The sequence below is a fragment of the Pongo abelii genome, chromosome 5 (genome assembly GCF_028885655.2).
Source record: "Pongo abelii isolate AG06213 chromosome 5, NHGRI_mPonAbe1-v2.0_pri, whole genome shotgun sequence".
NCBI lineage: Eukaryota > Metazoa > Chordata > Mammalia > Primates > Hominidae > Pongo > Pongo abelii.
Window position 1 is genome coordinate 35702906 of NC_071990.2, and position 246494 is coordinate 35949399.

The 246494-nt window shown below is 45.7% G+C and overlaps 6 protein-coding genes and 2 pseudogenes across 21 annotated transcripts; 5 read left to right on the plus strand and 3 right to left on the minus strand.

Moving 5' to 3' along the window:
• Nucleotides 1-8967: 8967 nt before the first annotated feature.
• Nucleotides 8968-23616, plus strand: FANCE (FA complementation group E). 14 transcript variants are annotated; one of them, XR_008526760.2, is made up of 10 exons: nucleotides 8970-9467; nucleotides 12417-13020; nucleotides 14233-14277; nucleotides 14593-14661; nucleotides 14975-15121; nucleotides 16006-16129; nucleotides 16357-16435; nucleotides 17221-17287; nucleotides 17612-18108; nucleotides 19350-19475. XR_008526760.2 is itself a non-coding variant. In XM_009241784.4 (10 exons), exons 1-10 carry the CDS (start codon nucleotides 9220-9222, stop codon nucleotides 22885-22887), a joined length of 1611 nt encoding a protein of 536 aa, XP_009240059.2. In that variant the 5' UTR covers nucleotides 8978-9219; the 3' UTR covers nucleotides 22888-23616. The 14 variants fall into 14 exon arrangements, 13 of the variants coding, with proteins under 13 accessions (XP_054414723.1, XP_054414721.1, XP_054414722.1 ...); XM_009241784.4 differs by lacking the exon at nucleotides 17612-18108 and adding an exon at nucleotides 22786-23616 and having other exon boundaries at nucleotides 8978-9467; XM_002816792.6 differs by lacking the exon at nucleotides 17612-18108 and adding an exon at nucleotides 22786-23616 and having other exon boundaries at nucleotides 8980-9467; nucleotides 14978-15121.
• Nucleotides 23617-23675: 59 nt separating this feature from the next.
• RPL10A (ribosomal protein L10a) lies at nucleotides 23676-27306 on the plus strand. The gene is made up of 6 exons (XM_024248047.3): nucleotides 23676-24961; nucleotides 25328-25402; nucleotides 25476-25556; nucleotides 25910-26058; nucleotides 26704-26876; nucleotides 27105-27306. The coding sequence occupies exons 1-6, from the start codon at nucleotides 24957-24959 to the stop codon at nucleotides 27273-27275; spliced, it is 654 nt and encodes a 217-aa protein (XP_024103815.1). The 5' UTR covers nucleotides 23676-24956; the 3' UTR covers nucleotides 27276-27306.
• Nucleotides 27307-30507: 3201 nt separating this feature from the next.
• TEAD3 (TEA domain transcription factor 3) lies at nucleotides 30508-53966 on the minus strand. Of its 2 annotated transcripts, XM_024248048.3 has the most exons (13): nucleotides 53755-53966; nucleotides 43364-43614; nucleotides 41451-41515; nucleotides 37218-37280; nucleotides 36211-36222; nucleotides 35347-35484; nucleotides 35188-35237; nucleotides 34217-34278; nucleotides 33195-33328; nucleotides 32812-32985; nucleotides 32459-32599; nucleotides 32229-32381; nucleotides 30508-32050 (listed from the first exon to the last, which is right to left on the minus strand). In XM_024248048.3, exons 2-13 carry the CDS (start codon nucleotides 43368-43370, stop codon nucleotides 31937-31939), a joined length of 1113 nt encoding a protein of 370 aa, XP_024103816.3. In that variant the 5' UTR covers nucleotides 43371-43614; nucleotides 53755-53966; the 3' UTR covers nucleotides 30508-31936. The 2 variants fall into 2 exon arrangements, with proteins under 2 accessions (XP_024103816.3, XP_063581292.1); XM_063725222.1 differs by lacking the exons at nucleotides 36211-36222; nucleotides 37218-37280; nucleotides 41451-41515; nucleotides 43364-43614; nucleotides 53755-53966 and having other exon boundaries at nucleotides 32812-32980; nucleotides 35347-36187.
• A 316-nt stretch (nucleotides 53967-54282) lies between these two features.
• On the minus strand, nucleotides 54283-69580 carry TULP1 (TUB like protein 1). Its single transcript, XM_002816793.6, has 14 exons — nucleotides 69461-69580; nucleotides 69017-69107; nucleotides 68482-68640; nucleotides 67693-67842; nucleotides 66651-66752; nucleotides 66458-66574; nucleotides 66033-66136; nucleotides 63106-63111; nucleotides 62835-63005; nucleotides 62573-62685; nucleotides 60578-60689; nucleotides 60400-60498; nucleotides 56824-56995; nucleotides 54283-55317 (listed from the first exon to the last, which is right to left on the minus strand). Exons 1-14 carry the CDS (start codon nucleotides 69578-69580, stop codon nucleotides 55184-55186), a joined length of 1650 nt encoding a protein of 549 aa, XP_002816839.3. The 3' UTR covers nucleotides 54283-55183.
• A 42649-nt stretch (nucleotides 69581-112229) lies between these two features.
• Nucleotides 112230-112676, plus strand: LOC100447194 (small ribosomal subunit protein uS8-like). The gene has a single exon (XM_054558757.2). The coding sequence runs from the start codon at nucleotides 112230-112232 to the stop codon at nucleotides 112620-112622; it is 393 nt and encodes a 130-aa protein (XP_054414732.2). The 3' UTR covers nucleotides 112623-112676.
• Nucleotides 112677-131678: 19002 nt separating this feature from the next.
• FKBP5 (FKBP prolyl isomerase 5) lies at nucleotides 131679-243480 on the minus strand. 2 transcript variants are annotated; one of them, XM_054556722.2, is made up of 11 exons: nucleotides 204722-204871; nucleotides 200704-200827; nucleotides 195061-195205; nucleotides 178215-178357; nucleotides 177174-177288; nucleotides 155360-155516; nucleotides 149253-149343; nucleotides 145225-145308; nucleotides 138125-138310; nucleotides 135086-135325; nucleotides 131679-134022 (listed from the first exon to the last, which is right to left on the minus strand). In XM_054556722.2, exons 2-11 carry the CDS (start codon nucleotides 200806-200808, stop codon nucleotides 133915-133917), a joined length of 1374 nt encoding a protein of 457 aa, XP_054412697.1. In that variant the 5' UTR covers nucleotides 200809-200827; nucleotides 204722-204871; the 3' UTR covers nucleotides 131679-133914.
• LOC112133734 (large ribosomal subunit protein eL36-like) lies at nucleotides 165699-166133 on the plus strand (annotated as a pseudogene).
• On the plus strand, nucleotides 209815-209935 carry LOC112134062 (small nucleolar RNA SNORA40; annotated as a pseudogene).
• Nucleotides 243481-246494: the final 3014 nt, after the last annotated feature.

Below are 246494 nucleotides of genomic sequence, written 5' to 3' on the forward strand. Positions count from 1 at the left end.
CAACTCAGCTCCAAGTTCTAGGCTGAGCTGGCTCTGAGTCCCAGAGGGCTGTCCCTGTCTCCTCACTCTCTTCTTCCCCACTACAGCTGTCAGCACCCAAAGACCCCCAGCCCGCTAGAGTGGGGTCGCCGCCATTCGGAGCCACATGTCACTCTGCCAGGGCCCCACCTAGGACTGGCCCGCAGGGGATCTGAGCCCACCTACCTGCCCTCTGTGGCTGTGGGCTGGGGCTGGGCCAGGGCCTGCTGGGGCATGGAGTCTGCCCTGGAGGGGCTGGCCAGCAAGGCTGAGGAGGTTGGCGGCAGCTCCTGGAAGTCCCTGCCTTCATCATGTGAGTCATCAGGGGCACCGCAGGTGGGCATAAGTAGGCACTGACACTAGAGCTCGTGCTCTGCCTCTGAGCAGGGTTTATGTTTTCATCCATTCCCCTTCTTCTTCAAGATTCCCAGCTGGAGGGAAATTTTCCTCTAGTTCTGTTGCTTTCTGTGTTCTAAAAGCAGAATACCATGGTGCCTACAGAGCCAAACCCCCTAGTTCCAAATGCTGGCCCTACCACCCAGTAGCTGTGTGATCTTGGACAAGTCACTTAACCTCTCTGGGCCTTGGTTCCCTCATCTACAAAACGGCATTGATAATAATACTTAACTCACAGGCTGATTTTGAGGGTTGATATGCTTAGCACAGTACCTGGTACAGAGTATGCACTAAATGTTAGTGGCTATTTTTTATTTTATTTGTTTATTTATTTGAGACGGGGTCTCCCTCTGTCACCCAGGCTAGAGTACAATGACGCTATCTCAGCTCACTGCAACCTCCGCCTCCAGGGTTCAAGCAATTCTCCTGCCTCAGCCTCCCGAGTAGCTGAGATTACAGGCATGCACCACCATGCCCAGCTAATTTTTGTATTTTTAATAGAGACGAGGTTTCACCATGTTGGTCAGGCTCATCTTGAACTCCTGACCTCGTGATCCGCCTGCCTTGGCCTCCCAAAGTGCTGGGATTACAGGTGTGAGTCACCGTGCCTGGCCTGGCTATTTTTTAAATTATTGCTCTAAATCAGTGTTATTCAGAATATAAAGAAATTTAAGTCACATATGTAATTTTTTATAACAGCTTTATTGAAATATTCACAAACCAAAAAATTCACCAATTTATACAATTCGATGCGTTAATTCACAAAGTTATGCAAACATCACTGCTACCTAATTTTGGAACATTTTTATCATCCCATTAGCAGTCACTTTCATCCTCCCCCATCCCAGCCTCTAGTAACCACTAATCCACACTCTGCCGCTGTGGTTTGGCTGTTCTGGACTTGTCATATGAATGGAGTCTTACAGCATGTGGCCTTTTGTGTCTGGCTGCTTTCACTGAGTGTGATGTTTTCTAGGTTCGTCCATGTTGTAGCATGTATCAGTACTTGATCTTTTTTTTTTTTGAGACTGAGTCTCACTCTGTCGCCCAGACTGGAGTGCAGTGGCGCAATCTCGGCTCACTGCAAGCTCCGCCTTCTGGGTTCACGCCATTCTCCTGCCTCAGCCTCCAGAGTAGCTGGGACTACAGGCGCCCACCACCACACCCGGCTCATTTTTTTGTATTTTTTTAGTAGAGACGGGGTTTCACCATGTTAGCCAGGATGGTCTTGATCTCCTGACCTTGTGATCCACCTACGTCGGCCTCCCAAAGTACTGGGATTACAGGCATGAGCCACTGCGCCTGGCCTATTTTTTATTTTTGATAGAGACAGAGTTTGCCATGTTGTCCAGGCTGGTCTCCAGCTCCTGAGCTCAAGTGATCTACCCACCTCAGCCTCCCAAAGTTTTGGGATTACAGGCGTGAGCCACCGCGCCTGGCCCTGTTTTCTACTTATAGCAGGTGTCAACTCAGACTTGCCCCATTTCAGTTGCTCAAGAGCGGCATATGGCTCTTGGTTACTGTATTGAACAGCGCAGTTCTAAATGGCTATAGGAGAGGCTTCTTTTTTTTTTGAGTCAGAGTCTCATTCTGTCTCCCAGGCTGGAGTGCAGTGGTACAATCTTGGCTCACTGCAAGCTCCGCCTCCTGGTTCAAGCAATTCTTCTGCCTCAGCCTCCTGAGTAGCTGGGACTACAGGCACATGCCATCACAACTGGCTAATTTTTGAATTTTTAGTAGAGACAGGGGTTCACCATATTGGCCAGGCTGGTCTCGAACTCCTGGCCTCGTGATCTGCCTGCCTTGGCCTCCCAAAGTGCTGGGATTATAGTCTGTTTTTTTTGTTTTTGAGATGAAGTCTTCCTCTGTCGCCCAGGCTAGAGTGCAATGGCATGATCTCAGCTCACTGCAACCTCCGCCTCCTGGGTTCAGGAGATTCTCCTGCCTCAGCCTCCTGAGTAGCTGGGATTACAGGCACTCACCACCACACCTGGCTAATTTCTGTATTTTTGCTAGAGACGGTTTCGCCATGTTGGCCAGGCTGGTCTTGAACTCCTGACCTCAGGTGATCCGCCCGCGTCGGCCTCCCAAAGTGTTGAGATTACAGGTATGAGCCACCGAGCCTGGCCTATGTAAGAGACTTCTAATTCTGACTGGTCTCTAATCCACTTGGGGGCAGGACGTGGGTTACCACAGAGTCTCGCATGCAGGAAATGCTCAGTGGTTGCCTCAGGGGTGAGTGAATGGATGCAGTTTTCCCAACAGCTGCTGACAGGGATCATGGCCACTCCCAGGAGTCTCTGCCGAAGTTCCACTTTGTCCGAGAGCTCACGGCGCCACTTCAGAGCCTGGACCTCGAGGTGCAGCAGGTTGCGGGTGAGGGGTGGCAAAAGATGGCTTTCTGGCCCTCTGGGACACCCAGATCTGCTGGGGGAGGGCTTGGTAGCCCCTGAGGCTGAATGTGGGCATGCGAGTGGAGTGTCTGACCCTACCTGTGGCTGCCTGGGAAGCAGGACAGTCGGGATGTGGTGTGTGGCATCTGCATGGACAAAGTGTGGGACAAGCCAGAGGCCCAGCGGGTCTTCGGCATCCTGCCCAACTGCACCCACGCCCACTGTCTGGGCTGCCTGCGCACCTGGCGGAAGAACCGGCAGGACTTCCCGCTGGATGTCATCAAGTCAGTGTCATGGAGGTCCCAACAGGGAGGGAGGGAAACGCCCCAGTGAGGAGGCCGGCCTGGGGGCCTGTGACTATTCTCCCACATTCTACTCCACTGCGCAGGGCGTGTCCACAGTGCCGTGTCCATTCCAGCTACATCATCCCCCACAAGTTCTGGGTGAGCAAGGGGGCCCAGAAGGAGCAACTCATCAGGAACTTCAAGGCTCGGACCAGGTGAGGCTGCAGAGGGAATGAGACTCAGGGTTAGGGAAGTGGAGAAGGTAGCCCCTGATTCATTCTGGTTCAGCCATGGTTCCCAGCCAGTGAATCCCCAAAACCCTGAAGTTTAGAGTGACCAAAATGGCAGGTGAAGGCATGAACTATTTGCATGGTTTCAGAAAGCCCAGTTAATAAGGCCAGGCATGGTGACTCACACCTGTAATCTCAGCACTTTGGGAGGCCAAGGCGGGCAGATCACCTGAGGTCAGGAGTTCAAGACCAGCCTGGCCAACATGGTGAAACCCTGTCTCTACTAAAAATACAAAAATTAGCCAGACGTGGTGGCGGGTGCCTGTAATTCCAGCTACTCGGGGGGCTGAGACAGGAGAATCACTTGAACCCTGGAGGTGGAGGTTGCGGTGAGCTGAGATCATGCCACTGCACTCCAGCCTGGGCAACAACAGTGAAACTCTGTCTCAAAAAAAAAAAAAAAGAGCCCAATTAATAAACGGAGAATGGCTGAGATAGCAGAAGGAACACCAGGGCCAATTTTCTCTTCTAACCTGGCTCAGAATCAACTCAGAGCAACTCTGGTTCTCTCTGCACCATGAGAAGCCTTGCTTTGGCTTTTATTTCCAATTTGTCATAACGCAGGAAAGTAAACTGATATGAATACGTGTTATTTGCTTAGCCGCTCTTTGAAAACATGGGGTGGCTGAGAAGGGGGCTGAAAGACAGCCTTATTGGATAGGTCTGAATCTCTTGGGGAGGGTAAGCACTTATTCAAAATCTGGAATTAGCTGCAATTCCAAGTTCCTAATTCCACCTTCCCAAAGGGTTTACTACACTTGATCTATGCAAAGTGTATTTGGGTAAAGGGAGGGATAAAGAAGGAGGTCTTGTCTTCACCCAGGAGATAGTCAGACGTGTTCTGGAGACACCTGTGAACACTAATAGCTGCATCAACAAAATTACTGAAGGAAAAACTAACTCGAGTGAATCTTACAAAAGGGGAAGTATTTAAGCTGCGCATGGGAAGAACAGGGTTCCTCAGGAGGAGAAAAAAGAGGATGCCCCAGGCAGAGAGAGATGGAAGTGAGGAAATACAGCTGACCCTTGAACAACTTAGGGGTTAGGGGCACCAAACCCCATGCAGTCGAAAATCCATATATAATGTTGTTGCTGCTGTTGTTGTTGAGACAGAGCCTCGCTCTGTTGCCCAGGCTGGAGTGCAGTGGTGCAATCTCGGCTCACTGCAGCCTCAGTCTCCTGGCTCAAGCAATCCTCCCCAGTAGCTGGGACTATAGGCGCGCACCACCACGCCTGGCTAATTTTTGTATTTTATGTAGAGACAGAGTTTTGCCCTGTTTCCCAGGCTGGTCTGGAACTGCTGAGGTCAAGCAATCCACCTGCCTCAGCCTCCCAAAGTGCTGGGATGACAAGCGTGAGCCACCACACCTGGCCGTGTATAACTTTTGACTCCCCCAAAACTTAACTAATAACATGCTGCTGACCAGAACCCTTTCGGACAACATAAAGGCAATTAATACAGATTTTATATGTTATACGTATTATATAACATAATATGTATTCTTACAATAAAGTGAGCTAGAGAAAAGAAACATTAAAATCATAAAGGAGAAAATATATTTACTATTCATTACGAGGAAGCAGATTACCATAAAAGATTTGATCCTCATTGTCTTCACATTGAGTAGGAGGACGAAGAGGAGGGGATTGGTTTTGCTGTCTCCAGGATCTTGTCTGCGTATAAGCTGCCCCAGGCAGTTCAAGCCTGTGTTGTTCAACAGCAACTGTACTGGCAGCTGGGCCACCAGTTGGAAGTTTCCCAAGGGGAGCTCTCAGGCCTGGATGTGATAAGAGATGGTGTAGATGGAGGTTTATTGTGTGACAGGCTTTGTACATCGTAAACTGCATGAAGCAGGGACTCTTATTATCCTCATACTGTAGAAGAAGAAACTGAGGGGCTGGGCACGGTGGCTCACACCTGTAATCCCAGCACTTTGGGAGGCTGAGGAGGAGGAACTCTTGAGCCCAGGAGTTGAGACCAGCCTGGGCAACATGGTGAAACCCCATCTATACAAAAAATATAAAAATTAGCCAGGCATGATGGCATAAGCCTGTAGTCCCAGCTACTCAAGAGGCTGAGGCAGGAGGATCACCTGAGCCCCAGGAGGTCAAGGCTGCAGTGAGCCGTGATCATACCATTGCACGCCTGTAATCCCAGCACTTTGGGACGGCAAGGTGGGTGGATTATCTGAGGTCAGGAGTTTGAGACTAGTCTGAGCAACATGGTGAAAACCTGTCTCTACTAAAAATACAAAATTAGATGGGTGTGGTGGTGGGTGCCTGTAATCCCAGCTACTTGGGAGGCTGAGGCAGGAGAATCGCCTGAACTTGGGAGATGGAGGTTTCAGTGAGCCCAGATCATGCCACTGCACTCCAACCTGGGCAACAAAAGTGAAACTCCATCTCAAAAAAAAAAAAAAAATCTGGTATAGTGGTTCATACCTGTAATCCCAGCACTTTGAGAGGCTGAGGCGGTTGGATAACCTGAGGTCAGGAGTTCAAGACCAGCCTGGCCAATTTTGTGAAACCCCCACCTCTACTAAAAATATTAAAATTAGCCACATATGGTGGCATGCACCTGTAGTCCCAGCTACTCGGGAAGCTGAGACAGGAGAATTGCTTGAACCCAGGAGGTGGAGGTTGCAATGAGCCGAGATTGCGCCACTGCACTCCAGCCTGGGTGACAGAGCAAGACTCCATCACAAACAAAAAACCCAAAAAACAAACAAAAGAAACCAGAAAAATGAAAGGAGGTTCCCAGGGCCACTGCTATTGCTGGCTCAGAGACTGAGAATTACAGAAAGGGGCCCCTTAAGATACTTTACTGCCATCTGCTGGAAGATAGAATAAATGTAAAAGCTGCACTATGATGCTAGTGTTGTCCGCTTAGATGCGGGGCTTTGGTGCTGTGTACAACCTGCCCAACCTTATGTGTCAGCCTTGAGTGCCCCTTGTTCTTGGGGTAACAGGTTTTGAAGGCGATGGTCGTCGTCTTCTCTCTCATAGCCAGATCCGATGCCGGTTCTTCGTGCGAGGGAATGGCCGCTGCCCCTTCAAATCTGAGTGTATCTACCTGCACCAGCTCCCAGCTAAGGCTGGGACCTCCGGTCCTCCCTGGCCTGAGAGAGTGCAACTGGCCTCTGGGAGTGAGGTGGTAACTGCAGGGGTATGGGGAAGGGGAGGCTGCTGGTCATGGCTTATAATAAATGTTTGTGATAAATATGAAACCTATGGATGGTATCTATGATGCTAACATGGTGCCTACTTAGATGTGGCACCTTTGTGCTATGTACAATCTGCCCAACCTTATATGTGAGTCTTGAGTTCCTCGATTCCTGAGGCAACCGGTGTTGAAGTTGATGGGTTTTCACTGATTCTTCTCTCTACTCCCAGGTGCTGGGCCCAGCATTGTTCCTAAGGGGTGCTGAGCCAGAGGACAATGTGCTCTTCACAGATGGTGCCCTGGCCATGACCTTCTGGGGTTCAGAACTCCTGCAGGACCCCAACAGTTCTTACCATGGCCTTTTGTAACCAGGATCAACTTGAGGGAAATTGGGGTGAGGGGAAGGAGTTTCTAGGTGGTAGGTCTTTCCCTTTTTGAGTTTGGTGGGGGGGCAAAAGTAGCAAGCCCTCCACCCCCATGAACTGCAGCAGTGACACAGCTGGGGACATGGAGGAATGGGGGAGGGCTCCTGGAATGAGGAAGGTTCAAACCCTCTTGCCAGGGCCTTGGTTTTTAACTTTGCTCTTTTGTAGAATGACTCTGAAAGAAAACCAATAAAATGCACCTAAGTTATCATTGCTGGTGTCTGAAGAGTGGTCCGCTCATACTCCAGCCCCACTGCCAAGTGCAATAAGGATGCTTCTGCATTCAATCTGTTGCAATATTACCTGTCACTTAGCTTCTGGAAAACTTCACGGTGCATTTTTGCGTTATGAAAATAGTAATGACCTCATGAATCTTGTGAAAGGGACTCGGGGATCCACCAGGGTCCTTGAGCCATGTTGAGAACTTTTCCTCCCTGTTCCCTTTCAGGTGGCTAGAATACAGACCTTGGTGGGTGGGAGCCACAGCCACTCAGAGTAAAGCTGTAGGTGAGGATGCACAGGGCATTGCAGGCTTTTTAGCATTCTTGGCCCTGCCTGCTATTCATCAGGTCTCACTCCTCTAACAGCTTGTCATTTGAAGGCCCAAAACATCCCCTGTAAAGTTAGAGCTGCTTACCTGAAACAGAAGGTGTCTGGAAGAAACTTCTTTCTTGCTATTTTGGCATTTGCCAAGCAGCCATTATCTAAGAACTATCACTGGTCTTTCCCGACAGCTCCCTTGAAATCATTGTGGCTCAAATGGAGATCAGATCAAGCTCAAGATACTCCCTGGCTTTCCATACTATTCAGAGTGAAAGCCCAAGTCCTCTCTGTGGCCTCAGGCCTCTTAAGATCTGACCTGTTTCCCACTCTGATCTCAACTCCTATCACTGTCCAGCAAGTGCCCTCCGTTCTAGCCATGCTTTTGCCCCAGAGCCCCCCAGCCCTCCACAGGGAGGACAGAAATGGTCTCACAGACTTCTATCTGGCTTGCCAACCTCATCTTCACATTCATCTTGCCTGACCACCCTATTTAAAAGCACTTCGTGCTATGTGTTGGTGTTATGTTCTTTTTGAACACTTATCACAAATATTGTTTAATTAGTTTTCCGTCTCTCCCCAGTTGTGTGACAATGAGGGTCAGGATCTTTGTTTTGTTCCCAGTATCCCCAGTCCCTAGGTGCTCAGTAAACATTTCCTGAATGAATGGATGTGTGTGGCAGCAGAAGCTGGGACGGGAAATACAAGCTAGCCCCCAAAGCAAGGTTTAGGAGGCACTGTGGGGCTCTTCTCGCTTATTTCCTACCCTTTGCAGTGATCCCACCCTTGGCTGGAAGCCAAGTCCTCCAGCGGACTTCCTTAAACTGAACCCTAGGAAGTGGAGCCACACCTGGCCCCCTATAAACGACCCAGAGCAAGGTTACTGCTTGGTCTTTGGGAGGAAGTTCAGAAGAAAGTCTTTGGCCATATTGATGGTGTTAGGTTTTACTGTGACCATGTCATTCTCAGGGATGTTTGTATATCAAATACTATTTCTGGAGAGGACTGAAACCCAAATGATAGCACTTTTTGGCCTGTGGAAGAGATGAAGCTAAGTGGGGTGGTAAATTGTGGTCAAATTCTATGGTGAAATCCACGACAAGCAACATGCCGTCAGCTTAAATACAGCGCGGGTCCTCCAGCACAACAAAACCCCTGACATCCACTCCATTCCACTACTTTGGGGGGAGTGATGAAGAAAGGGAGAGGGTTGGGGTCGTCAGCGGCGGATCCGCTCCTCCATCAAGCCCCGCCCCGCCCCGCCCCGCCCCGCCCCGCCCCGCCCCGCCCCGCCCCAGGCTCCCTGGCCCGACACCGCCCACAAACTAACCACTAGTTTTGGCCACGCCCCCTCCCATGGGCACGCCCCCTCCCGTGGGCACGCCCCAGGCCTTGGCCCCGCCCACCTACTCCGGCTGGAGTTGTGCCCGGCCCTGCCCCTTGCGACCTGCCCTCGCGCCGGCCTCACGTTCAGGCTCCGCCCCCGGCCGCGCCTCCCTCCTTCCCTTTCCGACAGCGCGGGAACGGCTGTAGCTCCGGGCAGCCGGGCTTCTCCGGTCTCCCAACGCCGAGGAGAGCTTGTAACAGGCGCTGGAGCTGGCCTGCCGCCGCCGCCGCGTCAGGGACGGCGCTGGAGTCCTCCGTTCCCCTCAGCCCCTGAGCTGAGGCCCCACACCAGAGTAGGGGGCGTCGCGGCACCCGTGCCCCGGCATGGCGACACCGGACGCGGGGCTCCCTGGGGCTGAGGGCGTGGAGCCGGCGCCCTGGGCGCAGCTGGAGGCCCCCGCCCGCCTCCTGCTGCAGGCGCTGCAGGCGGGGCCTGAGGGGGCGCGGCGCGGCCTGGGGGTGCTCCGGACGCTGGGCAGCCGCGGCTGGGAGCCCTTCGACTGGGGTCGCTTGCTCGAGGCCCTGTGCCGGGAGGAGCCGGTCGTGCAGGGGCCTGACGGCCGTCTGGAGCTGTAAGTCCTCGCCCGCGGCCCCTCAGCAGGTACGGGAGGCGGGGGGCTGTCGGGGGACCGACGCACAGAGAGGTGAAATAAGCCCCTTCAGCGACGGCCTGCCGCGCACCCTATGAGCAGGGGCACCCTTCACTGAGCACTTGCTGTGTGCGGGACATCGAGGATCCGGGAACTCGAGGCACACGCCTTCTGTTCGCTATAAAGTATAGTGATGATAAATGAAGGCAAATCCCTTTTGATCGCGTACTTCCATCTCTAAAAAACTGGACTCGTATGTCCAGTGTAAGTATACTTATGTATAAAGTGTACACGTGTTAAAATACGTACATTTTAAAGTACAAAAATAGATATTTAAAACGTGATGGTGGAATACATATCCGCTATCCTGGTGGCTGTATGCTCTGCTTTTCAAAGCATAACGTTCACTTTAAGGCAAGATTGCTTTCCCTAAGAATGGTAACTGTGAATCCATATTTTAGTGTTCTTGATAATTTCTGGCTCTTGGATGACATTGAACTTTTTTTTTAACCTCTCTGTGGCTGACGAAGAATTCCTACTAGGAGCAGAGGTGTCGGCCCTGCCATTTTATTTGTTTGTGTTTCTGTTATTGATATTATCTCCAATTTTTTGGCAGGCATTCTTTTAAGCCACTTGCTCATTTGTGAGGACAACTTTTGTTTGAAAAAAAAAGAGTACAGTATCTACAAATACACTTAACTAGCAAAGTTAACTAAAACACACAGAAAAATGAGTGGGTGAGGTGCCATGTTCAGCTCCTAGTGGGGCCAGCCTTCCACTCCTCTTGGATACCCCTTCCCCATAATTTATGCTGGAAACCATCCAGATGCTAAATATCTCTAATGCTTAATTTCTTATGTTTTAGATAAATAGGGGAAAATGGGAGTTCCAATATTTTCTTCCTACACTCCACTTTGAATTTCTTTCAGGAGATGGGTCAGGAGAACTTGTCTGAATCCCCAAATTGGAAGTTATAGAAATGTTTGCCCAGCTATCTGGCTTATTCTGGATAGAGTAAGGAGAGGGCAGGGGCCTTAACCTGGGGCCCCTGGATAGAAGAGTATTTCAGCACAATTGATTTCCTTTATAATCCTAGATATTTTATCAAATGCATTTAACACTCATTCTGATCACAGGTCTCTGGCACTAAAAAAGGTTAAAATCTCCTGGAGTAGGGTCTTCCCTAGCTCTCTACCCCCAAATATCCTCCCCGCCACAAATTAGCCATCTTTTAAACTTAGGTTTTTTTTGTTTGCTTGTTTTGTTTTTTTTTGACGGAATCTTGCTCTGTTGCCCAGGCTGGAGTGCAGTGGCGCGATCTTGGCTCACTACAACCTCCGCCTCCAGAAGAAGCAATTCTTCTGCCCCAGCCTCCTGAGTAGCTGGGACTACAGGCGTGTGCCAGCACGCCCAGCTAATTTTTGTATTTTTAGCAGAGAGAGAGTTTCACCATATTGGCCGGGCTGGTCTGGAACTCCTGATCTACCCACCTCGTGATCCACCCACCTTGGCCTCCCAAAGTGCTGGGATTACAGGCATGAGCCACTGTGCCCGGCCCATCTTTTAAACTTTGACTCTAGTTTTTCTCTCTCACGTAGTGTCTATATTCCACAAAGAAATAGTTGTCTTTTTTTTTCTGCCTCACATCCCAAGTGCCTCTGTGTTGACAAACGGCCCTGCAAAATTATGCATAGGGAGGAGTAGAGACGTGAGGGGTGGTGGGCTAGATGCTGCCATGACTTGCCACACCAAGCCTCAGGTCATGTAGGATCTGGGTTTGTGCCTCAGCAGAATTACAGATGGTTACATTGCATCATGGGCCTTTGGAGTTCTGGGGAATAGTGTTAAATCTATTTTAAGAAAAGCTGGGTGCTTGCAGGAGAGAGCATTGGTTCTGCTTAAACCCCTGGGGCTCCAAAACAAAAGATCCTCATCCCCCATCTTTCCCCTTTGGCTCTGTGAATACTGTTTGGAATCTGTAAAGTGATTCCTTCTGTTTCATCTCTGGGAAGCCTTCTGTGTCCACAGCAGCTCTTGCTGATCTCAGAGCACTTAGAGAGTTAATTCATTCAATAAATGCACAACAAGTGCCTGCTCTGGGCTGGTGCTGTGCTGAGTCCTAGGACACAGAGGAAGGAAACACTATCTTCATCTTTTAGGAACTCACAATTTGGTGAAAGGAACACAAGAGCTGGACAGATGACTGACCCCGAGAGTTCCAGGGGATTGCCGAGGGCAGCCATAGGGCTGCAAGACTAAGCACTGCACAGCATCCTCGAGTATTATTTTTACCTAAAATTTGGGAAAGAACTTTTTTCTTCTTTTGTGTAAAACAAGCATGGATCTATTATAGAGTAGGTTCCAATATGAATTTTGAGCTGAAACAGATGACAGAGGCCAAAGAATAGGGCCTGTCGTATGATAGATACTCAATGAACACTTGAACAGTTCTCATCTCTCATGTTGTCCCTGTCTCCATCCACTGACTCTTTTTTTTTTCCTTTTTTTGAGATAGTGTCTCACACTGTTGCCCAGGCTGGAGTGCAGTGGCATGATCTCGGCTCACTGCAACCTCTGACTCCCAGGTTCAAGCGATTCTCCTGCCTCAGCCTCACCAGTAGCTGGAACTACAGGCGCATGCCACCATGCCCGTCTAATTTTTGTATTTTTTTTAGTAGAGAAGGAGTTTCACCATGTTGGCCATGCAGGTCTCGAACTCTTAAGCTCAAGTGATCTGCCCACTTCAGCCTCCCAGAATGCTATAATTACAGGTGTGAGTCACCACACCTGGCCAACATCCACTGACTCTTGCAGATACTGCGTGCCAGCCCCCATCTGTCCACCGCCATCTAGCCCCCAGCTCTGCCCAGTCTGCCTTGTGTTCCTTTCAGCCAGACACTCTTAACTGCTTGCTCTCTCTCTGCTACCCAGGAAACCACTGTTGCTGCGATTGCCTCGGATATGCCAGAGGAACCTGATGTCCCTGCTGATGGCCGTTCGGCCATCACTGCCAGAAAGTGGGCTCCTCTCTGTGCTGCAGATTGCCCAGCAGGACCTAGCCCCTGACCCCGATGCCTGGCTCCGTGCCCTGGGGGAATTGCTGCGAAGGGATCTGGGGGTGGGGACCTCCATGGAGGGAGCTTCTCCACTGTCTGAAAAATGCCAGAGACAGCTCCAAAGTCTGTGTAGGGGGCTGGGCCTGGGGGGCAGGAGGTTGAAATCCCCCCAGGCTCCAGACCCTGAAGAAGAGGAGAACAGGGACTCCCAGCAGCCTGGGAAACGCAGAAAGGACTCAGAGGAAGAGACTGCCAGTCCTGAGGGGAAGAGGGTCCCCAAAAGATTCCGGTGTTGGGAAGAGGAAGATCATGAGAAGGAGAGACCCGAACATAAGTCACTGGAATCCCTGGCAGGTGGAGGAAGTACATCTCCTATTAAGGACCAGCCTGTCATGGGAGCTAAGACTGGCGAGGACGGTTCGAGTCTGGAGGATGCTAAAGGTCTAGCTGAGAGTTTGGAGTTGCCCAAAGCTATCCAGGTATTTTGGTAGGGAGACTGAGTTTAGAGTGATCTTTCAGCAGTGGTGGCTTTATCCATGGGGAAGGCTGCTTGGGACACTTTTTCCCAGTGGAGTTGACTGTAGTTCCTGGAGGAAGAAGGAGGAAGGTAGGGTTGAGGGAATGTAGCCTCCACTCCACAGACTCTTTTTTTTTTTTTTTTTTTTGAGATGGAGTTTTGCTCTTGTTGCCCAGGCTGGAGTTCAATGGTACGATCTCAGCTCACCGCAACCTCTGCCTCCCAGGTTCAAGCGATTCTCCTGCCTCAGCTTCCTGAGTAGCTGGGATTATAGGCATGCGCCACCATGCCCAGCTAATTTTGTATTTTTAGTAGAGATGGGGTTTCTCCATGTTGGTCAGGCTGGTCTTGAACTCCTGACCTCAGGTGATCCGCCCACCTTGGCCTCCCAAAGTGTTGGGATAACAGGTGTGAGCCACCACGCCCAGCCACTCCACAGAGTCTTAAGGAGCAGTAGGGAAGGGAGCTATTGGAGGTGGGAAACGTGTCCTAATGATATATAATGTGGGGTTAAAGGGTGCCAGGCAAGGGAGAGGCTCTGGAGCCACCCCTGCTACCCTGTCATATGTGGGTGGGAAGAATCATGACAGCATCCAGTCTGCCCCTGCCTTCTAGTCTGAGGCCTGGGTCTACCCCCATTTGGGTTGGATGCAGAAGACAATTCTAGACAGCTAGGTTTCACGTGGACCTTGTCTAGTTTGGGTTCTTAGGCACTTTTCAAGATAGAGACTTCATGTTCTTGACTTTTTTTTTTTTTTCCTCGAGACAGGGTCCCTCTCTTCTCCCCCAGGCTGGGGTGAAGGGGCATGAATAGAACTCACTACAGCCTCAACCTCCTGGGCTCTAGTGATCCTCCTGCCTCAGCCTCCCAAGTAGCTGGGATTACAGGCATGCACCATCATGCCTGGCTAATTTTTTATATTTATTTTTGTAGAGATGGGGTCTCAACTAGTTGTGCAGGCTATCTTGGACTCCTGGGCTCAAGTGATTCTCCCGCCTCAGCCTCCCAAAGTGCTGGTGTGAGCCACCACACCTGGCCTCTTGACTTTCTTGAATCATCTTTGCTGGCTAGCTCCCACTGACCTAGGGCCTTTTCAGTAGGGGGAGCTGGAACCGGGCTTGGGGTCATGCTGCAGGGGGAGGGACGTAGCAGTGACTGGGCTCTCTTCCACAGGGCCAGCTTCCCAGGCTGCAGCAGCTGCTGAAGACCTTGGAGGAGGTGACTGGCCCCACAGTGCTCACCATAGCCTTTCTTCCACCTTCTACCCAGGCCCCAACTATGCCCAGGGAAGGCCCAGTGCAGTGATATACAAGCTGGCTGGGGGAGGGGGACTAGAGTAAAGGTCTGAGGACAGTCTCTGAAGGAGCTTTTCTTGAACCAAGTGTAGACTTACCATCTAACCCCAGGTAACTTCCTCTTCTCTGGTAGCGCCTTCCAGGATCTCAGGCCACTCCTTCTGCCACCAGAAGGGGTGGCTTCAGTGACTTGTCACTGAGGGCTCTGCCAGCCCTAACATGAGATTTGTCTCCCCAGGGGTTAGAGGGATTGGAGGATGCCCCCCCAGTTGAGCTACAGCTTCTTCACGAATGTAGTCCCAGCCAGGTAAGTCCAGATAGACTGCCTGGCTCTGAGGTTACATTCTCTCCCTTATCTTTTTCTATTTAAGTTTATGTTTTCCTACCTCATGTGGGAAATGTGGGAGGGGATTTTGTTGTTTTCTCTCTCAGCGATAGGGGTCACCCTGTGTAGTATCTTTTAGCCCTTGGTTCCTTCCCCTAGGGCAGCTCTCCCAGACTTTCTTTGCCCTGGAGTATCTTTGCCCTGCTCGGTCTGCTGTCCAGTTGCTTGAGACAGCCTAGCAGAGGCAGAGTGCATGTCCTGGTATCCTCTCTCCCCCCGTGCCCCACTCTGTAAGCAGATGGACTTGCTGTGTGCCCAGCTGCAGCTCCCCCAGCTCTCAGACCTCGGTGTCCTGCAGCTCTGCACCTGGCTGCTGACCCTTTCACCTGATCTCAGCCTCAGCAATGCTACCGTGCTGACCAGAAGCCTCTTTCTTGGACGGGTAGGTGTATTGGGAGGTACTCAGAGTGCCAAGGACAATGGGGAAGAGCAACTGGGCCCTCAGAAGGGTGGTACTTGAGAGAGGGTTTTCCCAGCCTTGTAGACATCTGGGCTGTTTGGGCAGCCTGGGGCAGGGAAAGGATGCCTGCTTAACTGGCAGGGCATGGACCCCCAGGCCATCTACCCACATGGCATCTAACTTTTTTTTTTTTTTTTGAGAGAGAGTGTCTCACTCTGTTGCCTAGGCTGGAGTGCAGCAGTGGCACGATCTCCTGCCTCAGTCTCCTGAGCAGCTGGGATCACAGGTGCCTTCCACCATGCCTGGCTAATTTTTGTATTTTTATTTATTGATTTATTTAGAGATGGAGTCTTGCTCTGTCACTCAAGCTGGAGTGCAGTGGCGCAATCTCGGCTCACTGCGACCTCTGCCTCTGGGGTTCAAGCGATTCTCCTGCCTCAGCCTCCTGAGTAGCTGGGACTATAGGCACCCAGCGCCACACCTGGCTAATTTTTGTATTTTTAGTAGAGACTGGGTTTCGCCATGTTGCCCAGGCTGGTCTCGAACTCCTGGCCTCAAGTGATCCGGCTGTCTCAGCCTCCCAAAGTGCTGGGATTACAGGTGTAAGCCACCATGCCCAGCCGGCATCTAACTTCTCTTTGGGCACCAGAACCCTTCTAGAAGCTGATCAAGGGACTTTCAGGGATTTGGGAACTGAGCAAGAGAGGTATGTATCTTTTCCAATGGGTGGGTCCATGTGAGTTCTAAATAAAAGAACTTGTTTTTTTTTCCTTTGTAACATGTATCATCATCTGAAATGTGTGTTTGATAAATGCTGTTGAAATGAAGAAGAAAATAATTAATTTTTTCCTCCCTATTGGCTGTAGATCCTCTCCTTGACTTCCTCAGCCTCCCGCCTGCTTACAACTGCCCTGACCTCCTTCTGTGCCAAATATACATACCCTGTCTGCAGCGCCCTCCTTGACCCTGTGCTCCAGGCCCCAGGCACAGGTAATTCTGGAACCAGTCCCAGGCCCAGTAGCTCTGCCCTCAGTGTTCTCAGCACCCTTCACCCCAGAGTGGCCCTGGCAGGAGTTGGGTATTCAGTGATTAACGATGCCTGCTGCTTCCCTGACAATGCCCCTGTAACAGGCTGGGCATTCTGTTACCGCCTCCCTGCTTTCTGCCGTCTTCTGCCATTTCCCCCCAGACTTCCCCTTCTGCTTTCCTCTACCCAGGTCCTGCTCAAACAGAGTTACTGTGTTGCCTTGTGAAGGCGAAGTCCCTGGAGCCAGATGCACAGGTTCTAATATTGGGGTGAGTGTGCAGGCCTCCATGCTGTCCCCACTTCCACCTGTTCCCCCAGGCTAGAGTGACATCACATGTGTTGGGCCCTGCAGGGAAGGCTCACCTTCTCTAGGAAACCTTATGTGTATCATCTCACTCCATCCTCTTCCTCCTTTACGAGTCCTCTTTGCCTTTGGTTCCAGGATGCACTTTGTACTCCTAGTTATTTTTTAGGGGACCCTTGTGTCTCACTACCAAATACTTTGTTGTCAGCTCCTGGGGCTCTTGAGGTTGTGACCTTCCTGGCAGTTGTATGAGCTCTGCAACAGTGGCTGCTGGGGCTGGTGCCAACATCAAGAGGGCTCTTGACTACCCCTTTTTTTTGGGGGGGGAGGTGGGGACGGAGTCTCGCCCTGTCGCCCAGGCTGGAGTGCATTGGCGCAGTCTTGGCTCACTGCAGCCTCTGCCTCCCAGGTTCATGCAATTCTCCTGTCTCAGCCTCCTGAGTAGTTGGGATTACAGGACCCACCACCAAGCCTGGCTAATTTTATGTATTTTTAGTAGAGACGGGATTTCACCATGTTGGCCAGGCTGGTCTTGAATTCCTGACCTCAGGTGATCCACCTGCCTCAGCCTCCCAAAGTGCTGGGATTACAGGTGTGAGCCACTGTGCCCCACCCCTGACTACCCGTTTGTTGGCTGGGGATCTTGGCTGTCCCCAGGGCCTTGCGCTGCTGTGGGAGTTGGAGCAGCAGATAGATACTCAGGCTTGGGTGGGAGGCCAGGCATTTTTTACTAGGGCCTCTGCTTTGCAGACAGATCTTGGAACTGCCCTGGAAGGAGGAAACTTTCTTGGTGTTGCAGTCACTCCTAGAGCGGCAGGTGAGCAGGCTGCCCTGGGGAAGAGTGGACAAAGAAGTGCTGCAGTCCTTGGAAGCACATGGGGTTCTTGGGTTTCTCAGTCCTTCAGTGCATGGAGGGTCAAGCAGGACAGCTGCCCTACAGCAGCTGCCTGAGACAGTGGGAGAGCCCTGGGGCATGCAAAGCTGGTAGCAGAGAGCTGAGCAGATGGTCACTTCAGCTCTACCTCTTACCAGCTGAGGGGGCCTTGGGGGTGGGATTTTTGATGTGTGTGTGTAAATTTAATTTTATTTTTGAATAGGTAATAGATTCGTATGTTCACAAATTTTTTTTTTTTCTTTTTAGATAGAGTCTGGCTTTGTTGCCCAGGCTGAAGTGCAGTGGCACAATCTTGGCTCACTGCAACCTCTGCCTACTGGATTCAAGCAATTCTTGTGCCTCAGCCACCCAAATAACTGGGATTACAGGCGTGCGCCACCACGCCGGCTAATTTTTGTATTTTTAGTAGAGACAGGGTTTCACCATGACTTGAGGCCAGAACTTCTGGGCTCAAGTGATCTGCCCTCCTTGACCTCCCAAAAGGCTGGGATTATAAGCATAAGCCACCACGCCCAGCCCATATGTTCACAATTTTAAAAGCTCAAAAGGATAAGGATACAGTGAAAAATATTCCCCTTACTTCCCTAACCATCCAGATTTCTCTCCTTAGGGCTAACCAGTATTACCAGTTTCAGGGGAACCCCCCCCCAGCCCCAGAGATACCATCTATATGAGGAAACATGTCTACACTTACTTTCCCTCCTACTTTTTTGGAAATTGCAACACACCAAACTCAGTGCCCTGTAGGTTGCTTTTTTTACTTCACAGTATATTTTGGTGATTTTTTTCATATCAGTATCTAAAATTCTGCCTCATTTGTTTATATCTTAGATAACTGACCTAACTTTTTTTTTTTTTTTTTGAGACGGAGTCTCGCTCTGTCACCCAGGCTGGAGTGCAGTGGTGCGATCTCAGCTCACTGCAAGCTCTCCGCCTCCTGGGTTCACGCCATTCTCCTGCCTCAGCCTCCCGAGTAGCTGGGACTACAGGCGCCCACCACCATGCCCGGCTAATTTTTTGTATTTTTAGTAGAGATGGGGTTTCACCATGTTAGCCAGGATGGTCTCTATCTCCTGACCTCGTGATCCACCAGCCTCGGCCTTCCAAAGTGCTGGGATTACAGCCGTGAGCCACCGTGCCCAGCCCTGACCTAACTTCTTTATGCCTGTAGTTTCCTCATCTACAAAAGGGGAGATATTATATTAATAGCACCTACCATATAAGACTGGAGTGAGGTTTAAATGAGATAATTGGTGTAAAGTAGTCAGAATGGTACCTGATGCACAGTGTTTATTAAATTATTATTATTTTTTTTTTTTTGAGACGGAGTCTCACTCTATCACCCAGGCTGGAGTGCAGTGGCATAATCTCGGCTCACTGCAACCTCCACCTCCTGGGTTCAAGTGATTCTCCAACCTCAGCCCCCTGAGTAGCTGGGATTACAGGCACGCACCACCATGCCCAGCTAATTTTTGTATTTTTAATAGAGACGGGATTTCACCATGTTGGCCAGGCTGGTCTCGAACTCCTGACCTCAGGCGATCTGCCCGCCTTGGCCTCTCAAAGTGCTGGGATTACAGGCATGAGCCACCGTGCCTAGCCTAAATTATTATTATGAAGAGCCAGGTGATTAAGGTGGCAGTGTCTCTTGGGCCCTGGCTCCTTTATATCTTTAACCACTGAACCAGATGAGGGATCCTTGGCTTCCCCTTGGTCCTAATCTGAGCCTTTGCAATGGTAGCCACCGTTTTCTGAGACCTGTGTGTCTTATATGCATTATCTCATTTAATCCTTTTCACAGTCTTCCATTAGATATGCTGAGCCTCATTTTATAGATATGGAAATGGAGGTTTAGGTTGGTTAAGTGACCTGCCCAGGGTCACCTAGCTAGGAAGTGGTGGAGTTGGGAATTGAATCCAGGACTGGCTGAATGAAGAGCCCAAGCCTTTCTTGTGATTACTGCTCCATCTCCCAATGTGTGCAGGTGGACATGACCCCTGAGAAGTTCAGTGTCTTCATGGAGAAGCTCTGTAAAAAGGGGCTGGCAGCCACCACCTCCATGGCCTATGCCAAGCTCATGCTGACAGTGATGACCAAGTATCAGGCTAACGTGAGTATTGATAGGGGCTTGGGGCTGGTCCTGCTGGCAGGGCTGCCCTAGGCCTGCCACAAGGGTGTATGAATATGTATGTCAGGGATAAAACCCTGAGTGCTGGCCAGGCACGGTGGCTCACGCCTGTAATCTCAGCACTTTGGGAGGCCGAGGCAGGCGGATCATGAGGTCGGGAGTTCAAGACCAGCCTGGCCAACATGGTAAAACCTCATCTCTACTAAAAATACAAAAATTAACTAGGTGTGGTGGTGCACGCCTATGATCCTAGCTACAACGGAGGCTGAGGCAGGAGCATTGCTTGAAGCTGGGAGGTGGAGGTTGCGGTGAGCCGAGATCGTGCTACTGCATTCTAGCCTGGGCAGTATAGTGAAACTCCATCTCAAACAAAAACAAAAACAAAAAACAAACCCTGAGTGCTAGCCAGAGAAACAAGTTCAAGCCCAGGACTGGGGAATGAGACTGCTTAGGAGTTCATTCATCCAGCCAACACTTCTTTAGGCCAGATGCTGTGTGGGGCACTGGGAAATCAACAGCGACCATCATGCAATCCCTGCCCTTGAGTTGACCCCGTCACCTAACCCCAGGCTAGTGAGAGGGGAGAAATAAAATAAACAGATAACAGATATTAGAAGTAAGATCTGGTAGGAGCCAGGTGAGAGGTGTGCAAAGGGCATTTGGTGGCAAAAGAAGAGGAGCAAGTGAGCTTTGTGGTTGGGAATTGGGACGGGCTTCCTGACTTTTTTTTTTTTTTTTTTTTTTTGAGTCGGAGTCGCGCACTGTTGCCCAGGCTGGAATGCAATGGCATGATCTTGGCTCACTGCAACCTCTGCCTCCTAGGTTCAAGCGATTCTCCTGCCTCCGCCTCCCAAGTAGCTGGGATTACCCGCCACCACTCCTGGCTAATTTTTTGTATTTTTAGTAGAAATGGGGTTTCACTATGTTGGCCAGGCTGGTCTTGAACTCCTGACCTCGTGATCCACCCGCCTCAGCCTCCAAAAGTGCTGGGATTACAGGCGTGAGCTGTCGTGCCCAGACTTACTGACTCTTAAAAGGTGAATGGTAGTCAAGAGCCAGAGATGAGAGGAAGGGCATTTCAGGAAAAATATACAGTGTGAGCAGTGAGTGTCTGAGGGGATCTGCAAGTAGTTCATTGTGGACGGAGCCTAAAAATGTGAGAATGGATGGTGGTGGGGGATAAGATTAGAGAGCTAAAGTACTAAGAGCTAATATTTCTATAGTCCCTGCCATGTCTCAGTCATGGTTCTTTTATTAAATTTAATTTTTCAAAAATAGAGACAGGGTCTTTTTTTTTTTTTTGAGACAGAGTCTTACTCTGTTGCCCAGGCTAGAGTGCAGTGGCGCATCTCGGCTCACTGCAAGCTCCGCCTCCCAGGTTCATGCCATTCTCCTGCCTCAGCCTCCCAAATAACTGGGACTACAGGCGCCTGCCACCACACCCGGCTAATTTTTTATATTTTTAGTAGAGATGGGGTTTCACCGTGTTAGCCAGGATGGTCTCGATCTCCTGACCTTGTGATCCGTCCGCCTCAGCCTCCCAAAGTGCTGGGATTACAGGTGTGAGCCACTGTGCCCGGCCGAGACAGGGTCTTCTTATGTTGCCCAGGCTGGCCTCAAATTCCTAGGCTCAAGCAATCCTCCCATCTTGGCCTCCCAAAGTGCTGGGATTACAGGCTTCAGCCACCACACCCAGCCTCAGGCATGGCTCTAAGCCCTTTACATATATGAACTTGCTAGTTTATTCCATGTGTCAGCCCTATGAGAGATATTCTTTTTTTTTTTTATTTTTTATTTTTTGAGACGGAGTCTCGCTCTGTCGCCCAGGCTGGAGTGCAGTGGCACGATCTCGGCTCACTGCAAGCTCCACCTCCCAGGTTCACGCCATTCTCCTGCCTCAGCCTCCCGAGTAGCTGGGACTACAGGCGCCTGCCAGCACGCACGGCTAATTTTTTTTGTATTTTTAGTAGAGACGGGGTTTCACTGTGTTAGCCAGGATGGTCTCGATCTCCTGACCTTGTGATCCACCCTCCTCAGCCTCCCAAAGTGCTGGGATTACAGGCGTGAGCCACCGCGCCCGGCCTGAGAGATATTCTTATTATTCCGTTTCATAGATCAGAAAATTGAGACTCACACAGGTTAAAGTAACTTGCCCAAGGTCACACTGCCAGGACTAGTAGCATTTTTTCTGTAGGTCATGGTGAGGAGCTGTATGTATGTACGTATCTATGTATGTTTTGAGAGACAGAGTCTTGGTCTGTTGCCCAGGCTGGAGTGCAGTGGCATGATCTTGGCTCACTGCAACCTCCGCCTCCTGGGTTCAAGTGATTCCCCTGCCTCAGCTTCCCAAGTAGCTGGGACTACAGGTGTGCACCACCACGCCCAGCTAGTTTTTGTATTTTTTACTAGAGATGGGGTTTCACAATATGTTGGCCAGGCTGGTCTCCAATGCCTGACCTCACATGATCCACCTGCCTCAGCCTCCCAAAGTGCTGGGATTACAGGCATGAACCATGGTGCCCAGCCAGGAGCTTTATTTTTAACTTTATCTTGAAAGTCAGGTATTCTGGGCTATCACCTTTGTACCTTTATGTGGGGGGTGTTACAGGCCCATTTGATGATTTGATGTAGACCCTCCCAGAAAGATGGAAGTATGAACATGCTTCTGTTGCACAGTTTCAGGGAGCTCCTGAATCCTCTGGAGATCCGAGCAGAAGGACCTCCAATGTGAGGCATCAGGAGTCATTCAAGGGCCTTCAACCTGGGAGTAACTTGGTCAGATCTGTACTATTAAGAAGCATCTGGCTTCTGTGAGGAGTGGGATTGGAGGGTGAAGATACAGGGCCTGAGACCTGTCAGGAGGTTGTAGCAACAGGGCAGAAAGAGAAAGTGTGGCCCAAAAGGAAGGTGGCTGTCACAGTAGAGTGTCTGGGAACCTCAGTTTTCTCCTCTGTAAAATGGGTCTTGAGGATTATATACAGCAATGCATATATATGATGTATGTGTATGTTTGTATATGGATTGATGCATATAAAGTGCTGCCACATAGTAAACACACAATGATTGTCAACTATTACTAATGTGGCCGGCTTAGTAAGTTGTGCAGCTAGTATTTGGCTCCAGGTCTACCTCGTTAACCATGGTGAAATAATAAGATTAGATTGCTCAGGAGTCTCCTCCTCTTTCCATCCTCCTGGCCTCCTCTCTCCTTCCTCAATAGAGCCCCTGGGGTAGTGGGGAGACGGGAGGGATCAGTTGCTGGAGTCCTGACATGATTTTTCCTTCTCCCCAGATCACTGAGACCCAGAGGCTGGGCCTGGCTATGGCCCTAGAACATAACACCACCTTCCTGAGGAAGTCCCTGAAGGCCGCCTTGAAACATTTGGGCCCCTGACCATCCACCAAGGGACCACCCTCTTGGTGCTCCATCACCAGCTTCCTGAAGGGCATTTCTTTCTTCACCACCTTGTCTTGAGCTCTAGCTTGAGGATAAAGGCTGAGCCTGGCCATCCCAGATTGCAACTGCCTCCCTGTTACAGGCTGCATAAGGCATATTGGCTTCCCAACCAGCAGGGAGGCTCCTGGGCTAAGGGAGCTCAGCTATATTTTCTTTTTCATTTATTTTGTTTTTGAGAGAAGGTATTGCTCTGTCATCCAGGCTGGAGTGCAACCTCTGCCTCCCAGGCTCGATCCTCCCATGTCAGCCTCCCAAGTAGCTGGGACTACATGCACATGACACTATGCCCAGCTAATTTTTTTATTTTGTAGATAATATGCTGGTCAGGGCTGGTCTTGAACTCCTGAGCTCAAGTGATCTTCCCGCCTTGGCACCCAAAGTGTTGAGATTTACAGGTGTGAGCCACCACACCAGGCCAGAGCTATATTTCCAAAGGCTGCTGGCCCCAGGCACGCTCCTCATCAATTCTCAGGCTGCAGGGACAAACTTTCCGATAGGGCTCAGTAGGATCAAGCCGACCCAGAGTGGACATGGGATGCTCCAGGAGGTCTGGGGTACCAGTGGGCTCAGATGAAGCTCTTGTGCTCATGTATGTTATGACCTGTGTTTTTGTTTCTGACTTGAATAATTTATCAATGGTGTTGAATAAAAGCAAGTTCAATAATGTCTTTTTCTTTTCTTTTTTTTCTTTTTTTTAATGAGACAGAGTTTCACTCTGTCACCAGGCTGGAGTGCAGTGGCGCGACCTCGGCTTACTGCAACCTCTGCCTCCCCAGTTCAAGCGATTCTCCTGCCTCGGCTTCCTGAGTAGCTGGGATTACAGGCGCATGCCACCATGACCCGCTCATTTTTGTATTTTTAGTAGAGACGGGGCTGGTCTCAAACTCCTGACCTCAGGTGATCTGCCTGCCTCCCAAAGTGCTGGGATTACAGGCGTGAGCCACCATGCCTGGCCAATGTCTTATTAGAAGTAGTACCTTCCTTCCCATGAATTCTGGGTATTGAACCCATCCCCACCCCCTCCACCTCCCTGCTCAATGACAAGGAACATCTTTTTCCTGGTGAGGGGAAGGGTGTAGGGTATCTTATTCACCCTCTGAGGGCCAAATAATGTGTAATACCACCCACCCCGTCCTATAGGAGCTGCCCCCACCAGGCAAGGGGGTAGGTGCGAATGGGCATCTTAAAGGTGGGAGTGACTCAGTCTGGAGTTGGGGAAGGGTTTTGGGCAGATGAATCCGAGGAGAGATCTGAAGGGCTCTTGGGGTTACTGTGGGCTAAGAGGATGAGACCCACTGGACAGAGGAAAGAGCAGAGAAGACACCTTATGGGTGTGCAGTGCTGTGTGCCTGTTTTACATCTTTGTATTCCTGTAGCACCTGGCTAGACGCCTTATTCATAGTAGTCACACTTAAAACGTAGATGTTATCAAATTAACTATCAAGTGAAAGTTCACTTTAGGACTTTCCCAGCTCTTCCCCTCTGCGGGCGTTGAAAGGCAAGGAACAGAACTTTCCGGACACTTCCCTTACCACGAGTCCACGTTAGAGCAAGGTGCTGAGGGAGGGAGGTCGGGCCAGGCTTCCTTTTGAGAACAGAAGCTGGTGCGGAGGGCGCGAGGGGAGGGGTTTGAGGGACAAGCATGCCGGAATCCACGCTGTCAGTGAACATCACTGGGCCGTACCAGTACGTGTGACTACCGAAGCTCGAGCCCCGAACCCAGCCGCTTCCCCAGGGGTCCAGCAGCAGCGGGCGCGAATCGGCACGTTACCGGGGGACCGCGGGGCACTCAGGACTGCGACAACTCCGTGGGTTCCCGCGCCGGCCTAGCGGCCCAGCGACGCCCCCCAGCGGCCGGAGAAGGCCGCGCTTCTCGGGGTTGACCCACCCAACCGCTCTGCGGGTAGGACCGAGGAGCAAGGCATTATCGCGAGATCAGGGCCACTATTTGAGCGCATGCGCAAGACATACTAGTCTCTTTTCCGGTTAGCGCGGCGTGAGAAGCTATGAGGTGAGTTGGTCCTGAAAGCCCTATCCGCGTTCATCCGCGCCTCCAGGTGCCCCGCCGAGGGCCCCGATCCTATAGGCCGAACTGGGAACCTTTGCGCCACCTTCGCCGCGGGGCATTTCTCAAGGCGGGTCGGCCTGCGGGTCGCCCTTCCTGCCAGGTCCGATCACTGAGAGCCTCCCTCTTCCACCGGGGCTTGGGTCTGGGTCTGGGTCTGGGCTCCCGTCGTTCTACTTGGTGTCCGGAATCTACGGGGGAGTCCGCCGTGGGCCGCCCGCCCGTCTCGAAGCCTAGAGCCTCGGAGGCTTCCAGGCAGTCCGAGCGTGTGGACTCCGCGGCCCTGAGCGCGCTGTCGCTTCTCTCCCGTAGCAGCAAAGTCTCTCGCGACACCCTGTACGAGGCGGTGCGGGAAGTCCTGCATGGGAACCAGCGCAAGCGCCGCAAGTGAGTGCCGACCCTGGGGCACGGCGCGGGTGGCGAGGGCCGGCGGGTGCTTAATCCCCCTCCTCTCTCGAAGGTTCCTGGAGACGGTGGAGTTGCAGATCAGCTTGAAGAACTATGACCCCCAGAAGGACAAGCGCTTCTCGGGCACCGTCAGGTTGGCACCGTTCTGATCCCACCCAGCCCTCAGTGCCCCCGTGCCTGCCCCTCCCCTGCAGGCTCCCGCTGAGCCGGAGGCGGGCACGTCGGTACTGATGTGCTAGGGTAGTTCAGACCCCCTGCTCCAGGCAGACGCGGCTGGACGGACCCCCACCCTGGGTCTTAAAACATGAGGGGAGGCGTGGGGAGGCCTTGGCCGAGCCCGCCGGCCAGCCTGAGAAGCTAGGCTGGCTGCTGGTGAATGTGAACGCTCCGGGTAAGGCTCGGTGGCTGCTGCGGTCCCAGACCTTTCACCGGCCCTTGGGACCCAGGGCTAGGCATAACCTGTTGGTGCTGTCCCCCAAAACGCAGGCTTAAGTCCACTCCCCGCCCTAAGTTCTCTGTGTGTGTCCTGGGGGACCAGCAGCACTGTGACGAGGCTAAGGCCGTGGATATCCCCCACATGGACATCGAGGCGCTGAAAAAACTCAACAAGAATAAAAAACTGGTCAAGAAGCTGGGTGAGTCCGGCCGCTGTGGTTTTGCTTGTGAGATGTGTGATGGGGGCGGTAGAAAGGCTTTTCTGCCATTTCGATTTTTAAATGATGAGGGGCCTCGAATAGCAAAGGATCGGCGGTGGTTGCCTAGCTTGCCTGAGTGCTGTTTTAGCTTTGGGGTGGTTTGATGTTTGTATTGCTATGAGGATTCCAGTTGATGAGGGAGGCCAGGCATTGTAAGTTGACCAGCCAGGTGCTGGTGAACTATGATTTGGAAATCTTTACCCTGCGTTGTTTAGGCAGTGGCATTAGACTGCTTTTACAGGTAGGAAGCAGACATTCCCAGTTGTCACGTGTCCGGGGTCCACCGCTGAGAAATAGGCAGAATTCGAGCCCAGGCAGTCTTGACCGGAGCATCCGCTGTACAGCGGTTATGCCATGGATCATGGGTCAGCCTGGTTTTCCGAGAGCATGTTTTGGGACCAGTGAAGGTCCAGAGGACTTTCTGGAAACCGTTTGGGCTGAGGAAAAGACTGAGGCGGGGTAGAGAGGGTGCTGCTTGGAGGTCACTTACATGATTGATTCAAGTGCGTTTCTGGCCTGCCACATTTGAGGTGTTCCTTGGTGACCAGGTCCTAAGCAATGCCAATGGCTTCCTCTCTCTATCAGCCAAGAAGTATGATGCGTTTTTGGCCTCAGAGTCTCTGATCAAGCAGATTCCACGAATCCTCGGCCCAGGTCTAAATAAGGCAGGAAAGTTCCCTTCCCTGCTCACACACAACGAAAACATGGTGGCCAAAGTGGATGAGGTGAAGTCCACAATCAAGTTCCAAATGAAGAAGGTGAGTGGGTCTGGCGGGTTGCTATGGGTGAAGGTGTTGGCAGGGTCTAAATCTTATCCAAGTCTCTAAATATGCCAGTAAGAGCACCCACCAGGATTGAAACTTTTGGAGTAACCCTGGTCTTGGCCCGGGTCCAAGTACCTGCTCACCAGGCCACTGGGGGAGGAAGGACAGGCCATCTGCCATTCCTCCACCCACCTGACTTGATCTTCTCTTCCCTCTTCCCAGGTGTTATGTCTGGCTGTAGCTGTTGGTCACGTGAAGATGACAGACGATGAGCTTGTGTATAACATTCACCTGGCTGTCAACTTCTTGGTGTCATTGCTCAAGAAAAACTGGCAGAATGTCCGGGCCTTATATATCAAGAGCACCATGGGCAAGCCCCAGCGTCTATATTAAGGCACATTTGAATAAATTCTATTACCAGTTCCCTCTGTCTGCCTGTGATTGAGGGTTGGGGGTGGTTTGTCAGCTGACAAGTGAGGGCCTTGGCACTGCTGATGGCTAGTTGTGTAGTTTGTCACCTTGATGATGGATAGTTGGGTACTATAGGGAAGACGATGTTTTTCTGCCATCAAAATTAGGCAGTCTTGGGTATGTGATAGGGTTGCTAACGGCATTGAAGCTTTTTGACAGGATTGGTGGTCCAGGAAATTTAAAATAAGGATTTTAGTCAGCATTTCTGTGTTAACAAGACCACATGTGGAGTATCCTGTGCTTTGGGTCAGTAATGAGTAAATGTTAAGGAAAACAAGGCACAGCAAACCAGTACAAAAGTATAATTAACGGACCTTGTTTTTAAATGGAGTCTAGCCCAGGCTGGAGCTCAATGGTGCGATCTCAATCTGTGGGTCCCGTTCAAGCGATTCTGCCTTGGCCTCCCAAAGTGTTGGGATTACAGGTGTGAGTCACCGTCCCCAGCCAGATCCTGGTAATTTTTCTAGGGGAACCAACAGTATTCCAGGTCCTTGCCCCAGGCAGGCTAAGCCCCCTCCTTTTCTGAGGCATTTCCCTGTTGGCAGTTCTTGCCTCTAGCACCCAGTACTGCTTTAACCTTTGACTAAAATCAGCTTAGTTTGACTTTGGTAAATAGGGGACCCAGTTCATCCCTGCTTTTTTTTTTAATTGAGACAAGAGTCTCACTTTGTCGCCCAGGCTGGAGTACAGTGGTGCCATCTCAGCTCACTGCAAGCTCCGCTTCCCGGGTTCACGTCATTCTCTTGCCTCCCAAGTAGCTGGGACTACAGGCGCCTGCCACCACACCTGGCTAATTTTTTGTATTTTTTTAGCAGAGATGGGGTTTCATTGTGTTAGTCAGGGCGGTCTCGATCTCCGGACCTCGTGATCTGCCTGCCTCGGCCTCCCAAAGTGTTGGGATTACAGGCATGAGCCACCATGCCCAGCCTCATCCCTGTTTCTTAATAGAAAAGGGTTATTTTATATTTTTGTTTGCCTCTTACCGCCCAGGCTAGAGTGCAGTGGCGTGATCGCTGCTCACTGCAACCTCTGCCTCCTGGAGTCTCTTGCCTTAGCCTCCCGAGTAGCTGGGACTACAGGTGCATACCACCACGCCTGGCTTATTTTTGTATTTTTAGTAGAGATGGGGTTTCACCATGTTGGCCAGGATGGTCTTGATCTCCTGACCTTGTGATCCGCCCGCCTGGGCCTCCCAAAGTGCTGGGATTACAGGCGTGAGCCACCGCGCCCGGCCGAGAAGGGTTATTTTAAAGCATAAAAGCAGTGCTTAAAAATGCTGCATTTTGGCCGCGTGCGGTGGCTCACGCCTGTGATCCCAGCTACTTGGGAGGCTGAGGCAGAAATGTTTGAACCCGGAAGGTGGAGGTTGCGGTGCGCTGAGATTGCGCCACTGCACTCTAGCCTGGGCGACAGCAAGAGTCCATCGGTGCCACTGCACTCTAGCCTGGTTGACAGCAAGAGTCCATCGGTGGTGTGTGTGGGGATGGGGGGGTAGGGGAGATGCTGCATTTCTCAAAACAAGCTTTCCCTGTCCCTGAACTGAAGAACACAGGGTTTTCACTCTGAGCAGCTTTTGCTTTTTTAGCTTTTAAGTTACAGCACTTTCTTGGTAAGAAAGGTATAAAACCTAATGAGGATGAGCAGTGAATTTTGGTTCTCAAGACAGGTCCAGCCAGCTACTTCTTTAGGTTATTTTTCTTTTCTTTGGGGTTTTCTGTATTTTCTAAACCTCCTGTGATCTTTGCAATCAGAAGGAAAAGGGAAACTTCAGCTTAAAGCAAAAGCAATTATCTGAAGGCTCGTGTGCTAATTGCCCATAGATGTAATCGGTGTCCAGTGGAGCCTCCAGGAATTTCTGCCTCCTGGACCCCTCCTACTTACTGGGGCTCTGGGCACCCTCCCATCCATCCAGCAGGTGACAGTTTGGGGCTCCTAGTGGGATACCAGGCACACAACGTGGAGTCAGGCAGACCAGGTTGGAATCCTGATGTTGGCAGTGACTGGCTGTGAGAAGTACATTTAACATGTCTCAAGTTCTCCCCATCTGTTAACTTGAAGGTTGGACTAGAATGACCTAGAAGACTAGATTCTAGAGGGTTGCCAGATTTAGCAAATAAAAATGCAGGATGTCCTTAGTATTGCATGGAACATACTTAAATCATCTGTTTATCTGAAAATAAAATTTAACTGGGTCATCCCCATTCTGTTTAACCCTTTATTCTAGAGTCTCATCTCTAGCCTGCCACCCTCAGAGCAAATACAGTTTCATCCTGTGACAAGTGAGTCCAATCAGTTCACCCATATTTAACTGCAGGGGAAAAAGCTAGAACAGCCTCTTTGGGAATATGTTTACTTAAAGCTTTTTTTTTTTTTTTTTTTTTTTTTTTGAGACGGAGTTTAGCTCTGTCGCCCAGGCTGGAGTGCAGTGGTGCAATCTCGGCTCACTGCAACCTCCACCTCCCGGATTCAAGCTATTCTCCTGCCTTAGCCTCCTGAGTAGTTGGGACTACAGGCGTGTGCCACCACACCCGTCTAATTTTTTGTATTTTTTTTTTAGTAGAGACGGGGTTTCACCATGTTAGCCAGGATGGTCTCAATCTGACCTCGTGATCCACCCGCCTCAGCCTCTCAAAGTGCTGGGATTACAGGTGTGAGCCACTGTGCCCGGCCGCTGAAAGTCTTGAACTATCTCTGCCCCAGCCCCCTAAGGACTGTGGTCTGTCCCTGCTGAGGACAGGTGGCTCAGGACAGCAGGGCTTTCCAGGCAGACATGGGTAGGTCAGCAGCTATCACCTAGGGAGAGCACTTACCCTCCCTGAGTCACTTAGGGTCAGTTGCTAACCCCTAGGCTTTGGTCTGTGTTGTGCTGGCTTATCAGGGGGCCCTGGAGCTTCCATCTCAGTCAATGTGTGACCTTGAGCAAATCACTTCCCTTAGGTGACCTCAGGCCAGCACATACAAGTGCTCAGCTGGAAGCAGAAGGGAGTGAGGGAAATGTTGAGTGTGGGTAGGCCTTGGGGCCCCCCAAGAGATGGCATTGCAGGGGTTGGGGGTGATGACACACCAGGACCCAGAAGGAGCCGTCACCTGAAGCTGTTCCAATCCAAAGGTCTGGCACACAAGTGGTTACATGACTGACCCACAAACAAATAACTTTAATTTTTTTTTTTTTTTTTTTTTTTTTTTTTTGAGCAGGAGCTGGGCCTTGAGGGCCCCTGCTCCAACCCTAAGCTGCATTTATGATATAACCCATCACAGCTGGATTTTAAAAATACACAAAAAAATATATAATATACATTATAAAACCTAGGTGGGGTTTGGAGGTGGCCTGAGCGATATGCAAACAGTGAGGACCTTCAGGAAGCTCGGGCAGGGTCGGGATGAGGAAGGGAAGGGGCACAGTACTTCATATGAAACTCATAAATACCCACAGGTGGCTGCTGGACAGGCCCGGCTGGCTCTGGGGGCCTGGGTGTTGAGAAGGGGCAGCAGGTGAAGGGTTAACCTTCAGTCCCAGAACTGGGTCTGGGAGCTGCTACTCTAGGCAGGTAGGCTGAGGTGGGGAAGGACCTAAGGGAGCAGTGCCCACCAAGGGTTTGTCAGATCCAAGCCTCAGGCAAGAGAAAAACCAAAAGCCGCCTGCTACTCCCTCCCTCTGGGCCTCTGGTCTTCCCAAAGGCTGGGACTCCTTCTTCTACCTTGCCCTCAATCTGGAGGGTGCTGGGGGGTGCCCCATCTTCCTGGGGCCCCTGGCTGGCTTGTGGACTAATGGGGTGCTAATGGGGTCTAGTAGCTGCTGTGCTCCCTTCTTCATGCCCAGTCTGAAACAGGTGCTCCCCTAACCCAGCTCCCCTCGATGAGGCTCCACTCCACACTGCAGAGCCTCTCCCCTACCCTGCGGCCAGCCCCCGCCCCAGGGAGGTAGTGTAAACCTGGGCTCTGGGGACAAGCAGCCCTGGATGAGAACTCCAGCTCTGCCCACCTCTCCTGTGGGTCCCTCAACTTCCTGGAGCCTGGGCACTTCATCTGAAACGCAGAGACCTATGCTCGCTGTGCGGAGTCTGAGGACCACACAAGCCATCCAAGGAGTCTGGGCACCAGGCCTGGGACACAAAGGGGCAAGGAAGTGTGGGCCCCTTTGTCCTCAGTCCAACCCTGACTGGACACTCCCAGGGCCTCTGCTCACTGACTCCCTTGGTCTCCATCCTGCCCTCACCTGCCCATCATGCTCCCCCAAGGGTGGGTGGGGGGACAGTGGCCACACATGCCGGAGGCTGAAGGTGTCCCCTATCCCCACCTCTCTGAGGTCACGCCAGGCTGGGCAGAGCAGGGTGATGGTGGGCCAGCGCCCCGGACAGGCTGCCCCACCGCTGAGCCCTCCTCTCCTCTCTTCTCCCACAATTAAAGCGCAGAACAGTGGCAGGGAGTGTGTGTGCTGGGGTAGGTGGGGAGGCCTCCTGGGTCCTGGGCCTGAGGCCTGGCAGGTAGATGAATCCTCAGTCCTGGACCCCCCCGCAGGGGTGCCAGGCAGGTGTGGAGAGGAGATGCTCACCCTGCATCCTTATGGAGGCGCAGAGGGCACCCTAGTCTTTGACGAGCTTGTAGACATGGTGCTGGGCCCCGTGCTCACTGGTAGAGACTTCGAAGACAAAAGCAATGACAAGCAGGGTCTCCTGGGAGTCCCGGCTCGTGACCACCTGGGGGGCGAGCAGGTAAGAGATTCAGGAGGTCAGGGAGAAAAGGGCCATGGGGCAGGGGGGTGAACAGACCATTCTCCTTTCCGGATCTGTGCCTCTCATCCAAGCGATGTGTCTGGCTACCCAACTTGGAGGCCCTGGCCTGTGGGACTCCCCACAACCCCTGCTGCCCTCATACCTGCAGGATGGTGAAGTTCTCCAGCACGCTGTTCATCATGTACTTCTCGGGCAGGTGCTTCAGCTTGTGGATGAAGTTGATCATGTACTCACACATGGGCGAGCGGTGGATACGGTACACAAAGCGCCCGTTTTCCAGCCTGGCATACTCAGTCTGCAGAGAATATGGAGAAGGCGTCACTCAGCCTGCCTGCTCCCAGCCCCACCAGGCCACCCAGATCCCCCACTCACCTCCACCTTCTCTACCACCTGTTTGCCAAAGGAGCACACCTTGGTGGAGACGCTGATGGTCATGCTATCAGCAGAGCTGTACTGAGAGCTGACCCCATAGAAGGCTCCCGGGCCCTCCTGGATGGTGCTGTTGAGGTCGGCCTGGGCATGGGGGTGGGGGGTGTTAGGTGCTGGCAGAGACCAGAAGTATTCCCGCCACACCACATCAGAGTCCTGCCCAAGGATCCATCTCTGGCACTCTGCCCACAAGCCATGAGGATGGAGCAGGGTCAGAGGTCAATGCAGTGGGCCTGGATGTTGCACCTCTGGGGTAGGGAAGGGGGCTTGGAGCAGAGAAGGCCAGGGGGACTCACCCAGAACTTGACAAGGAAGAAGGCATTAGGGGGCCCCTTCTCATAGAGCTCCTTCAGTCCTCCCTTTTTCTCGGGGAATTTGTCATAGATCTGGCGCACGTCTACTGCCTCCAGGGGTGGGTCTGAGAAGGCGGGGTTCGTCTGGCCGATGTGCACAAACAGGTGTTTGCTGTACTGTGGGGAGGGCCGAGACAGAGTCAGGAGAATACTCAGGCTTGCAGGCCCGGAGGCGGGGAAGGGAGCACTGCACAGGTATAGAATTGCCTGGGGCTTCCTGAACAGGCCAGACCCCAAACCCCCAGATCCTGAGTTGCAGCCCTGGATCACCCAGCCGGCCTCTCCACAGTTGTGCAAAGCCTCACCCTCACCCCCAAACACATTACCGTGTCAGGGTCTCGCTGCACCTCCATGAAGGCTGAATACTCGAGGAGCCGCAGCCGGGAGGAGGCAATGGTACGGTCCTGCCACACAGGCACAGAGGCAGCAGCTGAGGGGAGCGGGGCCAGGGGCTCATAACCTGGGAGGGCGAGACAGATTTTCATCTGCATGGACGCATGCAGGTGCTTACTGACAAAGCTGCCCCCAGCTTGCAAAGGTGCCCCTTTTGGGAAGGAACATAGGTTGGATTTTGACTCCCCTACTAGGTGTCCTTGTACAGTGTACAACCTGCACAACCACATGTGGTGGCCCTAGTAGTATATATCAAAAACATTTCCTTGTGTGACTATTAATGTGTGTTTAAACAGAAAACACAGAGAAGTAAAAAAGGGAAAGAACAATTACCCAGAATCCCACCATCTAGAGAGAGAAAGCCTTGTTAAGATTTCAGTGCATTTCCTTATGGGGAGTTTTCTACCCATAGAGATGTGTGTAAATGTAGGTTTTGGTGGTGTGTGCTTGTAGCTGTGTATTGGCTATGGTTTTTTGTTTTTCTGAGATGGAGTTTCACTCTTATTGCCCAGGCTGGAGTGCAATGGCACAATCTTGGCTCACTGCAACCTCCACCCCCTGGGTTTAAGTGATTCTCCTGCCTCAGCCTCCCAAGTAGCTGGGACTATAGCCATGTGCCACCACACCCAGCTAATTTTTGTATTTAATAGAGACAGGGTTTCACCATGTTGGTCAGGCTGGTCTCGAACTCCTGACCTCAGGTGATCCACCTGCCTCAGCCTCCCAAAGTGCTGGGATTACAGGCATGAGCCACCATGCCCGGCTTGGCTATGGTTTTGTGCCAGAGATCTGGAAGCAACATTGTACAAGATAAAGGGGCTATTCCTGGCCTGTCCCAATCTCCTATAGATGTCACAACCCCCTCCCTCCCAAAGCAAACACACACAGTTGGACCCCAGCTCTCCTGAGTGGAGGTACAGGTGCCAAGGGAGAGCACCTCGTGTGGGGAACTTACTGCTGAGCGTCGGCGGCAGGGGCGGCTGGATGGGGTAGGCTGGCTGTGCAAAGGGCTTGATGCTGCAGGGAGGAGCACAGCCTGGTGAGAGGGTTCCCTCTTCCCCACCTTCCACCTGGCCCAGCCCCTCTTCCAAGACCCCAGGAGCAAGCCACCCAGCCTTTCTGCTGAGGCCCAGAAACGCATGCTGAAAAGCTAACTCGCAAGGTTTTTGTTTTCTGCACATTTTAGCTTTTGTGAAATCCTGCTGCGTCTTCCAGCTGATCTGCCCATTTAGTGTAGGATTTCATTTCAACCTTCTCCACGCCCCCCACCCTGAAAAGCTGCTCCTTAAGCTGAGGGTCTTTTGATGAAAGTTGTTTTAGAGTTGAAGAACCAGCACACTTGACCACCTGACTTGTTAACTGAGAGACTGCCTCAGAAACTGAGTGGAAAGTAAACAAAGGGATGGATGACAAGTGGATGCATGCTGATGAGAGAATGCATAGGTGAACAGCCAGCGCATCAGCTGTCCTGTTGCCACTCTCCAGTTTTTTTGTTTTTTTTTTCAGAGACAGGGTCTCCCTCTGTTGCTCAGGCTGCAGTTGCAATGGTGCAATCAAGGCTCACTACAGCCTGGAACTCTGAACTCCTGAGCTCAAGCAATCCTAGCCTGCCTTGGCCTCCTAAGTAGCTAGGACTACAGGCACGCACCACCACGCCCAGCTAATTTTTTTTTTTTAATTTTTTTTTAGAGAGCAAGTCTTGCCCTGTTACCCAGGCTGATTCTGAACTCCTGGCCTCAAGCAATCCTCCCACCTCGGCCTCCCAAAGTGCTAGGATTGATTACAGGTGTGAGCCACCACCCAGCCTGCATCCCTCTATTTTTGAATTAAAACTTTGCTCAGCTGTTGCTGGAGCCCAAATGGGAGGGAAGCCCTGTGCAGCTGCCAGGAGGAAGAGGGCATGGGACGATGAGCCACAATACTCACTCCTGAGAGGGTCCAGGCTGCTGTCCCAGGAGAGGGGGGCTGCTCCAGAACTGCAGGGATGAGACAAGGCCCAGGGGCCCCTCAGCATCCATGAACCCCACTAAAGCTCATCCTTTACGGCACACCCCCACACCAGCCCACCTCCTGGGACCCATGTACCCGCGAAGAAGTGGAGAAGACGGCCTGGGGCAGAGGGGAGGGTGGGCTGAACTTGTTCTGCAGGACACTGGCAGAGACGATCTGGGCAGAGGACATGGACGCCATGCTCTGAAGGGCTTTGTCCTTGGAGACCTGGTCCTGGGGAGAGGAGGCTGCATGAAGCCAGGGCCACGCTGGATGAGGCCAGGGCTTGCTTGCTTTAGGGCCCCTCCCATGACCCCAGCAGAGTCCAAAGCACTAGGATGGCAGGTGTTCCTGAAGATCCCGGCCTGGATTCCAGCCCCAGCTCTGCTGTGTGATCTTGGGAGAGTCTCTGCACCTTCCTGGTCTCAGTCCCCCAAGTGCCCATCACCACTGACCACAACCACAGTAAGAAATTACTTTATTCCAAAGGCCAATATATATCAAGATATTTCCTCTTACTGTATGTCATGTACTCCCCTATTTTCCTTTTTTTTGAGACGGAGTCTTGCTCTGTTGCCCAGGCTGGAGTGCAGTGGCGCGATCTCGGCTCACTGCAAGCTCCGCCTCCCGGGTTCAAGCAATTCTCTTGCCTCAGCCTCCGGAGTAGCTGGGATTACAGGCATTCGTCACCAGGCCCGGCTAATTTTTGTATTTTTAGTAGAGACGGAGTTCCACCATGTTGGTCAGGCTGGTCTTGATCCCCTGACCTTGTAATCCACCCACCTCTGCCTCCCAAAGTGCTGGGATTACAGGTGTGAGCCACCATGCCCAGCCATTTCGTTTTTTTAAAATGAGGCTTGCACACCTATTAAGCTGGTTTCATAATCTGTCATTTGAAAATCCTGTATTAGGTGTTAAGACCCTTTCCCCACTCCTACTGGGGAGGGCTGTGCTACTTACCAGGTTCATGGCCTGTGAGGGAGAGAGGGAAGATGGATTAGAGGACATGTGCAGCACCAGGGCTGTGGGGTGAGGGACGTCTTTGCGCCTACCTCCACCCAGTGCCCATGGGTTTTAGCTTCCGAGGAGCCCAAGGAAGCTCAGCAGACCCTCCCCGTCCCCACAGAGGGAGTGCCTGCCAGCTGGGGCAAGCCCTGGAAAGGGCAGAGTGAGGGAAAACAAGCTGGTGCCCTCTGGGTCTGTCCATATGTTCTGGAACTAGGCTCTGGGCATGGGGGCCTGGGGGTAAGAGGCCCCCTCCGCTGCACCGCTGTGGGCAGGGAGAAGAGCACACGGCCAGCGTGAGGCCCTGAGAAGGGCCTCAGTCATGAACCCCAGACTCTGAGATCCGCAGCTGCAGGACAGCCAGCTCTGCAAGGAACTGCCATGCCCACCTCAACAGCCCTGCCGGCCAGTAGCCCCGTGGCCTTCTCCCTGCCCACGGAAGTCCCCATGCAGTTAGTAAGCAGCAATCAGGAAGAAGGAGAGAAAGAAAAACAGAGAAGAGGAGGGGTGGGCCTTAGTGGCCCCCAGATGGTCTCCCTCTCCCTCACTGACAGGGCCCTTGGGCTTCCTGCTGCCACTTGTGTTTCTTTCTGGACCTCCTCACAGCTTCTCAGCCCCTTGCCTGTCCCATGCTGGAGCCACAGAGCAGCGACAGGCCTGCACCCAGGAGGGTGCTGGGCAGGCCAGGCCAGGTGGCAGGGACCCCGTACCTTCAGCTTAGACTGAATCTCCCGAGATTTCCGCCTGGCTAGAACCTGCAAGTGGCTAGAGACCTGTAGAGAGAGAAAGAAAGAGAAAAAGAACAGAAAGAGCGGAAGGACAGGCAGGAACAGAGCTTCAGCCAGAAAAGAGGCACAGTGGGGCTGGAGAGCTGGCCAAGGAAAGGCCTGAGCTATGCAGAGATAGCGCCGTGGGTGAGGGGCCCAGGAGGGCTGAAGGCCCCCGCCAGGCACCCAACATACCTTGATGCCAACCTGGTACTCCCGCACCTTCTTCCGAGCTAGAACCTGTATGTGGCTGGACACCTAGGGGCCGCCCCGCGCCCCGCCAGAGAGGAAAACACAGACAGTGAGGAGGCACAGCCATGGGGTGGCCGCGGGCAAGGAGCATCCCAGACCTCTCATCTCTAGGGAACTACATGTAAATGGGGGGAACTTTTTTCTTTCTGAAACAGGGTTTATGTTGCCCGGGCTGATCTCAAACTCCTGGGCTCAAGCGATCCTCCTACCACAGCCTCCCGAGTAGCTATGACTATAGGCATGTGCCATTGTGCCCGGTTCAGACACCTCTTGACACTGCCAGTTTTGTTCTCTTCTTGGTCTTATCATGATCAAGAGCCACAGTGGCTTCCAGGGCCACCATGTACAGCTGCACAGGTTGTTCACTGGCCCAAAGGGCACCAGTGAGGGCTGAAATCCAGCCCAAGTTCTACTGCCCAAGCTATGTGTCCTTGTACAAGGCTGTGCCTAACCCTGTCCTCCCCGCAAAAAGGGTGACTTTTTCTCACTGGTGTCCTCAGAGGAGACAACCTTTTTCTTATTGGCACCACAGGTGCTAGCAATGGCCATGGTGCTCCTGTTGGCCATTAGCTTATACACCAAGGCCACATCCTCTACCAGGGATCTCCCTGGTACCACTGCCTGAGTCCTCCTGTCAACCCCAACCACAGCCCCAGCCTATGAAACGCAGCCTGGCCCTCCTACTTTGCTCCCATAACTTTTTTCCCCCAATATACCTTCTTTCTGCTTGGGTTAGTATATGCTAGTGTGTATATATGTATTCAGTGGGTGCTCTTAATTGCAATTCTTCTCTAGCCATCTCCTCACAGCCTCCGCAGGCAAACTTGAGCTAATCACTGTCTGGACGTGTGTGCCCTGGGCTGTGTGCCCAGCTGACACAACAGACCCTTGACCTTGTCAAAGATCTGACCCAGAAGCACAGAGAACCCAAATGTCACTGTTTTCCCCAGGAAACACACAGATCCTTGATGCCGCTTCACGCTTTCAGCATTGGCAATTGGCTTTCTTTGCGAGTTGTTTTTACTCCCACAAAGAAAGCTCGTTTTTCTCTTTAATCACAGCCTGACAGTGAGTTTGTATGTGATGCCACCTGGTTAGGACCTGGGTGGGTGCTCCTCACACTGCCTCACTGAGCCCAGGAATCAGACTCCTGTCCAGCAAAATTACTGACCACTTCATGCTGTGACAGTAACTGGCGTTTACTGAGCACAGATACTATCGTCCTCTGCATTTACGCATACCGACCCCTTGATCTTTACAGCAACACAAAAACATAGGTACTAATATCCCTGACTTACGGATAACAAAACTAAAGCCTGGAAAGGTTAAGCCATCACACGGCTGAGTGCTACAGCCAGGATTCAAACCCAGGCGGTCTGACTCCAGAGCCCACTCTGACTCCACTCACCACCAAGCTACGTTACCAGGACTCACTTGGACCCTTAGCTCAGAAGACTGCCTCCAAATGGTTGACTCTGTAACAGCTGAAAGTCACACGGAGCTTCATTCTAACTTAATATTTAGCTCTTTTGTCCATATGGAGGCATTGTGCTTGCTACGAATTTCTGCATGTATGTATCTGTAAAAACCTAAAACTGCATTTCTTTGCCAAAAGTAATTTTTTTTTTTTTTTCTGAGACGGAGTCTTCGCTCTGTCACCCAGGCTAGAGTGCAGTGGCGTGATCTCGGCTCACTGCAACCTCTGACTCCTGGGTTCAAGCGATTCTCCTGTCTTAGCCTCCTGAGTAGCTGAGATTACAGGTGCGCACCACCACGCCCAGCTAATTTTTGTATTTTTTAGTAGAGACAGGGTTTCACCATGTTGGCCAGGCTGGTCTCAAACTCCTAACCCAAGTGATCCACCCGCCTTGGCCTCCCAAAGTCCTGGAATTACAGGTGGAAAGTAAATTTTAAAAGGACCAAAAAAAACCTTGTCAGTGGTTACTCTTTTTAACACATAAAGACATGCCTTGTCCTCACAACCAGAGGACAGATTCCCTTTCACTGGGATCTAAAAACCCAGAGTTCTAAGAAAGAGTAAAGATAGGGGAGTTTCATCCTTGTACCTTATGCCCTTACAATGAAGGCAGTGGTTTCTAAAATTCTGAGCTTGTCAACAGCTGGTTTGTAAAAGCTCTTTTCTGGGCAGCCCTCTCAGGATGCTAGGCAGGAGCAGGTGTGATGGTGGACCCTGAATTCAGGGGCTGGGATGTGCCCCACCTCTGCAATCCACCCTGGCCTCAGTTCAAAGTGACCCAGCTTGGCTGGATGCGGTGGCTCGTGCCTGTAATCCTAGCACTTTGGGAGGCTGAGGCGGGAGGACTGCTTGAGGCCAAGAGTTCAAGAACAACATGGCCAACATCGCGAGACCCCATTTCTATATTAATTATAAAACTTAAAAAAAAAACACCAAAAAAACAGTGACCTAGTGACCCTTGGCCCATTCCCACTCTGACTAACAGGTTCCTATGAACGCCTCTTCCGGGTGGAGAAGGACCCGCTGAGAGTTCGCTTCTGAGCTCAGAACGGCTTTCTGTTTATAATAATGTCTGGAATAATAATAACAGCAGCAGCAAATTCTTCTGCAGCGCTTATGCTGTTCTAAGAGTCTTCACATGTTAACTAATTAAATGGCTGAGGATGCAAGGCTGGGAGGCCAACTACTGCCCACTCCCAGGTAGAACCAGTATTTGAACCCAAGGGCTCCAGGGAACAGGGCCCTGGCGCATGCCTCCATGTGGTATCCCTGGTGCCTAGAACATGGCAGTAGGTCAATCGTTAGCTAAGTGAATACATTTGGTGCTGCATGAGCTAGACTTAGGGAGGGTGGTTCATAAATGCTTGAATGAATGAGGGATCATTGCCGCCCCTACACTGGGTAGGGAGGCTCAGAACCTTCCTTTGAGAAAGAGGTGGAACAGGCCAGACTTGTCATGTGCACCATGGGGATCTGTGGGTCCAAATACCACCAGGACAGGAGGCTGGGAGTGTGAGGGTAGCACTGGCCTCCATTCCTCCAGGTCCCGCCTCCAGCCTGGCCTCTCTCCCAGGCAGTGGGGCCATCACTCCCATCCACTCCCTTTCAGGTTTCTGTCACCACACTGCCACCTTCCCTGGACCAGAAGCCACTAATTGTCTCTTACATCATCATTTTTCTCCATTCCCACCACCACTACCCTCATCCCAGGCCCTGGCACTGTTGATGTAGGCCTCTGCTTATGCCCGCAATGGCCAGCCTCCCTGTCTCCAGCCAGCCCTCTCTAATCCATTGTCCCTGCTGCTTGAGGGCCTTCCTCAACAGCTGCCACCTGTCACTCCCTGCTCCATACCCTCCTGTAGCCCACCACTGCCCCTTGGGGAACCTGTCCCCCATGTCTCCTGCTGAGTGTCCCCTACCCCAGCAGTCCTCACCCTCCCTCCACCACATTAGGCTGCCCACAGGCACGGCTCTTTCCTGCCTGGGGGGCTTGAAGAAGTTACTTAACTTCCCTATGCATCAGTTTCCTCATCGTAAAAAAGATAATTACTGTACTTATCTAGTAAGGTTACTGAGGGGATTAAATAAATTAACTTAAAGGAAGCTCTGTATGGGTTTACCACGATTATTAGTTGTATATCCAACTTCCTCAGCCTGGAAGGAAGGGTCCTCTCCCTTTTCTCTGCCTGACTAACTCCCATTCCTTCTTAAAAATACATCCCGAGTGTCACCTCCTCCAGGGAGCCTTCCCAGCTCTCTCTCCCCACTCCCCTAGCCTTGTCCCAGAGTGCCCTGTGCCCACCCTCTCTCAGCCCCACCACCTTGCTCTGTACCCATCCATCTGACCATCTGGCTCCCTGGCTGGTGAGTGAGCCACTCAGGGCAGGGACCACATAGCAGCCACAGTAGCCCCGTGGGCTTATCTGTGGTCCCTGAACCACAGGCCCTGGGCAGGGTAGTAGGTGGTCAGAGAGGACAGTGGGGCCATCTCTCCAAGAGAAGTGGGAAGGGTGAATGGAGCTGCTTGGGGGTGGGAGGGCGTAAAATCGAGGGGTAAGGGGAGTGTGATGAGGCAAGGAGGGTGGCAGTCCAGGTCAGGGGCAGCCTCGAGGAGCTGGGCAGGGTAGGGGCAAGGGGTTGACCGGGGCAGCTGAGACAGAGCGTGTGGGTGGCGGGCCCAGCATAAACCGTCTCTCTACCTGTTTTCTCGTCCGAGTCTTCCCCGTCCTCAGTTTAATATAGCGTGCAATCAACTCATTTCGGCCTAGATTGGGGTGAGAGAGAAAATGAGGAGTGGGCAAAGGGTGGAGCCAGAGGCTGGAGGCCCCCACCCCACCGGGAAGCCACTCCAGGACCCTCCCCAAAACACTGCTCTTCTGTTCCTCACTCTCTTCACCCCAAGCTGCACATGTAGGGCATGCAAATGTGGCTGGGGAGTCACAGCTGCATCCTACCGCCTCCAGGACCTAGAGGGGCTGCTCTTCAGGGGAGGGGTGCATGAGGGGCTGAAGGGTAGGAGGAAGCAGGGCTGAGCAGCACTAGGCACCCTGACAGGCTTCCTTGCAGACAGACCGGGTGGCTGTGGTACAGGTCAGCAGGACAGTAGCCGGGTAGGGCCTGTCCTGGCCAGGCATGCCCATCCTCCCAGCCCCCAGCAGTACTTCCTGCCTGTCACCAGCTCCAGTGCTCTTAGTGCATGGATTTGTGGGGGCGTGTGAATGAGCCTGCCCCAGGTGGATGTCCTGCCCTTGCTCTGTCTTTACCCTGGACAAGTCCCTTCCCTTCTCTGGTGAAAGACCAGGAAGGACAGGAAGGCAGCACTGACTGCCTCCAATGTGCCTCCTACACTGGCGGCCTGTGTCAAGATGTGTCACTGAGCATGTCGCCATGTCCTTGTGCCTGTCACCCCCATGTCACCAGTTCCAAGTGTCTCTCCACCCTGTGAGAGCCTTGTGAGCCTTGGGGTGCGGGGTCTGTTCTGCACCACAGACCCTCTGAGGGCCCAAAAGCTGCCAGTGTCCAGGGACTTGGGCCTGAAAGGGGGATGCCTGGGCTACACGGCTGAGCCTGTCAGCATGGTCAAGGTGTACACCTCTACCCCCAAATCCAGGCTCTCTGCCCTCCAACCCCATGGCCTCCCCAGAATGGCCAAATTCTCCAAATTCCATTCTGATGACTGAACCAGCCCCATTGCTCCTCCCTTCCCGCCAGCCCCTCTCCACCCCACTCTCTCCACCCTGTCTAAAAATACCCTGTGGGGCTCCCCAGCCTGGGAGGCAGCAGTGGGGGCAGACAGCACCCACCCTGTGGAAGGCACCCTGGACCATCTGCCTGCCCCCAAGGTGGGGCTCTGGGGCTAGGTGGGCGTGGCCAAGAGGGCATGGCCAAGGGACAAGGAGCAGACCTGATCCCTTCTCACAGGCGCGCCCTGGGAAGGGCTGGGCCTGCCTCGCTCAGCCACGGGCTGCTGGGAGGAATAGGGGAGCTGGCCAGGAACCAGGCCCAGAAGGGTCGAGTTATCCCAAAAATGCAGCTCTGGGAGAGCCCTCTCAGGGCTGGGCAAGAGGGGACACTCCCTTCAGGAAATGGGCAAGATGGCAAAGAGAAGGGCCAGCAAACACAAGGAGTGGGGAAGGGGACTGAGGAGGGAACACGTCCCCACAGCCCCAACGCGGGCCTTTGTCCCCGTGCGACCTCCCATAGCCCGCACTGGAAAGAACTGTACGGGCTGTGGGAGTCACTGGGCGACTGTCACTGGGCCTCCTTTCCACATCCTCCTCCGGGAAGGGACCCTGTTCCGGGCCTCGACCGGCGCAGACTGGGCTGACCCACTTTTTTGGGCCCACTGAGTCACCTCGAAACCTCCAGGCCGGTAGCGAGGAGGAGAGGAGAGGCAGGCGGGGGTGCCAAGGTGTGGGCTGCGCCCTGGTTAGGGGGCGAGCCCGGCTTGTTTATGAGGAGGAGCGCGGAGGAGGATCCAGACACACAGGCTTGCGCGCCCAGACTCGCCCGGCCAGCGGCTGGCGGCCTCCGACGTCACCAAACCGGTTGGGTGAGAGGGCAGAGAGCAGGGGGAAGGGCCGCAGTCCCGCCCGCACCCCCCCGCACGCACCGTACATCTTGCCCTCGTCTGACAGGATGATCTTCCGCCGGCCGCAGGGCGGGTAGATGGCCAGGGCCTCCTGGAAGCTCTGCTCGATGTCCGGGCTCCACACGCCCTCCGCATCGTTGTCCAGCCCCTTGTCCAGGCCCTCGGGCCCATCCTCCCGGGCCTCCCCGGGGCTGCTGCTGGCGTTCCAGCTGTTGGACGCTATTGTGCTGGTTGCTCTGGGCTCTGGGCCTGAGCCCGCTGGGCGGCTGAGCCTGGGGGACAGAGAGGAACTGGGACCAGGGTCCTCCTCGACCACAGCAATCTGCTATCCCACAGCCGCTGGCTCTGGAGCTCCGCCCCCAGCCCCAAGCCCACCCTAGGAGCAGGTGCTCCGGGTGGAATGGAGGTAACCAGAGGAACAACCACAGCTTGTTCAGAGCTGTGTGACCTGGGATGCACGCGCTACTTCACCTCTCTAGGCCTCGGTCCTGTAAAACGAGAAAAGGGTCTCCTTGAGGAGACCTCCTTGAGGTTGTGAGGGTTAAAATGTAAATGAGCTCATGATAAGGTACCAACCACATGCCCAGCTCATAATACTCAAGAAATAGGTAATCGGTAACAACAATGCCTCACACCAACACAGCACTTTTGTAGGGAAAAGGCATTTTCATATTCATTCAAACCTCATAAAACTAGGCCGGCGCGGTGGCTCATGCCTGTAATCCCAGCACTTTGGGAGGCCGAGGTGGGTGGATCATTTAAGGTCAGGAGCTCAAGACCAACCTGACCAACATGGTGAAACCCCATCTCTACTAAAAATATATTAGGGCTGGACGCAGTGGCACATGCCTGCAATCCCATCACTTTGGGAGGCTGAGGTGGTTGGATCATGAGGTCAGGTGTTCGAGACCAGACTGACCAACATGGTGAAACCCCATCTCTACTAAAAATATAAAAATTAGCCGGGCATGGTGGCACGCACCTGTAATCCCAGCTACTCAGGAGGCTGAAGCAGGAGAATCGCTTCAACCCAGGAGGCAGAGGTTGCAGTGAGCCGAGATCATGTCACTGTACTCCAGCCTAGGCGATAGAGCGAGACTCCTCAAAAAAAAAAAAAAAAAAAAAAAAATTAGCAGGGCATGGCAGCACACTCCTGCAATCCTAGCTACTCAGGAGGCTGAGGCACGAAGATCACTTGAACTCCAGAGGCAGAGGTTGCAGTGAGTGGAGATAGCACCACTGCACTCCAGCCTGGGTGACAGAGCAGACCTTGTCTCAAACACACACACACACACACACACACAAACAAACAACAACAACAACAAAAAAACACTAAAGCAGGGAAGGTAGGGAATAAAGCCCATTATCCAGAGACGAAAACTGAGGCTCACAAGGTCACGCAGCTGCCAAAGCCATGCTGAGGAGCACAGAGAGGAGGAGCAGAGGGGCAGGGCTGTGCTTCCTCAGCTCTCCCTGTCAGCTCCTCCTCCCCAGTGTCCAGATCCCCAATCAGGGACCTCCACCCCTCACTCTCGCCCCAGCATCAATGCAACCCTGCTAAGGACCCCTCAGGGGACAAGGAGAGTCCCTGACCCAGAAGGGCATCATTTTACCTTCCCCAAATCGATAACTAACCAGAACTCTGCCAAGGGGCCTAACGTAGGGCAGGAACTGCCCCAGGAATTACAAAAAGGGAACTGGCGAGGGAGCAGCTGAGAAGGTGCTTGGCCAACAGCCTGGCTCAACCTCACCCGCTCCTCTATCCCACTTCCTGTTCCCGCACCTCCAGGCCCCACAGCAGCCCGTAAACCACCCACACGCCCGCCCCCGCCCTGGCCCAGCCAGCCTCCATGTGGGCCAGGGCTCTGTAAACTGTGAGTGCCCTGAACCTGCCAGGCTGAGTTATTAATTTGGACCACACCCCACCAGGCCCCCTATCACTCACAACCCCAAGACTCACCCCAAATCCCCTTCAGCCCCAGAACCCACATGTCCAATGTATTCGGGGTCCTGGAGACCTTAGCTCTGGGCAGCAGGGAAAGGGGAGGGGTGGAGAGGTAGGGGACCCCGTCAGAAGCCAGGGAGAAGAAGATGAATTCCAGGTCCTGCTGCTTGAGTCGGGGTGGACTCTCTCTGCAGAGCCACCTGTTTGCTTAGGGAGGCTTGAGGGGGTCACTAGTAGAATGAGGTGGGGAGGGCCTGGGGAGCCTGAATGTCAGCCAGTTATTTGGTTATTTTTTTTTCTTTTTAAAATTTTTTATTTGTTTTTTATTTTTTAGACAGAGTCTTGCTCTGTCGCCCAGGCTGGAGTGCAATGGCGCGATCTCCGCTCACCGCAACCTCCACCTCCTGGGTTCAAGCGATTCTCCTGCCTCAGACTCCCATGCAGCCTCCCGCCTCAGCATGGTGGCACCTGCAGCTGGGATTACAGGCGCGCGCCACCATGCCCAGCTAATTTCTTGTGTTTTTAGTAAAGATGGGGCTTCACCATGTTGGCCAGGCTGGTCTCAAACTTCTGACCTCGTGATCCGCCAGCCTCGGCCTCCCAAAGTGCTGGGATTACAGGCGTGAGCCACCGCGCCCGGCCCTTGGTTATTCTAAACTATTATTCAGTTAGTTATTCAGTTATTCAACTAGTTATTTTAATTATTCTAAACTATTGAGTTTAGACTTAATATTACTACTAATAACAGTACCTGTCATATGCCAGGCACTGTTCTGGGATTTCACACACATTGACTCATTTAATCCTCACAATAACCCTATGGGGCAGATACTATTATTTTTCCTAGTTTATAGATGAGGAATCCAAGAAACAGAGAAGTTAAGCAACTTGCCTTAGGGCACACAACAAGTAAGTACTAGGGCTGGGTTCTGAACCCAGGTAAGCTGGCTTCAGTTTTATAACCAGGAAGGTTATAGGGAGGGTGCTGACAGACCCCACCACCTGAGAGAGAAAGGAGGTTCAGCTGTCATAGCAACTGCCCTAAGTCTACCCAGGAGGTCCCCCTCAGCCCAAGCAGCTGGAGCAACTTCAAGACCCCCACACTGCCGTAAAGCCCTTTCAGTTATGCCTCCAGAGCCACCAGGAATCTCTCTCCCATGGCCAGTGGGCAGCCAGAAGGAGCTGTGTCCCTGACCCGTCAGAGGGGCCAGATGCCCTCATTCCCAGCCTGTCCTTCACCCCAGGAAACTGGATTCAGAGCCCCAGCCCCTACTCCTCAACCAGAGGGGAATTCTTGGAATAGAAATGTGAGGGATAAACAAAATACATATAAATAAATAAATAAGGAAATGTGGGGGGAGGTGGCTCACGACTATAATCCCAGCACTCTGGGAAGCTCACTTGAGGCCAGGAGTTCAAGACCAGCCTGGGCAACACAGTGAAAACCTTGTCTCTATTTTTAAAAATTAAATTTAAATTAAAAAAACAAAAAGAAAAACAAAAGTGAGGGGACAGGGGTGTGCTAGCTGGGTGGGGGCACCTAGCGACTCCCCTGTTGAAATAGTTGGGATGCAGGGCCTGTCCACAGGTATCAGTTTGACACTGCCACGGAGCTGTTAGAGGGGAGGGAGAAGAGGGGCTACAATGAGCTAAGACCCCTCTTAACCCCTTTCCCGAGGCCTCCCTCGAGCAGCAGCAGCCCAGGCAGCCCCAGACTTTTAAAGCAACTTTCCTGCCTCCCCCAAGTCCCTGCCCGCCTCCCCTCAAGCAGGCTGTGGCCCCCCCCTTCTTAGGGTGATGTCAGCCCCGCCCCGCCCCCCGCGGGAGCACTGTGGCCAAATATGGCGAACACAGCAGCAGGCTTGGGAGCTGGGACAGACTGGGGGGGCGGGGCAGGCGGCCCCTGGCTGGGACCGCTGGCAGCTGGTGAGGGGGAGGGGAGGGGGGACGGCCCAAAGGACGTGTCAAGGAGAGAACAGGACCACCGTCCCTCCCTTCCGCTGGCTCCTAGACGCATGCGAGACTCACTTTCTAGGAACTCTCCTAGGGGCAGAGGCACCAACACAGGGGCAAGTGGCACTCCCCACACACAGCCATGCACAGGAGCACACTGTGCAGAGGGGCGGTGCGAGTGTGAGAATGTGCACCCCCAAGCTGAGGCACACACATGGGCAGTCGTGGGCAGGCAGCTGCCCCGGGCTGGGGGTTGGACCGGGGTCTCAGTGGAAGGGAGTCTGCAGGAGGCGTGAGCACTGGCTGCTCTGTTCTTCTAGAGACCAGCATGTGCCCGCCGCCTTCTTCTCCCTAGATCCTCTAACCGCTGGGACCCAGGCTGGGCTGAGAGAGGAGGCTATGGCTCCCTGGACAGGTGCGGGCTGGGCTGGGGCAAATGTGGGACTCTGGCTTGGTGGAGGGGTGGGACATCTAGAGAAGGCTGACTGCGGGCGAGAGGGCAAGCCCTGGGCTGCTGGCTGATGATGCCTAGGTACCTAGAAACTCTGCCTCGCTGCGCTGTGCCATGAAGAGGAGTAGGAGAGAGAGCAGACCCAAGTGAGGGTCAAAGGGAGGGAGACCAAGGCCGGGGTGGGGCCTGACACAGACAGGAGGGGCAGGGGAGACAGGCTGGGGGAGAGTCTGGGGCAAAGAGAGGCTGAGATGAACCCAGAGAGAAAACAGACCGGAGACAGGAGAGTCCCAGGGAGTGACAGACAGAAAGCCCAACCCAGCGGGGGACAGACCAGAGCCCTGCAGAGTGAAGGGAGAGAGCCCAGGAGAGATGTGGAGGCAGGGCGGGGGAGTGCTGGACCCTCAGACCCACAGACAGACAGAGCCAGTGCGGGGTGGAGGGAGAAGGGGTGAAGGAGAGCAGGGGAGGGGCACAGACAAGGCAACCAACAAAGATCTAGAAAGAGACACACAGCAGAGAGGGGTAGACCAGAAACTCAGATATGATAGGCATCGAGGGAGGGGCAGACCAGGAGGGGACGGGGAGAAAGAGAAAGACAGGGACAAGGACAGAGACCCAGAGGCCAAGGAAAAACAGAAGGAGGGAGTGACAAGGGAGGCCACTGCCGGGGGCTGGGGCTGGCCACTGTCCAGAACACCCCCACTCCCGTCTCAGGGGCTCCCACCCTCCACCTCCTCTCAGAACCCCTCCCATCTGCCCCTGCAGAGGAGTCCTGTTGTACCTGTCCTGCAAACCCGCCAGCAGGCTGCAGACCCCCAGGGGACTCAGTCTGCCTTCACCCTCATCCTGACCAGCCACACCCGCTTCCCCTCTCCCAGGGCCCTCAGCCTTCCAGGCTCAGAAGGCCTCTGGGTGGAGGCAGGGATGGGGGCTAGGAGGCTGGGTGAGCAGGCTTTGGGGCCCTGGGGAAGATAAGGGGCACCTTGCTGCCCACCCCCACCCTGGGGCAAGACCTGCCGGAAGAACTGGCTGGACAGCTCCAGGGATCAGGTTGGAGCTGGGGCCGCTGCAGAGGCCCTGGTCCCCCACCCCCACAGGCCCTGCAGCCTCCAGACCACCCAGCCCTGTAGCTCCTTTTAGGGGCCCCAGAGCCACTGCCTTGGTAGGAGGCACAGAAAAAGCCAGTCTGGGTGGGTGGGCACCTCCTGTCTTACCCCTTCCCCTGCACCAGCTCTGCTGGGAAGACGAGCTGAGCTGTGACCTTCCTGGGTCTAGCAGCCAGCAGTCCACCCCTGCAGGGACCCCAGCCCCCAAAGCATTCTCACTTGGAGTGAGAACATCACTCAAAATGTGGGAAGATCAGTGAAATCAGCAGTTTCCTCCCAAATCTCTGCCCTCAAACCTGAGCTGGGCTGACCAGCTGGGGGGTCGAGGATGGGGAGGGCAGCTGAGGAGGGCTAAGGGAGCCTCCCACCCCCTCTGCCTTTTTCTCCCTCCTCCCCTACCCGCCCCACAGCAGGCCAGCTGTTCTCCAGCTGCCAGAAGCTCCCACCCTAGAAGTAGCCATGCTCTGGGGCAGCAGAGCAAGTAGGGACGTATCTGTCTCCCCCACCTCCAGCCCAAGGACCCCGGAGGGACCCTGCCAAGCAGCCACACCCTGCCAGGCTGGGGAGGGATTCCCTCCTTCCTGGAACAGGGTCTCAATTTTTACAGGAGGAAGCAATTTGCAGAGCCCACTAGGAGGGAGGTGGGGGCCCCTCCACTCTCTCCCCACCCCCCGCCCCGCTTATTAATGTGCTTCCAATTTGGGACTGGAGACTTTCTGCCCCTCCTCCCCACACTACTTGGGAAAGGGGCTTTCTCAGGGAGCAGAGGGGGTTGGGACAGTCCCCCCAGGCCTCCTTCTGCAAAGCTCATCCGTTGTCACGCTCCTGCTCCCTGAAGCAGTATAGGGGGTAGGAGGGTGGAAACTCAGCCCTCAAGTCCCCTGCAGAGAAGGGCCCAGTTCCCAGACCTCCCTTCACCCCCTCCCTGGGACTGACTTATCTCCTCATCTTGTCCTGGTCCCAGGGCGGGAATCTCAGGTATCCAGTGGGAGACAGGCTATGGGGGGTCACTGGGTTTCTCAGTTCTCAGTTACCATGCCAGACTCCTGGTACTCTGGGTCGCCCACTGGGCTCCCACCAGCCACTCAGTCAGTGCCCCCATGAGAGTCACAGTGTCATCTAAGAACAAATAGGCTTCCTCTGCACCCTTCCTCTCGCTCGCATACACAGTTGCGTCACAGCCACTGTCCTGCTCATTCACTGTTACCCGCATCTCTCTCCTGCCGGGTTTTAAAAAAAATCTTTATTGTGATAAAATATACATAACATCAAGTTTACCATTTTAGCCATTTCTAAGTGTACAATTGAGTGGCATTAATTACATTCCTTCTTTCTGTTTTTATCAGTGTCTTTCTCATTGTCTTCCACATAGATGCCACACATGTCAGGGACCACAGGCCCCCAAACGCATCCCACAGAGCCTCCTACACGCCCTGCCTGGCATAGCCCTGGGGGTGTCACCCACACTACCCAAGAGTCCCAAACACGCTCAGATAGTGACCACCCACCCACAGCGCCAGCATCAGTCACGCCCCACAGTTTCTCTCACATACGGTGTCGCTTTCTGGTGCTCAGTGTCACCCACACACCACATACCATATTCATGCTTGGCACATGTTGGATGGGGCCCACCTTGCTGGTACACACATCATACTGACACAGAGTTGGTCATGTTGTTTTACTCGCACGTAGTGTCACATGTAAGTCACACACAGACAAACCTGAGGCCATCTCACATGCTGCGTCACAACATGCAGGTCACAAGTGGTCACACCACAGTGTAACACATCACACAGATTGCCACTTGTCCGGCTTCTCACGCACACGTGCCCGCGCGCTCACATACACGCAGCATCATGTGAGCGTGGTGTCCTTCACACACAGGTCACTTGAGCATCAGAGCTACACCCAGTGTCATCTCCAGGCACACACAGATGGTTAGGCAGCCAGCTTCCTTCATCGGCACGTCCTGAGTGATGCCCTGGCACACACAGAACATCCTCCATGCAGGTTCTCAGGTACAGAGGCGGCAGCACACACAGACACACGAAGAGTCACCCAGTTTCTCTTATGGACGTGTATATCTGTCACGCACACGAATGTCACAAAGCCACAGTTTCTCTCCTGCATACACCCAGCCCCGCACAAGTTGCTTTGACCAGGGTTCTCTTCCACACACATCCAGCCCCACAGAAGACAAGTCTCACCCACATAGAATGTCCCACTCATGGCTTCTCTCACACACATCCAGCGTCACACACAGTTGCATTCTCACTTCCCTCTAACACTTCCTGCCCTTTCAGGCCTGGCAGGGAGCACAGGAAACAATCGGCACTCTAGGAAACCCCAAGGGGTGAGGCTTTAGGGATGTGCAGAGGGATGAACCTCTCCGGCCCTAACCTCAACCTCCTGTGGGTCGGGGAAGACAGGCAGAGCCCTCTCCCTGGCAGGGTTCTCCCTGGAGGGAAGCGGCCCCTTCTGCAGACAGCCCAGGGCTGGCACAACACCACGAGGGGAGGGGAGGGAAGGCAGGGCAAGGCCACAGGGACAGTGCCGAGTGTGACCTGCTGACCTCCCCAGCTCTACCCAGAGGCAGATCCTCAGGGCAACCCCTGGGACCTCACAGCTTCTGCAGCCCCCATGGGGGAAGAAGAGGCTGCGACTTCCTAGCCCCTTCACAGAAAGCTGCAGCGTTTAGACCCCTGGGCTCCTCTCCCCATCCTGAGTGGGGAGGAGGAGGAGGGCAGGACCAGCGATTTCCACACTGAGCCCTGGGACCCCTACAGGTGTTTGGGAGTGGGGCAGAGGGTAGAGCCACCGAAGTGGCCTCTGAACACCCTTTGTGCCATCCAGCCCTAACAGAACCCACGACCACTTCAGAGGCAAGATCCCCCAATCCACCAAGCCCTCCTGTCCCTTGACACCTGCTCCCCGCCACCTTTTCAGCCCTGTTCATCTGGCTGAGCTACTCCTCAGTCACCCCTTGGTTTGTCCTTGCCTTCTTCCTTGGGCCACTGGATCACCCACCCACCTCTCCAGACCCCACCAAGTTCAGGTTCCATCATGGGAGAAGGAAGGCAAACTGGGAGACAGACTCTGGGAGGAGCTCAGAGAAAAGGGACTTGAGAAGTCATTCATTCCAAGCAGGAAAACTGAGGCCCGAAGGGGCCTGCCAAGACGGCACAACTGGTTAAAGGTCCAGAGGGGACCAGATCCCTATTTCTTGACTACCTCTGTTGAGATATTTCCTCCTTTGATATTGTTGAGAATATCAAATCCTCCCGGTTTTAACATTCCTTCAGTTGGCAGAAAGTGCCAGGGTCTACAAACCTTAGGGTGAGGATGGGAGCAGGGCTCAGAACCCATGTGATGCTCCTGTACATTTAATGCGCTGCTCTGTCCTGGCAATCACTGACCACTCTAATAAGCCATTCCCCAGCCCAGATGTGCTCATTAGCATTAATGACGGTTCCCTCCCTAGGGGGTAGGGGAAGGCCCAAGAGCTTGGGACTCATACTGGCTCCTGCCCTCTCCCTGAGGAGGGGGCACCCAGGGCCCCTGAAGTTACTTTTACCGGATAGCCTTGTCCTGGAAGATCTGTGCACTCTCTGCCCACTGGGTGAGCAGGGACCCAGAAGACCACAGAACCACATCCTTTAGGGAGTGCCCCTAGGAGAGGGGTCTTGGCGGGAGGGGGGCTACAGGAGTCTAGAAGGGAGAGGACATAATTCCCCCAAATCTCCAACTTTTGAGGAGAGCCTCCCCTCCTTGCCCCAGGTGGTCCCAGCACGGGGGTGGAACATGTGTACAGAGAACCAGGCCACAAGAGACTGGATACGCAGAGCCACTATGGGTACCAGCCCCTCCGAGCTGTGTCCAGCCCCTACCCCATGCCCTGTTCTTCCGGACAACAAGTCCAGGCCTGACCTGGTTCTGCCCCTACCTGGAAAGAGGGAAGACACAGAAGAAGACAGCCCCTGAGAAGCCCGCCCCAAGGCCTCCTTCCCCCTCGCACTGAAAGAATCTCTTAGCCCTGGATCAGGGCCCCTCACCAGGAAAGTTGACAGAGCGGGGTCTCAATGACACTGCCCCAGGGCCCAGCTGGGCTGGAAAACAGATCCAGACCAGCGCCCCCAGCCCTCCCTCCCCTGGCAGGAATAAAGGGCATGACAGACAATGGTGGGGACCGGGGTAGGAAGCGGGGAACCAGCCACCCTCAAACCTTCTCAAGTCTAAACAAGGGCCCTGAGAAAGTGTGGGGAAGAAAAGGCCCCAAATCCAGACCCCTCCGAGCCAAGCTCACAGCGCTCAGGGCTGGAACTCTGAATCAGCACCCCGACGCAGGCGGCAGAACTGAAGGGAACGTGAGCCCCTCCCTGCCTCTCAGGGGACACACGGCCGGGGCGCGCGGCTTTGGTCCCAGACACCCTCCACAACCCAGCGCAGCCGCGGCACCGCGCGCAGAAACCGGCCTGGGCGCAGGGAGGCCGGGCCCGAGGCCTGCGTGGAGCTGAGGCCGGGCGGGCTCCGGGAGCGCGCGGGCCGGGAGTCCAAAGGGCGGCGGGGCCCGGGACTGGGCGCCCCGGATATGAGCACCAGGGTGGCAGGCAGGCCCTCCACACTGTGCGGCCCCCGGATCCCCGCCCCGACCCCCCAAGCACGGACAGCGGGACAGGCGACGGCACGGGGGACACGGTCTCCCCGGCTTCCCCACCTTCCCCGACCGACTCGTCCCCGTCGCGGGGGGGTGGGGAGGGCGGGGGGCGGGGCTTCCCGGAGAGATTTTCCCCCTTCCCTCTAAACTTCCCGGCACCCCGATCCGGGGCTCCAGCTCCCGCTGGACAATAGCTCGGGGACCCAGTCCCCCTCGAGTGTCGCCCCCCCAGCCAGCCCAGCCGACCAACCAAACCACCTCTCCCGAGTGGGGCCTCCTCCCGGCGTCCGCCCGGCTTACCTGGTCCGAGCTCGCGGGGGCGCTCCGGCCAGGCAGCTCCGCCGGGCCCGAGGGAGCCGCGAGGGGGGCCGGGGAAGGGGGGTCGTGGGGAGGGGGCTGGCCGGAATGTGCGGAATGAGCCGGGCTGGAGCGGGAGGCGCCGAGCGCGGAGGAGGGAGCGAGCGGGACGGAAAGTTTGTGTTGAGGAGCCGGGGCGGGGGTGGGGGCTGCGGGAAGGAGGGGGCGGGGCGCGCAGGGGGCGGTGCTGGCCGGGAGGGGCGGGGCCGTCCAGCCGCGCTCGGGCCGCCTACCCCGCGGCCTCGCGACCCGGCCACCCCGGCTGGCGCGCGCCTGGACGCCCCGCTCCTCGCCCGCCCGTGCGGAGCTGCCTTCCTCCCCCTGCGCGCCGGGCCTCGCCCCGCTCCTGGGCACCCGCCGTAATTTGGGGCTCCGGCCTGGGGCGGGGCCGAGGGCGGAGCCCCCGCCTCGGGGGCAGGGCTCCCGTCGGTGCAGGGGGCCGTGGGTGCCGCGTCACGAGGAGCCCGGCAGAGCTGGAGCGCACGGGCCCCGGGGCTCCCGGCGCCTCCACCCTAGTCCCGAGCCGCCGAGGCGGAGCGTACCCTCCAGCTCGCGGGCCTGCCCCCCACTCCCGGGGCCCCAGACCCGGCTCCGCCCTGGCGGCTGCGCCCTCCCTGCCGGGACCTGGTTTGTCTGGTTCTCCCCGCGTGGCTAGTTTCTCGAATTTCTTCTCCCTTTCTCCCTCTTCCCCGACCTCCGGGACCCTCCCTTTCGCCCCGGCTCCCCGGGCCCCCGCGGGGGGCGTCTTGACGCTGCGCGGCCGCCGAGTTTCGGTAGGACCCGCGACGGGCGCGGGGAGGGGACGCGGGAGCGCCCGGGGCCTGGGCGGGAGTGGGGCGGAGGTTGAGGCTTCCAGCCCGCGCCTCGGACGCCTCCTGCCGCCTAGTTCTCCGCACGCGCTGAGGAACCACCGCTCCGCTTGGCCAAGGACGCGGCTTTATTGGGGATGTGGGTGCCTGGCCGTCGTCCCCCATCACCTACCCCCTCCTCCTAGCCCACCCCAGCTCCTCGGAGCCCTAGCGCAGTCCCGGGGAGAGGGGAGGTTAAAACAACACTGACTACTGCTCCCGGACAGGAAGTGACTGGGGCGCGGGGAGGAGGGGGGCACAGCGGCGCAGGCGAGCTCCGAGACCAGATGTGCGGCTCCAACTCCAGATGTTCTTCATCTCCGTCCTACCCGCCGTCCGGGCTCCTCCTGCCTCGGCCCGTGCCAGGCTGGGGAGCGGACGGAGGTCACCGAGAGGCAGTGAGGGGTCAGCCCCGACACAGGAGCAGTTTTCCGCGGGGGCTTTGCTGGAGGGACCCTGCCAGCCTCCACTGAATCCTTTCCTCCACGCTGACGGGCTCTGGGGGCGGTGAGGGGCTGCTGGGGTCACTCGCAGGCCAGCTTCCCGTCGAAACTGGAGAGGGCGATGGCGAAGGCCTGCAGGGCGCACAGCGGGTACCGGTAGTCTAGGGTGAAGGCGTCCTCCGCCACGCGGCCGAACTGCAGCACGATATAGTCGGCTATGGACACAAGACGGGGTGGGGGCGGCCCGAGACCTCCTTGGACCCCCATCCTGGCAGACAGTGCCCTCAACCTTGGGGGCAGTCTGTCCCTTGCCTTGGGGCTCCAACCCTCAGCCACCATCTCAGTTACTCAACACCCATCCCTTCTTCCTATCTCACTCCACACCAGCACCACGTGGCTTTGCAGTCACACTATAATCTCCTGGGGGCAGGGACCTTGCCTTGTCTGCTGCTGCCACAGGCCATGCCTAGAGCCCGCACCTGATTAACTATAGGACCCTGTCAAATTTATCCAAGCCCAGAATTCTTCCTTCCCAAGTTGTTTGTTGTTTCTGGCCACATTCTTTCCTCCTATCCCCAGCCACGAAGTCCCACCTTAGACCCCAGCTCCACCCCTGGTCCCCTTCCTCAGCCTCACTGGGCACCTCTCCCTTCAATGATCCAGGTTCCCAGCCCCAACCTCAGCACCTCCCCCAGCATCCATAGGGACAGGAAGTTGCTAAAAATACCCCCAAACTCAGGTGGACCAGGCTCCACCAGAAACTGGAGAGCAGTTTCACAGCCACAGGACAGGTGGCACTGGGGGCACATCCCTAGGATGGAGTTGGGGCTCGCTCAATGTTGGTCCAACCCTGTGAACCCAGAGACCTATGGGAGATACCCTTCCATCCCCAAACTTCCTCACCCTAGTGGGAAGGAAGCCTTTCCAACCAAGGCTTGTAACAGGGACACCTTGTTTCCCTGACTCTTCCGGGGTAGTCCTTCGACCTCACTTGAGAGAAGACACAGAATAGGCACTCAAAAATGCTTAATATTCCCTGCCCCTAAAAGGCAACCATCTTGAAGAGGTTAAGAGCATGGCCACTGGAGATCCAGACTGTCCACTCTACCTCCTACTAGTGATGTGACTGTGGGCAAGTTGCTTAACCTCCCTGTGCCTTAGTTTCCTGCCAAATAAGGATAATAATGGCACTCCTCACAGGGATGTTGAAGGGATTTAATGATTCAGTATCTGTAAAATCCTGAGAACAGTGCCTGGCACATAGTAAGCACTGTGTAAGTTTTGTGAAATAAATTTCGAGGGCCAGTGTAACTTCCTGAAGTTGCTGAGAGACTCTGGGCAAAGGGCTGCCCTCTCTGAGCCTCAGCACCCTCTTTGAACAAAGAGGAGTTGGGCTGTCAGTGGTTTTCAGACTCTAGGAGCTCAACCCTCCCTTCAACACAATCTTATCCAGAATGTCCCAGTATCTAACCCACTGCTCTGGCCAATGCTGGAATGGGAACCTGGAGTGATGAGCCCCAAGACACCTGCTTAGAATATCTGAGGCTCCTGAGAGCACAGTGTCAGTGCCTATGGAGGAGAGAGTGATCTTGTGGGATGTCCCAGCTCTCGGGATAAAGGCTGGTGTGTGTGTGTGTGTGAGGGGGTGAGGGGACCTTGAATGAGGGTCGGCATCCTGGGGGTGGTGGAGAAGAGCCAGAGCTGGGCCCTCAGGTACTCACGGTCATCAGCGTGGACAATCTGGAAGTTCTTGACTGAGGCCTGGGTGACCCGGCCTTGGAAGTTGAGGGTGTAGGAGCCGCTGTCATCGTTCCAGACAGGTGGCTTGTTGTGCAGTTCAATGAGGCTCTCCAGCGTCTTGTTCTGCCAGCGCACCAGCAGGCCGTCACTAGCCTGGGGTGCCCCAGGGGAGCAGACAGGGAGAGGACAGTTAGAGGTGGCTGAGATGGCTCAGGACTGACTGGAGAAGGGGCCTGGGCATGTGTGCGCAGGAGTGCGGCCTGGACATCTTCATCCATTAGGGTATCTGAGAATAGGCTTGGCATCTGTGGCATCCTTGCGGACCGGGCTCACATCTGTGAGAATGGGGCTTTGTCTCTGGGATGTCAAAGCGGGGGGCTGGAAAATGGCAAGGGGCATCTGGCACATAGGTGCTCCATGCCACTGGTACCCAGGCGGTCTTAGGAGACAGACACACACCAGTACCTAATAACAGGATGAGCCAATCTCGGACCTGCAAAGGGCACACAGTTGAGCTGGGGAGATAGATAGGTAAATTGCAGTTAAGAGAAAGTGTACTTGGAGGAGAGTTTCTGAAAGGAAGGAGCAGGTTCTGGATAATGTGCCCTTAAGATCTTTCTTTCCTGAGTTTCCTTGTCGCCTGCTCACGTTCATGGATTAGAGTGAGTCCACTCAAGATCACCTCCAAGAAGCCTTCTTGACCCCCCATCTGATTTAGATGTCTCAGCTCTGAGCTTCCATGACACCTTGCTCTTACCATTCCTCCCACTGCACTGTAATTGGCAGAAGAGGGACCCAAAACAGCACCAGGCATTTCTTACTGGGCCCAAACAAGGGCAGGAGATGCTGCCTCTGGGGAATTTGTGTGTTTATTCCAGGCATGGGAGGGGCAACTGTGGGGCCCACAGGCTGAGTGAACCCTCAAGACTGAGCCTCCCATGACTGGTGCCCTGCAGATCAGCCTGGGCTGTGACTTTCCAGCAGGGAAGGATGTGTGATCAGCTGACGGGGTATTATCTTTCATTGTAAATGAGTAAAATGACATCAGTCTCCTGTGAGGATGGGGCATGCGAGTCACTCAGAGTCTCTTAAATCCTAGACTCACTGGACCTGCAGTGCTAAAGAGCAGAGCACGGGACTGACACGTCTCTCCAGAACATCTCTCCATCTTAAACTCACACACACACACACACACACGCAAAACAACCTTTGCTTTTTAAAATACAAGTCATGCCAAGCACGATGGCTCACGCATATAATCCCAACACTTTGAGAGGCCAAGACGAGAGGATCACTTCAGGAATTTAAGACCAGCCTGGGCAACAAAGTGAGACCCTGGCTCTACAAAAAACTAGCCAGGTATGGTGGCATGTGCCTAGGGTCTCAGCTACATGAGAGGCTGAGGCAGGAAGCAGCACTGTTTGAAGCCAGGAGGTCGAGGCTGCAGTAAGCCATGATCATACCACTGTACTCTAGGCTGGGCTGGAGTGAGACCCAGAGTGAGACTCAGTCTCAAAAAAAAAAAAAAAAAAAAAAAAGCTGGGCACAGTGGCTCAGGCCTGTAATCCTAGCACTTTGGGAGGCAGAGGCAGGTGGGTCACTTGAGGTCAGGAGTTCAAGACCAGCCTGGCCATCATGGCGAAACCCCGTCTACTGAAAATACAAAAATTAGCTGGGCGTGGTGGTATGCACCTGTAATCCCAGCTACTCGAGAGGCTGAGGCAGGAAAATCTCCTGAACCTGGGAAGTAGAGGTTGCAGTGAGTTGTGATCAGGCCATTGCACTCCAGCCTGGGTTACGGAGCGAGACTTCATCTCAAAAAAAAAACAAAAACAAAAACAAATCATGTCACTCCTTTACTCAAAACCCTGCTGTGGCTTCCCATTTCTCTCAGAGCAAAAATCAGTTTTACAGGCCCTGTCTACCCCTTACCCTCACTTCTCTGACCTCCTCTCCCTCCAGCCACACTGGTCACCTGGTGGTTCCTCCAGCCCACCAGGCCCCCTCCTGCCACAGGACCTTTGCACTGGCTCTTCCCACTGCCCAGGTACTCTTCCCCCGGATATCTGTAGGCTCACACCCTCACCTTCTCATTGAGGTCCGCTTTGACAACCATATTTAATATTGAGACTTACACACTTGTCATCTCCCTTCCCCTGTTTGACTTTTTTCTTTTTAAATTTTTTATTTTTATTTTTTATTATTTATTTATTTATTTTGAGATGGAGTCTAGCTCTGTCACCCAGGCTGGAGTGCAGTGGCATGATCTTGGCTCACTGCAACCTCTGCCTCCGGGGTTCAAGTGAGTCTCCTGCCTCAGCCTCCTGAGTAGCTGGGATTACAGGCGCCTGTCACCACGCCCAGTTAATTTTTGTATTTTTAGTAGAGATGGGATTTTACCATGTTGGCCAGGCTGGTCTTGAACTCCTGACCTTGTGATCTGCCCGGCTTGGCCTCCCAAAATGCTGGGGTCACAAGCGTGAGCCACCATGGCCGGCAACATTTTTTTTATTTTTGAGACGGAGTCTCGCTCTGTTGCCCAGGCTGGAGTGCAGTGGCGTGATCTTGCCTCACTGCAACCTCTGCCTCCCGGGTTCAAGAAATACTCCCTGAGTCAGCCTCCTGAGTAAACATGTGAGATTACAGGTGCCCGCCACCACGCCCGGCTAATTTTTGTATATTTAGTAGAGACGGGGTTTAGCCATGTTGGCCAGGCTGGTCTCGAACTCCTGACCTCAAGTGATCCGCCCACCTTGGCCTCCCAAAGTGCTGGGGTTACAGGTGTGAGCTGCTGCACCTGGTCTGACGTTTTTCACCATAGCACTTACCACCTTCCAGGATGCTCCATAATTTACTTATTTATCACGATTATTGTCTACTGTCACTCTCCTCCCACTTGAATGCCAGCTTCAAGGGGGCAGATCTTTTTTTGTTTTGTTTTGTTTTGTTTTTGAGGCAGAGTCTCGCTCTGTCGCACAGGCTGGAGTGCAGTGGCACGATCTCGGCTTACTGCAAGCTCCGCCTCCCAGGTTCACGCCATTCTCCTGCCTCAGCCTCCCGAGTAGCTGGGACTATAGGCGCCCGCCACCACGCCCGGCTAATTTTTTTGTAATTTTAGTAGAGACAGCGTTTCACCGTGTTAGCCAGGATGGTCTTGATCTCCTGACCTCGTGATCCGCCCATCTTGGCCTCCTAAAGTGCTGGGATTACAGGCGTGAGCCATCACGCCCAGCCCAGGGGGGCAGATCTTTGTTTTGTCCACTGATGTCTTCCAGGTGCCTAGGATAATACTTGGCACTCAATATGTGTGGTCAATTAAGATATGAATGGATGTAATATATGAATTTGATGTAAACTCCCAAAACAACCAAAAAGCCTATTGTGGTTTTTCAGTGAATTCAATTACAAAAAGCCCAAGTCTATTCTCTAGGTGGCCAGAATGAATTTGTGTTGGAGGGTGATGAACATGCTCAGGGAGTTGGCTATTTCCTAAGCTGAGCCCTGACTCCCCTGTTTCTCACATACGGAGCCAGGGGCCAGGGAGGTGCGGAGCTCACATTTCGGGGCCGGATGGGGACCCTCTCATTCTCTGCACTCATGCCAGGAATGATGACGGTCATGCGCCGGGGGCCACGGAAGCCCAGCACGTTGGTTTCCTGGGAAGGAAACAGATGCCTGTGAGGCCAGCCCCTGTAAGGGGAGCCGCCTGGCATGGGGGACAGGTGGAGTCCTCACATAGATCACAGCTGCCAGCTCCTGCCGAAGGCTTGCCACATTAGTGCTGTACCCACGCTGTGGGTTCTGCCCGTTGTCAAAGACCGTGAAGCGGTTCCCCAGGAGGTTGGACCTGCAAGCAGGGTAGAGCTTGAGGAGGGGCTGAGGGGATCCTACATCCCTGCCTCAGGCCCCTTCCACACAGCCAAGCAGTTTAGAGAGCTTCCTACAAGGGTGGGGGTGTCTTAGGACTGAGCAATTCATGTCCCCTGCCCCAGGCTTCCCCCTTATGCAGAGGTCCTTTTAAATGCTGGCCCAACCCAGGGCATGGTGGCTCAAGCTTGTAATCCCAGCACTTTGGGAGTCAGAGGAGGGAGGATTGCTTGAGTCCAGGAGTTGGAAACCAGCCTGGGCAACATGGCAGGCAACCCCGTCTCTACAAAAAACACCCGCCCTCTGCCCCCCACCTGCCAAATTATCTAGGCACGGTGGCATGTGCCTGTAGTCCCAGCTACTCAGGAGGCTAAGGTGGGAGGATCACTTGAGCCTGGGAGGTCGAGGCTGCAGTGAGCCATGGCCATAATCACATCACTGCACTCCAGCGTGGGCGACAGAGTAAGACCCGGTCTCCAAAACAAAAAAAAAGGGCTGAATCTACAAGGAGACTAGGCAATGTTAAAATCCCAACTCCATCTCTTACTATTACTAGCTGTGAGATCTTAGGCAAGGTATTTAAACTCTCTGAGCCCCAACTTCCCCATCTATAAAATGGGCTGAGCAACAGCATTTCCCTCATTTGGACAATAAGAGGATTGAATGGGTTAACATTTGGAAGTGACTTTTTTTTTCTTTATTTTTTTGAGACAGAGTCTCACTCTGTCACCCAGGCTGGAGTGCAGTGGCGTGATCTCTGCTCACTGCAAGCTCCTCCTCCTGGGTTCACGCCATTCTCCTGCCTCAGCCTCCCAAGTAACTGGGACTACAGGGCCTGCCACCACGCTGGGCTAATTTTTTTTTTTTGTATTTTTAGTAGAGACGGGGTTTCACTGTGTTAGCCAGGATGGTCTTGATCTCCTGACCTTGTGATCCGCCCACCTCGGCCTCCCAAAGTGCTGGGATTACAGGTGTGAGCCACCACGCCTGGCCTGGAAGTGACTTAGAATTACACCTGACACATAAATAGGCCTTATAAAAGTTTTGTTAAATACATACATGTATTTATTCATTTATTTTTGAGACAGGGTCTTGGTCTGTCGCCCAGGCTGGAAGTGCAGTGGCATGACCCAGCTCACTGCAACCTCCCCCTCTTGGGTTCAAGAGATTCTCCCACCTCAGCCTCCCAGGTAGCTGGGACTCCAGGTGCATGCCACCACACCTGGCTAATTTTTGTATTTTTAGTAGAGACGGGGTTTCACCATGTTGGCCAGGCTGATCTCGGACTCCTGCCCTCAGGTAATCCACCCGCCTTGGCCTCCCAAAATGCTGGGATTACAGGCATGAGCCACTGTGCCCAGCCTAAATACATACATATAAGAAATAAGGCCTGACTCAGGCATCCCCTTTCTTCAGCTCTCAGATTTGTGGTGAGGATTAGATGAGAGGTATGGGAAGACAGCACAGGATAGTGCTGAATATATGTTCATTCACTTGATCAGTAAATACTTGTTGAGTAGCTAATATGTGTTCAGTGCTAGGAATTCAGCCCTAAACAAGGCAGGCACAGTGCCTGCCCTCGTAGAACTTATGCCCTGCTCCAAGTGAGGCCCTGGGCTGGCAGCAGTGTGGGCATCGCCTGGGTGCTCATTAAAAATGTAGACTCCCAGGCCCACCCCACACACTCAACCATTTTAACAAGCTCCCCAAATGATCTATGTACATCAAAGTGAGAGGCCCTAGGGGGACGTTTCCAGGGTGCCCAATGTGGTGGGTGCTCTGCCAGGCACAGCAGGACAGAGATGACTGGCTATGGCCTTTTGCTGACCCAAGCCCCCCCAGCCCCAGGAAGCCCAGCCCCACCTCAGCTTCCCGATGAAATTCTCCCCTCCTCGGGACAGATTGGTAGGGTCGCTGGAGATGAGGTAATTGGCTGTCTTGCTCCGTTTTCGTTTCCTGCCAGCCAAGAGGAACACCTGGGGAAAAGGGGAGACAGGTGAGAGGATGGGAAGAGAAGGTGGGAAGGGATGGAGGTGATCTGCAGGGAGAAAGCAGGCTCGTTTGTCCCGTGGCCCCCATCCCGGACCCCTCCACACTCCCTCCTCTGCTGCCTCTCCCCACCCACCTTCTTCTCCGTGTCCAGGTGCAGGAAGTAGGAGGGATACATGCCTCGATCCATGCCCTTTTTGTCCCGGGTCAGCCGGCAGCGCACCGTGCGGCCCTGGGGGGCAGGCCGGAGCACAAACTCCCGGGGTTCGTCCACCTCCACAGGGGGAGACGGGGCCCTCTCCTCCTTCTGGGTGGGGGCAGAGGGTACATCAGCCCCAGAGCACCAGCTCCCCCGCCCCCAGCAGGTCCCAGTGCTGAGACACGGGCAGCTCGGCAGGACAACTCACCGCTTTCTGTGTGCAGAGAGAACAGAGAGGCTGGCTAGAGCAGGGGCCGCATCCCTGGAGGCTGGAAAGCCACTGCCCCTCATGCTCCCTGGCAGCCCGGCACGGCCAGGTTAGGAGGCTCTGGGGAGCTCTGTGATTTATTTTTATTCTGCTTAGCTTGTGGATAGGAGCACACACTCTGGAGCCAGACTGTCTAGGTTCAAATCCTAGTTTCACTACTAACTGTCTTAACTGTTAAGTTTCACCACACTGTAACTCAATTTTCTCATCTGAGAAGTAGGTATAGTAGGGGTGGATACCTGGGACAGACCTTACCTATGTATTTAACAAATGCTTGCATAAATTCTATCAGGGTGCCATAGTTTCAAGTACTTTCGAAATATTTACTCATTTCATCCTCTTATCACCCCACTGTGGTAGTCATCCCCATTGTACAGATGAAGAAGCTGAGGCTTAGAGAAGTTAAGTCACTTGCCCAAGTTCACATAACTAGTAAGAGGTGGGGCTGGGGCGTGAGTTCTGTCAAGTCTCCTATGAGGTCCAGAGCCTTTAGAAAGACCTTCCCTCCTTTGCACACTGTCTCAGGCAGTGAAGTGGGGCTAACAGAATGGACTGCTGTGTTCTAAGCACTATGGAAGTGTTAGCTGCCACTCTTATTGTTAGCATATGGTAAATAATGAATACCATAGTCAAGATGATATTCATTATCATAAGATGGCGCCCAATGATCCTTGTCTCCTGGTATTTGTGCCTTTGTGTAGTCTCCTCCCACTGCATACCAGGGTTGGTCCCTGTGACCAGTAGAATATGGCAGAAGTGATCATGGGCCACTTCCAAGGGTTAAGTCATAAAAGATATTGTGGCTTCTATATGGCTGTCTGTCTCTTGGACTTTGGGAGAAGTCGGCTGCCATGCCATAAGAACACTCAAGCAAAAAAAAAAAAAAAAAAAGAACACTCAAGCAGCCTCCAGGAGAGGTCCCTGTAGGAAGGAACTGAGATCTCCAGCTAACATCTACCACAGGGAGCTATTTTAGAAGTGGATCCTTCATTTCCAGTGAAGGCTTCAGAGTGACTGAAACCCCAGCTGACATTTTGACTGCAACTTCCTCCGAGACCCTGAGCCAGAACTACTCTGCTAAGCCACTCCTAGATTTCTGGCTCTCAGAAATTGAATAAGAAAGTAAATGTTTTAAGATACTCAGTTTGGGGTGATTTGTTACATAGCAATGCATAGTTAATACATGAATGAATATGTAAGCTCACTTTGCTCATTGAGAAACTCCTAAGAACAATTTGGTGACATAAAGCCCTAGGGTGGCCTGGTGACCCCACAACAGCCCCTTCTGTTCTCACAAACCTGGTGCCCTTTGTCCTCATGTTCTATCCCTCACAGGAAGGGAGCCAAGAGTCTAAGCCCAACTTTTCCAACAGGGGCAAGCATGGACTGCCAGCCTGGGTGTGTGCATTTGAGGGTTCAGTGCTATTTGGGAGCCACGAAGAATCCACGAAGATGTGCTGTGGTTGGCCGTTTTTTTAAATTTATTTTTTATTTTTTTCAGATGGAGCCTTGCTCTTGTCGCCCAGGCTGGAATGCAGTGGCGTGATCTCGGCTTGCTGCAACCTCCACCTCCTGGGTTCAAGTGATTCTCCTGCCTCATCCTCCTAAGTAGCTGGGACTACAGGTGCGCATCACCATGCCCCGATAATTTTTGTATTTTTAGTAGAGATGGGGTTTCACCATCTCTACTATTCACCAGGCTGGTTTCGAACTCCTGACTTCAAGTGACCCATCTGCCTCCTCCTCTGAAAGTTCTGGGATTACAGGCGTGAGCCACTTTGCCTGGCCATGGCCATTTTTGTTGAGCACAGGTTTGCAGTGTGTTTAAGGGAGGCTGATGTAGAGCAGTGAACCCTCAGCTCAGGGACAAGTGATCACCTGTTCTCTACTCTAGGTTGTTCCAGAAGAAACTTGGGAAACAAAAGACTATGTTTGGAACACGATGTGGAGAAAGCCAGAACTTATTCAAACACTTCAGCAGCTGCAAATTTCAAGAGCCTACTGTACTGAAGGCTGTTCTGCAGTTACATTCCCCCCTGGGAGACAGTAAACTGGCCTTTCAGTTTGTACATCAGCATCTGGTGATCTTGGTTAATGTGAATCAGTCCCCCTAGACCTGACCACTCCTGCACAAACTAATAAGCTAAAATCCAGGCCCTGTCCTTGTGGTGATCTCCCCACCGGGGGAAACCTGTTCCTTGAAGACTTTTGTTACTTTCTCTCAGTTGGACCTCCCTCTCCTGCTTACTCCAGCTTTTGTGTGTTGGTGTCTGAGTCCTGTTTGGGAGCAGGGGCAATATTCAAAATATTTAACAACCTGTTCACCATGGAGATGCCTACTGGTAAGCTTGGAGGAGAAACTGGGAGGCCCCGGATGGGCAGTGTTAACCCTTTCGTTGCTGGAGTGTTTAGTTGCTGGGAGGTTGGGAGGTCCTGGGTAAGGTGAGTGAAAGCGCCTAGGGAGCTCAGGGCAGTAGGGTGGAAACATTTTAACAACTGGTGCAGCTGACTGTCAGTCAGTCCTCATCTGCCTCTCTGCCTGTGTGCTCCTCCTCCCCAGCACAGAAAACATGCTGGGGGCGTGGGGGCATCTCTGGCTGTCTGATGGTTGTGCCCCAGAGGGCAGGCCTCAGAGAGCCCAGATGACATAAGGCCCTTGCATGGCCAGTCCTAGCCTGGTGACCCCACAAACGCCTCCTCTGTTTGCACAAACCTGGTTTCCTTTGTCCTTATATCCTGTCACAAGAGGGGGAGCCAAGGTTCTAACCTCAAGTGGCTCCAAGCCCCCACCCTCTAGGCTCCCAAGTCCAGGCCCCTGCCTCTGCTCCCTGAAGGGACCTCAGCCCCCTGCCCCTCTGGGCCCCAACCTTTTTGCCTTTTCCTTTGGCTTTGCCCTTTTGATTGCTGTTCTTTGTCACCGTAGCTGTCTCCTCCTCCTCTTCTTCCTCCTTCCTCCCGCCTTTGGGAGTGCCTGAGCATGGAGGGGGAAACAAGGCTGTGAACTCCTCACCCTGATTTGCAAAGTGCTTCCAACACCCATGTGTCACTTGGATGCTCCCCACAACCACAAGAGAGTCGACCCCATGTTATTATTAGAGCCCAGAAAGGCTAAGACACCTGCCTGAGACCACACAGCTATCAAAGCGGGGGTCAAGATGCCCCACACGTTGTCTGACTCTAGACCCCGCAAACTCCTTACCTAGCACTGTCCCGTATGCTGTAAGGACCCTCCAGCTCCCCGCCCCCAGGACCACCTCAAGATGTCACCACACCAGAAGCCCTTGCCATCCACCTTTCTTCTTCAGGGCTTTCTTGTCAGGACTGCCTTCCCCAACCAGAAACATGGCTGCTGGGCTCTTCCTCGCACTGGCTGGGCTCCCTGAGGGGTCCTTGTCGGCCTCCCCAGATCCTGCATGTGTGGATGTGAAAGCGTCACAACCCCCACCGCAGCTAGAGTGCCCTGTTCCTCCCTAGGCTGGGCTCACCTTTCTTCTTGGTCTTTCTCATCTTGGTCCCCTCCCCTGCTGGGGCTTCCTTATTCCTAACACGCAGAGGTTTCGGTGGGGGGTCAGGGCTTCCTGGGTCTCCTGGAAATGGAAGATGGGGGTCAGGCAAAGAAGGTGTCTACTGGGGCTGAAGGCTGCCTTCCAACCCTCTTGTCCTCCCTATAGTCCCCAGGGAGGCTGAAAGCTTGACAGGGGCCCACAGCCTGCCTTCTTTTTCTTTTCTCTCTTTTGTTTTTTTGAGACAGTCTCGCTGTTGCCCAGGCTGGAATGCAGTGGCAGGATCTCGGCTCACTGCAACCTCCACCTCTGGGGTTCAAGTGATTCTTGTGCCTCAGCCGCCCAAGTAGTTGGGATTACAGGCGCGCGCCACCACCCCTGGCTAATTTTTGTATTGACTTCTGCTCATCTTGGTTTTTCTTTCCCTGAGGCCAAAAAAGCTCTGGACAAAGACCAGGAGCTTAACAAGCAGTTCCCGAATGAATGAACACCAGGCCTTCTAACCGAGCCTCTGAATCCTGCCTTTTGTCCCGTGTCCTCCAGGAAACCTTCTCTGGTCACCGCTACAGAGTGTGCTATCCCTTCCTCAGGCCCAAGGTCCTAGCTCTAGGCCAGGCTGCTGGTCCCTATCAGGTAAGGTGCCCAGGCCAGGACGCCATCACAGCATTGATTCATTGATTTCTTTTTACTGTAATCACTTTGATACTTTTATAAAAATGATAACAATTTCCATCGAGTTAAAACAAAAACTTAACAAAAATAACAAAGAAAACTAGAATCCTCTGTCCTCCTCTGCCTCACAGAGCTCAAGGGGCAGGGGCAGTGGGGCCAGGGGTGGGGGCATATATTGGTCTATGTCCTTAAGGACCATCGGGGGGAGAAATCATCAGAGGAAAAACCCTCGGGTCACAGCACTGGGTTCATTTTGAGGCCTCAATCGCTTTGTCTCAGTGAGACGCCAAGCCCTCCAAGGACAGGGCTGTTCTGCTTCCCTGTGAGCTCTCTCAGCACCCTCAGCACCCACCCCTTGGGCCCTGGGCCTTGGCCCTCCTCTCCTTCAGGTCTGCAGAGCTCTTCTCTCTCAGGGGCTTCTTGGGAGGCAGAAGGATTTTCTCTTTCTTTTCCTCAGCCTCCTCTTCCTCGTCATCCTCGTCCTCCTCTTCCTCCTTCTCCTCTGTAGGTAGAAACTCTTCATAATGGGGGTTTGAGCCAGGCCCTCCTTATCTGGGGAGCCCAGTCCCTCCAGATTGCTGGGAAGTGGTGCATGGGCACCAGGAGGGGAGCCTGCCCTTCTGAAACAAGAACCGGAGAACTGGCACCTTCCCAGAAGAATGAGGGTGACTGGCAGCCTTCAGGGTCTGCAAGTCAGGGGAGTGGCTGGGGTTAGAGGAATCCTGTCCTGGGGAAATGCCCTCCCTCTCTCTTCCTGAGACCCTCCTCTCCTCACACGCTCCCCTTCCCTCTTGTTTCCCCTTCTCCCTGCATCCACTGTGCTTCTCCCTGACCTTGTCTGTTTCTGACCTTGAGTCAGACCCATCTGGGCTACTTCTGGCTCTTAACTGCTGTTTAAGGCAAAAACCCTTAACGGCTCTATGACTCAGTTTCTCCATCTGTACAATGGTGGTGGGGGGGAACAAAGCACCCTCTCATAGTTGGTGCTCAGCACAATACCTGGCTGAAAGACAAGGCCAGAAAAGTGGGGGCTGTTTGACTACAGTTGTTTTCTGCCTCTCTGGGCCGTTCCCGTCCAGCCAGCCCCTTCTCTCCTTAGCTCCACCGCCCCCTCACCCGCGTCCCTGGGGCCCTCTCTCACCGTCCTCCGCGTCTGGGGCACGGGCTACTAGAAAGGTTTCCCGAGGGTCGCGCTTCTTGGCCTCGGGATCCCTGAGGAACCTGGCGTAGACCGTCTGCGGCGCCCGGGCCTGGGCTGGGTCTGGGGAAGGCTCCTCCCGCGGCCTCCCCCTCCGCCCAGCTGAGCCGAGATGCGGGGTTCAGACAGGGTCCCATCCGCGGGTCCGTGAGGCAGCGCCTCTACCCGCTACCCCCAAGCCTGGGCGCGCCCCCTCGGGCTCCTCACCCTAGGGTTCTCCCCTGGGCTTGGGTTTCCACTTTCAACACTTCTCCCGGGCTTCCATTCAGCTTCCCACCCCCTTCTACCCCAACCCCACCCCCTTCTACACCAACCCCAACCCCAACCCCAATCCCTCCCCGCTCATCACTCCCCGCCCCCTCCTCCCCCCCCCCCCGCCCCCCGTTCCAGGGCTCCGCGACACCCGCGCCGGCCCTCAAGCCCCTCCCTTCTGCAGCCCACACCCTGGGGGTCCACCCGGGGTCTGCACCCCGCCCACCTCCGGGCTTCCGGGGCTTGGATCCCGTGGGGCAGGGGGATTCGGGGGCCTCTGTCCTCTTCTTCCTTAGCCTCTGTGCCGGGGCCGGTCGCTGAGGAACGGGGGTCAAGAGGAGGGCGAGGAAGGAAAGGGGGGCGCTGAGGCCTGCCCATCTCCCTCTAATCCCTTGAGCCGCCAGAAATAACCGCAGATTATCCGGGGGGAACTGCAGCCCCCTTCTTGGAGTGAGGCAGGATGACCCCTTCCATGCATCGTGGCCATATCCAATGCTCCAAAGTCCCAATTCTTTCCCTGGAAACCCCAAGCCCCCAAACAGCCCTTTCTCCCCCCATATCTCCAGACCCTGCTAAGGGGGACCTGTCCCACTCCTAGAACCCCTACCCTGCGTGGGTTTACGCACAGTGGGGACATCTTTCTGCTTCCTTTCCAAGTGGGGTGGCATACCTGTTTGGGGCGCCGTGGGGCCTCCGGGCTCAGGCTTTCTTCTTCGTGCCCACTGAGGGTAGCAAAGGGATCAGCCTGTCTCCCTTCCCCTTCCCTCCCCATCCCACTCAGCCCCTCCATCTAGGCCCCCCAGGGTTCAGGTGCCACGAAATCGGGGTCTTCCAGACCTGTCAGAAGCCCACACCTCTCGGAGGGTTTCATCCCGCAGAGGCATGGTGCCTTTGCCTATCGCACCCCTTTCTCTGCAGGTCTAGGAGCCTCCCTCCCGACTCCTGCTAATCCCGGCTCAACTTCACCCCCGCTCCCCCTGCTCAAGGAGTGGAGGCCTGGCCGCGCTGTGGGAGGTGCTACAGCCCACGACCCTCCCCTGCTAGGCCCAGGCCACTGGGGGAAGAATCTCAACTCCAGTTCTTCTCAGATCCCCAGCAGCCTGCAGGATGGCCACCAGCTCCACCTGCCCCCAGAAGCCCCCAGAAGTTTGGGATGAGAGGGGCCGATTAGTCATTTGTCAATGGGATGTGGAAGAAAACATTAGACTGGATCTTGTATTTATCTTTATTTCTCACAAAAAATAAGAACTAGAGCCAGGTGCGGTGGTTTACGCCTGTAATCCCAGCACTTTGGGAGGCTGAGACTGGCGGATCATTTGAGGTCAGGAGTTCGAGGCCAGCCTGGCCGGCACAGTGAAACCCAGTCTCTACTAAAAATTCAAAAATTAGCCAGGTGCGGTGGCTCACCCCTGTAATCCCAGCACTTTTGGGAGGCCAAGGCAGACAGATCACAAGGTCAGGAGATCGAGACTATCCTGGCTAACACGGTGAAACCTCGTCTCTACTAAAAATGCAAAAATTAGCCGGGCGTGGCAGCAGGCGCCTGTAGTCCCAGCTACTCAGGAGGCTGAGGCAGGAGAATGGAGTGTACCCGGGAGGCGGAGCTTGCAGTGAGCGGAGATCACGCCACTGCACCCCTGCCTGGGCAACAGAGCGAGACTCCGTCTCAAAAACAAAAAAAATATTAAAAAATTAGCTGGGCATCGTGGTGGGCACCTGTAGTCCCAGCTACTAGGGAGGCTGAGGCAGGAGAATCGCTTGAACCTGGGAGGCGGAGGTTGCAGTGAGCCGAGATCTTGCCAGTGCACTCCAGCCTGGCCAAAAACAGCAAGACTACGTCTTAGAAAAAAAAAAAAAAAAAAAAAAAAAAAAGAATATGTCTGTATTGGAGGTATACCCTTAACTCTTTTTCTTTTTTCACTGATAGGGGACATGCTTTTGTGGTTTTGTTTTGTTTTGTTTTGTTTTAGACAGAATTTTGCTCTTGTCACCCAGGCTGGAGTACAGTGGCACGATCCTGGCTAATTACAGTAAATCCATATCAAATGGACCTTTCTAAAATACTACTTCTTCGGTTGCCACCTTTGTTCAAAAACATTCATTGGCTCCCTACTGCCTAAGGATTAAGTTTAAATGTGTTGGGTTGACATTCAAGGATCTCCCTGATCTGGCCCCAGTCTGCCTTTCTAACCACAGGGTTATCCCAAGCCATACTCTTCATCCAGCCACAGAGGTTTCCTTACTGCCTTTATACTTCTGTCCTCCATGGCTTTGCTCAGGCTGTTCCCTCCCGGAACGCCCTCCCTATTCCATGAAACCTATCCAACTCTAAACAGCCCTCAAGTCGCCACTTCAGAGAGGCCTCAGTCCTCACTTGGCTCTGACCATATAATAATAATAGCATTTATTGTCCACCTACTGTGGCTTGCTCCCATTCTGACTCCACCCTCACAATAATATTTATGAGACAGACATTAACACCCTGATATTAGGGCAAGGAGCAGTGGCTTATGCCTGTAATCCCAGCACTTTGGGAGGATCACTTGAGCTCAGGAGTTCAAGACCAGGCTGAGCAACACAGTGAGACCTTGTCTCTACAAAAAATTTAAAAATTAGCTGAGCAATGCGGTACATGCCTGAGGTCCCAGCTACTTGGGAGGCTGAGGCAGGAGGATGACTTGAGCCCAGGAGGCAGAGGCTGCAGTGAGCTAAGATAGTGCCACAGCACTCCAGCCTGGGCAATGGAGTGAGACCCTGTCTCAAAAACAAAACCAAACAACCAACCAACTAAACAAAAACACCCTGATATTAAAGGTGAGGAAACTGACAGCTGAGTGTCAGTCAACAAGTATTTCCTGAGCACTTATTGTGTGCCAAGCGCTATGCTAAGTAATGGTCATACAGAGATGAACAAAATGATGTGGTCCCCGCCCTTGTGAAGCTTACATGCTTGTGAGAGAGACAGATAGTAGAGACATAAATACCCAAATTAGTGATAATGATTTCATTATTATTAGTTGTGAGAAATGCCATGAAGGAAAAGAACTGGGCTCCACGAGACCAGCAGGTGGGTTCCAGTCTGGATTTAGAGCACAGACAAGGCTGCCTGAGGAAGGAAGTTTTTGTTCTGTTTTGTTTTGTTTTTTGAGATGGAGTCTTGTTCTGTCACTCAGGCTGGAGTGCAATGGCACGATCTCAGCTCACTGCAACCTCTGCCTCCCAGGGTCAAGCAATTCTCCTGCCTCAGCCTCCTGAGTAGCTGGGATTACAGGCGCCTGGCAATGTTCTGTATTTTTAGTAGACAAGGGGTTTTACCATGTTGGCCAGGCTGGTCTCAAACTCCTGACCTCAAGTGGTCCGCCTGCCTTGGCCTCACAAAGTGCTGGGATTTCAGGCATGAGCTACCATGCCCTGCCCTGAGGAAGGATTTTTTTTTTTTTTTTTTTTTTGAGACGGAGTCTCACTCTTGTCGCCCAGGCTGGAGTGCAGTGGTGCAATCTGAGCTCACTGCAACCTTCGCCTCCCAGGTTCAAGCAATTCTCCCACCTCAGCCTCCCGAGTAGCTGGGACTACAGGCACCCACCACCACGCCTGGCTAATTTTTTTTTTTTTTTTTTTTTTTGTGGTTTTGGTAGGGATGGGGTTTCACCATGTTGGCCAGGCTGGTCTCGAATTCCTGACTTCTAGTGATCTGCCCACCTCGGCCTCCCAAAGTGCTGGGATTACAGGCATGAGCCACCACACCTGGCCAAGGAAGGCATTTTTAAACTGAAATCTGAAGGATTTTTTTTTTTTTTTTTTTTGAGACGGAGTTTTGCTCTTGTCTTCCAGGCTGGAGTGCAATGGTGTGATCTTGGCTCACTGCAACCTCTGCCTCCCGGGTTCAAGTGATTCTCTCTTGCCTCAGCCTCCCAAGTAGCTGGGATTACAAGTGTGTGCCACCACGCCTGGCTAATTTTTGTATTTTTAGTAGAGATGGTGTTTCACCACCTTGGCCAGGCTGGTCTCAAACTCCTGACCTCAGGTGATCTGCCTGCCTCGGCCTCCCAAAGTGTTGGGATTACAGGCGTGAGCCACTGCACCCAGCCTGAAGGATCCTGAAGGCTAGAAAAGAGAATATTCCAGGCACAAGGCACAGCATGTGCAAACTGTTTTCAGGAAGCAGAGAACTTGGCACACTGGAGCAGGACTGCCCCCTGGACCGGGACAAGAGTAGTCCTGCCTGCGACCTACACTTCAGAGGGCTCCTGAGACTTGCAAATGCCAAACAGATACATTGCTAAGAACTGTCTCACAGTTGGGCACGGTGGCTCAGGCCTATAATCCCAGCACTTTGGGAGGCCAAGGTGGTCAGATCACTTGAGGTCAGGAGTTTGAGAGCAGCCTGGCCAACATGGTGAAACTCTGTCTCCACTAAAAATACAAAAATTAGCCAGGTGTGGTGGTGGGCGCCTGTAATCCCAGCTATGCGGGAGGCTGAGACAGGAGAATCCTTGAACCCGGGAGGCAGAGGTTGCAGTGAGCCAAGATTGCTCCATTGCACTCCAGCCTGGGCAGCAAGAATGAAACTTCATCGCAAAAAAAAAAAAAAAAAGAAAGAAATAAGAACTGTCTCAAGAGGGGTCTGGGGCTCAGTGCTGACTTGGCAGGACTGTAAGAACATCCACGCTCTGACACAGCTCAGGCCCCAAGGACACTTCTCCAGTTTCTCACCTTCTGTCCTCAAAACCACAGGTAAAGCGGGGTGTGGTGGCACATGCTGGTGCAGCTACTCAGGAGACTGAGGCAGGAGGATTGCTTGAGCTCAAGAGGTCGAGGTTGCAGTGAGCTGTGATTGCACCACTGCACTCCAGCCTGGGTGACAGAGCACCACATCCTCTCTGAAAAAAAGTAGAACGAAAACACAGGTACCTGCACCCAAATCTGGGAGAGGTATGTGGGTTGAGCTGCAGTGACGTCAGAGATGGAAACTACTTTGGAGTGAGGGGAGGATTTGAGCTGCAGAAGCTCTTAGGTGAAAGAAAAAATCGTTTCTCAGACCTTTCCTCTCAGGTTGCATGGGTGTGATGGATATTTGCATAACAAGTGTCCATTTTCTTGCTTCTTTCCATGTTCTGGAGGTTCTCATGTATTCGTGTGCTATTTCTAACAGTTGTACATGGCAGCTGAGAAGCATCTGACAATACTCAACAATTCATATTACTGTTAAATTTGTATATATGTAACCTCAACATATGTGAAGCATGATAGCCCTTTTTTTTTTTTTTTGAGACAGGGTCTTGCTCTGTCACCCAGGCTAGAGAGCAATGGCCTGATCACAGCTTACTGTAGCCTTGACTTCCCAGACTTAAGCCATCCTTCCCCCCTTCAGCCTCTCAAGTAGCTGGGAGTACAGGCGTGTGCCACCATGCCCAGCTTATTTTTGTATTTTTTTTTTTTTTAAGACGGGGTTTTTTCATGTTGCCCAGGTTGGTCTTGAACTCATGGACTCAGGGGATTTCCTGCTTCAGCCTCCCAAAGTGCTGGGATTACAGGTGTGAGCCACCTTGCTCGGCCTGATAGCAATTCTTTATATTGACAACTAGAGGGACATTGGAGGTTATTTTGCAAACAGTTTTGTTTTTCTAAAAATATTTAATAAGATGGAATTAAAATTTCAAAAAACCCAGCCGGGCACAGTGGCTCATGCCTATAATCCCAGCACCCTGGGAGGCCAAGGCGGGCAGCAACCTGAGGTCAGCAGTTCAAGACCAGCCTAGCCAACATGGTGAAACCCCATCTCTACTAAAAATACAAAAATTAGCCGGGCGTGATGTCAGGCGCCTGTAATCCCAGCTCCTTGGGAGGCTGAGGCAGGAGAATCGTTTGAACCCAGGAGGCAGAGGTTGCAGTGAGCTGAGATCACGTCACTGCACTTCAGCCTGGGCGACAGAGCGAGACTCTGTCTCAAAAAAATACAATAAAATAAAATTTCAAAAAACCCATTTGATTAAATTTTTGATATTTATTAACTATAAGCCATATTTTGCCTTTTAATCTTAATACAAAATTTTGAATATATTAAAAGAAAACTCACTTTTGAATGCATGTAAAAATTTTAATTTAAAAATGTCTTACTTTAATCACTTTTGAGGAGAATGTATTCAAGTTTTTCATACTTTGAATGCAGTTCCATTTGTTTTCAGCCCTTGAGAACAAGTAGCTGGGAAAAGCATAGAAAGAGGCCGGGTGCGTGGCTCATGCCTGGAATCTCAGCACTTTGGGAGGCCAAGGCGGGTGGATCACCTGAGGTCAGGAGTTTGAGACCAGCCTGACCAACATGGTGAAACTCTGTCTCTACTAAAAATACAAAAAATTAGCCGGGAGTGGTGGCAGGCGCCTGTAATCCCAGCTACTTGGGAGGCTGAGGCAGGAGAATCGCTTGAACCCAGGAGGCAGACATTGCAGTGAGCCCAGGTCGTGCCATTGCACTCCAGCTTGGGCAACAAAAGCAAAACTCCCTCTAAAAAAAAAAAAAAAAAAGAACAGAAACTCCAAGGTTTTGGTGCAGCTACACTGATGAGCCGATGAGCATGTGGAGGGAACTTAGGGGTAGTATAAGTGTCCAGATTTGGGTCAGGGGTGTGTTTAGGAACAGGAGGCAAAATTTTAGTTAAAATGAGACTTCTGTTTAGGGATAAGATCAGGAACAGAGATAACCTCTAGCACCTTTTGATCTGACATAGGTACTCCAGGCTTCCAGAAAAACAGGCTTGAGGCTCTATAATTATACCTTGTTTGGCCTAAAAATGACATTTCTGGCCGGGCGTGGTGGAGCACACCTGTAATTACAGCACTTTGGGAGGCCAAAGCAGAAGGATTATTTGAGCCCAGGAGTTCCAGGTCAGCCTGGACAACATAGCAAGACTCCGTCTCTATTAAAAAAAAAAAAAGACTCAGCTTGATCACTGGCATTAGTTCCCAGACTTAATCCCATATGAATTTTATCTGTTTCCTAAAGTTAAATCTACTTTCAGAAGATGAAGATTTGCCACCATCAGCAATGCTGACACTGATCAATAATGTCTTCTACCACACGTCAGGCACGGTGTGTGCTCAGTGTTCTCAATTCATCCTCACAGCACACTCACATATCTGTGGCTCAGAGAAGTTAAGTAACTTGTCCAAGGTCACACAGCCAGTGTTTAGTGGAGCCATTCCACTGACCAAGCACCTACTATGTGCTTGGTTTTACTTGTGTTATTTCTAGTCCCTACGGAAAATTCAAAAGGCAAGCAGGCACTTTTCTTCACCTTTCTGTGCCTCTGTTTTTCTAGTCCATAAAGTGGTGACGACACTTGGAATCAACTTTATGGAAATTGTGAAAATTGAATAGATAGAAACATGTGCAGTGCTTAGCACAGTGCTGGCCACAGAGCAAGTATACTATGAAATGTCAGCTATGTGCTGTTTTACCTTCATTTCACCAGTAAGGAAATGGAGGCCCAGGTCCCTAAAGGAACTCCGCCTCAGGCCTCCAGGCCTTAGCTTACCTGGCACAGAGGTGAAAGGAGGGGACTTTGGAGAAACTTAAAGGCGAGTGGTTTTGCCCAGAAACTGACCCAGTGTCCCGCTTCCCCAAGATTCTGCTGGGTGGCCTTGGGCAAGCATTCCCCCTGCTTGGAGGCTCCAGCCTGGGCATCAGTGTCTCAAACAGGCAAAAGACATTTTGCATCTCAAAAGGATCCATGCAGGTGGGCTCATCAGAAATGGGAACTGCGGTTGCCTGAGGGTGTGTCTGGGCTCTTGTGAAATAGAAAGTAGGGCTGAGCTTTGATCAGGCTCATGCAGGCTTAAGTTTTGTCCAGGTTGTGTTGTTACATCACATAGCCCCTGGCCGTCTTTTCTAAAAGGAAGTTTCTCTCAGTGAACCCTAGGAGTCCAGCGCCAGGGTTCTTGTGTTATCCTTGCTTCTTGGAGGCTCAGAGAGGTTAAGTCACTGTCCAGGTCTCCCAGGTGGGCAGTGAGTGAGTGGGATTCGGGCAGATTCTCTGAGCTCAGAGCCTGGGCACAGCCCCACTTTGGCCTGAAGAGGGGCTTCTCAATTGTTGGTTGGACAAAGCCCTGGGTGGCTGCTGGGCACTGGCTGCAGGAGCTGGAAATGCAATGCAAGCCTAGTCTTTGCCCTCATGGAGCTCACAGCCTGGGAGATGAGAGTTGCTGGTGGGCATGTACCGAGAATGAAACAAAAACACTCATGTCTCCTCTAGAGAGAAATCTGGGCCGGGCACAGTGGCTCACGCCTGCAATCCCAGCACTTTGGGAGGCCGAGGCGGGTGGATCACCTGAGGTCAGAAGTTCGAGACCAGCCTGGCCAGCGTGGTGAAACCCTGTCTCTACTAAAAAATACAAAAATTAGCCGGGTGTGGTGGCAGGCGCCTTAATCCCAGCTACTCGGGAGGCAGAGGCAGGAGAATCATTTGAACTCGGGGGCAGAGGTTGCAGTGAGCCGAGATCAAGCCATTGCACTCAAACCTGGGGGACAAGAGCGAGACTTCTCTCAAAAAAAAAAGGAAAAAAAAGAAAGTGGAATCTGGACTGGGCGTGGTGGCTCACGCTTCTAATCCTAGCACTTTGAGAAGCCGAGGCAGGTGGATCACTTGAGGTCAGGAGTTCGAGATCAGCCTGGCCAACGTGGTGAAAGCCCATCTCTACTAAAAATACAAAAACTTGCCAGGAGTGGTGATGCATGCCTGTAGTCTGAGTCACTCAGGAGGCTGAGGCAGGAGGATCGCTTGAGCCTGGGAAGTGGAGGTTGTAGTGAGCTGAGAGGGCACCACTGCACTCCAGCCTAGGCAATGGGAGTAAAACCCTGTCTTGAAAAAAAAAAAAAAAAAAAGTGGAATCTGACAAGTGATGCTACTGGGGGCCTCCATGGCTTTTCACAGAACCCATGTGAATCTGAGCTGGCCCCAACGGAGTCAGGAATCCCTGGGTAGACACAGTTCTTCCCTCTGCTCACACATGCCCAGGCACACGCTGCTCACTGTCTTCTGAAGCCATCATGCTGCACAGGGAGAGCTGCTTGGGAAGCTCTTCCATCCATGAGGCCAATTCTCAGTGCAGCACCCCTCTGTGGTCCACTGGGCCCCCCACAGTGGGACAGTCACATTCCTAGTTCAGCCAGAGAGGGGCCTCCACCCTCCAAGCCCCCGAGGACCCAGGGGTAGAAGCAGCAGCAGTCCCCTGGTCCTCAGCTCCTATTCCCAGGGCAAGTGAACCGGGACCAGATCTGCAGATCTGTTTCTGTCCAGTCAGGCAGAGACCAACAGGAGAGATGGATGAGGGCTGGAGCCAGAGGACAGACAACGAGACAGGTCAGGCTGTTGTGGTGCAGCATGAGGTCCATTCAATAGCTATTCATTGAGCCCCTACTGTATGCAGGGCACTTCTAGGCACTCCACCCACAGCAGTGAACAGAATGGACCAAAGTCCCTGCCTCTGAAATACTCAAAAGATGTCCTTGAGCTTCTGCGTCCCATCTCTACTTCCTTCTGTGTTAACGGGAGGGGTGCCCGTGCACCTTTCCTGTGTCCCTGCCAGTCCCCCCAAGAGGGGCCTGACTGCCCTGCTTGCTTACCCTGGCTCAGTCGGTTGAGTCCAGTGGTGGGAAACTCAGATTACCGACTGGATTGTGTGCCTGCCCCTGTGCCTGCTCTCTTTGATGGCTAGCCCCTCCCTATGGGACAGTGATCTTTCTAGAACAGAAAAGAGCAGTTCTCTTGATAATTGGCGAGTAGTCCAAACGGGGTGCGACTGATGGAGTAGTGATGCTACTATTAGCAGTAGCAGTAGCTGTATTCATTGAGAGCTTGCTGGGTTCCAGGCACTGCTCTAAGTGCTTTATCTGCTGTATTAGCTCGTTTAATACTCAATAATTAGGCCCTGCAGGGTGGCTCACGCCTGTAATCTCAGCACTTTGGGAGGCTGAGGCAAGAGAATTGCTTGGGGCCGGGAGTTCAAGGCTGCAGTGAGCTAGGATCACACCACAGTACTCCAGTCTAGGCAATAAAGCAAGACCCTGACTCAAAAGAAAAAAGAAAAAAAAAATGACAATTTTACATAATACTTGCTACAGTTTTCACACCTGTTTTACATTGGGGGAAACTTCACAGAAATGTGCTGTCACTTGCTGAAGGTCAGTACCCAGCAGAGCCTCCCTCCAGAGCCGCTCTGGAGCCACCCCACCCCACGCTGGGGGCAGGAGGATCAGAGCCCCTGCTGCAGGCTGGAGGCTGTCCCGAGGTGCACGCCGTCTGCTGCAGCTGCGTATTTGTGAGCTCCCGGAGCTGAACACTTGGCTAGCACCCCCAGAGCAGAGGGAAGAGCTCCGAAACAGAATGGGCGAGTTCAGAGCAGTGGCTGTCACTCTGGCTGCCCATCAGGATCCCTCCTGAGCCTTACAGCCCCCTAGACTGGCTCATCAGAACCCCTGGTGTAGGGCCCAGGCGTCAGCATTCGTCAGGGCTCCCCAGGTGAATTCAATGTCCAGCCAAAGTGGGGAACTACCAGGGTAGAGGCCTTGTGGCTTATTGGAAATAGTTGTGGGTTAAGACCCACCTGGGCTTGAGACTTGGCTCCGTCATTTCAAGCTGTGTGACTCTGCGCCAGTCACTTAATTTCACTGAGCCTCAGTGTCCTCAGCTGTGGAAAAGGGGTAAGTCCCTCTACCTTACAAAGGGGGTTGTGAGGGTGGAATGAGACAATGTCTGCAAGGACTCTAGCAGGTAGGCTCCATCCTTACTAGTAAGGAGGGGGCAGGACAGACTAGGCTGGCAGAGCGGAGGCAACGACTCATCATCGCTGGGATGGGTCCGTGGAATGTGTTGGGACCCCCGGACCCCAGGCCCTCCCACCGTGGTCTTTCAGCTGTTCTGGGAGCTTAAGGCTTCTGACGGGGGCCAGCCCAGGCTTGGAGTGGGAGGGCGGGGAGGGTGCACTGACTTAGCCTCACCACCAGGTGGCGACACGAACACACCCACCGGGGAGGACACCGGCCACGCGGAAGGTGAGGATACCTGGGAACACCAGGCATGTTACAGGACTTGGTTTTGGTTTGGTTTGGTTTTAGTACTAGGTACATATTTTCTTTCATTTCCATTGACTTCGTGCCACAGTCCTGTGGTAGCGCCACTGCCCTCCTTTAGCGGGTGAAGAAACTGAGGTGGCGCTGGCAACTAGGATGTGAACTCCACATCCGTTTCCTGACCACGGAGTCACAGAAGTCAGAGCTGCAAGGGAAAGCGTCAGGTCCCGCGGTTCCTAAACCTGTCTGATGATAAAAATCATCCAAGGCTCTTAAAAAAAAGAAGAAAAATATCCTGGGCCCCAGGCCAGGTATTGAATTAGCATCTCCTGGGAAAAGAGGCCTGAGAATGTGTGTGGTTAAGGAGGGAAGATCACTTGAGGCCAGGAGTTCAAGATTAGCCTGAGCACATAGTGAGAGCCTGTCTCAATTTAAAGAAAAAGTTAAAGGCCGGGGGTGGTGGCTCACGCCTGTAATCCCAACAGTGGGAGGCCGAGGCAGGCGGATCACTTGAGGTCGGGAGTTTGAGACCAGCCTGGCCAGCATGATGAAACCCCATCTCTACTAAAAATACAAAAATTAGCCGGGCCTGGTGGCGGGCGCCTGTAATCCCAGCTACTCGGGAGGCCGAGGCGGGACAATCGCTTGAACCCAGGAGGTGGAGTTTGCTGTAAGCTGAGATCATGCCACTGCACTCCAGCCTGGGCAACAGAGCGAGACTCTGTCTCAAAAAAACAAAACAAAACCCAAACAACAACAACAAAAACCACAAGAACACCTGTTTTAGAAATAAGGATCTATTTCCAGACAGGAAAGTGACCCGCCCACAGTCACACAGTGAATCCCCTCTAAGCTCCTATCGAAGCTCCTCACACCCTCTGGTCCAGAAGCCAGGCTGCTCCCCACAAAGATGAGACCCTCTACCAAATGACCCAGCAATCTCAATTCTGGGTTTATGCTCAAATGAAAGCAGGGTCTCGGCCGGGCGTGGTGGCTCACGCCTGTAATCCCAGCACTTTGGGAGGCCGAGGCAGGCAGATCACGAGGTCAGGAGATCGAGACCATCCTGGTTAACACGGTGAAACCCCGTCTCTACTAAAAAAAAAAATACAAAAAAATTAGCCGGGCGTGGTGGCAGGCGCCTGTAGTCCCAGCTACTCGGGAGGCTGAGGCAGGAGAATGGCATGAACTTGGGAGGCGGAGGTTGCAGTGAGCGGAGATCCTGCCACAGCACTCCAGCCTGGGCGACAGAGCAAGACTCCGTCTCAAAAAAAAAAAAAAAAAAAAATGAAAGCAGGGTCTCGAAGAGATACTTGTACATTCATGTCCTTAGCAGCATTATTTGCAGTAGCAACAGTAGTGTCCATCGTCTGATGAATGGATAAACAAAATGTGGTGTACCCATACAGTGGAACATTATTCAGCCTGAAAAAGGAAGGACATTCTGACACAGCTACACATGGAGGAACCTGGAGGACATTATGCTATGTGAAGTAAGCCAGACACAAAAAGACAAATACTGTACGATTCCACTTACGGGAGGTATTTAAAGTAGTCAGATTCATAGAGACAGAAAGAATGGTGGTTGCCAGGGGCTGAGGTGGGGGAATGGTGAGTTACTGTTTAATGGACATGAAGTTTCAGTTTTGCAAGATGAAAAGAATTCTGGAGATGGATGGTGGTGATGGTTTCACAACAATGTGAATGTTACATTGAAAAATGGTTAAAATGGGTTGGGCCCCATGGTTCATACCTGTAATTCCAGCACTTTGGGAGGCCAAGGCAAGAGGATCACTTGAGGCCATGAGTGGTCAAGACCAGCCTGGTAACATAGTGAGACACCCTGCCCCTACAAAAAAAAAATGGTTAAGATGGTAAATTTTATGTCATGCATATTTTATCACACATATACACCCAGAGCAGAGGGCAGTGCACCCCCAGAATACACACACACACACACACACACACACACACACACACACACACACACACACACACACACAGATGAGACAATCTGCGCCCAGTCTGATTTTTTTTTGTTTTTTTTTGAGATGGAGTCTTGCTCTGTCGCCCAGGCTGGAGCGCAGTGGTGCAATCTCAGCTCACTGCAACTTCCGCCTCCTAGGTTCAAGCGATTCTCCTGCCTCAGCCTGCTGAGTAGCTGGGATTACAGGTGCCCGCCACCACACCTGGCTAATTTTTGTACTTCTTTAGTAGAGATGGGGTTTCGCCATGTTGGGCAGGCTGGTCTCAAACTCCTGACCTCAGGTGATCCACCCGCCTGGGCCTCCCAAAGTGCTGGGATTACAGGTGTGAACCAGCACGCCTGGCTGATAGTTCTTTATTGTTGTTTAAATTTATGTGAATATTTATTAGATCTAAAGTAGAATGTCCAGAATTTGCTACTGTCCTTGACAGCCTCAGAATGATTTTCCCCTAAATGTTAGTATCCAATTTATAATATACTGAAGAAAACAAATCTATGGTTATTGTTAAAATAAGTCTATAAAACTGCTAAGTTGGCCGAGCACGGTGGCTCACGCCTATAATCCCAGCACTTTGGGAGGTCGAGGCAGGCGCATTACCTGAAGCCAGGGGTTCAAGACCAGCCTGGCCAACATGACGAAACCCCATCTCTACTAAAAATACAAAAATTAGCCGGGCATGGTGGCAGGCACCTGTAGTCCCAGCTACTCAGGAGGCTGAGGCAGGAGAATGACTTGAACCCAGGAGGTGGAGGTTGCAGTGAGCTGAGATCATGCCACTGCACGGAGCCTGGGCGACAAAGTGAGACTCCGTCTCAAACAAACAAACAAACAAAACAAAACAAAGCAAAACAAAAACTACTAGGGCTATGATTGAAGGAGGAGATGGCTCTTGCCTTGACTGTTCCTCCTTATTCAGCAGAAGTTCCAGGTTTTCACAGGGAGGCTCTTAGGGCAGACGGATGGTGATGGGGAGCACTTAAATAAAACCCCTGCTGTTCATTTAGACTCAGGGCCATTTTTGTTTGTTTGTTTGTTTGTTTTTGAGACGGAGTCTGGCTCTATCACCCAGGCTGGAGTGCAGTGGCACAATCTCGGCTCACTGCAACCTCCATCCCCCAGGTTCAAGTGATTTTCCTGCCTCAGCCTCCCAAGTAGCTGGGACTACAGGTGCCCACCACCATGCCCGGCTAATTTTTTATATTTTTAGTAGAGGCGAGGTTTCACCATGTTAGCCAGGATGGTCTTGATCTCCTGACCTCCTGGTCAACTTGCCTCTGCCTCCCAAAGTGCTGGGATTACAGGCGTGAGCCACCGCGTCCAGCCGACTCAGGGTTGTTTTGCTGCTCCACCTGCTGGTATTAGGTGGCTCCTAGGTCACTCCCCTTGTGATAGGACAAAAATGGTCAAGGAGAGGCTGGGCAGATTTCTCCCACCTTGGCCCACCAGAGCCCCATAATTTCTCCGCCATCTTACCTCCTTCCTAAAGAAGACTGATTCAGGGCCAGGCACCATGGCTCACACCTGTAACCCCAGCACTTTGGGAGGCCAAGGCGAGTGGATTGCTTGAGCTCAGGAGTTCAAGACCAACCTGGGTAACATGGAGAAACAAACCCCGTCTCTACAAAAAATACAAAAATTAGCTGGAGGTGGTGGCACATTCCTGTAGTCCCAGCTACTGGAGGGGCTGAGATGGGAGGATCACTTGAGCCCAGGAAGTCAAGGCTGCAGTGGGCTGTGATTGCACCACTTGTCTCAAAAAAAAAAAAAAAGACTAATCATCCCGTATTGGGGAAGTGGCTAAGTTGAGGTGGGTTTGGAAGAGAAGAGTTTTTCTGGTGGGAGATAGAGATTGAAATGAATCGCACAGAGTTGCCTTTAGGAAGGAAGAAAAGAGAAAGGAAAGGGGATTTTTATTAGTGTGGCTTTGACTACGTATATGTATATGAATCATTTTAAAATCTTTTGACTTTAAAGGAAATGGCTTTTTAATTACTTTAGGCAATTAATTTTTTTTTTTTTTTGACAGGGTTTCACTCTATTGCCCAGGCTGGAGTGCAGTGGCGGGATCTCAGCTCACTGCAGCCTCAACCTCCCTGGCTCAAGCGATCCTCCCACCCCAGCCCCCTGAGAAGCTGGGACTGTAGGCGTGCGCCACAGTAATTGTATTTTTTGTAGAGAGATGGGGTTTCGCCATGTTGTCCAGGCTGGTCTTGAATTCCTGGGCTCAAGCAATCCTCTCACCTTGGCCTCCCAAAGTGCTGGGATTACAGGTGTGAGCCACCACACCCAGCTGAGTTGTATATTTTGAATCAGATACTATTCTGAGACTGAAGCACGTGGGACTGAGCTTTATTAGGGTGACACCCTTATTAATGAAGACTCCTCATGGGGCTGGAAAACCAACACCCTGGTGTCTTGGCTCCTTGACAGCTGGGTCACCCACTGCCATGGCCATGCCCTGGACCCTGTCATCACCCGAAACTGCTCCACCTCTCAAATTACAATTCAGACGCCCGTTCTCTGACAACAGTCTCCTCTACCACACCTCTTCTTTGACCCCATTGGGACTTCCAGCCCATAGCTCCCAGTTCTTCTGCCCAAGCATCTTTTCCCTTTTCTCTTGGTAATGGCACCCACTTTTCCTTTGAGGAAAATCCAGTTTCCCCCATATGGATAAGCAGATTCAGCTGAGGCTGACTCCATTCTCCCCAACTAGAGGCACAGACCATGACCCACATCTGGTCACCCATCCTATGTTAGTCCTTTGGCCTCAGCCATTGATCAAGCATGGGCATGTGACTCTAGCCAGTGTAGGGAGAACAAGCCCCAGGACTATTGCTAAGACTCCAAAGAAGGAGATGTTTTCTTTCTGTTCAGGTGGCTCGACTAGAAGGACATAGCCTGGACTTGCTGGGAGCTGTCCTCAGTGGGGAGCTGTCCTCAGTGGGGAGCCTGCAGGAGACTGAGAAAATCTGAGCAAAGAGATAAAGAGACCAATTCCTAATGATCTTGTTGGAGGATCTGGAAGCAGCCATTCCTGAATCTACTCTGGATTTTTCAGATTCTGTGTGTGAGTCAGTATTTGAGATCTGTGAGTCAGAGTTGGTTTACATCACTTGAAACAGACTTGACTTCTGTTTTGTTTTGTTTTGTTTTGTTTTTGAGATGGAGTTTTGCTCTTATTGCCCAGACTGGAGTGCAATGGCGCGATCTTGGCTCACTGCAAACTCCACCTCCAGGGTTCAAGCGATTCTCCTGCTTCAGCCTCCCCAGTAGCTGGGATTACAGGTGCATGCCACCACACCCAGCTAATTTTTGTATTTTTAGTAGAGACAGCATTTCGCCATGTTGGCCAGGCTGGTCTCAAACTCCTGACCTCAGGTGATCCACCCGCCTTGGCCTCCCAAAGTGCTGGGATTACAGGCATGAGCCACTGCGCCTGGCCAGACTTGACTTTTCTTTTTTTTCTTTTTTTTTTGAGATGAAGTCTCGCTCTTGTCCCCCAGGCTGGAGTGCAATGGTGCGATCTCGGCTCACTGCAACCTCTGCCTCCCAGGTTCAAGTGATTCTCCTGCCTCAGCTTCCCAAGTAGCTGGTATTACAGGCACACACCACCATGCTCAGCTAATTTTTGTATTTTTAGTAGAGACGGGATTTCACCATGTTGGCCAGTCTGGTCTCGAACTCCTGACCTCAGGGGATCCAGCTGCTTCAGCTTCTCAAAGTGCTGGGATTACAGGTATGAGCCACCGTGCCCGGCCACAGAGTTAACTTTCTTTTTCTTTTTTTTTTTTTTTTGAGATGGGATTTCGCTCTTCTTGCCCAGGCTGGAGTGCAATGGCATGGTCTCGGCTCACCGCAACCTCCGCCTCCCAGGTTCAAGCGATTCTCCTGCCTCAGCCTCCCTAGTAGCTGGGATTACAGGCATGTGCCACCACGCCCGGCTAATTTTGTATTTTTAGTAGAGACGGGGTTTCTCCATATTTGCAAGGCTGGTCTCGAACTCCTGACCTCAGGTGATCCGCCCTCCCCGGCCTCCCAAAGTGCTGGGATTACAGGCATGAGCCACTGCGCCCAGCCCAGACTTGACTTTCGTAGTGTCTCTCCAGCAGGCTCTAGAGCAGGAGTCTCTCTAAATGTGGTTGTCCATCAGAATCATTTGGGGCCGGGCGAGGTGTCTCACTTCTATAATCCCAGCACTTTGGGATGCTGAGGTGGATGGATCACTTGAGCTCACAAGTTTGAGACCATCCTTGGCAACAGGTGAAACCCTGTCTCTACAAAAAATACAAAATTAGCTGGGCATGGTGGTGCGCACCTGTAGTCTCAGGTACTCAGGAGACTGAGGTGAGAGGATCGCTTGAGCCCAGGAGGCAGAGGTTGCAGTGAGCTGAGATAATACCACTGTACTCCAGCCTGGGCGACAGAGCCAGACCTTGTGACACACACATACACACACACAAAAGAAAAAAAAATTATATGGGAAGACTTCTTTTTTATTAAAACCTTTATGTGAAGTAAAACATACTTATTGCAGAAAAGTGCGTAAAACATAAATGTACAAGTTAATGCATTACTATGAAGCCAACTCCTTTGTAACCTCAACTAGGTCAAGAAATAGATATTGTCAGGCGCCAAAAGCCTCATCCTTTTCCTTACCTTCAAAGGCACCACCACCCTGATTTCTACGGGTATGTGGATTAGTTTTGCCTGCTTTGGAGTGTTATATAAATGGAATTATACATTAATTTTTAAAATTTATTTTTAATTTTTATTGCCTTAATTAATTTTTAAACGTTTTATTATTATTTTTTAGAGACAGGGTCTCACTCTGTTGTCTAGGCTGGAGTGCAGCAGCACGATCATAACTCACTGCAGTCTCAAATTCCTGGACTCAAGTGATCCTCCTGCCTCAGCCTCCCAAGTACCTGGGACGAGAGATGCCAGCCATACACCTGGCTACTCTCTATTATTTTTTATTTTACTTTTATTTATTTATTTATTTTGAGACAGAGTTTTGCTCTTGTTGCCCAGGCTGGAGTGCAATGGCTTGATCTCAGCTCACTGCAACCTCCGCCTCCCGGGTTCAAGTGATCTTTCCGCCTCAGCTTCCTGAGTAGCTGGGATTACAGGTCTGCGCTAACATGCCTGGCTAATTTTGCATTTTTAGTAGAGACGGGGTTTCTCCATTTTGGTCAGGCTGGTCTCGAACTCCTGACCTCAGATGATCTGCCTGCCTTGGCCTCCCAAAGTATTGGGATTACAGTCTTGAGCCACCACACCCAGCCTATTTTATTTATTTATTATTTATTTATATTACTTTCTGAGACAGTGTTTCACTCAGTCACCCAGGCTGGAGTGCAGTGGTATGATCATGGCTCACTGCAGCCTCAACCTCTCAGGCTCAGGCGATCCTCCCATCTCAGCCTCCTGAGTAACTGGGACCACAGGTGTGTGCCCAGCTGATTATTTGAACTTTTTTAGAGACAGGGTTTCCCTATGTGGCCCAGGCTGGTCTCAAACTCCTAGACTCAAGTAATCCTCCTGCCTTGGGTTCCCAAGGTGCTGGGATTACAGGTGTTAGCCCCTACACCTAACCCTGTATTATTTTTTATAAGCTTTATTCTTTTGCTTTTCATATTGAAGACTATAGCCCACCTGGAATTTATCCATTGATGGTGTGAGGTAAGGGTCAGGTTTCATTTTTTTCCCCATAGGAGCACGCTCAGTTGATTTATTGAAAAGTTTACTCTTTCCCTGTGTTTTTGTTTTCATTTTTTGTTTTTTTTTTAAGACAGGCTCTTGCTTTGTAATCCAGGCTGGAGTACAGTGGCGTGATCTTGGCTCACTGCAACCTCCACCTCTCGGGTTCAAGCGATTCTCCTGCCTCAGTCACCTGAGTAGCTGGGATTACAGGTGTGCAACACCATACCTAGCTAATTTTTGTAATTTTAGTAGAGACGGGGTTTTACCATGTTGTCCAGGCTCTCTCGAACTCCTGACCTCAGGTGATCCACCTGCTTCGCCTCCCAAAGTGCTGGGATTACAGGTGTAAGCCACCGCACCTGGCCTTCTGTAGTGTTCTTTGTAAATATTTTGTTATATTCATTCCTGTGTAATCGATTTATCATTTGATGCTATTCAAGAAGCTTATTTAAAGCCCAGGTTCTTGGCCAGGTGCGGTGGCTGACACCTGTAATCCTAGCACTTTGGGAGGCTGAGGTGGGTGGATCACCTGAGGTCAGGAGTTCGAGACCAGCCCGGCCAACATGGTGAAACCCCGTCTCTACTAAAAGTACAAAAATTAACCGGGCATGGTGCTGTGTGCCTGTAATCCCAGCTACCTGGGGGGCTGAGGCAGGAGAATCACTGGAACCCAGGAGGCTGAGGCTGCAGTGAGCCGAGATTGAACCACCGTACTTCAGCTTGGGCGACAGAGCAAGACTCCATCTAAAAATAATAATAATACTACTAATAATAATAGTAATAAAATCAATGTTCTGACTCGGCATGGTGGCTCATACCTGTAATCCCAGCACTTTGGGAGGCTGAGGCAGGCAGATCATCTAAGGCCAGGGTTCGAGAACGGCCTGGCCAACATGGTGAAACCTCATCTCTACAAAAATACAAAAATTAGCCAGGCATGGTGGCAGGCGCCTGTAATCCCAGCTACAAGGGAGGCTGAGGCAGGAGAATCACTTGAACCTGGGAGGTGGAGGTTGCAGTGAGTTGAGATCACGCCACTGCACTCTAGCCTGGGCGACAGAGTAAGGCTCTGTTTAAAAATAAATAAATAAATAAAATAAAGCCCAGGTTCTCTGGATCAACATTTGGAGAGTCTGAGTGAGTAGTTCTGGAGTGAGCCCAGATGGGAATTTTGAAAAAGCTCCTGGTGGTTCTGATGTGCAGATCCCATCCCGTCTCGCTGCACTCATTATCTCTTTTCAATCCCCTTCAGTCCCCCTCCCTCCCAGCTGGCCCATGACCATAAGCCTGTGAACATGCTAAGTCTCCGTGTCTTACAATAAACCTCCCCAAACCCCTCCAGGTCCTGGCATCGCCTTTTTCTCCCATTAATAGCCATACTTTTAAGGGTTGACCACACCTGTGCTTTCATATTTTTATACTCCTTATAAAAGCATGCAGCCCCTCACACAGTTTAAAATTGACATCTAATTCAAACCATCCTTACCCACACCTACTCCCTTCTGGTCTACCAGGCAGTCTCTCTTCTTCTACCAGCTTATACTCCTCCAGCCTCTGCAAAACAGTTGTGTGTGTGTGTGTCTTTTGTTTTGTTTTTAGAGATAAGGTCTTGTTCTGTTGCCCAGGCTGGAGGACAGAGGTGTGATCATACCTCGTTGCAGCCTCAATCCCCTGGAATCAAGCGATCCTCCTACCTCAGCCGCTCGAGTAGCTGGGAATACAGGTGTATGCCACCATGCCTGGATAATTTTTATTTTTTTAATTTTAGATTTTTTTGTAGAGAAGGGGTCTAGCTATGTTGTCCAGGCTGGCCTCAAACTCCTGGCCTCAAGCAATCCTCCCACCTCCACTTCCAAAGTGCTAGGATTATAGGTGTGAGCCACCATTCCTGGCCTGAATGATCTGTTTCCATCCCTGGATTATTTCTCTTTTTCTTATTGGTGTGTAGGAGCTCTTTGTATAATATAGATATTAACTTATCTGTCACATGGATTTCAAATGTCTTCCCATTTTATTATTCCCTTTGACTTTGATGAAGGTATCTTTTGCTATATACAATTTTAAATGTTTATGTAATTTTATATGTGTATCTCTTCTCCTATAGCTCTGGTTTTCTGGTCTTAGTTTAAAATATTTTATATACTCTGGCTGGGCACAGTGGCTTACCCCTGTAATCCCAGCACTTTGAAAGGCCAAGGTGGGTGGATCACCTCAGGTCAGGAGTTTGAGACCAGCCTGGCCAACATGGCAAAACCCTGTCTCTACTAAAAATACAGAAATTAGCTGGGCATGGTGGTGGGCGCCTGTAATCCCAGCTACTCGGGAGCCTGAGACAGGAGGATCGCTTGAACCCGGGAGGCGGAGGTTGCAGTAAGCTGAGATGTGCCATTGCACTCCAGCCTGGGCAACAGAGAGAGACTCCATCTCAAAAAAATTATATATATATACTCTGAATATTGTTTACATTTTTATGTTTAAAGCATTTGAAATTTATTTTTATGATTTTGGTGAGAAGTAGGGGTTCTACCTCATTTTCTTCCTAGTGGGACAGCAAGTTGGGTCAACATCACTTATTAAAGAAAGTATCGGGCTGAGTGTGATGGCCCACTCCTGTAGTCCCAGCACTTTGGGAGGCTGAGGCGGACAAACTGCTTGAGCCCAGGAGTTTGAGACCAACCTGGCAATATAGTGAGACCTCATTTCTACAAACAATACAAGCATTAGCAAGGTGTAGTGGCACACACCTGTAGTCGCAGCTACTAGGAAGCTGAGGATCGCTTGAGCTGAGAAGGTCAGGGGTAGAGTGAGCCATGATTGTGCCACTGCACTCCAGCCTTGGCAACAGAGGATGATGCCCTGTCTGAAAGAAAAAAAAATTGCAAATAAATAAAGTATCATCCTTTCTCACAGAATTAAAATTCAACCATTGTTTTTTGTTGTTATTTAGACACAGGGTCTCGCTCTGCCACTCAGTCTGCTGGAGTACAGTGGCCTGATCATAGCTCACTGCAAACTTGAACTCCTGGCCTCAAGCGATCCACCCGCCTCAACCTCCCAAAGCATTGGGATTACAGGCGTGAGCCACTGTGCCCGGCTTCCACCATTGTTATATATTACATCAACTGTCTGTTGGGATCTGTTCCTCTTCTGTTTCACTGACGTTTTCATCATTTTCTTGACTATTCTTAGAAAGGTGTTGGCAGGGGTCAGAGTCTGAAAACTGTCTCTCCTCGTACCCTTGGCCAGACAGGAATCTGTGCTGAAGGTGGGCAACCCAGATTAGCGTGTACTCCTGGCAAGACCCCTCCTCCTGCCTCTATGGGGTTGTTTCTGCATTGCACGATCATGTGCACATCTCTGCACTCTGCTTTTCTCCCTCACAACCTTGGCAGCCCCTCAGCCCCACCACCACTCTGCTGCAGACACGGGACTAATCTCATTACTGTCTTTATCCCTGTTTACATCGCCCATCACAAGAAGCCCAGATCCCTGCTCAGCTCTCCTCCCTGCATCTAATCCCCATCTGGCTCTGCTTCCCTTCTCCCCACCCCCAGCTACTGAAACTCTCCGCCAAGTCCCCGGAACTCAGGCACGGGAGGTCTTCTTTGAACTCTTCCTTTGCCTTCTGGCTCTTCTGACACTGCTTCCCCTACTGTGAGCCCAGGTGGTGACTGTTTTCCCTCCCTCCCTCCCCTGCCACTGAGCCAGCAGATGGGGGCACTCCTTGCTCCACTTGCAGAACATGAGCTTCCCCCTCTTCCCCCAAACCCCCAGCTTTCAATCTCGTGTTATTTGACAGTACCATTGCTGCAGACATTCCACGACTAAACTCTTCAAGGAATGAGGTGACTCCTCATTCCTTGAAGAGTTTAGGCCAAGGGAGGTGGCACACGCCTGTAATCCCAGCACTTTGGGAGGCTAAGCCCAGGAGGTCATGACTCGCCTGGGGAAAATAGTGAGATTCCATTCTACAGAAAACAATAAAAATGAAAAAAATAACCAGGCATGGTGGCATGTGCCTGTGGTCTCAGCTACTCAGGAGGCTAAGGTGTGAGGATCGCTTGAGCCCAGGATGTCAAGATTGCAGTAAGCCATGATTGCACCACTGCACTCCAGCCTGGGAGACAGAGTGGATCCCATCTCAAGAAAAAGAAAAGAGAAAGAGTTTAGCAGCAAACTCATTGTCCTCTCTAACACTGCTCTTGAGGTTCAGTTCATTCGGTGTCCATGTAGGTGACCCTTCCTACCCCAGCCTCTCAGTCCCTCCATGCATGGCCTCACCTTGCCCTGACCTCAGCACCATCCCTCAGGATCAGACCTGGACCGGCCTCTTGCCCTTGGGACTGCTAGGTGCTGCTTCCACCTGAGATCCAAGCTGCAGGTCCCCTTCCCTCTTCCCTCCCCACCATTTCTTCCTCTCCATTGCTTTGTGCACCCCCTTTCAGCCATTTTGTAGTTTGGGGTTTTGGCGATCTCCTACTTTTATCAAAGATAGGCTTTCTGTTACTGTACAGGATTCGCCAACATGAGATCACTTGACGGGGACTTGAGCTGACATGAGCATTTATCTATTTCTGTAAAACTCAGAGGCATAAAACCACCACCATTTTATTTGCTCGTGATTCTGTGGGTCAGCTGTTTGGCGTGGCTCTGTGGGCAAGTCTTCCGCTGGTCTCCTCTGTAGTCACTCATGTGGTGGCAGTCATCTTGTGGCTTGACTGGGGCTGGATGCATGACCCAAGATAGCCTGATTGTCTCTCCATGGGGCCTTTTGTCCTTCAGGAGTTCACCCCAGACTCCTTCCCTGGTAGTCTCAGGGCAGAGAGAGGGAAGTTGCAAGGCTCTGGAGAGCTGGCTCAGAACACCCACAGAGGGGCTGGGTGTGGTGGCTCACGCCTCTAATCCCAGAACTTTGGGAGGCCGAGGCAGGTGGATCATCTCAGGTCAAGTGTTCAAGACCAGCCGAACTGATTGGTGAAACCCTGACTCTACTAAAAATACAAAAAAATTAGCTGGGCGTGGTGGGCTATTACAGCCGAGCATGTTTATAATCCCAGCTACTCAGGAGGCTGAGGCAGGAGAATCACTTGAACCCAGGAGGCAGAGATTGCAGTGAGCTGAGATTGTGCTATTGCACTCCAGCCTGGGCGACAAGAGTGAAAATCCATCTCAAAAAAAAAAAACAAAAACAAAAAGCAAAAACACCCACAAAGTCTCTGCTGCCACATTCTGTTGGTCCCAGCTGTCCAGCCCAAGGCCAACCCTGATTTAAGTGGGTGGAGAAGTAGACCCCGCCTCTTGAGGGGAGTTGCAGTCAAGTCATGTTGCACAGGTGCATGTATACAGAGAGGAGAGGGATTTGTGGCCATTTTATTTTACAATCTATCAGTTTGTTAGCTTGCGCAGTTGAGGAGTTAGAAGTTTGCTTCGTTGATTGACTATAATTTAGACTTAATAATGGCCTCCATTCAGTGAACTTGAGGTACTAGCAGTTCCCTGAATTAATGTAGAAAAAGGACTCCAAAAATGCAGGAAGAGAGAAATATGAAGTGGATTTATCACATGTGACCTGCACGTCCCCTCCCCATTGCATCCCCTGGGATGCCTCAGAGGGACACCCAACCCTATAGCATTAGAAATATGTTAGTAAGGGGTGTACTGATATCCACATGAAGCTCTGTGCTAGCTGTGGCCAGGCATGGTGGCTCATGCCTATAATCCCAGCACTTTGGGACACCAAGGCAGCCGGATCATCTGAGGTTAGTAGTTCGAAACCAGCCTGGACAACATGATGAAACCCCGTCTCTACTAAAAACATACAAAAATTAGCTGGGTGTGGTGGAGGGCACCTGTAATCCCAGCTACTCGGGATGCTGAGGCAGGAGAATCGCTTGAACCTAGGAGGTGGAGGTTGCAGTGAGCCAAGATCGAGCCACTACACTCCAGCCTGGGCAACAGAGTGAGACCTTGTCTCAAAAAAAAAAAAAAAAAAAAGCCCTGTGCTGCCAGGTGTAATCTGGGGAGACCTGCTATTGAGATGGGTTCCCACATTTCTCCCTTTTTTTTTTTTTTCTGAGACGGAGTTTTGCTCTTGTTGCCTGGGCTGGAGTGCAATGGCATAATCTCGGCTCACTGCAACCTCTGCCTCCCGGATTCAAGCAATTCTCCTGCCTCAGCTTCCCAAGTAGCTGGGATTATAGGCATGCGCCACCACGCCTGGCTAATTTTGTATTTTTAATAGAGACGGGGTTTCTCCATGTTGGTCAGGCTGGTCTCAAACTCCCAACCTCAGGTGATCCACCCACCTCAGCCTCCTAAAGTGCTGGGATTACAGGCTGAGCCACTGCGCCCAGCCAGGGCTCCCACATTTCTATAGGAAAGCTGGAGTTCTGAAGTAGCAAAGGCCAAGTGTCCACATTTAGTCCCCGAAGACAGACATGTTGGACATTGGAGGATGGTAATCAGGATGGTTTGACCTGTACAGATTTGATGGTGGCTAATTAATCCTAGTGTCCCTAGGAATAAAATAGAGGGCAACCTACTAAAATATCACTTGATCTATAGAACAGAAAAATCCCCGGTCTGGTGGCCAGCAATCTGACTTTGTTTCAGAATAATAGTCACAGCCTCTCACCCAGTTTTGGACCTAAGGCAGTTCATGGGCCCAGAGTCATGGCCAGGTCCCTTTGAGATAAAATCTTGCAAAATTTCATGTGCATGTACTATAAATCTTCTCCAAAGCCTTCCTCAAAGGACCCCGCAGCCACTTACTAGGGTAACTGTATCCTGGGAAAAGGAACATTCTCAGACTTTTTGGAAATGACTAGATTCTGGCTTTGAGTTGTCATTGATTTCTGGAAACCATACAAACTAGTAGGGGCATATAGGGCTCAGATGACAAATGCAATTTTGGCTAAAGTCAAAAGCACAGGGAGTCAGGTAGAACCACAGACCCATTCTGTGGTTATTTCCTTAGTTCTTGAATGGGTACTTGGCAAGTGGCAATTGGATCCTCACACTGGGCTGGGTGTGGTGGCTCACACCATAATCCCAGCACTTTGGGAGGCTGAGGCAGGGGGATCACCTGAGGTTAGGAGTTCAAGAGCAGCCTGGCCAACATTGCAAAATCCTGTCTCTACTAAAAATACAAAAAAAAAAAAAAAAAAAAATTAGCTGGGTGTGGTGGTGGGTGCTTGTAATCCCAGCTACTGGGGAGACTGAGGCAGGAGAATCACTTGAACCTGAGAGGTAGAAGTTGCAGCGAGCCGAGATGACACCACTGCACTTTAGCATAGGTGACAGAGTAAGACTCCATCTCAGAAAACAAACAAACAGCCGGGTGTGGTGGCTCACACCTGCAATCCTAGCACTTTGGGAAGCCGAGGCGGGCGGATTACCTGAGGTCGGGAGTTCAAGACCAGCCTGGCCAACATGGTAAAACCCCGTCTCTGCTAAAAATACAAAAAATTAGCCGGGTGCAGTGGCACGCACCTGTAATCCCAGCTACTCTGGAGGCTGAGGCAGGAGAACCACTTGAACCCGGGAAGTGGAGGTTGCAGTGAGCCGAGATCATGCCACTGCACTACAGCCTGGGCTACAGAGCAAAACTTCATCTCAAAAAAAAAAGAAAAGAAAACAAACAAAAAAACAAACCTGAATCCCTGAATCCTCACGTTGGCTCTCAGAACCATTGAATATAGGCTGTTGTGGTATGAAGGATCACAAGAAAGGAGCCAAGAGCTTTCTCTCTCTCGCTGGATGGTAAAATAAAAGTAATGCTGCATGCTGGGGAAGCTTCAGGGACGAGGCTACCTGTCAGACCCTCATTTTTGTTTCTTGTTTTTTGAGATGGGGTCTCACCCTGCTGCCCAAGCTGGAGTGCAATGGCATGATCATAGCTCACTGAAGCCTTGAACTTGTAGGTTCAAGCCACCCTCCCACCTCAGCCTCTTGAGTACTGGGACTACAAGTGCGTGCCACCATGCTTAGCTAATTTTTGTACGTGTGTACAAACAGGGTTCTTGCTATGTTGCCCAGGCTGGTCTCAAACTCCTGGACTTGTGATTCTCCCATCTTGGCTTCCCGAAGTGCTGGGATAAAGACCCACCAAACCTGGCCTCACACCTGGCCTCATGCCCTCATTTATCTCACTTGTTTGGCTTGTGCAGAAGGCAGAAGGCTTTTAGAGAATTTCTGTAATTTATTGTAAACATAATCAGGTAGTGACTCCAACTGTAGCTGCTGTACCAGATGTGATATCTTTTTGGAGCAAATCAGCATATTCCCTGGTCCCCTGATGCACCACTCTTGATCTGGCAAATGATTTTTTTCTCAATAACAATTTGCAAAAGTTAACAAAAGTCTTCTAATTTCATCTGATAGGCCTAACAGTATACCTTCGCAGTCTTGCCTCAAGGTTGATAACCCTCTTGTTCGCCCATAATCTAGTCTGCAGAGGTTTTAATCATTTTACTATCTCACAGAACATCATTGCATGAATGATACTGTTTTCTTTGGACCTGATGAGCAGGTAGTGGTAAGGACTTTAGATTCCTTAGTAAGGCCTAAGCAAGTCAGAGGGTGGAGATAAAGCTGGCCTGTCCTAATTAACACAACATTCTAAAACTACAGATTCATCATGATTGGGGGTAGAGTGTTCTGCTGATTTCAGTGGTGGGCCAAAGGAGCCACTTTGGCTTAGAGCAGGACTCAGCAAAGTATAGCCCTGGGGCCAAATTTGGCCTGCCATCTGTTTCTTTCTTTCTCTTAATTTAAATTGTATTTTTTGAATCAGTATTATATGCAAATGGTATAACATTCAAAAGATAAAAATGAATATACAGTTGAAAGTAACTCTCCCTCTTCCTAACTTCCAACTAGCCAGTTTCCTTCCTCAGCTGCATCCACTCTTGCTGGATTCCTATGCTGCAGGAGATGGTGAGATTCTAATCATAGAATTTTGTTTATTGCCTACTCCAACATCATGAAGATTTACTCCTATGTTTTCTTCTAATAGGTTCATAGTTTTGGTTCTCACGTCTAGGACTTTGACTCATTTTGACCTAACTTTTGTATGAGGTAGGGGCCCAACTTCATTCTTTTGGCACACAGATATCCAGTTATCCTAGCACTGTTAGTTGAAGACTGTTTTCCTCATTGAATGGTCTTGGTGCCCTTGTCAAAAATCAGTTGACCATAGATATATGGGTTTATTTCTGGATTCAGTTCTATTTGATTTATATGTTTATCCTTATGTCAGTACCACACAGTTTTGATTATTGGAGTTTTGTAGTAAGTTTTGAAAGCAGAAGTATGAGTCTTCCAACTTTGTTCTTTTTCATGAAGACTATGGCTATTCAGGGTCTCTTGGATTCCCATATGAATTTAATTTTATTCTTTTTTTTGTGTGTGTGACAGAGTCTTGTTCTGTTGTCTAGGCTGGAGTTCAGTGGCATGTTCTCAGCTCACTACAACCTCTGCCTCCAGGGCTTAAGGGATTCTCGTGCCTCAGCCTCCTGAGTAGCTGAGATTATAGGCATGTACCACCAGCCCCAGCTAATTTTTGTATTTTTAGTAGAGACAGTGTTTCATCATGTTGGCCAGGCTGGTCTCAAACTCTTAACTGCAAGTGATCTGCCTGCCTCAGCCTCCCAAAGTACTGGGATTACAGGCATGAGCCACCATGCCTGGCCTCCATATGAATTTTAGAATCAGCTTGTCCATTTTCACACATACAAAAAAGCAGTTGGAATTCTGATAATGATTATATTGAGTTGTAGAGTGATTTGGAGAGTATTGATGTCTTAACAATATTAGGTCTTCCAATTCATGAACACAAAATTTTTCCATTTATTTAGGTCTTTTTATTCATTTATTTGTCTATTTATTTAGGTCTTCTGTAATTTTTTGGATAATGCTTTGTAATTTTCAGTGCATCTGTCTTGCACTTCTTTTGTTAAACTTACTCCTAAGTATTTTATCTTTTTTGATGCTATAGTGAATGAAACTGTTCTTAAAATTTTATTTTCATTCATATTGTCTATTGCTAATGTATAAATATACAACCTTTTTTTTCTTTTTAAGAGACAGAATCTTGCTATGTTGCCCAGGCTGGCCTCAAACTCCTGGGCTCAAGCAATTCTCTTGTCTCAGCCTCCCTGGTAGCTGGGACTACTCACATAAACCATGCCCAGGTAAAATACAGCCAATTTTTGTATATTTGTCTTGTATCCTGCAACTTTCCTGAATTCTTTTATTAGCTTAAATTTTTTTTGTGACAGATGCCTGATTTTTTTTTATAGACACATGGCTCCTCATAGTATAGACCATACTTCCAGTTTTCCTTGCAGCTTGATATGGCCAAAGGGTTAAATTCTGGTCAATGATTATGAATGAAGGTAATGTGTGCAACTTTTTTTTTTTTTTTTTTGAGACCAAGTCTCACTCTATCACCCAGTCTGGAGTGCAGTGGCGCGATCTCGGCTTACTGCAACCTCTGCCTTTTGGGTTCAAGCGATTCTCCTGCCTCAGCCTCCCGAGTAGCTGGGATTACAGGTGCCCGCCACCACGCCTGGCTAATTTTTTGTATTTTTAGTAGGGACGGGGTTTCACCATGTTGACCAGGCTGGTCTTGAACTCCTGACCTTAGGTGATCCACCCGCCTTGGCCTCCCAAAGTGTTGGGATTACAGGCATGAGCCACCACGCCTGGCCTAATGTGTGCAGCTTTAAGTTGTGCTGGCCCATCTCTTCTTTCCTGTTCCTTTTGACTAGAATGCTGTCAACCATCTTGGCCTGTCTTGCAAAAATCTGCCATCTGTTTTTGTAGAGTTTTCCTGAAATATAATAGGATTTCATAATCTTGTGTTTCTGGAATTGGTTTTACAGTCGCTGGTGTTAGAAGCATCACCATCTTCGGTTTTACTTACATTAATTTCTGTCCCAGGCTGGCAGCTTGCTGCTTCTAACAAGTGTTCTTTTGGTAGCAACAGCAACACACATATTGTCATGGACTCACTGATCATGAGGAACAATCAGTTTCATTAGACTTATCTCTCTCTCTCTGTCTCTCCTGTAATTTTCCTTCCTGTTCTGGAACACTGTGCTTAGTTTTTTGGTTCCTCTGCAGCTAAAAGCTCCTGCCTGCTCCACTCTGTCCTCTTATTCATTCTCTTTGGAGTCGGTGCCTTGTGCTCAGCCCCTCCTCTGCTGATGCAGTATTTAAGGGTCCTTCTCCACTGCCACAGTGGCCAAATGCTTTGTGTGTGATGCCTGCTCTTGTCCAGCTCACACCTTACCACTCAGTTTGCATTCGAAATGGCCTCTTTTTCAAGTACAGTGTTTTTATTTTTATTTTTTAATTATTTATTTATTTTTTTGAGACAGAGTCTCACTCTGGCTCCCAGGCTGGAGTGCAGTGGCGTGATCTCAGCTCACTGCAACCTCTGCCTTTTGGGTTCAAGCGATTCTCCTGCCTCAGCCTCCCGAGTAGCTGGGATTATAGGCACCTGCCACCATGCCTGGCTAATTTTTGTATTTTTAGTAGAGATGGGGTTTCACCATGTTGGCCAGGCTGGTCTACGAACTCCTGACCTCAGGTGATCTGCCTGTCTCGGCCTCCCAAAGTGCTGGGATTACAGGCGTGAGTCACTGCGCCCGGCCAGCATAATGTTTTTAAAGATTTATCCTTGTTGTCTATATAGGAGCATTTTGTATTGCTGAGTGGTATTCCACTGGGGGGATATGCCTCAGTTTGGTGATCCATTCTCCTGTTGATGGACATTTGAGTTTTTTTCAAGTACAACTTTATTATTATTTTTGTTTTTATTTGAGACGGAGTCTTGCCCTGTTGCCCAGGCTGGAGTACAGTGGCATGATCTCGGCTCACTGCAACCTCTGCCTCCCGGGTTCAAGTGATTCTCCTGCCTCAGCCTCCCCAGTAGCTAGGATGACAGGTGCCACCACCACACCCAGCTAATTTTTATATTTTTAGTAGAGATGGGGTTTCACCATGTTGGCCAGGCTGGTCTTGAACCCCTGATCTCAAGTGATCCACCCGCTTTGGCCTCCCAAAGTGCTGGGATTACAGGCGTGAGCCAGTGTGCTGGGCCATTTTTAATTTTTGTATAGAGATGGGGGTCTTGTTATGTTGACCAGGCTGGTCTCGAACACCTGGCCTCAAGCAATCCTCCCATCTCAGCCTCCCAAAGCGCTAGGATTACAGGTATCAGCCACTACATCTGGTTAGTTTAAGTACAACATTTCTTAATCAGTATTTTGTTCTTGAGTGATTGTTTTTTTCCTCCCTCTCCACTTTATTTCTTCCAGCTTCATCCTGGTTGCCTGTTAGAATCACCTGGGGAGCTTTTAAAATCCCAGTGATCAAGTGCCCCTCAGACCACTTAGCCAAGGAATTCTGGGGGCGGGGCCCAGCATCAGTGTTTTTTCAAGCCCCTCCAGGTGACTTCAATGCACAGGCAGCGAGAACTCCTGCATGAAGGCTTCTGGAGAAGTAGGAAGGCTTAGAACGTCGCTCGCTCATCTTTCACTTCCTGTAGTAACTGTTTCGTGCTCTTAAGTCTGGTATGTTTTGTTTTCTTGAATTTTAAGGTGTTCAGACTTAATCTTCTCTCTGCTTGGTTTTGGGGTTCATTAAGCGTTTCTCTTCTCCTTCCTAAAGCTTTACTAAATTTCTTATCATAATCTTTTCATGAAGTACTGGCTTTCCATGTCTTCTTTTTTTTTTGGAGACAGGGTCTCACTCTGTTGCCCAGGCTGGAGTGCAGTGGCGTGATCTTGGCTCACTGCAGCTTCCGCCTCCCGGGTTGGTTCAAGCGATTCTCGTACCTCAGCCTCCGAGTAGCTGGGATTACAGGTGTGCGCCAGAAGGCCCAGCTAATTTTTGTATTTTTAGTAGAGACAGGATTTTGCCATGTTGGCCAGGCTGGTCTCGAATTCCTGACCTCAAGTGATCCACCCACCTCGGCCTCCCAAAGTTCTGGGATTACAGGCATGAGCCACCGAGCCATGCCTTCTTTACATTCTTTTCTTCCTCGGTTCCCCCAAATCAGGGGCAGGTTTTCTCTCACGTTTGCTTCATATCCTTCTGATTGTAGGTAAAATGACCTCTTCGATAAATTCTCCCTCTGTAGCTTGATTTCTTCAAAATATATCATAACTTTTGCTCTTCTGTTAATAAAATGACATCTTTTACATAACTTATTTTTTAAAACATTTCTGCAGAGCCTGATGTTGAATCACTTCAGATCTTTTACTCTTTGTGGAAAAGAATGGTCCCCAGAAGAAAATGACAAATGCATCAATTCTCATTAGAGGCTCCCAAGGTGCCCCAGGAAAACCAGGGATTCCAAATCCAAAACAACCGCACTCTGATTTGCTGGCAGGGGGGCACCTCTTCTGTGTTGTTTCCCAGCCCTGTTCTCAAACACTGATGCCTTTCAGCTCGCGTGCAAACCACAAGCTTCTCCTGACAGGTGGAATTTCCTCAGGACTGTCCGTCTGAGGTCTTGTTCTGCCTTCTCTGGTGGCGTCCTGTCATTTCTCTTCTGGGCCCTGACCCTTGTGCTCTTATTCATGGTTGTTCAGTTCCAGTGTCCTCCGGATGTTGTTGCTTGCTCCTGCATGGGTCTCAGGGCCGGCCAGTGACAACCTTTTCTCCCCTGCAGGTGCGTCCATGTCTGTCTGCACCTGGATGGCATTGCCTCCAAGCAGAGGCACTCCCGCCTCACCTCTCCATCTCGAGGACGCCATCTGGAGGGGTGAGTTCCAGGGTCAGGGAACGAGGGCAGGAGGGTGGAGGAGGACTGGGCGGCCTGGAGCAGGGGCCCAGGACCGTGTTTAAGAGCTGGGGAGGAGGAGAGTGTGAAGCAAGAGGAGGAGGAGGGGATGGGGACGGGGGATGGGGGAGTGGGAGCGGGAGGAGAGGATCTACTTGCATCTCCAAGATTGGGTGCTGTTATTATCTGGTTCTAGCCATCAGGCAAGTCTTTACTGGATTACCTCCCGCCTGAACTATTCCCTCCCTCTTCCTCCACCTGCAGGGCAGGGCAGGGTGGCAGAGCCCCTGCAGGCCCCAGCCCTGTGACTCAGCCACCAAAGCCCAATCTCTAGCCCAAGGGAACCAAGAGTATCTTCCTCATCACCCTCCCAGTCCTCTTCCCCTTCACTGGGCTCCAGCCTCAGCCTGGCCCTCACCTCCACTCCTCTCCCCTCTCACCCCTGCCCCCATTCCACTTCATCTCCCTCCCTCACCTTAGGGCACCTCTGCCTGCTCCTTATGCTGGAGTTTATTTTCTACCATCTCAACTCAGCCAAGAGATCTCATCACCTAAAAAAGTGACGTGAACCTTAAGATCACATATGTCATATGGGGGTGAAGGTGGGGGTGAGGGGCACTAAGAGCAGGGCAGCAGGTGGGTCAGCCCCAGGTGCTGGCAATAGGCGGGAGTCCAGGTCTGCAGAGAACCTAAAAAATTCAACTGATTAGCCTGTCTCTTTATCGTAAAACCCTGTGCTGGCAATCCTAAACAATGTTGGTGGTAAAATGTTCCTCTCTCAAAATCTTTTGTTAGGATCTAAGTTTTATATAACTGCTTTGGTCATTGTTGAGAGTCTCTCTCTCTCTCTCTCTCTCTCTCTCTCTCTCTCTCTCTCTCTCTCTCTCTTTCTCTTTCTCTTTCTCTTTTCTTTCTTTTTTGAGACAGAGTCTCTGTCGCCAGGCTGGAGTGCAATGAAACAATCTCAGCTCACAGCAACCTCCACCTCCTGGGTTCAAGCGATTCTCCTGCCTCAGCCTCCCAAGTAGTTGGGATTAGAGGCATGCGCCACCATGCCCAGCTAATTTTTGTAGTTTTAATAGAGGCGGGGTTTCACCATGTTGACTAGGCTGGCCTCGAACTCCTGACCTCATGTGATCCGTCCGCCGCAGCCTCCCAAAGTGTTGGGTTTATAGGCGTGAGCCACTGCGCCCAGCCTTGAGTTTCAATTAAAAAAAACGAACAAAAAAACCCCTCTATCTGTGGGGAGGGAGAGCATCAGGATAAATAGCTAACTCATGCTGGGCTTAATACCTAGGTGATAGGTTGATAGGTGCAGCAAACCATCATGGTTTATCTATGTAACAAAACTACATCCTGCACATGTACCCAAGAATTTAAATGAAATTATTAACCCTCTATATCCTTCAAATTAGCACATTTTAGTTAGTTATCCTTTATATTCTACACGAAAGCTAATTTGGAAAATTACCCCCCCTTCAACAAACACAGCTACTTATTTGGAGAGTAGGTCCCTAAAGATTTGAAAAGCTTTCTGCTCTCTTCAGTGTGGTTTGTGTCTTTAGCCCCACCGTACAACATACTTCTGCATTTAGTGAATATGAAATAAATGATGGTACACAGAGTGTATAGTAGTGATTGCACGCTGTGCTTGTAAAAATGATTAAACAACTTGAATCATTTCAATTCAATTATATGATTGCTTGGAGTTTTAATTTGTTTTTAATTCTTTTTTTTTTTTTTTTTCTAGTTGAGATGGGGTCTTGCGATGTTGCCCAGACTGGATTGGAACTCCTGGGCTCAAGCCATCCTCCCGCCCTAGTTTCTTTTTTTTTCTTTTTTTCTTTTTAGACAGAGTCTTGCTCTGTTGTCCAGGTTGGAGTGCAGTGGCACTCTCAGCTCACTGCAACTTCCACCTCCCGGGTTCAAGTGATTCTTGTGCCTAGACCTCCCAAGTAGCTGGGATTACAGGTGTCCACCATCACGCCCAGCTAATTTTTGTATTTTTAGTAGAGACAGGGTTTCGCCATGTTGGCCAGGCTGGTCTCAAACTCCTGACCTCAAATGATCCACCTACCTTGGTCTCCCAAATGTTGGGATTACAGGCGTGAGCCACCACACCTGGCCTGCCCTAGCCTCTTGAACAGATGGGATTACAGGTGCCTGTTGCCATGCCTGTAATCCCATCCCAAATCCGTAAATTTGGCTGTTTTTTGAATTTAAAACAGCAAAATAGAATGTCAGCCTAAGGTGTAGTTTTTTTTAATCAGTATAAATTTTAATTGGTGCATGAAATATTTCATTTGATTGAATAATATTTTTAAAATTTGAAGTTAATCTTTTGTTTTAAAATTAAATAATGAAGAAAATAATTATTACCGAGAACATGATTATTAACTGAAAATCATTTCTTGTATAGAGAAGAGGGCATTGGAATGGTCCCCCAGGGTATGAAAGGTGTGAGTTCTACGCTGAGCGCAGGCGTGGGAGCCCTTGCTCAGCCATCCCGGGAGCTCTGCTGTGCCAGACTATTAGCTTGGGCTTCCCATCCTGGATGGCTGAGCTTCACCTTTGAGTATTTTCCTCAGGAGGAGCTCACAAGAGCAACAATCCTTGAGTTTTGCCTGTTCAGAAATGTGTGGGCTGGGTATAAACATCTTGGGTTACATTTGCATCTTTCAGGATTTCTAGGTGTTGTTTGCTCCGCTGTCTTATAACATCGGGTCGCAATTGCAGAGATGGGTGAGCCCCGCACATTCTTTTCTTCTTACAGGTGATTTGGTCTGTTAGCCTGTCAGTTCAAAGAATTGTATCCTTATCTTTGAAAGTCAGTTCATTTGGAAATGTTGACTGTTTATATCCACTTTTACTGGGACATGGCCTTGGAAGATGCATAATCCTGTTTTCTTAGTGCTGGAAACAGTTTCAGGATTCTGTCTTCAAGTTTGTTCTTTTGCTTCCTTAGGAACTACAGCTGCATATCTATTAGCTCTCTTGTCCATTTGCCATATGTCATTTCCTTTTAGCTATCTAGGAAGAAGAGCTCATAGGGTAAACTTCCCATTTAACTATCCCTTTTCCATTTTCTCACTCACCTTGTTACAGTTCTCTCTGTGTTTTTGGTGGCCTCTGCTTTTCGTGTGATACTTTCCATTTTCTCTTCTCCTCTGTGCTGCTTTAATTTTTCTCTTCCATGTATTTCCTGGGTTTTGCCAGCTCTTTTTCTCTCTCTTTTTTGAGATAGAGTCTCACTTTGTAACCCAGGCTGGAATGCAGTGGCACAATCCTAGCTCACTACAGCCTTGCACTCCTGAGCTCGAGAGATCCTCCTGTCTCAGACTCCAAGTAGCCAGGACTACAGGCCTGCACCACCATGCCTGGCTTTTTTTTTAATTAAAAAAAAATTTTTTTTTTCAAGACGGAGTCTTACTCTTTTGCCCAGACTGGTGTGCAGTGGCGCTTTCTCGGCTCACTGCAATCTCTGCCTCCTGGGTTCAGGTGATTCTCCTGCCTCAGCCTCCCAAGTAGCTGGGATTACAGGTGCCCACCACCAGACCCAGCTAATTTTTGTATTTTATTTTTTAGTAGAGGTGGGGTTTCACCATGTTGGCCAGGCTGGACTTGAACTCCTGGCCTCATGATCCACCTGCCTCAGCCTCCCAAAGTACTGGGATTACAGGCATGAGCCACCGCACCTGGCCATTTAAAAAAATACATATGTATTAATTTTTTTTTTAAGAGATGGGGTCCTTCTTTGTCACCCAGGCTGAAATGCAGTGGCATGATCATAGCTCACTGCTACCTCAAATTCCTAGGCTCAATCAATCTTCCTCACTCAGCCTCCTGAGTAGCTGGGACAACAGGTGCATGTCATGCCCAGCTAATTTTTAAATTTGTTGTAGAGATGGGATCTTGCCATCTTGCCCAGTCTGGTGTAGAACTCCTGGCCTCAAGCAATCCTCCCATCTTAGCCTCCCAAAGTGCTAGGATTACAGGCAAGAATCTACTAGGCCTGGCCTATTCTTAATTTTTTGTAGAGATGGGGGTCTCACTGTGTTGCCCAGGGTGGTCTTGAACTCCTGGCCTCAGGTGATCCTCCCCACTCAGACTCCCAAAGCACTGGAATTACAGGCATGAGCCACCATAACTGGCCTTAGTTTCTTTCTTTCTTTCTTTTTTTTTTTTTCTGAGACGGAGTCTCGCTCTGTCACCCAGGCTGGAGTGCAATGGCATGATCTTGGCTCACTACAACCTCCGCCTCCTGGGTTCAAGTGATTCTCCTGCCTCAGCCTCCCAAGTAGCTGGGATTACAGGCACTTGCCACCATGCCTGGCTAATTTTTGTATTTTTAGTAGAGACAGGGTTTTACCATGTTGGTCAGGCTGGTCTCGATCTCCTGACCTCAAGTAATCCACCCGCCTCAGCCTCCCAAAATGCTGGAATTATAGTCATGAGCCAACGTGCCCGGCAACCTTAGTTTCTTATTTGTGCTTTGGCTTTACGGAAGAGTTTTTTTTTTTTTAATTTTTAAATGAAATATTGATTTGAATTTTTCACCTGCTCAGTGGTAAAAATTTTCTAATAAGTGTTCTTCAGTTTTTGTATATTTATCTTGTTCCTTTCTTCTTTTTTTCTTTTTTTTAAATTTATTTTTTATTTTGTAGAAACAGTGTTTCCCTGTGTTGGCCAGACTGACTGGTCTTGAATTCCTGGGCTCAAGTGATCCTTCCCTCTTAGCTCCCCAAAGTTCTGGGATGATAGGCATAAGCCACCACACCTGGCCCCTTTCCTCCTTTCTTCTTCTAGTGTCTTTGCATAGATCCCCTACTGATTCATCTTTAATTTCTTTGAGAGGGTGAGCTTTTCAGGTGGAATAAGAGCCAGAGCCTTTTCCAAGGAGTAAGTCAGTGCTGGGGCAGAGTTGTCAACTGCCAGGCTGACTGTGGAAGGCACGCCCCAACATGCACACAGAGCCCCTGGGCAAAGGCTGTGAGGCTTGCTGGTTCCAGGCGGTGATGGAAATATGTGTAATCATTGGCTGACCACTAAGCTAACCAAGAAAAGACTTCAGTAGCCATATACAAGACAGAATATAGACTTCACAGAATTAAGTCAGAAAAGTCACTAAGCAAACAACAGTAATTACAACAAATCCTGGGGAGGGAGAAGAATCTATTTCTAGAGCTGCCACATCTTGTTATTCAAAATGTCCATTTTTCAAAAAAATTATGAGACACGAAAAGGAAAAAGTATGGCCCATACACAGGAAAAAAAGCAACCAATAAAAACTGTTCCTGAGGAAATCCAGTGAACCCACTTGAAAAAAATACCTAATCAGCTATTTCAAATATGTTTAGCCAGGCACTGTGGTGGGCATCTGTAGTCCTAGCTACTCAGGAGGCTGAAATGGGAGGATTGCAGGAGTTTGAGACCAACCTGGGCAAAATAGTGAGAGCTCCATTTCAAAAAAAGTTTAAAGAACTAAGGAAAACCATGTCTAAAGAATTAAATGAAAGTATAAGAATAACTTACCAAACAGAATATCAACAAAGATAGGAATTATAATAAAGAACCAAGTAGAAATCCTGGAGTTGAAAAGTACAATAACTGAAATGAAAAATTCACTAGAGGGGCTCAACAACAGATTTGAGCAGGCAAAGAATGAGTGACCTTGAAGATAGGTTAACTGAGATGATCTAGTTTGAGGAAGGGGGAAAGAGAATGAAGAAAAAGGAACAGACTAAGATCTGTAGGACATCATCAAACATACCAACATACACAAAATGGGAGTCCCCAAAGGAGAGGGACAGAGAAAGGTGAGGAAAAAGTGGCCAAAAGTGTCTCATATTTTATTAAAAACATTAATAGTTTACTTCAAGCAGAATAAACTCAAAGACATTCACACCTAGACACATTATAATCAAATGATTGAAAGTCAAAGCTGAAGAGAATTTTGATGGCCAGTTGCTGTGGCTGACACCTGTAATCCCAGCACTTTGGGAGCCCAAGTCCAGTGGATCACCTGAGGTCAGGAGTTCTAGACCAGCGTGGGCAATATAGTGAGATCTCATCTCTATTAAAAATACAAGAATTGGCTGGGTGTGGTGGCTCACGCCTGTAATCCAGCACTTTGGGAGGCCAAGGTGGGTGGATTACAAGGTCAGGAGTTCAAGACCAGCCTGGCCAAGATGGTGAAACCCTGTCTCTACTAAAAATACAAAAATTAGCTGGGCGTGGTGGTGGGTACCTGTAACCCCAGCTACTTGGGAGGCTGAGGCAGGGAATTGCTTGAACCCAGGTGGAAGTTGTAGTGAGCTGAAATTGTGCCACTGCACTCCAGCCTGGGTGACAGAGTGAGACTCCATCTCAAAAAAAAAAAAAAATCATCCATCTAAAAAAAAAAAAATTATCTGGATATGATGGTGGGTGCCTGTAGTCCCAGCTACTCGGGAGGCTGAGGCAGGAGGATTGCTTGAACCTGTGAGGTGGAGGTTGCAGTGAGCTAAGATCATGCCACTGCACTCCAGCCTGGATGACAGAGTGAGACTGTCTTAAAAAAAAAATCACAATTTTGAAAGTAGCAAGAAGTAGCAAGAGAGAAGCTACTCATTGCAGACAGCCATCCTCAATAAGATTCACAGGTAATTCCCCATCAGAATCTATGGCAGCCAGAGGGCAGAGGGAAGATGGAGAAATTAAGACATTCCCAGATAAACATACATCTTCTCTACAAAAAAAAAAAAAAAAGCCAGGCATGGTGGTGTACACCTCTAATCCCAGCTACCCAGGAGTCTAAGGCAGGAGGATCACTTGATCCTGGGAATTTGAGGCTGCAGGGTGCTATGATCATGCCGCTGTACCTCAGTCCAGGTGATGGAGTGAGACCCTGTCTCTAAAAAAAATTTTTAAAATAAAGATCTGAGCAGGAGTAGTAGTGTGCACCTGTAGACCCAGCTGCTCCGGACCCTGAGGCAGGAGGATCACTTGAGCCCAGGAGTCTGAGGCTGTATGTGCTATGATCATGCCTGTGAATAACCACTGTACTCCAGCCTTGGCAACATAGTGAGATCGTGTCTCTGAAAAAAAAAAAAAAAAAGGAAAAAAAGAAAAGAAATATTTCAAATCAATAACTTAAGCTTCCATCTTAAGAAACTAGAAAAAGAAGATCAAACTAAACCAGAAGCAAGTAGAGGGAATAATATCATAAAAATTAGAGTAGAGATAAATAAAATAGAGAATAGAAAAACAATAGAGTAAATCAATGAAACCAAGAATTGGGTTTTAAAAAGATTAACAAAATTGACAATGCAAAGCTACTCTTCTCCCATCACACAGTCTGATTTCTGCAAGTACGGTGTTTCAGTTATCTATTGCTGTATGACAAATCACCCCAAAACGTAGTGTCTTAAGACAGCAGCAACCATTTAAATAAAAATTCTGTATTTTAGGCAGGCTCTGTGGGTATGACTTAACTCTGCCACCACATGGTGGTGGCTGGAATTGCAGCCATCCAGAAGCTCAACTGGGCTGTAACTTCCAAGATGTTCCACTCAGAGCTGGTAGTTGGTGCTGTTAGCTGGGGCTACAGTTCTGGGCTTTTCCTTGTTCTATCTTGGGCTTCCTTACAGCATGGCAACTGCATTCCAAGAAGGAGTGTTTCAAGTATTGAGAGTGGAAGCTGCCGATGTCCTGGAGACCAACCTTGAAAGTCACACAACATCACTTCTGACACCTTCTATTGGTCAAAGCGTGACCCAGCCTGTCCAAATTCAAGGGGAGGGAAAACAGACTCCACTTCTTTGTGGGAGGAGTGGCAAAGAAATTGCAGCCATCTTTATTCCATCACATATGGCTGGCCTGCATGATTCCTCAGTTGGCCGCTTTTCCTTTTTTCCTTGGGAGCAAAGCAGACCCAGGGATGTTCTTGCAGCTGCTGTTGATCTTAAAAATAAGATTTTATTTATTTATTTATTTATTTGAGATGGAGTCTCGCTCTTGTTGCCCAAGCTGGAGTGCAATGGCGCGATCTCAGCTCACTGCAATCTCTGCCTCCTGGGTTCAAGCGATTCTCCTGCCTCAGCGTCCCGAGTAGCTGAGGTTACAGGCATGCGCCACCATGCCTGGCTAGTTTTGTATTTTTTATAGAGATGGTGTTTCTCCATGTTGGTCAGGCTGGTCTCGAACTCCCAGCCTCAGGTGACCCACCCACCTCCCAAAGTGTTGGGATTACAGGCGTGAGCCAACATGCCCAGCCAAGATTTTATTTTTATACACTAGGGTGTGCCCCTCGCCCTCAAGGCATGCACTTTGCTGCTTCTCACATTTGGGTGTGTGTAGGGGGATGGGAAACAAGGCAGAGAGGTCATGGGCACAGACTCTGGGGCCAGATGGCCCGGGTTTGAATTCTGCCCGTGTCACCTGCTTACAGTGTGACTGTGTGCAGTCACGTCATCTTTCTGAGCCTCAGCGTCATTGCAAATGCTGTGCAAATGTTTGCTTCTGCAGTCGCTGCTGCTCTGACTGTCTGCAGCCACAGGCACCCTCTGTGATCTTCCTGTCCCTCTGCTGGATCCCTGCTGCTTTCAGCACTCTGGCCTATCTTAGTACTCAGGATCTCAGGTAGCTCCTAGGTTTACTGGAAATGGATTTTATGTTTCTGTATCTCATTCTCCATGTTGCTTCTCATGATTTTTGAGAGGAGGGAGGAAAATGCTAATTTTATTCTACCATACACAAACCAGAAGTCCAACAAAAATAATTTTTTTTTTTTTTTTTGAGACAGGGTCTTGCTCTGTCGCCCAAGCTGGAGTGCAGTGGTGTGATCTGGGCTCACTGTAACCTCTGCCTCCCAAGTTCAAGCGATTCTTGTGCCTCAGCCTCCGAAGTAGCTGGGATTACAAGCACGGGCCACCATACTGGGCTATTTTTGTATTTTTAGTAGAGACGGGGTTTCCTCATGTTGGCCAGGCTGGTCTTGAACTCCTGACCTCAGGTGATCCACCCACCTTGGCCTCCCAAAGTGTTGGGATTACAGGCGTGAGCCACCATGCCTGACCCAACAAAAACAATTTTGAAGAGGAACAAGAATAAGCTTTCACCACCAGCTATCATGATTAAAACTATGGTCGTGGCACATGGATAGCTGTGTGTCTTTGTCTCTCTTTCTCTCTCTGTATCTATCCTAATAGAACAGAATTGGCAGCCTAGAAAAAAAATCCAACAGGTGCAGGAGTTTGGCTTTGACAGAGGTGGCATAACAAACCATGATAGAAAGAAGGGACTAAGTGGTACGTGGTGCTGAAAAAGCTAATATTAGATCCTTACCTTCCACCATACAAAGTACATTCTAGACTAAATACCTACACAGTGTCCGTTTAAATATAGAGGGCCTGGCCGGGTGCAGTGGCTCACATCTATAATCCCAGCACTTTGGGAGGCTGAGGCGGGCGAATCACCTGAGGTCAGGAGTTCAAGACCAGCCTGACCAACATGGTGAAAACCTGTCTCTACTACAGATACAAAAATTAGCCAGGTATGGTGGCACACACCTGTAATCCCAGCTACTCAGGAGGCTGAGGCAGAAGAATTGCTTGAACCCAGGAAGCGGAGGTTGCAGTAAGCTGAGATCACACCATTGCACTCCAGCCTGGGCAACAGAGTGAGACTCCATCTCAAAATAAATAAATAAAAATAAATAAAAAATAAAAATGGTGGGCCTAACATACACTCTTCTCCCCATGGAAGCCCCTTTCCTTTGAAAAGACAGTAAAGGAATTTAAGAAGTATAAAGCCAAAAGGACAAAGGGAATGAACAGGACAGGAGAGAGCAGCACTCAGCGCTGGCAGAATTTTAGAAGCTGGAAAGGGGATGGCTGGAGGGTGACAGAGTCAGCAGCAGGGAGAAGGTGGCACCAAGTATGCAGAGGACCTGGCCAGCCAAAAGGAAGTGGGTTTGTAACGTAGAGCCTACGCAAGGCAGCAGGTGCTTCTGAAGTGGGTGTTCAGCATGGGGCTGAAAGAGAGGAGAAGCTGAAAGTCTTCCAGAGACCACTCCCATCGCATGCAGCCAGGCAGCTGCCCCTCCCTGCTCCAAGCAGAACACTGGCCTCTTCTCCGGCAAGGCTGTGCCATATACATGCTCAGCTTGGTGACCTTGGCAACCCTAGACTCAGCTGAGGATGGAGGGAGGCAACAGCCTGGAAAGAGCATGGGTGAGTGGATGCTGACTTCCAGGAAAATTCCTCTCTGGGGAAATGGACCAGCTCAAGAGGAAAAATCCACAGAGACTTCCATTCTGGGGCTTCCCAATAACCTTTCTTTTCTTTTTTCTTTTTTATTAATAGAGACAGGTTCTCGCTGTGTTGCCTAGACTGGCCTTGAACTCCTGGGCTCAAGCGATCCTCCTGTCTCTGCCTCCTAAAGTGCTGGGATCACAGGTGTGAGCCACCATGCCCGGCCCCCAGTAACCTTTCATATGACAAGTTGCTAAGCTTCACCTAGAATCAAGAACATAGAAATCAAAGCAATGGTGAGATATAATGTCCCATAAAATTGGAAAAAATTAATGGATTTTCTAAAACCAAATGGTGGTAAATATGTAGGAAACCTGAACTCATACTCACGCTGATGGTTTTGGGTAAACTGGTACAACTACTTGGGAGTTTGTCAATACCTAGTGAAGTTGCAGATGCTTAGACCCTATGTCAACTTTCATACATGGACACAAGGAGACAGGTGTACAAGGATATGTATCGTAGCACTGTTCACAATAGTAAAAATATGGGAACAACCTAACTGTGCCCCGAGAATGGAATGAATATAGTTGATAAGTTGTCTCTTAAAAAAAAAAAAAAAAGCTTTTCTGCCATCTTCCTGTGACGCCACAATGGTGTGTGTGAACGTCCTGGCCGACGCTCTCAAGAGCACCAACAATGCCGAAAAGAGAGGCAAACGCCAGCTGCTTATTAGGCCGTGCTCCAAAGTCATCGTCCGGTTTCTCACTGTGATGATGAAGCATGGTTACATTGGCGAATTTGAAATCATTGATGATCACAGAGCTGGGAAAATTGTTGTGAACCTCACAGGCAGGCTAAACAAGTGTGGAGTGATCAGCCCCAGATTTGATGTGCAACTCAAAGATCTAGAAAAATGGCAGAATAATCTGCTTCCATCCCACCAGTTTGTTTTCATTGTACTGACAACCTCAGCTGGCATCATGGACCATGAAGAAGCAAGACAAAAACACACAGGAGGGAAAATCCTGGGATTCTTTTTCTAGGGATGTAATACATATATTTACAAATAAAATGCCTCATGGAAAAAAAAAAAAAAAGACAGGGTCTTGCTCTGTCACCCAGGCTGGAGTGCAGTGGCATAATCGTGGCTCACTGCAGCCTAGAACTCCTGGGCTCAAGCGATCCTCCCACCTCAACCTCCCCAGTAGCTGGGACTACAGAGGCATGCCACCCTAATCGCCTAATTTTTAAATTTTTTGTAGAGATGAGGTTTCACTATGTTTCCCAAGCTGGTCTCAAACTCCTGGACTCAAGTGATCCTTCCACCTCAGCTCTCTAGTAGCTGGGACTATAGGCATATGCCACCACACGGGCTAATTTTATTTTATTTATTTATTTATTTATTTTTATTTATTTATTGAGACAGAGTCTCGCTCTGTTGCCCAGGCTGGAGTGCAGTGGTGCGATCTTGGCTCACTGCAAGCTCTGCCTTCTGGGTTCATGCCATTCTCCTGCCTCAGCCTCCCGAGTAACTGGGACTATAGGTGCCCGCCACCACACCTGGCTAATTTTTTTATTTTTTGTTTTTAGTAGAGACGGGGTTTCACTGTGTTAGCCAGGATGGTCTTGATCTCCTGACCTCGTGATCCGCCAGCCTCGGACTCCCAAAGTGCTGGGATTACAGGCGTGAGCCACCATGGCTGGCCTTATTTATTTATTTTTTTAAAGAGACGAGGGTCTCACTATGTTGCCCAGGCTGGTCTTGAATTCCTGGCCTCAAGGGATCCTTCCACTTCAGCCTTCCAAAGTGTTGGGATTACAGGCATAAGCCATCATACCTGGCCGATCCTGTCTCTAAAATAAAAACTTTAAAAAGTGAGTTGCAAAAGCATCACCCTTTTCAACCAGATCCTTAACTGTAAGCAACAGAAAATCCTTCTGACTTTAAGCAGGAAAAGGATTCATTGGAAGGATATTGGGTGGTTCACAGAATCACTGAGACAGCTGAGGAACCAAGATCCAAGACTAAACCATTTCTGCAGTTAAGCCCCAGCCCTTCGGCTGGCACAGCCATTGCCTGCCAGCTCTGGGCAGGTACAAGGGAAGCTGCCTCTGATACTACTGCCTCTGCCACCCTGGAAATTTTCCACAATTGCTTCTGCCTGGTGCAGCCTCTGCAACTCTAGTGCTGAATGCCAAGTTAGGGGAAGTGGGTCTGGCCGGCAGAGCCTAGGTCACACGTCCACCCCTATTGCAAGGGCAGGCGGGCAGCTGCCCTTTCAGCCTTTATGGTGGAAGTGGGCTCAGCCTCCTATGTAAGAGGGGGTCTCAAACACTGAGCAGCTAAAAGAATGGTAAATGAGGCTGGGCTCGGTGGCTCACACCTGTAACCCCAGCACTTTGGGAGGCCGAGACTGGTGGATCACCTGAGGTCAGGAGTTCGAGACCAGCCTGGCCAACATGGTGAAACCCCATCTCTACCAAAAATACAAAAATTAGCTGGATGTCGTGGTAGGTGCTTGTAATCCCAGTTACTTGGGAGGCTGAGGCAGGAGAATCACTTGAACCCAGGAGGTGGAGGTTGCAGTGAGCCAGGATCATGCCATTGCACTCCAGCCTGCGTGACAAGAGTGAAACTCTGTCTCAAAAAAATAAATAAAAATTTAAAAAAATGATAAGTGGGCACATCGCTATCATTTATGTAAAACTGATAAACACCCAAAGCAATGGACTAGATTGTGAATACAGAGATGGGTAGTTAAAGTATAAATCACTAATAGGAATGATATACACTAACTCCGGGAGTGTAGGTACCTCTGAGAAGGGAAGGTAAAGGGAAGGTGTGGGACTCTAGTTGTATCTGTAACATTTTGTTTCTTAAAAGTAAAACCTCTTGGCCGGGCGCAGTGGCTCGTACCTGTAATCCCAGCACTTTGGGAGGCCGAGGCGGGCGGATCACGACGTCAGGAGATCGAGACCATCCTGGCTCACACAGTGAAACCGCGTCTCTACTAAAAATACAAAAAATTAGCCGGTCGTGGTGGCGGGCGCCTGTAGTCCCAGCTACTCAGGAGGCTGAGGCAGGAGAATGGCATGGACCCAGGAGGCGGAGCTTGCAGTGAGCTGAGATCCAGATCATGCCACTGCACTCCAGCCTGGGCGACAGAGCGAGACTCTGTCTCAAAAAAAAAATAATAATAATAATAATAAATAAATAAAAAATAAAACCTCTGGGCTGGGTGTGGTGGCTCACACCTGTAATCCCAGCACTTTGGGAGGCCAAGATGGGAGGATTGCTTGAGGCCAGGAGTTCGAGACTAGCCTTGGCAACATAGTGAGACCCCCCATCTCTACAAAAAAACCCCAAAAAGTAGCCGGGGATGGTGGCACATACCTGTAGTCCCAGCTACTAGGGAAGCTGAGGCGGGAGGATCACTTGAGCCCAGGAGGTGAAGGCTGCAGTGAGCCGTGATCAAGCCACTGCACTCCAGCCTGGGTGACAGAGTGAGACCCTGTCTCAAAAAAATAAAAGAATAAAACCTCTCAAACAAAGATGGCAAAAATGTTAATATCTGTCTATGCTGGTGGTGGGTACATTGGTATCACTATATTCTATACTTAACTGTAAGGAAATATTTCCTAATTTCAAATGGAAAAAAATTACTTCAATGAATCAGAAATATGTGCCAAGCAGCTGAGGTCCCTTCAGGTGTTTCCTTATGTAACCATTTACTTGTGAATTAGCCCTGTGCCCATCAAAGGAAGTAGAAAGCTTTGCTTGCTCGCACCCGCCTGTCTTTCCACGTGTCGCATTCTCAGTGAGAATGGCAGGGCACTCAGCTGAAACTGCGAGGCTGATGAATACATGGCCTAGTGCTGGTTACTGGAAAGGAGTGATTTATTTCATTACTGAAATTCTAAGTGCCTAGGCTGGGCGTGGTGGCTCACGCCTGTAATTCCAGCACTTTGGGAGGCTGAGGCAGGTGGATTGATCACTTGAGGTCAGGAGTTCGAGACCAGCCTGGTCAACATGGTGAAACCCTGTTTCTACTAAAACTACAAAAATTATCTGGGTGTGGTGGCACACGCCTGTAATCCCAGCTATTCGGGAGGCTGATGCAAGAGAATTGCTTGAACCCAGGAGGTGGAGGTTGCAGTGAGCCGAGATCGTACCACGGCACTCCAGCCTGGGCAACAGAGTGACTGTCTTAAAAAAAAAAAAAAAAAAAATTCTAAGCCCCTTAACAAGCCTTCTGAGAAGTTATCAAGTTTGGAAAATCAGAGACAAGAAGAGAAGAGAGAACAAGAATCTCAGAAAAGCGGGAAAGATTTTGTCAAAAAAAGCTTTTGTTTAGACATTGACTCTACTGCATCCAGTAGGAATGAATTAGTGTGTTTCTATATGATTTTTTCTTTTCTTTTCGTTTGAGTCAGGGTCTTGCTCTGTCAACCAGGCTGGCGTGCAGTGGCACCACCATAGCTCACTGCACCCTCTAACTCCTGGGCTCAAGTGATCCTCCCACTTTAGCCTTCCAAGTAGCTGGAACTACAGGTGTGCACTACCACTCTTGGCTAATTTTAAAATTTTTTGTAGAGACAAGGTCTCAGTATGTTGCCCAGGGTGGTCTCAAACTCCTGGGCTCAAGCAATCTTCCCACCTCAGCCTCCCAAAGTGCTGGGATTACAGGCGTGAGCCACTGTGCCCAGCCTATATATGATTTTTAATAACAGGATATCAGTTTCTCCCTGTCCAGCTTCCCACCCCTACCCCATAAATATTTAGCAAATATTTAAAGACTATAGGTTTGAAAGGTTACCTGCAGGGTCCAGCCCCACAGGGTCAGTGGGTCTCTCCCTGTGTGCGGAGACGAGAGAGTGTAGAAATAAAGACACAAGACAAAGAGATAAAAGACAGCTGGGCCTGGGGGACCACTACCACCAGTGCGCAGAGACCGGTAGTGGCCCCGAATGTCTGGCTGTGCTGTTATTTATTGGATACAAAGCAAAAGGGGCAGGGTAAAGAGTGTGAGTCATCTCCAATGATAGGCAAGGTCACGTGGGTCACGTGTCCACTGGACAGGGGGCCCTTCCCTGCCTGGCAGCCGAGGCCGAGAGAGAGAGGAGACAAAGAGAAAGACAGCTTACGCCATTATTTCTGCCTATCAGAGACTTTTAGTACTTTCACTAATTTACTACTGCTATCTAGAAGGCAGAGCCAGGTGTACGGGATGGAACATGAAGGCGGACTAGGAGCGTGACCACTGAAGCACAGCATCACAGGGAGATGGTTAGGCCTCCGGATAACCGCGGGCGAGCCTGACTGATGTCAGGCCCTCCACAAGAGGTGGAGGAGCAGAGTCTTCTCTAAACTCCCCCGGGGAAAGGGAGACTCCCTTTCCCGGTCTGCTAAGTAGCGGGTGTTTTCCCTTGACACTTACGCTACCGCTAGACCTCGGTCTGCCTGGCAACGGGCATCTTCCCAGACGCTGGCGTTACCGCTAGACCAAGGAGCCCTTCTGGTGGCCCTGTCTGGGCATAACAGAAGGCTTGCACTCTTGTCTTCTGGTCACTTCTCACTATGTACCCTCAGCTCTTATCTCTGTATGGCCTGGTTTTTCCTAGGTTATGATTATAGAGCGAGGATTACTATAATACTGGAATAAAGAGTAATTGCTACCAACTAATGATTAATGATATTCATATATAATCATATCTAAGATCTATATCTGGTATAACTATTCTTGTTTTATATTTCATTATACTGGAACAGCTCATGTCCTCGGTCTCTTGCCTCGGCGCCTGGGTGGCTTGCTGCCCACAGTTACCAAATTGTGAATCTGTCAGGGTTGCCACATCTCAGCTTGGCCCTGAGTATACTTTCTGGAACATAATGTGAGTGTAATATATATTAGCTATTATTACTCAATGACCAAAAAAAAAACAACAAACAACAAACAAATAAAAAATGGGCAAATGCCCAGTGTGGTGGCTGATGCCTGTATTCCCAGCACTTTGGGAGGCCAAGGTGGGAGCATCACATGAATCCAGGAATTCAAGACCAGTCTGGGCAACAGTGAGACTCGGTTGCTAAAAACAAAAAAGCTAGGTGTGGCGGTACATGCCTGTAACCCCAGCTATTCAGGAGGCTGAAGTGTAGAGATCACTTGAGCCCAGGAGTTCGAGGTTACGGTGAGCTATGATCGCATCACTGTATTCAAGCCTGGGTGCCGCAGCAAGACCTTGTCTCTAAAAAACAGAAGGAAAAAAAAGGGGGGAAAGACTTGAATAGACGTTTCTCTGGAGGTGATACACAAATGGTCAACAAGCATATGAAAAGATGCTCCACATCGCTAACTTCCAGGCAAATGCAAATCAGAACCACAAAGGGATAACACCTCACACTCACTAGAATGGCTGCTCTAAAAACAAAACAGAAAATAATAGGTGTTGGTGAGGACGTGCGCAATTGGGACCTTTGTGCACTGTTAGTGGGAATGTAAAATGCTGCATCTGCTGTGGAAACTGTATGACAATTCCTCAAAAAATTAAAAATAGAGTTACTCTTCGATCCAGCAATTCTACTTGTGGGCACAGAACCAAAAGAATTAAAAGCAAGGTCTCTAGGAGATATTTGTATAGCCACGTTCATAGAAGCATTATTCACAGTAGCCAAAGGTGGAAACGTCCAGGCACCCATTGACAGATGAATAGACAAAACGTGATATCCATCCGTCCGTCCGTCCGTCCGTCCGTCCGTCCGTCCGTCTATCTATCTGTACAATGAATGATTCAGCCTTAAAAAATGAAAACATTCCTTTCTTAGATCCAGGGACAGGCTGGAAAAAAAAAAAAAGAAAATTCTGACAGATGCTGCAACATGGATGAACCTTGAGAACATTATGCTAAGTGAAATAAGCCAGTCACAAAAAGAGAAATACTGTAACATTCTACTAATCTGTGGAACCTAGAGCAGTCACATGCGTAGAAACAGTGGAATGGTGGTTGCCAGGGGCTGGGGGAAGGGTAATGGGGAGTTGTTTAATGGGTACAGTGTCAGTTTTGTAAGATGAAAAAGTTTTAGAGGTTGGTTGCACAATAATGTCAATATAGTTAACTGTGCATTGAAAAATGTTTAGGCTGGGCACTTTGGGAGGCTGAGACAGGAGGATCACTCGAATCCAGGAGTTTGAGACCAGCCTGAGCAACATGGCAAAACCCCATTTCTACTAAAAATACAAAAAAAAAAAAAATTAGCTGTGCATGGCAGTGTGTGCCTGTAGTCCTAGCTACTTGGGAGGCTGAGGTGGGAGGAGCGCTTGAGACTGGGAGGTCAAGGCTACAGTGAGCCATGGTTGTGCCACTGCACTCCAGCCCGGGTGACAGAGCAAGGCCCTGTTTCAAAAAAAAAAACAAGCCAGGTGCAGCGGCTGGCACCTGTAATCCCAGTACTTTGGGAGGCCAAGGTGAGTGGATCACCTGAGGTCAGGAGTTTGAGACCAGCTGTTGGAAACAAATGCTTGGTGCCACAAAGAAGAACCAGCACTGAGACAAACGATCTCTCAGCAAGGCAAATTTGCTCCTGCAGAAGGGTGCTTCTCATAGGTCTGGTTGCCACAAGAGCACCCCGAACAAAGGAGGAAAGGGGTTTTTATTCCTAACGCAGCTTGTCCCCACTACTGTGTCCTGTCTCCATTGGCTGGAGTTGGATTGCACAAAGCCGATCCGGTTGGCTAACTTGAAAAGGGCAGGAATGTGGTTACACTGGCAGGGGTGGGGGGAACAGTTTCTGAGGGAAGGGCCATTGCATTGGCAGGGGTAATTCACAGAGTGGGTAGCAGATGTGGAATGTGGGCTTTATAGATAAAGATTGGTGGGAAGGTTGTTTACCAGGGCAGGAGGACAGAGTAAGGAAGTCTGGCCTTGAAAGCAGGGAACAGAGGACAAGGAAACTTAAACAAGCTAAACCTTCGAAAAAGAACTTCTTACTGTATTTAACAATTCCCTCCTTTAATTTTTTATAGTACTTCTTCAAACTTTTAAAATATGGCTCTGTTGTTTTACTTGGTCTTTTAAAAGAAAAAGCTTATTTGAATAAGGAGGAAAAGGAGGATTGAGGGAGGTTTTGGTGAGAGCTGTTTTAATAAGCCTTTGTATTAATCCTTGGGCACAGGGTATGATACAACATCCTACAAGAATAAGCAACCCTATTTCGACGGTAGGAGAGGTGAGGATTGAGGACATAAGTCCCTTTCGTTTGCCGAACCAGTTTCCCATTAAATTTGTGAAGGGTCCCTTTAGTCTAGAATTTTTGCTAATTTGTTGGATAAGGAGGTTAGGCCTTGCAAAGCCTTTGTTATTGTTTTGTTGGGGGCTGTGTTATTAGGGATAAAAGTATAACATTGGACTTTAATCATGGCACAGACTCCGGCCTCTTTCGCTAGTATTATGTTTAATGCTATTCTGTTTTCCCAGGCCATTTGACTGGTGGGTCCTGATTATCCAGCTATCCCTTTAATAGTGTCTCTAGTATAATTAACAAATCGTTGTTTGTTGTAGTAAACATAATTTGTCTAATCTACGTTTTTGTTTATAGTTGACCACCAACACAGCACAGATTAAAACCCTGCAGCTATTTGATTCTGGGCTTTAAAGTTATCTGGTACTCTGTGGAATTCTAATAGCATCTATATAAATGTGAGGGTTAAAAGATCCGGTGCAGCGCTTTTTTTTTTTTTTTTTTAACTCGGTTCTGACATTCTTGCTTACTGTGTTGGCGGAATGCCAGGGTGACAGGGATGGCCAATTGAACGAGAGCACAAGTGCCACTCCAGTGACTCGGCAGAGAACTTCATAGTAGCTTCCCGCAATACCACCATACGTCCGCTTGGGAGTGAGTAAGGGCAGCTTGACTGTTAAGTTCTTGGAAAGGCTTAGTCTCACTGCACCCTTTTAGGTCTTTGAGAGACATTAATTTCTCCCCCTGCCGTGAGAGACACGAGGTAAAATTAACATCTGAGGCTGGAGGCTGGATGGCCCCTGGGGGGCTGATCCGCAGAGCCTTTGACTTTGGGGAATAGCAATGAGAGAGTCTTGCGTGGCTTGCTGCCCCAGGTTGTGGGGTTTTGGAAGAAACTCACCATGCAGCTTATGCCCAATTCGTTAGAAGACCATCCAAGTGGGAAAGGGACTATTTGAGCCTCTGGCCTGTCTGTTGCACAAGTGTAACAGTTGTTTTTATTTAGTGTGTGAACAGAATATTTAACCCATTCCAACCAGGCATTTGCATTTTGGTATCCTGTCTCAACTGCTAAAGTTTGTTTTAAATCTCTAATTTTTGTAATGTCGACTATGGCTCTGTTATTGGAAAAAATAACAGTATGATTGAAAGAAGGGTCTGGAGAAGGAGAAAGGGAAGGGGGTGGCGGATCAATGAAGCGCATTTCAAAAGATCCTATTGGGTCTGTCCCAGAACGAAAATTAGCTTCTAGGCCATAGAAATGGCTTAGAGTGGGGTTAGAATCAGTGGAGGCGGGGACAGTGATGAAGATTTGTATAGGGTTACACTGCTGAGGCTGACAATTAGAGGGAGTTATGCCTTTGGTAAGGTGGATATAGGGCTTTAGATTAATGCAGCTTCCTCCTGGGGAGGTCTAGCCTTGATATTTAGTGGTCCAGAGTTCATCTCCCTAACCATAACAGAACCTCCACCCCGCGCTTTGTGCACGTCTGGTACAAGTTTTATTATTATAGGCAGTTTTGTTTATTTTGGAGGGGCAAAGGTATTTATTGATAGAGGTTAACTTTCTTTGGTTTTGGAGATCCTTCAGGGTCTCCTCTTCATGAGGAGGGTTGGGTTTTTCTTAGCTTTAATTAGGTAGGACTTTCCCCTGGAACAGTAGCCCGTGACTCCAGAGGTGGTGATGTTTTTTCACTCGAGTATGAGTTAATCCTTTTTTTGCTGTTCGGATGCAGTTTCAGTGGCCAGGAGCACTAGATAAGGTCCTTCCCAAGCTGGTTTGAGCTTTCCTTTTTTTCCACCCTTTGATGAGGACGTGATCTCGGCTGATGTTGATGTTCTGGGAATTCCAGGGGCGGCGCCTGTGCTAAGAGATCTTTGGTTTTAAGAGAAGAGAAAGTGGAAGATAGACCAAGTATATAATTTTTGAGGAACTGATCTTTTGTTTTAAATGGAATGTCAGTAGTGGAATGTAAATAAGGTAGCCCATATAGCATTTTATAAGGGGATAAGCTGATATCTTTCCAAGGGATGGTTCTGATTCTTAACAAGGCAATGGGGAGACATTTAGTCCAGGGTAGCCAGGTTTCTAGGATTAATTTGGTGAGGTGGTTTTTTAAGAGTCTGGTTCATTCTTTTTACCCTTCCTGCCAAGGGATATGGCATTCCTGTCTTATGTCTAGCACCTGGGCTAGCTTTTAATGACATGTGCAGTGAAATGGGTTCCATTGTCTGAATCCATGTTTTCTATTAGTCCAAACCTGGATATAACGTTTTTAACTAATGCTTTAGCTACATTACTGGCGGTTGCACTTGAGAAGGGGGTGGCTCCTACCCAGCGAGTAAAGTGGTCTGCTATTACCAATAAGTACTTCAGGTAACCGACTGGGGGCATCTCAGTGTAATTAATTTGAGCACTTTGGAATGGTCTTAGCCCTGGATTTCTGCCCCCAGGAGGTTGCCTTTTTAGGGTTTATTAGTTTTTCTGCACACTCCGTAACTACTACTTGCTTAGCGAGAATGTATATGCTTATACACCTGTAAACTCTAAGGACTGCACCACACATGGCTTGAGGTCCCCAGTGAGATCCTTGATGGAGCTGCGATAATATTTCCCTCATGAGAGGTTTAGGTAACATTTTCTCCCATCTGGTAGTACCCACCTTCTGTCCGAGCTTTTCTTGGCTCCTATTTCTTTTAACATTTTTTTGGTCTTTATGGGAGAAGATGGGGACCGCAGCTGGAGGGGAAGGCAAGGGGCTGAATGGAAAATGGGTACTGCTTGGGAAAAGGCAGCTTGCTTGGCTATTTGGTCAGCTAGATTATTTCCCCAGCTTTCAAAGGAAGGGTTTTCTTTTTACTATTTTCCTGGGAGTTTTTAATTTGACCTCGATTGGAGGAACTCGTAATTTCTCTCAATGTCCTTTTTTTGACCATGTATCAGGATGGATACACTTTTCATAATCTGTGGTGGTAAGTTTAGGGAGGTGAGAAATTTTCCCTGATTAATGTAGAGGCTTAAGCCAAATTTTAGCACTAGATCTCTCCCTAATAGGTTTGTTCTTGCCTCTGGAATTAACAGAAATTTAATATTAGCTGATCTGCTTTTATATATGACTTTTGTTTCTTTTTCCCATTTGGGACATTCTCTTTTGAAGTGACCTGTTCTTTTACATTTGAAACATTTGTTTTGTCTTCTTTCTCTCTCTCTCTCTGCCTCTCTTTCTCTCCCTCTCCCTCTGGCCCTCTGTCTTTTCCTCCCTCTCTCTCTCTTTCTCTTTCTGCCTCTCTTTGTCTGTCTCTCCTTGCCTCTCCATCTTCTCTCTTTGCCTCTCTCTCTCTCTCTCCCTGACTCCCTCCATTCCCTCTATAGGCTGATCTTTCCAGTTTTCTATTTTTGTAATTTCTTTGTGATATTTGGCTATTAGTAACAAAATGGAGCTTTAACATCCCCTGTCCAAGGGGATCCTTTATGTTTAAAGCCTGTATATTTTCTTACCTGTTCCTTGAGTCTGTTTAAAAACTCTATGGGCCCTTTGTTTTTTCCTTGCTGCATATTAAATGCTCGGGAAATATTTTGGGTTTGAGGCACTGATTCCTGAATCCCTTTAACTATCATTTTCCTGAGGCCTTTCATGTTTTCTTGGTGGGCTGCATTGTTATTATCCCATTGGGGGTTTTGGGCCGGCGATTTTTGTTCTGCTGCAGGGATATTTTGACTGGGAGGATGTTTGCGCTCTCAGACTATCATAGCAGCCCTGCAGATCATGGTTCTTTCCTCTCCCGAAAAGAGAATACTTAAGATGGACATTAGCTCAGCCCAAGTGTATACTTGTGGTCCTAAAAATTGGTTAATTTGATCCGCAACCCTAAAAAGATCATCTAATAGTGGTTTAAGTTTCTTCCTTAGGTTTCTGACCTCTGAACTAGTTAAGGGGCATTTACAAAGCCAATTTCCTCTCCTCCTAGAGGCACTTCCCTTAGGGGAAAAACGGTCGGGGTAGACTTTTTTGAGGAGGGGAAAGGGAAATTTTGAATCCCATGTGCTAGTGGACTGTTTGGGGTTAGGGATTTTACTTTCTTTAGGGGAGGTATTTTCTGGCTTTTTTCCTGCAGTTTTTAGGGGGTAGAGGAGGACAGGCCCCTGCCGCCAGCGTAGGGCATAGTCTATTTCTTCCTGGGAGACAGGACTTTTGTTATTTACATACTTTATTAAAAGTTGACAAATCTAATCCTTATTTGACCCAAAACTTGGCCGGAAAACTGAAGGTTTAAGAATAGGTTCTTTGGTCCAAAAAAACAACAATATTTTTATCATCTGTTGCTTTTTCTTATGTTTGGTCCTTTGTAGTTCTTGTTGTACTAGGGGTATTTCCCATCCTGGAAGTTAATGGGGGCTCAGTCTCTCCTATTAAGAGATTTCTTGCACCTTTTCCCTGAAGGCTCAATCTGAGTGTGTGTGGGGCTCAACCTCTTATTTTATTTTATTTTTTTTTTGAGACAGGGTCTTGCTTTGTCACCCAGGCTGGAGTGCAGTGGCATGATCTCGGCTCACTGCAAGCTCCACCTCCCGGGTTCATGCCATTCCCCGGCCTCAGCCTCCCGAGTAGCTGGGACTACAGGTGCCCGCCACCATGCCCAGCTAATTTTTTTTTTTTTTAAATATTTTTAGTAGAGACGGGGTTTCACTGTGTTAGCCAGGATGGTCTCGATCTCCTGACCTCATGATCTGCCCGCCTCAGCCTCCCGGCTCAACCTCTTTTACTAGAGATTGTTTTTTCTTGCTCCCTTTCCCTGGAGGCTCAACCCCCCCACTGGAGATTTCTTGCACTCCTTTACTTTACTCTACACTCGCTTTGCACTTAATTGTGCGTCTCATTTACACACTTTTAACCTCCTAACTGTCCCAACCACCAAGGAAGTACTTCACCGCCCCCACGGTTTTTCTTACCTTGGTCTGTGCATAGTGTTACCTGCTCACCACAGTAACTGTAGGCCTTTTCTTCCTGTGTTGCTGAGAGTCTGGGTTTATTGGTTGCACCGGGTGGGTCCCGATTCTTTACCCCTGAGGCCACTGCAATGAGTTAGCGGGATGCATCTCCTCATGAGAAGTGATCAGAGACCCTTTCCCGTATGAGGTCCCCATACGGGCCACCAAATTTGCTGGAAAAAATGCTCAGTGCTGCAAAGAAGAACCAGCACTGAGACAAAGGATCTCTCAGCAAGGCAAATTTGCTTCTGCAGAAGGGTGCTTCTTGTAGGTCTGGTTGCCACAAGAGCACCCCAAACAAATGAGGGAAGGGGTTTTTATTCCTAACGCAGCTTGTGCCCGCTACTATGTCCTGTCTCCATTGGCTGGGGTTGGATCAATCCAAGCTGAACCTGATTGGCTAACTTGAAAAGTGCAGAAATGTGCTTACACTGGTGGGGGGTGGGGGGAATAGTTTCTGCGGGAAGGGTCCTTGTGACGGGAGGGGTAATTCACAGAGTGGGTAGCAGATGTGGAATGTGGGCTCTATAGATAAGGACTGGTGGGAAGGTTGTTTACCAGGGCAGGGGGACACAGAGAGTAAGGAAGTGTGGCCTTGAAAGTAGGGAACAGAGGACAAGGAAACTTAAACAAGCTAAACCTTTGAAGAAGAACTTCTTACTGTATTTAACACCAGCCTGGCCAACATGGTGAAACCCCGTCTCTACTAAAAATACAAAAAAGCTGGGCATGGTGGCCCACGCCCAGTTACTTGGGAGGCTGAGGAACAAGAATTGCTTGAACCCGGGAGGTGGAGGTTGCAGTGAGCCAAGATCATGCCACTGCACTCCAGCCTGGGCAACAGAACGAGAAACTCTGTCTCAAGAAAAAAAAAAAACCTGAAAAATTGTTAAGATGATAAATTTCATGGTATGTGTTTTCTACTATAATTAAAACAGTTGTATAAATATTAGCCACTGTTATTTCACAGGTGAGGAAACAAGAGATCCCAACACAGAGCTGGACCCAAACCAGTGCTCTTGCCAAACATTGGAGGCCTCTGGGTTCCTCAGATTGAGGAGGTCCTGATGAGACCTTATGAGGGGCCCTGTTTTGCAGTTATCACCGCAGAAGCGGGCAGCACTCTCTGTAGGAAGTCTGGTCTCAGCGATCATCCGGCCAACTGGGGTTGTCTCAGGTTATAACTTGGTTCTGAGGCCCAGACTTGCAGCCTGAAGGTGGCTTGGTTTATTTACCTACTGTCACATTTGGTAACGGCTGAAGGGTAGAAGGGTGCAAACCTCACTGTACTGTCTTATTACAATCTGCTCCTTGTCAACCAGACAGCTGGGTTCAGAGAAAGCTTAGAAGCCCATATAGAAAGCCTTGCGTGCCCTTGCGAGAGACAGAGTGGGGAGAGAGAGGAGCATTTACCAACTCACTCAAGCAGTGTAGCTTTCTCTGCAGGGAAAGTGTGTTGGTGACAAAGGGGTGAGGGTTCCCAGAACAGTCAGGAAGTTTATTTACTTAGTTATTGTTATTTTTTGAGACGGAGTCTCACTCTATCGCCCAGGCTGGAGTGCAATGGCACAATCTCAGCTCACTGCAAGTTCTGCCTCCCAGGTTCATGCCATTCTCCTGCCTCAGCCTCCTGAGTGTCTGGGACTACAGGCAGCCACCACCACGCCTGGCTAATTTTTTGTATTTTTAGTAGAGATGGGGTTTCACCGTGTTAGCCAGGATGGTCTCAATCTCCTGACCTCATGATCCACCCACCTCGGCCTCCCAAAGTGTTGGTATTACAGGCGTGAGCCACTGCGCCCAGCCTATTTATTTATTTGAGACAGGGTCTCACTCTGTCACCCAGGCTGGAGTGCAGTGGCATGATCACAGCTCACTGCAGGTTCGACCTCCTGAGCTCCAGCAGTCGTCCCGCCTCATCCATCTGAGTAGCAGGGACTACAGGCATGCGCCATCACGCCCGGCTGATTTTAAAACTTTTTCGTAGAGACAGGGTCTTGCTTTGTTTCCTAGGCTAGTCTCAAACTCCTGGCTTCAAGTGATCCTCCTGCCTTGGCCTCCCAAAGTGCTACAATGACAGGTGTGAGCCACTGCACCTGGCCCAAATTTCACCTAAGGGGGGTAGTGCTAATTAAAATGTAGCAAAAACATATTTCCTTGAAACTCAGTACATCCTAGTGACCATGCAGTAAACAAAGTTAGGCATGGGGTATCTGTACAGTTGCCTCGTAAATAAAGGACACAGTTTTCTTGCAGCTGTATTCCAGTAGGCAGGTAACTGAAAAACAGACCTAAGGACATAGCTCTCTGCTCCTAGACTTCTGCCTGGTGTGCCAAAGAGATTAACATCCTGCCACCAGGAGAAACCATCCTGGCTGGGCCCAGGGCAAGAGGGCTGGTGTAGCTCAGGGTAGGGCTGGGCACTTTTTGCAGCCCGGATGCTTGGAGAGAAGCACAGGGGTGGAACAGTGGCCAGCTGGGGGCAGTGCTGAGGAAGAGCTTGCCCAGTAGCACTGGGCTGGATGTCAGCAGTGGGGTGGGCCCTGGCTTGAGTTTCCTGCTGTTCCCTGTTTTGTAGATGTCAGTAGCAGATGGCAGATGCTCTGTGGTGGTGCAGCCATCTGCATGCCTCATTTTTCACTTGCCTGCGAGTCGCTCAGCCCAAGGGGCCCCATCCTTCACCTCAGTGGAACAGTACCTGGTTCACAACAGATGGGCTGTAAATGTTTGGGGGCTGGCTGACCAGGGCACCAGACTGGGCACGGTGGTCTTAGAATACTTTTAAGGAAAATACTTTACATTTGACCTTCATATTTGGTGAACTCTGAGTTATCAATTGTGACTAAAAATAGATATAAGATCAATGTAGCCTGAAGACGATGGACCCATTTTACAGTTATGGGCTCCCAAAATTCAAGTTGCTGCTGGTTCACCACTTGGAAAAGAATTCAAGACACAAAATCAGGCTGCAGGGACAGCCAGGGTATCATGGGGCTTTGGCCTCCACATCTCAGGTAACAGGAGTGAAGGGCCACTGGGATACAGACAAGAGGCTGCCTTCAGAGGAGGGACAAAGCCAGCTTACTGAGCATCTACTATGTTCTAGTTTGGGGATGATGGACTGGGTGCTGAGGATGGTGATGAGTAAGGCAGTGTTCCTGATCCCTCAGTGGGAGAAGGGGAATCACATTTTATTAACTACAGGTAAAGGCTGGTGTCATGTTAGGAAGACTCTGGTATCCACAAAGGGAAATAGGATACACATGGGTTTAAGTTTCTTATTTTTATTTTTTGAGACAGACTCTCGCTCTGTCGCCCAGGCTGGAGTGCAGTGGCGCGATCTGGATCTCAGCTCACTGCAAGCTCCGCCTCCTGGGTTCACGTCATTCTCTTGCCTCAGCCTCCTGAGTAGCTGGGATTATGGGCGCCTGCCACCAAGCCTGGCTAATTTTTTGTATTTTCAGTAGAGACGGGGTTTCACCATGTTAGCCAGGATGGTCTTGATCTCCTGACCTCGTGATCCACCCGCCTTGGCCTCCCAAAGTGCTGGGATTACAGGTGTGAGCCAGGACACCCAGCGGGTTTAAGTTTTTAAGACAAAAAAATTCAGGAGTCCTTAGTGTGGAAACATGGTTGTGAGCAGATGTAATACAAACTCATCAAGTCATTCACTAGAACTAGAGTAACTAGAATTAGTCATTGCATCCCCAAATACTCATCATTAACTGTTTATTCTTACCACTTATTTCCTTAGTCAGAAGCTTTAAGGAGATAACTTTAAGCCAAGAACAATGCCTACAATAAGGAGTTATCTTATGAAAACACATTATCCCAGAGCAGACCCAGGCTGGAAATATTTAATACCTCAAGAAAGGCTTAGACACAGACCAGACCCGGTGGCTCACACCTGTAATCCCAGCATTTTGGGAGGCCGACGCGAGTTGATCACCTGAGGTCAGGAGTTTGAGACCAGCCTGGCCAACATGGTGAAACCCCATCTCTACTAAAAATACAAAAAATTAGCTGGGTGTGGTGGCGGACACCTGTAATCCCAGCTACTCGGGAGGCTGAGGCAGGAGAATCACTTGAATACCAGCGGCAGAGGTTGCAGTGAGCCGAGATTGTGCCACTGCACTCTAGCCTGGGCGACAAGAACAAAACTCCCTCTCAAAAACAAAAACAAAAAAGAAAGGCTTAGCCACATGTTGTATTTGCAATGTGTCAACTAAGCCAAGTTGGAAACACATGTCCCAGAATTCCTTCCCTGCTTAGTTCTGGGTTAGCAAGGACTAATGACCTTGTGGAGATTTGAGAGGTGGAAATAATGTAGCAGCCACATTTTTTTTTCTAATTTTAGAGACAGGGTCTCACTCTGTTGCCCAGGCTGGATTGCAGTGGCATGATCATAGCTCACTGAAGCCTAGAACTCATGGCTTCAAGTATCCTCTCACCTCAGCCTCTCAAGTAGCTGGGACTATAGGCATGCACCATCATGTGTAGTTAACTAATTTTGTGTGTGTGTGTGAGTGGTAGTGATGGGGTCTATGTTGCCCAGGCTAGTCTTGAACTCCTGGCCTCAAGCAATCCTCCTGCCTCAGTCTCTCAAAGTGCTGGGATTACAGGTGTGAGCCACTATCCCTGGCCCCTAAAGTGTATTTTAAAAAGATGCCTCTGCTTAACACGCTGGCAAGCTTCCCACCATAGCTTTATTCCAAAGTAGACTATGAGGCCTGTGGCTCTGCTACCATTTCAGTTCCACCGAATGTGTGGAAATTCTAAGGAAGTACCAACATCTCCTTCCATACACCAAGAGCATCACTCATCACACTAGAAAAAGACCTATTTTAAAATGGTGCAAGGGCATCAGGTGACCTGATGGCCATGGGTGGGCTGCATCACCATTCTGGGTCCTCCCCATTCTTGATTCTCCAAGGTTCCCTCATCTTTAGAAGACAAAGAATCCCTGCCTTATAAACTGTGCTTTAATTTTTCTAACTATAGGCTGCAGTTACCCAAACAAGATGCTGTCAAAAATCTGAAGAGTTGTATTTAACGCTGTCTCTTTCTTGTCATGTATTATTAAGGTCACACGTGGAGATTCTGGGCAATTACAGATAGTGCCTTCTCCTCCACAGAAACTCCACGTCAGACATGTAGTAGAGAAAAATCTGAAGGGAAGTACTGAAGGTCTACCAAAACTTTTCAAGCCATCAGAGAACATCCTTTTGTGTACTTTTGTCAGTCATTATCATTCAAATGCGTTAAGTAGCCAGCTGATGGAAAAAATATACAGCTGGGTTGGGGAATTCTGAGTTTCAGGATTTTGACTAACTGGCTCAAATTCAATGCGTTTTGTCACCTATATTGGAGATAGTCTCCAGCCCCAGAGAATACAGGGTTCACAGGTACCATACTAAAAGCAGAGGTCAGTGTGCTGCTAAGACCAAGTAAGTATAGACAAAGCCCTTCACTGGCAGTCCTCATTTTGGAGGTTGTGCAAGCTGCCTCTGAATTACTGAGATTACACATTTACAGCCAGGAATCTTCTCTGGCTCATCCTCAAGATCCCTAGGGTGATCATTATTTTATTAAAAAAAAAAAGCATGCAAATAAAGGGAATTTATTATGGTTGAGATAGGGTCTTGCTCTGTCACCCAGGCTGGAGTGCAGTGGCATGATCATGGCTCACTGCAGCCTCAACCTCCCAGGGCTCAAGTGATCCTCCCACCTCAGCCTGTAACTGGGCCTAAAGGTGCATACCATCACGTCTGTCTAATTTTTGTACTTTTTGTAGAGACAGGGTCTTGCCATGTTGCCCAGGCTGGTCTTGAACTCCTGGGCTCAAGCGACCTGCCCACCTTGGCCTCCCAAAGTGCTGGGGTTATAAGCATAAGCCACTGCACCTAGCTAGGAATTTATTTCATTACCAAATAATTTAACAGGAAGGAGGGAGAAACATAATTCAAATCCAGAGATGAAGCCAAGAATTCAGAGGGAATAAAGGGTGCCTCGAACCTGCATCAACCTGTCTGTAGACCTCAGAGGTCCTACTAAGTACCTTTCCAGCACCGTGCCACCTTCTTTTGCAGTATGAAAATGAGGATTTGCAGTATATGTGACATCTCCTTAGGCCTTGAGAGTCTGTGATGATGAGTATTGATGATATATGCTACTTAAGAAAATGTATGCTCAATACGGAACACCACCTGAGATAGGCTTACTTATGTTTCATATATTTATTAAAGGGCACAATTAAATTTTATTTTGCAAATTGAGCCTACCTTAAAATCAGCTTAAAAAGGTGAAATATCCACTGGCTAATGAAAAAACAAAACCTTTTTATTTTTCCGATTACTTGGTTCTTTTTAGCAATGATGCATTGTTCCGCCACTTTCACCCCAGTGTTGGTTTCAGGTGCACCTTAGAGCAAAGCGTAGGACCATACTGTCCATTGCCGATTTTCTGATTTTTTTTTTTTTTTTTTTTTGAGACTGAGTCTCATTGTCACCCAGGCCAGAGTGCAGTGGCACAATCTTGGCTCACTGCAACTTCCACTTCCCAGGTTCAAGTGATTCTCCTGCCTCAGCATCCCGAGTAGCTGGGATTACAGGTGTGTGCCACCACACCTGGCTAATTTTTGTATTTTTAGTAGAGACGGGGTTTTACCACACTGGCCAGGCTGGTCTCAAACTCCTGACCTCAGGTGATGCATCTGCCTCAGCCTCCCAAAGTGCTGGGATTACAGGCATAAGCCACTGCGCCTGACATCTCTGATGTTTAATTTCTTCAAGTTGGCCCCCACCGTGGTTTTTTAACCAATATAGCTTTCCCTGAAAATCACTTAAGCAAAACCAAAAACAGTGGGAAGTCACATTTGTTTTTTGGGATTTATTTAAAGAACACACAAAAAAGTGCATCTAAATAATTTTTTTTAAAAACAATGTCTTTAATTCATCATATGCTGACTTGGCAATCCATATGCAGCCTAAAAGGTGGTTGAAAGGTGTCTGTGGACTTCTACACAAATTGTTTAAGATTATTGAATTTGATACAAGAATACGTGAAGTGTCTTCTTGAGTGGTAATGGGCACCCTGTAGTTATTTGCTCAGAACCACTCACACACCCTTCCCCTCCCCACACACACTCTTGCCAGTTCCCCCTGGTGAACCATAGTACACACGTGGGAGACAGCTGGCATCATCTGAGTCTTGGAATAGCTTTCTTGTTTGTTATCTGCAAAAAGCTAGGTGGCCTTTTTAGTATCAAATTTCAATCTTGGCCTTACTGGAACCATGCTCTATAGAGCTTTCCCAACAGTTTAGCAAGTAAGCAAAATCAGCTTTTGCGCTTCATATTTCGTAAGTGAGACTGGGGCTTTTAAAATAAATATTTCATAAAAAAGACAAAAGCATAAATGAGAAATTAGAGGGATTTTAGTTATCATTAAAGGAAAAAACTCACAAATTGATTCCATTTGTTTCATGGAGAAGAAAAGTATTATAAAAGGAAATAACTTGATTTTTAGGTTTTAAGGGGGTCCTAATCTAAGTCTTTTGATAAAACCACCATAAATATAAAAACTAATTTAAAATATAACTGCCAGTGTTTTTTAGGATTTAAAAAAGTGAGATGTTCCAGGTTTAAGCAAATGGTTCCTTGGGTTGCCAAATGCATTCCCATGAGTGTTTCTTAGGCTGAGGGAATAGAGAGCCATGCTCAATCTGTTTACCCGTAAGGACTGAAATTCAACTACATGTACACATTTATTTTAAGACTTGCCCTAGTTCAATGGTCAGGTCAAGTACTGGAGATTTAGGCTATTGGCTGTGTACCGGCATGGGAAGCTGTCTTCAACTCTTTCACAACTCACGCCAGAACAGAGAAGCTTGACAGGGCCGGAAAAGTGAGCAGCTGCATGTCAAACCTGCAGGTGAAACCCCTAGTGTAGAAGAGCAACTATTTATTTGTCAACCCTACAGATTTTGTTTTTAAAAATTAAGCTTAGTACTAAAAAGTCAAAATTTTTTTGCATGATAGAGGAGTGTAAATAAAGTTCCATAAACCAGTATACATATGCTTATGAGCCAATAATCTTAAAAAGACAAAAAAAGCTGCATGGATCCTAAATGACTATGTAAATAGATCCACTCCAGGGCAAAAATATTGTAAGAACAAGTCTTAAATTCTTAATAGCAAGGATTAGAATGAAAGAAGAAGCTGAACAATAGCAATGCTGGGAGGAAGTACTGTGTATTGAATATTATTCCCTAAAAGGAATAGAGGAGGGGAGAAAAAGCACAATTCTGATTGCTCTTTTCACATTTCAGTATCTCAGAACTTCATCGAAAATAGGAAAAGCTAATCCAGAAACTCTCATCTGCTCATTATCATTGCTGAAGGGTGTTTTAGGAATGACAAAATTACTCCCCCAGGGACAGGCTGTGTGCGGTAGAAAGCCACTCTCACAAGGAGGCTGGCTGAGGAGGGGGACTTTGGGAGGTGGCTAAGTCAGCAAGCAAGTGGCCTCTGAGGTTCTGGCTTTCACGTCTATGACACTGCTGTGGAACTGGGGAGACATGAGACCCCTCTACTGTGGGTTCTGTTGGTTAAAAATGCAACAGACTACATTTATAGCACTTCAGCCATTTAAAAAACAAAAGCTTATCCTCCTTCCCCTACCCTACCCAACTGTAGGAAAGGAGAAATTCATGAAGCATTTTTTTTTTTAAAGGTTTCTGCAGTGCTATTAAAGTTCAAAGGTAAAGCCTAACAGCCCCACATTGTTAAGATGATCTCAAGGGACCCTGAATTGGATACTGAAGGTTGATAGAAACTGAAATGAGCTGGACTTAAGCTGCTGGCTCCCTCCCTCCACACCACAGTCATTTCTGTTTGTTCCACCTGGAGTGGTCCCGTGCCACCCCTCAGTGAACCCTCCGGGCAGCAGCAGGGGGGCTGTTTTTGGGAAGCTACTGGTTTTGCCATTTGCTTCCAGAATCACATAGACTATAACAAACTTTACATTAAACACTGTTCCGTCCTGAGTTGGGGGAAAGCCCATTGAGGAGGGGCCGAGTTCACTGGGACTCTTCCCTCCTTGGCGTGGCGTCATACGTGGCCCTCAGGTTTCTCTTCTTCCATTGCTTGACTGTCTGTTCCTTTTTCGTTAGTGACCCCTTCTGAAGTCTTCTTGCCCATTGCTTTATTGGCCTCTTCCTAAGGAAGAAATAAGCAATCAAGAAGGTCAGAGAATAAAGAAGTGAAATAATTCCTGGCTCCTCCAGACTGTGTATCAGGTCCCAAACACGAGGTATTGCAATGATTTTCTCTAGGATATCTAGCTGGGTAGGTCAGGGCTGTGCTACCAATAGTTAGAGTGGGAGCTTCACCTTTCTTTGGTTGACACATGGGACAGCTGTGGGATAATGAAGTCTGGGCATTCCTGGAGACTGGGGACAGGACCAGAGTGCCAACTATGCTGTAGGGAGGTCGCCCTCTCTCCAGACAGACCTCTCCTGGCACATTTGCCAGGCTGGCTGCCGACTCTCAAGATAACAGGTGTGATGATGGGGCTCCTATAACATCCCATTTCCTGGGAAAATCAGAAGTCTTACTTGAAAAAATAAATCCTGATGGGTTTACAATTTTTCAAAAATGACAAAAGGGCTGGGCATGGTGGCTCATGTCTATAATCCCAGCACTTTGGGAGACCAAAGCAGGAGGATCCCTTGAAGCCAGGGGTTTGAGACCAGCCTGGACAACAAAGTGAAACCCTATCTTCACAAAACATTTTAAAAAGTTAGCCCAGTGTGGTAGTGTGCTTGTCCCAGCTACTTAGGAGGCTGAGGTGGGAGGATCACTTGAACCAGAGAAGTCGAAGCTGCAGTGAGCCATGTTAGCACGACTGCATTACAGTCTGGGTAACAGAGCGAGACTCTAACTCGGGCAGGGGCTGGGGGGTGGAGGGGGGGAGGCGCCGGGGGAGTTGGTGCAAAATTGCTGTTTTTGCCATTGAAAGTAATGGTAAAAACCACAATTACTTTTGAACCAATCTAATACATCTGAAGGGAATTTAGTTTTCTCATCTCTCATGACGTGTGCCTTTGGTGACTGGAACTGCCCTACTCGACCTTTGGATCCAAAGCAGCCTCAGATCAGACTGGAAATCGTTTTCCCTCCTCTTGAGCCTCTTGGGTTGTTTAACTGTTCCTGTCCCCTAAAATCAAAGGGGCATGGTCAGGCTCTTGATCCACCTGCAGTCAGCGGGCTCTGCACACACCTTGGCATCCTGCTCTGCAAACTTCTTGAACATGTTGGCGTATATCCTGCGGTCCCGCTCGTTGTGCTCCTTGGCCTTTTTCTGGCACATGGAGATCTGCAGTCTTGCAGCCTTATTCTGGGGGTTTACTTCCAGCACTTTCTCAAAGTCACCCTTGGCTGACTCAAACTCGTTCATGAGCAGCTGGGCTTCACCCCTCCTATACAAGCCTTTCTCATTGGCACTGTCCAGTCCAAGGGCCTAGGAACAGATGGTCTATATTTTAGAAAGGATGAATTTTAATAAATTCAGTAAACAGCTTACCAAAGTTCTTTTGCCAAAGGAGATGGAAAAAGTGTATTTAAAAAAATGGGGCTCAAGATAATTACATACTACTGATCAAAATTTACTACCCAAATTATTTTCTGCATTTAATGCGATTTCTAGAAAGATCCCAAGGAGATTTGAGAAGGGGATCTTGAGAAGTTCATTTTAAAGTTCATTGGAACAAATAAGTGCCCAAGAATGGCTGAAAAAAATTGGGAAAAAAGAAAAAAATAAGAGGCACTTGTCCTACCACAGAAAAAGACAAACTTTAAAACTACTGAAATTAAGACAGTTTGGTTACTAGTATGTGGACAAACAGCTCAGTGGAACAGAACGAATCATTCAGAAACAGTCATGTGTCTGCATATAAAAACATTTGAAAACGACAAAGGTGGTAATGTGAATCAGTGGAGAGTTAACTTTAAAATAAACGGGGCCAGGACGGCAGCTATCCACATAGAAAATAAGAGTTAAGGCCGGGTGCAGTGGCTCACACCTGTAATCCCAGCACTTTGGGAGGCTGAGGCAGATGATCACCTGAGGTGAGGAGTTCGAGACCAGCCTGGCCAACATGGCGAAATCCTGTCTCTACTGAAAATACAAAAATTAGCTGGGCGTGGTGGCAGGCGCCTGTAATCCCTGCTACTTGGGAGGCTGAGGCAGGAGAATTGCTTGAACCAGGGAGGTGGAGGTTGGAGTGGGCCGAGATCGTGCCACTGCACTCCAGGCTGGGTGACAGAGTGAGACTCTTGTCTCCAAAAAAAAAAAAAAAAAAAAAAGTTAAATTCTTACCTCATATTGTAAGCACAAAAATAAATTCTAGATCAATCATATTTACATATTAAAAAACCATAAAATGTTTCAATTATTTTTTATTTTAAAATATGTAAAATCTAATCATTATTTTTTTGAGGCAGGGTCTCACTCTGTCGCCCAGGCTGGAGGGCAGTGGCTCAATCACAGCTCACTGCAGCCTCTATCTCCTGGGCTCAGGCAATCCTCTCGCCTCAGCCTCCGAAAGTCCTGGGGTTACAGGTCACAGGTGTAAACCACTGTGCCTGGCCTCAGTTATTTTTATAATCTTGGTGTGGGGAAGTCTTTTCTAACTAGAAAGGAGAAGACAAATCTGACTACATAAATATTAAAACCTTCTTTAAAGATAAAGATATAATCAACAAAACTAAAAGAAAATTGCTGGGGTGTGGTGGCTCACACCTGTAATCCCAGCACTTTGGGAAGCTGAGGCAGCAAATCACCTGAGGTCAGGAGTTGGAGACCAGCTGGGCCAACATGGTGAAACCCTGCCTCTACTAAAAATACAAAAATTAGCTGGGCGTGGTGGTTGGCACCTGTGGTCTAAGCTACCTGGGAGGCTGAGGCAGGAGAATCGCTTGAACTTGGGAGGTGGAGGTTAGAGTGAGCCAAGATTGTGCCATTGCACTCCAGCCTGGGTAACGGAGAAAGACTCCATCTCCAAAAAAAAAGAGGAAAATAAGGAGAACAGGCTTCCTATTGCCAAAGATAGGGTTAATAGTGATGGTATATGACTGCTTCTGTCAATAGAAGACAGAAAAATAATGTAGTCAAGGCTGTGCTGGGTGTGGTACCTCACAACTTTAATCCCAGCTCTTTGGAAGACCCCCATCTCTACAAAAGTAAATTTAAAAATTAGCAGGGTGTGATGGCATGCACTTGTAGTCCCAGCTACTCAGGAGGCTGAGGTAGGAGGATAGATTGGGCCCGAGAGTTTGAGGCTGTAGTGCATTATGTTCATGCCTATTAATAGCCACTGCACCCCAGCCTGGGCAAAATAGCAACAACTTGTCTCTAAAACAGAAACAAAACACACACACACACACACACACTCTCACTCTCTCTCTCTCTGCTCTGTATGAAAAAAACAAAAAATACGTATAAAATTAATAACTGGTCTTGGGAGAGAGGCTGCAATAGGAAACACTGATCCACAAAATTCAAAAATAATCTCACAAAGAATGTACAAAATAGTTGCCTTGCTTTTCTTATCCTTTTATGTCTACCTTTAAGATACGTCCAATGATTAGTTTTTACTTTTACCCATAGTATAATATATACTGTTCACTCTGAGACCAGATACCTAAAATAGTATCAGCTGGTATATAAATATATCAGAACGATACATAACGATACAGATGATAAACCACTGTTATAGAGTACTGTGGGTAAGCACTCAAAGACCGAAGATAGTATTAATAAGACAAATGTAAAAATAAAAAGGCTGCTGATGCTCTGTGGACCTTTCAAATTATTTATGCATATCAGTGAATAAATGATTATAATAAAAATTGACCTATATATATGCTTTATATGAACAGTTGCAGTCTGTTAAAGTCCAGAAAAGCTTAAGTTAAATCTGCTCTTATTAAACTGAACCTGAGGAGTTATACGTCTACTCTGATATAAATACTACAGTTATAAGGAAGGTCGTGGATAAAAATTATTTAATTTTAATCAAAACTTTTCTTCAGAATGCATTATGATAAACAGTCTAGGTATCATAAAAGTCTGACTGTAATAAAAATCTTGCTGAATTTCCCAATTCATATTGAGAAACAAATAATCCCAAACATTCAAATAAATAAAACAAAGCAAAATGAAAAATCCTGCAACCTTTGGCTGAGAGGAAGCAAAAGACAGAGATGGAGAAAAGATCTGGAGTATCTAAAGTCCATCTCACGGGAGACACGATGTTACCTTGTCACAGCATTCGACAGCTTTGGTGTATTCTCTAAGCTTCAAGTAGCACATGGCCAGGTTCAGAAAGGCAGCAAGCAGAAATGATTCAGAAGCTTTCGATTCCTTTTCTGATAAACCATATTCCATCTCTAACCAGGATACTATCTTCCCATACTGAATCACCGCCTGCATGTATTTGCCTCCCTAGGATAAAAAAGCATCATTACTTGTACTTGGCTTTTGAGGGGGTACAAAAGAAAAGCAAATCCTCAAAGTGAAGCAACCCCTCCAGCAAACCCTGGTACAGCTGGTTTCTTTCTTTCCTTCTGGAGATGGCTCTCCAGGTACCTTTCCCACTCCCTTGGAGGCCTCGATGGCCTGTGGGCTGGTTTGGGGCAGTGCCTGAGCACTGCCTAGTGCTGCTCTCCAGCATTTCCATCCGTCCCTTCAGCAGGTGTAGTACAGCAAGGCTTCTGGGCTATGTTCTTTGGTGCTAATATTCTTTAGTCTTCTTTTTTTTTTTTTTTTTTGAGACAGAGTCTCACACTGTCTCCAGGGCTGGAGTGCAATGGCGCGATCTCAGCTCACTGCAACCTCCGCCTCCCGGGTTCAAGTGATTCTCCTGCCTCAGCCTCCCGAGTAGCTGGGGACTACAGGTGGCTGCCATCAAGCCCAGCTTTTTTTTTTGTATGTTTAGTAGAGACAGCGTTTCACTATGTTGGCCAGGCTGGTCTTGAACTCCTGACCTTGTGATCCGCCTGCCTTGGCCTCCCAAAGTGCTGGGATTACAGGCATGAGCCACCGCACCTGGCCTATTCTTTAGTCTTTCAAAATGATTGTGAGCAGTTTTAGACTATGCCACTAAAAAAATGAAGAGAAGTTACTTTTCTTTTCAGCACTTCACAGCAAATATTACATTCTGGCAAGTGCTAGTTCCAAACACAGCCAATCTTATTTGAACCAGTCTCTGTTGCAACTACTAAATTCTTGTCATTTGTAATGCAAAAACTGCTCTAGACAGTATGTAAATCAATGGGTGCAGCTGTGTTTCACTTAAACTGTACTTACAAAAACAGGCAGGGAACAGATTTGGCCAGCAAACTGTAGTTTGCTGACCCCTGATCTATAGGCAATGGGAATATGAACAGTTGGATAGTAGCATACAACATAAATAACAACTATAAAACTATAAAACAATATACATCAGAAAGGTCTGTCAGCTATGTGAGAAAAATCTTTCTCCTACTCATATTTTTGTGCTTAGCTGATTAGAATTAGAATTCTAACAATTTAAAAACATCACATCAATTAATTATATATTAGATATATTATATATAAATATAAATAAACATATATAATATATATATTATATATATATATGCATGCTCATATAAGAAACGCTGGGGGCTGAGCACAGTGGCTCATACCTGTAATCCCAGCACTTTGGGAGGCCAAGGCAGGCAGATCACCTGAGGTCAGGAGTTCGAGACCAGCCTGGCCAACATGGTGAAACCCCGTCTCTACTAAAAATACAAAAATGAGCCAGGTGTGGTGGCACATGCCTGTAATCCTGCCTACTTAGGAGGCTGAGGCAGGAGAATTGCTTGAACCCAAGAGGCAGAGGTTGCAGTGAGCCAAGATCATGCCACTGCACTCCAGCCTGGGTGACAGAGTGAGACTCCTCAAAAACAAAACAAAACAAAACAAAACCCCTCCAGGGCTGAGACAGTGTGTTCACTGTGATTTTAAGGTGAATGAAAGCACTGGGGAATCGCTGGTAAATACGCAAATAGAAACAGGAGTGCAAGTGGGGATTCTCCTTTGAGGAGGTGATAAAAGCTCACAACCACAGATGATACATCCTGCCAGATGGCAGAGGAGCAGCCAGACCTATTAGGACATTAAATTCAATGCCTGACCAACAGTGTTAAGACCATGTTACTAGGATTTACCACAGTCAAAGCAGCGCGTACATCTCACTGCCGAGTTGTCTCTCCCCACAAATACTCCAACCCTCACCCAAGGAGTCTGAGTAAGAGAAAAACCACAGAGCAGGTCTAAGAGGACACGCCTGTGATACAGGACTTCAAGTGGGTGACATAAGAAATGAGCTCTGCCTGTAGAAAGGAAGTCCTGGTGTGGATTTTCTGGTGATGAAGATGGGGCAGACCTGTTCCAGCTGGAAGGCCTGGGTGTGAATGAGGGCCAGGCTACATCCCTCGAACATCCTTCTTCCCAAGTCACTCGCTTAGGAGAGGGAAGACTGGCACTAAAATCAAAGTCTGTCACCCTCTCTGCCTCAGAAATGTGTGATACAGGTTATTCACAAGAACACGAAACCAGGGCATTTTATTATAAATGCTGAAATTCTTGAGGAAATTAGATTTGCTATGGACTGAATTGTGTCCCCCATCCCAAATTCCTATGTTGAAGCCCTCACCCCCAGTGTGATATTTGCAGATGGAGCATTTGGGGAGGGAATTAGGTTAGATGTGGTCATGAGGGTGGGGCCTCATGATGGGATTAGAGCCTTTATAAGAAGAAACTCGGGTGCTTGCTGCCCTCTGCCCTCTCTCCACTCACATGCACGTGGAAAGGCCACGTGAGAACACAGCAAGAAGGGAGCTGCAAGGAACCAGAGAAGAGGCCCTCCCCCGACACTGACCCTGCTGACACCTTGATCTTGGACTTACAGTCTCCAGAAGTAAATTCCTGTTGTTGGCGCCACCCAGTGTATGGTATTTTGCTATGGCAGCTCAAGCTAAGACAATACTTACATTTTGTCATAGTCTTAGGCCTACCACTCCTTTTTTGGATGCTACAGAAAAATAAGAATAAAGTCCTCACCAGTTTCAGGTCGGCATTTTCTTTCTGTCACTGCCTTTTCTCTTGCTGGTCTTTGAGGACAGGCAGCATTGTCCTCTCCCTTTTGGAATATTCAGGGTTTAGCACCAAGAGGTCTTTAATAAAGGTTGGTTGAGTAAATATTGAAATCAAAGGAATATAAATATGGAATCAAAACTTTTTCTAAAATGGTGTGGTGGCTCACGCCTATAGTCCCAGCACTTTGGGAAGCTGAGGCAGGAGGATCTCTTGAGTCCAGGAGTTCGAAGCTGCAGTTAGCTATGCTTGTGCCACTGCACTCCAGCCTGGGTGACAGAGTAAGACCCTCTCTCTCTCTAAAAACAATACCAACAACAAAACCTTTTGCTATCATTGGGAGCAAAAAAGGTGTGAGTGGAAATGAAAGGTGGTGTTTCACTGAGATGAGCTAGGAAGGACAGGCATTTCCCCTGTCATGCCTCATTTCTTCATCCTCTCTCCTCCTCCCTCTCTAATGCATCAATTAACTTTTCTGATTATCTCCTAATATATTGTATAGGGAAAGAAAAGAAGAGCCAGGGAGGACAAAAACCTAGATCTTATCATTTCAATAGGTTCTGAATAATCAGAATGGTAGAAGGCTATGAAAACAAAACAAAACACAAAAAACAGGTATTAGACTTCTTAATAGTTCCTTTACATTTATAGGGCATTTTAATTTTTTGAAAGCTCTTGCATATATATCATGTAACTTTATTTAGACTTCGACTTCCAATGAGTGAAAGGTCTATCTTGTATTCCCTGCTTCTGAGGTACTAAAGCAGTTCTCAACTGGGGGGGTGATTTTGCCCCCCAGGGAACACCTGGCAGGTCTGGAGGCATTTTTAGTTGTCATAACTGGGTAGGATGCTACTGGCATCTAATGGGCAGAGGCCAGGAATGCTGCTAAATATTCTACAATGCACAAGACAGCCCCACACAATCAAGAATTATCCCACTCCAAATGTTGATAGTACTGAGGTTGAAAAATTCTGCACTAAAGGAAAGAGATAAAAGACAGGGTGGACTCTTCTGAGGAATTTTTTTAAAACATCAAATCCTAGAGTCATAAACGGCTTGTTTCTAAATCACATTACTGGTATCTTGGAACAGCAAGGGTGGTGAAAATATAGCAAAGCCCGATTTATCTGAAGAGTTTAGAGGTTGAACAATTCTCCTCAACTAGTTTGTTTTAGAAATGCTTTCTTCCCAGGAGCAGCACAAGGGGGCGCAAGAATCCCACATCACTTCAGTGTCCTTAGCCTTCTTGCCACTCTGCTGCCAAGTCAGAAAAAAAGAAAAACATTGACCAGGTGTGAGTTAATGCTCCTGTCCTGCAGAACACTGTCAGCTATGAGGGCAAAAATCGTGTCTGTTTAACTCGCTTGCACAATGCCTGGCTTAATATGCTGTTACCTGTACTTATTTTCAGAGCCAAATAAAGAGTTCTCTATTTTTCTTCTCTTTAGTATTCAGAGGTTGAAACGAGGACTTTACATCTCCAACGGCAAAATCATTCCCACTTAAAAGCTGAGTACAATTCAACCCTAATGAGGAGAGAGGCTTTACCCATTTAGGTATAAACCAAACCAACAGATCAATGGAAACAGAACTGCAATATGCAGATGGCATGAAATACAGATCTTTAGTTCAGCCCATCTCTGCTCTCACCTACACATCTGGACTCTGTGCAAATGCATAACATGCCAAGTCAGACACCCTGGAAAGACAAGGCCCGGGAGGGCAGTATGGCAGATTGAAACCTGCCCTGAGTTGGGAAGGGAGTATGTACAGGCAACTGTCTACTAACCATTTTGAAGTTTTACAGCTAAAGCTAGGAATACTGCTGGGATCTTTTACCTATAATTATAAAGGTGCCTCCAGGGAAGTTTTCAGTGGTACAAAATGTTCAGAGACATTCTGGGAGAAAAGTCTCAGGTCAGTGGTTTTGAACCTTTCATTAATTTTTCCCCAATGGACTAATGTTTTGAAAGATTTTGCCTATCAAATTCCATGTTAAAAATAATTTTTTCCATGTGTGTGACTGCTGATCCAGATTTTATCCAAAGATTGGTAATTTTAAGAAGGTTCATAATAGTATCACTCTTGCAGTTCTGATGCTGATAAGCAACAAAGTTAAGTAACAGTACAGACACTCATTGCTTTCTGCTACTGATCACTAATTCTGGCCATCTCTCTGTATATATTCAGAACACAGCTATATGACACACGGCTTCATAAAATTATTTCATTACCAATAATGTTCTCCAAAATTCTGTATCATAGCACCAATTAGAGCCTCTGAATAGCTGAGCTGTTTTACTATACTGAATCGATATACTTCTAGTCAAAGGCCAAAAGCCTCAAATCTTCCCAAACTGTTAATATTCTATTTAGAAGTATTGAGAAAAAATATACTTAAGGATTTTTATGGACTTCAGAAATATAGAAAATACCGTTAAGGACTCACAATCTTAAGAAATTTTGTAGAAACATTTTTCACTCTAGTGTATTTATGTATTTGGATATACAAATAACCCACCTGGAATCTTAAGTGGGTTATTGAAGTATCCAATATACCTCAATTAGAATTAAAAACAAAACAAAACAAACAAAAAAAAAAAACACTTGTTCTTGAGAGTTTAGAAACTCACAGAAATTCAGGCTGGAAGGAAACTTGGGGAACACCTATTCTAACTCCCCTATTTTTCACTTGAAAATATAACCTCTTTGGACCTTAAATGACTAAATCATTTGAAGAGCAATAAAGCCCATTTTTCCCAATTCTGAGCTTATTCTATCATACCCCAATGCTTTCTGGTGATCCATAAGAGTTTAGTATACATAGTAAATAATGATAAATAAGTATAAATATATAAATATGTTATCTAAACCCATGATTTTAAATTTGTTTGAATACCACTCACAGTAAGAAATATGCAATCCACTACTTACTCATACACAAGCAAAGTTTTATGCAACAAAACTGATTCTTATAACATATTGCAATACACTTCCACAAAACTGATTTCATGACCCAATATTGTCTCAGCTCAAATTCCAAAAACACACGGTGCCCTCTGGCTGTGTTAATTTTGGGTTGATTATATATTCTTACATAATTCTCTAGTTGTTTCATTTGGATTAACATTGCCACTCCTCCCTCCTGACAAGATTGTAACTTAATAATAGCATGTCTTATAGCAGATGCCCCATAAAGACTTGTTAAAGTACACTTATGCCTCACTGCCTTATACTGCTGAAAAACATCTAATTTCTGTATCGCAGTGGCAGAAAACGAAAGAAACCTTGACAGAACTCCCATTCTCCCTCTAATTCTCATCACTAAGCCCTTTCTGCTTGACATGGAGACGGCATATATTTGAGGTGGGGAAGCAATGGGTAGAACACTGATTACAACAGAATGAAGGGCAGTTTCTTTTTTTCTTACATCTAGAGGTTTAAGATCTAAGTGAGAAAATATCACACTCCTAGATGCTCCAAGAAAGGTTTCTGAGAAGCAATTTATGATGAATATCATTCAGGAATATCCGGAGATTCCTCATAAAAGCAAGTGTGCAGGAATCATCTTGGCCATTAGAAGCAATCAATACTACCCTGTGAGTTTCTTTTGAAATCTGTGCATGTTCTCTGTCCTTTTGTCGTATGCTCTAGTGACTTCATCAAGACAGTATAAAGGAAGATGGGCCTGGTGCAGTGGCTCACGCCTGTAATCTCAGCACTTTGGGAAGCTGAGGTGGGAGGATTGCTTGAGGCTAGAAGTTTGAGACCAGCCTGAGAAAGAAAGGGAGACCCTGCCTCTCACACAAAAAAAAAAAAAAAAAAGGAAGAAAGAAAAATGATGTGAAACTTACCCCTATGAATTCCATTCTTTGCTAACAATTATTCTATTCATTCTTTTTTCATTCCAAAAACACTTGTTGAGTGCCAACTATGTACCAAGCAAGATGCTTTAGGAGTGAGTGATACTGTGGTGGGTGGGGATGCCAGACCTGGTCTACCTGTATGGAAGGTTACAATCTAGAGCAGAATGTGTAAAAGAAGAATCTGTACTTTTTTTTCCCACGATTGTTTTCTCACCATTTTTCATATTGAAAATGACAGATTTGTAAAAATTGCAGCTTATTCTTACAAGCATAGTGTTGATAAAATTCAGAGTAGGGAATATCAGCACAATTCACTGACACTTGAATAAATTCTTTGAGATGGAAAGGATTGTACAGGGACTCACACACCTTGAAGTATACGGTTCCCTTCTCTTTGACAATGGCAGCCTGCTCCAATTTTTCTTTGGTATCCATCTCCCAGGATTCTTTGGCCTGTGTGTAAATTTGTGACAATGGTTAGATGAACAGAGAGAAAAGCATCAGTTGAGGCCTACTGGAACAAAGAGCAGCTAATTCTAGAAGATACTCCAAACTGAAAACACTCTGGCTGTTGAAATTGTGTGTCACTGCCAATTTACTGGTAGGCCAGTGCTTCTTCACACTGTTTTAAGAACTCACTTTCCATCATGACCATGCTGCAGCTTGAACAATGTTGCTCAAGAGAGAGGAGCCGCAAAAACACAGTAAGGAACATACTCTGGTAAGCATTGCTACAAAGTGAATCTTTAGAAATATAAGGTGAAGCCACACAAAGTTAAGGCCATGCCTTATCTCCCTCTGCAAACCTCTCCACTAGGCTGTTTCTCTCAAGCCTGTTTTTCAACTCTAAAATGGGAATATGACTGTAGTCAAGTTGTAGTTTGTATATTCATACAGAATTTTCAAAATTCTGGGTCAGGTTGTCTCACCACTCTAAAACAACCAGATATACTAATAATACTGCTAAATTGTATCAACTTGCAGATGTATACTGGGGGGACTTCAAGCAAAACATAACTGGGAGTAAAGCTCATGCAAAAATATCCCTTTAGAGCCATAAATAAATGACTTCATTATCATCTGCTAGCTTGTATTGTGTGTATTATTACTGCTACCATTACAGATACAAATCCAGAAATAACTGCACTTGCCATTTACAAGCTGGATTTAGAAGGATCATAGAGTCAAGAGAACAATCTGGGAGCCTTTAGGAAAAGTGACAGTGGGTGTGGTCAGTGCTATTTACTGCATATAAATTATGAAGTTTAAATGGGTAACTAAAATTCTCTCTATTCAAAAGATAACAAGTGTGTGTTCCTGGTGTCACAGCCCCTGCTATCCTCTACTTTTATTATTATTATTATTAATTTTTTTTTTTTTTTGAGACGGAGTTTCGCTCTTGTTGTCCAGGCTGGAGTGCAATGGTGTGATCTTGGCTCACCGCAACGTCCGCCTCCCGGGTTCAAGTGATTCTCCTGCCTCAGCCTCTGGAGTAGCTGGGATTACAGGCATGCACCACCATGCCTGGCTAATTTTTTGTATTTTTAGTCAAGACGGGGTTTCTCCATGTTGGTCAGGCTGGTCTCAAACTCCCAACCTCAGGTGATCCACCTACCTCAGCCTCCTAAAGTGCTGGGATTACAGGCATGAGCCACTGTGCCCAGTGACTATCCTCTACTTTTTAAAAGTGAATAATGAAAGGGTTACTCATCTTTCTGGCAACTCATGTAATTCTGCTTCCTAATAATGTAGCTCAAATTACTCAAAAACCTAGTTATGGTTCAATTCCAGGTTTTAGCACCCAAAAAACAAAAACAAAGAACATAAGTCTCTTTGTATTTCTTAGGTTGGCTTCAGTCTTTATGGAATTGTTTTTTATTTTTTCTTTTTTTGAGACAGGATACTCTTTTATTTTTTCTTTTTTTGAGACAGGATCTTGCTCTGTCGTCCAGGCTGGAGTGCAGTGGCACGATCACGGCTCACTGTAGCCTCGATTTCCCAGGCTCAAGCAATCCTCCTGCCTCAGCCTCCCGAGCAGTTGGGACCACAGGCATGTGCCACCATGTCTAGCTAATTTTTTTTTTTTTTTGGTAGAGACGGGGTCTCACTATGTTGCTCAGGCTGGTCTCAAACTCCTGGGCTCAAGCCATCCTCCTATCTTGGAGTCCTGAGTAGCTGGGACTATAGGAACGTGCTACCACACCCGGGAAAATTTTAAATTTTTTTGCAGAGAGGGGGTCTCACTATGTTGCCCAAGCTGGTTTTGAACTCCTGGGCTCAAGTAATCCTGCCTCGGCCTCCCAAAGTGCTGGGATTATAGGTGTGAGCCACCATGCCTATAATGTGTGTGTGTGTGTGTGTGTGTATATATATATATATATATATATATTTTTTTTTTTTTTTTTTTTTTGAGACAGAGTCTTGCTCTGTCTCCCAGGCTGGAGTGCAGCGGCGCGATCTCGGCTCACGGCAACCTCCACCTCCTGGGTTCAAACGATTCGCCTGCCTCAGCCTCCCGAATAGCTGAGATTACAGGCACCTGCCACCATGTCCAGCTAATTTTTCTATTTTTAGCATAGATGGGGTTTCACCATGTTGGCCAGGCTGGTCTCGAACTCCTGACCTCAGGTGATCCACCTACCTCAGCATCCCAAAGTGCTGGGATTACAGGCATGATGAGCCACAGCGCCCAGCCTGGCCTAGTCTATTCTTAACAAGGCAGAGGATTAAATCACATTGCCCCAAACAACATCATATACCTTCATGTGATTTCAAATATACCAAGCAGCAGTGCATGAATATACACTTGGAGTGATGACAGAGCACAGGCTTGCTGTGGCACACCACTGGGAGAGTGCTCCTAAATAAGCAATGTCCACTGGGCCATGAGAAGGAAGGGGCAAGAGGCTGCTTTATGAAAATGGAAATAGTAAAGCCGTAGGTCTAAATAACCACATGCTAAAGATTATCTTCTCTCTCTTTAACAATAAAAAAACACCATATGCTATGACGACAGCATTGGGGGATCAGTGCTGAGCTAGCAGGCCTTCAGAAGAGGTTACATGACAACAACCAGTGGTCATAATCACAGCATATGTTTGTTTGGGGGAACATGAAGTGGAAGGGGTATGATTAGGAATGTCACTACTGGGGGTGAATCCCAAAGCAGGGCTCCCCTCACTTTCTCAGCCCAAAGGTACAGGCCTACAGGACAACGATTTCTTTTCTGAATCCAACAAAATATAAATGGTCATGTTTCCATTTATATTAATGTGCTTAATGTGGCCAGGCACAGTGGCTCACCCCTATAATCCCAGCACTTTGGGAGGCCAAGGCAGGAGGATGGCTCGAGCCCAGGAGTTTGAGACCAGCTGGGGCAACACAGTGAGACCCCATGTCTACAAAAAATAAACAAAATTAGCTGGGCGTGGTGGCATGTGCCTGTAGTCCCAGCTACTTGGGAGGCTGAGGTGAGAGGATTGCTTGAGCCCAGGAAGTTGAGGCTGGAGTGACCTATGATCGCGCTCACTGTATTCCAGCCTGGGTGACAGAGTGAGACCCTATCTCGAAAAAAAAAAAGTTTAATGTACAGAACGTGAAGGTAGCACTGTGCAGGAATAAAAAAGGAACACAAATGCAGTCCTTGAGCTCCACAAAGGGTGGGGCTTTGGAAATGCCAGGGGCACGTGGCCGAAGACAATAGCATACCTAGCTCAGGTATATGCTGTGTGTGTCCAGTTCAGCTGCTGCTGGGAGCCTCCAGAGTGAAACTGAGATGGAAATATGTTCAAGGAGGCATGCTGTTTCTGGAATCCAAGGCAACTGACAAATTCTCTCTTCTCTACTTGGAGAAGTATAAAAAAAAAAAAGGCTTCGGGTTGGCTGGTTTCTTTCTTGTATCCCTGGTCACAGAGCCTAGTGGCCCTCGAGGACTTGCAGTTGGGATAACAACTTGGAGCCACAGTGCAGGCCTCTTCGTGACTCCTGTGAAGGATACAATCCGTTCAGCTCTGAAAAGCTGCACCCCACTCCCCCAAGGAGCCACTTGGCAGAACGTGAACCTTTCTGTCCTCAACCCAGGAAAAAAAAAAGTACAAAAAGAACAAGTCTAGGAACAAATAAGGGAACAAGTCTTGGATTCTACCCAAAAAAGTTTAAAAAAAAAAAAAAAAGCTGACACATAGGAAAAAAATAAGAACACGGAGCTCCTTCGTTGTATATCAGCTGTGCTATGTCAGTTGTTCTACTCTTCAGCAGCAGTGTTGGAGGCAAGAGACAAACTTGATAATGAATAAACACCATCTATCTATACCACCTATTAAGATAAGATACTGATTTATAGGAAGTGGATGGAGAAGAAACCTACCATAATTTTAAGGAAGTTGGTATTTTCTCACCTTTTCGAAGCTCTTAAGTGTAACTTCATATATAAGCTCAGCATTAGGTTCAATGCCAAATTTAGGCTTCCCTGCCTCTCCAAAACCATATCTGAAATGGAGAGTAAAAAATAAAACTTTAAAAGAATTGGTGTATTTCCAGGCACTTCCTTCAGTATTTTGAGGCATCAACAAAGCTATCATTTGCAAGCTACATGTGTCAGAGACCCTGAAGACAGACCAGATGTTGACCAGAAGATACAGTGTGAAGTATCTTCACTGCTACAGTTTTCTTAGAAACCAGGCTAGGTTTAGTTTTCTTTTCTCCTTCACATTCACATGTAATGCAACACCTGTACTCCTTGGGGCAGCTTGATTCATGGGATTTTAAATGTCACTGCCTTTTTCTCCACTTGATTTTATATCTAGTTTTTTTTTTTTTTTTTTAAATAAAATGGCCATGATTTAGCTGCCAGGAATTTTCCCCTAAGTTTTATCAGCAGAAAGGACAGAGAAGACACAGCCACTGTAATTGTTAGAGTGGTACTCATGGGAAGTATTTTTTAATAAGCTTTTAACTTTAAAGTGCTGTCACTTCTAGTAGTACCACTTCCAGTCACATAAGTGAAGGGGAAAGGCTCACACATCAAGAGAGAAAAGTTTTCACACTATTTAAGTTTTTTAAAAGTACATGAAGGAACACAAATAACATAATGATATACTCAAAAATAGCTGCCCTAGCAAGTTCTGACACCATCTCTAGAGAAATATTCTTATGGCTTGTAGCTATCAGAGTGTAGGATTCTATACCTTTTAGCCAAAACTTATGGAAAAAATTAACTGAGGACATATATATTTGTTTTCTTGGGATCATGTAAGATCGCCAGCAAATTAAATGTATTCGGGAAGCAGATATTTACTAGAATGGGGGCTGTAGCAGAGCTCTGTCTGGTTCAACTGTTTCCCAGTGTTTAGAACAAGGCCCAGCATATTAGTCAAGTATTCACTGAAATATATTCTGTTCCCATTTGTTGCAAGCCAAGTTGTTCTTTAATATATGAAATGGTATTACAAAAAACTTAGTAAACTCAAGCTTTCAAGGTACAGGTTGAAAGATGTCAAAACCGAGTTAATCTAATACCTCCAGTTTTCTCTGGGGCAAAGGGACTAGAGTGGGAACACTCAAATTTTGTTGCTTGCACCACTTTCTTTACCCTTTGCCTGAATTTTCCAGGAATAAAAATGCTTACTCACTCACCTCCACTGTTACACAGAAAATGGAAGCTGGAACCAGAAAGAGGAATAGAGATACAAGAGCTGGTAGGAATGAGGAGTGGGGCAAAGGGTATCTTCCACAAAGACATAAAAAAGGACATAATTACTAGTGACCAATTTTAAGAAGTGATGCCTAATTTTCTACTTTGAGCTCTTAGATGTATATATCTACTATCTTGTTTCTGCCATCTGATAAATTAAAAAAAAAAATTCCTTAACTACCCAGGTAGGTAGGTGAGTCCTTGCTAAGCACATATTTTCTGAGAGCATGTTATATTTGGAGTCTTGTGCTAAGCAGTTGCAAATGCAACAAATGATCTGGCATTTGCCTTAGACCAGCGGATCTCAACCAGGGTGATTTTAACTCCTCTTCCCTCCAGGAAACCTCTGGCAATGTCTAGAAATATTATGGGTTGTCACAACTATGGGGGTGCTACTGGTATCTGGTGGGAAGAGGCCAGGAATACTGCCGGCTATTCTACAATGCATGTGACAGCCCCCTATGACCAAGGATTAGAAAGCCCAAAGTGTCAACAGTGCTGAGGATGAGAAAATCTGCCTTAGAGGAAGGTGGGTGGGGAATGTGGGGCTGTACAAGGGAGGCACCAAGTGTCCTATTATTGATGGGATTAAAGAAGACTAAAGAAAAATATTATTTCTGCAATCTCTCCCAGGCTAAAATGAAGCGATTCAGTCAAGATACGTGTGGCGCACATGATCCTGCAGAGGTGGAAGCCCACACCAAGATATTCTGGCAGCACCTATCCTGACTTCCATATTACACAGGAAGTTGTCAGCCTGGGTGAAGAAGGAACCAGGGCACCCAACTTATCTGACTAAAAAACAAAACACCACAAGAGGAATCCCAGGACCTAACCAAAAGATAATCTAGACTACAGTAACAGAAGGAATTCAGCGTTAATGCCCTTGAATTAAGAGTTTCCTCCAGAGAACAGAGATACAAATAATGACTATTAATGACCATTAAGCCTTAATGTGCATGTAAGAAGCACTTGGACTATAAGCTCTTATCAACTGCTCCCTTTTTACAGATAAAGAAACAGAGTGCTTCCTGAGAAGTCACACAAAGAGGCAGTGGTAGAGCCAGGGTTTAAATTCAGACCCTGTGTGTCCCCAGAAGATCAGTTTTTTTTGACTCATACTGCCTCATAACTAGACACTATGGCTCTTGGTAGCCTGTTTTTTTATTTTTATTTTTGAGACAAGAATTTCACTCTGTCACCCCAGGCATCGTGCAGTGGCATGATCTCAGCTCACTGCAACCTCCGCCTCCTGGGTTCAAGTGATTCTCCTGCCTCAGCCTCCCAAGTAGCTGGAATTACAGGCACGCACCACCACGCCCAGCTAATTTTTGTATTTTTAGTAGAGACAGGGTTTCACCATGTTGGCCAGGCTGGTCACGAACTCCTGACCTCAAGTGATCCTCCCGCCTCGGCCTCCCAAAGTGCTGGGATTACTACAGGTGTGAGCCACCTCGCCTGACCAATAGCCTGTGTTTTTGTTTGGGGTTCATGTGTGACAGAAACATAAGGAAAGGAAGGAAAAAAAAGTTAAAACTATATACACTTTACCTAAAACAAAAAAGATTTATTAGTCTCAGTATTTAAAACAATACAAAGGGAAGATATTATCCCAATGAGGAGAAAGAAAAAGGGATTGTCTGGAAATGTTTTATGACTTTCTTATTATGAAGACATTCTAGGCCAGGCGTGGTGGCTCACACCTGTAATCCCAAGCACTTTGGGAGGCTGAGGCTGGAGGACTGCTTGAGCCCAGGAGTTTGAGACCAGCCTGGACAACATAGTAAGACCCTGTTTCCACAAAATGAAAAAAATTAGCCAGGCAGGATGGAGCACACCTGTAGTCCCAGCTACCCAGGAGCTTGAGGTGGGAGGATCCCTTGAGCCCAGGAGTTCGAGGCTACAGATTATGCCACCGTACTCCAGCCTAGGTGACAGAGTGAGACCCTGTCTCGGGGGGTGGGGGAGGGCCAGAAAGAAAACATTCTTCCCGAGAGTCTATCAGAGTATCAGAGTCAAAGAGAAGGTCTGCCTTGGAAATTTCCTGGAGAATGAAATACAGATGACCCTAAGAGCTATTTGCAGATATTTTCTGCAACAGCCATACTTATAGCAACATTTAGATGCAATGTTTTATGAAAGTGGGAACCTGAATAAAACAAGTAAATTCACTGCATGCACTGAAAACATGCTTAGCATATAGGGGTTTTCTACACACACACACAGTATGCATACACACACATATATATAGCATGTAGGGGTTTTCTACATATAAATGTAGTACTACGCAATGCATATGCAGCAGTCTCATATTACAGAGAATGCACTTCACATAATTCCTCAACATACCAACACCTTGAACAAAAATAATGTTCCTTTCTAAATATGCTAAATTATTTCCATAAAACTCATAAAAAACTTTTATACCTAGAAATTTATGAAAACCTATTGACAACTTTTATGCCTGAAAAGATCTGAAAAATCGATCTCATGTTAAACAGGATTTCCTTTTTCTTGTGGTCCGAGGGTAAAATGGAAGAGAAGGTGAGCAGTCACAATAGCAACAAAAGCTCACACACTGCGGGCTCATGTGTGCCCTACACGTGCAGGATTTCATTTAGCTCTCCATAACTTTATGAGGTGGATACTGTCATCTGCATTTACAGAGGGGAAACTGAGGCTTAGGAGGGTTAAGTGCCTTGGCCAAGTGCACAGAGCAAGCTCTAACCACTAATGATACAACAAACAGTTTAAATCTGAAAAGAACTGTTTGCGTTAAAAAATATAAAGACAATTTCTATTTTTCTTTGTCATTAAACTTGAGACATCTGTTCCCACAACTGCCTTGTCAGCCAGGCTAAAATGTAATGTATATAAACTAGTTCATATAACATTACGTTGTCATAATACATACAGAAGTTATCCTAAGGGAGCTTAAATTTTGAAAATATACATTACACATAAATTCACCTCTCTGAGTTTAGAACTACTGTAATTTTGAAATGCTGATTAAAAGTAATCAGAGATGGCCTGGCGCAGTGGCTCATGCCTGTAATCAATCCCAGCACTTTGGGAGGGTGAGGCAGGCGGATCACTTGAGTCTAGGAGTTGGAAACCATCCTGGGCAACATGGCAAAACCCTGTCTCCACAAAAAATACAAAAAGTAGCCGGGTGTGGTAGTGCACACCTGTAGTCCCAGCTACTCCAGAGACTGAAGTGGGAGGATCACCTGAGCCCTGGAGGTTGAGGCTGCAGTGAGCATGACTGTGCCACTGCACTTCAGCCTGGGTGACAGAGTGAGATCCTGTTACCAAAAAAAAAAAAGTAATTAGAGATTATTTGGATATGGAAGAGATAGCTTTTTCTATGCTCTATCTGAATTTTAAGAAGTATCTCCTAGAAACAGAATTAGTTTCACCTAAGAATAAACTACAAATATCGAGTAAATATTAATATAAATAAGACACATTGAAGTGGGGGCTACAGTTAGTGGAAAGAGGAACCAGCTAGAGAAAAAGAAGGCATTATACAAAGGGTGCCTCAGTGACGGCTATAAAGAGTTCAAGGTAGAGCATTTTGGAAGGATTTTCAAGTGGTAGTTGCATGGCTAGAACATCACCTCAAAAATATGATTATGGGCTGGGCGTGGTGGCTCACACCTGGAATCCCAGCACTTTGGGAGGCCAAGATGGGAGGATCACTTGAAGTCGGGCATTCGAGACCAGCCTGGCCAACATGGTGAAACCCCGTCTCTACTAAAAATACAAAAATTAGACAGGCATGGTGGCGGGCGCCTGTAATCCCAGCTACTCGGGAGGCTGAGGCAGGAGAATTGCTTGAACCCGGAGGTAGAGGTTGCAGTGAGCCAAGATCGTGCCACTGCACTCTAGCCTGGGTGGCAGAGCAAGACTCCATCTCAAAAAATATATATATATGATTATGGATCAAGTGCTGGGGCAAAGGTACACTGCCGTTAGATTACTACAGAGTCTACAAAATGACACCACAAAAGGCTTAACATCACCTACTGGCAAGTGCAGGTCATCAAGATTCTCAGTAACTCAGAATCCCACTGTCTGAAATCCATGGAGCCGGAGGGAGGATACACTAGATAAGCAGATGCACTCTCATGCAGACAAAATCAAAACACCCTGGGTTCTCTCAGGGGTCTGTTTCTCAAGACAGAAGGGTTGGATTCATGGTATAATTTTAGATCTAAAAATAATACTAAACATGTTTTCACAAGAGAGACTGTCAGTGTCTGATGGTTCTAAGCTTGGAAGTGCTAATGGATATCCTTATGATGGGAAAAATTTAGGCAAAAAATGAGTCATCTCCGTTGCCTTTAGATCCAGGAAGAATGTGCTTTTTTTTTTTTCAGGGACTCTATATAAGAACAAGTGGCGCACGTTCAAGTGGTAGTAAATCATCCAAATGCTTCTTTGACTCCCAACCCCCATGTTTTCCTGCCTCCTAATTTAGAGAAAAGGGAAGAGGGGGTGAGAGAACCACATATGAGAAGGGTCCATAGCTGCCTGTCTTGGCAATACTGCAGGCAAAACAAATCATCACAAAAGCAAAAAGTGGCTGTAAGACCTATTCTGAACATATATCAATCAAGTAGACATGCTCACAAACCTCTATGATATTGTAAGGCCCATTAATTTACGTGATGACTAACTGCAGCCTGATTCAATTGTTTCCGTTGTTGGATTAACTTCACTGAAAATGCCAAAACACTGAATGAAAAAGCAAGCATATCCCTGTCCTTTAGGTGACTTCACTGTGTTCCAAACTGGTATGCTGCTTACCTTGGTCCAAGATATAAAATACATTGTTCTTCCCGCTGCATTTTCTCCAGAGCTTTGTCAATTCCAATTGGAATGTCGTGGTCTTCTCCTTCGCCCACAGTGAATGCCACATCTCTGCAGTCGAACATCCTTCCACCACAGCGGCCTTCCAGGTGGACTGAGGGCGAGGAGACAGGAGAGTCAACAGAGCCGCTTCTTAGGACTGGCTCATTCAGTGAGGTGATAAATGACTGGTCGACAATGTAGCAAATACCATTTCCCCTTTCTCATTTCATCAAGAGACACACACAGTATGTCTTGGTGAAGCTTAGTCTACCCAGTCTGAAAGTTTAGGAGCAACCATATTTCTTTCTGTTTTAAGTTAAACTTGTAATTACTGATATTTGTATCAATAAGACAGTTTAGTAGGTAACAAACCAGAAACACAGGTTTATTCTAAGTCTACTATGTGACAGAAGTTTCCTCACCTATAATACAAAGTCAAGAAATGCTGGATTATTTAATAAAGTTATCAAATGCCACAAATTTAATATCAAATATATAAACATCTGTAACTGCATCTTGGCTTCAGATGCTTGGGCCAAAAAACCAACTAAATGGCTCTTTCTCCAATGATATACAAAGGTTAAATGAATAAAGATGCTCCTTCTTCTTTAAGAGTCCTAATTTCATTCACAAATATATCTGAATAAAAATGGTAAATCCAAAGACAACAACATCAATAACTATCTTAGCTATATCCCTTACTGGAAATAATAAATGTAAAGTGTGAAAGAATCAATAGTCTACTATAACTTCACAAATCAAATTACTTAATAACCTCCCCTGAAATGTTAGGAGGTCAATTTTGGGAGGCCTAATTCCCTGTTCCACCCCAATTTACCAAGCTTATTCCCAGGGTAATTTCATATTAAAATAAGAGGCTTTTTCTCATATTTTAAGATAAAACAAAAAATGCATACAGATATCTATTTTTTCTTGATGAGTTAGACTCTTTTTTGAGACGCAGTCTTGCTCTGTCTCACCCAGGCTGGAGTGCAGTGGCGCGATATCTGCTCACTGCAGCCTCCACTTCCTGGGTTCAAGCAATTCTCCTGTCTCAGCCTCTGAAGTAGCTGGGATTACAGGTGTGTGCCACCACACCCAGCTAATTTTGTTATTTTTAGTAGAGACAGGGTTTCACCACGTTGCCCAGGCTGGTCTCGAACTCCTGACCTCAGGTGATCCACCCACCTCAGCCTCCCAAAATGCTGGGATTACAGGCGTGAGCTACCACGTCTGGCCTAGACTCTTTATTTCTAGGAAAAACAATTCTCTGAAACTTTACAACTACTTTTAATATTAAGGGTATTCTTTCTATTTAAGTTAAGTTTTTGATGTAATAAGAAAAATGGATGGCTGGTATGACAGCATAACAGTCACCAAGCAATATGATAATTTGGATTTCATAAGAAAATCCTGACTGGGCGCGGTGCTCACGCCTGTAATCCCACACTTTGGGAGGCCGAGGCGGGTGGATCACCTGAGGTCAAGAGTTTGAGACTAGCCTGGCCAACATGGCAAAATCCCATCTTTACTAAAAATACAAAAAATAGCCAGGTGTGGTGGCACGTGCCTGTAATCCCAGCTACTTGGGCTGAGGCACAAGAATCACTTGAGCCTGGGAGGCGGAGGTTGCAGTGAACCGAGATCGTGCTACTGCACTCCAGCCTCCAGCCTGGGCAACAGAGGGAGACTCCATCTCAAAATAAATAAATAAATAAATAAAAATAAAAAGAAAATCCTTTATTTCTACTTCTGCAACACAATAGCCTATATTCAAATCTAGAGATTTCCTAAAATGCTTCTTTTCTAACACTGGCTGATCTACTTTAGATCAACAACTTGTAGAGAGACTAAAAATCACTCGTTCTGTTGTACTCATTCCATGCCCAATAAAACAACTATTACCTTCCAAATAAAAATTCAAATCTAACTTATTCTACTTTTGAACTACATGATCTCAATGAACCTCTAAAATTCTATGATTCTATGACCTGGTAATATCACTCTCAATATCAATATAGCCCAGAAACCAGCTTCAAATCTAATTCCTGCAGTTAATAATTTAATTGAATTACCTCTAGCCCAGGCCTGAGAAATGAGAAAAACTGAAGAATGAACAGAAATGGTGTAGACACTAGGGGCTGAAATGTCCCCTGGACATTTCTGCTCTAAAGCGTTCTACCCTTTTCTTCTCTTTTTTCTTTTGGTTTGCTAAATCTTCTCTGTACTGTTCCAATTTTAGTATATGTGCTGCCGAAGTGAGTACTCACCACTCTTTTTTAACTCACCAGTATTAATACCATCTTGACGTGTCCCCCTTGCAGACACAGAATGGGGTCTAGGAAACTTGGGCCAAACTAGAAAGAGCCTAACTCTTGAGTCAGCTCCTCCAAACAAGGGCTAGAGCTGGAGTGGCTTGGTAGAGCTGGCACATGGCATTTTAGTTTATGTCCCACACTCATAAATGCTGATAATTCCTTCTGTTATACTTACTTTTAGAATGCTCTAGATAAAATTAACTTGTAGCAAATTGAAAGTTCATTCTGAATTAGAAAACATTTAAAAAATAAATTCAACTTTAAAATTTTTCAAATACAGTCATGCTTCACTTAAGGATGGGGATACATTCTGAGAGATGTGTCATCAGGTATTCTCATCACTGTGGGAACATCTTAGAATGTTCTTACACAAATCAAGATGGTACAGCCTACTATAACCTCGGCTAAGTGGTATAGCATATTGCTCCTAGGCTATAAATCTCTATAGCATATTATTGTACTGAATATTGTAGGTAACTGTAACACAATGGTAAGTACTTGTGTATCTAAACATTGAGAAGGTAGAGTAAAGATATGGAATTATAATCTCACGGGACCACTGTCCTATGTGCAATCTGCTGTTAAACAAAATGTTATGCAGCATATGACTGTACATGCATACTAGAGAGGTTCTACAGGGAGTCTGAGGCTTAAGATATTTTTACTGAATTCGCTGAGGGTGGTGACGCACACCTATAAGTCCCAGCTACTCGAGAGGCTGAGGTGGGAGGATTGCTTGAACCTAGGAGTTCGAGGCTGCAGTGAGTTGTTATTGCAATTGCGGCACTGTAATCTAGCCTGGGTGACAGAGTGAGACCGTCTCAAAAAAAAAAAAAAAAAAAAAAGATATTTTTACTGGAGTAAAAATTGATGTTTCTAAGGAGGTTAAGAGTTCTAAAAAGTTTGCATTTCTAAATATTTAAAACTCTGCCCAAGAAATTTAGACTAATAACACTTTTCATAAAAAAAAAAGATTTGCTGAGCAAAGTAAATTTCTCATGTATTGTGGAATGTCTCAAGCATAGAGATTTATTGTCCTAGTAGCTCACAACTTAGTTAACAGATTTTTTTTTGTCTTAAGTTTATTGTTGGAAGTATCATCTTCCTCCCTTAAGGAGAGTACATTTAGTGGGGGAGGAAATTATCAGTACATTTGTTGTGGCTTTTGGTTGATCAAGTTTGAATGTTTTCAAAACAGGAAATCCAGAGACTCTGCAAGGATTCCTGCCTGTGCGTTAGTTTCCTAGGCTGTTTTTCAGCTTGATGTATGTACTTGATATTAAAATTAAATAAGTAATTTCAAAAGTTCTCTTTAGATGTGATAACCCATCATTAGTGAGGGAAAAAGATTGGCTACTAATAAACATGTTGGGAAAGATAAATGAAGTAACCATGCCAAAAAAAAAGTCAAACTGTAACAAAGGCATAATTAAGAAAGCAAAACATTCATTGTAGCTAGTCTTCTCCGAGAGACAATAAATGACAGAACTAGTGTCTGATGCTGCAATAGGACAGTAAACATTTGTGATAGCTCTTACAAATATTTTCTACTTTACATGTGGACTAATCCTTTTTTTTCCTGGTAAATCCAACCCTTCAAAATTGGACCCTGCAGTACCATAAAATCTTAAAACGGATATACATCCAGACACATACACCCCAGTTTATATAAAAAACCAAAACCATCGCCTTGTAATACTGACAATATTCGGAATGTCAGAGTAAAAGGAGGTATCACAGCCTCATGGTGAATACAGCCCATTGATTCTCCACATCTACAAGTAGCAAAGGGCATTGCTGGGTTAACTGGTTTCTAAACTTGGAACACTGATGTGACAAGTTCTACAAGACTGCTGACAAGAACTCACACACCACTTGGAGCCACGGAAAGACTGCTGATTGACACAGTGGGGGCCCCGATTGTGGTAACAGATGCAGATGTGCCTAGCTCCTATAGCTCCACTTATTCTTTTTAATGTTATCTTAAAAATTGCTACCAAAAAAAACAAAACAAAACAAAAACCATGGCAGCTCTGGCTGTGGAAGCCCTGTGGTTGCTTTTTGACCTGGCATCTTTTAGTGCAAATACTAACTTAATAAATATTTAATAATAACCATCATGACTCACTGGGAGTGCAGCCTGTAGGGCTCAGGAGGTCTGTTGCTAATCCCAACCAGCATGACTTGCGGGAAGTAAATCATCTATGACGTGCCCAAAGAGAATAAAAGTACATACAGGATGCTTCTACTTAGGGCTTTTTTGGTAGAGAAAGAAATAAACAAGTTAAAAAGAGACAACATTTTTTTCTTGACTTAAAGACTATGTAACTTAAAGGGGGAGGGAGGTCCTCCAAATCCCCACAAAGTCAAACCAAACCAAATTACCCAAGCTTAGCTGCGCAATCGGAGTGTAACCACATCAAGCGAGCTGCAAAACATCACTTAAACTGGAGCTCTGACTTATTGTTCTCTTACTGCCCTAGAGCAATTTTGTTTTGAAGAGCACAGAACACCCTGTTCTGAATGTGGCTGGCACATGAACTCGATGTGCTGACAGCAATTTGTACTCCGATTAAAATAGGGGGGAAAAAAGGAAAGAGTGCACAGCAGTAACAAAAATGAAATGCAAGAACCCCTAAACCATGCAATTTGTATTTTAGGAAGCAAAACTGAGAAAGAGGCTCCATAACTTAAAAAACAAAAAACAAAAAGCTGTAAATGCTCCAGCCTAAAGACATTAGCTCTGTTAAGTGTCTATTTTTCCCTTTTCTAATTATAGTAGTTGGTGTCTGATAGCTTTGCACTCATTCTCAAAACAATTACTGGGTCATGAGGATCTGAATGGGAATGTTGTAATGGCATTACTACTAGACAAGACTGGTTATCTGGCCAGAGAAAACCAGGTTGTGACAGGTTACTCCCACTGAGCAAGAGTTTTCTCTGTTGCCTAATTCATGCCAAGTGAGCTTCTCTCTGCCTGTGTCTCCTGCCTAATAGAGCACGGTATCCAAGAGAGTAGGATCTTAATAACCCCCTGAAAAAGCAAGCAGAGATGGCTTTCTAAAAGCAGGAGAACAAGAGAAATACTTCCATCATGCATGGTGGTCAGATTTCCCCTAAACTGTCCCCCTTCCTCCTCTACACTGTTTTGTACTACCTAGGATGAACACACACCACTGTAAGATTGCTTACAGAACTGACGGACAGATGCTAACAGGCGTGGAACCTGGCTCCTGGAACTGAATAACATTTATGCAAATGATTTATTTTGGTTGATCAAGTTTGAATGTTTTCAAAACAGGAAATCTAAACAAGAAGTATACACCTAGCAACAAATTCTCCATGAACACCAACCCTTACCAGTCTTCCCTTCACACCACTATAGCACTTGAGTTAGACCTGGATTCCAGTCTCATTCTGCCACTTCAATTATGACTTTGGGTAAGGTAATTAAAGTGATCTGAAGCTCAGTTTCTTCACTGATAGAATGTGGATAATACACTAGATAAATGATAATTGTTGAGAGGATTAAATTAGATACTGAATTAGAGCTTTTAATCTAGCACCTGATATTCATTCATTCATTCATTCATATGTCAGGGTGTCTATCATGTGAAAACGCTGTCGTTAAGTGTGGATATACAGAGATGAACTAAATGAATGTTAGCTATAATTATTTTCCTGTGCCTAGTGGTAAATTATACCAGATTAAACATGTTTTAGAGCTCTGTGTAAGAAAACATTTAATGGTTCAACACAGAAAGCTGTCAAAGTATGAATAAAATTCTTAGTAGGCAAAGGCAGTATCTTGTACTTCTTTTGTGCCTCACAGTACCCAGCACAGGGTTCAGGGCCAGCAAGTAAATATTTATTTAATGACTAATCTTAAAATAGGGCATTAAGGACAGGGTGATAATTTTCACTAATTTATACAAATTTTCCTTTTTGAATCTATTACTATTCCTATTTTAATAAATTCTAGGAAGCTATACAAATTTTATATTGATATGGAAACTTTGTTTTTTAATACTATTCTAAAATAAATGGCCAATTGGCTGGATTTTTTTTTTTTTTTTTTTTTTTTTTTTTGGTAACAACAACAGCAGCAGCAGCAGCAACAAAAGACTGTTTTCTTTCTTTTTTTGAGACAGAGTCTCGTTCTGTTGCCCAGGCTGGAGTGTAGTGGCGTGATCTTGCCTCACTACAACCTTCACTTACTGCAACCTCTGCCTCCTGAGTTCAGGGACTTCTCGTGCATCAGACTCCCGAGTAGCTGGGACTACAGGCCCGCACCACCATGCCCAGCTAATTTTTGTGTTTTTAGTAGAGACGGGGTTTTGCCATGTTGGCCAGGCTGGTCTTGAACTCCCGACCTCAAGTGATCCTCCCGCCTCGGCCTCCCAGAGTGCTGGGATTACAGGTTGAGCCACCGTGCCTGGCCTCTTTATTGTTTTTGTTTTGATTTGGGGGTCTCACTCTGTTGCCCAGCCTGGAGTGGAGTGGTGTGATCACGGCTCACTGCAGCCTCACACTCCTGGACTCAAGCTATTCTCCTTCCTCAGCCTCCCTAGTAGCTGGGACTACAGGCACACACCACCACGCCTGGCTATTTTGTTGCTGCTGTTGTTGTTGTTGTTAAGCATGGGGTCTCACCATGCTGCCAGGCTGGTCTTGTACTCCTGGCCTCAAGCAATCCTCCCACCTTGGCTTCCCGAAGTGTTGGGATTACAAGTGTGAGCCGCCACGGCTGGCCAGAAAGACTTATTTTCTACTATGATTTTATTCTACCTGAAAACTTGAAGATACCTTTTTGGAAGAAAGAAATTATATAAATCCAAAATATTTGAAAGAATAAACAATGGCCACTTTAGACCAAGTACCATATTACATTATTTGTGAAAACACATAATAAAGTAGTTTCAAGAATTTGCTCTCTATTCCTAGACTTATATCCCAGGACATTCATAAATACTTCAAAAGCATATGAAAAACAAAAATGTAAAGTCTCACAGCTCCATCAGATCTCAATATGGGCACACGTAATCTTTCCTCTGTTTTCAATTTTTGGTACCTTTTTGATTTTAGTGTTTCATTTATAAAGAACACATAGCTAGATACCGTTGTTGTTCTCACTTTATGAGACCTTTTGCCTTTAATAGGTGACTTTATCCCATTCATATTTTTTGTAATCACTGATATGAGTGGTTTTATTCTTGTCTTAGGTTTTCTACACAGTGTTTTCTTTTTTTTTGAGATGGAGTCTCACTCTGTCGCCCAGGCTGGAGTGCAGTGGCGTGATCTCGGCTCACTACAACCTCCACCTCCCGGGTTCACGCCATTCTCCTGCCTCCCGAGTAGCTGGGACTACAGGCACCCGCCACCATGCCCAGCTAATTTTTTATGTTTTTAGTAGAGACGGGGTTTCACCATGTTAGCCGGGATGGTCTCGATCTCCTGACCTCATGATCCGCCTGCCTCGGCCTCCCAAAGTGCTGGGATTACAGGCATGAGCCACCGTGCCCGGCCCATGTTTTCTTATTTTTTAAAACAATTTTTGCTTAATTGATGAAGTTTTCCTTGTTCCTCTATTTCCCCACTCCACATGGGGTGGTTTGGAAATTCTACATGCTATTTTTACTAGTACTTTCCATTAAAGTCTGAACAAATCATTTAAAGATATATATATATCTTTATTAATGTTCAGAATCAATCAGCATAAAACATTCAATAAAATCCAACATCCCTTCATTATAAAAAACCCTCAATAAACTAAGCATCAAAGAAACATACTTCAAAATAATAAGAGCCACCTATGACAATATCTTTTTTTTTTGAGACAAGGTCTTATTCCATTGCCCAGGCTGGAGTGCAGTGGTGCAACCATAACTCACCGAAGCCTCTATCACCCAGGCTCAAGTGATCCTCCTGCATCAGCCTCCCAAGTAAGCTGGGACTACAGGTGCATGCCACTATGTGTGGCTAATTTTTTTTTATTTTTAGTAGAGACAAGGTTTCACTATGCTGCCCAGGCTGGTCTTGAACTCCTAGGCTCATGCAATCCTCCTGCCTCGGCCTTCCAAAGTCTTGGGATTACAGGTGTGAACCACTGCACCCAGCCGTCAATATCATACTGAACGGGCAAAAGTTGGAAGCATTCCGCCTAAGAACTGGAACAAAAAAAGGGTGTCCACTCTTAACTCCTATTCAGCATGTTACTGAGCCACAGCAATCAGTATGCGGCAAGTCCTAGCCTGAGCAATCAGGCAAGAGAAAGAATTAAACGTCATCCAAATAGGAAACCAGACCTCTACCTCTCACCATATACAAAAACAAACTCAAAATGGATTAAAGGCTTAAATGTAAGGCCTCAAACTATATAAATCCTAGAAGAAAACCTAGAAAATACTCTTCTGGACATTGCCTAGGCAAATAATTTATGATTAAGTCCCCAAAATCAAATGCAACAAAAAGAAAAACTGACAGTTGGGACCTAATTAAAGAGCTTCAGCACAGCAAAATAAGCTATCAACGAAGCAGACAGACAAACTACAGAATGGGAGAAAACATTTGCAAATTATGCATCTGACAAAGGACTAATATCCAGAAAAGAACTTAAACAAATCAACAAGAAAAAAACAGCCCCATTAAAAAGTAGGCAAAGGACACGAAGAAGCAGCCAACGAACATGAAAAAATGCTCAACATCACTAATCATCAGAGAAATGCAAATCAAAACCACAATGAGATACCATCTCACAACTGAGTCAGAATGACTATTAATAAAAAGTCAAGGCCGGGCGTGGTGACTCATGCCTTTAATCCCAGCACTTTGGGAGGCCAAGGCAGGCAGATCATGAGGTCAGGAGATCGAGACCATCCTGGCTAACACGGTGAAACCCCGTCTCTACTAAAAATATAAAAAAAAATTAGCCGGGCGTGGTGGCGGGTGCCTGTAGTCCCAGCTACTCGGGAGGCTGAGGCAGCAGAATGGCGTGAACCTGGGAAGCGGGGGTTGCAGTGAGCCGAGATTGCGCCACTGCATTCCAGCCTGGGCGACAGAATGAGACTCCGTCTCAAAAAAAAAAAAAAAAAAAGTCAAAAAAGAACAGATGTTGGCAAGGTTGTGGAGAAAAGGGAATGCTTAAACAGTGTTGATGAGAATGGAAATTAGTTCAGCTCCTGTGGAAAGCAGTTTTGGAAATTTCTCGAAGAACTAAAAATCAAACTACCATTTGACCCAGCAATCCCATTACTGGGTATACAACCAAAGGAAAATAAATCGTTCTATCAGAAAGATAGCTGGCATTTACACTGACATGTTTACTGCAGCACTGTTTGTGTGTTTCTTTCTTTGTTTTTTGAGACAGAGTCTCACTCTGTTGCCCAGGCTGGAGTGCAGTGGCAGGATCTCAGCTGACTACAACCTCCACCTCCCAGGTTCAAGCAATTCACCTGCCTCAGCCTCCCAAGTAGCTGGGACTACAGGTGCCCGCCACCACACCCGGCTAATTTTTGTATTTTTAGTAGAGGCAGGGTTTCACCATGTTGGCCAGGCTGGTCTTGAACTTCTGACCTCAAATGATCCACCCACCTCAGCCTCCCATAGTGCTAGGACTACAGGCATGAGCCACCGCGCCCAGCCTGTTTTGTTTTGAGACAGGGTCTTGTTTTGTTGCCCAGGTTAGACTGCAGTGGTATAAATGTGACTCAAATGATCCTCCCACTGCAGCCTCCTGAGTAGCCGGCACTACAGGCATGCACCACCATGCTTGGCTTTTTTTTTTGTCTGTAGAAATGGGGTCTTACTATGTTGCCCAGTTTGGTCTTAAACTCCTGGGCTTAGTGACCATCCCACCTTGGCCTCCCAAAGTGCTGGGATTACAGGCATGAGCCACACACAGCACTTACTCTTAAGCACAGTTATAAGCAAAGACACGGAGTCAACCTAGGTGTCCATCAACGGTGGATTAGATAAAAATGTGGGCTTCCTTCTGCCACGGCCACCATTGGAGAGCAGCAGCCATGGCTCTGTGCTGCCCTATGGCCGTGGGCCTCAACAAGGGCCACAAGGTGACCAAGAATGTGAAGACGCCCAGGCACAGCCGCTGCTGCAGGCACCTGACCAAATACACCAAGTTTGTGCCGGACATGATCTGAGAGCTGTGTGGCTTCACCCTATACGAGCGGTGCACCATGGAGTTACTGAAGGTCTCCAAGGACAAATGGGCCCTCAAGTTCATCAAGACAAGGGTGGGGATGCACCAAGAGGAAGCGGGAGGAGCTGAGCAATATCCTGGCCACCATGACAAAAGCCGCTGCCAAGGACTGAGCACTCTGCCCTGCCCTCTCTCTGAAATAAAGAATAGCTTGACAGACTTGAAATAAAAAAAAAAAAAGAAAATGTGGTACATATATACCATGAAATACTATGCAGCCAATGAAAGGATGTCCCCTACAGCAACACAGATGCAGCTGGAGGCCAGTATCCTAAGTGAATTAACACAGAAACAGAAAACCAAATACTGCATGTTCTCACTTATAAGTAGGAGCTAAACCCTGAGTATACACAGACATAAAGATGGGGACAAGAGACACTGGGGACTCCAAAAGCAAAAAAGGATGGAGGGGTACAAGGGCTATATTCTGTGTTCACTATCTGGATGATGGGTTCAATAGAAGCCCAAACCTCAGCATTACAGACAATATATCCATGTAACAAACTGGCACATGTTCCCCCTGAATCTTAAAATAAAAGAATTAATCAGCATAATCTCCCCTGGAACAAGAAATTAAGGCAGCTGGTTGTGGTAGTACACGAGCCTGTAATCTCAACTACTTGGGAGGCTGAAGCAGGCAGATCGCTTAAGCCCTGGAGTTCAAGACCAGCTTGAGCAATATAGCAAGACCCCATCTCTAAAAGGATAAAAAAAGTTAGCTGGGTGTGCACCTGCAGTCCCAGCTACTCCGGTGGCTGAGTTGGGAGGATGGCTTGAGGGCAGGAATTTGAGGCTGCAGTGAGCCACAACTGTGCCACTGCATGCCAGCCTGGGCAACAGAGCAAGACCTCATCTCCAAAAAATGTTTTAAAAAAGAAAATAATATTAGACAATTTTGCCTTCCCCTCTTCATTTCCTATCCTCACAATCTTTTGTTAAAATAACCCAGAATCCGGACTGTTATTATTGTTTTATTAATTATTATTATTATTATTATTATTTTGAGACAGAGTCTCCCTCTGTCACCTAGGCAGTGGTACAATCTTGGCTCACTGCCACCTCTGTCTCCTGGGTTCAAGTGATTCTCCTGCCTCAGCCTCTTGAGTAGGTGGGATTACAGGCATGTGCCATCATGCCTGGCTAAATTTTGTATTTTTACTAGAGATGGGGTTTTGCCATGTTGGCCAGGCTGGTCTTGAACTCCTGGCCTCAAGTGATACCCTCCCAAAGTGTTGGGATTACAGGTGTGGGCCACTGTGCCCAGCCCAGACTGTTTCATTATTAATATTACTTTAACATTACAGCTCTACTGCTTCAGAGATCTTTCAGGATAAATGTATCCAATATGGAAATTATTATTTTTTTTCTCACTACTGTTTCTTATGCCTTGAGTTGTTGCTTCTTGACTTATTTTTTTGTTTTGGTACATCCCACAGTATTTTTTTCGAAAAGAATATGAGTCTGCAAATTCCAAAAAGTTAATTTTGTTCTCGTACATAAATGACAGTTTGGCTGAGTACGGAATTCTAGGTTCAAAATACACATAGCTATAGACAATGATCAAAAGCATTGTCTTTAGTGTAATGAATAGGATTCTTATTCCTTTGTACATAGCTTGTTCTTCCCTTGAAGAGTTCAGAATTTTCTTGTAAGCTACAGAATTCAGAAATTTCACCAGGATATATCTGGGTGAAACACCACTCCTTCCTCCTGGGTACCACTATCAACTGGCCCTTTCAATCTTAAGACTCTTTCTTTTATTCCCTGTAGGAAATTTTCTATTAGATGTTTGATTGGATGCATATTACCGCTCCTGGATTTATTATCCATATCTTCTAATTTCTTTTTCACTTTTCATCCCTCTTTTTTCTTGTGTTCTGAGAAATCCTTGGCTATCTTTCAGATCACCTGATTTCAGGGACTGTCCATTTTGCTCTTCAACCCTTTCCTCTGAGTTTCAGTTTTGATTAATCATGCTCTAATTTCCAGAAACTTTCTTGTCCTCCCTTTCCTTTTTCAGGGAAGTTGGCTTTTTGACTTATGAATCTGATGTCCTGTTAACAATTTCTGAAGACAATAATTAGTATTTTTACAGTTCTCTTCTACTTCTTCTGTTAGTCCATTTTAGTGCTGCTTTTTTCATAATATGTGCTGATGATTCTTTGTTGTCTGGCCGTATTATAAAGGAAGGATTCGGGATGATCAAATGACTATAGTTAGCTACCATTTTTCTAAGCAATTGGATATGTTTCCATGGCAGGCCTTTCTGCACAAGGATGGGCTGATTGCGGGGATCTAAGGGTGAAGATTTCACAAATATTTATTAAGCATTTACTATGAGCTGGGCATGATGGGCACAGGAAAGTTGACTTTAGGAGCAGAACACTTTAGCATTATTTACTGTGAAAAGCTGTCTTTACACTTTTTTCCCCTTTAAATTTGTTTTAAAAGTTCAAAAAAGGCCGGGCGTGGTGGTTCACACCTATAATCTCAGCACTTTGGGAGGCTGAGGCAGGTGGATCACGAGGTGAGGAGATCGAGACCATCCTGGCTAACATGGTGAAACCCCGTCTCTACTAAAAATACAAAAAAAATTAGCTGGGCCTGGTGGCAGGTGCCTGTAGTCCCAGCTACTCGGGAGGCTGAGGCAGGAGAATGGCGTAAACCCGGGAGGCGGAGCTTGCAGTGAGCCAAGACCGTGCCACTGCACTACAGCCTGAGTGACAGAGCAAGACTCCATCTCAAAAAAAAAAAAAAAGTTTCAAAAAATACATTCATTTTCCCTAGTCCAAGTCCTAACGCTTGGAGTCTTTTGAGGCACATTTTATTTTATTATTTATTTTTAAATTTATTTTATTATTTTTCTATTTTATTTTAGACCTGGCCTTACTGGTTTTAGCTTGGGAGAAAAAGTCACAGTCAGACCGTAGTCTAGTAGTTTTCAGTCCTTGCCTGCAAACTAGAATAATCTGAGAGTTTAAAAAAAAATACTTGTGCCTGGAGTTCCATCTTCTGAGATATGAGATTCTTATTTAACTGGTCTAGGTGTCAGAATTTTTAAAAGCTCCTTAGGTAATTCTAAATTCAGGAAAAGTAGAGAACTACTGCACTGGAGGTTTACTGGCCCCGCTGTTCCATCTTGTTTTATAACAACCCTGATGATTGCTGCATAGCCTGCTTGGGCTCCCTCACACCAGATGACTATGAGCTTGGAGTTCCGCCTAAGCCTGTTGACAAGAACAGTATGTACCTCTGCTTAAGTCCTCTTTACACCTGTCTTGGGTTGGATTTGCTGAGACTAGTTTCCATTGGTTCAAATTCATCAACTTTACATATTCCAGAAATTCTCCATAATTTCTGATCCACTCTTACATTCCTCCCCTTTCCAGCACTATTATTGATTTCTTCTTCTTCTTTTGAAAATCTTTGTTCCCTCCATCTATGATTTCAGTGAGATTTGGAGAGGGAAAGGAGGTATGCCAACAACTGGAACCTGTAGAACATTCTGTTGAAAATTTCACATTTAAAAATACTGCTGACTGTCTGCATTCTTTGCATTCAAATGTGGCTGAAAGTACTGAGAGGCAAGAGAACCACATACAGCCAGCATTTTGATGGGCCTCTTCCAACCACTAAAGTTGACAAATCAGACGATGTGAGAGACTGCGGGATGGGGGAAGAGTAACTGGTAGCTATTTAGAACCTTATGTAAGTCAGATTTGATTTTCTAAGAAAGCAAAGCTGAAAAGTAGCAATGTAGCCACGACTTGCAATTAAACTTAAGGACTGAAGTATCAGTCATCATAATCATATCAATTAGAATACCTTAGAACACAGTAACTTTTTAAATGAAAGGAAAACTTTGAATAAAAATTACAAGATGGTCATCTTAACTGACACAAGAAAAAGCGTAGGGGGACAGATTCTAAAAACTGATGTGTAACCATTAGGATCCTCATATAAAGAGTAAAAATCAAAATTTCCTTGAGAAAGAATAAATCCCATCAAACTAACCTAAGTTTTCTCTTCCACACAGAGACAAATTATGAAAAGGAAGTAAAAGTTTACAATTCAGTAAAAACCTTTTTGAGTCCATAATGTTACTCTTCCCCCAGAACCTTGAGAAATATGATTTAGATAAGATTACTATTAAGATATATGATTAATTTGAAGACTGTTATTAGAGACAATTTTAGGTCTCTAATAACCATGGTAGAGCCAAGAGGATTTGCTGATGGATGACATGTAGGAGATAAGAAAAAGAGGAGTCAGCCAGGCACAGTGGCTCACGCCTGTAATCCCAGCACTTAGGGAGGCCAAGGTAGGTGGATCACCTGAGGTCAGGAGTTCAAGACCAGTCTGGCTAACATGACAAAACCCCATCTTTGCTAAAAATACAAAAATTAGCTGGGCGTGGTGGCACATGCCTGTAGTCCTAGCTACTCGGGAGGATGAGGTGGGAGAATCACTTGAACTCGGGAGGCAGCAGTTGCAGTGAGCTAAGACGCGCCATTGCACTCCAGCCTGGCCCACTGTACTCCAGCCTGGGCAACAGAAAAAAAAAAGAGGAGTCAAGGATCTTTTTCCTTAGATCAATTAAAAGGAAGCAAAACAAATTAGTGAAACACAATATATAGGGTAGAAGAAATTAAGTGTCCACTAAATGTCTGACACTCTTCTTCGTAACTGTTTGTATTAGTCCGTTCTCATGCTGCCATGAAGAACTGCCCGAGACTGGGTAATTTATAAAGAAAAGAGGTTTAATTGACTTACAGTTTCACATGGCTGGGGAAGCCTCAGGAAACTTACAATCATGGTAGAAGGGGAAGCAAACACACCCTTCTTCACATGGTGGCAGGAGAGGGAAGAGCCAGCAGGGTTTCCCTGCCAGACCCTTACAAAACCATCAGATCTCGTGAGAACTCACTCTATCATGAGAACAGCATGGGAGAAACTGCCCCCCTGATTCAGTTACCTCCCACTGGGTCCTTCCCATGACACGTGGGGATTATGGGAACTACAATTCAAGATGAGATGTGGGTAGGCACACAGCCAAACCGTATCACTGTCACACAACCTGTGGGAGTGAAAATTATTCCCATTTGACAGATTAAAAAAACTGAATGCTCCACGTAGTTAAGTAACTTGTCTAAAGTCATAAAAGTATCAGGTAGCAATTCCAAGATTCAAAACTCAAGTCCATCACTTACAAAGCTTATCTGTCCCCTCTTCCACACCACTTCATTGTCTCTTTACACAGAAATGACAGAAATTTAGTAAATCACATATCTATAAGAACATATTGTAATGGGTGATCAGTGTCTATTGTTCTTGTTCACTCTACAGCCGGCTTTAGTTCCAGGTTTTATTTATTTTATTTATTTATTTTTTTGAGACGGAGTTTCCCTCTGTCACTCAGGCTGGAGTGCAGTGGCGTAATCTCTGCTCACTGCAACCTCCGCCTCCCAGGATCAAGCAAATCTCCTGCCTCAGCCTCCCAAGTAGCTGGGATTACAGGTGCCCACCACCACTCCCAGCTAATTGTTTGTATTTTTAGTAGAGATGGGGTTTTGCCACGTTGGCCAGACTGGTCTCAAATTCCTGACCTCATGTGATCTGCCCACCTTGGCCTCCCAAAGTGCTGGGATTACAGGTATGAGCCACTGCACCTGGCCTAGTTCCAGGTTTTATATCTGGTTTCACATCTAAGTGTATTTGGTGATGCTATAAAGAAAAGGCAAACCAGTAAAGACTGAGATTTCAAAAAGAACAAGGTGATCTTGGTTTTGAACAGGACCACCTTTAGGGTAATCTTTGTTCTCCTCCCCCAGATAGCTAACTTGTTTAAAGGAGGAAAAACCAGGACATTTTAACCTTGATAAATGAAAGCATAACACAATAAATTTCTATAAAACAGATTTGTTCCAGAAAACCAAGAAGGTCTTTTGAGTGAAAAAGTAAAATCAACCATTTACTCTAAAATTTCCCAGGAAAGTACATTCTAACAAGATGAAAGACAAAAGATTAGTCATTGCCCTTTTTTTGTTCTTTCTCTCTTTTTTTCAAACTGAGACAGAGCCTTGTTCTGTTACCCAGGCTGGAGCACAGTGGCATGATCACAACTCTCTGCAGCCTTGAACTCCTGGGCTCAAGAGATCCTCCTGCCTTAGTCTTCTGGGTAGCTGGGACTAGAGGCATGTGCCATCACATGTGGCTAAATGTTAAATTTTTTTATAGAGACAAGGTCTCTATGTTGCTCAGGATGGTCTCAAATTCCTGAGGTTAAGCCATCCTCCTGCCTCAGTCTCCCACAGTGCTGGGATTACAGGTGTGAGCCACCACGCCTGGCTCCCTTTGTTAACAGAAACAGAAAAAATAAAATGACATAAAACGTAATAAAATACAGGAAGAAAAATCAGGATCTAATGATATAACTAATGAGACTGGAATAGGGTGGAAATAATGGGGAAGTGGGAACAGGTTAATAAGGATGAGGGGGAAATGACACTTTTGGGTATATCATTTTTTATATAGTTTAAAATCATGGTAATGTTTCACATATCCAAAATAAAACAAATAATTAAAATTAACCAGAGCATGGCAGGAACCCAAAATGGAATATAAACGGTAACAAATGAATAATGTTACAATTGAGTAACACAATCACATTGAAGGGGGTGAGGAAGAAAGAAGTTACCTCAGTTGGAAAGCAAGTGTTTTGAATATACACTATAAGACTGATGACAAAAGGTACTATACACAAATATTTCCTAAAGTCAGTTTGTCACAGGGGTCTAGGTTAGCAATTCTAAAACCACCTTACATATACACTAGGATGGGAGCAATGAGTATGCTGTGGAGAATGAGAACACTTTCTCACTTCTGGAGAATGGAGTTTCAAATGAGCAAAGGGCAAGTAAACTTGTGGTGTTGGATTGGAACTGGAACTGCAACTGCCAGTGAGTATCCATGGTTTTTAACATATACGTACAGGCTGGTCGGGCACCATGGCTCATTCCTGTAATCCCAGCACTTTGGGAGGCCAAGGCAGGCAGATCATGAGGTCAGGAGTTCGAGACCAGCCTGGCTAACATGGTGAAACCCCATCTCTACTGAAAATACAAAAAATAGCTGGGCGTGGTGGCAGGCACCTGTAATCCCAGTTACTCTGGAGACTGAGACAGGAGAATCACTTGAACCTGGGAGATGGAAGTTGCAGTGAGCTGAGACTGCACCACTGCACTCCAGCCTGGGCGACAGAATGAGACTCTGTTGCAAAAAAAACAACAACAAAACAACAACTATACACACACACACACACACACACACACAGGCTGATGTAGAAATACATATAGATGTATATGTATGTATGTTGAGGTCCATATATTCTCTATCTCTCTGTCTGCTAAGAGGGTCTAGGAATGATGATATCCCATAGCAGGAGCAAACCTAGCACTCAGATCTTGGTTTCTAAATGCCTTTCTCCAATAAAAGGAATCAGGGCTCTTTGGAGACATGGTTGGTTCCAGGTCTAGGGCAGGAAAATTTTAAGATGAGCCATGAGTGTCTTGTGGTACCAGAAAGTAAGGAAGCGCTTAAAAAAAATGGGGATAATATTGAAAGGACACAAAAACAAACTTAAAGGAGTTTCCAATGGTCAAATCTGGGACAATCTGAACAACAAAATAAATAAGAATAGTAATGAATAATAACTTACAGAATAAATATACACAGGTCCATAATGATATAAATAAACTGAATAAATATACAGTAGGATTCAAATTAATGTAGAGAGAATAACAGCAATAGAAAATTTACCATTAGTCAAATGCCGCAGTAATAACTATTGCAAGCAAAAATCAACAAATGTCAAAATGAGTGTGTAAAGTTGTGATACAAAACAAGATAGTACTTCACTCCTAATATTTTTTAATTACAAAGGGAAAATAGTAACTTTGCAGTAGTGAAACATGGTTTCCCACCTTAACCCAGTGTTCTAAGGTAACATCACCAGTAATGAGACATCAATATCATATACCTCTTGATAATGATGAAAGGCACAACATCACTTCAGTGGTATTTTCAAAAAACGCATAACCTCAATCTAAAAACATCACCAGAAACCCAAATTGAGGGATATTCTACAAAATGGTCAGTTGTATTCAAAATAGTAGAGTAGGCCGGGTGCGGTGGCTCATGCCTGTAATCCCAGCACTTTGGGAGGCTGAGGCGGGTGTATCACCCAAGGTCAGGAGCTCGAGGACCAGCCTGACCAACATGTTAGAAACCCTGTCTCTAATAAAAATACAAAAATTAGTCGGGCATGGCGGTGTGCGCCTATAGTCCCAGCTACTTGGGAGGCTGAGACAGGAGAATTGCTTGAACCCAGGAGGTGGAGGTTGCAGTGAGCTGCGATAGCATCACTGCACTCCAGCCTGGATGACAGAGCAAGACTCCATCTCAAAAAAAAAAAAAAAAAAAAAGTAAATACAATGCTGGATCCTGAGTTTGATCTTAGACCAGAAAACAACAGTAGTGTAGTAACTGGTGAAATTCAAATAAGATCTGGAAAACAGTTACTGGTACTACATCACCGTTAACTTCCTGATTTTGATAAATGTACTGTGATTAGGTAAGATGTTAACATTTAGAGGAAGCTGTGTAAAGCATATAAGGGAACGCTCTATAATAGTTTTGCAACTTTTCTGTAATTCTAAAATTATTTCAAAACAAAAAGTTAAAAAAAAATTGACTCTCATCGCAAGTATTACCAAAAGCAAGATCTGATTTAATTTAGTCTGCTCTAAAGTCATCTCCACAGTGGTAATTTTGTGGTATTGTCTATAATTGGGAAAAGTTTTTCCTCTTAGTTGACAAAACCCTCCAGTTTAAAAATATATATTATAAATTACTGAATCTAGGGAGTGCCTGTATCCATAGGAGTAAACCTCTACCTTTGTACATACATTTGAAATTTTTCATAAGAAAAATTTAAAATACACATTGTAGACAAGCTTAAGTGCTTACTAATGTAGTGAAGATGATTTTCTATCATTCCTACAACTTTTGTAAATATTTAGAATTCTATGATGGAGTTTTAGGGCTAGTAGGACCTTAAAAATCAAGAGGTTCAACCTTGCCTCACTGCATAGGAAGGAAGCTAACGCCCAGAGGTGAGGTCTAGTTGGAGGCTGAGGCTGGAACCCTATCTCCCAGCTCCTAGTCTGGAGCTATTTCCCTGGTATTCTACATTTAAAGCTCTTCATGTATTCAAAAACTTATCCCAAATGGCAATTTGGGATAAATAATGTTTGTAACTGCTTCCCAAAACAACATAATTTAAACTGATTTGCCGGACTCGTAGAAATGAAATATGGGTTGAAAATAGTATATACTTTAAAAATAAGAAACTCAGCTATTCTTGTTTTCTGTTTAAATGAACTCTTTACTCTTTTTTTTTTTTTTTTAAAGAGACAAGGTCTCACTATGGTGCCTAGGCTAGAGTGCACTGGCTATTCACTGGTGTAACCATAGCATGCTATAGCCTCGAACTCATGGCCTCTAGTGATCCTCCCATCTCAGCCTCCCAAGTAGCTGGGACTACAGGTGCACACCATTACACCTGGCTTTTGAAATCATTATTTTAAACAGACCTTTTATAATAATAGTTCATGTTCCCATCCTTGTTGAATGATTTGATTTTTGTTCTTAATGGAAGTATTTCTCTGTTTTCTCACAACTCTCTTTTGAAGGATTTCAGCTCACTAATGACACTTCTCAAGCACTTATCCATGCAGAAAGCCTTTACTGAACACCAAATGTGTGTCACACACTGCAGGAAATGCTGAAAACAAAAGGATGAAGAAAGATTCTGGCCCTTAAGCACTAAAAGTATACTGGGAGAAATGGGCAAATACTTATTACAATGTAAAGTGACAAGTAGTATACACAGTGGTATATATAATTTGCTCCGAGAGGGAAGAAGAGTTAGCTATCTCAGTCCTCAGAGCTGCCCCTACTCCCACTTAGCAAATGAAGAAATGGAATAGCTTCAGGTTACTCAATAAACACCAAAGCAGGACTTGAACCTAGGTCTACTGATATGGAATAGAATGAACATTATTATCCAATATTGATCTAAATGATGATCTATTTTTTAATCTTGATGACGGCTGATGAGATGGATTTGAGTCCTAAAGGGGATTATAATCTACTGCTCTGTTTAGTAACTCTGTAACCCTGGGCAATTTATTTAACATCTCTGAATTAACTTTTCTCATCTGGGGACAAGAAATTTTACCTCTTAAGGTTGTGAGAAATAAATTAACAAATACATCAGGCAACTAATATAGTTGTTGGCACACCAGAGAGTCCACAGATTGAGAATTTCTTGTGGATGGAATTACTTTGTATTCATTTTTGAGTTTGTGGAGGCTGGTAGCATGCCTGGCACGTAGATGTTGAATTAATATTTACTACATAAAATTATTAAATAAATGTTGAACCTGAAACTATTTTTTTTTTTTTTGGACAGAATCTTGCTGTTGTCCAGGCCAAAGCGCAATGGCACAATCATGGCTCTCTGCTGTAGCGTTCATCTCCAGAGCTCAAGTGATTCTTCCACCTCAGCCTCCCAAGTAGCTGGGACTACAGGGACGTGCCATCACACTTGACTAATTATCTTGATGCTTATTAGTAGAGATGCGGCCTCACTATGTTGTCCTGGCTGGTCTCGAATTCCTAAGCTCAAGAGATCCTCCTGCCTTGGCCTCCCAAAGTGCTGGAATTACAGGCATGAGCCACTGTGCCCAGCTAAGACTATCTTTGAGATAGATTCAATACTTTTTTTTTAAGACAGAGTCTCGCTTTGTCACCCAGGCTGGAGTGCAGTAGCACCATCTCGGCTCACTGCAACCCCCACCTCCCGGGTTCAAGTGATTCTCATGCCTCAGCCTCCTGAGTAGCTGGGATTACAGGTATGCACCACCATGCCCGGCTAGTTTTTTGTATTTTTAGTAGAGATGGGGTTTCGCCATGCTGGCCAGGCTGGTCTCAAACTCCTGAGCTCAGGCAATCCACCCACCTCGACCTCCCAAAGTGCTGGGATTACAGGTGTGAGTCACTGCGCCCAGCCGATATATTCATTTCTATAAACATTTTTTTTTTAAAGTCTCCATTTCGTCCACATAAATGGCCCAACTTTTAAGGACTAGTTCCCTCTTACTTTAATACTTACTTTCTACTGTTGCTCCTTCGTTTGGATTTGAATATCCCTCTCCTTTCCGTTTGGTTCTCCGGATAATGCCTCCATCTTCAAATAAATCCTCTCCTTTGAAATCAAGGAGCTCAATCTAGAAAGAAAAAAGGAATTCAGCTGAGAAAAGACCAAATAAAGCCAAATTAACATATGTGAAGTCAAGGGCAACCAATTATTTCATTTTACAAAATAAAGCTGTTTTAAAATATATACATTCATCTATGCATCTTAATCGTTTTGGAAAAGTAGCAAAAAAAAAAAAAAACCCCACTATACTTTTCCATACTTGGGAAGAATTTCATGTAATGATAATGTCTAGAACTATATCTTAAGGGACTGCAGTGCAAAGATAGGAAATACTAGGAAAACTACCCTGTGGGCAAAAAGCCAGAGCTACAAGGTGCTGGTGTAGAACTATTTTGTTTGAGGCCACAACTTTCCCATCCTGGGTTTATGGAGTTCCCTTCTCAAAATGTAAGAATAAATCTCATGAATGTGGCCTATGACTGATTAAAGGTGTATTTTACCTAGCTGGGTTGGTTCTTAAAAATCAAGTTTTGCCAAATATATGTAATTCAACACAGGATGAATAATGTTTTATCACCACCAACGGCTTCTAGAGAAGTGAGATCTGTGACATATAAATTTTTATAATATGTAAATACCCTGCAACTTGACATAGGCATATTTCAACATTTATCGCCAACATTTCCATCCTGTACTCTGGTCAATTTGGAGTATGTCACACTCACACCATGGACCAGAATCTTTATTTCTAAGTGTAGTGTCTTTTATTTATTTGGATATGACCTTTTAGTGCTAGAAACAGGTTTCTAAGAAAGCACTGGCACGCGCACCCTTGGGTTTGTGGGAAACAATTCAAGAAGCCATGCTCCAAAATAAGTAAGTTGGATCTGATTCTCTATAGCAAGCTTAGCTCCTTTTCCCACTGCCTGTTGCTTCAAAGCCATTCCTATTGTAGAGCAGATGCTGACAAGGCAACATCACACACATACTTGCCTCAAAAAAGAGAGTTGCATTCGAGGGAATTTTAGGGAGACTGCCAGCCGAGCCATATGCATATTCTGGTTTGCACAGTAAATGGCATATCTCTCCTTTCTTCATGGTAGCCACCCCAATGTCCCATGCCTTGATGACTTGGCCTAAGAGAAAGGAAAAGGTAGTTGAAAGCTATAAGCCCTATTTAAAAAGATTTAACTTTCATAAAACAAAAGTTCAAATTTCCAGTTTTTCATACTACATACTCAGCTAGAAAGTATGGGCTACAAGATGACAGAGTGCTACATACAAATAAATAAAAATTTTTTTTTTTGAAGGCTATCATAAAAGATTCCCTGTCGATCGGCCCAGCACTTTGGGAGGCTGAGGTGGGAGGACTGCTTGAGTCCAGGAGTTTGAGAGCAGCCTGGGCAACACAGCAAGACCTCGTCTCTTAAAAAAAAAAAAAAACAAAACACCCCAAAGAACACAGCTGGGTATGGTGCACACCTGTAGTCCCAGCTACTCCAGAGGCTGTGGTGGGAGGACAGCTTGAGCCTGGGAGCCCCGGAGGTTGAGGCTTCAGTGAATCATGATTATGCCACTGCACTCTAGCCTGGGTGACAGAGTAAGACCCTGTCTCAAAAAGGATTCCCTGCTGAAAGGGATGAAAGTAGTATAAATTCCTAAACTATGCAAAAATTAAGTCTTTGAAAACTGGTAGTAACATTATCCATGAAATATGGCTATGTTGCAACTGTTGCTTAATTTATCATTTCAACTATAATAAGCGCACATTTTCTAGGCAGAGATAGAACAAAAATAGTATTGAAAAATAGAGTTTGTCCTAAGGAAGCTTATAATTTAGTTGGGTAGACAAAAAAACAACAAAACAAGAAGTAACCAGAACAGTATAAATTGCATAAAAGGGTCCATGAAACATATTTCTTCTCAAAATTTAGAATCAGAAAAATGTTCCTTTAAACAAAAACATATGTGTCTTTTTGTCAAACCACAACTACAGAACTTAAAATATTTTATTTTTTGCCTACTTCCAGGAAACTAAGTTAAATTTACTGCTCAATTGTAGAACTATATTAGGCTATATAATTGTAATCTCAATGTTTATAGTGCCTATGATGTGCATCATTATGTTACTGTAAGCAGTATCAAGTCCTTTTGGAAACAACAGAAAATTTAGGCAATTTAAAAGGCTAAATTACATTTTGGTGGGGCATGGTGGCTCACGCCTGTAATCCCAGCACTTTGGGAGGCCAAGGCAGGCGGATCACTTGAGGCCAGGAATTCAAGCCTGGCCAACATGGTGAAACCCCGTCTCTACTAAAAATACAAAAATTAGCCAGGCATGCTAGTGCGTGCCTGTAATCCCAGCTACTTGGGAGGCTGAGGCAGGAGAATCACTTGAACCTGGGAGGCGGAGGTTGCAGTGAGTAGAGATCATGCCACTGCACTCCAGCCTGGGCAACACAGCAAGACTCTGTCTCAAAAAACAAAACAAAACAAAACAAAAGGTTAAATTACAAATGAGGTACTCTGTCAATCAAAAATATTAAGTATCTGGGGGCTGGGCACGTTGGCTCACGCCTGTAATCCCAGCACTTTGGGAGGCCAAGGCGGGCAGATCCCTTGAGCTTAGGAGTTTGAGACCACCCCAGGCAACATGGTGAAACCCCATCTCCACAAAAAAATATATTTAAAAAATGAGCCAGGCATGGTGGTGCTTGCTAGCTACTCAGCAGGCTGAGGAGGGAGGACTGCTTGAGTCCAGGAGGTCGAGGTTGCAGTGAGCTGAGATCATGCCACTGCACTCCAGCCTAGGCAGCAGAGTGGAGACCCTGTCCTGTCTCAAAAAACAAAAACAAAAATGTAAGTATTCAAAGTAGGATCAGATAAGAGATGAACCCCAGAGGAAGTGAATTTGAAGTGAGCTGGTGGTAGGATATTAGGACAAGGGAAACCCTACATAACAGTATGTAAGCAGAGATAGATAAACCATTTGTCATTCATGACTTTAGCTTAATCTTCATTAAATATTACAACTTTTCAAAATGTCAGCTACATTTATTTCAGTTAAAAATATATGTAAGTGGCCAGGAATAGTGGCTCATACCTGTCATCTCAGCATTTTGGAAGGCCAAGCAGGAGCATCCACTTGAGCCCAAGAGTTTTAAGACTGGCCAGGGCAACATAGTGAAACTCCATCTCTACAAAAATTAAAAAAATTAGTGTGGCATGGTGGCATATGCTTGTAGCTCCAGCTACTTTGGAGGTTAAGACGGGAGAATAGCTTGAGCCTACGAGTAAGAGGCTACAGTGAGCAATGATTATGTCACTGCACTCCAGACTAGGTGACAGAGTGAGACCCTGTCTCTTAAAAAAAAAAAAAATCAAGTAATACATGCCTATTATTAAAACACCCATGAAAGAGATGGAAAGTAAAAGCTGAAAGGCCATCTGTCTGCTCCTTATAAGTCACTGTTACGTTTCTTTGGTATCCTACTGTGTGCTGTCACTTTTTAAAAAAATTTAAAATACAAATGACAGCAAACTAGACATTCTGTTCTGAACTACTTTTTCATTTATTATATATCTTCATCCTCTTTCTCCATCAGTAGAAAGGAGGATGTACATTTTAGAGGTCAAAAATGAAGCATACTCTAACTTCAGAATACCTGGATTTGAATACCAAGTTTGCCCTTTACTATCTGTGTAAACTTGTGCAAGTTATTTAATCTCTGTGCTTAGTCTCCTCACCTGCAAAATGTAAATAATAACAGTACTTGCCATATATTAATAGTTGTTTTAAGAATTATTAGATAAGGCCAGGGGGGGTGGCTCACGCCTGTAATCCCAGCACTTTGGGAGGCCGAGGTGGGCGGATCACAAGGTCAGGAGATCGAGATCATCCTGGCTAACACAGTGAAACCCCATCTCCACTAAAAATACAAAAAATTAGCCGGGCGTGGTGGCGGGCGCCTGTAGTCCCAGCTACTCAGGAGGCTGAGGCAGGAGAATGGTGTGAACCCAGGAGGCGGAGCTTACAGTGAGCCGAGATCACGCCACTGCACTCCAGCCTGGGCGAAAGAGCAAGACTCCGTCTCAAAAAATAATAATAATAATAATAATAAAGTATTATTAGATAAAACACATCAAATGCATGGTACGGTGCCCAGCACATAGTATGTATTTGATAAAGTAAAGACATCATCATCATAATAAACGCAAATAGACCTACCTCATTCTTAATGGGTGTATAACACTACAATCTTCTATTGATGCATATATTACCAACAGTAACCTAATGAGACTACTTGTCCACGTATGTTTGCCTACTTTGCATAAGTATATTTGGAGGGTAAATTCCTGGAAGTGCAAAGGTGATATGCATTTTAAATTTGATAGTTATTGCCCAACTGTCTTTACGAAATGGCTTTTTTTTTTTTTTTAAGAGACAGGGTCTTGCTCTGTCACACAGACTGGAGTGCAGTGGTGTGAGTATAGCTTACTGTAGCCTCAAACTCCCAGGCTCAAGCAGTCCTCCCACCTTAGCCTCCCAAGTAGCTGGGACCACAGACATGTACCACCACATTGGGCTAATTTTCTTCTTCTTCTTTTTTTTTTTTTTTTTTTTTTCTGTAGACAGAGTCTCACCATGTTGCCCAGGCTGGTCTTGAACTCCTGGGCTCAAGATAACCTCCTGCCTCTGTTTCCCTAGTAGCTAGGACTACAGGTGAATACCACCATGATTTTCTGTAGATATGGAGTCTTGCTACATTGCCCATGTTGGTCTTGAACTCCTAGCCTCAAGTGATACTCCTGCTTCAGCTTTCCAAAGTGCTGGGATTACAGGTGTGAGCCATTGCATCAGCCCAGTTTTTTTCCTTTTTAAGAGACAGGGTCTTGCTATGTTGCTCAGGCTGGACTCAAACTCCTGGCTCAAGTGATCCTCCCGCCTCAGCTTCTGAGTGGCTGAGACTACAGGCACCTGGCTTCAACTGATTCTTAACAAGAGTTTGAGAAAGAAAAAGTAGCCTCCCCAACATCTGGAAACTGCTTGAACACTTACAGCTGGACCTCAGTGCTGTTTGAAGCTGGCCTAGGGATCATAGGGAGGCCATATTATTCTCCTGTGGGACATAAACAATCTCGCAAAGTATCAACACGAGACAAGGTCACTCTGAGACTGTGTTCAAGTGAGACAAAACAAAAATACTTCAAAATTTTGTCTGGCTGGGCGCGGTGGCTCACGCCTGTAATCCCAGCTACTTGGGAGGCTGAGGCAGGAGAATTGCTTGAACCTGGGAGGTGGAGGTTGCAGTGAGCACCTAGCCCCATTTCAAAAAAGAAAAAAAAAAATTTTTTTTTTGTCTAAGCCCAGAGGAAAAAAACAAGGTCACTGAGCATTTTACAAAATACCAAACATCCCCCTCTCCTGGCTAATATGAGTGACTGCTGCTTCTCTACCAGTTCTAGCTTTGGTCTCACTCTACTCTAGTTGGCCCACGTCCTAATAAGATTTATTAAGATACCCAAACATAAATCACCCCACATCCTAACAGCATCAAATCGAGAAAGCTCTGCTTTCTTAAACTCCCCAAAATCACCTAATACAAGCCCAAGTCCTATAAAATATTCCTTCTAACACTCTTACTGAGATACTCCACAGTTCACATGGTGTGCATCCTCCCTCACAAGTAATGAACCAACGTGTTCAACTATAGGTGTGTTCCTAGTGGTCTGTGGCTGCAGGGCACTGACAAGGCCCACTCACTGACGGGAGCAGTGTGTGGGACCACACCACAGAACAGGAAACCAGTTGTATCACTCGGTATATATGCAAACAGAATGGAGAGCATCAATTAGTCTGGAGTAGGTTAAGCAAGCTTCTACACCACATTTCCTTAGGTTAAATTCCTAGATGTAGAATTACTGGACCAAAAGCGTAAATATTTTCTTCTTTTTGAGACAGTCTCACTTTGTTGCCCAGGCTGGAGTACAGTGGCACGATCTTGGCTCATTGCAACCTCTGCCTCCTGGGTTCAAGCGATTCTCGAGCCTCAGACTCCCAAGTAGCTGGGATTACAGGCACGTGCCACTACGCTTAGGTAATTTTTGTATTTTTTGGTAGAGACAGGGTTTCACCATGTTGGTCAGGCTGGTCTCAAACTCCTGACCTCAAGTGGTCTGCCCACCTTGGCCTACCGAAGTGCTGGGATTACAGGTGTGAGCCACCATGACCAACCCCGAAAGCATAAACATTTTAAAGATTCTTCATCTTCAGGACCTCAGTCATAGGTAACATACACCAAGAATAGGCCGGTGCCGGTGGCTCACGCCTGTAATCCCAGCACTTTGGGAGGCCGAGGCGGGCAGATCACGAGGTCAGAGGATTGAGACCATGCTGGCTAACACGGTGAAACCCCGTCTCTACTAAAAATACAAAAAATTAGCCAGGGGTGGTGATGGGCGCCTGTAGTCCCAGCTACTTGGGAGGCTGAGGCAGGAGAATGGCGTGAACCCGGTAGGCGGAGCTTGCAGTGAGCCGAGATCGCGCCACTGCACTCCAGCCTGGGCGACAGAGCGAGACTCCGTCTCAAAAAAAAAAAAACCCACCAAGAATATATAATGTCAATTTATTCTTTTTTTTTTTTTTTTTGAGACGGAGTCTCGCTTTGTCGCCCAGGCTGGGGTGCAGTGGCACGATCTCTGCTCACCGCAAGCTCCGCCTCCTGGGTTCAACGCCATTCTCCTGCCTCAGCCTCCGGAGTAGCTGGAACTGCAGACGCTAGCCACCACGCCTGGCTAATTTTTTGTATTTTTAGTAGAGACGGAGTTTCATCATGTTAGCCAGGATGGTCTCGATCTCCTGACCTCGTGATCTGCCCGCCTTGGCCTCCCAAAGTGCTGGGATTACAGGCATAAGCCACCGTGCCTGGCCACGTCAATTTATTCTTACACTTGATCTGGACTTCAATTTTACTAGCTTATACACAATTTATCAATTGCAGGAGTCTTATTCCATTTGTAATAAAATATAAAACAAGAATATATATGTATACAAATGTGTAATATAGCTATTACTAAATTTAAATGCTTTTTATACGTATGTAACTATAGGCAGGTGAAAAAGTTTAAAAGCATACACAGCCCAGTATAAAAGCAATGCATTATACTTTTTCTTCCTTCTGTAATGTTAAACTTTTTTCTGGTTTTAAAAAATTATATAACATATTTTAAGATACAACATTTTAATCACTTAACACTTTCATTTATAGTAAAGACTATAGTGACCACTTCAGAGCATTCTGACTACATAATGTTTTCTCCTTGAGTTAAAAAAAAAAAACGCTTAATTGTGGGGAAAAAAAAAAGAATTTACCACCTTAGCTATTTTAAAGTGCACAGTTCACTATTTTTAAGTATATTCACATTGTTGTGCAACCAATCTCCAGAACTTTTTCGTCTTGCAAAACTAAAATTTTATACCCATTAAACATTTCCTCCTTCCCTAATCTTTGGCAACTTCTATTCTACTTTGTTTTTGTGAATTTGACTAGATAGATAACTCATATAAGTGGAATCAGACAGTACTTGTCTTTTTGTCACTGGATTACTTCACTTAGTATAACGCCCTCAAGGTTCGTCCATGTTGTAGCATCTGCCAGAATTTTTCTTTAAAACGTAAATATTCCACTGTACGTTTATATCACATTTTGTTTATCTATTCATCTACTGAAGGACACTTGAGTTGCTTCCACCTTTTGGTTGCTGTTAATAATGCTGCTACAAACATGAGTGTACAAATATCTCTTCAAGACCCTGCTTTCAATTCTGTTGGTTATATGCCCACAAGTAGAATTGCTAAATCAACATGGTAACTCTATTTTTAATTTTTTGAGGAACTTCCATACTGTTTTCCACAGCAGCTGCACTATTTTACATTCCCACCAACAGTGCATAAGGGTTCCAATTTCTCTACATCCTCATCAACACTTCTTGTTTTCTCTTTTTTTAATAGTATCCATTCTAACTGGTATGAGGGTGATACTTCACTGTGGTTTTGACTTGCATTTCCCTAATGATTAGTGATGTTGAACATCTTTTCATATGCTTGTTGTCCATTTTTATATCTTCTTTGGAGAAATTTCAAGCCCTTTGCCCAGTTTTTAAAAAGTTTTTAGAGACAGGGTATCGCTATGTTGCCCAGACTAGTCTTGAACTCCTGGCCTCTAAGTGATCCTCCCACCTAGGTCTCCCAAAATGCTGGGATTACAGGTATGGCCATTGCAACTGGTCCTTTACCCATTTTTAAACTGGGCTATTTTGTTGTTTTTGTTGAGTTATAGGAATTGTTTATGTATTCTGGGTATTAAGCCCTTATCAGATGTAAGATTTGCAAACATTTTTCTCCCATTCCATAGGCTGCCTTTCATTCTGTTACTGTTTGATGCACAAAAGTTTTTAATTTTGATGTATTCTAATTTATGTTTAATTTATGATGTACAGTAATTTATGTTTAATTGTTTTACTTTTGTTGCCTGTACTTTTGATGTCATGCCAAGAAACCACTGCAAAATCCAATGTCTGAAGCCTTTCCTCCATATTCTTTATCTTTTCTTTTTTCTTTTTTTTGAGACATAGTTTCGTTCTTGTTGCCTAGGCTGGAGTGCAATGGTGTGATCTTGGCTCACTGCAACCTCTGCTTCCCGGGTTCAAGCAATTCTCCTGCCTCCGCCTCCCAAGTAGCTAGGATTACAGGCATGCGCCACCATGCCCAGCTAATTTTTTTTTTTTTTTTTTTTTTTTTTAGTAGAGACGGGGTTTCACCATATTGGTCAGGGCTGGTCTTGAATTCCTAACCTCAGCTGATCCATCCACCTCGGCCTCCCAAAGTGCTGGCATTACAGGTGTGAGCCACTGTGCCCAGCCTTCCTCCATATTCTTATGGGAGTTTTATAGGTTTAGGTCTTGCGTTTAGGTCTTTGATCCATTTTGAGTTAATTTTTGCAGATGGTGTAAGATAAGGACCCAATTTCATTCTTTTACATGTGGATATCTAGCTTTTCCAACAACATTTGTTGAAAAGACTGTTCTTTCTCCCACTGAATGGTCTTGGCACCCTTGTTGAAAAATCACTACCTTTTAAATGCACATTTACATTTGAATATGAGCATCTTGAACACACTATAGGATGAAAGCTACACCATATCATACAGAAAAAAATACTTTTTCATATGAGAGTAGAAAAGGAGAACAAGAAAGGTAAATATTTTAACTGTAAAAGATTTCCTTTCAAAATATAAAAGTTGACAAACACTTAAGGTTAATCACTAATAAGCTTCAGGTAATAAAAATGCATCTGATTCATTCCTGCTTCACCTTCCTTGAGGGATTCCTAGGACTTAGTACCAATTTCTGATCTCTATTTTAACTACTTGCATATTCTGCTAATTTTTATGTTAAAAATAAGAAAAACCTCATATAATAGATAATACAGACATCCTTTCTTCTTTTTATACTAAATAAAGCAAATTATTTTTCCTGTATACTTTTTCCTCATATATTTTAGGTTTTTTGTTTTTTGTTTTTTTGAGACGGAGTCTCGCTCTGTCGCCCAGGCTGGAGTGCAATGGCACAATCTCGGCTTACTGCAAACTCCACCTCCAGGGCTCAAGTGATTCTCTTGCCTCAGCCTCCCCAGTAGCTGGGATTACAGGCATGTGCCACCACACCGGCTAATTTTTGTATTTGTAGTAGAGGCAGGGTTTCACTATGTTGGCCAGGCTGGTCTTGAACTTCTAAACCCAGGTGATCTGCCCGCCTCGGCCTCCCAAAGTGCCGGGATTACAGGCATAAGCCACCATGCCTGACCTAGTTTTACTTTAAAATAGCTATAAAAGGGCTCTAATAATCATCCCTACTCCCTATGAATAGTAACTAATCATGAATTAAACAAATTAATTTATGTATTTTGTTTTGAATCAGCGTCTCGCTCTGTTACCCACGCTGGAGTGAAGGTGTGTGATCATAGCTCACTGCAGCCTTGACCTCCTGGGCTCCAGTGATCCTCCCATCTCAGCCTCCTGAGGAAGCTGGGACTATAGGCGTGCACCACCACGCCTGGCTAATTTTTGTATTTTTTGTAGAGATGGGGTTTCACCATGTTGTCCAGGCTGGTCTTGAACCCTTAGGTTCAACTGATCCTCCTGCCTTGGCCTCCCAAACTGCTGAGATTACAGTAATTTATGTTTAAGACTCTTTTAAAGTGTTCATATCTTATGCTACATTGTATTTTTGTCATTTCTGTAACTACTAAGAGAACTAATCACAGGATAATCTCTCCCCACCTTCATGGCTTATAATTAACAAAAAACAAAAGACAAAAAACAGGGAAAGAAAACAGATATGGTAGCATTATCTGTCCTGGGACAACCTTAAGGAGCAACTCTGCCAGACTAAATTGTTACATACTTGAAGGCAGGGGTCATGTTTTAACTACTCTTTGCAAAGAACTATAGCACCACAACATTGTACTCAAAAAAAGAACAAAGGCATGATGTAATATCGAATTTAAATGGAGTGAGAAATTTGCTCAGTTTTCCACAGCCTAAATCAGCTCCTCCCTGATACCCACCCAGCAGTGGAAATTGGAAGCATTCCTCCTCTATCGCAAAGTACCAGGAAAAACCAAAGTAAGTACTTTCTTAAAGTTTGCTGCCTTTCTGGCTCACACTTTTGGGGACAATTAGAAAAATTAAATATTTTAGCCTAAAAGCTTTCCTTACAAATCTCCTGAATGCTCCTGAACTGCATATAAAAAAAAGTAAACAGATATTAAGAACATATTGGCTGAGTGCAGTGACTCATGCTTGTAATCCCAGCACTCTGGGAGGCTGAGGCAGGAGGATCACTGAAGCCTAGGAGTTCAATGCTGTAGTGAGTTATGATGGCGCCATTGCATTCCAGCCCCGATAACAGAGCAAGTCTCTGGAGAGAAAGAGAGAGAGAACGAGGGAGGAGGAAGAAAGAGAGAGAGAGAGAGAGAGCACGCGAGCGAACACAAGCTTTTGATAAACCTTACTAACTATGACATATCATTACTGGTAAGAAATGTCTACTGTGGCTGGGTGCAGTGGCTTACCCCTGTAATACCAGCACTTTGGGAGGCCAAGGCAGGCGGATCACGAGGTCAGGAGATTGAGACCATCCTGGCCAACGTGGTGAAATCCCGTCTCTACTAAAAATATAAAAATTAGCCTAGCATGGTGGTGCACGCCTGTAATCCCAGCTACTCAGGAGGCTGAGGCAGGAGAATCATTTGAACCCGTGAGGCAGAGGTTGCAGTGAGCCGAGATTGTGCCACTGCACTCCAGCCTGAGCGAGAGCGAGACTCCATCTCAAAAAAAAAAAGAGAAATTTCTACTGTATATCAGGCACGCGATAAATACTGCTAACCAGGACCTACTTCATTTCTGTACCGGTTTGGGCTATGTTTTAAACCTTAAGATCTAACACAACTTAAGAAAGACTACCTGGATTTGAATCCTGGCTCTGCCACTTACTGTATAGCCTTGGGCAATTTACTAAGCTTCTCTGTACCTTAGTCTGTAATACAGTAAACAAAAAATCACATCAAACCAAAAATGGTTAATAACAGTAGGTAACCAAACCATAAAAGAAAAAACTGATAAAGCTGACTTCATCAGAAGTAAAAACTTACTTTTCCAAAGACCAATTAAGAAAATAAAAAGGCAAGATAGACTGGGAGACCGTATTTGCCAAAGTGCTTGTCCTTTTAAGTACAACTCAGTAAGACAAACAACTTATGTTTTAAAATGGGCAGAAGATCTGAACAGACACTTTACAAAAGAAAACATACAAATGCCCACTAGGCACAAGAAGAGAGACCCTCAATCATCACTAATCATCAGGGAAATGCAAACAAAAACCAAGGTGAGATACTACTTCATACTTACTAGAATGGCTAAAGTTAAAAAGATCGACAATACTAAGTGTTAGTAAGGATATGAAAAACTGAATAGGTCCAAATTGCAAACAACCAAATGTCCTATTTTTGAATGGGTGAACAAACTGTGGCATTCCCAAATTGTGGAATACTTCTCAGGAATTCAACATGCATGAATCCCAAAGTCATTATGTTAAGTGAAAGAAGTCAAACACCAAAGATAATACAAGATTCTATTTATACGAAATTCTACAAAAGGCAAAATTATAGTAACAGAAACAAAGTTAGTGACTGCCTGGGGCTCAGGGTCCAGGAAGGAAAGTGACTGCAAAAGGACATAAAAATACTTTTTAGGGTAAAGAAATTGTTTTATATTTTGATTGTGGTGGTAGTTACAGAAATATTATCAAAATTCATCAAACTATATACTTAAAAGGGTAAACTTTATTATACGTAAATAATACCTCAATAAAAAAAACCATGCAAAGTGGCTTCAACACAAATGTTAATATGATTGTCACCTAAATTATACTAATTGTACAAAGAATCCAAAAAATAGTAAGATTGAAGCCAGGTGCGGTGGCTCACACCTGTAATCCCACCACTTTGGGAGGCCGAGGTGGGTGGATCACGAGGTCAGGAGATCAAGACCATCCTGGCCAACATGGTGAAACCCCATCTCTACTAAAAATACAAAAATTAGCCAGGCGTGGTGGTATGCACCTGTAGTCCCAGCTACTCGGGAGGCTGAGGCAAGAGAATCACTTGAACCTGGGAGGCAGAGGTTGCAGTGAGCGGAGATCACGCCACTGCACTCCAGCCTGGGCAACAAAGCGAGACTCTGTCTCAAAAAAAAAAAAAAAAAACCAGGGTAGAAATAATTCTTTCATCCTCCAAATCTATTGCCCTCTTCCATTTTAGTGAAAATATATTTGCTGGGGGGAGGAGGGTAAAAGAACAGAACCCCTATTATAGAAGTATGTATGAAAATCCTCATTCTTAATTCAGCTTCTTTTTAAATGGGCTATGACCAGTTCTAATAATTCACAACCTCTAATATTTAGTTAAGAAAACCTAGTTAGAGAAATCATCACCTCTTCACTCTAATTTCTGTAACATATTCCACAGTAGTAATAATCAGTTCCCTTAGATTGATTCTGTCTTTCCCAACTTCCTGGGGCTAAGCAAGACGGTTCAGCATTGTTTCAAAGGTTTGCATGCATGCATAGTCAACAGATGAAGTCAGGACCCAAGATGTTATAACACAGCTTTTACCATTCCATTATGAAACCAGTCAATAATCCTAACACTGCCACAATAATAATCAACATCTGAGTGCTTACCATTTGTTAGGCTGAATGCTAGGCGATGGTGTACATTATCTTAATCCTCAACATAATAATATATACTTATATAATCATATATAATATATGTAGTATATATGATTATCATAACCTTAGATGAAGAAAGTAAAGAACAGAGTTTAAAAGATGGTACGGCTGGCCAGGCGCGGTAGCTCACGCCTGTAATCCCAGCACGTTGGGAGGCCAAAACGGGTGGATCACCTGAGGTCAGGAGTTCAAAACCAGCCTGGCCAACATGGCAAAACTCCGTCTCTACTAAAAATACAAAATTAGCCAGGTGTGGTGGCACGTGCCTGTAATCCCAGCTATTTGGGAGGCTGGGGCAGGAGAATTGCTTGAACCTGGGAGGCGGAGGTCACAGTGACCTGAGATCGTGCCATTGCACTCCAGCTTGGGCAACAAGAGTAAAACTCCGTCTCAAAAAGAAAAGAAAAAAAGATGGTAGGATAAAAGCAACAGACATACACAAAGCAAAAGACATATACAAAGCAAGTGTAGGTATAGCTTGAATTTGTTTACATATTTGATGATATGTTTATCTTTTCAATGGGATTTTTACAGATAGGCTCTTATAGTTCTATGTTAAATACTGAAGTCATACTAGAATCCCCAAATTAGGATGACTTTCCATTGAAATATTTCTATTTATTCCCTTGGGAGAGGTACAATATAAGGGATCAATGGAGTTCAATGAATAATATTTATGCTACTGTCCATTTATATTATTTTCTTCATTTTGATAAACTACCTACTGCTATAAAATATAAGTATAAAACTATGTCCAGGCGCAGTGGCTCACGCCTGTAATCCCAGCACTTTGGGAGGATAAGGCAGGTGGATCACCTGAGTTCAAGAGTTCGAGACCACCCTGGGCAACATGGTGAAACCCTGTCTCTACTAAAACACAAAAAATTAGGCAAGCGTGGTGGTGCGTGCCTGTAGTCCCAGATATTGGGGAGGCTGAGGCACGAGAATCACTTGAGCCCCAGAGGCAGATGTTGCAGTGAGCCAAGATCACGCCACTGCACTTCAGCTTGGGCTACAGAGTGAGATTCCATCTCAAAAAAAAAAAAAAAAAGGAAAAAAACCCCCACAAAACTATAAACTGCTTAACCAATGTTTCTTGTTTTGTAGGCAACTAAATACATTATGTTATAGATGTTTTACCGGAGGTATATTGCTCTATCCTAGTATTTCCAATTACCATCTTAAGCAGGCCTCTAAGGGTCTCTTTGTGTTGGTATTAGTCTTTTATGGTTTTTGTTCCCGCAAAATTCTTTACAGAAGGAACAAGAATGGAATCACATAGGCTCTCTACAGACTTCTTTTTACAGAAGCAGGTAAGATTAAGTGGCTTACTCATGTTAACATACCACAAGGAACAGGGAAGACAGGAACCCTGGCTTCCTAACGCCCAGCTGGAAGCTTTTCCCATGAAACTGCACTGACTCTAGACAGGTGTGTCAGAGGTACAAAGTCAACTGAAAGTTGCCTCTTTTTTTCTCCCAACTTGTATTTAAAAAAAAAAACTCAGAAAATCTTCTCACTCTGCTTAAAATTCCAGGAAACTCATTCACCATAGTGTTTTACTGAGAAAATCTCAGTAGAGAAGATAGCAGTATAAATTCTCAACAATTCTTAATTCTGCTCACCAAGATAATTGCTAAAAGGATCTGTTATCTTAACTCTCAACTTCTTTAAGACAGGAATTCTAAGGATAGAGTAAGGATTTAGCAGGTGGCAGGAACAAGGGGGTCTGACAAGGTCACTCACTCTTAGGTCACCTAAATAATGATGCCACACCCATTCTGGCAGCCCTGGAGGTTCATATCCCTAAATCAACAACAACAAAATTCTAAAATAACTGTCATAATTATCTGCCACAAGACTGTATTTTATTTTTACTGCTATCTTATTCAAACAAAAAATTAATATCTCATGAGCCATTAACCTACTAAAGACCCAAAGGAGAAGGGAGCAGGGGCATGGCCAGAACTGGAGCTTGGAAAGAGCACAACTGGACGGGAAGCAGAATTCACCAGGCACACAAATGATACAGGAAGCAGGGAAGGCTGAGTGGCAAGAGACAGAAAGTAACTCCTCAGTTCCTGCTTACTATATTTCCTTTCCAAATCCATGCTTAGCTAGCAATTCAACTAGATACAGAGCTGAAGGACAAGGGAATGAAGTCCACACATAGCCATGGTGGTGAATAGGGGGAATACTTCTTTTTTCCCTCATCTAGGAACAAACTACAGTTGCTTGTCTGTGGCAGACAAGAATAAAAGACGTAACTCAGCCACCAACTTCCAATAAGCCACATGTTCTACAAAGTTTAATTTGATGTATGGGCTATTATTCCTACAAGATTAAAAAAGAATATTAAATGAACTAAAGACATTTAACAGCATTCGAGGCCAGGCGTGGTGGCTCATGCCTATAATCCTAGCACTTTGGGAGGCTGAGGCGGGCAGATCGCTTGAGCCCAGGAGTTCAAGACTAGCCTGGGCAACATGGTGAAACCCTGTTTCTAAAAAAAAAAAAAAAAAAAAAAAAAAAAAAAAATTAGGCTGGGCACGGTGGCTCATGCCTGTAATCCCAGGTGTTTTGGGGGGCTGAGGTGGGCGGATCACTTGAGGTCAAGAGTTCACGGCCAGCCTGGCCAACATGGCAAAGCCCCATCTCTACAAAAAACACGAAAATTAGCCAGGCATGGTAGTGCATGCCTGTAGTCCCAGCTACTTGGGGGGCTTAGGCAAGACAATCTCGCTTGAACCTGGGAAGTAGAGGCTGCAGTGGGCCGAGATGGTGCTACTACACTCCAGCCTGGGCGACAGAGCGAGCCAGACATGGTGGCATGCACCTGTATTTCCAGCTATTTGCGGGGCTGAGGTGGGAGGATCACTTGAGCCTGAGAGGTCGAGGCTACAGTGAGCCGGCCCGGGTGACAGATCGAGACCCTGTCTCAAAAAAAAAAAAAAAGTCATTTGAAAATAAATTAGTAAAAATCATACTTAATACTTGAAAATAGTAGTTCTCAACCTTTTTTCCTCAGGACCCCTTAACATCTTAAAAATTGAGGACTCCAAAGAACTTTTGTTTATTTGACATATCTACTGATATTTAGTAAAAAAGTAGTTATTTAATAATTCATTTTAGAATAACCCCATGTTAATATAAGTAATTTAATTTTGCACAAAGTATTTTTATATTTTGTATTTTCTAAAACAAAAAAAAAATTAGTGAGACGAGTGTCATTGTTTTAGAATGTTATACATGTAGAAATGTGTTTGACTTGTAATACGAGACAACCAGATTCTCATATCTATTTCTGCATTCATCTGTTCCAATTTTGGTTGAAGTACATGGACAAAAAAATCCAAACCCACAAAGATAGATAGTTGAAAAGGGTAGGAGCCCTTTAACAACCTTTTAGATAATTGTGAATATAATTATCTGATACTATATCAAAACTGTACAAGTTGTAAGATTCATAAAAGTCAATTACAATGTGGAAACTGAAAGTGTATCAGTGAACTTTTCACACTGTTACATTAAAATCTGTTGGTCTAACTTTGAATGAATTGTTTATTTACACATGATCTTGTAACATCTTGCATTGGTCACTGAGAAAATATTCGTTCTTAGTTATACAGATCTTCCAAATGTGGACACATTTCATTGTATATATACCCACCAATCTCATCAGAAAAGTCTTCGGAAGCTGTCAAGCCCACAGTGGCAAATAAGCCCACAGTGGCAAATAAGAGTTCTCCTAAACTATAATTTTTACTTGAAAACTTAATGGCAAAAAACATTGTCAGTTGTTTTTCCTTGAAGTGAAAGACTTACTCCATTCATTCTCAGAAAAACACCTGCCAAATACTGAATCAAGTCTGCATAATCAGATTTGCCCTTCCAAGTAAAAATGGTATTTCATGAAATAAATGCAGTTAGTTCAGATCTCAACTAAAACAAGAACACAAGTACTTTTCCTTGAGACAACCATCATACTTTGGGGTACAGAAGTGCTCAATACTTGCTTCCCTTTCTGTCACAGAATATCAAAGTGATGTGAAACTCAAGGATTGGGTTTTAATGAAACTAATAATTTTTACTGCTTTATCAGGATTCTTACATGAAACTAGCTTTTTCCCTTATGTAAATAGTGAAGGAGTGGCAGTGGAAAATACCATGACTACTGGAACAGCTGGTTACCACTGCCTTGATTTGTGTTAAGGAACCAGCAGTTTTTTACCACTGCAGCTTTTGTACCATTAGTGCAAATGTCAATACAGTAAAAAGGCAAATAATATCTTAGTATTGTTATGAAAATAAATGACATTTGGGACACCCTAAAAAGATCTCAGGGAGTCCTAGGGATTCTCAGACCATTCTTTGAGTACTACTACTCTAAAATATCTTTACTTTTAGAAGGGATAGAATCCTCTGCTCCTATATATTACAAATAGTAATAAAGCTTAGTAAAACACAACTCAAAACAATACCCTCTTACCTTTGCCAAGACTAAAGACAAATGGTTCATTTCTATCATGACTGGAATCAAACTTCTTTCCATTTGACAATTTTCCTTTGTAATGGACATAAACTTTGTCTCCAATCATCGGCGTTTCCTCACCATTCCCCACTCTTTTGACAATCTAGAAAAGACAAACATTAAGAAAAAGGAGGTGAAACTTTTTACTTGTAATCAGAGAATAAAAAGGTCACACAGTCCATCCCAAGACATCCAGGCAGATATGCAAATATACTATTATCCATTCTTTCTAATGCCTCCCTTCATTCCTCACAATAACTCATTGTTAGAAAACTGTCCTTTACCAACCTTTTATGTTATATCTACTTTTATTGCTAATCACAGTATTTATGCCTTCAAAGAATTAACCAATAAATCCTGTTCATTGGTTTAATGCCCTATATTTTGACACTAAACTCTCTCTTTTTTTTTTTGAGACGGAGTCTCGCCCTGTCGCCCAGGCTGGAGTGCAATGGCGCGATCTTGGCTCACTGCAACCTCTGCCTCCCAGGTTCAAGCAATTCTCCTGCCTCAGCCTCCCGAGTAGCTGGGATTACAGGCACGCGCCTCCATGCTCAGCTAATTTTTGTATTTTTAGTAGAGATGGGGTTTCACCACGTTGGCCAGGCTGGTCTTGAACTCCTGACTTCGTGATCCACCCGCCTCAGCCTCCCAAAGTGCTGGGATTACAAGCATGAGCCACCGCGCCCAACACTAAACTCTCTAACACAGACTTGTGAGCTAGTCCATATACACACTGACTTAGACCAGAAAGAATGGTGGACTTTTAAAAATATTCAAAAAGAAGCTTAAGCAAAGCTTCAAAGGTTTAATTTTATTTCCCTCCTTTGCTAAAAACATTAGCTTCTGACTAGATTCTGCTTGTTTATTTTCAGAAAGCCCAATTTCCTGGTAAAACAGGTTACATTTCCTATTATTTGAAACATAGTCTATCTGTAAAAAACATGAGTATCATTGCACTGCTTGATATGATACTGAATAACTTGTTTTCTAGTAAAGTATTTAGCTATTGTAAAATCCAGTGAATTTATTTTGTTCTTGGCAGAGCAAGCTGCTAATGTAGTTGGTCAGTTCTGGGAAAAGAAAATCAAATCCAGGTGTGTGATGGTGTAATTTGTTAATCATCTATGCCAAATTAATCATTTTTGGTAGATAACAGAGGATGGTAGCTAACATCTGATGAACATCTTTTTGGGGAAGGAGTTTGCTTTGAGTTTTATTTAAATAATTCGATTATTTGCTCCTAAATTCTTTTTTTACAAGTATACCCTCCGCCTAACATAAATATCACATAAACACTGTGAACTTAAATTCCACAGCTTTCTTAACTCAAACGCCCAAACATCTTTATTTTATTTTTTGAGACAGGGTCTTGATCTTTCCCCCAGGCTAGAGTGCATGCGGTGGCACAATCATAGCTCACTGTAGCCTCTATCACCCAGCTCAAGTGATCATCCCACCTCAGCCTCCTAAGTAGCAGAGACTACAGGCACACGCCACCATGCCTGGCTAATTTTTTTATTTTTAGTAGAGATGAGATCTTGCTACGTTGCCCAGGCTGGTTTGGAACTCCTGAGTTCAAGTGATTCTCCCACCCCAGCCTCCTAAAGTGCTGGGATTACAGGTATGAGCTACTGCACCCAGCCCCAAATATTCTTTAAAGGCAAAGAAACATTACTGCCCTTCTAAGACGTCAAAAGAAAAAAATAGTTTCAAAACATTAATCTAAAAGATATTACACAATATTCTACAAGTGCTCATGTTCATGAACTGCATGTGGTATTTAGGAGGCTATGCTCAACTGTAAGCCTCACGTGGAAGGAATCTGCATTTCTAGGACTATAAACAGTAACTGGGCATTTGGGATGAATGGCTACCAGAGTCAGAGAGCCATCCACACCAGCAAGTGGTACTATGGTATCACTTCAGGCTTCCCTAGCAAGATGAATTTATGCCTAAATCTAGAGTTGCCTTAAGAACACAATCTAGGTTCTATTCGTTTTTAAAATATAAATCCAACTTTTATCTTCCTCAGATAGTTACTGAATTTCCAAGCCAGCATTGGTTCTTTTTTTTAAAATACGTAATAATAAGATAGATTACTATAGGACAGGCACTATGCTAAGTGCCTCACCTAACCCTAATAACTCTATGAGGTTGATGGCATTATTATTCTAATTTTACAAACAGGAAATCAATCACGGAGAGGTTAACTCAATTGCCCTAGCTTGCACAGTTACTAGACCTATTTAAATCTTAACCAAAAGCCTCATGGTGAAATCCGAGGCTCTAGACAATGACAAATGATATAATTTAAAGGGCTTCAAATCTCAAATGTTTCTTAATAAGCCTAAAAATCTTGCAATTAGATTTACTCCCTAGAACAAAACAGGGTCTGAGGCAAGTTGGGGATCATGTTCTCTGGGCGTGGGCACTCTGAAAAGATGAAAGGGTAAGTCGTAAACAGAGGCAGGGAGATGCTGAGGACAGCCTGCAAAGTCTCCACTGTCTCTAGAAGCTTCCTGGAATTTAGGATGAGTAACTATAGCTACAAGGTTGAGAAGCCTTCTAAAAGAAGACAATAGAATGTAAATCTATAGCATAAAGCCCTTATTCTATAGCTGCAAGTCTCCAAAATTTGACTTAGCACATAACAGCAATTCATATATATTCAGAAGAGATCCAGGCACAGAAGGCTTTCACATAAGCAAAGTTATACAAAACAAAAATTCTTACTTGCTACTGCTGGCACAAGAGATATTAAAACTCAGCATCCTGGTAATATTCAGAATGCATCAGATAATCTTTTCAGGAAAAACAAAACTTATATGTGTTAACAATGGTGTAGGATAAATAACTATTTAATGTGACTAAAGCCACTTAACCTTTCTGAGATTCAGTTTATTCACTTATAAGATGGAAGAATCAAGAGATGCTCTGATTGTCTCACCACATTGTTGTAAGAAACAAAACAAAAGAAATGCATGTGAAAATGATTAACTATAGAGTGAAGAAACACACACAGTCATGCATTGCTTAAGGACAGGGATATGTTCTGAGAAATGTGTTCTTAGGTGATTTCATCCTTATGTGAACATCGCAAAGTGTACTTACACAAACCTAGATGGCCTGGCCTACTTGTACACACCCACGTTAGGTGGTTTGGCCTACTGCTCCAAGGCTACAAACATGTACATTGTGTTACTGCACTGAATACTGCAGGCAATTGTAAAACAGTGGTATTTGTGTATCTAAACATATCTCAACATAGAAAAAGGTACAGTAATAAAAGGTATACAAGAAAAAAATTGTACACCTATACAGAACACTTACCATGAATGGAACTTGCAGGACTGGAAGTTGTTCTGGATGAGTCAGCAAGTGAGAAGTGAGTGAACGTGAAGGCCTAGGATATTACCATACACTATCGTAGACTTTATAAACACTGGACACCTAGACTACATTTATTTAAAATTTTCTTTCTTTAATAATAAATCAATCTTAGCTTACTGTAACATTTTTACTGTGTAAACTTGATTTTTTTTAGCTTTGACTCTTGTAATGACACTTAGAACACAAACACTGTACAGCTGTACAAAAATATTTTCTTTCTTTATATCCTTATTCTATAAGCATTTTTCTATTTTTTAAATTTTTTCTTTTATTTTTTAAACTTTTTTTTGTTTAAAACTAAGACACAAACACATACATAAACCTAGGCCTACAGAGGGTCAGGATCATCAATATCATTGTCTTCCACCTCCACATCTTGTCCCACTGGAAGGTCTTCAGGAGAATAACATGCATGGAGCTGCTGTCTCCTATAGTAACAATGCCTTCTTCTTGAATACCTCCTGAAGGACCTGCCCAAGGCTGCTTTTTGTTTGTTCATTTGTTTTTGAGACAGAATCTCACTCTCTCACCCAGGCTAGAATGCAGTGGTATGATCATAGTTCACTGCAGCTTGGAACTCCCAGGCTTACATGATCCTCCTGCCTCAGTCTCTTGAGTAGTAGAGACTACAGGTACATGCCACTATGCTTGGCTAATTTTTTTAAATTTTTTTCTACAGATAGGGGTCTTACTATGTTGCCCAGGCTGGTCTTGAACTCCTGGCCTCAAGTGATCCTCTTGCCTTGGCCTCCCAGTGTGCTGGGATTACAGGCATGAGCCACCACACTCAGCCAAGGGTGTTTTACAGTTAACTTTTTAAAAAATAAGTAGAAGCACACTCTAAAATAATGATAGAAAGTATAGTAAACACATAAACCAGTAATATAAACATTTATTATCAAGTATTATGTACTATACATAACTGTGACTACAGTGCAGTAGGTTTGTTTACACCCACATCACCACAAACACATAATACTACCCATGTTACAACAGCTATGACACCACTAGGCCATAGGAACTTTTCAGCCCCATTATAATCTTATGGGACCACCGCTGAAGGTGCAGTCTGTCAGTGACTGAAATGTCATTATATGGTGAATGACTGTATAGTGCTTTAATAAGTAGGAAAGCTAATTCAAAAGTAAGATATATTTTCTGAGGAAATCTCAAAAGATATCTTCACTGTACACAGGAACAATATTTATATATAAAAATAAACCCCTCTGGGCTGGGCACGGTGGCTCACACCTGTAATCCCAACACTTTGGGAGGCCAAGGCAGGCGGATCACCTGAGGTCAGGAGTTCAAGACCAGCCTGGCCAACATGGTGAAACCCTGTCTCTACAAAAATTAGCCAGGCATGGTAGCAGGCACCTGTAATCTCAGCTACTCGGGAGGCTGAGGCAGGAGAACTGCTTGAACCCAGGAGGCGGAGGTTGCAGTGAGCCGAGATCACGCCACTGCACTCCAGCCCAGGCGACAGAGGGAGACTCTGTCTCAAAATAAAATAAAATAAAATAAAACCCCTTTGAATTTTTCAAGTTAGCTTTCCTTTCCTTAAAAAGTCTTTAAAATTGTCATTAGCTAGCTTTAGTGTACTAAAAGGATACATTAAAATAGTAACCTATTTGTATACTCTGAGAATAGGGAAACATAGCCCTTTAGAGTGAGATACAACTTGGACCTGAACCCCAGGTAAATCTGCATTACTAAGATATATGATATTAGGCAAGTTAATTTACCTAGCCCAGTCTCAATTTCAACATCTATAATCTGGGATTAAAAATTAAAATCTCTAGCTGGGCACAGTGGCTCGTGCCTATAATCCCAGCTACTCAGAAGGCTGAGGTGGGAGGATCACTTGAGGCCAGGATTTCAAGACTTGCCTGACCAACATAATGAGATGCCCTCTCTCAAAAATTTAATTAATTAATTTAAAAAGAAAATCCCAGCTACTCAGGAAGCTGAGATGGGAAGATCACTTGAACCCAGGAGCTCAAGACCAGCCTGGGCAACATAACGAGACTCAACTCTTAAAAAAAACCTTGAAATTATGAAGACAAAATGAGAATCTAGCTCTAGTGTCTGGCACTTAGTAACCCTCAATAAACATTATCCACCCCAGCCCCCCTCAGAAAGAGATGTTATAAACAATCTTTCCAGATAGCAGGTTTCCTTGTATGTCACTCAGCTTTGTGGCCTCACCTTTAATACTCCCCTGTCTTTTTTGGAGGTAATATCCTCTCCCTGCTCAGCAACAGTGGCTGTGGGGCTTTCTCCATTGTTCTTGGCACCTTCATCAGTAGTCATTGTCTTTTAAGTAGAGAACCTGGTAAGAAGAAAAATATTTTAGCTGGGAAAAATATCACTTCTTTATGAATCTTGAATGCCCCTGGGAACTGAGCTCTACCTAACCTAAGATTTACTTAGGGCCAATAAGCTTAGATACTGAAAACGAAAACAAAGGCATTTGCTATGAGCACGTATTGATGTCATCAGGCATGTAAATAAAACATCATCCAATTCTTCAATTTCCCATCTAGCTCTGGTCTCAAAACAGAGAACAGTACAAGTCAAGTTGGGTAGTGATTACATTCCTTAACATAACATGGTGAAAAGCAGTCCCTTCACAACTTTGAAAACATCCTTTTTCTATAGCCATACTCTTGACAGAGGGTTAAGACCTTATCAGTTCTTAATAAAAGAACTGACAATATATCAATCACAGTGAGACACAGAACAGGCTTTAGAATCTGACAGACCCAAGTCTGGGTCCTAGCTGCAGCTCCTGACATTTCCAATTTCCTTGATCTTGCTGAGCCTTCGTTTTTCATCTGCAAAATGGACACAGTACACTATTCATAGTTACAGTGAGGCAGCAATGAGATAACATTTCTTAAAAGATTAGCATAGATTGGTACCTTAAACATGTTTAACCATTTATCATCATTATTGGGCCTTCTGTAGGGTCAGTTTTCATCTCCTGCCCAAAATACCTACAGAATGTTCTTCCATGTGACATTCAAGGCCCTTCACAATCTGGCCCTAATCTATCTTTGAGTTCTAGCTGCCATTATTTTATTTTACTTTCTTTCATGCAGCTCATGCTCCAGCCAAACTAGGCCAATTCCACCTCTACAACAAACCCAGTGCTTTCCCATAGTCATTCTTCTGGTCACTCCCTTTCTTGTTTCCAAAACATCCACCTCTCTCAAACGCTACTTCTGTCATACCAACCTTGACCCTCTATTTGTAGGCCATTTTGCCCTTTTATGTACTTCCTTAGCTCTTCTCTCGATTTGCTGTCTGTAAGAGATTTCTAAGACTATGCGCCTGTTAGGTTTAAAAGATCTTTCAGAGCAAGGTCCACGCTTTGTTCATATTTAGATTCCCTAGAATGCCTCTACCTTTGAGAATGGTAAGACAAAAAGTGCAAGGAATTTGTAATGAAATTTGGGGGGTTCTTCCTCTGCTCCTTACAAGCTGTTTGATGTTGGTTACCTTAACTTCTCTAAGACTTTTTTCCTTACCTATGTAATTAGAATAAAAATATCTGTTTTCACAGATAATCTTCTGGATGAAGTGGTATAATGTGTATTTCTAAGGTATACTATTCAAATGTTAGCTCTTATTGTTATTGGTGGTCACCTGACAGACATTTTTTCATGTAAGGCAAGCCAATGTAACCAACAGGCTAATCATAGGCTAAACAAAACACACCTAACCACTGCCATGATGAATTCCACACTGCTCCCTGTTTGGGCAGGGAAAATCAAGAAGGAATCACTCCTACAGCTATTACACATTAGGCTAATAACAAACTTAAGGCCCCCTAAACTCATCTCCTGAGCCTTCTTGTCTACAAAGAGTCTTTCTGCACTTGCAGAAAATGTCTTATTGATAAAACTATAATTAGACAACTAAAACATATATTGTAGTGTTTTAACTCATTTCCAAATGACCACTATTCAGTTCAATAAAGACACAAATCCAATTGTTGTGCCCTAAAATCTTCAAATGAGAACACCAAAAACCAGGGGCTAAGTCTCTCTGCTTTAGTTTCTAGTACACTTTATACCAAACATAAAAGATCCAAATGTTTGGCTCAGGATAAGCGAAAGGCCAGAACAATCGTTCTCAAACAAACAACAAAAATTATGTACCTAGGTCTACATGAGGCAAGCTAGATAATCAGGAAAATCAGAAGAATGGATTGGTTCCCAGCTTCTAGAAACCCACTGCTTATAACATGCTTCTGTGATGCACAGAAACTTGTAAAAGGCACCTTTTTACAGAGGGAAAAGATCTCTTAAATATTTGGAGGGTCCTGGACTGTATGCCTGGGAAAATATATGCACACAAAAAAATTTCCTGGGGATTCACAGAGATGCTGACATCCATCAATAGATCTCTGGGTGTAAAGCATTGAACAAATTAAAACCACCAGCTGAGAGGTTATTGGGAAAGTGCCCCACAGATTACTTATTATTAAAAAAGAAAAAGGACCTTTCAAATAAAACAATCTGACTGATAACACTTTAACAAGTGATCTGCATCATAACCAAACTCTGCATCACCAATAATGAAAAAAACTGCTATTACTCTGTCTCCTAATATGATGTAGTGATGTAATATAGATGTGCTATCACCTATGTGCTATCCCTATCAAAAATGTTTAACCTGAAACTAATCAAGAAGAAAAGACAAAAACAGATTGTGGAGCATTCTACAAGACCATTGGCCTAGACTCCTGAAAAATGTTAACGACATAAAGAACCAAAAAGGTGGTGTGCACCTGTAGTCCCAACTACTCAGGTGGCTGAGATGGAAGGACTATTGACTGAGCTCAGGAGTTTGAGACTGCAGTGAACTGTGATCATGCCACTGTACTCCAGCCTGGGCCGAAGGGTGAGACCCCATCTCTTAAAAGATAAAAAAAAGAGAGAGAAGGAGAGAGAGGGAGAGATGGGAGGTCTGTTCCAGATTAAAGGAGACTATAGAGATATGACAACCAAGTGTAATCAGTGATCCTTGGCTGGATCCTGGATTAGGGGACAAAATATTATAAGAACTTGGAAAAGGAGACTGCATATTAGCTTATTATTACTATATGTTAGCCTTTTGGAATGTGATATAGTATTATGGTTTTATGTAGAGTAATATCCTTGTTCATAGGAGACACATGCTGTAGTATTTAGGGGTGAGGTGTCATAATATCTGCCACTTGCTTTCAAATCATCCAAAGACAATGCTTTCTTTTGAATGTTCATCATTTGGAGTTCAGCTAAATTTTTAAATGAAAATACTGTCAATGAAGAAATGTTTTCAGGCTGGGCACAGTGGCTCACGCCTGTAATCTCAACACTTTGGGAGGCTGAGGCGGGTGGGATCATTTGAGGCCAGGAGTTTGAAACCAGCCTGGCCAACATGATGAAACCCCGTCTCTACTAAAAATACAAAAATTAGCCAGGCGTGGCGGCACACGCCTGTAATCCCAGCTACTCGGGTGGCTGAGGCACAAGAATCGTTTGAACCTGGGAGGCAGAAGTTGCAGTGAGCCGAGGTCATGCCACTGCACTCCAGCCTGAGCGACAGATCAAGACTCTGTCTCAAAAAAAAGAGAGAAAAAAAAGAAACATTTTCTTTTAGTTCTCACTTTGCTATTTTGAAAACAATGGCTTGTTTAAATTCAAGTAAATAGGCAACCTGTATAAGCTGATTTACTAGCTTTCTAAATCTCATTTGATAAAGGAATTAGCTCTTCATGTTTTGGCTCCAGCACTTCAAGGGACGCAAGTCATCTTAGTAATCTCAGAGGATGGCTCTTGTCAGTAGTACTGAGTCCATATGAAGAGAAGTACTATGAATAATTAAAACACAAAGATAAAAACAACAAGTAAACAAACTTTTGAACTTTCAAAAGCAGATAAAGCTGGAAGAATAAAGAAATAAACTGAATTTTCCAAGTATTTCCCCTTAATTCCAGTTAAGTCATTAGGAGTATAGGTTTTTGTAAGCTAACAAAACAAATAAAACGTTTTCCTTGATTGAATGTTATATAAAAAAGACAGTAAGGACAGACAATTCCTAAAAACTGTAATGACACATTGAGACAGTTTCACCGTTTTTATAAGAGAGACTTCTCTTCTTTCCCTCACCCTAGGTTTATTCTGGATTTAAAATCACTATGTAGCTATGGATATTAATCTATGATAAAGCTTACTGTGCTGAACTGTCCAAAGGTGGAAAATTGCTACCCAGTGCATCAGAAAGGGAACACACAGTTCGTTCTGTTATGGACATGGCAGATAAGCATACACTCTCCAAAGTGCTAGTCAGCAAACACCTGAGACATAACAGAAAAATGAGAATACACTTAATATTTCATCAACAGTGTACTAAAAACTTCAATTAACATAACTAAACTATCAGGTCCCCAAAATGAGAAGTCATTGTAAAGCCATTATCTACCAATTCCCTATGTATATTATGTAAATTACTGTATTGTTCTCTTTGTTAAAATATCAGTGTCTTGCCTCAGATTATGCTACTAACAGGAGAGTTTTCAGAAAGATATTTCTTTGGTAAACTTAGTTTTCTTCTCAGTACAAATAATTACTGAAGAAAACAAAGCTAACAGACCACACTTCCCCTGACTCTGAGTGCTGAGTTGGATAAATTACTGTTTTCAAGTAAGCAGAAAGCAAAGGATTATATTAAAACAAACAAAAACACCCAGAAAATATTAGACTATCCAAATGTTACCATTATATACTAAAAGATGAACCTGAATACAGTATTATTCCCCTTACTATGATTTTACCCTATTTGGCCTCAAAAAGGTTGAACGACAGGACTAAGTCATCAACTTCCTCTCCCCAGGAAGATGCTGGGATGACAAGAAAAAGTTTTTAAAATCTGCAAAACTCTGAGGTGGAAAACAAGAAGTCTTTCTAACTGAACCAGAACTTTGGGGGAATTTCTGAACACTACACAGCAGATGAGGTCAGACTGAGGGAGAGAGCAAAGAAGAGAAGGTGGCCTCCCAAACACCAACTGTTAAGAGCAGCTCTTCCCAGGGGAGCCTGGAGAAGCTCTAGGTCTGGGGTCAGCCCCAGAAAGCAGGAGTGAGCTAGGGGAATGCACTGGAGAGCGACATCTGGGGGAAAAAGCAGAAACTGTGTTTGGATCAGTTAGGCCAGGTAGGTTTCTTTCCCTCCAGAGTGCACACTGCGGCTCCCATCTTTTCTTCTCTGGAAGACATAATAATCCTTATTTTTGGAGTTCAGACCCATCGCAAGGATATGTCAAGGTACTTGTCTTCTTTCCTTAATTCCTGCAGGGGCCTTGATATTCTGGCCCTTAACTGCTGAAGACAAGTCTTTGTGGAATCTCCAGAAAAATTTTCTAGCATTATTTCTTTTCCTTGGATGTCTCTGTCCTCTACTTCTAGAGGTATTACTAGATAGACTTTGGACATTTTGGTTTTATCCTTCAGGTTTCTTAAGTCTTTTTCTAAATGTGGGCCAAACAACAGAATCACCTGAGGAGCTTAAAAAAGCTACTGATGCCTGGACTCCAGCCCAGAGGGTCTGGATTTAACTGGTCTGTGGTGGGGCCAGGGTAATGGTGTTTTCAAAAACCATGTTAGATGATCCTAATGTGCAGTCAGACATGGTTGAGAACCACTGGACATTTCTCCCGTTTTTCATCTTTGTCTCTGGCTTTATACCCTAAGAGAAATTCTTTGATGGAATTTTTATTTATTTCTTATTGTCTCTTAAGAGACAGGGTCTTGCTCTGTTGCCCAGGCTGGAGTGCAGTGGTACCATCATAGCTCACTGCAGCCTTGAATTCCTGGGCTCAAGCAATCCTCCCCTTCAGCTGCCCTAGTAGTAGTTCAGACTATAGACATGTGCCACCACACCTAATTTTTTTTTTATTTTTTTCAGAAGAGACAGGGTCTCACTATGTTGCCCAGGCTGGTCTTGAAGTGATCCTGGGCTCAAGTGATCCTCTCACTTTGTCCTCTCAAAGTGCTAGGATTATAAGAGTGAGCCACCACACCTGGCCTGATGGAATTTTTACATCACCATTTGGTCATCAGCTATGTTCAATATATCATTTAGTGTGCTCAAGGGATTTTTAAAAGAATTTAGTGGTCAGGTGAGGTGGCTTAAGCCTGTAATCCTAGCACTTCGGGAGGCCAAAGTGGCCAGATGACTTGAGGTCAGGAGTTCGAGACAAGCCTGGCCAACATGGAAAAACCCCATCTCTACTGAAAATACAAAAATTGGCTGGGCATGGTGGCGGGCACCTGTAATTCCAGCTACTCGGGAGGCTGAGACAGGAGAATCGCTTGAACCCTGGAGACGGAGGTTGCAATGAGCGGAGATTGTGCCATTGCACTCCAGCCTGGAGGACAAGAGTGAAACTCCATCTCAAAAAAAAAAAAAAAAAAAAAAAAGGCTAGGCGGGGTGGCTCACGCCTGTAATCCCAGCACTTTGGGAGGCCAAGGCAGATGGATCACGAGGTCAGGAGATGGAGAACATCCTGGCTAACATGGTGAAACTCTGTCTCTACTAAAAATACAAAATATTAGCCGGGTGTGGTGGTGAGCGCCTGTAGTCCCAGCTACTTGGGAGGCTGAGGCAGAAGAATGGCGTGAACCCAGGAGGCAGAGCTTGCAATGAGCCAACATCGTGCCACTGCACTCCAGCCTGGGCGACAGAGCAAGACTCTGTCTCAAAAAAAAAAAAAAAAAAGAAAATAGTAATAATGTTTTTTATTTTACATATTCTTATCGGATTGCTCATTTTCTTAGCACTAAGTCTTTATTTTGTAGATGCAATTACCTCCGAAATCTTTCTGAAGATACTACTGAGAATAAAATGGAGCATTTCTTATGCATAAGTATTTGGCTAAAAGGTTTTTTTTTTAAAGAAAAAAATGCCTCGACCTTCTGGGAGGTGGCATTTTGTGTATCCTCTAGCATCTTCCAAAAATACTAGGCAGTGGGGATTCTCTGAAGTTTGAGAAGGTAAAAACTGAAAATAACAGAAAGGTAGCATATTGTAAACATGAAAGTTAAAAGTAGAAGAGAGATGTACAGAGAGGCAAAAGTCACAGGTGAGAAGTCTGATACTTATACTAGGGTTATAAAGGGGAAACATGAAATGCTTTGGGTGAAAGGGAAGTAGAGAGTAAAGGCTTGAGAAAAGAACCAGACAGGCTTAAATGCATATAGGGAAAAGAATCAAGGGGAGATTAAAAAGTCATGATGCAAGAATAGCATGGATCTGTTCATCAACTAAACACAGGTCACTTAGTTCCAGCTAAATTTTAACTGTATGGCTAAATAAAAGTATTTCAAAGTTTTTCCTTAAAAGGATGGTCATGGGAATGTTAGAGTAAAATTTGGCAAATACTTACTATAAAAATATATTTTTGAAAAGGATGAGATAAATCTATACAGTAGAGAATCATTTAGCTAAAAGTCTAAACAAAAACATCCAAACAACTAAATTGGGAAAATATTTTGTAAATGTTCATCCATTATAAAAGAATGTCAGGTACAGTGGCTCACACCTGTAATCCCAGTACTTTGGGATGTCAAGGCTTGAGCCCAGGAGTTTGAGACCAGCTTGGGCAACACAGTGAGTGAGACTCAATCTCTGCTAAAAATAAAAAATACACGCCTGTGGTCCCAGCTACTGGAGAGGCTGAGGCAGGAGTATCATGCCATGGTTGCGCCACTGCACTGCAGCCTGGGCAACAGAGCAAGATATTGTCAAAAAAAAAAAAAAAAAGGAAAAAAGAATAGCATTGTAGTAAATGAAGTGTATTGTTACGGTGCATAGTGCCCAGTGATGATTTGGTTATCTGGACCATTTAAAAAAGAAAAGTCAGTTGATGATGCCACAATGGGCTAATACATGTAACACAAACAGTGTAATTTATTTTTTATTTTTAAAAATTTTTTGAGACAGACTCTTGCTCTGCTGCCCAGGCTGGAGTGCAGTGGCCTGATCTTGGCTCACTGCAATCTCCGCCTCCTAGGTTCAAATGATACTCCTGCCTCAGCCTCCTGAGTAGCTGGGATTACAGGTGTGCACCACCAATGCCCGGTTAATTTTTGTATTTTTAGTAGAGATGGGGTTTCGCCATGTTAGCCAGGCTGGTCTCGAACTCCTTCAGCTCAAGTGACCCGCCCGCCTCAGCTTCCCAAAGTGCTGGGATCACAGACACGAGCCACCACACCTGGCACAAACAGTGTAATTTATAGCAATATATTTGCAGCCACCAACCACGGTTCCCAGTTGTTTGTAGATTTTGGTGGGTGGGTGGGTGTGATCATTTTAGAGCACTGGATTACAATTATGCAAATACTGTTCATTACATGCCAAAATGTCTTTTTCATTGTTTTCCCTTTAAGACAGCTAACCTCTGAAAATATGACTAATATGGAGCAGGTGAGGTCTTACCCATTCCACATAAACAACCTTCTAATACTCACATGAAAAGACAGATGGATTTTCAAGATGTACTATTAAGTGAATGGTGAGTTGCAGAATGATTTGTAACATGATCCTATTTCCAAGAGGAAAAAAGTATACATGTGTTTGTGTATTTGCTTATATATAGAAGAAGTTTGGAAAGATAACTTACCAAACTGCTAAAACAGTGTTACCTCTGGAGAATGAGATTTGGGAGGATAAGAAGGAATTTTCACTTCTTACATTTTATTTTTATATTATTTAAATAGTTTAACATTAAACATGTATTACTTTCATGATCTTTTTAAACTTAGGGAAAAAGACGAAACATTTCATGGTTCCACTCATCAGGACTTTTTATTCTTTCTCTTCAATTTAATTCGAACATTTTAGAGTGCTTTTTATGGAGAACAAGAGAACTCTGGCTGGGGTATGTTGAGCAAGGGGTGCTTGTGTGATGTCCAGAAGGTTATCAGAGATAAGGCCTGAGCTCAGGAGAGAAGTGTGGGTGACAGTTACATGTTGGGGAGTCATCAGATTCTACACAATAATTAAGATAAAAAGTACTGTTGCAATTATATACTACTAAGCAAATAAAACCATGGCTTTCAAACTTTTAATGTCCAAGTCTCACTTCTGATTAGGTTGAGCATTCCTAATTGGAAAAATCCAAAATCCAAGATGCTCCAAACTCTGAAACTTTTTGAATTCTAACATGATGCCACAAGTGAAAAACTCCACACCTAATACTTCTGTTTTCTAATGGTTCAAGTATACAAATTTTATTTAATGCACAAAATTATTAAAAATATTGTATACTGCACTGTTTTTGTTTAACTTGTGGACAAAGACTTATGGTTAGGTGCAAAAAATAAATCCTCTTTTGCAACCCAGAACTCATTGTTCAGTATGAGTTTTGATACATATAAGAAGGGATATTATGATACCTGAGACAGTTAACTGATGGGAGTATTGATAGCCATAAAGGTTGGTTCCAGGCCAGGCACAGTGGCTCAAGCCTGCAATCCCCACACCGAGGCGGGAGTTATTGCTTGAAACCAGGAGTTCAAGACCAGCCTGGGAAAGAAAGTAACAAACACCTCATCTTCACAAAAATTTAAAAATTAGCTGGGTATTGGGGCATGTGCCTGTAGCTGCAGCTACTCAGGAAGGGGAGGCTGAGGCAAAAGGATTGAGCTCAGGAGTTGGAGGCTGCACTGAGCTTTGATGGCACCACTGTACTCCAGCCTGGGTAACAAAGACCCTGTCTCTTAACAAAAAAAAGACTGATTATAGGACTGTAGAATAGACAGTTAAACAGCATGGGATATGAGGGAAGTCCTCAGCAGTATTAATTTTGCATTCCAATTTCATGTTGACGATACATATGATGGCTTTTTGTTTTAATAGTTATCTTGAGAACATGATATCTGGAGTTAAAGGTACTGGCATATTCCACACATCTGTACTATTCTTGAGTGTCATCGCTTAGGAATGAATATGATTTGAATTCATTCATGTTAAGAGAGGGTGTCAAATTGAGAACCAGGCAGATCCACCACCTACAGTAAAAAGGACCCTAAAGTAAATTGGTTGAAGAAATTAGATCCCAAAGATCCTTGGTGAATTTTGAAATCTTCACCAGTATATCCATATTAAAAGGAGATGACAGAAGCCAAAGTAAAAGAATTATGGGCCGACAGGAAAACTGGATTAAAATAAGCAATAGTTTCATTAAAAATGGCTAACTTGAAGATAAATCTTTTGACTCCAGCTCTTTAGCGGATCTAAAGTGGCCCTGATGGATAGTGGAAGAAATCACAACATGGAATTCCATGAATAAAAATTTATTGACTTTAAAAAAATTAAAAAATAAAATAAAAAATAAAAATATTGTATGATATTACCTTCAGGCTGTGTGTATAAGTACATATGAACATAAATAAATTTCATGTTTACACCTGGGTTCCATCCCCAAGATACTATATCTCATGTATACATGTATGTGCATATGGTCAATTGACAATGTCACAATGGGCTAATACATGTGATACAAACAGTGTGGTTTATTATAGTTATTTGCAGCAAACAACCACAGTTCCTTATTGTTTGTAGATTTTGGTGGGTACAACAATTTTAGAACACTGGATTATAATTATGCAAATATTATGCATTACATGCCAAAATATCTTTTTTCCCTTAGAGAAATTTGCAAATATTCCAAAATCTGAAAAAATCCAAGATCCAAAACACTTCTTGTCCCAAGCATTTTGGATAAATGATACTTGACAACCTGCAGTACTTTTGGCAGCATAATTGAATAATTAAAACTCAAACCATCACTAAAGAAGTCAGCAAGACGACTATGATGGATTTTAAAAGATCTACAGCACTTAGAAAGTGTCTGAAGTTACTGTACTATTCCCCTCATTAATACCATACCATACCATTGTTCAAATAAAACTATTTACTGCTGTTTTACCCCCTGAAGCAACCTGAATCCTTCTCTGGCACTTTCTTTCTTGACTTTATGCATTGCCTTTTTTTCTTTTCTTTTTTTTTTTTTTTTTTTTTTGAGATGGAGTCTTGCTCTTGTCGCCCAGGCTGGAGTGCAATGGCACAATCTCAGATCACTGCAACCTCCACCTCCCGGGTTCAAGCGATTCTCCTGCCTCAGCCTCCTGAGTAGCTGGGATTACAGGCATGTGCCACCACGCCCAGCTAATTTTATGCATTGCCTCTTATCTCTCATAAGCTGTATCCAGCTCTGTACCAAGACAAGAGACCCCTTAGCTCAAAGGTACATCTGATAGGCATCACTGTTAAAGTTATGGCAGCAGCTGGGTCCAGTGCCAAGTGTCTGTACCTCCAGCAACTTTGGAGGTTGAGGTGGGAGGGTCACTTGAGCCCAGGAATTGAAGTCTAGCCTGAGCAACATAGTGAAACCCTGACTCTTAAAAAAAAGTAGTTGTGGGCCTGGCTCGGTGGCTCACAACTGTAATCCCAGCACTTTGGGAGGCCGACGTGGGCAGATCAGTTGAGGCCAGGAGTTCAAGACCAGCCTGGCCAACATAGTGAGACCCCATCTCTAAAAAGAAACAGAAATTTAAAATAATAATAAATTAATTGAAAGCTGAAGGATAAGTAGGAGCCATTCACTTATTTATTCAACAACTGTCTACTGAATACCTACTATATGCTGGGCACTGTTGTAGTGGAGATACAGCATTAAACAACAGAAAACAATTTCTGTCTCCATGGAACTTACATTTTGATAAAGGTGAAGACAGTAGGAATGAGCCCCTATTATTTGTCTAGGTTTTTTATAGAAAGTCAAATTTCTACCTGTGCCACAGTGGTGGAGTAACTTGAGGTGATTCACTAGGGCCAAAGAGTTTGGTCCTAAGTCTCCTGATGATTTCTAGGAACGAGCCAACAAGGTAACATATGAGAAAAGTCTATAAATACTATACATGTAGAGAATGTGTCCTATTCATTTTGTAATCCCACCACCTAGTATAAGTAAATGGCATAGGAGCAGTACTCAATAAATGATGAGATGAATCACAATTTTCAAAATCACAGTCAATGTAAAGATGGCAAAACATCAGACACTATAAAGAATCAGTGCTGAAATACCATTACAAGCTAAGTATATTCCTTCTCTAAATTTAATCTGAAAAATCTAATCTGGAGAATTACACTGTACCTGAGCGTTTAACTATAAAAGTAAAAATAAAATTCTGTTCTAATCAGGCGTACTAATTAAGAACACCCAAGCATAATTAAAATCTATCTCTGAAGTGCATTATAAGAGTATGTCTGTGCATACACAACACATAGCAGATTTACCTTATTAATTAGATTAGTTTGGTTTAAATATGGACAGTCAAGAACAGAGGACCACACCTAGCTGCCAATATTTGAGTATACATTAACTAGCAACTGGAGGAAGAGATGTTTCAGACTTGAGACACAGACAGAAAAACCCAACACAAAAGTTTTATTTAATACTGTATCCTCTTATAGTACTAGCTCATTAAAACACTATTATATAAATTGTTTCCCAAAGTCCATTATATGCCTAAGAGAAAAACTGTACAAGAATAGCATTTGAGTCTGTGTAGAAAGAATAAAAAACCTGGCCATCTTAAATCATCATCTTAAATTCCATAAAAATATGGAAGGAAGAAAGGGCCAATAAACTCAGATCTACTATTAACTAGCTATGGAATCTTTGGCCCTCACTCAGTTTTTCCATCTATACTTTTCAGGGGTTAGACTGGAATCATATCTAAGGTTTATTCCAACTCTATTATTTTGTATTTATTCATTAAAAAGTAATTTATAAATATATGTTTTACTTTTGGGGAAAATGAGGTTTGCTAAGTGGAAGGAAAAACAATTCCCAAGGGATAGAAAGTTATCTTAACAATACAGAGTTCACTTTCCATTGCAACCCTCTGGCAAAATATGAATTCTGAGCTTTACCCACTTACATGTGGTATTAGTTTTCTACAGATGCCATAAGAAATTAACACAAACAGGCCGGGCAAAGTGGCTCATGCCTGTAATCCCAGCACTTTGGGAGGCTGAGGCAGGTGGATCACTTGAGGTCAGGAGTTCGAGATTGAGACCAGCCTGACCAACATAGTGAAAACCCATTTCTACTAAAAATACAAAATTTAGCAGGGCATGGTGGCGCGTGCCTGTAATCCCAGCCACTCGAGAGGCCGAGGCAGGAGAATCGCTTGAACCCGGGAGGTGGAGGTTGCAGTGAGGTGAGATCTTGCCACTGCACTCCAGCCTGGGGAAACAGCAAGACTCCGTCTCAAAAAAAAAAAAGAAAAAGAAAAAGAAAAAAAGCCGGGCACGGTGGCTCACGGCTGTAATCCTAGCACTTTGGGAGGCTGAGGCGGGTGGATCACAAGGTCAGGAGATCGAGACCATCCTGTCTAACACGGTGAAACTCCGTCTCTACTAAAAATACAAAAAAAATTAGCCGGGTGTGGTGGCGGGCGCCTGTAGTCCCAGCTACTCAGGAGGCTGAGGCAGGAGAATGGCGTGAACCCGGGAGGCGGAGCTTGCAGTGAGCCGAGATCGCACCACTGCACTCCAGCTTGGGTGACAAAGCGAGACTCCGTCTCAAGAAAAAAAAAAAAAAAAAAAAAAAAGAAATGAACACAAACTTAGTGGCTGAAATAATACCAATTTATCATTTTACAGTTCTGCAGATCAGAAGTCCAGAATGGGTCTCACTGGGCTAAAATCAAGGTGTTGGCAGGGCTGCATTCCTTCTGGAGGCTCTGGGAGAGCGCTCATCTCCTGGCTTTTTCCACATTCTAGAGGCTGCCCACATTTCTTGGCTGGTGGCCCCCTTCCTCCATCTTCAGCCAGGAATACTGCATTTATTTGATCATTCTTCTGTAGTCATCTCTCTGACTATAGTTGGGAAAGTTTTCCACTTTTAAGAACCCACGTGATTAAGTTGAGCCCACCTGGATAACCCAGGATAATCTCCCCATCTCAAAGCCTTTAACCTTGTTCACATCTGCAAAGTCCTTTCTGCCCTATAAGGTAACATATTTACAAGTTCCATTTTTGAGGATCCATTATTCTCTCTACCACCAATACCTAATCATCCAATCAAAATCCTAAGAATTTCTCTCAAGCTTGGAATTCCATTATTCCATTGACTTCCTCCATTTTGTACTTAGGAGGTCTCACAACATTCTTTCCTTTTCCTTTTCTTTATCATCCAGTTGGATAACAATGTTCTAATCTAAAATAAAATTTAACATTTTATATCATTCTGAAAATACATTCAGAAATTTAGAAAACATAAAGTAAAACATCTGGTTTCTCAATTTTGTAATAAAATTATAAGGCCAGGCACAGTGGCTCACACCTGTAATCCCAGCACTTTGGGAGGCTGAGGCGGGCAGATCACGAGGTCAGGAGTTCGAGACCAGCCTGGCCAACACGGTGAAACCCCGTTTCTACTTTAAAAAAAAAAAATACAAAAATTGGCCAGGCGCGGTGGCTCATGCCTGTAATCCCAGCACTTTGGGAGGCCGAGGCGGGTGGATCACAAGGTCAGGTGATCGAGACCATCTTGGCTAACACGGTGAAACCCTGTCTCTACTAAAAATACAAAAATTAGCCGGGCGTGGTGGCGGGCGCCTGTAATCCCAGCTACTTGGGAGGCTGAGACAGGAGAACGGCGTGAACCCCAGGAGGCGGAGCTTGCAGTGAGCTGAGTTTGCGCCACTGCACTCCAGCCTGGGCAAGTCCGTCTTTTTTTGAGACTCCGTCAAAAAAAAAAAAAGAACCTCCAGAACAATGCTGAACACAATTGGCAATAGCAGATATCTTGACTTGTTCTAAATATTATATAGGGAAAGCATTCAGTCTTTCAGCATTAACTATGATTTCAGCTATTGGTTTTTCACAGATACCCTTTATCAGAATGAGAAGTTCCCTTCTTTTCCTAGTTTGCTGAGTTTTTATCAGCAAGGCATGTTAAATTTTGTTAAATGTTTTTTCTGCATCTATTGAGCTGATCATATGCTTTCTCTTGTTAATGTGGTACGTGACATTGGTTTTCAAATGTTAAACCAACCTTGGATACCTGGAATAAACCCTATTTGGTCATTGTATTTTATCGTTTTTATATGTTGTTGGATTCAATTTGCTAAAATTTTGTTAAAAATATTGCTGGCTGGGTGTGGTAGCTTACACTTGTAATCTCAGCATTTTGGGAGGCTAAGGCGGGTGGATTGCTTGAGCCCAGTAGTTCGAGACCAATCTGCACAACATGGTAAAACCCCATCTCTACCAAAAAATACAAAAATTAGCTGAGCATGGTGGCATACACCTATAGTCCCAGCTACTCAGAGGCTGAGGTGGGAAGACGGCTTGAGCCCCGGAGGTGGGGGTTGCAGTGAGCCATGATCACACCATCACACCACCACACTCCAGCCTGGGCAACAGAGCGAGACCCTGGCTCAGGAAGAAATAAGTAAATAAATAATAAAAATCACAGAGTGACTTAAGAAATATTCCATCTTTATCAATTTTATGGAGGAGTTTGTGTAAAATTGGTATTATGACTTCCTAAAATGTTTGGTAGAATCAGGAATACCATGTAGGCCTAGAGTTTTCTTTGTGGGAATTCAATTTTTTTTTTTTTTTTTTTCCGAGACTGAGTTTCGCTCCTGTTGCCTAAGCTGGAGTGCAGTGGCGCCATCTTGGCTCACTGCAACCTCCGCCTCCTGGGTTCAAGCGATTCTCCTGCCTTAGCCTCTGGAGTAGCTGAGATTACAGGCATGCGCCACCACACTCAGTTAATTTTGTATTTTTAGTAGAGACGAGGTTTCTCCATGTTGATCAGGCTGGTCTCAAACTCCTGACCTCAGGTGATCTGCCCGCCTCGGCCTCCCAAAGTGGTGGGATTACAGGCATGAGCTACTGCGCCCAGCCAACACTGACACTATTTTATGAACAAAAATATGATCTATCTTAGTAAATGTCCTGTGTGCAACTGAAAAGAATGTGTATTCTGCTTGTATTGGGTAGAATACTATGTAAATGTCGATTAGGTTAGTCGATAATGTAGTTCACATCTTCTAAATTATTTTTTGTCTACTTGTTCTATCAATTATTGAGAGAGAGGTGAGGTATTGAAATCTCCAACTATAATTTTAGATCTATTTATCCTTTCAGTTCTATCAGTTTCTGATTCATGTATCTTGAAGCTCTGTTATTAGGTGCATATTTAGGACTATTAATTTCACTTGAAAGCAGCCAATCATGAAAGGCCATACATTATATGATCCCATTTATACGAAAGATTCAGAATAGGCAAATTCATAGAGACAGAAAGTAGACTGGTGGTTGCTTAGGGTTAGGGGAAACAGGAGGAAATGGGGAATGGGAGATTTCTTTTTAGGGTTATAAATGTTCCAAAGTGGGACAGCAGTAATAGTTGCACAAATCTGGAAATAAGCTGGAAACCACTGAATTATATATTTTATTTTTGATTTACCTTATTTTATTTTATGTATTTATTTATTTATAGAGATATGGGGTCTCGCTACATTGAGCAGGCTGGTCTTGAATTCCCGGTCTCAAGTGATCCTCCCATCTCAGCCTCCCAATGTACTGGGATTACAGGCATGAGCCACCACACCTGGACTGAATTGTACACTTTAAAGGGGAGAATATTATGGTATGTGAATTTTATCTCAATTAAGCTGCTAAAAAATTATTCTACTGAATGGATGACCATAATTCATGAATGATATACATTGCATCCAACTTATTAATACTCTATAACACTGCTATGAACATTTTTGTGCCTAAGCTTTTATCATATGTAATTGAAAGTATGGCTTCTTGGCTGGGCGCAGTGACTCATGCCTGATCCCAGCACTTTGGGAGGCTGAGGCGGACAGATTACCTGTGGTCACGAGTTCAAGACTAGCCTGGCCAACATGGTGAAACCCCGTCCCTACTAAAAATACAAAAATTAGCCGGGTGTGGTGGCAAGCACCTGTAATCCCAGCTACTCAGGAGGCTAAGGCAGGAGAATCACCTGAACCCGGGAGGCAGTTGCAGTGAGCAGAGATTGAGCCACTGCACACTCCAGCCTGGGTGACAAGAGCAAAACTCTGTTTCAAAAAAAAAAAAGAGTATGGCTTCTTGAACACAGTCTGCTTGAGTGAGAATCTTAGCTTGACAACATAGCAGCTGTATGATCTTGTGCAAGTCACTTGCCATCTTTGTGCCAGTTTCCCTATCTAAAACACAAGGTTATCGGTTATCAACATCTCTTGGGATTGTGAGGACTAAATTAAGTAATGCACATAAAGGGCTTTGTACAGCACCTGTTACATGGTAAACTTTCAACATTAGTAGTAGTAGATGTTGTAATTATCATTCAGTTTGTGTTACTTTCTCTTTTTTATTTAAAAAAAATTTTTTTTATAGAGACAAGGTCTTGCTATGTTGCCCAGGCTGGTCTCAAATTCTTGAGCTCAAGTGATCCTCCTGCCTCAGTCTCCCAAGTTGCTGAGATTTACATGCAAAAGCCACTGTGGCTGGCTAGTTTGTATTATTTTCTTAAGAAGATTTCTAGAAGTGGTATGACCTCGTCAAAAACCATGAGCATTTATGTGGCTTTTTTTTTTTGAGACAGTGTCACTCTGTTGCTCAGGCTGGAGTACAGTGGCACAGTCATGGCTCACTGCAGCCTCAACCTCCCAGGCTCAAATGATCCTCCCACCTCAGCCTTCTGAGTAGCTGGGATTACAGACATGCACAACCACACCCAGCTAATTTTTTAATTTTTTTTTTGTAGAGACAAGGTCACACTATGTTGCCCAGGCTGTTCTTGAACTCCTGGGCTCAAGCGATCCTGCCACCTCAGCCTCCCAAAGTGCTGGGATTACAGGTGTGAGCCATCACGCCTGGCTGTGTCCAAATATATTTCAACAAACTGCATCTCAAACTGGGTATACTAATATTTGGTGCCACTAGTAAGTATATATAAATATATAAGAGAACAAGGATTACCTAGCTATCGTAATTACAGTAAATTTGTTTTGTTAATAGGAATCTCATTTTAATTGTGCATTCATTTTTGCTGCTTTTGGCCCTTAGTTGTTTGAAAGCCAATAGTTTTCTAATTACACTATGAATCCTACACACCATGAACACCTACTGAATATGAAATGTGTGTAAGACCCTGTTCTAGGAGCTACAAAGAAAACTGAAAAGTTAGCCCAAGGATTTTTTGTGAAGGCAAAGAAACATTTTAATTCCAAATAATTGTTATTAGGTAGAAGAGAGCTACAAAATGTTTCTGAGGGTCCAAAGGAGGCAGAAGATGGCAGTGTCTGAGCTAGATAGGCATACTTTCAACTGGCAAGGGTGTGGCAAGAGTAAAATCAAGGCTGGTAAAAGAATACAGCATGCTTCAAGCCTAAGCAGCTTGAGTACAAACTGGCTCGGGGTGGAAATGATGAGACAGCAAGAGCACAAAGAGGACCCTCTAAAACACAGCCAGTGACCATGTGAGCTGAGGGGGAGGGCTTCTCACAGGGCAAACTGTACAGAAAGACGTGAAGACACAAAGCATCATGACCCATCCAGGGAGCTGCATGTGATCCCACTTGGCTAAAGTGAAGGGTACATGTGGGAAAGAAGCAGATGATGCTAAATAAACAGGCAGAGGCCTGACTGTGAAGGACCTTGTGTGCCAAAGTAAAGTACATGAACATTATTCCAAAGGCAACAGGGAACTGAGGCATTTTTAAGAAAAGAAGTGACAAGCAGACTAGCTTTAAGAAAAAATTACTCTGGCACTCCAATGGTTTCCCATCTCACTCAGGATAAAATCCAAAGTCCTTCTTATGCTTAATACCCTTATATGCTGATCCCTGGCTATCTCTGAAATTATTTCTCCTTTTCCCTCACTCACTGCTCTGGCTACAGTGGCCTTCTTGCTGCCCCCTCCCATATGCCCTTTCCTCAGGGCCTTTGCACTTGCTGTCCCCACTACCTGGAACTCTTCCCTGGTTAGCTGCATAGCTCACTCCCTCACTCCCTTCAGGTCTGCCTTCATGTTCAAACCTCTTCTTATCAGAGTTGCTTTTACTGTTACTGGAAATAAAAGAGCAAAAATCGACTATAATCAGCCCCACTATGTTTTCCTCCAGTGTATTTATAGTATTTGTATACTGCCTGTCTCTCCTTACTAGAATGTAAGCTCTATGATGGATCCCTTCAATAACCATGTGACACTGAGATTGTTATTACTGACACGTCCAGACAGCTAATCTAACGGACGAGCTAAGTAATCTATCCATGGATATACGGCTAGTGAACAGTGGAACCAGGGAGAATGACTCCGGAGCCTGCACTCTATTTTACATACTGACTCCCCAGAAGTGTCACAGGTCTCTGACTCTGATTCTAAAGCATTTCCTGTGAACAGGCTCCATGCTGACAAGCACTAAGCCAGCAAAAACTCTGAATTCACAGTATGTCCTTCTACAAAGATGGTGATTCTTATAATTTGTATTAGCCAAGTTTTAAAAGCCAGGGAATATTTTTTAAATAATCAATTAAAATGTACAAAGTATCTGGACTTTTACTTACCCAAAAATTAGCTGTTTTTTTTTAGACCCACAGATATTCAAACAAGATGAAAAGATTTTATGAACTAAAAGGAACACAGCATATGACACCAAAAACTACTTTCCCAAGACCCTTTTTCAGGTACCATATTCAATTTCAGGAATAAAACTCAACATCTTTAAAATAATCATCAAAATTTTCTGACATGCCACTCCCGGAGGAAGAACAATGTGGTATCTACAGGAAAACATCCAGCAAATACAGTATCTTATGCACAGTAAAAGAATGAAAGGTAGGCCGCAGTAACATTTCTCTTTATTCTTTCCCCACTCCTGAAATTATTAAATTTCCTCTCTGCCTGGGCATTCTTTCATCCCATCTCCCATTACTATCAGTATCCTCTCCTTAAAATGCAGTTCTCAATCAACAGTTGTCCGCATCAACCACTTCATACCAGAACTCATCCACTCTTAATTTCAACTACTACCTCTATTAGTATAACTCCCAAATCCTAATAGAGGTAGTAGCTGAAATTAAAAGTGACATAATTTCTCCCTCTTTCCTTCTCCAATCTTTGATTTCTCTCACTTCAGGACCCTTTTATTTCCTTATGTTTTTAAGGAAAATTAACTTTTTCAAAATTGGTCCCTTCTCCATTTACTTCATAATCTGTATTATCTGGCCATTCTCCTAGGTTTGCAAGTTCAATATAATTTTTCTCCACTTAATCAATAGGACCGGCCAACTATTCATTGTGTTTCTTACCTTACTTTCGACTCCATAGCTATCACCACATTTTGAGTTTTCTTCCTCTCCTTTGTGAATTACTACAGTTCTCCAAAGGACCTGCCTACCTCCAGATGGCTCACGCACTCCCACTCATTCTGTATACACTGCTAGTGAAGCCTTTCTGACACAGCACGCCCACCACATTACTCTCTAATTCATGGACCTTAAATAGTGCCCCAGCACAACAAATCTAAACTTCTCAAACCAGCACTCAGGGTCTTCTGCTCCTTTAGAGCGTCATTAGTAAATGCTCCTCTTTTTTTTTTTTTTTTTTTAGAGGAGTCTCGCTCTGTCACCAAGCTGGAGTGCAGTGGCGTGATCTCGGCTCACTGCAACCTCCACCTCCCAGCTTCAAGCAATTCTCCTGCCTCAGCCTCCCGAGTAGCTGGGACTACAGGCGCGTGCCACCACGCCCAGCTAATTTTTTTTGTATTTTTAGTAGAGATGGGGTTTCACCATGTTTGCCAGAATGGTCTCAATCTCTTGACTTCATGATCTGCCCGCCTCGGCCTCCCAAAGTGCTGGGATTATAGGCTTGAGCCACCATGCCCGGCCATAAATGTTTATCTTAAACATTCTAAAAAGATAAAAACCTAGAAACCCAACATTCTGATCTTCTACATCTGAATCTGTACAATGCACACTATGGGTCTGTAGAGGTCATAGTACACTATCTTCCACCTAACTTCAACAGATCACATCAGGCAATGGAACTACAGACAGTCCCCAACTTATGGTTTGGGTTACGAGTTTCAACTTCATGATGGTGAGAAGGCAATACACATTCAGCAGAAACAGTACTCCAAGCACCCCTACAACTATTCTGCTTTTCACTTTCAGTTTTCAATAAATTATGTGAGACATTTAACACATTATAAAATAGGCATTCTATTAGATGGTTTTGCCCAACTGTAGGCTAATTTAAGTGTTCTGAGCATGTGTAAGGTAGGCTATGATGTTCAGTAGGTTAGGTATATTAAATGCATTTTCAACTTGTGATATTTTCTATTTACAATGAGTTTATCAGGAGATAAAACCACCATAAGCCAAGGAACATATATATTACCTAATCTATCATCTTCTGAACATCTCAAGTTATCATGACAAGGATTCATTTTCAGAAGTTTAATCCTTCTAATCCACAAAATGAAAGTGTGTACAGTTATCAGAAAAATAACACTTCATATCTTTGGTAAGAGTACAAATTTGTTGAATATTTTTAAGGGCAAATTTCCCAATATCTACTCAAAGTTTATGTGCAGATATCCTTTAGCCCAGCAATATCACTTCCAGGAAATAACCTGTAGATGTTCTCACAGAAGCAAGCAAAAATACATGCAGAAACACTACTATTATAGTAAAAAAAAAAAAAAAAAAAGGAGGGGAGTGGATTTCCTTAATAGACTTCTATTATACATCTCTACAATGGAAAATTATACAACTAAAGACACAGTTACAAATGAATTGATATGGAAAGTTTAAGAATGCCATGAAGGGGGAAAAAGCTATTTATAGAACAGAATATAATTATTCTATTTGTGTAAAGAAAATGTATATGAAGGCTGGGCACGGTGGTTCATGCCTGTAATCCCAGCACTTTGGGAGGCTGAGGCAGGCAGATCACGAGGTCAAGAGATCAAGACCATCCTGGCCAACACAGTGAAACCCCGTCTCTACTAAAAATACAAAAATTAGCCGGGCATGGTGGCGGGCGCCTATAATCCCAGCTACTCGGGAGACTGAGGCAGGAGAATCCCTTGAACTCAGGAGGCGGAGGTTGCAGTAAGCCGAGATCGCATCACTGCACTCCAGCCTGGGCGACAGAGCGAGACTCTGTCTCAAAAAAAAGAAAAGAAAATGTATATGAAGAGAAAATACCTAGAAAAAATATAGTAAGCCATTAATAGTAGCTAATTCTGGAGAATGGGGCTCAGGGGAAGAAACAATAAATTTTCACTTGTTGTGTGTGTGTGTGTGTGTGTGTGTGTGTGTGCGTGCATACATGCATGCCTTTTAAAAAAATCAGTTTATTAAATTTACATTAATAAAGAAAACTGAGTACAGCAAAGGCTGTTAACCTTAGATGAATATAATTGATCTTGATTATCCACAGTACAAGAAATATGAGCTACTAAAAGTGCTTAATGAGAAACTCATCCATTCATTCAACTATTTATGGAACACTTACTAGACGTCAAGCATTGTGCCTGATACTGACATAATGGTGAACAAGAAAGACCTAGTCCCTGCTCCCAAGGAACTTACAGAAAGGCCTTTTGGACTCCATTTTTCCTGTCTCCCCTGTAAGAACCACTCTGACTTACAAGTGTGCACTCTCATTATGCCTATTACGCTTATGGCTCCCATAAGACAAATATTAATTAATAGAATCATTATATCAACCAAAAAGAATCCTTAAAATAATTAACCCGTTTCCTCCATAATTAATTTTTAAAGTTATTAGAAGCATAATCTGTGGAAAGAACAATTCAACAAGCACTCTTTCAAATAAACAAATAAGAAGTAACCTAGTTGGCTGGGCGCAGTGGCTCATGCCTATAATTCCAACACTTTGGGAGGCCGAGGCAGGTGGATCACCTGAGGTCAAGAGTTTGAGATCAGCCTGGCCAACATGGTGAAACCCCATCTCTATTAAAAATACAAAAATCAGCCAGGCATGGTGGCGGGCACCTGTAATCCCAGCTACTCAGGAGGCTGAGGCAGAAGAATCACTTGAACTCAGGAAGCAGATGTTGCAGTGAGCTGCGATCCCGCCACTGCACTCCAGCCTGGGTGACAGAGTGAGACTCTTGTTTCGAAAAGAAAAAAAAAGTAACCTAAATGTTAAATGAAGTTTAAGGGAAATTAGCTAAGAACATTCAAAAAGGGAAAAAAATTATAGGAAATTTTTATTTTATTTCCTTCACTAATTTAATTTTTCTACAATGAGTATGTAACACAATAAGAAAGTAAAAGTTATTATCCAAAAAGAATCCTCTATGGCAACAACAGATCAGCTACTGCATAAAATCCAACTCTTCTTCCCACTATACCCAGCCCTTTTACGGTCTGGCCTTGCTGAGACTCCTTGTGTGAGCCCAGAGCCCATTCCCCTTTATGCTGGAAACAGCATCCCGGGACTTTCCTCTGGGAAGCCCTGCTCCTCCCTCTTAGGCTAGGCCCAGTGTCCATTTTTTGCCAGTCAGTGCTTTCTATCCCTTTGGCTACCACAACAGTTCAGGGGTAAACACACGACCCTAACAGACCAAAACCAAAATCAATCCTGAAAAGAGACTAATTTTAATGAAACTATTAAATTGATTATAATTAACTGACATGTAATACAGCTAAAAATCCTATTAAAAACTTTGTAATAAATGGAATTTTCACTTAATGTGGCCCCTAAATGTTCTGTGTGACTATAATTTCAAATCATAAAACTGGAATGGAATAGTTATAAGTCACCTCTTTTGCTAAAATGCACAACAATAAAACAACAAAATATAATGATATAATTTCCATTTCTAAGAAACTATTAGAACTTCATGATTGTCTTAAAGAATTGGAATGTTAAATTCCTATCAATCACATCCTGTTAAAATACTAAGTATAGAAACGGTAAGAAAATGCAGCTCAACCAGGCATATACATTAGTCACATTTCCTCTGATAAATTTTTTTTATAACTTCAAAACTAAAGACTCCTGTAGGAAGTATTTTATAAGGAACCTAAAATGCAACAATATCTAACAAAACATTTGAGATGCAATTAACTTTTCAAAAAAAGTTTGATCAATTAATCATTTTCTTCTCAACTCTAAAAAAGCTATAGAATATATTAATAAATCACAGGAAAACAAAGTTAAATTCAGTGTATGAAAACAGAAGTTAACCATTAGAATTCCCTAAGACTGAAATAGGCTATCCTGTAAAACAGGGACCTCCTCTTCCTTGGAACTAAGCTAAAACTAAAACTCTGGAATTCTCTGGAAATAAAACATCCTTGAGGAATTCAATTGATGTGCCAGCTGTTTTGTTTCTTGAAAGAATATAGCTGAATACATACAATAATCTGTTGCCTTTTTTTCTAGCATTGCACAATGTTCCTGGCCTACAATGCACACACTGTATCTATTATCATATTTAAGCATCTGACAGCATTATTATAAGAATCCTTACTATTCATCTCTAATTAAATACATACATAAATTTTTCAGTTTTCAAGAGCATGACTTTCAGTAAAGTATCATATATATATTTTCCACAGTTTAAATACAATACATTTCCTGAACTTTTAGCTTTCAGTTTCCTGTTCGTCAGTGGCTACAGCTCTAGAGGCAATACATAAACACACCCCAGCTATGGTATTTCCACTTTTGACAACAGTGGACATGAACTTAATATGACCAATATAATTACAATGCATAGAATGGTATCTGATGGCTAAGACAGCAACAGAAGAAATTCAATAATTTTCAAAATTAGAAATATAAATTATGTTCCATATGTAAGAATTCACATAACAAACCTCTTATAACATGACTCAGAAAAAGTTTCTCTCTTCTGAAAAATTGAAAAAGCTTTCTTTATTGGACAATAACTATAAAACCCACCCTGTTTCCTTTTTTCTATTGCTTGCCAGGAAGCTCAGAGCTAAATTTAATGTTCAAACACAGAAACTATCTTGCCTCAGATTATTGGTATAAAGATTTCTTCCCATTCCCTCATTCTGCTCATTATTTCTTAAGTGATTTATGCTCATTTTCTGTCTTTGTTTTTAATGGTCTTTGCCTGTTTTGCTTTAATCACAAACTAGCAAATCCTTTTCAATGAATAGGTTAATATAAATTATAAATTAAAGAAAACTTAATGACCTTAGTTTGTATCTTCACATCACTGCATAACTTGTTAATGCAATTTATAAAAAATGAAGGTTCTAAAAGGTATCTTTGCTGTTTTAGAGTTAATTATTTCACATGATTCATGATGCACTTTTAGAAAAGCCAATGACCATTTTTTTAAATAAAAGAATGATAGAATGAAACAAGGATCAAAACTTAAATTACTAAATTAGAGACACTGAATTAGGAGGATTCAAAATTTTTTAATGTTTTAAATTTACTAACAAAATTGGTCTGGCAAAGCTAGATAACTATCATAAAAAATTAACTTACATAAAGTGTATTAAATTCTCAGCAGGCACGGTGGCTCACGCCTGTGATCCTAACACTTTGGGAGGCCAAGGCGGGCGGATCACTTGAGGTTAGGAGTTCGCCCTGGCCAATATGGTGAAACCCCGACTCTACTAAAAATACAAAAAAAATTAGCCGGGTGTGGTGATGGGCACCTGTAATCCCAGCTACTCCGGAGGCTGAGGCACAAGAATCACTTGAACCTGGGAGGCGGAGGTTGCAGTGAGAAAAGATCGTGCCACTGCACTCCAGCCTGGGCAACAAAGCAAGACTCTGTCTCAATAAAAAAAAAAAAGAAAGAAAAGAAAAGAAAAACTCATATACTGCTATCTGTGTCATTAGCTGCAGAGTAGACAACAGGTATAAAAATATTGAAATAGTCTAGGAATCTAAGAAAAAGGGAAAAAACTCAGTCACATATTTAAAAAATATAAACACACACATACACACAAAAATATCTCGTATATGGTAATACCAAAGTTTGTTAAATGGAGATAAAAGCAAGGTATTAATGAAATTAATAAGCCAGGTGCAGTGGCTCATGCCTGTAATCCCAGCACTTTCTGAGGCCGAAGTGAGACGATCCCTTCCCAGGAGTTTGAGACCAGCCTGGGCAAAATGGTAAAACCAAACCCTGCCTCCACAAAAAATAGAAAAGTTAGTTGGGCATGGTGGTGCGCACCTGTAGTCCCACCTACTTGGGTGGCTGAGGTGGAAGGATTGCTTGAGCCAGGGAGGTAGAGGTTGCAGTGAGCTGAGATCACACCACTGCACTCCAGCCTGGGTAAGAGAGTACGACTCTGTCTCAAAAAAAAAAAAATAATAAATAAATAAATAAACAAAAACAGGTTAAAAGAAACTACAATCCAACTGACAAATCCAGCCAAAATCTTAAAAAATACATCATGAATTACAGAAAATCTAGAATACAGTCATATTAAAAATGGAAAAGTGAAATGAACACATTTTATAACAGAAAAGACAGCCTATAAAGAGCCTAACATTATATTAAAGGTCCTCACTTTTAGGAGACACAAATAAAATGAAAATAAAGGGAAGGAACAAGGTAGCCAAATAGTATCTATAAAGTGAAAGTGAAAAAGTCAATTATCCCTTTCTCTCTCAAGGTATCAGAATTGCAGGGTAAATACCTAAAGAAGTTAAATTACAAAAAACTTCATATTCTAAGAATGAAGTTAACAGCAAAATTTATTACTACGTAAATTTAAAAGGCTAGCAACCACCCATAAATACAGTTTAACATATTTTTTTCAAACAGCAATAAAATAATTCAACGTGAGAAAACATTTAAAAAACAGAAACAGAAGTTCCAACACAATATATGAAGGGGCTAAGAGAAACCTACACAAACAAACTCAGCCCTCAAAAGAACCCTAAAATCTAATTTAGAAGAATTTTTTTTTTTTTTTTGAGACGGAGTCTCACTCTGTCGCTCAAGCCCGAGTGCGGTGGCGCGATCTCGGCTCACTGCAAGCTCCGCCTCCCGGGTTCACGCCATTCTCCTGCCTCAGCCTCCTGAGTAGCTGGGACTACAGGCTTCCGCCACCATGCCCAGCTAATTTTTTCTATTTTTAGTAGAGACTGGGTTTCATTGTGTTAGCCAGGATGGTCTCGATCTCCTGACCTCATCATCCGCCCACCTCGGCCTCCCAAAGTGCTGCGATTACAGGCGTGGGCGACCGTGCCCGGCCACTATCTTCTTCTCTCTTAATAGCATAATTAGAAGATAAAATTTGTTATAAATGGGTAATCATCCAAATACAAAACAAGTTACAGATCAGAAAAGGGGGAAAAAAATCCCCTTTTACCTTCAGAAAAATGAAGACAAGAAAAAAAAAACCAAACCATGAAATATAAATAATCTGATACAAGGTATTGAGGACATGGAAAAAAGTTTTGTATAGGCATTTGTGAATTATACAATTCAACTTCAGTGTTTAAAAATAATAAAGAAAAATTAATATTTCAGTAAAAATCAATCTAGTTCAGAAGCTTGCTTTTTTTTTTTTTTTTAAAGAAATAATGTGGCAGATTGCAGAGGTCTAGAACATCTTTATGCAACCCAGGCCACTTTTTACTTCTTTAATCATGGGAAAGAATACAGAACATGAAAAGTTTACCATTTGCAAAATGATTTCTTGATTATGCTTATGGCGACTAAAAAGTATTTGTGGCTGGAGGCGGTGGCTCACGCCTGTAATCCCAGCACTTTGGAAGGCTGAGACGGGCGGATCACAAGGTCAGGAGATTGAGACCATCCTGGCTAACACGGTGAAACCCCGTCTCCACTAAAAAAAAAAAAATACAAAAAATTAGCTGGCGTAGTGGCAGGCGCCTGTAGTCCAAGCTAGTCGGGGTGCTGAGGCAGGAGAATGGCGTGAACCTGAGAGGCGGAGCTTGCAGTGAGCCGAGATCGCGCCACTGCACTCCAGCCTGGGCAACAGAGAGAGACTCTATCTCAAAAAAAAAAAAAAAAGTACTTGTACATTATGCAAATGTTCAAAATGCACAGAGGGCAAATGTATTTAAACATACGTTTTGAGGAAAGAAAAGGAAGTGATGTGATAGTGAATTGGTGATTGGGAATTAACATTATATATGAGAAAAAATTACCAGCCCTGTAAAAAGGGAAAAGAATATTTATTGAGCAACTGGTATGGCCAGACGCTAAGCTTAGGGCTTTATATACACCTTCTATCACATTACATCTAGGTAGAAAAACAATGTAGAAGAAAATACTTGAATACATAACATACCATTATGTGTTGTGTGTGGCATATATTAAAATCTAAGAGATTGGCTGGGTGCAGTGGCTCCTGCCTGTAATCCCAGCACTTTGGGAGGCCAGGGCAGGCAGATCACTTGAGGCCAAGAGTTCGAGACCAGCCTAGGCAACAGAGTGAGACCCCATCTCTACAGAAAATTTAAAAATTAGCCAGGTGCGGTGGTGTGCGCCTTTAGTCCCAACTACTTGGGAGGCTGAGGTGGGAAGAACGCTTGAGCCTGGGAAGGAGCTTTCATTGTGCCACCGCACTCCAGCCTGGGCAACAGAGCAAGACCCTGTCTCAAAAGAAAAAAAAAAGAAGAAAACAGAAACAAAAAGTCCACTCTTTTGAGAATACTATTTATGTTTATAATACTATTATATTTATAATTTACAACTCTAAAAATGAAAGCAAGAAACTCTCTTCTCAAAGCAGATTTTGGAGACTTGGTTTTAAGTATTAAGAATAGTGAGGCTCATCTGAGAAATACAATCATGGGTTTATTAATAAGGTTGAATTATTATCATATAGTTCCTGGTAATAAAACTATTTTTTGTCTTGGTGCTTAATAGTAATAACAGAAAATTTATTTATTGTACTGCTGTAATTCCCACCCAGATGGCTGAGAATCACACTGAGATGATAGTAAAAAACAGCCTTCGTCTAGTCCTGAAAGGGGCAGCCCTGCTCATTCGGTAGCTGTGGATCTTGAGCATATGCCTCTACTTCCTCTGAACCTCAATTTCCTTATCTGTAAAACAAGATGGCTGGACTAGAGGATGGTTCCCTTCCTTCTTCCCTTTCTCCCTCTCTCTGGTCCTTTCCACTTTATGGCTTGATGATTTAGGATCTAGACTGGGGTTTTGAGGACAGAGAGGAAACACTAGCAGAAACCCACTAACCTTTGGAGAAAAGGAGTAAAGATTATGTAAACAACTAGAATATGGAGAAAAAGAGAAAGCCAAACACATTTACAAAAATAAATGAACAAATAAAGAGGCATAATGGCTCAGCTTAGAAGATTATGAGCTTTACTATCAAAATTAGCTTGAATAGAACTTTCAGTTATTTTGAAATCAAGGAAGGTAGAAATGCTGGAGATACAGACTTAGAAATTATCTGTAACACATAAGAGTTGACAAATAACCCAAGAATCTTTCCAAGTTCCCTCAGTACATATGGAAGAGATGTCACACTTCTTGGCTTACTTATTCATAACTCTGCCCCGACATATTCATCCACTATTTTCCAACAAGCTATCCCTCTGGCCAATTTGGCTTCATCATTTCAAACAAACCTAGAGTATCTCCCCTTCATTATCACGCAATGTTCTATCTGAAATGCATTCTCCCTTCTCTCAACTTATTAATAATAATTTATCAAGCTCTAACAATGTTTGCGGAACCATTCTAAGTGTTTTACGGGTATTAACTCATTTAATTCTCTCAACAATCCTAGGAGAGAGATCGCGTCACTTGCTTAAGATGACACAGTAGCAGAACTAGGATTCAAACACAAGCAGTCTGGCTCCAAGGAGACTGTCAACTTGCTAATTAGTCCTTCAAAGCTGAGATCAAGTTCTGTCACCTTCCTGAAGTTCTCATTTGCTCAGCCTCTTGGGCCCTTAAGTAAACCACTCCTTTGCCACTTACCATTGGATCTAGGTTGTTAATTATCTTTTGTGCTTATGTTCTGTCTTTTCTGAGAGCAGGATCATGTCCTGTTCATTTTGTTAACCCTACTTAGAACCTAGCAGAACTTAATAAATATGTGGAACACAGCAGTACTTATTAATGAAACTACCATAGTATTTAATATTTACTGAAGACATACTAGGTGCTGAGCTAAGCGCTTTACATGTATTGTCTCATTTAATCCTCACAACAACCTTGAGGTAAGTGCTCATTTTGTCCCTCTCGCATGTTATAGTTGAGGAAACTGAGACTTACAGAAAATAAGTATCTTATCCCATACCACAAAGTGGTAGTGATAAGATTCACTGAAGTCATACACGAGTCTATACCATACTCTAGGCTGGGTGTGGTGGCCCACGCCTGTAATCCCAGCACTTTGGGAGGCCGAGGCAGGTGGATCACAAAGTCAGGAGTTCGAGACCAGCCTGACCAACATGGTGAAACCCCGTCTCTACTAAAAATGCAAAAATTAGCTGGGCGTGGTGGCACGTGCCTGTAATCCCAGCTACTCAGGAGGCTGAGGCAAGAGAATCGCTTGAACCTGGGAGACAGAGGTTGCAGTGAGCCGAGATCACGCCACTGCACTCCAGCCTGAGTGACAGAGAAACACTCCGTCTCAAAAAAAAAAAAAGTCTATACCATACTCTTAATCCCCAGCCTACCACAAAACACCTCGAGGGAAGAAAGCATCAATCCTAACAATTCAATTCAACTTGCACTTAGCAGCAGCAATACTTAAGCATTACTGAATGCTGTGGATTCAGAATTAGAAGTTCAGCTCTCTGCCTTCAAGAAATTCACAGTCCATTATGATTTCAGGATCAAACTTTTATCAGTGCAAAAGTCATCATCATCAAAACTTAGGATTTTGACTTATATTTTAGGGGCAAAATCAAAACAATCCTTGGAATTCTCTTCTACACCATTCCTTCTACCCTCAGGCTTGCCCACCCCCTCTAAACCCTAGGATTCATCTCTCCAGTTGCTGTATAACAGAGTAGAAGGGTCCTGTTAATCCTAACAACTATTGGGACATCTGAATTTAAATCAGTAATAGCTTAGACTCAAGGGTCTATCTGATAAATTCCACAGTCATAATGAAATATGGGTAATGAAGGACAGCTGGAAAAAAGCAGCAGCAAGAAGAGAAAAGAGGGATTTGACGTCATAGTGTAAAGCAAATAGAAAAAGAAAAGGCAAGAAAAGCAGGAAAGTGGATACAAATATTAATAGAAGGTGAAAGTAAGGGTCCAGGATAAATTCAGTGGAGAAATATAAATAAATCTAAATCCACTTTACAAACGCTGACACCTTTAATTATTTCTTCTCCTAACCGCTAATAGAAACAGAAAAATATGTATGAGAAACAGCCCCTGAAAAATCATTAACTAGGAACAGCATATAAATTAGGAGTTTTTTTTTCTGAGAAACCACTCATCTTAGAATTTCAGAACTGCAGAGGGACCTTAAGACACTACCTAAAATCCAACCCACTCATTTTATAAATAAAGGCTCGGAATGGTTAAGTAATTTTAACACGCCCAAGATCATACAGCAACTTAGTGGCAACACTCCTGAATCTCATTCCAGTGTCTACTCCTACCATACCAGGCTTCCTAGGAATGGTTTATTTTTCTCTTTTTTCCACCCTTAATAATCATTAAATTATTTTCTGCATAAGCATTTCCAAATCCCTATATTATCTGTAGTTCTGTCAGAGAAAATAATCAGATGTTCTGAATTATCTAGGGTAATATAGTATTTCGTTCTCTTATCCCCAAAGTCAGTAATTACTTAAACTGGGTCTTGGTTCGTACCAGGAGGAAATTTTAACATTTCCCAAAAGGGCAGAAATAAGAAAGAAATCTCCATAAACTGACCAAAAACAAGTCAAAACTACCACCCATTTGGAAAGGAATCAGGCCCAAGACCCCTGGAAGCTAGACAACTGCTAGTGGGAAGAACAAAGGAGATCACTTATAATCTCATTTCTATTTTATCTCCTCCCAACTAAGCTCAAGCTCCTAGCTTTCTGACAAACCAATTCCAGAAGCCTGCAAAGAGAAGGCAGAGTAATGAAATAGAGTGTCTTGTCATTTTCAGCAAAGGTGGACTTTTGTTTTGTTTTGTTTTGTTGTTTTGTTTTAAGACGTGGTCTCCCTCTGTTGCACGGCTGGAGTGCAGTGGCACAATCTCGGCTCACTGCAAGCTCCGCCTCCCGGGTTCACTCCATTCTCCCGCCTCAGTCTCCCAAGTAGCTGGGACTACAGGCGCCCGCCATCGCGCCCAGCTAATTTTTTGTATTTTTAGTAGAGACGGGGTTTCACCATGTTAGCCAGGGTGGTCTCGATCTCCTGACCTCGTGATCCGCCCGCCTCGGCCTCCCAAAGTGCTGGGATTACAGGTGTGAGCCACCGCGCCCGGCCCAGCAAAGGTGGATTTTCAAAGGGAACTATCTTGGTCAGGAAATATGGGATAAGAAGACAGTCTTCAAATAAACCCAAAGAAAAGACCTGTACTTTCTCCCATAAAAACACTAGAAGTCCTGAAAATGTGTTATATATACTCAGTTCAGCATTTCCCCTACTACAAAGCACTTGCAGATATTCTGGGCTGGAGAGAATTCATCCTGGGCCACAATCTGCGGTCTAAGAAAGTCTGCTGCTCAAACTCCTTGAAAAATCATGGGCACTGCCAGCCACCACTATTCACCAGGTTATTTGAGCTGAGTGATTTGGCAATTTTCCATATCACCTTGGTTTAAATATAATTATTACCTAGGTCTTAAAAATGATGTGTCTGCCTAAAGGCTGACTGAAGCCTTTTTTTTGTAATTTAATTTTTAAAAACAGAGGCTCTCTCTGTCATCCAGACTGGAGTGCAGTGGCATGATCATGGCTCATTGCAGCCTCAACCTCCTGGGTTCAAGTGACCCTCCCACCTCAGCCTCTTGAGTAGCTGGGACTACAGGCACGCGCCACCACACTGAGGCCTTCTCTGGAAGGGAAAAAAATGTCCTATTTTACATCGGGGGCATATCTTAATTTTGATATGTATGAAGTTCATTATAGATTCGGGATAACATCCTGCTTTAACACGTTAACCAAATTAGGACAAGTGTAGTGAAAATCAAAAGGACAAAAAGATAAAGAGACATAAAGTTAGAAACAAAAGAATTTAGTGACTCACTGAGTTTAAGAAGGAAAAGTCAAAATGACCAATAAGAATACTGGAGTCATTAACAGCTAAAGAGGGAAGTCAGGAAGAGAAGTGTTTTGGCTGGAGGGAGTGGGGAGGGGTCATGTTGGTATACAGCTGCTACAGAGATGGTATTTAAATACATTTCATTTCAAGACATAGGTGAATGTGTCTTGAAAATGTCTTTAGACCTCAAGTTTAGACAGTGATGTAGGTTTGGGGCCTAAAAAAGAGGTGGCAGTTAAAGCACTGCAATGATGAAGGTTTTAGAGAAAGAAAAGGCAACAGAGTAACATTTAGACAATTGCATTCCTAAGATATTACACTAACCAAACTTTCCAGATGAACAGTACCTTATTCTACAGATACGGAGTACTTAAACTAATTATTCTAATGAAAAGCATAAAAATTAATCCTTCTTTTTCTTTTCCAGGCTATGAATTGATAAAAAGAAGTTAAAGACAAAAACAGTTTCATAATTACCATTTGTCCAAAGTCAATCTCTGAGCTAAAACAAAATGTTTTTTATGTTTCTCTACTTATAACAAAATTTCGGGAAAAAACTCAGAAAAAAATTGGTATACCAATACTACCACTGTTTTATAATCTCTGTGAGAATTTAACAGTTTAAAAAAGCACATGACTGGACACAGTGGCTCATGCCTGTAATCCTAACACTCTGCGAGGCCAAGGCAAGAGGACAGCTTGAGCCCAGGATTTTAAGACCAGCCTGAGCAACATAGTGAGACTCTGGCTCTACAAAAAAACATAAAAATTAGCCGGTCATGGTGATGCATGCCTGTAATCCCAGCTACTGTGGAGGCTAATGGGAGGAAGACTGTTTGTGCTTAGGAGGTCAAGGCTACAGCGTGCTGTGATTTTACCACTGCATTTCAACCTGAGCGACAAGTAGGACCCTGTCTCAAAAAAATACATAAAACAAAAATAACCAAAATGTCAGTAATTAATGAATCTGGGGAATGGGTATGTGGAGGTTCATTAAAGAATCTGGAGAGGGGGTATATGGAACTTCATTAGACAATTCTCTACAGTTCTGTGTATGTGTGCAACTTTCATAATAAAAAGTCTAAAAAGGTCTACTTACAGGTATACTTTTTAAATCCTATCTTCAGTTAAGGCTGACCATTCTAAACAAAATTCTGGCATATACTTTTCAAATAATGTTTTCTTCATTCTCGATTGATCAATTAAACACCATAGTGAAATGGACCATAAAAGGGGAAAAGGCCTAGTCTGTCATTTCAGAGAAACATGAACATGTTTATCACATGGAAAAAGTTAGTCCTTTTATCCATGTTGATTGATATCAGACATCTGTCACTCTTCAAAGAATTATGTTTTTGTTGAAAAATATATAGGTTAAATGAGTAAAGAAAACACGGTATACATACACAATGGAATACTACTCAGCCATAAAAAAGGAATAAAATAATGTCTTTTACAATAACTTTGATACAGCTGGATACATTATTCTAAGTGAACTAACTCAGGAATGGAAAACCAAATACTGCATGTTCTCACTTATAAGTGGGAGATAAACTATGAGTACACAAAGGCATACAGAGTGATATAATGGACTCTAGAGACTCAGAAGAGGGCAGGGGAAAGGAATAAAAAACTACATATTGGGTAAAATGTGTATTACTCAGGTAACAGATGCACTAAAATCTCAGAATTCACCATGATATAATTCACCCATGTAACCAAAAACCACTTGTACTCCAAAGCTATTGAAATAAAAAATATATTAAATTTAAAAACTTATAAATAAAAATATATAGGTCACATAACTTTATTATTTTCATGAGTAAAGGCAAAATAAATGTTTATCTTGAATATCAATGATTAATTTGTTGAAGCATCTGGTTAGCCCTCCAGTTACTTCAAACATCTTCTACTCGACTACATAACCAAATAAAACAACTTTCTGATGTGGATGGAAAAAAAAAAAGATTTAAAAAAATGAACCAGGCCAGGCATGGTGGCTCATACCTGCAGTCCTAACACTTTGGGAGGCCAAGGCGGGAGGATCACTTGAGGCCAGGAGTTCAAGACCAGCCTGAACAACATAGCAAGACTCTGTCTCTACATTTTTCTTTAATTAGCCAGACATGGTGGTGCATGCCTATAGTCCCAGCCACTCAGGAGGCTGAGGGAGGAGAATCATTTAAGCCCAGGAGTTCCAGGCTGCAGTGAGCTTTGATTGCACTACTGCACTCCAGACAGGGCAACAGAATTAGACCCTGTTTCAAAAGAAAAAAAAAAGGAACCAATATCCACTAATTATGCCTAATACTAAATTGTAATTAATACATACTAAAAATTATATAAAATAAGTAGTAGAATGGGAAAGTTGAATTTTTTTAGCCATTATTGTTTAAGCTATGATTTAAATTGATTTAATCTAAATCAAATCACACTATTGAGGCTGTGAGAACATTAAATCTAGTAGACAGTGACAGATTTACCACTTACCAATGATCAAGAATAGTTTAGTTTACAAACACCAATGTCTTTCCTGCCTATGAAATATAGCACCACCCAAAAACAACAACCAGATTTGTATGCCTCCTCTTCTTTGGCTAAGTTCTAGGACAGTAAAAACTGTTCATGTCTTTGCAACAGCTACCACATTGTAGGTATACAACTCTTTTAACAGAAACAGTCACAACTTCCAATTCCCAGAAAGCTATTGCTAGGTTTCAGTTGCATTCCCTAGGTGACATGTGTAGGATAACAAAATAAAGCAGGTTTTCCTTGTAGGCAGTTCTACCTTGAATCATTTTGAGGATCCTGTTTCTTCTAACAGAAACATGTCATGAGTCTTTAGTGAAAAGCAGTATAAATACATATACATGAAGACAAAAGATAGTCAACGATTCTTTTTCTCATCATTATTAAACCACTGGTTAATTCCTAACTGAGGTATTTCATGTTTTTTAGATAACAAGATCATCCTCATTTTCAACAAATTTTTTTAGTTTTCTTTCCTTTATTAAAGTAAAATTTACATACTATAAAATCTTAAGTTTGAATCAGTAATGTTTGAGTAAATGTATATAACAATTGGCAAAACTGGATAAAGGTATACGGAAGCTCTTTGTACTAGTCTTGCAACTTTTCTGTAAGTTAAAAATTATATGAAAACAAAGTTACCCAAAAAGTATATAATTGAATTACCATCACCCAAGTCAAGCTACAGAATATTTCCATCATGCCAGAAAGTTTCCTTGTGCTCCTTTCCAGTCAACCACAACGCCTACCCAGAGGCAACCACTGTCCTGATTTCTATCACCATACCTTAGTTTTGCCTGTTCTTGTATTTTTCATAAATGGCATCATAAACACTTATACATACTCATCTGTGCTTGGCTTCTCTTGCTATGAACAGTATTTCTGAGATTCATCTATATTGCTGTGTGAATCAGTAGTTTATTCCTACTGTGAAAAAAACGGCTATGACCCAGTCTTTTTGTGGGCATATATACTTATTCCTCTTGGTACAATAAGATTTCATTGAAAAAAAGTTTCGCATATAAATATGCCTGGGAAATAAGGCAGTATAGATAGATACTGCTATACACACATAAAACATATAGCAACCATATATACCGTTATATATAAAGATATTTATACATATGTGTAATATATGTATAATACACACACATACATAAGGTTGAATCATTCTGATCACGCCACTGCACTCCAGTCTGGGCGACAGAGTGAGACTCTGTCTCAAAAAAAAGAATTTATAAAGTTCATAGTGAAAGTAAATCTAAGATGGGAAAGATGAGCATCTCAATTTTTCTAAGTTTATGTTTTAACCTAACAATAATTCAAAAGAGAAACAAGTATGTCTCCATGTAAATTACCGTTAGGTTTCAATGAAACACCTTTTCTCTTGTAACAAACACCTCCTCCAAGCTAGAATTTCAAAACAGTGTTACCATCCACTAGGTAATACTTTTTATGCTAGCAACAAAACCCAAAATATCTGTTCAGATTACAAGACTGTTTTTATTGTCTTGCTTTTTTAAAAAAGTTAAACATGGAAAAAATTAATTAATATCTAACATGGGTAAAGAACATTCCATGCTCATTCAGAATATATTCTGATGCAGACTCAATCTCTAAGATGTTTTCTCCATTCCAAAAAGTAACCTATCGCAGCATTATGTCCGTGACTGGGACATCTTGACTTTCAAATTCACTGTGCAATTTTCAGCTAACAATGGAGGAGGTTCTTTAGTTTCCAGAGATAGGAACACTGAGAAACAAGTACAAATCTAACTTTTGAAAAGATCAATCTGAAATTTGCAACCCTGCTTTTGATAATGGACCATTTTCTGGGGACTCCTCATTTATAACATCTTTAAATTGCCAAGATTAAAACAGAATGCTACAAATGACTCTAGAAATTTACCACTGCCCACTGAGGATGTGCAACTACAAAAGGGAAAAAACCCTCTTCCAGTCTGATTTTTCTTCATCTCTTCTTCTTCTTTCCAAAAAATGAACAATTTCAAAAAGATACAATTCAAATGTACTACATTTTTAAGCCAGGCATGGTGGCTTGGCCTGGGATCCCAGCACTTTGGGAGGCTGAGACAAGAGGATTGCTTGAGCCCAGGAGTTTGTGTCGAGGCTGCAGTTAGCCACCACACTTCAGCCTGGGTGACAGAGCAAGAAACAATCTCTTTAAAAAAAAAAAAAGTGTATATATATATATACACTACTCAGGAGGCTGAGGCAGGAAGAATCGCTTGAACCAATGGAAGTTGCAGTGAGAGGAGATTGTGCCGCTGCACTCCAGCCTGAGCAACAGAGCAAAACACTGTCTCAAAAAATAATAATAATAAAATAAGGAATTTGGAAATTCCTTAGCTTTCACAGATGTGTGACTGTTTACTTAAAAACCCATTATTTCACTTTGAAAATACATCATTTTCATTTTTCCAGTAATTGTACTTTTTTTTAAGGCAGGGTCTCACTCTGTTGTCCAGGCTGGAGTACAATGGCTTAATCACGGCTCACTGCAGCCTCAACCTCCCAGGCTCAAGTGATCCTCCCACCTCAGCCTCCCAAGTAGCTGGGACTACAGGTATACTCCACCACACCTGGCTAACTTTTGTATTTTTGTAGAGAGGGGGTTTCACCATGTTTCCCAGGCTGGTCTCAAATTCCTGGGCTCAAGCAATCCACCTGCCTTGGCTTCCCAAAGTGCTGACATTACAGGCGTGAGTCACTGCACTTCGCCACCTTTTTCTAAGAAGGAAAACAGCCTTGATTAAGCCTTGATTTTGATAACAAAAACGACAGCAACTCCAAACAACTACAGTCACAATTTTCAATATCTTTTGCCTGATTGTTTTAGAGAACTAAAATAAAATTTTATTCTTATTTTTTAAATGTTTTGATTCCAGACCAAGGGTAAAAAACAAATACAACAAATATATAGACCCCACACTCCCTCTGGTGGACCTTCACTTTCATTAACCAAATGTTTTCCAAGAGGCTAGAAGTAGGCCCGGCACTGTGGCTCACACCTATAATCCCAGCACTTTGGGAGGCCAAGGCAGGAGGATCACTTGAGCTCAGGAGTTGGACACCAGCCTGGGCAACATAGTGAGACCTTATCTCTACTAAAAATTAAAAGTTTTAAAAATTAGCCAGGTGTGGTGGTGTGTGCCTGTAACCCCAGCTACTTGGGAGGCTGAGGTGGGAGGATCACTTGAGACCGGGAGGTTGGGCAGGAGGATCTCTTGAGCTTGGGAAGTCTACAGTGAGCCATGATCACACCACAGCACTCCAGCCTGGGCAATAAAGCAAGACCACGACTCAAAAAAAAAAGACTAGAAGTAAATACTACATTAAGCATAAAATGTAGGTTCTCAAACTACTATAAGAAGTACAAATAATTTTGAGTAGTGGAATTTTAGTGTTCTAAATATTGTTAAAATATCCTTATTAATCTGTTAGTAACCTGCTAGTACATATGGCCTTACTGTAAATTATTTTAACCAGTCTCATTTGGCAGTACTGTCTTTTACACAGTAAATAAACATCTCATTTGCAAATTAAATTACACTTAAGTGGTTATTGTTTTAAACCAATAGTTATGTGACATACATACCACCATACACCCAGTCGCTACTGAATGTAGATTTAATTTTCTTTGTACTTTTGGGGATATGATGTCAGAATTTTAAAATGCACTAAAATATACTGCAGAAAAATTTAGAAACATAAAATACTTAAAAAACAAAATCTACTAATCAGCTAGGTTGTAAAGTTCAAATAGTTTCAGAATTATAAAATGCAGATATTTAATTGTTAAACATGAATTACAAAATTTAGTGTGCCAATATGTATAATATAGATTATTCTTTAGGAATTATGAAAACTTATTTTAATTAACGGTCTTTAGAGGAATTCTTCATGCCAGGTACAGCAAGCATATTACTGTTAAATAAAGCAATACTAGGCTGGGCACGATGGCTCACGCCTGTAATACCAGCACTTTGGGAGGCTGACGCGGGTGGATCACCTGAGGTCAGGAGTTCGAGACCAGCCTGGCCAACACGGCAAAACCCCATCTCTACTAAAAGTACAAAAATTAGCCAGACGTGGTGGCGCAGGCCTGTAGTCCCAGCTACTCAGGAGGCTGAGGGAGGAGAATCGCTTGAACCCGGGAGGCGGAGGTTGCATGAGCCGAGACTGCACCCTTCCACTCCAGCCTGGGCAACAAGAGCGAAACTCCATCTCAAAAAAAAAAAAAAGAAAAGCAATACTAATGTCTATAATAGTGCCATTTGATCTAGCCTCAAAGTTAGCTGTTTTAATATAAGTCCTTGTTTTCTGTAGCTTCATTTATTTAAAAATACTTACTATCACCTCCAAACTCAAAAGGAGTTATGCCTGAGGGTAAATGGCTTTAAAAACACTCCCGATGTTTATTGTGTGGATTTGAGAATTCAACTTATGCTTAATTTTTGAAACTGAAATTGTAGTTGATAATTTTATGATATCATCTATTACAAGTTAAAGTAGACAAAAATCAGTAATTAAAATATCTAAAAACTAAATTTTAAAATGGGCTTTTAATTAAACCTAAAGTTAATAAAACTTTAACTTTTATAGTTAAAATACTAAAATATACTTACATGTAAACAAATTTATGAAATGCAACTTTATTGTATGTGGTATATATACATACATCATCATAGAATAAGGATAATAAACAACTAATTATTAATAGTATTTAACATATTCAAGCACACTAAAGAGCAATTATATAAACGATCAAAAATAATGGAAGCTACAGTCTTATCCAGTTCCTTACAACTATTTATACAGAATAAGCCCTCCGTACGTGAGGATGAATCATTGTTCAACCTATCCACACTAAGCATCAAAAAGCCAACTTAGCTTTTAACAGCAGTAACTTCTTCTACAGGTATACAAACAGGATGATCTTTCTTCTCCGGACTAATTCATCCTAAGCAGAGAAGCCTTTAGGAAACTAAACTGAACCCAAAATATGCATTATTTTCCAAGAATAAACAGAAAATTAAAGATTTAATTAGTTGCCTAATGCAATATTTTAAGTTTTTCATGTGGAACTGACTAAAAATATGTTTTAAAAAAGAAATTCACCCAAAATTCCCATAACTAAAAGAATTAAAGACTCAGAAACATACAAAGACCTCATAGCTTGTTATGGAGAAATAAAACAATAAAGACCACTATGATTTATTTAAATCTAAAATAGTCACACTTATTGGTTCAAGAGTTGATGGTTCAATGGCGAACTCTTATCAGCTATTAGCTAACTTTAATTACCCAGGCAAATAAGTAAAATGACCATTCAATGAATAATAAACTAGCATAATTAAATCAAGATTAGCAACTTTGTTCTTAACTTAAACTTAATCTCTGAAGTATAAATCATACCTAATACAGATATCAACCAAGACACATTAGAAGAAAAAAACTAGGTAACTAAATAAAGTGTTTCTCACAAACAATGAGTATTAATAACCCTCGTTTTAAAAATTTTATTTGTATAGAATCTCTAAATTGGTCAGGGCCATAACTGTAGATTGTCAGGCAGAGGTCAGTTGGGGGAGAGACAAACAGAAAATGGTGAAGTGAAAGTATGACAATAAAAATTTCCCACCGGAATAAGAATTTTTTTCAAGTCGATTCTTGGCTTTTGATTCAAACACCAAGAGAAGCAGCTCCCTTTAGAGAATTATTTTATAATTCTCTAAAGTAAAAACCCTTATAGGGGAGGTGGATAGAATCCCAGACTATTAAAAATACTTAACCAAAATATGCTTTAACTTTTCCCTTGTCCACAATCTAACAAAATGGGAAGACAATGAAAATAAACACTCCTGTCTACCTCAGAGAGGCAAAGAAAGCTCCCATTCAGTAGTAAGCCTTATTCCACTGGAAAACATACTCCTGAAAAGTAAATCCAAAACCACGAGCTCAAACTGCTTCATGCAGAATTTACTGAACGGCGGCCAAAAGCTGAACACACTGTCCTGAACCACACTGAAGGGTATTCTAGAGTTCTGCATCTCCGCTTACAACTTGAATCTTACTACGCTTTCGCCACCACTGCAGAACCCGATTTTAGAGACTACGATGTTCCTGCCGGCTCGTTAATCGAAGAAAGCCACTCTGCACCCTGACGCTCGAAGTGTCTTTTTGGTAATACTGGTTTTTGACTCTCATACTGTGACCGGTGCACCTTTTTGGACGATCAACAAGGCGGAAGGCGTTTTCACGTCCCAGAACAGAAGAGCATAAGGAGCCCTGGCACAGCGTTCAGCCGCTTCGGTATGGCCTGGGAGTGACGCGGTTCACCTGTTAGACGGCGCTGCGCGGAATCCTCCACAAGCGGCCGACAGCGGCGATGCAGTTCCCCAACGCTTGTCCCGAGGCGGCAGGTGAAGGCGGGGACCGCCCGTCCACACCCGGAGCGCGACCACCCCGCCACCATCCACTTCACAGCCCCGCCAGGTGGGCGAATCCGCCCCGCGCCCGCGGCGTCCCGGCGCCCGGACCCGAAAGCGAAGTTTGGCTCCCGCCCGCAGCGGTGCCGGCTGAGGGTCCGGCTGCCTGTCCGGGAAGAGCCGGGGGCCAGAGACCGGAGGCGGAGCGGGACCTGTCATCCCGGGCGGGAAACAAAAGCCCAGTGAGGACGGGCGGGCGCGACCGGCCTCGCCTCTGTCGGGAGAGGCCGGCGGGGGCGGAGAGCGGCGCCCGCGGCCACTAGTCTCCGCGCCTCCCGCGGGGAGCACCGGCCCCGCGGCCCCTGGGGCGCGGCGAGGGGCGCCGCAGAGGGGCCGAGGCCTCCCGCGCGCTCCCCTCGAGGCTTCCGGACCCCGCTCCCCTCGACACGCGGCTCCTGGGCTGCGAAGCCGCGTGGGGGTGGGAGCTGAGGCAGCGAGTGCGGCCGCGGCGGGACCTGGAAGGAGGGCGTTCGGCTCCCGGGGCGCCGCGGCCGGCCGCCCCATCTCCGCGGCCATGGCGCCGGTACCTGTCGCCGCGGGGGCTCGCCGACTCCGTCACTCTCCGCCTTGTCCGCGCTCCGCTAACCCTTCAGCCCGCCCGCAGGCCGCCCGCGCGCCGGACACCGCCGCCCGAGACTGGCAGCGCCCGCGAGCCGGCCCGAATCCCCGGGGCAGCGCCCGGCGCCGTCCCGCCCCAGCCGGCCGCAGGACCCGCCTTCCATAGGGCCCCGGGGCTGTCAGTCCGCCCCCAAAAGGCGCGCGGGCTGTCGATCCGCCTGTCCGGATTGGTGGCCGCGCGCCGTCCATGCAAATGAGGCCCCGCCCCCATCTTTGCTACTCCTCCTCCCCACGCCAGCCCACGTGTCTGGCCCTTGCCCTTTGTGGGGGCCATAGAGAAGGGATGGTGGAAACTGACACCCCCTCACATCTCTTACCTCCCGAGAAATTAATGCCTAAGCAAGCTAGTTGACTTCCCATCTGTATCGTCTCTCTGAAGGCACTGCCCCTCCTATCTGTCCACCCGGCCTACCTAGAGGCTGGAGAGGGGCAGGCCAGGCTGTTTGTTAGGTCAGCTGGCCAGGTTAGCCCTGGGAAGCAACTCCATTAAGTCTAAGATGCCCAGTCGGGACTGGGGAAATCCCACCTCGAGAACCGATTTAGCAGGTATCACCTCCCTCTGGACACCCAGTGACTGTAAAGACCATACTTTCTCTTGGCTTGCTACCTTTCAAGCAGGAGATCCCAGGAGATTAAAACAGGAAGAGGCCTTACCGCTGAGTTCAGCCGGGTGGGGTGGCTTACGCCTGTAATCCCAGCACTTTGGAAGGCCGAGGTGGGCGGACCAAGAGGTCAAGAGATCGAGACCATCCTAGCCAACGTGGTGAAACCTCGTCTCTACTAAAAACACAAAAATTAGCTGGGCTTGGTGGCGCGTGCCGTCCCAGCTACTCGGGAGGCTGAGGCAGGAGAATCGCTTGAACCTGGGAGGTAGAGGTTGTAGTGAGTCGAGATCACGCCACTACACTCCAGCCTGGTGACAGAGCAAGACTCCATCTCAAAACAAAAACAAAAACAAAATGGCTGAGTTCTTCCGCCAACTCCAAAGGGTAGACTGCCAACCAGATGGCTACCTCTGAGTTACTCCCATAGAGATGCAGGAGCTGCACCTGGGCCTTCGGGAATCTCTAATCAACTCTCCCATTTTTAAGGAAACAGAAACCTGATGTCCCATAGCTAGTTACGCGTGGGACCTAATAGTTACCTATGGAAACCTAATATCCCATAGCCACATTAGAACTCAGGTCTCCTGGCTCCAAATCTGCTCTCTTTGCACTATACTGCATTCAAATATTTATGAAGAGCCTCGTCTACAAATCGCCATGCTGCCTTCAAGAGATGATGTCTGGGGGCCGGGCGCGGTGGCTCACGCCTGTAATCCCAGCACTTTGGGAGGCCGAGGTGGGCGGATCACCTGAGGTCAGGAGCTCGAGACCAGCCTGACCAACATGGAGAAACCCCGTCTCTACTAAAAATAATTTTAAAAAATTAGCCGGGCATGGTGGCGCATGCCTGTAATCCCAGCTACTCAGGAGGCTGAGGCAGGAGACTCGCTTGAACAGACGTTGTAGTGAGCCGAGATTACACCATTGCACTCCAGCCTGGGTAACAAGAGCAAGACTCCATCCTAAAAAAAAAAAAAAAAGAGTGATAATGTCTGCAGAAAAGACAAATAAAGCCAAGACTGAAACCGCCTCGAGGGCAGGGGTTCTGTCTCAGTCATTTGTCTATCCTCAGTGCCTAGAAGCTTCCCTGTTTACCAGTTGCCAGGGAGAGTCACTGAAACAACGTATTTGTTCATTAACGCAGAAAGACAAAGTTGATCAAAATTCCTCTGCATACTAATACCAATTGATTAAGCATCTACTACGCTTAATAATAGCACATATTAGGCAGGGCACAGTGGTTCACACCTGTAATCCTAGCACTTTGGGAGACAGAGGTGGGCGGATCACCTGAGGTCAGGAGTTCGAGACCAGCCTGACCAACATGGAGAAACCCCATCTCTACTAAAAATACGAAATTAGCCAGGCATGGTGGCACATGCCTGTAATCCCAGCTACTCGGGAGGCTGAGGCAGAAGAATCGCTTGAACCCGGCAGGCGGAGGTTGCAGTGAGCCGAGATGGCACCATTGCACTCCAGCCTGGGCAACAAGAGCAAAACTCCATCTCAAAAAAATAAAATAAAATAAAACAAAACAAAATAAAATAAAATAAAATAAAAATAACAGCACATATTAAGCTCTATGCTATCAGGGTATATATGACCCAACCCTCAAGAGCTTCACTAGGAGACAGTGACACACACATAACATGTCAGTTCTCCTCTTCATGTTACAGGCGTTGTGACAGATGCCTGCATAGGGCACAGTGGAAGGCGCCAAGGAAAGAGGAATCAGCTCTTCCTACGAGAGGCAGGGAAGGCTTCATTGAAGAGGTCACCTGACAGTAGAGCTGAATCTTAGAAGATGAAGTAGGTGTTTGCCAGACAGAGGGGTGTGGACAAGGAGGAAAGGGACTCCCAGGCAGGAGGGGACAGCGTGAGCAAAAAGCATGCAGACCTGGAAAAGCCTAATAATTGAGGGAACAGTGAGGAGCAGTGTGGGCAAATCTGCAGAGGGCTGTGTGGACGTGTCACATGTCTGGGACCAGGCTCTTCCAGGAGGAAGACAGAAAGGCAGGGGAGGCTGCCAGGCTGTGTTGTAATACACCGCAGCAACAACAACAGGCCCTGTAGATACAGCTACACGGTTCTTTTTTTTTCTAGGCCAGAGTCTGTGGAGAACAGTCAGTTCCACAGTTCCGATGGCAGCCTTGCTAGCCCCACCCACTCTCCCAGAAAACCACTCTGATCACTGCACTTGCCTTCCTTGGCATTTGGAAACACGTGTGCTTGCATTTTCCCTAAACATTGCTGCCCTTCAGAATTCAAAGATGGCATGGGCTATGGCTGCAGATACCTGGATGTGGGATGAGCAGCCCTTTCCTAAGGCACAGTATGGTTCTTTGCAGGGTCTGTACCTAAGACCAGCTCAATGGGTGTGTGACCTGTGTAGTACACAGGGCCGTGTACTCAGAAGAGCCCTGTGCTGG

Coding starts and splice junctions, on each gene's coding strand:
- RPL10A (XM_024248047.3), top strand. Junction 26,059..26,703: donor AAAACTGGTCAAGAAGCTGG/GTGAGTCCGGCC, acceptor TCTCTCTATCAG/CCAAGAAGTATGATGCGTTT. Junction 26,877..27,104: donor TCAAGTTCCAAATGAAGAAG/GTGAGTGGGTCT, acceptor CCCTCTTCCCAG/GTGTTATGTCTGGCTGTAGC.
- FANCE (XM_054558746.2), top strand. CDS start 9,220: ATGGCGACACCGGACGCGGGGCTCCCTGGGGCTGAGGGCGTGGAGCCG. Junction 15,122..16,005: donor GAAGCCTCTTTCTTGGACGG/GTAGGTGTATTG, acceptor TATTGGCTGTAG/ATCCTCTCCTTGACTTCCTC. Junction 16,436..17,220: donor GCACAGGTTCTAATATTGGG/GTGAGTGTGCAG, acceptor TCTGCTTTGCAG/ACAGATCTTGGAACTGCCCT.
- FKBP5 (XM_054556722.2), bottom strand. CDS start 200,808: ATGACTACTGATGAAGGTGCCAAGAACAATGGAGAAAGCCCCACAGCC. Junction 178,358..195,060: donor TGTCTTTAGTCTTGGCAAAG/GTAAGAGGGTAT, acceptor CCTTTCTCTTAG/GCCAAGTCATCAAGGCATGG. Junction 155,517..177,173: donor CGAAGGAGCAACAGTAGAAA/GTAAGTATTAAA, acceptor CCTCGCCCTCAG/TCCACCTGGAAGGCCGCTGT.
- TULP1 (XM_002816793.6), bottom strand. CDS start 69,580: ATGGAGGGGCTGAGTGGGATGGGGAGGGAAGGGGAAGGGAGACAGGCT. Junction 67,843..68,481: donor TGCCCCAGACGCGGAGGACG/GTGAGAGAGGGC, acceptor TTCTACCTACAG/AGGAGAAGGAGGAAGAGGAG. Junction 60,499..60,577: donor AGCTGGCAGCTGTGATCTAT/GTGAGGACTCCA, acceptor TTTCCTTCCCAG/GAAACCAACGTGCTGGGCTT.
- LOC100447194 (XM_054558757.2), top strand. CDS start 112,230: ATGGTGTGTGTGAACGTCCTGGCCGACGCTCTCAAGAGCACCAACAAT.
- TEAD3 (XM_024248048.3), bottom strand. Junction 34,279..35,187: donor CAGCCTGGACCCTCTCAGGA/GTGAGTATTGTG, acceptor TCCTCCCTGCAG/CATCAAGCCCTTTGCACAGC. Junction 32,600..32,811: donor TCTTCCTTGTCAAGTTCTGG/GTGAGTCCCCCT, acceptor CCCCATGCCCAG/GCCGACCTCAACAGCACCAT.